A 288,358-nucleotide genomic window follows, 5' to 3' on the forward strand; every position below is an offset into this window, starting at 1 on the left:
TCTTTCTAACCTGTGATCTGTCCTTTATTTCAGGTGCAGAATGAAGGCGATGCGTCGAGGGGTTAAACTGCTGAGGTGAGTAGTGATGAGGATGATCCCTCTAAATGTCCTTATCATTCCCCAGAAATGTCTCTTGTCCTTTCCCCATAGGGGCCGGGGTACGGTACCTGCCAACGGGGCAGCGCCTACCCGAAATGTGGAAGAAAAGCCGGTAAGTATTATGGCTGTTAATCAGGCTTTCCTTCTGTGTTCCTTCTGCTCACTTTTTGTTTCTTCCTCTCTCCCCTAGGTGCAGAGATGTGGCGTCCGATGCCGACAGCCGCGATGGAGCCGGGAGATGTCTCGAGGACAGGTGAGTGAAGCGTGGCGCTGCAGCGAGCAACGCGATGCTTTTAAATGGAAGTCTTTCTTCAGGGATGCTGGCAAGAAGATTCCGGATGCAGGTAAGAAGTTTGAAATAGTCCTTGGTTTTCACCTTTCTCTTATCTTCCTTCCTTGCAGGTCTTCCAGGTTCGAGGCGGGCGTGGCTGGAGTCCAGGAGCAGGAGCAGACACGGTGAGCGTTAAGCTGCAGGAAGCAGAACAACGCGAAGCATGAGCTGCTGTCTGGGCGTGGCTTAAATAGCCTCCAAAGAAGTCCCAGGTATGTATCCTTCCCCAACTAGGTATGTATCCTTCCCTGGCCACGCCCGAGTGAAAAAATAGTCCCTATGAAAAAATAGTCCCTTTCAGGTCTCAGGGAGGCCTGAAGCGTGCAGCATGGTCTGCATCAGGTAAGTGCACAAAACACCTCCCTTTATGAGCCTGGCGCCTATGGCGCCAGGACTGATGTCCAACATGAGCCTGGCGCCAAAGGCGCCAGGACTGAGTCCAAAGAGCCCCTATAAGGGGCCGCTGGGCTTTTACCCGAGGGCATGATGCCTGCTTCCGGGGGTGCTGGGCCTGGCCTGGTGCTCCGGGGGTAGGCATCATGACAGCGCCCTCCCATCCATTCGTCCTTTGCAAATGTTACCTCATTGGTTCCTTTCCGCTTCTTTTCCTCTCTCTCTCTATCGAGAGGTGCACTCGTTTGTGCCTGGCCCTTTCTTTCTTCATCTCGCCTCTCTTTGTCCCACGGGATCGTGGAGGCCGAATCAATTTCCTGTTCCTTCTCTTTCGTCTCGTCACTGCTACACGCAGGTGACTCGTATACAGGGTTGCTATAACCTGTGGCTGCCTTAAGTTCTCGTAGTGGGTAAAGGCCTTCCGACTTACTTCCCTCAACAACTGGTTCCAGCGGGGCAGGTGGCGCGGTAGGCGTCTCACCCCCTTCCGTACATACATTTAATATCCAGTTTGCGGGAGGTTCTTCTTCCTTTACTTGTTCAAACATTTTCCATAGCTCAAGAACAGCAAGGCGTTTCTCGAGCTTCTTCCCGCTATATGTGGCATGTAGGAACGTGGTCATGTGCTGTAAGACAGCCTTAGACAATGACCCATTCTGGGGCCATGGCATAAACATTTTATTTGCGGTGCCCTTAACCCACTCCTGGCTATATTTCTTCAGCTTTGCTGCATGTTTTGGCAATTGCTTGCACAAGTGTGCAAGTGAGGTAACTTCTTCCATTCTTAATTTTGTCACCAACAATGATCACACAGTGTTTCAACTTGACACTATTATGAGCGAGCACCACATACGCAAGCTCCAATCCAATGTTTCTGCAATTTTATACCAACAATTCTACTCAAAACACATCAATTCAGTGGTGATTCCCTCTCATTTACAGAATCGCGTAAAGCAAAATGCATTGCCATTAATTTGATAACACAATTATTCCACATTCAGTATACACAGGACATATATGACAGACGCTTGACAGACTAGACAGACACCAGCTGGTCATACATATACCTGCCTTCTAATTAATACCCAGACATGGGATTTGAACTACCCCTTTATGACGTCTTTAAACGTCATCGTAGCCTAGCGTCCCCCTCTCTGTGGACTCTGGGTTCAAGTTCCTTCTGACCACTCTTTAAAGCGCAGGAACAAGGCGAATTTTACAGTTTTTCTCTCGGGTGCCCTCCCAGTATCCCTTACCGTTTTTCTCTCGGGTGCCCCCCCGGTATTCCTTACAGTTTTTAGTCTCAGGTGCCTCCCCGGTATTCCTTACCACAGTTCCTTCAGGTGACCATGTCTTTTACCCCCTATATATATATATATATATATATATATATATATATATAAAGTCTTTTCTGCTTTTAGCTGTATTATTTTTTCTCCGCCACCCACCATTACCTTTCCCTTCTTACTCTAAGGCCTATAAGACCTTTGCAAGGATAACAAGTTTCATTGTTTCACTCACTAATCGACTCTTTTCCTCTCTGGAACTTCAGGAACACCGCCTCTTCCTCTTCCTGCTTTTAAGGTTTTTCGTCCGATCCGCTGCCCGTGGGAATGAGAAGGGTTATGCTTGGAAAGGCGGGTTCCTTCAGACCCACTGCAGATCTTTTTTTTTTGGGAATGATTACACTATCATTGTCCACTGGGAGCTTCTCAGCCTACTCAGCCAGAATGGTGAAAGGACTCGTGATTTAACAGAAGGCCCAGAGTTACTTTGTGCCGTCGGTATAAAGGTTTCTTATAACTATATTAATCGATTATCACTAATCGATGGCCGAAACCATCCTCACGCTACCAAGTGTTTACGAGGAGAGGTAATTACTGATGGGCCCATTGGTCAGCACTCACCCTCGAAAACGAGTAATACAAGATAGCTGCACCATGCGAGGACAGAGTGCAGGATTAACATACTCCGGCAACGATCAATAATTAGGATTCAGTAAATTGGCAAAGGGAAGTCCGTTTAATGATACATACATCAGCTTATGGAAATCAGCAGCATCACGAACACCTGCCTCACCCCAACTTCGTCGAACTTCAATACAACAGCCTCTTTTATGGGCAAACTTTGTCATCATTGACGTCTAATTCTACAAAAAATCATCATGCAATACAATTGATTGGGAAAGGTAACTTAAGTATAGGTGCTATAACTGTATATGGAAATAATGCAAGTGGATTGGATAAATCTTATTGGGTGGGCGTCTACGCCCTTCCCTCTACACCACACATGATTGATGTCACTACAAGTACGACGTCACATTGGTTACAATGTCTATAGGACCCTAGATTACATGGTCTCTTGTGATTGGGAAAGTTACACCCCTAAACATAAATCTCCATTTTAATTAGCAGCATGCAGAATAGACACCCAGGTGCCTAGTGTCCCAAGATTCACCCTCCCTCCCTTCCATCAATCAGTGGTTTAGGGCTATGTGTCAATTAGTTGGCTGGGTATGGCCTCGGATCTGTAGTCTCTTATCAGGAAAAGTTATGGAACCCTCTGGTTCCGGATGACATCAGGCGGTGGTACATCTTCGCGCCTGTTTGGTCACGTGTTGGTCCACCGTGAATCTGCTTCAGTTTCCAACCTTTTGTGTATTTAATTCTGTATGTGCTTAGCCACCTGCATGGGCCTCTCTTATCTCGACCTTCACGGGCGGGCTGGCATGCTCTGAAGTTGGAGCCTCGTGAGCTAATGTTCACCTCCCCTTCTCTGGTTGACCTCGATTTCCCCGGCATGAGCCATCCTTTGTTAAGTTTCGATCCCGCTCCTTTCCTCAGCTTGGGCCTGGATATGAAACTTGGCCAGTCAGGCCTTGGCCGCCTGGGAGTACTTCTGTCTACACAAAATGGAGTTGCACGTATACATTGTGCAGTATTGAGGTAGATGTATACAGTCGGCGCTTGCCGCTCTAACTTCTACTAAGCATTGCGAGCAGAATCGATTACTTAGCATCTTGCATTTCAAGCTTATTTACACACGTTCAATAAGGCGGTTGCTTCCATCTTGTCTCATGGCACCATTCTCATATGTTTTTCACAGTGTCTCTCCCCTTTGTCCTTTACAATTATCCTCGCAGTTGTCAGTACTGGCATGCATGCTTTCAGTACTCCTTCAGTTCGTCTTGGAGCTGCTATGGTCCTTGTTTCATCACCACTGGCCTTCCATTATAGCTTTTGGAGTCTCTTCATGTACCGTGTGTAGGCATTCCTCCTCGTTCCGTATCAACGGCAGGTATGGTTGTCTGATTGGGTACCGTGCTGCCCAGGGTTGCCTGGTTATGGGCATTTCACCAGGTATTGATCTTCTAATGTACACAGGGCAGAGGCCCATTGCAGCCCTTTGTTGGTTCAGCTGCTCCTCGTACGTCACATACCTTGGCGAGTACTTTACTGGCCCCTCGAAGCGAGGGGCAGGGGTGCAGGCCACGTCTGGGGTCTCCTCTACAGTGGCAAAAATGGTGATAGAATGTACAACATGTCAAACATATAATTCAGGAATTACTCTAAGGACATTGAGAGGAGCACTGCCCCACCCCATTGGACCATTTCGTGAACTGCATATTGACTATGCAGACATGGGAGAAGGTGTGATGGAGCACGATATCTGATTGTGGTGGTCTGCCCCTTTTCACGGTGGGTGGAAGCGGGACCCCGCACCCACCCGGATGCGAAATGCACAGCAAAATTCTTAGTGAGGGAAGCCATACGATCCAACAATGGAACGCATTTCATAAACGACTTATTCAAAGCTGTAACTGCACTGCTGGGGATAAAACACAAACTGTGTTCGATTCATCACCTGAAACCAAAAGGGATTGTGGACAAAATAAACGGCCTCCTGAAAAGCAGAGTGTCAAAATTGTGCCACACCCTGAAGAAAAGCTGGGTTTACTGTTTGCCGTTGGCGCTGTTTGAATTAGGAAACCAGCTAAACAAAGACCACCACCTGTCACCCCACGAGATAGTGACAGGGAGGCGCATGCACACGCCAATGTCACCATTAAGAAGGATGTCAGATGCACATAGAACAGCAACAGTGCTGGGTGAGGATTTCAAGAGTACCTAAGGAAATTGACGAGAGCAGCAAGGATATTAGCAAAACAAATAGCACCACCCTTCACACGAGAAAATAAAAGGTATACAGTAACTCCGGCAGAAGATAGCCCAGATGTACAATTCATTCCTGGGACACGGTAAATGTGCGCAGCTTTGTGCGGTGATGGAATGCTCCAAGATTTCACGGCCCATATGAGGTTATTTACTGTACATCTACTGCGGTGAAAGTGAAGGGCTTGAAATACTGGATCCATCTATCAGACGTACAAAAAGCATATGATAGCATTGTAGTGGAGGAAGAAAGATATGTTTAAGAAGGAACAACGCAAACGTAACTTGATAATGATGTTGAGAAATAATACAGAACCAGAACAAAAAGGGAAATAAAATTAAAAAGTGAATTACCTTAAATGGAAGTAAAAGGTGTATATATAAAAGTTAAATATGCATAGACATTAATGGTACTCACAAAAATGCAACAATACCAATGTTTGAAATTGCAGGAATTAACTCCACACTATCTTTCACGCCCTCTCTTTTTCTCTCTTCTTCATTCACCTTTCCTTCTCATACTTACTTTCACTCTCATGGTATGCTAAAAAAATAAGAGCAATGAAATGAAAATGATTGCACAAAATATGCTGCGATGAAAATAAATGCAACAAAAAACTTAAATGTGCAGTGTGTACTTAACCCAATTGTATCTCACTCTGTAGGTTCACAAATGGCAGAAACGAGAGCCCTCAATGCCAGCGAGACTACAGTAGATAGTGATAGGAGAAATGTTAGCAGTACTAGGATGTATTCCTTTAAATGCGGGTTGTGCTTCTCTGCAATTCTTTTCTTTAACCTATTGTTTGACCTAGCGTTATACTGGGCAATATCCTTCATATATATTGATATGAAAGAGGGGGGAGAAGGGGTAAAACTAATACAAGAAGGATCCCACTTAGTATGGAACGGTTTTAAGTTATTATGCTCCCACAATTTTCCCCACAAACCTCACCACCCTGCATAAAAATAAAACTGTTAGAGCCCCACTAATGAACTATTCCAAAGCTGACTATTTTGAGCATGAATTTAACATGTACAAGATGAATGACCCCAACCCTTATGCATATACGTTGCCATATGATGAATTCTATGCAACCACACAAACTACCTCAGGCAATGACTATGTAAATGGTCAAAACCAGACACCCGACCTGGCTTATGATAAACTGGGTGGGCAGCAAAGTGACGGGAAGTGGGCAGAGGTAATGGCTGGAATATTTCCAATCCGATACCAAGAACTAGTAGAAATCCAAAATGGCCCAGGCGGGAACACAAGGCAGAAAAGGGGGGCGGGGTGGAAAAAGTATAATGAATATCACAGTTTAGGTTTCGATACAGTAGAAGACCCATGGCACCCGCACCAGTCCAACAAATGGTATGCACACATGAGCACAATGGCAAAGCAAGCTACCACTGAAAGCTGCTATGTGTGCTCCTTGATCCCCCATGCCTCGGGGACACCTAAAGTGTTGTTGCCACAGGAGGCGTCTATTGCGGATGCTCAGTGTCTAATTCATCTTGCACTGTGTAGAATTAAAAGCACCTATCAAGCGCACACTGTTAAATGCTGCAAAAGCGAGAAAACCTGCTACAACAAGCTGCAAGGATAATCTGCATCGAAGAGCCTTTCTTTGTTATCCAAGGGACAATGTTTTCTGACAAAAAATGGCGTGAAGAGCAAGTAACGTGCAAGGCAGAGGTGTTGCGAGTACTGTCAGACGAGAAGCTGCAATGGTATAAAAGCACATGCACTCCAATCTGGTCCCAGCACATCAAAAATCTCACATGGGTAACAGCTCTCGAGAAACCGATCAAGGTGCAGCGTGAAATATTTTATGAACTCTGCTTCCACGGAGAAGGAAAAGTGCCCTTAGGAACAAACAAGAACTGTAGCAAAACTCTCATCATTCCATCATGAAAAAAAGAACATTAGCGTTAATGGACACCTACTGGATATGGCAAACAGATGTACTTGCACCTTCCGCAGTCATGGAGGGGCACTTGCGCTCTGGCAACGCTGCATCCAGCCCTGTTGGTAATACCAGAAAGCCACATCTGAGGGGAGAGGCAACCAGCAAAGATGTCCCACGCTCCCCGTCAACAACCGAAGAACCACCTGCATATGGAATTTTATCCGAAGAGCAGCTACAAAGCACAGTGTCCCGAAAGCAAAGATCATCTAACTATATCTCCGCAGAATCCTCTGAACTTTTGGTGCAAATCCCTGACAAATTTAAGCTTTTCACATTGGCAGAGACATTTTTCTCATCCATTGTCCCAAGCATCCAAGCTCGAGCAAATGCGAAATGGCTCCAGATAACGCGCTGGGAACTCATACAGCTGTCCAACGACACAGAACAAGGATTCAATGTCATTAAAGTGGAGCTGAGAGCCCTGCGGTTGATGACCATGCAGAACCGCTACGTCATCGACCAGCTAACTGCTATGGACGGTGGTGTTGGCCGAAAAATCGGGAGCACATTGTGCACGTTCGTACCCTCTGCTGACGCGGATAACGGGACACTATTGCACCTAATAGCAGTAGTGCATAATTTCGGTGAAAGGATGAAGGAAGAAGGAGGAGTGGAGTCAAGTACATGGTTCAAGTATAGCTGTTCGAGTGGGTCCTATCATGGCTCGGAATGACCGTGAAGCTACTGATACCCATCATCGTCTTTTTCATGCACATTTTTTGTGTGTGTCAATTGGGACTCAGGTGTTGTGCAAAGTATATTCCTAACAGTGCAATGATGATGGTGACAATGGGCAGTGCAGCAGATTTAGTACAGATAACACCCAAGGCCAAGGTCCAAACAGGAGAAAATTCAGAACCAAAATATAGAATGACTGCTATATATAACACTGGGTACATTGTAGATCCTCTCTGGCACACCACAATTAAGGATCCCCGGGAGATGGAATGGTATGATGAAGTATGGGTAGATCTGGAGGGGTTTGGGGGGCGTGTTTACATGACTTGTACCCCTGATGAATATGCACCAGCAGGGGAGAGCCTTAGTGCGGTATGTCAGGCCTGGATGCCAAGAAAGGGAACCCTGGCTTGCGACGAAGCAGTAGCTGAAGGAGCCGAATGGTGAAGTTTGGGACAGCTACAGTATTCGTTACTTAAGTAACGAAAGGGGGGAATGTAAGGGAGGAAGGATTACCCAGGCCCCCCTTCATTCCTATACAATGCACATGATATGCTCATTCCGTGGTTGGCAGCACACCTCTGGCCAAGGTGTGGGGCCACCATTGAATGACCCATAACTGTGCATCGTTCAGTAGCCACAAGACTCCATTTTGTTAACTACCAACTCCATTTTCTAGTAGGCTGCATGTAAATGCTGAATGCAGGCCTGCACCTCTCCCCTTCATTCTCCACAAACAGCCAGCATGCCAACCCCACACCTCCTCCCCTCTTCCGTCTTTGCAGCTGTCCTGCTCTCACTGAAGCATTGGGCGCAAACTGTAACGAGCTAAACACTGTATCTCTCTTCTTCCTTTTACATCACTGCCATGTCTGTGATCGGACTGAAGCCTGGTCCTGGAAAAAAAACATCTGTCTCCACAAACCTGCCTCCCCACCAGCAGACCCCTTCTAAAGAAATATAGACCACAAGCCCCCTAACCTTACACCTCGTTTGATGTAACTATTGCATGCCCCTCGCCAATGTGCCACTCCAGTTCACACCCCTAACAATAATCCCATGTGGCCATATATTCTTCTTGTACTAACAAAAGTAAAAGACCTGCATAAAGATTCAAAGGGATGTTTTGATTAATGAACGTTTGGAAATACTGTGTCCGATTAGACACCTGGATCAATGTACCCTCACTCTTGATTGTTCAGGTCAGCTGCTTAAATTATATATACGATTAGCTTTAAATGTGTGTATAGTGCTAAAATGTGTGTGGCCACAAGGGCAAATGTCAAATAGCATGAATCACAGCAACCTGGACATCATCTGACCCTGCACCCCTCCCAGATGATTCCAGTGCGAACCCGCATGCTCCACAAAGTTGCCAGTTCAGCATCAACCAATCCGGGAGTACCAACCCTACAGCATAGATAATGTCCTATCCACTTTGTCCAATGACCACGACTTAATGTATCCCCTATAGTACACTTCATAGATTACATGTTTTTGTAATATATCATGTATTTTCTGTTGTTTGGTCAGAGCACTCTCAGAATAGCAGAGTTCTCTGCGTGCCCCATTTTAACTTTATATAAAGTCTTTTATTTTACCTCACTTGCACTTGGTCCTGGTCTCATTCCCTACTGGGGTGTGTCCATTAGAGTTTCTTATTTGGGGATTTCACTGTAAGTGTGGGAAATGGCAGCTTTCATTTGGTGACCCCGACGTGATAGCGTTCTTTTGTTTGTTTTGGCACAAGACATCCCCCGGCCACATCGGCGAGATCCAAGGCGTGCCTCCATCAAGGCTGCCCACCTACGGCAACTGGTACCCTTAGAAGTGCGCACAATTGGGACAGAAGGTTCCGCAGTTCCCAGCTTTGCAAATACCCAGCCGTACTGCTCGCCGGAGCCGGTTGTGGCCATTGAGTGTGAGGTTGCACCTTGACAGACTGGGTTTGGAGGCTCTCGGATCAAGACAGACACGTGAGTATCAAGTTCGAGAGACCCTAAAAGAAAGTGGAGGGGGGAAACGGGAAGGCAGTCAGATAGAGGTGTGTTGAGAATATATGGTGGGGGTAGAAACAAGGGGACTTTTCTTTACTTCCTTTCTTCTTTCGCATATGGCCATTAGGAGTTTATAGAGGTTAAGAGTTGAACAGATTTACGGGAACCTAGCACCACGTGGGGGTAGAAGGCGGCGCCGCATAGTACTATCTCAACTAGTACAGGGATTATTAAATGGTGACAAAGTGAACAAAGTAGGAGTCTTGTGTAAAGAGAAGACTCAGAGTCGTTTTTTTAATGCTTTTTCTTTTTTCTGCTTCCTTTCGTGTTTCTTAGAAGGGGCCAGGATAGAGGGGAGATTCTGGGTATAATAAGGATAGGGGGAAAATAGGGGACAGGAGGCAGGCAGGGTCCATGTTTTAATGTTTGTATATAACGCTTCGTTTAATGTTGCATGATGTATGTTGCATCTGTCTAATTGAATGTTATATGCCATGTGGCCAATGTCCTGTTTAATTTTGGTTCATTAAAGACAAAGGGCCTCATCACGAGTCTGGCGGTAACCCTTAAATGCGGCTGTAGCGCTATTACTGCTGCATTTAAGGGTCCACCAGATCATGGCTTTGGCTGATTTCCCCCCATCTCTTAGCTGGGGGGAAATCCGCCAAAATTTTGCGCTCATACCGCCCCCGGGAAATCCGCCGGCGGTAAGTGCGCAAAATTTCCCCATTGAGCCCAATGGGGAATGGGGCATTCCCAAATGGGCTCAATGGGGAATGGGGATTTCCAGATCCGCCAAACCCATGATCCGGCACTAATAGCGCCAGGGGGTTTGGCGGTAGGGCTATTAGCACCGGCGCTAATAGCACCGGCGTTACCGCCCAACTCGTGATGAGGCCCAAAGTGTGGTAATTGAAAATCAAAGAAAAAGTATTTCTGTAAATAGCATTGCAATCATTTTGGCAACAAAGAAAGTATATTGTTTTCAAGAGGTCAGTTGAAATTGATATTAGAGTGCCCACACTTGCACGCACACACCATAGGCCACAATTAAAGCACGATGCGGGCAGAAACGCCACTTATGCATGTATGTCAAAATTTACCAGGGTACAGCGACAAAATTTCAAAGTATCACAAACAGTGGCGCACAGAAATGAAAGGGGAAGGTATGCCCCAAGCATGGCCTGAAGGTGGGTCATTTGATAAGTGTATATTAGACATGGTAGCAACATATTTGTTCATTAAGTACAAGGGCAGACAGCTCCAAAACAGAAGAGAAGTGTTGGACTTGTGGAGGTTGTTTGAAAAAATACCCCTAAGTAAGAGTAAGGGGCAGGGTATGTCTCCCCAGGCAACAAATAACAGTGAGGCGGAGGGGCGAGTACAGAAAAGCCAATAGAAGCTGTAAGACTATACCCAATGTTAAGGAAACCTACAGAGGGATATAGTGGCCCAGTGTATGTATCAAAACCAAGCACACAGCCCGTGACACAAGCAACAGCCCCAGCCCCACCCCCATACGATCCAAAAGGTTTGTTCGGACAGACATGCACCCCTCTGCTGAATATAGAACAGATAACACAGGACTTAGAAGCACGGTTAACAATGACACATGCTGAACTAACACGGGTTAGAGGGATATGTGAAGAAAGGGGCCATTCTGTGTCCTTCCTACCCCTCATAATAGCCCCTCCCTTTGGCTAATGCAACCCTGTGCCCCCTTGCATTGTTCCCTTCCTTCTCCAATCACTTCTGTATTATCATCTATGTTAACCACCCAGTTGCTCCTGCTTTCCCCTGGCCCTAGCCCACTGGTGCTTGTGTCTCTGGATGGTCACCCCTACCCGCTTCACTGCTCAGTACCTGCTTTTATGCTGTCACCCTCATTTCTAACGCTCCCTTCCTGTAGATTTCCCTGGAACTCTGTAGAGGACTCTTTTTCTGTCTGAAGCTAGTTAGTTTCATGCTCAATAAACACCCACATAAAGAAAACAGAAACAATGTTTTGGGGAATCCCATGCCAACAGCAGCTGGAGACTTTGCCACCAAACTAGATACAGTATGAAATAGCCAAGAGCCCTCACATTCTTCACTTCACTGTATAGACTAAGGGAGGAGGCATTCTCACAGGATGCTATCCACCCCCACATTATGGTTTGAGGTGGAGCTGAGGGCCATAGGTTGGGGAAGGGTCTTCATACCAAGTGATAATGACTCTTCCCAATATCTATACAGTTGTTGGCAGACAGCGGTAATAATAGCGGTAATAACAATGTAGGTTTTAGAGGTGTGGCTGTGAAGTATAACATCTCAGTATAATAGGGAATAAAGTCAATAGACTAAACGTGTTAGTAAACTAAAGGCGGTTTTATTTTGTAGCATTTTTAGGTAAGCATTGTATTTGTAAGCTCATTTGAACTGGAATGGTTGTAATGTGAGCGTGTTTTGGGAATGATCTAGTAAATGGTTTCTCTTTTCAAAAGTGAAAGAATGTATCCATGTTTTTCCTTTCACTTTTGTGTTTTAAACTGTATTCTGCCTCTCACAAAGGTGCAGGGAAAGTGTACTTGACTTCTTCTGCTTTTTTATCATGAAAGTTTCCCACCTTCTGTTCACTACTGCCTGTACAGCCTGGTAAATTCATTATGTACATTTTAGAGCTATTACTATGCAAAACTTCTATGTACATATTCTCCTGTAATTGTAACTGTATCTTCCTGTAACTTGATATTCATGTTGTATATATTATGATACCTGTAACATGTAACTTCAAGTAACCTGTAATGCGCCTAGATACCTCCAGGTTTGGAGCGCTATATATAAATAAATAAACAATCAAACAAACACACATATCTCTTGTGCTGGCCTGTGCGCACCAGCTTCAACCACCCAATGAATTAAAATACTGTGCTTTCTACATCAAGACAACGCTATATCAAACAAAATCTGTGGTCGAAGGGTACGAAAAGAAGTAGTGGAGTTATGCTCCCTGCCGGGCTGTCCCCGCTCCCCACAAATCCCATCGCTACGCCCCTTCCCACGTATCACAAAACCCCCTACACAAACGTACTGAAGTGCAAGTTTCAACTTCTTCCTACACTTTTATTTTAAAACGAAACCGTTCCGGAATGGTTTCTTTTAAAAATAAAAGTATAGGCACCGCTCCCAAGCGTTCCCACCCCCTTCGACCAGTAAACAAAGTGCTCTGCAGTATTCTTTGGCAAAATGGCTGCAGATGTCTTCCCTCTGAAGGAGACCACTTCTTTATTGTCCAATTGGCACTAGACACTGGGGTAGAGTAGCATGGGGAGAATTCCCTGCTGACCCCCACCGGGCCACACACGGGAGGCATAAGTTCACCATATTTTCATTTTAGAAGCATCTGTCCCTTTAAAGGAATCAAAGAGGGACAGTTCTGCAGAACCACTTGCACCTGCATGCTTTGTTCCCCTCACGTAAGTGACAAAATCATATCCGAAACTACAGGAGTGAAAACACAAGCACTAATCCAACATAATTTCGGGGAAAAGTGAAATTTCACGTGGGGAAAACAGCCAAAATGTGCCCATTTCGCATGCAGAGAGCGATTGGCAATTTTAGATGGCTTCCTACCTGGAATTTCACTTTTTCACCGTCATTTTGTTTTTTTGTGCAAAAAATTACGTTTATTTCAGCATGAGATTTCTAGGTAAAAAACAAATGTGGACCTCATTACGAGTTGGGCGTTATGCTGAACAAGTGGCAGCAACAGAATTACCATGAACTAGGGGGCGTGGGTACCACGGAAAGTCAATGTGCAATGTTCAATTCAGGTCAACTAATTCTGTGCTCCTGGAGCCAATAAGGCCCCCTTGCTCTTGGTGCTAACCAAAATATTGCACTGTGTCCAGACGGTCTGATCAGGAGAAACTCGCCCGTAAATAGTCAGAACGAGAGGAGCAGTGGAAAGGATACCAATCAAGGGTACCTGGTTTGATCCAGAGATATTGGAAATACTGTTACTGAATTTTAAACGTTTGAAAATTCAAGAAATTACACAACCAGGATTCAAACAGCTCGAGTAACTGGAATTATGTAATGGTGAAGCAAGATGCTAACTAGAGATGTATAGTTCTGGATAACAAAAGGAAGATCCTAATCAGAGACATATTTGTCGATACCAAAAGGAAGACGCTTTTAGTGGATTGTGAACTACTCCATTTGTTGACGTCCGACCACTTTGGGGCACATAGGACCTGTACAAGAATGTGGATAAATCCTCGTGTCTGAACCACCCTCACCAAGTACAGAGTGGAGGTGCCGTGGCTTTCCCCTACCAAACGAGACAGGACACAGAGCGGTTGCTGTCTCTCCCATCCTGAAGAAAGTTCCTGCACTAGGGAACCGAAATAGAGGTCCAGAGACAACTGAAACGCGTGTAGACGTTTTAATTCTGTGAGATTAGAACTACACAGACTTGTTTATCGAGCAGTAGATCTAAAGAAACAAATGATTTGTAGTATTAGAATAGGATTATCTAACCTAAAGGATTAGAGAGATAATAGATATGAAGTATGAGTGTGATGTAGAATGAGAGTGAATGAACGGTAGGTGATTGGAGAGGTGAGCCGCGTTGCTTGTAACTAAGCCTGGAATATTTACAGGTAACTGGAGCTAAATAATTTTTGGGAAAACTTGTGTCAAATTTATTTCGATGTATTTTAAATGTTTGTGTTTTAATTAAATTGAATTAATTTGATATTGAAAACAACAGTTTGTCAGTATTTATAAAAAGACAAAACCTATTGGCAGAGATCATCCCTCTCTTCCACTGGCCCACTGTGAATTGTTTATTGATTCTAGTCAGGAACATGGAAGGACCCCTCATGTAATCAGTAGGATACAATTATCAAATCTTTACAAAAAGTATAATGTTTGCAGCCCCGATAGTGTGGAATGGTCTCCCACAGGACTTGAGGGGCATTAAGTCCACAGAAATATTCAGGAAGAAATTGCAAACATTCTTGTTTTTGTGATCCATTGGTCTGCTAATTCTAAACACGTGCCACTGGTCATAATGTTTCCCAGCTATTCTGTCCGCTGCTATGTTTCTCTTTTTTTGTTTTCTTTTTCGTGTGTTGCACCCTTAGCCTAAGGGTTCATAGATTGCAAATTATAAATTTAATAATAACAATTGTATTATTTATTTACTTGTTTTAATCAAATTAATGATTTTTACAAAAGAAGAAGAGGGAAAAAAAAACAATTTTTCACATTAACGGACCGACGCCAGAATTTGTTTGAGCGTCTATGCTGCGGCTATTGTCCAAGCTGTCCTTTCGCCGCCCATGAGCCTGCCCCACCATAGTTCCTCGTCTTTGCTATAACAAGCTGATAGATGTGGTAGTAGGTACTTTTCTCCGATTGGCTTTGTGCCAGGGCAGTTAAGCAATAGGTGACGAATGGTTTCAATCTCATCAACGTTGTGACAGAATCGACATGTGTTTGAGTTGCTTTGGCCTCTGACTGCCAAGATCTCCTGTGTTTCGAGTAAGTTTAAACAAGCTCTCATGAACAGGTTTCTGACTGATTTGTTGGGAAATTTACTCAGATAGTTTGGAACAGCGTTCAGTTTACTTGCGTGTGGAGGCAAATGGCTTGTAGATTTTGCTGCTGCTGCACAGTCCAAAGTCCTAATCCAGTCCCACTCAGCCATTTTCTATTTTATTTTTTTCGGGTTACGGATGAGTTCCTCTTCAGACGAATGGATTTCAGACAGCTTGAGTTTGCAAGATGTTTCCCATTTTTCAGCATGCTGCAGCGGATGCCTAAAGTTTCTGCCCTGATTATATTTAGAATATTTGGGCAGTCCGGTAATAAGGTCTTCCTATAAAACATCATGTTTTTGATTTCAATTGTCGCTCCCAGCGATAACAAGCCTAGCTCTCTCCTGATTAGCAGCATTGATGATCATTTTGGTAGGCCCAGCACTGTACACCAAAAGTAACCTTCGAGCCTTGGCCATAGTTGCACTGGTGTTTGCGGTAGAGCCTCAGCGGCGTAGGTGAGTGAGGGAACCACCTTCGCACGGTAGAATCTGATCATCGGCATCAGAGAAAATTTGCCAAATTTGTTATCCAACGCAAGCGCCTGGGCTGCTATTTTCTTAATTTTTTCCAATAGAGACACTTGCAAGGTTGCATTTATTCTTGAGCAGTCTAGGATCACTCCCAGATATTTCAAATGTTGCACTTCTTCAAGGGCAGCTCCCTCCAGGAACCATCAGAGTTTTTCCTTTGGACGCTGTGATTTTTGCAACACAAGTATCTTGGTTTTGGCCACGTTAATTTGCAGGTCATTGGCGTGTGTGTAAGAGGCTAAGTTGTCTAGTTGGCGTTGAAGGATAATCGGGGTGAGGTCCAACAGGATCATGTCGTCTGCATAAAGCAGGTGTGTGGTTTTCTGCAAGCCCATGGAGGGCGGAAAGGAGCGAATAGAAGATTCTGAATCCTTAAAGTCACCCATATATGCAAAAAAAAGGTCTGGGGCTAGTGGACAGCCCTGCTTGACCCCTCGTCTAGCTGAAATTTCTTCCGACAACGTGCCAGATTGACTCAGTCTCAGTCGGAGCTTGGTGTTTTTGTGGAGGGCGCATATGGGTTGGACTATGTTGCTAGGGCAATTCCATTGTTTCAGTTTTAGCCGGAGAGTCTCTCTGTTGACCTGGTCAAAAGCTTGGACCAGGTCAATGAAGGCCACAAAAACTCGAGGCGCACCATCTATGATTTTGCTCTTTAGCACGCTCAAGAACATGATGTTGGCCGAAGTCCCGGTGTTTTTTGTGAATCCCGTCTGGCATGGGTCTACGCAGGGGGCAGTTTTTGCCAACGCAGGAAGTAATGCAGCAGAAGGGCCCCAAAGACCTTGCCAATAGTGTTTAGTAAGGCTATGGAGCGGTAGTTTCTTGGATTCTCTTTGCAGCCCTTTTTGTATATCGGGACCACAATAGCGGTAGTCCAGGACGACAGGATTGACTTAGACTCCTTGCAGCGTATGAAGATTTCACTAATCAGTATTGACCATGCCTCTGGATTTTTTTTTAGGTCGAGATTGGTAATGCCTTCAGAGCCGGGGGCTCTCGAGGCTTTCAGATTGCGAAGGATTTTTAATATCTGCTCTTTATTGCTCAGATCTATCCAAGGTTCCAGTTGAGTGATTTCCTCTGGAATCGGGGTAGCAGAGGGTGGCTGGAAAAGTTGTTTAAAGAACAGCGTCCAGGTTTCTTCGCCAATGTTGTTTAGTGGGGCTGACTCAGGAGATGTGGCCGTAGATCTTAGAAGCGCCCAAAATTCTCGTGGATAGTGACCACTCACCAGCTTCAGCATGGATTCGTCATCTTGTTGGTGCAAAATTAGGCGGTGGTGCCTAATCCAGGACTTATAGATTGTATGTGCTGTACGCAGGCGATCTTGGTTTTCCAGCAAGGGATGTATCTTCGCTCTCCTTTTCAATTTCCTTAATTCTCATCGCTTCTCTACCAATATCTCACTGTACGCGTGGGTGTGTGGTCTTGTTTCACGACTGGACATGTTAACCGATGAGAAAGCGACCAGGAGAGGTTGGTAGTCTGGAAGCGCTTGGGTGTTCTTTAGATCGCTCGTGGTCCCCCCCTTTGATATTGCAGGGTGATCTTTGCCAGAGAATCTGCTGATAGTTTGAGGCGGTTTCTTTGGTTGTTGGTCTCCACTTTCATTGCCATGAAGGTCTTTCGAGTAGAACATGATTTCCACGTTAGGCTTAGCAGATTGTGATCGCTAGAAATGCATTTGACTACTTCAAAGGAAATTGCTAATGCCGCAAGCGGAATACTCACAAAGATATGATCAATGTCAGCGTAAGAACTCCTCCTCTCCCAAGTGGGAACACAGTTGTGTCTTGGAAACAGATCGCCCGCATTATGTAGGGCTCTTGAACCCATGAGAGCTAACCACTTGCAGCCCCTTTCTTCTCTCGGTGAAGAGGATTTCTGAGGATCAATCAAGTCGTCATTTGGAGGGCAAGTGGCATTCAAGACGCCACATATTATCATTAGAGCCTCTGGGCACTCTGCGAGTGCGTCGTCCGTGGTTTGCTGAATCAGCAAAAGAAAGGTGTGGTCATTCATGGCTCGGGGATTCCAATACATGTTTATGATATTCAACGTGCATGGTGTTGGCTTGTTGTTTGCTCCGATGTACTTTTCCCAACGGAGCGAGATAGCCAGCAAATATGTAGTTGTTTTCAGTGTTTTCAGATAGTGTAGCCCAGAGCCAGAGCTGTTATCAAGCCAGAGAACGGTCAACCCAAAACCCTTTTTTTTGCTGGGGCGAAGGTTACAACATATCCATCCATTCTTGCCTTTTCCTGGAGCCAAGACTCTTGTAAGCACACTATATCATATAGACCTAGGTTGGGGCCCCCCTCCTTGGTCAAGTGCAGAAAGCCCCTGGTGTTCCAGGACCCCAGTGCCAGAGCTTCCTTCGTAACAGTAGAACTGGAGTAGGGACCCAACGAACAGTCCCAGACGCATTGCTATTTCTTTCTATTACTTGTTAATGCCTTAGGGATCCAGGATACAGTTGAGCCAATGGGGCCTGCGATGGAAATTGCTCCTTCTCTGACTCGTTTGATGGTAAAGTTTGCATTATGGTTCTCTATATTTTTGCTTGTGGTCCTGAAATAGGTTGCTCAGGTCTAGGTGAACCTTTGTCGTTGCATTCGCCTGTTCAAACTATTTTTGTACATTTTAATTTTGCTTCCAAGGCAGCAAATGTATAACTTGGTCCAATGCATTCAGGACTAATAGTCCATCATCAGGGACTTTATTCTGCCTATCTATATTCATTCAACAATTTTCCATCATTGTTGTAATGTACACATTCTGTGGTGAGTGGATGCTCGCCCTCTAGAATGGTGCTCTAGCTTAGTGTATGGTTGTGGCTGGTACTCTGAAGCGAGCAGTGAGTCTACTAGAAAACAGCCTTCGGACCAGTCGCCACAAACATGAAGCCCTAAGCTAGACCACCATTCTAGAAGCCTAGGCCTAGCATATTGCCCCAACAAGTAATTCATGCACAAATATATGACTTCAGTAACCACAATACATAGGGCACACATACCTACACAGCCAATGCAATATTCAAAATTGACAATGCAACACTGGCAAACACTATTGGTATGTACAGTGCAAACCACGTACGTAAATAGTCAGAACGAGAGGAGCAGTGGAATTGTAGACTTCACAAACCACAAACATGCACAAGAACAACAATTCACCCAGCAGGGCACTACTTGACAGCACAGCATAGGCACAACACAGACAATGGGCCTCATTACAAGTTTGGCGGTAGCCGTTCCCTTATTAAGGGCATGGCTACTGCCAAACTCACTACCGGCCCCAGCACCCGCTAATGGCCCATTACGGGCCCATTATGAGATGAATGGGGCGGTCATTGCCCATTCGCAGGTGCCGGTATGGCCGGACTCCTGATCCCCATTCTGCCCCATAGGGCAGAATGGGGGTCGGGAGCATGGTTGCACCGGCACCGTTAATAACGGTGCTGGTGCAATCACGAGTTCTGCGCGCAGGTGCCGGTCTGCACGCCTGGTCAGACCACGCGTGATGCCCGGCACCGGTAAGCAGAACTCGTAATGTGGCAGAGAGGTAACAACAACGCCGGTAGCACTACCAGCGCCGTTGTTGCCTGTCCACCACATTCGTAATGAGGCCCAATATATGAAATCCTCCTATCACAGGCCATGACTGACACAACTTGTTTATAAGCTGTGTGCACAGTGTATCTATAGGTGACAATACACATGTACCTCCTTGGTATATCGCACTTCCTTAAATTACTGGGAATGAAAACCATGTGGTACAAATTACACAAACTGCATCAAGGGTGTCCATCAACAAGACATGTAACATGTTATGTGCATCCTCAATGCGTTGTGACTGGCATCTGTGTCTTATGCTCTTGCATGCGACTCTGGTTACCCCCAGCTCCCATGGTTGATGACACCTGTGTGCAATCCAGGTATGCCACAGCAGGTGGCCTACAATGAGGCACATATCAGGATCAGACTCAGCATTGAGTAGACCTTTGGCCTGCTGAAGGCCTGTTTCCAGTGGCTGGACCCTACCGGGGGGACCCTGATATACATGCCAGTGAAGGTTGGCCAGATATGTGTTGCTTGTGCCATGCAGCACAACATCTGCCTCATGCAAAATGACTCCTGTCCCCTGATCTGCACATACATCCTGCAGCAGAAAAGGATGCACTGTCCGCAGTTGCAGTGCTGCCGCAGATTGAGCGCAAGGAGGCCAGGCCGGATGTATGGTGCAGCAAGAACTAATAGAACATTCTTTCAATTCAACACTACAGCTAAGTCAATGCCTAGTCTGGGATACTGAATGGAAACCCTTATTGATATATCTTTATGTCCAGTTCATGAGTTCTGGATGACTACCCCTATATAACACCCCTCTCTTAGAATCCCCCTGACCCCACTGAGCCAAGAAGTAGTTTTGTTTTGCAAGTTTAAAAGGTTTATTTGAGAAATAAGACAAAATATAGATACCACGCTTTTATAATAAATTAATAATTGATATCGCCCTTATAAATATAATGTTAATCAACAATGGGTAATCTGACACTAGCACACTTCTTTATAATCAATGAGGAGTTAGTATAGGATGGATCAAGTAGCAAAAATACTTTTATGATTTCAAGGGAAAAGCAATGAGGAATAAAATGCAGTACAGAAATACTTGAGATGATTTTAGCAAAAGATAATATAATCACTTTTTCTCTGGCAATTCACCCCCCTTTATGCAATGTAAGGAGATGAAGAGGAGAGCACACAGTTCTTAGAAATGCAATCAAATATAATTCAGTTCAATTCCCCCCCCCCAGCAACTTAGAGAAATCAGGTACGAGTTTTAAAACACCGGCCCAAGTGCTTTGAATGTGGTGGCAATGGAGTGAGAAATATGCCGAAAATGGTTTTAATTCCCTTTAGGAGGTTCAGGGGGAGTGGTAGCTACTTGGGATAAGTTCAGGCTCACTTTAGCAATGATTCAGAGATGGTGATTAAGAGGCAAACGAATTTTTAGCAAGGAAAGAAATGACTGCTGATGGTTACACGTGGCTGGATTTTTAACCAAATCGCAAATCGCGGTAAAATTCGCGAGTGCATGAATCGTGATTGCGGAGGAAGTATAAGGAGTAGGAAGTCAGTTCTAGGCCCTTTGTTTAGTTTCTTGCAATCCCCTGGTAATTCAATCAGAGAGTGTGTGACCTCCTTTTGGCAGGGAGCAACAGAATGCAGCCAGGCCTCGGAATGCATTTGTTGGGCAAGCCCCCACTCCTGTCGGGGGTAGCTGTCTGGCAAAATTGGAATCTCTTTAAGCCAGTTTTTAGCTAGATGTCATTTTTGGTTCCCCAGTTTAAGTCAATATAATTTTTACATATGCAGCTAGAATGCTGATTCTAAGTTCAAAACTATGACATTTTAACAGTTACAAACTATGTGACACTCAAAAGTAGGTCACTCAGTTAATTTAAACATTTCGATTTTGGTGGTTTTAATCCCGTTTCAGTTAGGCTGCTGACATGCATAGCTCAGCCAGTTTTGTTATGAATATTGTTTTGGGCTCTTCATCTTCCCAGATTTTGTATGCACACATACTTCATTCTGCCAGATGTCCGCTGGTGTTCAGTGAGATTTTTGGATGTGTTGCAATGTTTGAAAATAGGCATTTTGAGCTGGCATTCAGAGAAACCAAAGGTAATTTTAAAGCGTTTTTGAGCTAACAGGCGCTGCTGTTTTACCTTTGGCACCCATTCCACTCATGGCACCCTGGCCCATCATGCTCGCACTGGTGGGTGGCAAGTTAGGCAGCCATTTTGGTGTACGCACAAACTGCGTGGTTCCCCTGGATTCTGGCGCACATGTGGGCTTTTTGGCCATCTTGGATTTTCTAAGCCCACAGCACCAAATGTTGCAGCATGATAGCTCAAACGTGGGTCAGGACACCCAACACTAGGCACATTTCACATGCATCACAAGTTTTTATATACAGGAATATATCACCCTCAGACAAAAAGCATTGTCCTCAATTTCTTCTAGTGAACAGTTGTTAACTGGTGTGAGCACCCTGCCACAACAGCCCTTCCCACCAACCTCCCCAATCCCCAACAGCCCTCCCCACCCACCTCCCTTGTGCCCAGTGAAATAATGTCATGGATATACAAGTCATTTATGTGACCTCTTGCCCTTGCAAGCTTGCTCAGACAGTGTACGCCACATTGCAGAGGGAAAGGCGCAGTTGACTAACAGGCAATGATGACCCCTCCCTGAGGGTGACGGAGGTGGAAGGTTCAGAATCCTGGCCCCAGATATGTTGCAGGGTGAGGAGCATGTTAGCGTGCATGAATTTATTTTTTTAATTGTGTTATGGTTAAAAATATAAACATTTCACAACAATTGATCAATATTTACAGTTTACAACGGATATAGAAACACACTTTAAAACATCAAAGTAATAACAACATTCTTAATCCTTATTCATATCATCAAGTGATGTAAAAGCAGAAGAGTGACACGTTCAAAAGAATGGGTTTGACAAAAGCCGACATGCCCTCTGTGTGCTCCCTCATCCTCTTTCCCACAGTTGTTATTGCAGCAGTCGCCATGGACAAATGCCAGCACTGGTGGTCCAGTGACCTTGCTATTGTCTGTGAGGAGCCCTGCACACTGTCCTGTATTACCTGCAGATGATGCACCTGCATCTCCGCCAGGTCTTCGATAGTGACCTGCAGGCGCTCCATGTCGTCCAGCCTCCGCCAGATGGCATCCAGTTGATGCTGTTGCACGGCTTGTGGACTTTTGAGAGTGCCAGATGAAGCAGAATGACCTGAAGCATGTTTGTTCTCAATCAGGTGTACCACTGCCGTCACTCCCCGTGCCCAGCTCAACATGGCAATGGGAAAGGCTTTCTGACTCAGGTGACGAGTGGGGAGCAAGAGGCCTGATAGGTGTGTTCAGGTGTTGTGCCATGTGTGACACTGTCCTCAAGGAGCAACACTGGGGCCAGCAGTTGTGTGGTAGTTGCACCTGCTGAGAGTGCCACACCTGCAGCTACATGCAGATTGCTGATAGAGGCGCCACTGGGCACACTTTTGGGGGATTGTGGCTGTCTCACCCCTTGGCATGGCTGACATGCTGCTGCTGTGCTCCGTGCCTGATGCCTCACTCCTGCTCTTCTCCTGCTCGTCCCATCAATGGTCTGTGCATAGGTGGAGGTTGGTGTGCTGCCACCATTGGAGGCCTTCTGGGAAGTGGGGGGCCCTCCCTCAACAGCCTGATTCACCTGTGAACCTGTTGGGTGGATAATGACATAATGTCAGTCATCACAGATACTGGTATGTGGGATAGTGAGACACTCATGCAACATGATGAATGGGCATCCTACACACATTTCTTCTGATGGGCAGGGCTGTTTGCAGGCCAATTAATACAGCTCATACAAGGTGGGAGTACTGTCTGCTGATGGTATACTTGGCACATGGAAGGGCTCTTTGCCTGTTGGCATGGCAATATGGCTTGTCGATGTGGTGGCGCAGGGGAGGTCACTTAGTAACTTGGACTTTCACAGCACACATGGGTGCTTCTCGTGGCTCCATGGTTTAACAGGCACATTTTCCCTATGGTGCATGTGACTTTCAACAGTATGCCACCTTCCCTTGTACATGCATGTATTCACAGTGCCTTTATACAGATTGCCATGCAGTTGCTCATTTTCCTGACCACTGGGCCCATCTATGCTTTCACGGGAGAGGGAACCTAAAGACTCACCAGCATCTCCTTGGCTGCTTGCTCCCACTTTGTCACTATTCCCTCTATCCCTTTCAGGTGGAGGATGCTGCTGGGCTTTTCCTCACATGGGGTCAGGATGAGTGGTTTTATGGTGCTGCCTCCTGTGTGGTGGCGGAAGTCTCAAGCCTGTGGTTGGCAATGAGGGTGCAGACCCTGGCTTTGAGGTTGTTCCATCTTTTGGGACTGTCCTCACTGTCCCCTGGGACAATGCCCAATGCCATAACCTTGTCCCTGATGCTAGCCCAGATGGGTGCCTTCCTTTGGCCAGAAGTGCTCTGCTGTCTTGAGCCATACAGCTCATCTGCATGAGCAACCACATCATCCGCTGGGACCTGCAGCTCCACCTCACTGAATTTCTGCTTTCGCAGCCTCATCTCTGCCACCTTGCCTTTCCCCTTTTCCTGTGACATGTTCCACATGACTAATTGGATTCTGATCGCACCAGCACCAGGAAATGGGAGATTCAGGTGGATTGGATTTTGAAAGATGGCCGCCGCGCTTGCTATTTCCACCCGGCAGTAGTTCCGCTGGTGTAAATAGCGCTGAGTTCGACAGCCGTAACAGTTATTCTGCCAATTCCGGACGGAATCACCACCCGAAGTTGATTTACAGCCTTAATTCAACTGGACAGAATTACCCTTATCGCCAATGGTGTGTGCACATGCCGGTCACATTGTAGTGTGGCAGTAATTCCACCTGATACTACAGCAGTTACTGTAATTCCATCCAGTGGAATTGCCACCTTCATCACCACCAACCTCGTTATGAGGCCCAGAATGTTACGGGGAAAAATGTGAGTGCAAAATTAAATTCAGGCAATAAACAAAATATTGGAGAAAATCCAAAAATAACTGGAAAATAGCAAATCAAGAAATAACCCTCTCCACAGTGGAACTGAAATTAGAGGTGAATTTCAACAAGGTAATCTCACTGGTAGTAATTTCACCCATCCCTACGGGGTAAGTAAGGTAAGCAGAGAAAAGCGCACCTATGGGGAGGGTCGAACCTGCCATAAATCCAACATCACATTTCAAGCCATTCCCAGGGTGGGCCCATCATTCAATCTCCATTCCAGCTACATAGGGAGACACATCTGAATTCCGTTAGGCGAGTGAAAGGTTTGAAGTCAGGGTGAAGGCCTTATAAACAGAAACGGCCTCTGGAAGAAGGATATGGTGGTCTGGGTAAGGAGCTCATTTGGATCTGACTAACATGGAGTGATGAAGGAGATGTCACAAGGAACAGGAGGACAGAGTAGAGACCTAGAAGGTTCTGATATGGAGGCTTGGGTAATGAGGAGAAAGGAAGCTAGAACCCAGAGGATAGTCTCATGGGCCTGTTGAGAGAATGATCCATGTTCCTAAGGAGAGAGAGAGAGACAGAGAGGGAAAGACCCACTGGGCTGGATATAGAGGGAAAGACACCCTGTGAGCTGGGGAGAGAAAGACCCTGGAGACTGAGGAGAGAAAGACCCTGGAGGCTGAGGAGGGAAAGACCTGGGATGTTGGGGCAGGAGAGACCCAAGATGGTGCAAAGAGAATGAGAGACTTAGGAAACTGTGAAAAAAAGACATTATAGGTTAGGGAGAGAGAAACCCAGGAGGTTGTGGAGAGAGAGAGAGAGAGAGCGAGGGAGAAAGAGAAAGAGAGAGAGAGAGAGAGAGAGAGAGAGAGGGGGGCTCTGGAGGTTGGAGAGAGACATACCCAGGAGTATGGGAGAGAGAGAGAGAACAAAGAGGCTAAAATGCAAGGGTGGTGAATTATGCACGGCACAGACGTGTTGCTATCAGCACTGGGAGTATGAAGCGGAGATAAGCTGCACAGGGTCAGTCCTTTTTTCATTATGTATCCGTAGTCTACCTAGTTGCAATGCAATTCTCAGTTGACACATTTCCTTGGGGATATGAACAACATGGCTGCAAGATACAAGTTAACTGATGCATTTGAAGGCCTAGGGCACATTTTAATGTTTGTTTTATTCATGCTAGGATGTACCACACATCTGTATAAACTTAGTCAATTAGTTATATTAAATAGAGTATGCCCTGTCGCAAGAGGAAAATGATGTGTTGAGCTTTAAATGGGAAAACATGTTTCATCGGAAATGTTTGTGTTCTGCATGTTAAGGATAATACATGAATTTCATATTTTAATTCTTCTCAGACGTTCCCTGTTCTTTCTTCAGTGCAATTAATGTGGGATGTGTATTTATCTGTGAAGCCATGAACCCAGATTTCGTTAAAGGGAAAAGTGATTGGAATTGTCCAGAATAAATCTTAGTGGAGATTGAAAATAACTGAACAAAGATGTGTTAACATAGTTTCCAAACCCTTCGCGTCACCTTAGCAGGGGCTTTGTCACAGCGGATCAGGCACTAAGCCTTATTTTTGGGTATCTAGCTACTATACACAGTTTGGGACTACAGCATATCTGACCTGCTTGGGTCTCCGTTCTTCTTTCGGTGCGGTAAACGCGGGACAGGTTGGATGACTGTGAAGGCGTTGTCATCACTGCAAGGTATACTGGAGTTAATCCAATTGCTCCATCGTGAAACATGCGCTACCATGAGATTTGTGCTGGAAGGGAAATGTGCACAAGTCTTTAGGTTTAGTAGGGGTGTGTGGCAGAGCTGCGTTTTGTCATCCTTGCTGTTCAACTGTTTTACCAGTATCCCGGAGAAGGCCGTATTGCAGGGTGGCTTTGATGTCTCATTGGTTAGCAGAGCCCCAGTCCCCGCATTAAGCCGAGCAGATGGTACAGACTTACTGGACTGAACTCCTAATGCCCAACAGGGACGAATAGACTATTATGCAGCCCATATGGAGAAGGAAGAGCACCCACCAGGAAGTCTAAAAACCTTGGTGTAAGTGGTAAGAGGAATTCCAATCGATATTTTACACTAAATGGTGCAAGGCTCGAACCTCTAAAATCTTTTACTTATTTATGCGTTGCCTTCAAGGAAAACCTCTGTGGTGAGAGACACATTGGGCCTCATGCTAAGCCCGCGGTAGCAATGCCGGTAAATACCGGCATGGCTGCTGCTGGGGTCATGAATTTACCGGCCCCTTGCAATGGGCAATTACTGGGGAATTCCAGCCCCACCGGACCCGGTTATTGCCCGTTGCTGGGTGCAGGTAATAATTACTCCCCGTTCTCATTTGAGCCACATAGGGCTCAATGGGAATGGGGAGCTTGGATGCATCGGCACCATTGCTGAATGGTGCCGGTGCCTCCGACATGGTCTGCTCACGGGAGCCGTTCGGACCGTTGTTACCGGACCGGCAACCTTATAATGAGGCCCATTGTGATCAAGCCACCCAATGAGGCAAGTATATGCAGCGCCTATTTAACTGATGTCCTATCAAGTAAGCAGTCGATTAAGGCGTTTCAGGAAGTATACAAAGTCAGGTCCTGCTCCATTGGTTTGTGCAATGCTGAGCTCTGGGGCTTTGAGAGTCATCGTGCCATTCAGGTTATCGAAGATTGATTATTAAAATAAGGTTCAGGGCTTCCTTACTGAGACACCTCATATTCCGGTAATTGAACGAGGAACATATAACAGACGAGGCAATGACGAGACAGATGTGTGGATGGTTAAAAAGTGGGTCTAAATCTAGAATATCATTACTGAAGGGATATTGTGGATGACATTTTAAAAATAGAGTTTAATGTCAAAATTCCTTAGCTGAGATATGTTCATGCGAAATTCAAAAGCCCAGAGTGTGTACAGTATGATCGCTCTCCTAGAGCTATTAGTAAGGGGCAGGTTAGAAAGACTGGTTACAACCAAAAGATTTGAAAAAAAAACTGAATGGAATCTAAGATGAAACCAGGGAAGTTTCTAAGGCTAGAAACCCATCTAATGGGTCACGTCTAATGATATCCACTGACAGCACTTCATCAAGCTTTCTTCAGTAGATCCCGGATGAAAATTACTCCTTATGGCTTTGGCCTCCTTCCCTTTGGGCGCGACTTAATGAAATGGAGGGACAATAGTGTGCATGCCAAAATCTGTCCCATTTGTGTGTGACGGAAACCATGTTTCGTGTGTTGCTTTTCTGCCGTAGGTATGCAGGTCTCAGAAAGCACGCTCTGTATCCTCTTCTGAAGTCCAGAGGACTCAGGAGCCGTCATCTGGCTCTGTGCCATTCGCAATTAATGGCGGATATTCCGATTGCATGGGCCTCGGGCAATTACCTAAACTTTTTAAATCAAAATTAAGGGTGAAAGAAGTGGGTTGAGCTTCGTAATTTGTCCTACCATACCACCCCATCTCTAGTGATGCATTGTAATCTATGAACGAAGTTTGGGACAATGGGAATTATTCTGTTTTCATTATCTGAGAGTTACTTTTTTAATGTTGCCTGCTGTGTATTTATTCTTTATCCCATGTTATCCCATGTTTCTATCTGTATTTTATACTTTGGTTTTATGGTTTATGCCCAAATAATCTTACTTTACTGCTACTGTGCTCGCCCTGATGGAGAATGCAATCAGTCTCAATACATGCTAAATAACTGAGAGACACATAAAATTGCTTAGCATTGCACAGAGCATGTATGGCTAAACCAGGCCATGTATGCATTGTGAGATGTCGCCTGCCAGTGGATTGATCAAGGAGGCTGGGTGCCTCCCCTAGCTAGGGGATGATGGGCTGGGGGTGGTATAGGCAGGATAGACCATCACGTGACGGCATTTAAGGATGCTCTCCCTTTAAGGAAGATAGCACCTACACTGGGGAGCTGGAAAAATGGCCGATCAGTAAGCCAATGCTCTCCTCATTCAAAAAGATACATATTTAAGGTTTCCGTGGAGCAGAGGATGTTGTAAATAATATACATTTAAGGCAGTGTTCTTAAAACTGTGTGGCTGGCCCCACTATGAGGGCGCAGATGATGTCTGGGGGGTGCGAGGCTCGTGAAAGTGGGAATACATTGACAGCTTTAAATAGTAAATATAAGCACGTGGCATCTGGGGGGTATCGAACAATATTTTTGCTGAAGGGGAGAGAGCTCTGAGACAATATTTTTAACCAAGGGGTTCTCAGTATAAAAAAGCTTGAATACATCTGCTTTAGGCAAATTAAAGCTGAGGTCGAAGAAAACCATGAAATAGAGACATTAAATTCCTTTGGTGTCAAAAGTAAAAATTTGCCTCAACATCAGAGGTACATTTTATTTCCTCACAGCGCTCCCACGGTGAATCTACTTAAATATCTGAACTACAACTGCAGCATTTGCTGCTGTTTCTAAGCTATCTTTCTTTCTATTTTATATGTTTTTTGTGTAGCCTGGTGATGCCTCCTAAGAAGGTCAATCGACCAAAATACGTAAAGCGGAAAATCCTATTTTCAAGGCTCTGTTGCATTGGGATCATTCGGCTCATTTAAATGTTCACATATTGCTGTGTTGGGAAACATGCACCATACAAATCATTATTTTTTACTGTGTTTACGCATTGGCATTGAATGATTAAATCATCTCTTTTCAAAAAAGCATTATTGTATATATGGGAGTTGAGCATGACTAGTCTTTTCCAAATATTAGCAGAGCCCGAAATTGCTTTGAAACACAAATAACTATGGTTGTTCTCTTGCCAAGAACCATGGGTAGTGACTGCGGATTACTGTCAATAGGGACGGATTCTGGCAGATTTACTGCAAGAGGTTGGGTTGAGATCCCAGGGGAAGGTTGGTGATGAACATCAGGAAGATGATCAGATAGCTAGAAGGACCAAGGCCCATGATGAACAAGTGGGCACGCTTATCCCAGGGAAATGGTGAGGTCCCTCCCTCAATCAGGGGGGTAAATAATATGGTGAAAGGAGGAAGGAGCATGTTGCATTCCTTCGCAGAGGAGCAGGGCTAGAGCAGGTGGAAAGAGATGGTGAAGAGGCAAGGGATCAGGACCCTGCTTGAGGAAGGCCAGCCCCTTGGAAGATGAAGGAAGACTCTCATCAGAGAAGTTGAAGGGCCAAATAGACACACCACCAAAAAGAGCAGAAAATAAGGTTGGGGGAACCCCATATACCTGAGACTCGAAATCAAGGAAGGAAAAGACACTGAGAACAACTGAATGCGTTTATAGAACCCTTTATGCTTGAGTTTTAGACCAGAGCGAGAGAACCAGAGACAAAAGGGGGAGACGAGTGTGGGGAATGTTATGCTTGCACTTGTGAGACGCTGCTGGTCAAGCAGTAGGGTCACTAGGGCAGGTAAAGGCTCATTGTGGTGTCCCTCGCTCACATTTGCATCCTTCATTTGTTGTTTTGGCCTTGCTGTATTATAGTCCCAAAATAAAATAAAGTAATTATCACTGCATTGCTGCCTTGACCTGGTCATTGGACCCTGTCACCTTCATAACAGAATTAATCATGTTTTAACCAAATGAGGTCCGCTGCTGCTTCGCTCACCTGTATCCCCAGCCTGTAACATTCTGTATCGCCTCTCTCCATAGACTTCTAACTTCACACTTAATGTCCTATCCTTCTACCTGTATCCATATTATGCTGTTCATTTGCGTATCACCTTGTTGTACAGCAGTCAGTAGGTTTGTGAAATATAACACCCAATATACATACACATATCTGTAACAACTATGAACAGCATGGAATATACGTGCAGTGGGTGAAAACATTATTTACGGTACCATGGATTTGAGAAGTGGATTAGGTGCAAAATCCACCCCCCCCCCCCCTGCAGCCATTCGGATCATGGTGCAGGATTCGGTTTTGGTCTCCATCTGTGTCTCTAAATGGGTTAAATTCTGACCAATGTGAAAGATACAAAATCTAGCCAAGAAGAGCATTCCTGCTATTTTGGCCGATCTGAGGGCCAGGCGGTTCCGCACACTGAGTTGACCAACATACTCAATGTTCCAGCCAATAAAGTGAATGGAATTATGTTGCCACACTGATGGGATGGAGTCTAGCCAAAAGCATCTTCAAAGGATGACGTCAGACTATAACTGAACATATTTACGCATGCTGTATAGACTTTCTTTGCAGATGGACTTCAGATTAATCCTAAATTGTCATTTTTCAGAGTGCTTAACTTCACCTAAACTCTTATAACTTCAGTCTTCGATTCTTTGGCATTTGAAGTCTTAGGATGATGCTGACTCGCAACACCGGGGGCAAATCAAACACTTGAGAAACACAGCGTATCCATAGTCTCTACAGAAAGCAAACCAAAGCCCATCCAATAAGGGGGCTTGGCAGACCCAACCCTAGAGGCAGCCCTATAGAAAGCCAGAGCATAATAGGCATGAGAGGGAAGTCAGCAGGGCGTGAGAAGCACACATCATGGAAATAATTACCAGACTTGAGCAAAGCTGAGGAACACTGCAAGAAGCTGCCACACCAGGTTATGATTAACGGACTGAGAGTACTGGAGGAGTAGACAGAACTAACTGGGCATACAAGATTTGAGACTAGATTGTCAACTGGAAATTGTCATGGGAATTTCCAGGCTGATAATCTGGCCCTTTGAGCTCAATGTGGGGATATTTGAGCATAGCATATTGCTTTTGAGCATCACCCAGTGTCACAAGTCTCTCCCCTTCTCACTTGTTTCTGTTGTGTACTTGCAACCTTCTGGGATTTCTTCTTCTTTACGGTCTGGGATTTGTATAGTCCCGAACGCCGGTCTTCGGCGTCCAGCGTGAGAGTAGCGGTTCAGTTTCCAGGAGCGTTCTACAAGTCCAGGGTAATTCCAGGAAGTAATTAAGGTATGCTCGGAGGCACGGAAGACCGTGAATCAAGTGCAGAAGGTTTTTCAGGAGATTGGGGAGGAAAGGGAACAGGAGGGAATTCAAGGGACTGGGAACAAGGAATCAAGCGAGAGCCCCGATCGAACTCCGGCTAAGCACGTCCGACTACAGGTAGCGGTAGCGTTGAGACGCGCAGAGCCGTGGGGCCGTGTCTCTTTTGTAGGATGAGCAGCGTGGAACGCATAGACTGATCCGGAGTATTCTGTTCCGGGTGGCCATGTTGGAAGGATAACTGCATGCAATCCCCTGCGAGTCAGGGACCAGGAGGTCCAGAAAGGACGTAGACGACGGTTCATGACACCCAGACTAGTTGTCACATTGTGTATCCTGCTATTAGCAGCATCCTGGAATAGTTGAGCAGGCCAAGCAACTATTGGCAGCATTCTGGATTATTTGATCTACTCTAGACTATACTTTGGATGTTACGAGAGAGGTGCTGACAGCACAATTGCAGATACGTCTGGCTGTGTTTCATTAACTAGCATGGACACTGGCCTTTTTTGTTATTTCTACTGCCTGTGCCATCGATGGCAGGGGCACAGGTCTTCTCCTACTCTGAACAGGGAATTGGCCCACTTCATCACATACCACGTTGGTCCTTGGGTTCTCATTGATGGAAAGTAGAAGATAATTCTAAGAAATTCCAATTGGAGGGATGGAATCAGGGGTAGAATCACACTTTTACACTTGGTCCAGCAACAATTTGTAGATTATCATGTAATATCTAATACTCTTAATCTTTCGAAACTTGAATCTCTTTTGGAAAAAAGTTAATTGGAAAGAATGGACAATTATTAGAATATTAGAAAACGATCAATATTTTCCATACTCCTTTTCTTGGGACAGAGAAATGCATAAAAAATGAATAGATGGGCAGAACATTTAACCATGTAACAATGAGAATGACGAACAGGTCGTGAGAAGTCCATAAATAGACCAAAATCACCTGGGCATACTAACATTTGTGTAATCTTAATTACATTCCCCTTCATTTGTTTGTTCAAGTATTAGACCTTTCAATAGCTGCTATACCGGTATCTCACTCATCCAGACATTTGAAGTTGAAGCAAATGATTTTCCAAGATCTAGAAACCACACATTGCCCAAACACAGGAGCCTTAGCAAGTGGTCCATCCTGAGACATCAGACCATATTCTGGAACCATCATTGAGGGTGATGAGGTGTGTGACAGTAGACTGAATCGGTTTTCCTCACTCGTGGTTATAATGGCTGAACGACATATGTGTAATGAGGAGTGATGTTCTAAGTCATCCCAGGTGCACCTGAGCAGTTCTGGCGCACGGCACAGTCGAGGAGTAGTGGAAGTAAGGCCAGAACCAAAACGTTGGCCAAGGGAGCTAATATTTCTCTTCTACCAAGATAAAGGGCACCCTCTATCCCTAATTCTCACTGGTTGTTGTAGGATCAGTGTCTGTAAGGGGCAGGGTCAGGGCTTTGTGTTCCAGGGAAGTGACTTGGATGAGTGGGAGCGCTGAGGAGGGAAAGGGATTTCAAAGCCCTCCCATGTCCCATATCCCACTTGATCAAGCCTGACTGGAGCCACAGGGCATGCACAGAACCATGCTCCAGCAGCTAAACATGGCAGCATCAGCGTTGAATGGGCAGTGACTATCAGTCAGACTCAGAAATAATTCCAGAACTGAACAGAGAGGGCTCCCCTCTCAGCATCTCCTGAGGTTTATGTGTGACTGGCATATGTATTAGCCACAATTGCTGCATGTTGAAATTACCTTTACAGCATTCAATAATCCCTGGGCATCCACATGATTAGGGCTTTGCCTCCCTACCCGAGGTAAACACATGCACATTTTACAAAAACCCTAATCAGTAGTTTAGAAAATCAATAGGTGGATAGGTAGGCAAGAGGTTTTTAAAGTTTTAAAAGTGCAACAATCGCCACAAGGGTTATCTTGGTTCTGGAACTACCAGCATGCTTCAGATCGGAAAATATATCTATCAAGTTAACGAGGAAAAAAGAATTTCTTGGGATGGTGAAAAAAGAGTGCATGGTCAGAGATCATCCTAAAATCTAGTAGTAATGTATGAAAAACAACTGGCTACCTGACCTGAAACGGTTCTGCCATCCCCGTAAACTAGTTGAAACCGCGGTGTAGGGGTGGTTAACACTTGGCCTTGAGAAGCCGACCTAAGTGCCCGCCATGGCACATAGCGTAATGTTTTTGTCATGATATGTCAACAGATTTCATGATTGTGGCATGATTTAAAAAGCCATTTCCATCCGTGCTTGGAGGATGGACATGGGTAGGGTGCATTAGCGGTGCATAACGCGACTGCTCCCCATAAAATAATGCACAGGACGGTCAGTAATGAACCTTCTGTGAATCATACAGGAAAGGGGGTGAAGGAGGTGGATTTTCAAGATTCTCATGTTCCTCCTCGACCCCCGGAGTAAAAAGGTGAAGTATTTCATGAGGTACAGTATTTCACTGCATACTGTAATCACATTATGGCCTGTAATCGTCCCGGTAGAACGCACAGGCCAAACTAGTAGTTGCCATTATGAGTCGAGTGTGTCCCCTCTCCCAGACAGGCTCTCCGACGTGTTCCCGTCATGCAGCCCCCACGCCCTCGAAGTACTCCCGCCACTCCCCTTCTTAGTGCTCACAGGTATACTCAAATCCAGGCGTCAAACTAGCACCTGCTCAGCCATCACCACAGGCAGTGTGTACAGTTAAACCAGAAGGCTTGGCTGGCCTTGCATTATGGGTATAAGCTGCATGAAATCAACTCGCCTCAGCAGTGAGGTTACAGTTGCCGGAGGAGGGGTGCAACCGTGGCCATGTTGTCTGTGGTCCAAATTGGGTCAATGGAAGAAACAGACGCATGAGAGAGTGATGCAGTCAGCGCCATTGACATGTGTGTGCGTGTGTGCGAGAGCAAGCATCTGTGCCCGCGCTCCTCTCCTGTCCTGTGTACCGTTGAGTATTAACAACATCTGTTTACCAACCACACGATTGGACGTTTTTGTTTTAGTACTGTATAAATAAACATCGCATGCTGTTTATAGTGCGAGGGAGAATAAACAGTTTGTTTTAATTCAAGCAATGCTGGCTCCGTTTCTTTCGTGAATGTTATCTACAGACATTGTTTTGTCAGTATTTACTCACATGCTCATTCTAATCTGGTTTGGGGCTGGAATTGACCCAAATGTTTGAAAAAAACGACGTATATTAATCAATTTCCTTTGAGAGCAAACAGAGTGAAATGGTCTGCGCCTGGTTCAAAATGTTGTCTTTGTAATAGTCTTGAGAAAGAAAAAACGTTACAGTTTGTTTTTTTGTCATTTTTATGAAGCTCCAAGATCAAAATATTTAAAACCACTTTTTAGACTCTATAGGTTTACCTCATGTCAGCTTGCACGCTTCCATCTGGTAAATGCTGAAGAGGAATGGCTGTGTTGGCGTTTGCAAGGATATCTTGTAATTACATTGAGACTGGGAAAGAAACTGTTATTTAGTGATGTACTTTATTACTAACATTGTCAAATGTATTGTTATAATGTGATGATGCCTGCTGTTGCTGCTAAATGAAATCATTTTGAATGACGCATTTTTGACTGACTGAAAGTGTAAACCTGAGCGCAATGATGTAGACCTAATCGCTGAGCGCACATCAGTTTATGGATAGCCATTGTGCAATAACAGAGGCCTTGATGTGTTTCTCTAGCATAAGGTAACAAAACGCACTGCTTCGCGTTAATAGGCCTGAGCATAGCAAAGGCATGTAACAAGGATCCCGGTGCCATTATCACCCGTTCCAGCCCATGGCATGGGTGATTATTGCTATTACCACCCTGGGTTGCCGATCCGGTAACCTGGGTTCTAAGAAAAATGTATTTTCTTTCAATGAACGGGGATGCTGAAAAATACTTTGCTAAAATGGCCGTCATGGATGCAGAAGGCGGGGCTCCATACAGAGCGCCTCCTTCATTTCCTCTGTGGCCAGGAGGAGGCCAGAGCGACAGCGCATGATCAAAGCAACCTGATTGGTAGCACGCCATACCACGGGTGCTTAATTGACAGTAAAGTCCTGAGCACACTAAAATATTCTTAGAGCGCGAGCACCGTCATTTGGTCATGCTGGTGCACTGAGCTTCTGAGAACATGCCAGGCACACGGTACAATTGACAGGTAGATGTCTCATTCGTTAAGCACTCATGCCTGACAAAGGACAGGGATAAACTTTGCAAGTTCAAATCCTGGCAGGGCTGACTCAGCCCTTAATCCTTGTGCGTTTGATATATTGAGTACCAATACTTTGGGCAATAATAACTTCTATGTAAAAAAAAAGTATATTATTATTATTAGAGTTGTACCATGAGGGGACCTCAGTAGTAGACTTTCGTCCCGAGTTCACAGCTAAATGATAGGGGTCTGGGCGCAGTGTGATATTCTGAGGTTTTAAGTCCACTGCTGCTTAGTTTGGCCCTAAGTGCATTGCTGTATAGAGATGTCCTCAGGGCACCATTGCAGATGTTGGTCCTTGGTGCACTGCGGTGCAGCTAGGTCATAACTCTGGAAGCCAGTACAGTGATTGACTTCTTGAGTACTCTTGCACTCTTGCACTATTTACGGTGGTCTGAGTCCATTGCTGTTAACTGATTTGAACTGTTTTATACTGATCTCCTGACTTGCTGTAAACAATGGCCTGTAATGCAAAATAGAATATTCAGTGTTGTCCTGGGTGCACTGCTGTATAATGATGTAACAAGTACTCTGTGGTACTGCTTATTAGAGGACTGGGTGCACTGAACTTTAACTAACTGGGCTAATACGAGGCTAGCTTGGCATTTGGGAAAGTGGCATGCCATTTTCAAAGCTGAGTAACTGTCCTATTTCTGGGCATAACAGGATGTTTCTGAGCAGCACCCAGGCAAGTTGGCACATTGAGCCTCCTATCATTAGCAGCCCCCCTGGAATATTTTAGCAGGTTATGAAGGAACTGTCAGCAATCAAGACTGTATGTTATTAACTAGCATCGAGACAATAGTTATCAAATCTCCTAGGTAAATATTTTTTATTTTAAAAATTCCAATTTTTATTGAATTTTTCAAAATCTCATTTTACACATGCATCAACCTATCCATTAATCGGATCAGCATTCATATAACATATTACTAAGACATTGAACTATGTAAGTGCATCCTTAAGTCTCACACACCCTACCACTACCCACTCCCCCCACCCCTTACCCAACAAAAGGCTCAGTCATGTACAACGTTACTCACTCACACCACTTACACCTCCACACAAACGATGGTCTCATTCCGTGCATGTGAACCATTAAGATGAGAGATTTGGGACTTCATATATCCCCACTTGAGTCCAGTTAGGCCCATAACCCATGCTCCTGTTGACAATGTTTTGCGCAGAAGTCTGCCCATTCCACTTCAATGGACCCCTGGTCTCCATGGATGGCCGCGGTTAGACAGTCCATCCGATACAGATTCTGGGCTGTATTAATCCATTCACTTTTTCTCGGGGGGAGCTCTCTCTTCCAGTATGTTGCGAGACATGCCCTGGCAGCAAGGAGCAGACTGTGAACCATCTTCGGTAACCTAGTGAATTCCCCATCCTGTTCCTACAAGCCAAACAATAACAGCATCAGTGCCTTCTCCCTCGTAACCCTGTCTAGGTATTTAGTCCAGCTTAGGACCTCATCCCAATAAGACTGGAAAACTGTGCATCCCCACTACATATGCCAGTAGTCGGCTCTCAACCCACATTCGTGCCAACACATGGGGCCCGCTCCTTGATGCATCCTAGAAAGCCTAACCGGGTCATATTGCCACCTATGTAAGAGTTTAATACCATGTAATTTGTACTGGCAAGAAATCGACATCTGTGAGGAACCCCTACACATCTTTTGCCATGTTCGCTGACAGTGTTCCTTCCCCAGGTCACCTTCCCATCTCTGTTTCAGCTTATCCGAGGACTTCTTCGTCTCCACCAAGGCCCTGTATAATGCACTTATCAATCCCCTGGTACCAGATGCAGTGTCTAAGATCTTCTCGAAGGGTGTGAGTTCTCTCCGCAATTTGTCTTTCCAGACCTCCCTAGTCAGTACCCCTTTCAACTGTAGGTACAGGAAAGATGAAAGTGAGCCCAATCCCAATGCCTCCTCCAACTACTGTATCGTAACAAAGCTACCCTCTCTCCACAACTGTCCCGCCCTCTTGAGTCCTGCTTCATACCAGGTCTGAAACCTCTCTAGGTTCGGGATAGTGTCCCGGATGCCCGGGACCCACAAATAACCCAGTGTGGACGGGCAAGTTGTAACGCCTACCAGTCCTGGCCCTTGCCATCAGATGTTAATATGGTGCCCAAAATGGGGTGTCCCCGTATCCTCTGGAGTAGTTTTGACCTGGGAAACCATAACCATTCTCCTACCATTGCAATGTTCAAATGATGATTGTCAAGGCCCACCCTTTGCAGGTCTTCCCGTTGTCTGACATGTGGAATAAGGATCCTCAGCTGAGTGGCTTTAAAGTATGCATGTATGTCTGGGAGGCCCACCCCTCCCTTATCCTTGGGGAGACTCAGTAGTACATTGGAAACCCTAGGTTTCTTCCCACGCCATAGGAATCTTGAAAGGGAGACGCTGGTTCTCCCAAAATAGTCATCAGGCATCCTTATGGGGGACATCTGGAACAGGTATAAATCTTGGGAAGAACCACCATTTTAATTGCGTTAAGTCGCCCCATCCAGGAAAAGGTAAGCTTATTCCACCTCTCCAGGTCCTTCTCAACTACAGTCATCAAGGGAGGGAAATTTGCCTCATTTAGGTCCTTCAGTTCTCTTGTGACATTAATGCCCAAATAGCACAATATTTCCAAATTAATCTTCATGCCCATGGGTGCAACCCACACCATATCTCTGTCCTTCAAAACCCAGCCAATCGACCGTATGCTTCAGTCACCTCTATCTCTGAGCGTCATTTATCAGGTACAACGTTTTTCTCATGATATCCGCCCCCTGAGATCCCCCAACGAAACCCACCAATTTCAGTAGGTGATCCTCTAGTCTTGCTGCAATTACCCTGGCATACATTTTTGCGTCAATGTTGAGGAGTGATATTGGACAGTAGGAACCACAGGATCTGGGGTCCTTGCCTTCCTTAGGTATTACCGTAATAAGGGCTTGGGCAAAGGAGTCAGGTGCTCTCCCTGTCTCCATAATGTCATTGAAGTGTAGCATCAGGAAGGGGAGGAGGACCGCCAAGAATGTCTTATAGAAGCCCGGGTGAAACCGTCTTCACCAGGTGCCTTACCCAACCTGAGGCGCCCTACGGCTCTCTGTATTTCCTCCTCTGTAATCAGGACCTCCAAAGACTCTACTTCTGTCTACAGTAGGGAAAGGAGGTAGGAACCCTTCAGATAGTCATCAATAACCCCAGTGGGAGCCTTCACTTCACTGCTATACAAAGCCTCATAAAAGGAGGCAAACACTTCTTGAATCCCCTCCACTGTACTCATTCCACTACCCTCCCCTCCCCCTATCTCAACGACCCACCTCTCGGCCCGCTGTCCCCGTAGTTGCAGTAGGGCGTCAGCTTTGTCTCCTTTCATGTACAATTTCTGTTTAAAAAACTGCAAGTTACGGACTATCTTCCCCTCTTCCAAAAGTTTTAACTCCTCTAGCTTCCATAAGGCGGTCCTGCCTCTTTGCTGGGATGACTGAGCTAGCCTCTCAGTGCTACTATTTTACACCTTAACTCCTTCTCTATGAGCGCACACTCCCTTTTTTACAGGCCCCCTCCCTAATCAGGATACCCCTCCATGTGGCTTTAGCCGCATCTCATACCACGCCCTTTCTCACGTCCCCTGTGTCATTAATGGCAAACACATGTCTAACCTCATTCTCCATTTCTTACTTAAAGGCCAGGTCTTTCAACAATGATTCATTACATCTCCACTTGGAGTTCCCGGGGCACAGTCCCTCCCAATTGATGTCAGCTGGGACCATGAAATCGGGTGAATCCCAGAGTTCCCCATTACCTCCCATAAATCCCTCGATACATACAGGTAATCTGTTCTCGAAAGAGTACCATGTGGGGCGGAATAGAAAGTGAATCCCCTATCTTGTGGGTGTAGGTGCCTCCATGTGTCCCTCAGACCATAGAGCTCCATGGGCGTATTGAGGTCCACTTCTCCTTGACCCTGAGGTTCACAATTTCCTCCACACCTAGTCTGCCTGTCAAGGGTTACATCCATCCTGACATTAATGTCCCCCACAAGTATAATTTGCCCCTGCGCTTCTCCCATTATTTTCTCTATGGTCCTTTTCAGAAATCTCTTCTGACCCTGGTTTGGGGCATATATTGTTGCAAAGGTAACCCTTATTTTCTAGATCAGACCCGATATGAGCAAGGCCCTCCCCTCTGTGTCTGACCAACTTTTCGTAACCTCCATCCTGATCCCCTCTGTACCAGAATTCCAACTCGCGCCTTCCTGAGAATTCCAGACCCCCAATATTCACCCCCTATAAGACCACACAGGATCTTCTGTTTGTCGCCCCTCTGGTATCTCATTTCCTGTAAGAATAGGATATCAATCGCAGATCTTTTGAACTCTCTGGCGACAAGTGACCTCTCTGTGAGGGATTTTAGCCCCTTAACTTTCAACGTACAACCCCAGAGATTGTCGCCCTTACAAGTTCCCGTTACTGTGGCCATATTCAAGACCTGTGATCCCAATGCTTCTCCACATGAAAAATGAGCTCCCCGAGCTCAGCGAGTTTTATTACGCTAGTGGACATCTCATGACCCATCCAATCCAACCCATCTCCCCTGACTCACCTACACACTTCCCTCCCCCTCTGCCCCCTCTGTTTCACCCCCTTCAAATCAGACCCCCCCCCACAGCGCCCAGTCCCTCCCAGTTATCATCACTAGGCAAGACCGAGCCACCAGCCAGGTCCAAAACCCTGACTCCTGCTCCTTACACCCCATTGTCAGGTGCCCCCCTCCCCCCCCCACAGCACACATAACATTTTTTTTTTTTTTTTACTTTCTGGAATTCTCGTAGACCCTGTGGCCAACACTTTGCAACCCCCAATGTACAGACCGTTCTTTCCACCCATTACTGATGCCCCCATTGCTGGCCTCATATGTGTGAAGGTCTCCTTAAGTCACCTCCCTGACAGCTCCTGAAATAGATTCATGATGTGTTGGGAGGGGAGGCATTAAGCTTCATATGTTTCCTAGAACCAGGAATTCTTCTCCTCTTCGGAGCCTTAACTCGCCATCCTCTGTCTCCTCCCACCTCATCCTGGGCTCCCGGGGCAAGATCATCTTCGCTGAGTAACTCTCTTGTGGCTTCATCAATTTCTTCCACCGTTACGAGCTTGTACATCTGCCCAGAAAGTCCATAAGATATGGAGAAAGGAAATCCCCATCTATATTGCATCCCTTTTCCATTCAGCCAATTTGTCAGGGGGCGGAACAAGCACCTTTTGCAAGGGTGAGGGAAGACAGATCCTGGAATATGGAGATCCGCACTGTACGCAGCATCGCTGGTTCTTTCGCTTTGGCCCTGTCTAGGATCTTAAATCTGTCAGGATAATTGAGAAAGTGGACCAATACTGATCTGGGGCCTCCAGACGGGCCCCCAGCTCTGTGAACTCTTTCAGTTTTTGTTTTGTCAATCGAGTCATCGTCAAAGAGGAGTTTCGTGATTTCGTGGATTGCGTTCTTGAGATCCCTTTCCGTCTCTCACTCCTTCTCTGGAATACCCATCTTTTGGACTATCTCCACTCCCTTAGCTCTATTTCGCCCAGCCTGACATCCATTTGGGTTTCCATGGTGTCCAGCGAAGACTGGTTGTGTTCCACCTCTTGCAGCCTCTCCTCCATCTTATCTATCCTGACATTGATCTTGTATACTTTTCCTCCAATGTCATGCCCCTAATTTCCTCCAAGAGCGACGCAACGTCCCTTTTCATTGCCATCGAGTCCTCACCTCCTGCTGCCATTGCCCTTTTTTTTATTGGGGTCAGGGCTGTCCCTCTTGCCCAGACACGCAAAGCTTGCTAACCTGGTCCTGTGGTCCATGCACAATTGCGCCATGCTAGAGCCTCTTTCCAACACCCGGGTTTGCCGGGTTCCATCCCCCTCCTGTGGGTAGCTAGCATGAGGCTCCAGCAATTGCTGGTGTCCCCGGTTGACATCACCGGGGGTGGGTTTCTGTTATGATACTAGGGGGCACACGGAGACCCCTCTGGGTGTGTCTGGCTGTGTCAGCGTCTGACGAAGAGACCGCCTCCTCGGGGGCCACCAAATAACTTATCCCAGGGTTTTGTATCTTCTTTGACAGGGTCGCGGTGGGCGGGCACATGCCCCAAATTGGGGGCCACACACCCGTGTCACTGTCCCTTCACACCCAAGGCTATGCCATATGCTTCCACGCGTTCCAGTGGTTTCCTCCCACCTTCTTCAGTGTCATCTCTCCTCCTTACCTTCAGGGTTGAGCGTGCCCAAAAGCACAGGGACCAGTTTGCCCGCACTCCCCAGATGCCCAGGGCCCATGCCACAGAACCCCAAGTCAGACCCTGGGACAGGGATTTCCCCTCTTCCCCCCGGGCCAAGTGTTTCTCAAGAGGTCACAGTCCAGCGATGGGTCCCTGTGTAACTTCACTGCCTCTGGTATGTCACAGGCCTGTAATGCGAGCCCTCCACCAGACATCCGGGCTCCCTCTTCCCTGGTGCAGTTGCTGACCCCTTATGCCCGCAAGGTGGGCACATGCCCTTTTGAAGGGTGCCCAAACCCTGCAGGTCGATGTCTGTTGTTCCCGTTCTTTACCAGTGTCTTCCAGGGGCTCCTTGCACCTACTGGTTCCCTGTGTTCAGGTACCACCGTGCACCACAAGTTCATATAGTACTGTGTTAGGGGGACTTCTGGGCAGTGGTCAAGTTCTCAAGGAGCCAATATAGTCCTTAATGTCTATTTGACTACTTATAGCATAAGTCACTGGCCCTTTCAGCATATGAACAAGTGCAGGCCACCAATATGTATCCACAACGTGTCATGAGAGACATGGATCGGATGCGCTTACAATTGGGCCACTACCCTGCATGGGGGAGCCCAGGAACTGCGGACCAACAGACCTGTCCCCTAGAGCAGCATTACTGCTGCACAACCTCAGGCGAGTGGTTCCTCAATGTGGGCACTGCTCCAACCTTGGGCCATTCCAACAAAAAACCTCACACTTCAACGAGGAGCAAGTCCCACAAGTGGCCTGTATTGCTGATCTATATAACCAAGGAAGGCACTCCAAAACACAGGATATCTCCTTCATTTTCATCCATTGGCTGTGTTAAGTTCTAATATGTTTATCTCCCTACGCTCTCCATACCGTGCCACTGATCGAGTGCTTTACTACTTTGATGTCCCGATATTACAAGCTGCGCACTGGCGATTCCAACTTGCGATTCCAGGCGTGTGTGATCTCCACACCGGAGATCACACACACCTCAGCGTGCCACGCACCCAAGCCGGTGCAGGGGGCTGCCTCTGCAAGCCGGTGTCCATAGCTGTCCAAATCAGGGTACTCCAAGAGGTAGGGCCGCAGGCAATGGTCATTGTCTTTAGCTACAGTCAAAAAGGGGGCGAGGCACAGACCGCCATGCAGCCCTGCTATGCAGTGCAGAGTCGGCAAGCAGTCGCTCCTCCTCCTTCTACAATCCAAGGCTCTTCCAGCGCCTATCTCCGTTCCAGCCTCGAGGTTCCCCAAGATTGTCGACCTGCAGATGACCGGTACCCCTTAGCACAAACTGGGGTCTTCCTGGTGCAAGTCATGGGGATCACGCAGACTTCCTGAGATTACAGGATCTCGTAGTGTGGGGCTCGCTGTTCAAGCTACCAACACGCAGCCACTCAGGAACGCCACCTTAGAGGGGGGAGCATAATCCGTGGCCCCTTCCCCATCCGCACTCCCTCGTCCTTCGCGGTGGCACAGATGGCTGCCGCCTCAGACCTCACTTTCACTTTTGATCTCTACCCCAATAAGGACAATGGCGTTTCTAAGGTCCTCATGAGCCGAATTCTTCCAGATTTTCTTGTCATCGAGCTCCCCTCGGGTCAGACATTCCTGACTGGTAGCATGAAGCATGTGATGCTGGAAATGCATCGGAGGGACAGGGCCTCTGTATCCTTGTCCTTTACTGTTTTTTATTGTGTGTTCTGTCGTGTTTTCCACGCAGAAGTTCATGTGGGACTCCTGGCGGTGCACCTCTCTATCTTTTGGTTTGGTGAAAGGACCCGTGGGATACCCTTATGGCACCCATGGGTGGGGGTACAACCCTGTGTATGTTTTTGGGCACCTGTGGGTGGCCCACAGAGCAGGGTATGGGCTGGTGGCAGCTCCATGCTGAAATCGTCAGGTGCGCGGAGTATCCTCCATTTTGGGATACCCCGGCCCTGCCATTGGGATCAGTTGATTCCTGATGGAGAACAAGGTGGCCCCTGTGGCCTCTTGCTTTCTATTACCCATTACCTTGTTTTCCCAAAGTCCTGGGAAGCCCTGACTCTGTCCCTTCCCCCTGACTGGCTGTTGGATGGAAGTGCCATATATGGTGTTGTTGTGAAGGCCCGGCCAGACTAGCTGGAGCCTTCCCGGTGGTGTATGTTGTGGGTACCTCCTCTGGGTGGGAACTGGGTAAATAGAGTGTGTGACGAATATGCATTCTGTGTTGTGGATGTCTAGTATCTGGTGGTTGACACAATGACTAAGACAGCCCTGCCTGAAACCGGTATGAATGCAGCTTGGAGTGTTGAATGGCTCGGTACTTGTTCCAATACACCTAACCTGTTGTGAGTGTCTGGAGAGAAGTGAATGGCCTGAATACCTTGTGTGCCTGATTGGCTGCCTGCCTGCATGAATGCCCTTAGTCGTGATTGGATGCTTGAGTATGACCCAGCGGAATGAATGGGAGATCAACAGTATATCTGGGGACCTCTCACTGCTAGGAATCGTGTTCAGAAGCTGAAGTCCACTACGACGAGTAACTGGAGTAAATGACGCTTGACCTTGAAGCCCTGCTGGATTAGAAGAATTGCTGTTGCTCTCCTTCACAATCTGAAAGCTGTTGCCCCTCCAAGGACTGACCCAGAGAGGACCTGGTGAGGTGCCCTCTTCCTGAGCTACGAGGGACCATCGTGCACAGCTGATCTTTGCCAAAGCTCCCTGGTAGACAGACCTACGATAGGCTGCCGACCCGATACGGGGACTGCTTCGGAACTCCAAGGAGAAGCACTCGGACTGTTGTCCGCCACTGTCGACGACCGCCATCGCCGACCGGAGCCGACGTGCTCCCGTTTGCCTAAGAACTTCAATTGATCATCGGACGCTCTCGTCTGCATCGTCACCCGCTTGTCTCCCGCTGGAGAAGGCCCGACTGTCGGCATGCCGAGGAGCATCCACCGGTGGGTTTCCTGCCACCTAAAGACGACAGAGATGCCAACGACTCGACCCCTTTGCTGGGCCACAGTTCTTCATCATCTCTTTGCGGTCCAGAACTATCGTCACCGAGGTGCCCCGCACGCCTCTTCCTTGCAGGATGCCAACTCACTGTCGTCGACGAGCACCGCTAGGAACAAAGCTGTCACTTCCCTGCCGTAGTTCAACCTGTTCACCGTCAGACGTTCGACGACCCGTGACTCCCGCCTTAAAGGGAGGGCACTCAAGAAGGGCCGTTGATTCCCCGACACTGAACGCTGAGGTCCTCGACACCTCCCAACAATCCGTGGCTCCTGCCTGAAAGGGAGTCACTCAAGAAGGATTGGTCGACGGATCATCAGAGAACTCTACTCCACCAGCTACATTGGGGGGGGGGAACCTTAATAGGAAGAAGTGAGACTATTGAACATATGGACTGGGCTTGTGCGATATATCTTTATTTACAGGTTGCCCAGGTGGGGGATCTCCACACAGAACTGTGTCTAGGGTACGGGGCCAGTATTTTGCCTACTGTTTCAACCATCTTGCATTCCTTCCTATCTCTATTGCTGGTTTCCTCGTTATTAATCTGTGTGACATTTTAACCGTACAGTTGATACACTTTAATGAGATTTGATAACACTGATGGTACCACTTTAGAATTGTATATATTTATCATCATTGACTTCCGAGTACAAAGTGCGTTATTGTGATTGTGTACATACCTTTGAATATTAATTATATAAAGACTGCGTTTTAAGTAATACAGTATGTGGACATTCCTTTGTGAGGGTTCGGGGACTACATTCTACTTAAGAACCAGCCCGCATCACCTCCTGAGAAGCTAGGCCTTGATTGCTCGACTACGTTACCAATAATAGAGAATCTTAGCTGGGGTCCCCTGTGCCTCTCCTCTACCATATAGAGAGGGGAAGTACAGACACCCCCTACCAGTCTTTACAGAGCCACTTTGGGTGGTGCAAGTGGGGGCACACTTGAAGATTTAGGGGTCAGGATCACGGAGGAGCACTATCCCGCGTCCTCCATCCACGCGCCCATTGGTGGCCGTCCCTGGCAACATATTTTTACATGATGTCATTACTAGCATATCATCTTTACTGCTAGTTTCCAATTGGCAATGGTAATAGTGACACATACTATATGCACCGTGCCTCAGTCCTTCCCTGCATTTACAAACTCTATTGCTGCTTTATCTTACTCTTACTTGACCTTTGCCCATGTTATTCTTTCCAGCAGACCAAGGTCTGATTAGCACAGGTGGGGGCTCAATATGACCCAGACAAGGGTTTGGCTCTTAGAAACGACAATGTTGGTGATCTGATGCAGTACAAATAATTCTAGAACTATTACATTGCTTCCATGATGTCATAAAATAGTTGACGACTGTGCATTCAGTGTTTCTGATTGACACATACATGATTTGCTGCAACAAAATGTTCCGAAATGATCCCGGTGGCCCGGCATCTCAAGGATTGGAATTCTTCATATGTTCCCTTATAGAACTGCCAGCAAATGTTATTGACCACCTGTGCATTTTTATCAATTTTCTTCCAAAAATTATACTGTATGAATGCAGCTTGGAGTGTTGAATGGCTCGGTACTTGTTCCAATACACATTGCTAGAGGAAGAAGATATAAATGCGAGAAATTACGGCATGAGTCCCTATTATAAATGCGAGGAGGAAAGGCGCACATGGCACTATTGTAGTAGTAATAGTGAAATTAGGCGGAACAATAAAGCATAGCAGACATACCAGGAACGGTTTGCAGAGTGCCGATGTCTTGCAGGCACATAGGGGCCTATTGGCCTATCCTTATTCAATGTGGCGCTCAACTTGCATGCTAAGGGTGGATTTCTGCGAAAGAAGAGGAAACAAAAAGGCACAAAGATCTTTTTTAGTACATTTTGGAAACAGTGAATGAGGGGGAAAGAGCCCGATAGTAATGAGCATGTTTATAAGTAGATTAGTGCAATGGTGAAGAATAACTATTAATGAACAGGTGGGGATTTCTGCTTGGGTGTGGAGATACTCCAGGCAGCGCCGCATATAAAGTTATAATGTAGCTCTTCCCAATCTATTCATTTCAAGATGACATTGGAATGGCAAAATGTATAGGAATGCAGAGAACAGGAAAAGGAATGGAAGGTTTTCGTTATAATATAGTTGTCATTGCTAGGGACGCCATGGTAGCGGACTGCAATGGTAAAATTAACATTTCGTTAAAATTGTGTTGTTCACCGATTGACTCGTTTATTCAATAAAAGTCCATTTCCCAATGCATTGAATACAATGCTATGGTTAAAGAAACAAAACTTGGTTTATCTCTCGCATTGAACAGAGAGGTTAAGAGTTTATAAGTCCCTCTTCAATGTCTACTATACGCAATGATCTAGTTTACACAAACATGTGATACACACACCATCACCCCATCACGTGACCATTGTATCATTACAGTGTCGTCTTTAGTAGTTGCAAAAACATTGACTTCTGCTGGCCGAGCACACAGTAGGTGTTAGAGCATTCTGCTAGACCTGTACTTGCCAGGGTGAGTTTATGTTTTTTGGCTTCCATCTGCCACCCTCCATTGTTTGGATTTCCCCACTGCCTCACAGCCTCTGCCACTCTTGTTGCTTCTCTTTTTCACTTCTCCCGCTCCCTTTTCTGCCTGCACTCAACCCTTCAGATTGGCCATTGGTCCGTGTGCTGTGTGTGGTTCATTACTGTAGTTGCTTTGTGTAGCATTCCACCTCTGCTGGCCAAACACACAGTAGGTGTTAGAGTGCTCTGCTAGTGCTGTACTTGCCGGGGTGAATTAACATTTTGTGGCTTCCATCTGCTGCACTCCATTGTTTAGATTTCCCCACTGCCTCATGGCCTCTACTGCTCTTGTTGCTTCCCTTTGTTCCTACTCCCGCTCTCTGACCCTCCCGATTGGGCACTAGGCCCTATTTGAATTTGGCACTCAGGGCAGCACACTGCCCATTGTAGGCTTTTCCGGCGAAGGCCCCTGAGGCAAAGGACAGCTTCCACAGAAGCAGCTCCAGATGGTGTCTGCCAGTGTCAGCTGGTGAAGCAAGAAGACTACAGCCTCAAACCTGCTGCGACTGCAAATGTAGGTGCGGCGGGTCAGGGGGCAGCTATCACTGCACCCCACTAAACTGCCCCACCCCTCTAATTACTATATTTCTTTTTCGCTCCACTCATTAGCATCTCTGTGCACTGTATTGCCTACCCATCTCACGCATCTCTCTATGAAAGTCGTTTTTCCTTTTGCTTTACTGTTTGTGATGAAACTAGAGATTTTTCCCTCTTTTTAGGAAAGTTGAGACTGGGTGTTTTACCATTACAGTTTGCGTTGAAACTAGGCCTTTTTCTCTCTTTTAGGAAATACGAAACTAGGTGTCTTGTAGTGTGTTGTGCTGCCCATGTCTTCCGTCCACACTGCTGCCTGCCTCTTGCCTCCTGTGTACTTCCTTCTGTGAACCCTCGCCCTCTGGTGCTTCCAGATTTGCTCGGCTATGGGATGTGCTTCATTCCTCCCTCACTCTCTTTTGTTGTCTCCTTGCACCCTCTATGGTGCTCTCAGACTCTTCCATCTTCTCAAACTGCTATTCTATCACTTATCCTATACCTCTCACTGCGTCTGAAAGGAAAATATACAAGAGGGATATCCTGGTCTCCAACCCAGGCTTCCCTATCACTGATACCCAGATCAGTGCTTCTTCCAGACAGACTCTCACTGACATTCCCTCTCCAGACCTATGGACCGATCATATGGTCTCTGTTCCATCTTCTTTTTCCTTCTATCCATTAACGGTGGCAGTTGTTGGGAGGTCCTTGCGGTCCCCCTTCCATTCCTCCAAGACCATCATCAATGTCTATCTAAATGGTGCTGTCATGGTCGAGGGCTCTTAGCCCAATCTCCTCCTTCTAGATAGGCATCTTCTGCATCTCATCAATTTCCTCCCTTCTCCTTCCACTCCTTCTAATACCTCTCTGGCACCCTACTCCTCCTCTGCTCCAGCCCCTATGCCACCTCTGTCTACTGCCTCTGCCCACTCTCAGAGCCATCTACCGCCTCCGCTGGGTGTACCCCACTCCTGCACCTCACCCCGGAAGTTTTTTTAAATATGCAACCTGCTCCATGTAGCTACTCTCAACTCTTGCTCTGCTGTCAAACATTCCTCTGACATCTGCCACCTCCTCAAAGATTTTTACCTGGATGTCCTTGCTCTCACCAAGAAATGGTTCACGGCCAGCTCTGTCACAAGTTTTGACACTCTCCCCCTTGAGGGCTACAAGATCCTCTCTGAGGCCCAGAACAAATGGGCCCGGAGGTGGAGGGCCCCTGATCTTTCCAGGATGGGTCCCTGCTTCTGTCATTCCTATGCAGGCCTATTCCTCCTTTGAATGCCTAGTTTGCAGGCTTGCTATCTCTCCTGGCCTCTCTCTGACTGTGGCCACCATCTACAGGCCACCTGGCCAGGTTTCCCTCTTCCACTCAGAACGGGCTGACCTCTTTTCTTCCCTCTTTCCCTCGACCTCTCATCTTTTCCTCCTCAACATCCACCTGGATGCTTCTAATCCCTCCTCTGGGCACTTCCATAACCTATGCAACCCTCTCTCCCTTGCCATTCTACCCTCTGGTCCGACACACTCTGCTGGACACACCTTGGATGGTCTCATCTTCTCAGACATCCCCCTCTCTAAACCTCTCAGCACACCTCTCTCTTGGACTGACCACTTTCTGCCCTCCTCTCACATGAAACTTCTTGCCCCTCAAGAAAAGCCTGTAAGAGGATTCAATTCAACACTACAGCTAAGTCAATGCCTAGTCTGGGATACTGAATGGAAACCCTTATTGATATATCTTTATGTCCAGTTCATGCGTTCTGGGTGACTACCCCTATATAACACCCCTCTCTTGGAATGCCCCTGACCCCACTGAGCCAAGAAGTAGTTCTGTCTTGCAAGTTTAAAAGGTTTATTTGATAATTTAAACAATAGATATATATATCACACTTTATAATAAATTAATAATTGAATATCACACTTAATCTGCGCAGTAATCAATAATGGATAGTCTGGCACTAGCACACTTGTGAATAGGAACAGAAGAATAAGGTGGTAGAGAATACTTTAGATAAGTTCAGATGGATGTAATGTTGAATGAAAATGCAATACAGAAAATACTCAATATGATTTCAACAAAACAATGTAATCACTTTTCTCTGGCAATCCCCTCCCCCCTTTATGCAATGCAAGGAAATGGAAGGAAAGCACACAGTTCTCAGAAATGCAATCAACTGTAATTCAGTTCACCCCAGCAAGCTTACACTACAGAAGTTGGAAACACAGGCCCAAAATGCTTTTAATATGGTGACAATGCAGTGAGAAATATGCTGAAAATGCTTTTATATGTGCTGGCAATGAAGTGAAAAATATGCTAAAATGCTTTTAATTCCCTCTTGAGGTTCAGGGTGAGTGGTATCAAGTTAATATTAGTCCAGGCGAACTCTAGCAATGATTCAGGGATGGTTCTTAAGAGGCAAACAAATTTTTAGCAAGGAAACTGCACACGTGGAGAAATTTGCAAATCGCGGCAAATTCGCGAGTGCGTTTTTCGCGATTGCGGCAAAGGTGTATGGAATAGAAATGCGGTTCTAGGTTTGTTGAAAAGCCAAGACTCTAAGCTTTCAGAGGAAAGTTAAACCAAGTTCCTAGCACAAACGGTTACAGAGTCATGAACGATTTTGTGAAGGTTGTTTTTCGGATTTTAAATTTTAAAAGTTCAAAGCGACAGGTTACAGTTTGCAGATAGAAAATGACAGGTGACAGCTTTTAGGCAGTTCTACTTAGATTAAAATAGATTGAATTATATTATTTTAACTAAGAGATTGGTTCTGCACAGTTCTGCTAGGTACTCACAATATATTTTTGAATTAGGCCTCGCCACGGATCTGGTCAGGTTTTGGACTGGACTCCGGTCTGGTCTGGGTCTCTTCACAGTGATCTGGGTCAGCTCTCTGGTTCTGCTAACAGCGGTCTGGGTCAGCTCTGCTCTGCTGGTCTAGCCTCTCTGGATTCTGGAGATTGATGGATTTGAAGTCTGGATCTCTGGATGTTGTATGGTCCGGCAGCATGCTCCGCAGCAAATGGAATTGAATGTCCCTATCTACAGGCCCAGGTGGCCTGTAGATGGTGGCCACAGTCAGAGAGAGGCCAGGAGAGATAGCAAGCCTGCAAACTAGGCATTCAAAGGAGGAATATGCCTGCATAGGAATGACAGAAGCAGGGACCCATCCTGACTGTCTGCTTTCATGTGTTGGGTGGAAAGGCTAGCTTCCTAGGCCCTACCCCTCTACACTTGTCATTGGCCACTTCCTCCTCTTCCCCTTGATTGGGGGAATGAAATGAAGTGTCATCATGATGAGGTCTGTTTATGATACAGAGAACCCATCCCTGTCAAATTACACACAATCTATATTTTGACCCAAAAGACATATTTGCACAAGTACACATTTGTTTAAAATTACATGCACCCATCACATATCACAGGAGGTATCCCCTGTTCAAAATCTGCTCTTCCTGGGAGCTTGCATTCAGAAATGGCAACATATTTTACTTTTTGGTCAGGTTACCAATATCAGATTCTTACTCAAATTTACCCAAATGTGTGCAAGGCATGCAGGCATTGATTGATGAAGTATCAGACTTTTCACATGCAGACATTTTAAGTAATACCCTCTTAACTGCTAGTTTGCCCCCAGATCATGCCACCGGTTCTAAAAACCTCTTAAAATGTGGGCAGAAAAATCACAAGAATTATGGTATCATTTAAATAATTATGACAAGTCCGTACTATGAGTTATTCATCTTTTTCTAAAACCATATTCTGGCTACAGGGGTGTGTCTTTTCAGGTCACATGGTACAGAAACCAGTCTTTCCACTTTCTTCAAGCTCAGCCTCTGTCTCCAGTTTCTCCCCCTCCCAGTTTCTGCCAATAGGAAGCCATTTTTATTACCCCTGCAATAAACCATCTGCCTGGGCCCTGGAAGGCCCATTGTTCAAGAGGAAGCCATTTATGGCCACTTCCATAAACCCTCTGCCTGGGTCCTATGTTTAGCCTCTAGCAGTCCCTTGGTAATCCAATCAGAGAAGTGTCATATCCCTTTTGGTGGGAGCAGCAAAAAGGCAGCTAGGCCTGGGAACACAGCTGTTGTGCAAGTCTCAACTCCTGTCGGGGGTAGCTGGTAGGCAGAATTCAGTTCCTTAAGCCAGGCCCCAGCTAATGTCACTTTTAGTTACCCAGTTTCCTGCATTCAAATAAAACTAACCATTTTTACATATGCAGCTAGAATGCTGATTCTAAGTTTAAAACTATGACATTTAAACAATTGCAACCTATGTGACACTCAAAAGTAGGTCACTCATTTCTTTTAAACATTTAGATTTTTAGTGTCTTTCAGTCCAAATTTACTTAAACTGCTGAAATCCACAGCTCAGCCAGTCTTGTTATAAACCTTCAAGTCACTTCAGAATATAACTTTACATTGGATCCACCTCTCAGTAAGTCTTTCTTTGGCATGTTTTGGGTTCATTTATTCAGTTTTACACAAATAAAAAAAATCTGGTGTTGTTTTAAAATGCCGGCTTTCTGATAGTGGTGAGTACTGGTACTGCACCCATTTTTGGGATTCAAGAAAATGAATTCCCCACAATTCTAGGTTGCTTTTGGCAATCAGCATTGCCATTCCCAATGGTTTCAGGCTACTGTGTGGGTAGTCCAATAGTAGTTTTAGGCAGTGCCCTTCTGTGCCCATAACACCGGCAAAATGGGTGGCAGCCTATTCTTCATGCACTTCCCTGGGCATTTTCTGGGAATCTCTGGCCATCATGATGTTTTCCATGTCAGTACCGCACAGTTTTGAGGTAGGGCTTGGATGCGTGGATAAAAACATCCCACAAGCCCCCCTCTTGCGATGGCCATTCTGTTTCACTGATGGGACTCGCAAGACCTGGGATGTTTTCTCATCTTCTTCCAATAGATGGCACAGTTCAGCATCTTTTCCTCCATCCGGTCGGATCGATCGGTTCTCCTCGCCGGTCCTGATGGGAGTATTGGGCGGTACACTGGGCCCCCTGCGTCTCTGCTCCCGGTCTCCGGATCGTCCTCCTTGGCCAGACTCGAGGTTTTCTTTCTCCTAGGACGACAAAGGAAGAGCGGCAATACCTATTCATGGACATTTCTCCCCCACCATTGCTATAGTGGGGTGGCATATAAATTTATAGTCAACACATATGAACTTGCACATTTCTTTTTGCATTCAAAAACAAAAACACCCACATTGAGAAACTCAGAATTTGATAGGCGATATGTCGGATATTTTAAGTTAGAACTGAATTAATCTGAGACAGTACCCTCTAGGATTCCAGAGGATTCCTCCAGTTGTTGCAGAGTGTGCCTGGGATGGCAACACTTCAACTGGTTTATGTGGAACCACTTGTCTTCCCCCTCTGCCAAACCGCCTTTGGGGATGCGGATCTTGTAGGCCACAGGGGAGATTTTGTCTTTAATCTCAAAGGGTCCCTTCCATGTAGGCAAAAATGTTCGCTGTTTGGCCTGGTTCCTTTGGAAATTGTATAGATAGACCCGGTCCCCCACCTGATATTCCTTCCTGGAAGTCATAGTGGGTCTTCATGCTATCAGCTGATCTTTCTAGATTCCGCTGAGCATAAGCAAAAGCATGTTGAAGGTGTTTCCTTAAATTCTCCACATACTCATGAGTTGTGGAGGCATTTATCAGTGTCTGCTCTTGGGTCCTGTAGAGCAAATGCTGAGGAAGCACCATCTTGCGCCCAGTCATCAACTCAAATGGTGACATTTTGCTTGCAGATGAAGGGGTAGATCTGATGGCCATTAGGACCAGAGGTAATCGGATATCCCAACTTGGCCCAGAATCTGCCACAAACTTCTTTAATATGCTCACAATGGTTCGGTTATATCTCTCTACTGCCCCAGAAGAAGCTGGCCTGTAAGCAATATGTAACTTCCTTTTGACCCCCAGTATCTCCCACATCTTTGTCATTACTTCACTGGTGAAGTGGCTACCCCTGTCTGACTCAATCCTTTGAGGTAGACCAAAACGGGAAAAGATGTGGTTAATCATCAGGCAGCTGCAGTTTCTGCCTTGCAATTTGGGGCTGGGAGACATTCCACCCACTTGGTAAACAAGCATGTCACAGTCAACATGTACTTATTCCCCCTAGCAGAGCGAATCACGGGGCCTACAAAGTCGATTTGTAAATCTGACCATGGCAGTGTCATTCCCCTCTTTTGGAGAGGCGCACGGTGCGTGAGGGATGATGGCTGAAATTGTGCACACACAAGACACCCCTTCAAGTATTGGTCGAGGACCTGCCCCATGTGTGGCCAGTATGCAACCTCTCTTAAGATTTCCAGTGTTGTGTGAAACCCCCTATGACCGGCGGTGGCCGCATCATGGGCGTGACTTAACATTAGGCTTCGGAATGAGGTAGGAACCACCCACTGATCGTGGCCAGCTTTGGATTTCCTTACCAGCAAACCGTCTTGGATTTGGAACATTTTTGGACATTTCATCAACACTCTTAGGTCCTCTTTCCCAGTGTAATCGGTATCCGTCAGGGGAAAGTTCTCAGGGTCCTCAAGGTGCTGGTAAAATTTTCCAATTATTGGATCCCCCTTCTGAGCGGTAATCAAATCAGCATCAGGGGTCTCCTTACTCCATTGTGCAATTGAAAGGTCGTTGTGAGCATTTGTCTGTGACCTAGTGATAGCAGTGACCTGGATTTCCCCCAACAGGGACTCAATCTCAACTAAATCCCCTTGGATGGCCCCGGTTTTGGCCAGCTGATCAGCTAAGTCATTTCCAGTTTTGTCTGGTCCCTCTACTTTGGAATGACCTTTGATCTTTTTCCAATAGATGGTCATCTCATTCGAGGTGACCAGATCATCAATGTTTTGGATCAACTTCCCATGTTTCAAGGGTTTGTTGTTAGCACATAACATGCCTCTGGTTTTCCAATTAACCAAGGTGCTCCACGAACCCGTTCCGTACATAATCCGAATCTGTGATTATGACCAGTTTGCGGAGTTGATGCTGGACAGCAGTGAGGATGGCCTGATGCACAGCCATCAATTCTGCCACCTGACTACTTCGGGGACCAATTTTGTATCCAGCGGAGGGTTCTGGGGACTCATTCACCCATGCATTCCCTACGCCGGCCACCAGTTCTTTCTCCCCGTTGTTGTCAACATGGTACGAGCATCCATCCACATAGACAGTGGGCATTCCCTCACACTTGTCTTCTTCAAAGACTTTGTGTGGGGAATTAAGGTATGCCTCCGTGTTGTCCTTGATTTTTAGACTTTCGTCCTCGAGACAGTTTTCTCTGGCACAATCATGCAAGTCAGCCAGACCTTGCGCGAGGGGACTCTTCTTGTTTTGGCCATATCTGACCTCCACAGGAAAGCCTTGCATTGATAGAATCCAGGAAGTAATTCGGGAATTACTCACATTTCCGGCCCGGATTCTGTCACTTTGGAGATATTGCAGAGGCTGGTGTGGAGTCTCCACTATGATGTGTTCCCCATGGATAAACGGGCGGTAATTCTTCAATGCCCACACCGTCGCCAGGAGTGCCTTCTCACAATCGTTGAATTTTTCCTCCACAGAGGATAAAGTTTTGCTCGCATAGGAGATTACTTTATTGACCTTGTCATGCTTTTGGTATAATACTGCCGTCAAGCACGTATTAGAGAACCCCGTCTCCAGGAAGAACTCCTTGTTTCTGACAGGGCAAGCTAGGCAAGGCGCTTGTGAGAGGCTTCTCTTGAGTTGTCTTACTGCCTCCGCTTGTTCTGGACCCCATTCCCACTTGACCACCCCCCATCAGGAGATGAATCAGGGGTCTGGTGATCTCTGGGTAGCCCTCAATGAACTTTCTGCTGTAATTAGTCAGTCCAAGGAGGCTCCTTAGTTCCTGCAGAGTTGTGGGGTCTTTCAGTTTTTGGAGTGCTTCCACTTTCTTTTCCTGGGGACAGAGACCCTGAGGAGTAATCTCATGCCCCAAGAAATTAACACGGGTTCTATACCACTGTGCTTTCTGAAAGGAAAGTTTTGCTCCGGCGGCCCTCAACTGCGTCAGAACATAACGGATCTCCGCTATGTGTTCCTCCACAGATGAACTTTTGATGAGGACATCATCTACATAAGCCAGGTTACCCCTTGCACCCATGTCGGGCATGGCCTTATGTAGGAAAATATTGAACTCATTACCGGAGTTAAGGTATCCGAAGGGAGTCCGGGGTCCATGTGTACTGCTGGCCCCCAAAGGTAAAAGCCAGCTTGTATTGGTCCTCCCTACTGACCGGCACGGTCCAGTATCCATTGGTCAGGTCTATTGCAGTAAATACCTGTGACCCCTGAATCTGGGCCAGCCCTTGGTCAATGTAGGGAAGAGGCAGTATGGACCCGTTTGTTGAGCTCCCTGAGGTCGGCACAGAGTCTCCACTGGCCGTTTGGCTTCAATATTCCCAGCACCGGATTATTGAAGGTGCTGTGGACTGGACGGATTATTCCCCGGGACTCAAGGTTCTTAATTATTTCAGTAAGGGACTCAATTGATGCGAGAGGCAAGCGATATTGCTTCACAAACACAGGAGTCATGCCAGGGTCCGTGGGGATTGTTGTTGTGTGGATGTCAGTGCGACCACAGTCATATGAGTCTACCGCAAAGAGATCTTGGAAATCCAAGAAAACTTGTTTCAACTTTTGCTTTTGTTCCAGAGTCACACAGGCATCAGCTAGGTTGACTCTCTCTTCCACCATCTTCCTGAAGCCTGGAAAGACTTCTGGTTTGGCTATCTCCGCGGCCTCCTCCAGCTGGGTGGAGAAGTCCCTGGTCAGAGTGCTGATTTGGACCGGAGGCTTCAGGTGATAAAGGCAGCCCTCATGGACCTGGAAAATCACCTCATCCCTCCTGAAGTCACAAGTCACATCTTCCTTACCATAAGGGCAAGAAGTGTACACCAGGAAGTTCCCCCCATGCCGGGTAAAAATCCTGTCTGGTGTCGTATTGTCATCACTGTCACTGTCAAAGCAGTCCTTGGGGATTGGCCCTAACAGTTCATTACCTAAATCAATGGAAAAATGTCGGTCATCAACCGCCATTCCAATAATGGTGCCTGCGGCTAGAGTAATACTCTTTAAGTCGCTGTTATCCACCTCTATTAGAATGGTGTCATGTTCTATGTTGACTAATGGAGTTGGGTTTACCCCCAACCCTTGCTGTTGGAGAGAAGCGTTTAGATGTATGTAAGCATCAGGGTTTTTCAAATGTTGTCCTCTTTTAGCTTTCACTTCCAGGGAGAATTGTCGGGTCCTTTCTGGGATGGTGACTTCCTCTTTGATCTGAATTTCAACTGCATAAGGTAGCAATTGAGCTTAGGCATGACCTAAATGCTTTTTCTGGATCATCAAAGCCCATGGGATTATCCGCTAATCGGGACCAAGCTTTGAAGTTTATTAGGTCCAAACTAATGGCAAAGCGATTGAGAATGTCACTGCCTAAGTAAAAAGCGGCAGTGACGTCTCGCACGACCCAACAATTGTGGACTATGCTCTTGTTGCCAATGGAGATTTTGAGCATACACCTGCTTGGCAGGAGATGTTTGGAATTAGGTGCTTCCAGGTCTATTTCCCATTTGTCTATCAGTTTGAAGGTGGGAATGGCTGGATCTTTTGGGAGTTGGCGGAACATGGCTTCGCTGATGAAGCTCTTACCGTTGTTCACACACACTCGAGCGAGAACAGAGTCCTTCCCATCATTTAACTGGACAGGGATGAACAACTGCTCTCCAATTTGCTGAATATCAGCCAGGCTCTGAGCTGATTTCACATCTTTCTGGACTATAGGAGTGGGAGTTTCTGATTGTGGATTAGTATAGAATTTCAGAGTGTTTCCTTCCAGCGTGGAATACCACTTTAGGCTGGAAGGAAGGTTGATTTTCAGAAATAGAGAGGACCCCCCATCACCAGTCTGTTGTCCTACTGCTATTACTGTCACGTCTGGAATTTGGTTATTCTGGAAGTGGAATTCTACTTGGTCAGATTTTTGTTCAACCATGTGGCATGTGCCGTTTAAACTAACATGGTTGACACTCTGTTTTAATTTTATGGGTCGGCTAGTCTGGGTCCAGAGGACCTTGTTTAAGCAATCTATTAGGGGTGACAACCTTCTCAGGAGGTCGTTCCCTAGTAAACAAGGGGTGCCCTCTGGAGTCACAACTATGACTGGGTGTTTCAACTTGTGTCGCCCAATTTTAATGTCCAAGTCTGCCGTCCCCTCGACGGGAATTTCCTTCCCGTCAAAGTTCTGGAGTTGTCCAGGAAGTGAGGTGAGAGGAATTTGGTAATTCCCTCCCCTTCCTGCATTCAGTTCATCAAAGGCCCTTCTGGACAGAAGGGTAGCTTGAGATCCCGTGTCCACCAGCGCTGAAATCTTACCCTGCCCCTGTACTTGTACTGGGGCATAATATTTTCCCTCCTTCTCCTCAAGGGGGCACAGATAATGCACATTTTTGGACAACTGGTGGGCTAACTTTCTGGTTTTGGACATTTCAAGAGAAGAAATTTGGGCAGACTTCTGTGGAGAGCCTTGGGAATCTGAAAGAAAAAGTTGGCAACTGGAGATCAGAGCCATTGTGGGTTCCCCTGGTTCCGGTTCCGGGCCTCCCCCCCCCTTTTTGGAGGCAGTCACCAGGATGGGTTTGAACCAGGGGATTTTCTTGCTGTTGGTTCTGGGATGAGATGGTGGGCGGCGGTAGCTCAGTCTCCACATCTCCCCAGTCTGGTTTTGCATCCCTAGGGACCCATTTTTCTTTGGGAGGAGTTCCCCCCTCTCTGAAGGAGAAGATCCTTTTCCCAGGATCCTCTGAGGATCCCTCTCCCTCAAATTGGAAGATCTGTACCTCCTCCTCAAACTGAGTCTGTTTGGGTCTTTTGTTTCTCCTACCCCCCCTCTGCTCCTAAGGAGGCAGACTTTCAGGGGCAAGAGATTTTGTTTCCGGTTCCTGGGTTTCCAGGGGCTGTTTACAAGTGAGGAAGGAAGCTTCCTCCAAGGCTTTACACCCCCTTCCCTTTGTGCCTCCTCCCTGGGAACCGGTGAGTTATCGGGGTGCTGCCCCCGTCATTGTTCTGGAGCACCAGGTCCAGAGTTGGGTGCGTTCTGCACCGGCATGCCGATCTGAGGGTTCTGCTGAGCCCTCAGTATGTGACCCAGATCCCGCGCCATGTTTTGAACCTGGAGCTCTAACTGGGAAACCCGCTCGGGCTGATACGGGGCCCTGTTTTCTCCCCTGGGCTGATCCCGGGGAGGGTAGCTATCCCTTCTTTGGTAGTACCCCTGGTTGGGAAGATTTGGATACCCCTCCACCCTTGGCCTCCCCTCTCCCGGATTCGGTTGTCTGGGCTCAGGGAATTGGGGAAAGAAGGGTGGAGGATTTTGGGGCTGGAAGTTGGGTGGATACCTGGGGAAGAAGTTCTGCCCAGGATTTGGAGAATTTCTGCCCTCCTGGGGGAAGTTAGGAGGGAAGTTCACTGGGTTAGGTGTTTGGCTGGATCCCCCCCTTGGGCTGGAGGAGTCCACACATAACCCAGGATGGGTCGATTTCCCTTCTAACGGGGACTTACATAATCAGGAGAGCGAGGGACCCCATTTGTGGGGCTGCCTCCTTGGCTCCCTGTCTGTGACTGGCCCGAGGACCTTCTGGGCCTAGCATTATTAGGTGCAGGTAGGTTTTTAGGCCCCCCCATCTCCAAATCCAAAACAGGGGCAACCTTTACCTCTGCCACCTTGGCAGCAGCAGGGGTGCTGTTGGTTTTGGGGTTTTTGGGCTGGTTTTTGTTTTCCACCGGTTTCTGCACCTCGTAGACGTGGGTGGCTTGTTCAATGACCCATTCTAAAGATCTTTTCTCATGAAAATCTCTCACGAGCTGGGTCATTATGTATTTGGGCAAGGCATGGAAAAACGTATTAATAAATTCTCTGCTATCCGTGCACACCCTTCTTGTGGTCTGTGCAAAAGCACGCTTTAACTCCTGCACAAATTCTTGTGGGGCCTGATCCTCCCCACATTGTAAATTGTAGGCTGCCTTGCGAGCCTCTTGAGGATTTCTATGAGTAGAAAAATGTTTCAAGATGGCCGCCTTATAGGTGGACCATCTTAAATGATTTTGGTCCTCCAGCCCCGCAAAGAAACTCGAGTATTCCGGGGAGAAGGTCCACTTTACATATTGAATACAGCTTTGGCTGTCCTTCAAATGGAAAGACTCCATCATTTGCTCAAACAACTCTAAGTGCTCCCAAACAGAATACTTGGCGTTCTTATGATAAGGCGTGATGACGCTCCTGATTGCCTTAATCTGCTTTAAGGGGACCTTAAGCAAGGCCCTTTTTGTCTTATTGGCCCTTTTGGTCTGGGTAACCCTGGTCCATTCATCTTCTGACTCAGAGGCACTGCTCCCCGAGGTTCCTGTCTGATCTTCCAGGTTTTCCCGGATTCTGCAAGCCTGAGAATGGCTGGCAGAATGTGGGGACCTGGTCTCCTGTGCCCTGTACCGCTCAGAGGAGTCTTCAGATCCCTCCTTGCTGCCAGGATTTGATGGGTACCCCCCCCACTGACCTAACTGGGCAGAGGTTTTCAGGATGCCCTTAATGGGCCTACTCACCTGGGGTTCCCCATCAAATTGCACTGTGCTTGGGTGCCCATACCCGGATGCCCGCCCCTCCATTCCTGGGTGGTACTGGCCTATTAGCCCCATGCTTCTGGCTGGATAGTAATCTGCCATTCCTGTGGCCCTGTGCTCATGTGCGCCAGGGGACATGGGGGTGGCGGAGTCCAGGGACTGAGAGAAATAAAGGCCTCTGGTACTAGGGCTCCTGGGGTTATGCTCAGGAGTTTCTCTTTCCCAGCGAACCTCATCTCTATCTGCCCCTGCTCCATGTTGCAATGCAAGAGCCTGCGCCTTCAGTTCCTCAGTTAAGGCCTTACTAGACTCTATCAGTCTCTCCTGCATCGCTACCTGTTGTTGGAGCCTATCATTGTGCTGGCAGAGAGCCTCATTCTCTCTCTGCGTTTCCTGATTGGTCCTGGATCACTGGGCCAGTCTTTGCTGCAGGAGGGTTACCTCCTGAGCTGTGTCCCTATTGGCCTGCTCCTTTCTTGCCAGAGCATCCTCCACCTTCCTGGTGTGCTCTAACAAGTTATGGTGTTCTTTTTGGAGGTCACCCAGCCCCTGGAGGGCCAAGTGATTTTCTTCTGTTTTTCTTTTTAAATGGCAGACTTCCTGGCCTAAGGTATCCCTTTCCTGACTAAGAGCCTGCATCTGTGCCGCCAGGTCGTCCCTTTGCCTTTGGAAGGCACCAGCTTTCTGGCGCTCCTGATCAAACTCTCCCTGGATATCCAGGTCTTTCAGAATCAGTTTATTGCTCTCTGCCTTCTCCCTATCTAGGTGGCTTTGCAGGGTGACTACCTGCTCAGCACATACCCTATTGAAGTCTAACTGTTGCTCCAGCTTTTTCTGGCTCTGCAGTAGGGAGTCCAAACCTTCTTGGTACTCCTTCTGCAAGGCCAGAAATCTGGTATCCTGGTCAGCCTTTTCCTGTTGCAGGATGTCCATATCCTTCTTTATTTTAATGATGTGCTGTCTACTCTCATTTATTTTCTGACTCCTGGCTCCCCTGCAGCCTCTGCTCAGAAGAGACCAGGTCAGATTGGACCTTCTCTAACGCCATCTGTCGCTTATTCGCCAGATCTTGGCTTTCAGTACATTTATCCTGCATGTCTCCCATATATAGGTACAGGTATGCCGCTATCCTAACCATCTTGTCTTGTTCATCCTTAGCTTTAGGAGCCATGTATAGTTCACTCAGGGCCACATGTAAGGGACCCTGATCCCTCCATATATCTGACCCTGTTTCCGTGACCTGGGGTGCGATTGCTTGCAACCAGACCGTCTGGTCCTGATGAGTCCACTCACCTCTCACAAATAGCTTATGTAAGAAGTGCTCTCTGGCTATTTTCATATCTACCAAGGTCGTCATTCTGGAATTTGAGTTCCTTCCTGACTTACAGAAGTTTATATTATATTTTTGCAAAACAGACCTTTTCCTTAGAGAGTTCCTTTGAGGAGTGCTTTACAGCGTAACACAGCGTGTGCTCCGACCGGATATGTGTATCTGGTCAGCTGGCACGCTGTATTAATCTGCACAAGTGATAGATCTAATCCAAACGTTCGGCACGAGCCCCCAATTTGTAAGAGGATTCAATTCAACACTACAGCTAAGTCAATGCCTAGTCTGGGATACTGAATGGAAACCCTTATTGATATATCTTTATGTCCAGTTCATGCGTTCTGGATGACTACCCCTATATAACACCCCTCTATTGGAATCCCCCTGACCCCACTGAGCCAAGAAGTAGTTCTGTTTTGCAAGTTTAAAAGGTTTATTTGATAATTTAAACAATAGATATATATATCACACTTTATAATAAATTAATAATTGAATATCACACTTAATCTGTGCAGTAATCAATAATGGATAGTCTGGCACTAGCACACTTGTGAATAGGAAAAGAAGAATAAGGTGGTAGAGAATACTTTAGATAAGTTCAGATGGATGTAATGTTGAATGAAAATGCAATACAGAAAATACTCAATATGATTTCAACAAAGCAATGTAATCACTTTTCTCTGGCAATCCCCTCCCCCCTTTATGCAATGCAAGGAAAGCACACAGTTCTCAGAAATGCAATCAACTGTAATTCAGTTCACCCCAGCAAGCTTACACTACAGAAGTTGGAAACACAGGCCCAAAATGCTTTTAATATGGTGACAATGCAGTGAGAAATATGCTGAAAATGCTTTTATATGTGCTGGCAATGAAGTGAAAAATATGCTAAAATGCTTTTAATTCCCTCTTGAGGTTCAGGGTGAGTGGTATCAAGTTAATATTAGTCCAGGCTCACTCTAGCAATGATTCAGGGATGGTTCTTAAGAGGCAAACGAATTTTTAGCAAGGAAACTGCACACGTGGAGAAATTTGCAAATCGCGGCAAATTCGCGAGGGCGTTTTTCGCGATTGCGGCAAAAGTGTATGGAACAGGAATGCGGTTCTAGGTTCGTTGCAAAGCCGAGATTCCAAGCTTTCAGAGGAAAGTTAAACCAAGTTCCTAGCACAAACGGGTACGGAGTTATGAACGATTTTGTGAAGGTTGTTTTTCAGATTTTAAATTTTAAAAGTTCAAAGCGACAGGTTACAGCTTGCAGATAGAAAATGACAGGTGACAGCTTTTAGGCAGTTCTACTTAGATTAAAATAGATTGAATTATATTATTTTAACTAAGAGATTGGTTCTGCACAGTTCTGCTAGGTACTCACAATATATTTTTGAATTAGGCCTCGCCACGGATCTGGTCAGGTTTTGGACTGGACTCCGGTCTGGTCTGGGTCTCTTCACAGTGATCTGGGTCAGCTCTCTGGTTCTGCTAACAGCGGTCTGGGTCAGCTCTGCTCTGCTGGTCTAGCCTCTCTGGATTCTGGAGATTGATGGATTTGAAGTCTGGATCTCTGGATGTTGTATGGTCCGGCAGCATGCTCCGCAGCAAATGGAATTGAATGTCCCTATCTGTCCTGACTGTCTGCATTCATGTGTTTTGAAAATGGGTGGAAAGGCTAGCTTCCTAGGCCCTACCCCTCTCCACTTGTCATTGGCCACTTCCTCCTCTTCCCCTTGATTGGGGGAATGAAATGAAGTGTCATCATGATGAGGTCTGTTTATGATACAGAGAACCCACCCCTGTCAAATTACACACAATCTTTATTTTGACCCAAAAGACATATTTGCACAGGTACACATTTGTTTAAAATTACATGCACCCATCACATATCACAGGAGGTATCCCCTGTTCAAAATCTGCTCTTCCTGGGAGCTTGCATTCAGAAATGGCAACATATTTCACTTTTTGGTCAGGTTACCAATATCAGATTCTTACTCAAATTTACCCAAATGTGTGCAAGGCATGCAGGCATTGATTGATGAAGTATCAGACTTTTCACATGCAGACATTTTAAGTAATACCCTCTTAACTGCTAGTTTGCCCCCAGATCATGCCACCGGTTCTAAAAACCTCTTAAAATGTGGGCAGAAAAATCACAAGAATTATGGTATCATTTAAATAATTATGACAAGTCCGTACTATGAGTTATTCATCTTTTTCTAAAACCATATTCTGGCTACAGGGGTGTGTCTTTTCAGGTCACATGGTACAGAAACCAGTCTTTCCACTTTCTTCAAGCTCAGCCTCTGTCTCCAGTTTCTCCCCCTCCCAGTTTCTGCCAAGAGGAAGCCATTTTTATTACCCCTGCAATAAACCATCTGCCTGGGCCCTGGAAGGCCCATTGTTCAAGAGGAAGCCATTTATAGCCACTTCCATAAACCCTCTGCCTGGGTCCTATGTTTAGCCTCTAGCAGTCCCTTGGTAATCCAATCAGAGAAGTGTCATATCCCTTTTGGTGGGAGCAGCAAAAAGGCAGCTAGGCCTGGGAACACAGCTGTTGTGCAAGTCTCAACTCCTGTCGGGGGTAGCTGGTAGGCAGAATTCAGTTCCTTAAGCCAGGCCCCAGCTAATGTCACTTTTAGTTACCCAGTTTCCTGCATTCAAATAAAACTAACCATTTTTACATATGCAGCTAGAATGCTGATTCTAAGTTTAAAACTATGACATTTAAACAATTTCAACCTATGTGACACTCAAAAGTAGGTCACTCATTTCTTTTAAACATTTAGATTTGTAGTGTCTTTCAGTCCAAATTTACTTAAACTGCTGAAATCCACAGCTCAGCCAGTCTTGTTATAAACCTTCAAGTCACTTCAGAATATAACTTTACATTGGATCCACCTCTCAGTAAGTCTTTCTTTGGCATGTTTTGGGTTCATTTATTCAGTTTTACACAAATAAAAAAAATCTGGTGTTGTTTTAAAACGCCGGCTTTCTGATAGTGGTGAGTACTGGTACTGCACCCCTTTTTGGGATTCAAGAAAATGAATTCCCCACAATTCTAGGTTGCTTTTGGCAATCAGCATTGCCATTCCCAATGGTTTCAGGCTACTGTGTGGGTAGTCCAATGGTAGTTTTAGGCAGTGCCCTACTGTGCCCATAACATCGGCAAAATGGGTGGCAGCCTATTCTTCATGCACTTCCCTGGGCATTTTCTGGGATGTTTTCCATGTCAGTACTGCACAGTTTTGAGGTAGAGCTTGGATGCGTGGATAAAAACATCCCACAAGCCTACCCCATCACTACCACCTGACACCTTCCTTCTTGGTCATTAGACCCATATTGCGAGTGTCAGTGAACACCTTTGCCTCTACTTTCGCTGCTCCACCTACTCCTGCAGCTGACTTGCACTCTGACACAGCACTCTCTAACCTGCATGTTTCTATCTCCAACACTCTGGACATCCTTGCCCCCTTCATGAGAATCTATCTGAAGCCTACCTCAAAGTGAAACTTTTGGTATGACTCTGACCTCGCCACCCTGAAACTCAAGTGTAGGGTAGCTGAGAGGAAGCAAATGGCTTTGGGTGCATCCTCTGAGAAACAGGCCAGCTGCTCCAAAGGCAATACAGGCTCTCTGTCCTCTCCAAGCCTGCATCTCTGCTGCCTCCAACAAAACAGCCAAACTCTTTAAAATCGGGAAGGAATTTGCCAATCCTACTGCAGTCTCCACCTCTCCTGTTCCCTCTCAGGCCTTCTGCATGGCACGTGCCTCTCATTTCAACACTAAAGCTCAGGACATCCTGTCCTCGCTTTCCTCTTTCTGTCCCTCTACCTCACCCAGGCCCCCTTTGGTCACCTCTCCCTCTCCTCCTCCTTTTTCCTCCTTTGCTTTGACTACACCAGATGATATCTCTAGACAAGTCCGATCTTTGAAGGTGTCACCCAAACAGGTGCTCCATGGCGCCTCCAGAACCACCAAGGACCACATTGACAGCCACGGTCCAGCTTTAGCCGATTTCTGCAGTCATTCTTTCACCACTGTATCCTACCCCTCTCCCCTCAAGCACTCCCTTGTGCACCCACTCCTAAAAAAGCCTTCTGCGATCCTACATTTCTGGAAAACGTTTGTTCGATCTCTATCACTCCTTTCATGGGAAAACTCATGGAACAGCTGGCCATTTCCCAGTTTACCCTCCACACTGAATTTGTTGGCTCCCTCCACGACCATCAGTCTGGCTTCAGAGCAGCCAGAGGCACGGAAACTGCTCTCCTGAACACCCGTGAAGATCTCCTCTATAACCTTGACTCCAGCTCTCCCTATGTCCTCATCCTTCTGGACCTTTCCTTTGCTTTTGACACAGTCAATCATGCCACCCTGCCACTCTGATCAACAGACTCTGTGTGAACCTGGGCATCACAGATCAGGCCCTCCCAGGTCCAACTTGGGTCCTTTATCTCCACCACCTCTCTCTCTCCACATGGGATGTGCCCCAGGGCTCGATCCTCTCACGCTGGCTCTTCAATATCTATCTGGCCCCTTTGGCCTACCTGATCTCCACCTTCTCTTCTAATTTTCAGTGTTATGTGGATGACACTCAGCTCTCATTCAGGCTTCCCTCATCCTCCTCTCCTCCCTCACTCATTCCTGACTGTCTATCCACGATTCAGGATTGGTGCACTTCCAATGATCTTTGCCTTAATGCCAGTAAGAGAGAAATCCTTTGCATTGGGACCCCTGCTCCTGTTTTCTCTCTCTCACTCTGGCCATCCTCTTTGGGCCCTCTACGCTCACCTTCCTGGGACGCAAAAAACCTTTGGGTCATCTTTGACTCCACCCTCTTATTCTCTCCTCACATCAAGGACCTTGCAAAAATGGCCCACTTGCAGCTGTACTTCCTCAGAGGTATTCTACCTTTCCTCACCTTCCCCTAGAAGCTCACTGTCTCCAAAGCCCTGGCTCTCTCCAGGCTGGACTACTGCAACAGCCCCTTTCTCAATCTTCCAACCTCTACTCTTCGCCCCCTGCAGCAAATCCAGAACAGGACTGCGAGACGTATCCTTGGCCTCAAGCACAGGGACTGTATCTCTCCAGCCCTGAAATCTCTCCACTGGCTTCCAGTGGCTGCAAGGATCGAGTTCAAGACCCTCTGAATCATCCACAATGCATTCTGGGGCCAGGGCCCACACTACATCCAACTCTCTCTTCAGAAATACTTTCCCTCTAGAGCCCTTTTCTGATGGTCAGACGGTTCTCCAGTCAGAGAGTGGGGGTAGAGCTCTCTCCTCTGCAGGTGCCTTTCTCTGGAATGGCCTGCCTGCCCCTCTCAGACTTGATCCGAACCACCTGAAGTTCTGGAAGCAGCTCAAGACCCTCCTTTTCTCCTCTGCCTTCTCTCTCTCTCTCTCCCTTGCTAACTTATCTGTCTGCTGCGTCGACTGGTTGCTTAGTTCCCTCGGTCTCACTGGGTACCAGGCTCCTCCACGACCAGTCTGCCTTGAACTGCCTCCTGGCATACCGCACACTTAGGGGCTGTAACTGTTACCCCAACAGCCCCCCTGCCTCCTGCACTACCTAGAGCTGCGCTGGCATGGCTGGACTTACTCAGAGCCTTGCTGCCCTGGTCGCACTTCCTCACTTCCCCCTTTCCTCTCACTTGAACTTCCCCCTCTCCTTCTCCTTGCACTTCTATTGTCACACTTGCACGATCCGAATGACACAAGGCCTAGTAGGATTGTTTGTCTTGTCCTACCTATGTTTCCCCCCTTGTCTTGTGGCGCCTAGGAACACAGGCACGTTATAAATGCCAGATCATATCATATCATATGTACTCCCCAGAGTTCTTCCAGAGCTTATTGTCATTTGACTATACGCCACATAGGAGTGGGTCATATCAGTGATCCGGTCATAGAAAGCTAGCAGAACTTGACTGCATTGGTTCCTGTCTAGACAGGCATAATTGAGTAAGTCAATTAATATTATCATTGCGTCCTGCGCCGCCCGATGTCCCTAGCAACAACTATATCATAACGAAAACCTTCCATTCCTTTCCTTTTTGAGTTTGGTGGTATCCCGCCGGAATTCCGGGTGGATGCCACCAAAATGGAATTAGAGTTCCCGCCACTTGATATCCCAGTATTACCAGGATATTACGGGCGGCGGGAATGCTGGCTACTCCCTATTCCATGAAGTCCCATAGGACTCCATGAGGGGGTTGCAGCATTTCTTTTGCCGATGATGGGCCTGATCTACCGACAGGTCAAGAGGCAGATCCGTGGCCCCACCAGCAAACGTGTGTTTCCCTGGTCTGGTAAAAATGCCAGTGCCGGAATTACCGGCATTTTTATCCAGACCGGGGAACATGTAATGACCCCCTATTACTTGTAAAATAGTCACTGTTTCAGACTTTGAATGAATCATAAAAACTGTGATTAGATTGAAATTCCCGAAAGAAATTGCGCAGTGTTAAGTCAACAAAATCTATAGCTCATACGTGACAGCCTTCTAAGCATTTTAATTGTGCAGCAGTGTAACTACAAACGCGACCAGTTACATCTATGATGTATCCACTGCTATGATGTGAATGGATTTTCTCAACTCATTAGTGTTACTTTGAAAGACTGTGGTGGGCCACCCCGCACTAATAAAATACTGTGGTAAACTCTGCATAGAGGAGGAGTTTGTTACGTAAGGATCGCAAGAAATTGTTTAAGAAACTAACGTTACCCCTCCTGAACGTTATATATCTTTTTTTACTTGCTAACAAGCATAATAGGATACACACATCTTATACAATCAGTGTTATAACCAACTGCCATCAGAACATTGCAATGAAGGGTGCATGGCTGCCCACGTCACAATAATGGGATACCACTATCTCTGTATTTAATATGGCTTCCTGAGTCGAATAAATGCAGCTGGCACGCACATTAGAAAAGGTCACGAATTACTGCCTGCTCCTCATTACCCAATCGCATTATTGAAGCAAAAAAACATTACATGGGTGGGGATTACCAGTCATCCCACCTACGGGGGGCTTAATTGGGATTGGCACCGTGGCATGCTTTCTGGGGTGCTGATAGTTATATTAAAGTTGAAAAACCATGCGGTTGTTTCTCAAAATAAAAAAATCTACAATGCAAACTGGCCACAATGGACATAGGGAGAAGGGAGTCCCTTCTCCCTTTCCATGGCGGCTATTGCCGTGGAGTGAAGGGTAAGAGGCAAGACTGGAAGTGTTTGTGCAGCTAGAGAAGAAGGAGGCCGCTGAAGGTAGGTGCGGCTGGGTTTGGGTGGGAGGGAAGTAGGCGGGGCAGGTGGAAACGGAGAGGAGAGGTGGGAGAAGAGTGCAGGCCAGCAATGACCTACACGCCATGGAGGGGAGGGGGGCAGCCTCCCGCTTCTGAGGAAGCTCAGAACATGGCAATACCAGCAGGTATAGCCGAGCTTCCTGATTGGCTGGGAGGCCCCATGACACCCCCCTCCCAGGTACTAATAATCTACATAACAGAATGGCAGGCTTGCTGCAGCTTGAACATGGAAAGCAATGGTTAGACAGTTGACTCCCTGCTAGGAGCAATACGAATGGCTTCTGGGCAGCAATGTTCACAGATTATAGAAAAGGGAGGAAACACATCATGCTCCTCTCTCTCCAATGTTTGGAATAATGCACCTGTTGCCACTTTGTAAGGAGTCTGCCTCCAGATGGAAACAACTCTCAAGCTGAGTGTTCAGACGTGTTGCAAATAGGTCTATCTGGAGGGGAATCCAAAGGCACACCAGATGGAGAAAGGCTTCTCTGTGAAGTGGCATCGCTCCATCAACAGGAACACTAATCTACCTCTAGCTCATGTGTCCAGTTTAGATACTCTGCTCTTACTTTGATGTGAAATGTCCGTCAAAACTCCTCTCCTAACAGCGCTCAGCTAGATCCAATAATTGTCTTCATTTCACGCCCTTCGTTTGTTCATATATGTACTACTGATTTGTTGTCCATCAGCAGGCTAAAAACACAGTGAGTCACATACTTTGTAAAGCTTGAGACAGCGAAGGTCCCAGGAAGAATCTCTAATCAATTTATATGACAAAGATTCCTGAAGAGACCAGTGAAGTCCAGTCAGAACTGAGCCCTGCATGGTGTCCCAATATCTCAGACTTCCATCTAGTTCTAAGCAAAGTTCTAATGATCTTAATGTATTTCTTGTATAGCACTACACACCCATAGGTCTCAGAGCACTCAAACAACAGAAATCATTATTATCCCACAGTTTTCTCAACCTCAGAAGGATGAAATGCTGAGTTGACTCTGCCAGGATTCGAACCTGCCACAGCAAGACTGCACACTCTGATCGCTAGGCAGAAGGATACATTAACCTTCCACTAAAGGCATCCAGGATTGAAAACCACCGTTCTAACTTTGCCTTTGCTTTGATAGAAAACTGAACCTAATCTGAGTATTCTAGCCTTTTTTCGTAAGGCATGAATCTTTACCATTTGTAGAGGCCTGTAATGATGAGCCTCAGGACAGCTGTCTGAATAGAAGCGAATAGGAGATCCATAATGTGAGTCAAATATTTGACAGATACGACTGACAAGAGAATCGCCTTCCTCATTTTATGTTAGATCTGGTGCAGTTTAAATTTCTTTAAGAAACATGTCAAGGTTGGGTTTTTGCAATTCACTATGAACCCTACAAATTGCAGACTGTAATGGTCAGATTTGTGATTTATCCCAGAATACTAGGCTGTGCATTAGGGTGACAGCCAAGTTCAGGTGGGCTGTTGCTGCTTTCTGAGACCCTGCATCAACAAAATGTTGTGACAATAGATTAGCAATCCAATCTATGGCCCACAGAAAAGCTCCTATAAGATGAAAGAGCTTTGTGAAAGATCTGGGGCAGATGCCAAACTATAAGGGACAGAATACAACCTATTCTGTCCAAAGAAAACTGAAAATCCTTACTGTAATGAGTACAAACAGGAAATGTTACATATGTGGTATGAGATCTATTTCGCCAGCCAATCTCCTGGGCTCACCATGCCTCTCAGCAGAATTATCTCCATCTTCAAATGATGGCAGATGTATACTTGCTGAAATACCTGAGGGCGACCACAGGCCAGTAACTTTTCACCTTCTTGAGGACCAGAAATATATTGCCCACTACAAGGTGGGAGTAATTCCTCACAACTACCCATTTCTTGAACAAGCTTTGCGCCTCCTGACTGACCACCAGACTATTTCCTATGATATTCTAATCTCCCTCTGCTGAAAGCGCTTCACGGTTGTCTTAACAAAGTCTGTAATGCAGCCTTGAAATGTCTGAAAAACACAAGGGTCCCTTGAAAAAAAAGAGACCCGTTTTGTACTAAATGTCTCATTCTTTCCCAACAGACAGCAAAGTGTTTGTGTTCAGTGATGCCAATACATACCCTGGATAACATTTGCTTTTTCACCATTTCCTCAGAAAATTCTCCCATAAATCAATCCACCCGGGGGAAATTAAGGTATATCTGGGCCTCTGTAATTCCTGTTGCAGATTCTGTTTCCTAGTATTGGGGCGTGCTAATCTGTGGAGATGGTTGGCCGAGCGTGCTGTAGTGTAAAAAGCCTCCCGAGGAACACAGGTCTCTGATAAGGAGAGGTAAAGTTATAATAGTGCCTCCCGGGGTCCTTTGAGAAGGAGTCCCCAAATTGATGTTGTCCTGCCAAACATGACTGGTTAGACTCAAACAAGCCACTAAACTTGGGGGCTATCTTTGACCTTTCGACGTTCATAGGCAAGTGTTGCCCAAAAACAAAGGTCTTATTTATCCCAATTGCTGATTTCTTCGGGATGTAAGGAGTGGCCTAAGTATTAACAATGTTCCACTAAATCTAGACTCTGTACCAAAGGACCTGGATTGTTCAAGTGGCTATCCTGACAGGCGAACCAAGATGTGCCCACCCCCGTTTTGTGATCATTCCCATAGTTGAAAAAAAGGTGCAAGGTTTAAGATTAGACAGATGGGAAAGGTTGGAACAGGGGCATTATAGGTCAATATTACTCTTAGTGGTTGTATCCATTTTGATTCTGGGATACATCAGTATATGAAGCCGCTTTTGGGGAGTAGCCCATTCCCTTGAATTTGGGATTTTCGTGAATTTGGGTGCATTATTGACTTTGGGCCAAACATAGCAATGCCAAAACAATCCTGACAAGTCATCACCCAGATCTGCAGACACGTCGTCATTATCATCATAGCTCACTGAAGTATCAGAGGTTCCATCTATCCCATCTGGATGAGCGTCCAGGACAATAGGTGGGGAGTGTATCCACACTTCCCCAGGCAAGTTAATAAGAGTTAATCCAGCTAGCTTAGCCATCAGCTGGTCCTCCGCATGGCGAAAGGATCTAAAGAATGCACTGGGCACTCCTTAGGTTGACTCTCCTGTCTCTACCATGTCCCTGGGCTTCTGGTGCCACGGACATGCATTGCATTCTCCCTTGTCATGTGAGGGATTCTTCCTCTTGGTGGGGTCTTTCTTCAGTGAGGAAATGTCCCTATGTCACCTATATGAGCCCCTATCCCCCTGGGTTTCTATAGTCACAGAGATGTCAGAAATATCGTGAATAGCTCTTTTCACGGAATCGTCAAATGCCTTTGTAAGGGCATGCATCTTTTCTGATAAAGCATTGTCAATTACGTGTACTACTAAGCTGGAGGAATGGAGGAATTCTCCTCTGCAGTCCTTGGCATTCTGAGGCTCGGGCCCAGTTTGCTCCTGACTGGTTGGTGGCACCCCTGTCTTTTTTGTTACCTTACCCGAATTATTCATTATATCAGTATTCACAAAATATAAATCAGTGTAGCAACCCAAAACAAACTTCCTGTTGGAATACCCTCTGATACAATTCAATGCCTAAACTTATATAGTTTAGCGGTCCTGATCTCCAAAATGGGAACATTTCTCTGAGCCTGGGGACGTGGCCCACTAGGAATCCATTAAATTGCTGCAGGCGGGGAGATACTTCTAGGAAACATATGTTCCCCTTTGCTTCGAGGCTCGCGCTCAGGGGACGACTCTGGCTCTAGGCCCCAAATACCTCGGATAATGAGAAAGATTAGGAGTGGATGTATTGCTTGGATGCAAAGAGATATCCTCAATGTTAATTAGCTGTAATAAATGTGCTCCTGCACACAAAGTAATATTGAAACCATGAGGATAGGTTAATGCTCATCTGGTGTTGTAGACTTCGAGATTAGTACAAAAAGAGGACGATAATGCAGAAGGAGGGCCATAGAGGATGGTGGTGTAAATAGAACTAGGCGATATGGATTATTGGAGTAGTAGTTTGCTTTATTAGAGTTAAAAAAGTTAGGTTTTTCTAATTGCTGTAAATATTATTGAACATAGTATTGTACAACAGGAAGGAAGCTCCTATGCCGTGCCATTGAATCCCAATGTGTCAAATGAAGTAGGAAGATAAAATACTGCCTTTTAAATGATGCAGTGTCTCAGCCTTTCATCTTTCCAAGAGTGATCAACTGAGTACCATCAAATTGGTGAGTAGTTACGCCTCTCGTTTACTGTACTATAAAATGGGAGACACTGTTGCAGCAAGTGCTATGCAAACACAAATGAATTTGTGTTAATGTTATTTTTGTAATTGTTATTTAAATTCTGGCGGGTGTGGCACACTTCCCCTGAATGATTTTGCTCCCAGATGAGCAATGTTGCAACTCAAAAAAGTACTTACAGGAGTAAATCTTCAACGGAAGTGAACCTTTTCAATACTTCCTGATGCATGGAGAACCTAGTACTTTGTGAGCAAGTAGAGTATTTTGCATCTAAACGATGTTGTTAAGTTGATTGTCAGTTTCCGGGGATGGCACCTGTGTCATTGTGCACACCGCCTTCTCGCTTGACTTCTATTCAAACTCGGGTGAATCTTATTGTACAATGTTTGGAATAGTTTGCATTGCTTTCCAGGCCATCCTTTCTTCTAGGCTACTCTAGCGTACACATCCTCCATTCCTCAAATGTCAGCTCGCCCTTGGCAACCTGAGGATAGTTGAATTACAGGTTGCGCGCATGTGTCAGGACGGTCTGAAAGAAAAGCAAACTGTACAGTACGTGGTGTCACTTTCACATCCTGGTTTCGCGCCAGAAGATCCTCGTGATGTTTGCTTTGTGGCTATCTCTGTATTTTAGTTAAACATTGAGGTGGCTGATATTACATTGGAGACGAGGAGTGGCTCTGTGATATAGCAAACATCACTGCTGGAGAAGTAAGCAGTGCCCTGGCGGGTGGTGGCCGCGTGACAGTGAAAGGCTGAGTATGTGTTGCTTTTTAAAAGCCCAGGCACATGCCATTGAGCTGAACACTTTGGGGTAGAATCACACGGCGTTTTCCGGAAGTAAGCGTGACCTGCCTCTCTACAAAAGGTAGTTGGTCATAGTTACTTCCAATTCAGAAAGGTACCTGCTCTCAAATTTAAACATGCACAGTGTGGTGTGGCCCCTTAAAATACATGTATCACGCTTTTAATAAAAGTTAATAAAAGAGGCCTCTGCACGCACCTGCGGCAGTGCAGCAGTAGACTACCAGGGGCCAGATTACAGAAAGTTTGCACTGGTGCAAGTGAAAAGTGTGCACGGTATTAGCAGCCCTATTTTTAAAAACACTGAGACACATTAATAAACCATTGCACCTCGAAAAGTGCAGTTTGGCATATTAAAAGCACCAGGGCAAAAACTGCCCTAGTACTAAAAAGAAACATTTTTAATGCATGTTTGCATCAGGGCAAAGTTTGCTCTAGTGCTAATACCATTCTGTATTAGCACTAGGGCAAACTGTGCTGTGGTGCAAAAATTTAGCGAAAATGCATCTTTTTTGCACTAGGCTGCACTTGTCGAGGTCCAATAGTTTTCTAACGTGTCGCAGTGTTTTTAAAAATAGGGCAAACTTTGAGAGTTGTTTTCCAGTCACCTGCAATTGAAAAAAAGTGGGAGAATGCAAGTACCAGAATCCTTAGAGGCATCAATGTGAATTAACCCGAAACACCTGAAAAGGAAATATAACTAACACAGCCTCCCTGATGATTGATGGAGGCAAGAAAACTTTTGGAGGAGAAGACAATTTGTTGCTACAGCAGGAAACCTTGACTGCGAACCAGAGTGCGCGCCTTGCCATCATTTTCAAACTTTGCCCTAGTACTAATACTGTGCACACTTTGCACTTGCACCAGGGCAAAGTTTCTGTAATCTGGTCCCAGAGTGTCACCTGGTGTCTGTGCTTTTATTTGAAGACTTGCGTCTGCTGTGTGATCACGGCTTCTGCAGTTGCATTGGCCTGTGTACTCATAGAGACAAGGATTGGTCGTGCTGGGTGACCCCTGGACATGTGTACGATCGAGTGATTGCGACCATAACAGGGTGTCTACCCTGTTATGGTTATGCTGCGAACCGCAGCAATAACAGTCTTGTTGGGTGCCACCAGCAACTAAGTGTCGGGCCCGGGTGCCCCTGCGCCAGATATAACATTGGCGCCTTTTTTTTCACCACGTGGTGTTGCTGCACAGGAGCTGCTGCTGGTGAGGAAGACCCCACCGCTGTCTGGTCTCCACCAGGGTCGCAACACAGCGGGGGCGCCTGGGTCAGAACTGATGTCACAAGATGGAGCCTTTGCAAGCGGCACAGACTGATGACGCACTCGTCGGTTCCTGGGTTTCAGCATGAGTGGCTCAAGGTCTGGGATCGGAGCTCATTGATGCAGGGCGCATGCTGCACGGGCTGGTCCTCCTGCGCTGCGACAGTGATCGGTCCTTGGCTCCGTCATCGGAACCTGATCATTATCAATTTGGAAAAACAGGAAGGTTGCGCAGCCATCTGCGCATGTTTCCAGAAGAGGGTGTACAGCACCAGGGCTGCCTTCACAGACACGGTGTGAGGCACCTAGAAGGAAACTATTGTCTATGGAACTTTAAAACAGTGTTTGGTGTGGTTCTCATTGGGTGCAGTGCACACAGCAATGTTAAGAGACCAAAGTGAAAGAGGAAATTGCAGTCAAACATTCTGCAACACCCGTGGTCAGTCTCCTCTACCTAAAGGGAATGGGATTTGTGTGTGCTCTGGGCACTGCATGCTAAGGTGATTGGGGGACGTCCGAGACAGTCTGGTCACATTTGACAAGCACAAGGGTCCTGAAGCTTGTTGGAGGAGCAACACAGATTGCACTATTGCACTGTCTGGTGGCAGTGAGGAAACCAGAGGGCTGTGGCTTCCAGAGAGTGCTTGTGTTCCCTCATTGCCAATACACAAGCTTATTCACAGTGGCACACTCACAGGCACTGGCCACACTAGCCTCTAATGCACACCATGGGTGATGACTGAGATGGCACACTGGTGGTTGGTGGGGCACACCGTCAACACAGACATCTAGCGCCACTGTGTGGTTTTCATGTGCTGGGAGCACCTGCCAGTTTGGGACATCGATGGACTGCATGGGTGAAAAATCTCAAAACTTTACTTTGATGCTGTGAAGATTAATGAGTGGACATAACAGACAACTTTGCTATATTCAGTGGGTCCCACTGTTCAAAGAATATTGAAACCACTGCGGCCCAGGAACCTACCATATGACTCTGCCATTGAAGCGCTGAATTAGTATTTCATGCCCATGATCAACCGTGACTATGAACGGTTCAGGATGAGATCTACAAGACAAGAGCGGGGAGAGAGTTTGGACGCATTTCATGGCAGGCTGTGGCACATTGCACTATCCTGCGCATTGGGAAACTATGAGGACAACGAGGTTATACAGCAAATCATCTATGCATGCAGCTCAGTCAAATTGTGGAAGCGGGTCCTCAGAAAACCTTGTATAACCTTGGACAGAATCCTGGATTTGGGACGGTCCCAGGAGCTGACATAGGTACAAGCGTTGCCACGGACGTGGGCGCCAGTTAAAGCTGGAGGGTCCCATGTAGTGAGTGAAACTGGAGGAATAGTGCCACCGTTGGGAAATGGCAAGGAAGCAAGCTGGCGAGAAAAGGGGAGTGGCCGTGTAAAGAGGCAGGTGCAATGCTATGCCCACAGTGTGGATGGGGCCTGCACACACACATGAGGGTCTGCATAAAGGACACACATACAGAAGGTGCGGAAAAGAAGACAATTTTGTGAGGGTCTTCCCAGCCCCATCACCGGCTGACCCAATTTCACCGGTTATGGTCACTGCCACAAAGGAAGACACCTGACAAGAAACAGGAAGGAGACCACCCAAATCATCCATGGCTCAGCTGGCATTACCAGAGGGAGAACACCCTGTTTGGGAAGTGTAAGGAAGGCATGGTATGAAACAGTGAAGGCTGACACAAGTGACCACAGTTGAAGGGTGTTTATTGAACTTCAAATGGGTTGGTTTAATGCCTACCTAAACTGAAAGCTAAGGGTGAGAGCAAGCTGCGACCATCAAATAAGAATAACGCAGTCATAGACAAGTCTCTTTCAAATAAAAGGGCCTATACTAATAAACTTATTGCCAACCCTTACTTCTAAATACAATAGGGTGGGACAAAGTTGTATGCAAAAAGGAAAGTGTTCAATATGTGAGGACGGTTGAGCAGTTGGCTTCTCTTCCCCATGTTTTCAGCATGGGGCAAGGTGGCACATTTGAGCTTTGCACAACTCTGGCTTCTCAGCCTCGAGGATACAGTTCAAAGCAAAAACATAAGTGCCTTCTGCGAAAGCCTCTTCAATACAGTCTCTTACTGCAGAGTGTCTGGCATAACAAACAAAGTCTCAAAGTTCCATTCCTACCAGGATTTTCACATGCACAAGTTCTCACTTTTCAATGTTCATTATGGGTCCCCCTCTTCAAGCTGGGACCCCCTTGTGTAACAATATTTACACTTGGTTTCCCTCATTCAGGCTTGCATCCTCTTGATATGGATCTCTCTCTTCGGTCTCAGATCTTCTTGATATGGATCTCCCTCGTTCGGGCTCGGATCCTCTTAATATCAAAATCAAAGTCTTTCAGATGTCTGAGGGGTTTTGCTTAAGCCGTCGCAGGACCACTTCAATTAACTTCACACAATTATTCTGATCAATATTCTGCATTTGTTTCTCTTGGCGGGATACCTTACAGAGACTTTTGATTGAGCACATCCAAGGTGCCGGTCCACTCTGTCAACTGTATCGTACCTTCCTTCTTAAGTTCAAACATTCAACAGCAGTTTAGGTTTGCTTGCGTCTGTCCTCAAACACCTTTAACAATGTTCATTCCTGTGCTCGTTATACAATGTTGCAGCTTGCAACCTTGAATTCAACACAAACCGTTCTTGCATTGGTCTCCCCAACTCACCGGCTGTGTTGCTGTTTCTGGTACTTCTTTGTTCTTGGAGCCAAGGATGATACCACAGCAGCTGCTGCTGCTCATCCCCACCTTGATCAGTTATGCGGGAGGGCCTTCAGTATCTCTGATACACAATTCAGTATTCTTTAGTCTGGTTTCCTGGCCTTACACTTTCTGCCTCAGAGGTTTCTTGAATGTAACAGCATCTGGCCGAAAAGGTCAAGGGTAATTCCCTTCTTACAAACCCTTCTTGGTTTTCTGTCTTTCTCCCTGCGTTCAGCTTTCAACTTGAAATTGTTGTACCTTAGTGTGCTCTGCCTCACTCAGAGTGTGCTTTCCTGCTTCACCTTTTATCTGTGTGGGGAAGTCTAATGGAAGTCAGGTGTGAGTGATTGTCAATAATTGCCTGACCACAGTAGCGGGGCATGTCAGATACACTGCTCGGATGTGAGTCTGTTTTCTCCCAAAGAGGGCTGTCCATGTGAAAGTGCTGGAGAAGGCAAAGAGGGTGTGGGGGGAGGGTGTAAGGTTCTCACGTATCCTATCTGGAAAGATGGGATAAAGGTGTTGCAGGGGTATGGATACTGCATCTTGCCATCCAGTGTCCCACTCCCCAAAGACCACTCACCCATGTGATCCTCCCGCACTGGTCCACCCCCAGGAACTGGATCAAACAGCGATGGCTGTGTCCTGGCCACCTGGATGACAGATCCCCAGGGACTAGCGGGTGAGACACCTACTGTTTTCTCATAGAAGGCAAGGAGGACGAGGATATGTTGTTACCATCGTGCTCGCAAGGTAGTGCTCAGGGGTGTCAGCAGGAAGCGTTGGAGTACCGTAACAAGGTGTCTCCCCTGTTATGCTGATGCCACAGTCCATGGCATAAATGGTCTTGCTGGGTGCACCCAGCAATTACGTGTCCGGCCCAGGTGCCCCCGCGCCAGCCTTGACATGCATGTGGAGCAAGTGTATGCTTGGTGTAAGGTTACCCACATTGATGCAACTTTATGCTTTTGTGATAGTAGCAGACCCACAAAAGAGGGCACTGGCAAAGGCAGGTCTGGGAGCTATTGGTGTGTTTGAGTGGGAAAATTACACATCCATAAAAGTATGTCTTTACATATGTTTCACAATGTATTGTGAACACATTTAAGTTAAGTTACAGCTCAACGGTTCAGGAATGCATCAAACTAAATTAAAATGCATGTAAATGAGTGAGATGAGTGGTATAAAAATGTAAATGTGGTGAAAAAGTAATTTTGAGCATGAGATAAAAAGTTGGATTTTATTTTTCTCCTGTCTAATGTGACATAATCTTACTTCTGAATGAAGTTGTGCTGTCAGACCACCAATATTGGGCATAGCTGTGAAATGTTTGTGAATCTGTGCTATTTTATTTTGCCCCTGATTAGTATGTGATTCACATTTGTGGATGAGGTTATTGGCAAGAGTTGCCAATGGCACAAATGACACCAAAATGGGATTCTTGGCGGCTTTCTCACTTAGTTTTCACTTTCCAAAACTTATAAAGGCTGGCAAACCGCCTTGCTGCTTGTGTTGCTCAGGTTCTCTCTGCATGTTTCCGTTTATCTCAGCAGAAAGTGGGGGGTGGATCTCTATCCTCCGCAGGAGTCCCCCTGCAGGAGTCTCCCTATGGAATGGTTTCCCTGCTCCTCTCAGGCATGAGCCAGATCTCCTTAAGTTCTGGAAGCTTCTAAAGACCCTCCTTTTCTCTTCTTCCTTCCCTCTCCCTTCCCCTGCTAATCAACGCTGTCTGCCACAGTGACTGGCTGCCTGGTTTCCTCTGAATTCTACAGGACACCAGACCGCCTGCCGAGTCTATCCCCCCTCCTCGCGCTTAACATGTGGACCCTCGCCCCCTGCAACCCATGCAATCCCTGGCACTTTCCCTCCTGGCCTCCCCTTAGCACTTTCCTAGCCCCTGTGGCCCTCTTCCCTCCTCCTGCATCCCCCCTTTCACTTACACTCTCTCCTCTTTACCATGCACTTCCCTACCCACCCTACCACTTTGCATTTCGTGCAGACCGGCACTCCCCCCCTGCACTTCTTATTACTGCACTTGCACAATCCAAATTTCACAAGGCCTATCAGGACCGTTGTTGTTATCTTTCTCCCTTGTGCCCCCCTTGTTTGTGTTCTGGCGCCTTGAAACACCATGTTTTGTATAGGTCCCTTACAAATATCCAATAAAAATATATCCCATGAATAAAATGTCAGAGGCAGGGCCTTCAGTTTCTTGTTGCCTGTGACTAGGACTGAGCACAATAAGGTAAAAAAAATAGGAAAATAAAATGTCAACTGCATTCTGTCAATTAACGAAATGACAGATGTTATTGTTGCACGACATCACTGTCTCAGGGATGTGAATCTGAAAAACCTAAATGTGTTTCACCCATGATAATGTATCATCATTTTGTAGACCATTGATATGACTAAACAAGCATTGGCAATGCCAACGGTTTGGGCTTTTGTGCATGCATGGCAAAGGCACTTGCCAGGTACAGCCATAGTGGTGTTAACTGGCATTTGTTGTTAGCAGGTGTAAAATGGTACGAGTACCTGGACATCTAATAGCAGTGCCTGACAAATGCCTAATACTTATACACAAGCCAAAGCTATTGGCTTGCCAATGCTTGATTTTAACAGGACGTCCGTGAAGGACTAGCATAGTGCTTATAAACTGAGTGACTGAAGTCAGACCAGGTAAAGACTTTTTATTGCACCAGTATCCGGTTTACAGCTCCAACTAAGTTATTAACTCTCAGAAGACTGATTTGACAAAGCACTGGCAGGCACTTCAAGTGCAAAGCTTGATTGCAATGCAAGCTCAAAGAGTTCTGATGAGGAGGTGTTTTGGGCAGGAGGAGCAGATACTGGGTGGCAATGGCCATAGAGATTAGCATGGCCATGGGCAGTAAATAGGTGGAGAAATAACCAAACAACACCTACAAGTGGTGTGCCTTTCCTCATTAGCCATTTCTCCCTTTCTGTGCTCTGATCCAATAGTTTCGCCGTAGAGGTGTCTCAAGTGACAGCGAATAGCCCAAACTAAAAGTATAACATCAGATAAAGACTACACAAATAATGCATTTCAATGGTTGTCTTGCTCTTTTCAGGGTAGTCGACTGCTTTAGTTGTATTTCCAAACTCGAAGGAACAAGGTAGTAAAACGCCATGGATGATGGAATAATGGGCGATGGGTAAAGAGGTAAAGAGGTCGGGGGCCACAAAGAAACTCATGAGTTCTCTCTACGTCAGACCTATGTGCTCTGTTCCATTTTAGAAATTCTTGGGGATAATTGTTGAGTGAGAACAAATAAGATATTGGCAGCACAAGCGCCTGGATGCAGGGACCTGAGCCACAGGGCACTTGCAGAGGCATGGGATAGTGCAGGAAGGCGATGTGAAAAGCAATAGGAATGAGAGGCCTATTTACTCTACCTGGAATAATACACATATGAAATGTATGTAAGACGAGAACTTGACTTGGGGTGAGAGAATAAAGGAGAACGTGGAAAGGTGGGGGGGTTTGGTGGAAAAGAGTGCAGTTCAAGGCTTAATTGCACATCGTTGTCGCTCATATTCCGTGTAGTATATTTCTACAAATGTATTTTCTGTTGCCCCAGATTACACCACTTTTTGTCTGAGACTTTTGAGGAGGTAGAGGGGGTCACCATTGACCAGCGTGGAAAGGAGAGGATAACATGGAAAGAGACACTGGTCTATGTGTATCTACTGTTACCTGCCCAGTTGCATCTGGCCCATCCTGATGGTCTCTTTTTGACATCCACAGGTTCCCTCAGAGATGCCTAACCCAAAACCAAGAAACGTTCTACAGTACCTCCTGATGGTATCCAGCCAATAAGATGTGAACAGAGGATTGTGTGAGTGTGGACAATCCAGTGATTGAGCAGGTCGTAAAACGTCTGCCCTGTATTCGCTTCAGATGTATTCCACACATGTCCAAATGAAGAGAGAGGGAATTACAGGATGGCATGTAGAGGATGTGAGAGGGTGAAACTCAGAAGATGCATACAGAATATGAGGATAGGATGATAATATGTAGGGCCGTTCATTCTGTCCTATCCCTACACATGCTAAATGCTCTCGTTCACTTTACAGCATATTGTCTCCAGGGCATTCACAATAGGAGCACAATTAACCATACTGTACCCACAGCAGATAAGCATCTGTTGTCGTAAGAGCATAAAACACAGAAAGTTATGGAATGCTTTACATGCCAGTAATACTCCAGGATCACACTAAGCCAGATTGGTTATGTCATCCTCGGCTCTAATGGAAATGGTGATGCTGGATTAAGCGTAATGTCTAGGTGTTACAATGTGCCTTTCCATGATGGTGACATGCTGCATATCTATGTGACTTCAGGAGACATGAATGGCTGGGTTATGTAGAGCAGCGCGTTGTAGCTATAGGTACTGTGTTTCCCTGCTAGATGTTCCCTTGCCCATCTGTGACCCTTTTCTGGTTCCTGTTCTCATTCCTGTTCACCTGCTCTGTACTCCTTTTCTCATCCTTTTACTCGATCTAGTCCTACCTGTGTTCCACCGATGTTCCAGACTTCCCTAGCCGCGTATCATTTCATCTTCTCTGCTGTGTCTTCAAGGCCATCATTCCCAGGACAGATCTCCATCCATGTATTTCATCTGTGCAAGTCCTGCACACCCTAGCATCTGCTATTGTCTCCTGAATTGACCTGCCACCATCTTGTACTTCTACGGAAGTTTTTTCACCTAAGAGATGTATTTCTTCACTCCAGGCTGCATCTTCCTTTCGTTCCATATTCTCAACAATTTTCTATTTAGTCACCAGTATGGCTGCGGGAAGATACAGGCTGTATGTGTCGCACTCATTCACACGCAAAAACCCTCATGTAAGGCAAGTCGATGACAGTACCTCCTTATCGTATGCATCATCATGTTGTTCTGTTGTTCTTCATCTTAATGGCCAGTGTAAAAAAAAACTATTCAGTGAAGTTCTTCAATTTCACAAACCCTTTGTAATAGTTTGGCGCCTATTGCTGTGGCTGATGTTTGTCTCTGGTGAGGTAAACACCTGTTCTTTTATATTAAAACCTTATTCTCCACCCATATTCAAACATTTTCATGGTCAGGTCGCTAAAAGGTAAAACTATTGCTAAGAAAATCTTAATAAACCTTCAATAGAAATTCAAGAACCTCGGAGGTTGTTGCACATCCTTTACCTTAATGGGTGTAGGCCAATGTAATACCTCTTCAATGTTGGTGGTGTCTTTGTTTATAACTTTAGTAGAAATGTGAAAACCGAGGAGATGTACTGCATTGGTTTAAAATAAAATGTCTCCAATCTCGTAAAGAAACAGTGTTTCGTTGGTCTTGCAAATATCCCCAGAACATGTTTCCTGTGTATCATTATAGGTGGGGACAGAATCAATATATCATCAAGATACACCACAATAAGTGTGTTCAATAAATCACGGCATTCATCAGTGATAAGGGTAGGTGGCCATGCAATCACCGTTTCCATACCAAGTAACCTTGGGTCTCACCCTAAGTTACCTAGGGAATCCAGACATGGACCCCTTGCTCACTACTCTTAGAGAGGCACAGCTTCACCTCACTGATGATGCCCAACTAGGCTGAAACACGTGCATTGGGTTGCTGTGGTACTCTTGTTCAGAGGAGAATTGCCATTGTATTTCGGTGCTGGACTGCCCTTGGGCAGGACAAAGACTGATATGTGGGGACATTTCTTCTCTGTGAAAAGACCAGTGAGCTAAAGATTTGGTTGAGACTCTTCCAGGGGCCATCCACCCAAGAACAGGTCAATGGGCTGTGTTTGTGCTGGTAGAGAGTTTCCCAGACCCCCCTCTGCTTTGCATACCAAGTAACTTTGGGTCTCACCCTAAGTTAACAGGGGAATCCAGACATGGAACCCTTGCTCACTGCTCTTAGAGAGGCACAGCGTCACCTCACAGATGATGTCCAACTAGGCTGAAACACATGTATGGGGTTGCTGTGGTATTCTTGTTCAGAGGAGAATTGCCTAGCATTTCGGTACTGGACTGCCCCTGGACAGGACAAAGACTGATATGCAGGGACATTTCTTCTCTGTGAAAAGAACAGTGAGCTAAAGACTTGATTGAGACTCTCCCAAGGGCCATCCACCCAAGAACAAGTCAGTGGGCTGTGTTCGTGCTGGTAGAGAGTTCCCCAGAGCCCCCTCTGTTTAGTATAACTACATATTCCATATGCCATATTTGGTGTTAAAAGATGTCTTCTATTCAGTACCCTCTCTTATTGATACTATGTTATAGGTCCCTGTTAGAGTAAATCACTTGAACATGTATACTGTTTGTGCTTGGTACATTTCTAATCATGATAGTGTTTGAGTCAAGAAAGGCCACTAAGGCGCTCAATTGTACTTCTGATTTTGGTACAGTAAATATTCGGATACTTTCTGGTGATGTAAAGTTACCAATAAGCCCTTTTTTAAATTTTCATTCGGCTATTTCATAGGTTCAGCATCTTCCATTACTGTTAAGCATGCATTCTTCTGTGCAGGAGTACGGTGTATGGGAGCAACATTATCCGACAGTCATATACCCCTATATTACTTCTCTGTTATTTCTATGATATGATATGATATGATATGATATGATATGATATGATATGATATGGCATTTGTAACGCGCCTATACACAAGTGTTTCAAGGCGCGACGAGGCAGGGAGGGGGGAACAAGGGGAAGACAGACAATGATCCTACTAGGCCAGGTGTCATTCAGACCGTGCAAGTGCAGGGGGAGGGGGAAGGGAAAAGTGCAAGGGGAAGGGGAGGGGGGAAGTGCAGTACAAGTAAGTAGAATAAAGTAAATAAATAGGGCCAGCTGGTGGCAAGTGCAAGGTAAGTGCAGACAAGTGCTGGGAAAGGGGGGGGCTGTAGGGATACAGAAACAGTCCTTCAGTGCAGGGGTTGCCAGGGAGGCAGTGCAAGAGGAGAGTGGCTGGGCCCAGGACCGAGGTCGGTTAGAGTGGCCCAGTTGCAGATTAGGTGCAGATTCAGTCGAGAATTTAGCAGGGGAAAGGGAGAGAGAAAGCAGAAGCAAAGAGGAAGGTTTTGAGGTGCTTCCTGAACTGGAGATGGTTCTCCTCAAGTTTCAGGGAGGCAGGAAGGCTGCTCTAGAGGGAGGCCCCTGCCATGGCGAGAGATCTACCCCCAGCTCGTTGCTTCGAGAAGCGGTTGACCCTGAGGGAGTTGGAGTTGGATGAGCGAAGGGCTCGGGAGGGAAGATATTTAGGAAGAGAGAGTTGAAGGTATTTAGGCCCCAGGCCCCAGAAGGCCTTGTGGACAATGCAGAGGGTTTTGAACTTAATCCTTGCAGCCACTGGGAGCCAGTGTAGAGATTTCAGTCCTGGAGAGATACGGTCCCTGGGCTTGAGGCCAAGGACAAGTCTCGCAGTTCTGTTCTGGATGAGTTGCATGGGGCGGAGAGTGGAGGCAGGCAGATTAAGATAGAGGCTGTTACAGTAGTCCAGCTTCGAGAGAACCAGGGCTCGGGAGACAGTGAGCTTCTGGGGGAAGGAGAGGAAGGGAAGAATACCTCTGAGGAGGTGCAGCTGGTAGTGTGACTTCTTAGCGACGTCAGATATATGAGGAGAGAAGGAGAGTGTGGAGTTGAAGATGACCCCGAGGTTTTTTGCCTTGCAGGTAGGAGCAGGAGGAGGGCCAAGCGAGGCTGGCCAGAGAGCTACAGGGAAGGAGGGAGTGGGTGTGCCGATGAGTAGAATCTCAGTCTTACTAGCATTAAGGCAGAGGTCATTGGCGGCACACAATTCCTGGATGGCAGACAGACAGTCAGAGATAAGGGAAGGAGAGGAGGAGGCCGAGGGTAGCCTGAAAATGAGTTGGGTGTCGTCCGCATAGCACTGAAAGTAGGGGCAGAGAGCGGCGATGCGGTGGGCAAGGAGTGCCAGATACTGGTTGAACAGCCAGGGAGAGAGATTAGATCCATGGGGAACACCACAGGTGGAGAAAAAGATGTCAGAGAGGAAGGACCCAAGTTGGACCTGGGAGGGTCGATTGGAAAGGAAAGAGGTCAGCCACGCCAGAGCCTGACAAGTGATACCCAGGTTATCACGGAGACGGTTGAGCAGGATGGCATGGTTGACAGCGTCAAAGGCAGAAGAGAGATCGAGCAGAATGAGAACACACGGAGTGTTGGAGTCGAGGTTCTCTGAGAATAGATGCTTTCTGTACTTTCACAATTTGTTTTTCCTTGTCTAGTAACTGATTCTACCATGTGCTGGACCTTGGAGCTTTTATTCATGTCCCAGCAGTACCTTTCACGCCATGATGAAGTAAACAGTACCATTTGTTGAGTCCAGTGTTTCATCAACAATGAAGTACCCAATATGATGGGACAGTCTGGTGAACTGATAATGTCAAATTAGTTAATTCCAATTGACCCTTTTCACTTGCCATTACTAGCATTATAGTCCCCCAACTAACAACACCTGAAGTTAATGTACCATTCACTAATCTTATGGGTGCTAGATCTTCATTGCTGTTTAAGGATATCTTGTACTTCTCTGCAAAAGTATCATCAATAAAGCACCACATAGCTCCATACTCCATACAGCCTCTTTCTAAATCTACCTGCCTCTACTCTCTGCCCTCTGCAACTAATCCAGAACAGGACTGCAAGACTTGTCCTTGGCCTCAAGCCCTGGGATCGTATCTCTCAGCTCTGAAATCTCTTCATTGGCTCCCAGTGGATGCAAGGATTACATTCAAAACCCTTTGCATTGTCTACAAGGCTTTCTGGGGCCTGGGTTCAAAATACCTTCAGCTACCCCTCCGCAAATACCTCCCCTCTCGAGCTGTTCGTTCCTACACTTCTAACTCCCTCATGGTCAGTGGTTTTTGAAAGAAACAAGCTTGGGGTATATCTCTGTCTTCGGCTGGGGCCTCCCTCTGGAACAGCCTCCCTGCCACTATGAAACTTGAGGAGAACCATCTCCAGTTCTGGAATCACCTCAAGATGTTCCTCTTTGCTTCTACATTCGTCCCCCCACTGATCTGTTCTCTCTCGGCACTGTGCACCTGGCCACCCTCTGTTCTCTGTGCCCAGGTACCTGCTCACCCTGCCACCCTCCCGCAATGTCTCTGGGCCACCCCTTGCACTGGGGTCTGCATCTGTACCCGTACAGTCCCCCCCTTTTTCTTCATGCACTTATCAGACCTACTTTGTCTGCTGCCTTATAACCAGCACTTGCTGGCTGTACTACCACTGTTTGTTGCCTTTATTGTATATATGCATATATTTATTATTACTTATCTGTTTCTCCTTTGTACCGCAATTTCCACTTCTCCCCCTTCCATGCACTTGTCCCCTCCTCCTCTCCCATGCACTTGCGTGTTCTCAATGTCACTGGGCCTAGTAAGATCGTTGTTTTGTTCTCTCCTGTTCCCCTCCCTTTCCTTGTAGCGCTCTGAAACACTTGTGTTCGAGCGCGATAGAAATAAAATATCAATTCAATTCAATTCAATACTCTAACAATGCAAATATGTTCAATGGTCCTAACATTAAAGCTATAAAGACATGTAAAAAATATAATTCTAGCAATTACTTCTATTTTTGATATATATTGCATTTCCAGTGTTTGAGTATTTTACAGAGAAATGTACCTCACCTAATACCCCCAATCACAACAACCCCACCCCACAATCCGGGAGAAGAAACAGGTTGCTTTTAATTGGAATTTGTTTTGGAAATTATAAATCAGGAATTAGGGATCAATAGCTTGTTTGCAGAGCCTGCCTATTGTTGTTTCACATATGTCTTCATAATAATACCATATCCAACTTGATTTGTATAATAACGCCAACATATATAACTATTCTAGATAGAAAATTGGATATTTTAATATCTGTGGATACTCAAAACAAAATTCTTCACTTTGTGTTTTAAAGGACACATAAACTTACGGGAACCTGTTCAAAATGATGTTGAAAATAACACTATTGTGCACTTATCAAATTATAGCAGCAACCTAAGGTGTCTAGTAAGAAAGAGATATGTTCCTGGTATATCAGTAATTTCTAAATAATGTTCATTAAAAGTGGAATGTTATATTGCAAATATATGATCTAAGCCAAGGCTCTGCAGCATTTGTCTCTGCAGATACTGTGGACTACAACTTCCATGAGCACTAGCCTACATAGACAATGGTGGAGGAACATGGGAGTCAGAGTACTAAACATCCAGAGAGCCGCAGGTTGCAGGCCCCTGATCTAAGCAAACAGTTTTTACATCAGTGATGTCATCAATCATATGTGTGATGTCATCTTTGATGTCAAGGGTGTTATTCTTAGCAGTGCACAGTGGTGGTGCAAGTTATGGTTGCTTAGCTTACCATAACTGGCAAATTACAGAGGTTTTTCAGTTTTATTTGTAACCATAACGTCCCTTTAACAAAGTTTTTTCACGGAATTTCATAGGTTTTTATTAGTGCAACTTAACCATAACGTCCCCTTAACAAAGTTTTTTCATTGAATTTCATAGGTTTTTATGAGTCCAACTTAACCGTAACGTCCCTTTAACAATGTTTTTTCAGTGAATTTCATGGTTTTTTACCAGTGCATGCTATTTCCGACTAATATCATACTTACCCAATATAGCAATATTTTTTGTCCATTTTACATAGTGTCACATTAAAACTTTTCCATTTCCCACCTTCTAGAATTATTTTTAACATTTCTGTACACTTTTTCCAACAATTGCAACTAGTTTTGCATCCATAGACGTCTACAAACATCTGAATTAATTGCGAAACTTCCGGACAGTGTCACATGACCATACGCTGGCGCGTGGCATGATGACGTGTCCGAGAACCAGTCCGCACTTAAGGATAAAAATCCATACTTCGCAGACAGTTCTGAACTACATTTGCTACTGATCTAGGAACTTTCAACTTCAAAATGTCCCTTGCACAGCTCCCACACCTATTCCTACTCATCCATTAACAACCTAGTAAACGGTACATACTTTTAGCAAAACTGCTATTTATCTTAAAATTGAATCACCTAATACCATCCCCCCTCCCCAAGACACACCACCACACCTTAATCAAGGAGTATGAGAAACACTGCCCCCTACCTTAGAAATAACACAGGCGCAACATTTTCCCCTGTCCACCTGCCCCTCCATATTAGTGTTTGGTGCCTATTCCCTCCTTTCCATCCCCATCTTTCGTTCTAAGCTCTCCTGACAAAAAAAAAATGCATCCAAAAACAATAAAAGAAATGTTCCTTTAGGAACCACCTCTCACAGTTAAAAAATAGAACTAAATTAAAAACGTATAGACTCCATCTACTTTATATTTCCCAGTAAAGTACATAGACTCAATAAGATTTTACAGCATTTCTAATGGGAATTATGTGGCATTCATCCCCCGTTCCAGGGACTGGAACACAGTGGTGTGGACACCGACGTCTGTGTCTCTGCGAACACAGACGTGGACTCCATGCATTTTGGTGCTCGACTGCCCACGTGCCATGGGACAAATACAAGTACACACCGGTTGTTTCTGAGTCTCCTCACCAATTGCCAAAAACAACAAGCTATTGAAATGTTAGCCAACCATCCATACCGATCATAAAATGAAGCCTTGACTCTTTTGTCTACAAATTCATCTATAGGAAAACTTACATAATAATCAGCATTTGCATTCTCTTGGCGTAACACAGAGTGGCCCTCATTACGACCCTGGCGGAAATCGAAAAACGATGGCGGAAATGCAATACCGCCATCGAATAGCGCTCGGTGCGACTATGACCCGTCACCGCAAAGTACGAAGCCATTAGCGACACCGTAGTGAACGCCAACGCTAACTGCACCAAGCACGCGCGCGCGCGCCATGCCAAACCGCAAACACCACCATGGTGCAACGGTACGCCAATTCCGACCCTAGCGGACATGCACCTAACGCCATCAGGCATGGCGTAATGTACCATTCCGCCATGGCGAGAAGTACGGCATCGCGAATCAACCGTAAACGGCCCCACTGAGTGCCTGTACACCGCTCCCTGCCCACAAAGTACAACTCCCCGTAGGTGCAATGAAGCCACAATGCAACCATTGAAATGTACAAGTCACCCATGCATGCCAACGAACAAAAGAAACACAACAGGGGCCAATGGGAGCTGCAGGGCACAGATGGCACGAATACAGAAGCCATCCCAATGGACATGACCACAGTCCCCCACCAAGAAACGCACGCAAACACAGGCACCTGTGACCAGCAATATTCCGAAAATCACATCATTCCACCAGTCCACCTGGCTGACCGGCATCTGTTACACAAAACCCAATCCCCCGCCCCTGAGCATGACAACATTCAAACTGTCATATTGGCAGCCCCCATCCCTGACCTCACTGGGCTTCGTAGGCAAACGCGGCCAGTACAGTACCACGCAACTAAACCCCGAAGCCGGAACCCGATGCCACATCACTTGCAAAGAAAAACGCTACACGGGCCAAATCCGAATAGAAATTTAATGCACATCAAAATCACCAAGCCCATACAGCCATCAGGCCATGAACTCCAAAACACCAATCACCATTGTGGGCTGCTTCCGCAAGAAATGACCAGCCACTACCTGTGTGTCGCCCTGTTCCCCCATGGTACACAGAGCCACAATCACGTACGAAAAGGCAACATGGAAGCGCACAGAACCGCAGGCCCGTCCCAATGGGGAGGCACTAGTCCAGCTGAAAGGCCGAAATGTTGCTCCGAGCCACCAGTACTGCGTAAGGGCATGTGGCCCATTGGCGATCGTCCCATAAGATCATAATGCTGCTCCACTGATTAACACGAAGCAGCAGGTGTCGGGAGTAAAATCCATCTGCAGGAGTGGCATACAGATGGCAGTGGCAAAAGGGGATGAGATACCTGTCAACCAAAAGAAAAGAAAAAGAACAGAATGGCCATCAGAACTACATTCCAACTACTCACTTCAATGATCACACGAAATCCACAGCCATATGCATGCTAGCCCAACCAAAAGGATCATCACCACCCCAAAACCACTTGCGACTCATAACCATCTATATCGAGGTGCAAACACCATCACAAACGAGTGTACCTGTGCATGCGTCTGTCAAAACAGATTCCATCAGATGGGAATGTTAACGTGCATGGACACAAGTGTCTGAGGGCGCCTCGAGACAGGGAGGGCTCAACAAGGCCAGAAGGACGATGGTCCCACAATGGCAGCCCTGCATCACATAGCGTAGGGGAGGCGGATAGATCCCAAGAAGCCCTGTACATGGCAAACTCTGTATCAAATCACCTGCCCATGCATCCATCCATCATTCCCTCATCCCGGGATCAAAATGCCTGAATAATTACTCACATAACATTAGAAACATCCATTGAGTCCGTGCGTTATGCAGCCTGCTAAATCCACAGTGCCCCAGCCCGTAATTCCAGTGTTGTGAAGTAACATGTTTTTGGGAACGGACGGCCTCATCGCCCACGTAGCTATTGCGCATCCCAAACTATTCATATCAATCATTGCTCCCTCGCCATGGGCCCTGTCTCAAGGACATAGAACAATAGAACGTTACATTTGCAGTCAGACCTGTGGGCATCTCCTCGCCGCTAGCTGGAAACCGAAAGCGCCGCCCCTCGAATTCCTCATTTGCAACATCACGTCGAAAAGGCATCTGTGGCCGTTTGAAATCACTAATTATTCCATCGAGTGCGGCTGTGTGTGAAAATGGCAACTGCCTTCACCCACGAATGGGACGCCCCGCCCGTCGTTGAACCTCGGTGCAGTGATGCATGAGGGTCCACCGTTACTCGAGTACTACGTTCCACTGACCCCTCACAAGTCAGTTCGCGACTGCACAGATAGTATGTGAAACAATGGGACCACAGCAGAATGAACATATCAACCAATCTTACACGGCCATCGGGTACAAATACATGATTGCAATAGCAAGATACAATTCCCCGAATTGCAGCGTTGTGCGCGGGACGTGCTCGGCCAAAGGGGAGAGCAGTTTGCACAGGTGGAATCAATCACCACAGGTGGAGGCCATACAGCCTGAAAACACATAAATTGCACAGCCAGTCTCCTCCCACAACCACACCGAAATGCTACCGGCAGGACTCGCGATGTTGGCCCTGGGGGACCTGATAGCACTGCAAGCGCTCCGACTCCAAGAAGAAGACGAACACCAACTACAACCAGCCGCACGGAGGAGACGCAGGAGGAGGAGGAGGCCAAGGCAGGGCCAGCAAGGGCTGCCAGCACAGCCACTACCACCAGGCAGGCAGCCCGCAATCCCACGCCTCCGAGCACATCCGTTCAACCTCACTGATGAGCAGATCCACACCCTCTACCGTCTGGACCGGGACACCATAACCGCCATTGTGGACATGACACAGGCTGACCTTGTCAGCATGATAGATAGCCCAACCGCCATCCCACCCCTACTGAAGGTGGTGTCTGTACTCCACTTCCTGGCCACAGGCACCTACCAGCACACAGTCGGACAGTTGCATGGCATTTCTCAGCCACTGTTCTCACGGACACTATTGCAAGTGCTCGATGCCCTCCTGAAGCACGCAGACGACTACATCTCTCTACCACGCTCGGAGCAGGAAATAACCAACACAAAAGTGGGATTCCATGCACTTGCCGGCATACCGGGTTGCATTGGTGCCATCGACTGCACCCATGTTGAATTGGTCGTCCCACATGCCATGGAGGCCCAGTACCGCAACCGAAAACAATTTCATTCCCTGAATGTACAGATGGTGTGTGACTCCAACAGGATCATTACACATTGTTGTGCCCGATTCCCTGGATCAACCCATGATTCGATGGTCTTGAGGAACTCTACAATACCACGCTACATGGAGCGACACGCAGGGAACAGATCCTGGCTACTCGGTGAGTCTCATTACATGCATGATGATGTGGGGTATGTGAATTGGCATTGACCTGCCAGGAAGGGGGGGGGGGGTGTGCGTACGTATCAATGGCATTCCACATCATACGTTTCTCGTCCACATACAGGTGATGCTGGATATCCACTGAAGAGATGGCTCCTCACACCAGTCCGGAACCCACGGGACCAGCATGAGGAGGACTACAACCATGCCCACTCACGTACCCGTGTAGTCATTGAACAGGCATTCGGCCTACTGAAGACCCGTTTCCGCTGCCTCAGCAGGTCTGGCGGGGCACTCCTGTACCGCCATGAGAAGGTTGCAAAGATGGTGATGGCATGTGTCATGCTCCACAACATGTGCGTACGTAGAAATGTGCCCATGCCCCCTGACGCAGAACTGCAAGCACCTGATGATGGTCATGATGAGGGTGGGGATGTGGCAGCACCTCATGGAGTCTGCGAGGCACCGGAGGCCCGTGACATTCGTCAGCATCTCATTGATGTATGCTTCTAGCACTCACGCCTGGTGGCTGATACATGGACACGGGACTCGTGGCACTGCGTGTGTCTGGGACATGCACAATATGGACTGTACGCCTATGATGGCCTAGTACACAAAGATCAATGTCCACACTTCTCATTGGTTGATCGTGCACTTTTTATGGCATATGTGATATCATGTTGAACACCCTATCGACCCGCCAGCCAAGTGAGCCCAACACACCCCCTCCACCCTCCTACCTCCCCCCCGAACACCAGTGTCCAAAGATGCTCATTGTAAGTGGGCTGTCGCTATTGCATGCCCCCTCTGCGGGTATCAGGGGCACCCCTGCCTGTGGAGCGCAGGTTCCTCCCAGATCTACGTTGGGGGCTGCCCTGGACGGAACTTGCAACGGATGATGTGTCTGCCTGCTCACGTCCATGCATGTCCCTAAGGGTTTGCGAGAGCTCAGTGAGCACACGGCGCACTGCGGCAAGTTCGGCACATACGTCTTTGGACGTCGCATGCAGTTCCCCCCTCAGGCTCTCGGTGCTTCTCTCAATTTGTGCCCTTAGCGTCTCTGTACCTCTCTCCATTTCTGCCCTAAGTGTCTCAGTTGATGTTTCTATGTCTGCCTTAGTGCCCCCACATTCATCGGCATGGTCCTTGAGGAGTGTGGCCAGTTGCTGCTGTTGTTCGATCAACTGGTCGAGGGACTGTTGCCTCTGCTGGGCCATGGCCATTTGCGGGGGTGTCACAGAGGGGCTGTTGTCCTCATGTTGCCTTGCCACAGGGCTTGTGGGGGATGGCCAGTCGTCGTCTGGTGGGTGCCCCTGCGTGGTATCCTCATGTTGTACGGGATGGAACAGACAGGGGGATTGGGACAGGTCATGGATGGATCTGACTTCGGCATCCCCGTTTTCTGTGTCCGAGCATGCTGCCATCAATGGGGTGTCACCTATGGTGCTGCTGCCACCAGAGGCAGTGCCTTCTGTGGCATCCATTGGGGGGACCTGTGGTGGTGGTGTTGTGGGCATGCTGGCTGCTGGGGTGCCTGTTGATGTTCCCTCCTCTGTGCTGCCACCTGATTTGTGCTGCTGCCGTGTCTTGATGCGTGCAGCTGAGGTGGAGGGTCTCTGGCCGTTGGTCTTGGCCCTCTTTGCAGGTGTGCTGGTAGGGGTGTCCTGTAGCTCGTCGTTTGGATCGGACCCTGTGGTGGAGTAAAGGAGGGCGAGGGTTATTGATGGGTCTGTGGGAATTGGAATGGCATTGTATCACATGCATTGGGGTGGTACCTGAGGGTGATTTGGGTCAGGGCCTTGGAGGTGCTTTGATTTGTGTGTGGAGTGAGGGTGCAGTTGTCTGGCAGCCTGCGGTTAGGGTGTGCCTGCTGCACGTGTAGTGCGTGTATTGGGGGTTTTTAATTATTTATGTATTTATTGTGGGTTTTAACGTGCGCTTGCAGGCCGATGTGTGTGGACGTTCTCCTGGACATGTGTTTCTGTTGCACTATGTGGACGCATGGTACTTCACATGGATGGACTTTGTGGATTTGGCATTGTTTTATTTGGCCCACCTACCTGAATCTTCGGATGTCTGCACTCCTTTCTCCATCCCTCCGACTCCCTCTATGCTCTCCATTCCGATGGTGGAGGCACAGATTTCTTCCCAGGGGGTCAACTTGATGGGTGATTCAGGACCTCCCCCGGTGGCTGTGGCAATGTTGCAGTTGGCAGAGAGTATGCTGCGGACGCGTATCCGCAGGTCGTCCCATCGCTTGCGGCATTGCTGTGGGGTGCGGGGTGCGGTCCCCACCGCACTTACCCGCTGTGCCACCAGAGCCCATATGGCCTTCTTGTTTGCAAGTGACGTTCTGGTCATTTGCGTGGAGAAGACGACGGCAGCATTCTCCTGGAGGGTCTCTGTTAGCACGGTGAGTTCCTCACGGGAGAAGTGGACCTGCCGCTTGCGGTCGCACGCTTTCTTCGCTACTTTTCCCATTTTTCTTGGTTTCGCTAGGGTGGTTGACGGGTTGGGGTGTGTTTCAGGGTAGTGATTTTAGTGGTTGTGTGGTTTTGGTGTATTTATAGGTGTACGCCGGGATGTTTCCCGTTCCGGGCCCATGTTTTAACTTCCGTTTCCGTATATTTCCGGCCACCGTACTTTCCGGTAGGCGCACACTGCGGTGACCGCTAAGAGGGGTGGTGGTATTGCACCTAGGGCGCCGTACGGCGGCGGTGTGGGCCGTTTTGGGGTCATTTCCGCCATCGCGGACTTTGCACTTCCGCCATGCCGTGGTGCTCGTGCCCGATGGGTCGGAATGGGCCGCACTTTGCTCCTTCGTGCAATGGCGGAAACGCTATTTACGCTGTGGCGCTCCGGTCAGTCGCTTTCCGCCAGGGTCGTAATGAGGGCCAGTGTCTGTTCAGATCAACTATTTTTCATCAAATGAAATGAAACGTTACTTTGTCCAGTTTTGGAATGCTGACCCATATCGTGTTTGATGTTTTTACACACCTCATTCCATTCCTTTCCTTTCCTTACGAATCCTCCATTTATTTCCAAGGACAAAAAACAATACAGGCTTATGCCTAGCTTGCTTTTGGTAAATGGAAGCGACAAATTGCCTCAGCAGGACGTGAGGGAGTAGACAGCTGAAGGAATTGACCTTGAGGCCCACAGCACTGTAGCATTAGGAATATTTATGAAAAACAAACAAAATTGTTTGCTTGCATACAACAATGCTGCGCGAAATTTCCACATGTTTACAAATTTTATGAAAACACTCGGAATTCATAATCCACCTGTCAGCTGAGCACATCTGCAGTTTTGGGCTAGTGAGCTCCACGCACAGGGAGCACCAACAGCCCCCACCTTTGCAAAGGCTGCACACAGCGAACAGTGATTGCCCCCCACCCTTTTCCTCCAGTGCCTGTGTCAGACTAGCCTATTTGTCACAGCTGGTCCACTGCGACGTGTTAAAATTCAAACAGTGTTTTGGTTTTGCTTCCACTCATAAGGTCTATAAAGAGCAGTACCGCTGTACAACCCACCCCTTCAATCATTGGGAAATGGAATGTGTTTGGTATAATGTTTTAGGTGGCAGAGTTATCGGTATGCTAAATCTCTATGAAGACTTTATTCTTCTCAATGCCACTCTCCTACTCTCATTCCCTTATGTATGTGTACAATAATAATTATAATATTTTGTATTTTGGGGACCTTGCGCCTTCAGACCCTACCCCCGCACCACCTCATAATCACCTCCCATATATCTAATATCAGAGTCTTTCGCGCTGAAAAACACCTGTTGTTTTTGCTTCTTGCATCCATATCCCATCCCATCCTTATCACCTCTCACCTCCTCAGAGATTATTTGATAAATTTGACAAGTGCAATGTTGTGTTTTTTTATGTTTTACCGCAGTGTCCGCGGACACCGGTTGATGGCCGCGAATCCCAGATGGCGGGCGTTTTCAAAAATGTGATGCACTTCACGCTTTTCACCATCCAATCAGCAGGCGTGTTCGATGTCGACGGACACCACATTGCCTTCCAAACCAATCGAAGTCCTGTCCACGGAGCAAACAGGGAAGTGTGTCCGCGGAGCGGACATAGATATCACATATTTTTTGGGACCTACTTTTTGGTTGTTTTAAAAAGAACTACTGGATGGATTTCCACCAAATTTACGAAAGCACACTTTCGGAACCAAGCCGCCACTCCTGCCACAAATTTGGTGAAAATCCGTCCAGCGGTTTGGGCTGTAGGCGTGCGCAAAGTTTTTTCTCCATTCAGTCTATGGGGAAAAAAAATGTTGGGACCCCCCTATAACTTTGCCCCCCCTTGACCAAACCTCAGTAAACTTTGCAATATAATTCACATTGGGCCATACACTTATTCTGCAAAGTTTGGTGAGGATTCGTCCAGGGGGAGCGAAGTTATAAACTGCTGAAAAACTGCTCTTCCTATGGGTTTAGCAACTTAACCATAACTACATGGCCGCTACCGCAGGCCATGTGATATATTCTGCTTCTTAGCAAACACCAAGTGATTGGCTACAGTTTCTTGTGTCAATCTTCTTCCACATGGTCCTCGGCCTTGTTGGCCTTGGGTCCTCAGAACGCAATTGGTTCATTAGTTGAAAAGGCTCTTCTCCCCGTATCTCGTGATGAGCAACTGGTAATTACATGAGCTCAGGGAATACTCTTGAGGTCAAGATAGCTCTCTGAAATGCATGGAGCTTCATTCGATTCCAGACACTCTGGTGCCCCCTCCATACATCCCCATCACTGGCCTAAATTTCATATTCTCACCCACACACTTTGCAGTACAAATCACAGGGAATCCTGCTTGTGCTCCTCCTTGGCATCTGTCCCCTGCCTAGGCTGCCCCCAGTGAACATATTAATCAATCGATTGTTGAGGGATTTAGGGGTTCTGATAGTGGACATCTGGTAGTTCAAATAGAATGGCTGTGGGTCTGGGGCACGGGTGCTCTAAATCAGGGATCAGTGTTTTGGCAGCTCCGGACCTCTGCCCTGGCTTCCATGATATCGTCCTTCAGAGACACACACAATCATACCCGTGTTTCGCTGTTCACATTCCTTTTGTGCTATGTGGGCCTTCAGTCTGAAAAAATAAAGTGTTATGTCTTAATTGATGGAATGACCTTCTCGTGTACTGCCTGAGATAAGAACAAAAATGGCAACGTGCAATACTGCTGGGACCTACATCTAATATCCCCTAGTACTGGGTCCTTGCCAATGTGGGTGTTGCTTCCAAAATGGCAGCAGTTCACTATATTTCATCACTCAAAATACCTAGCTGCTACAACCTCTGAACTTTCTAAAAGCTCCAATATCCTATCTCCCCTGGCGTGCATCTCCTCCTACTGCCTGACACACTGAGTCATCATCTACAAGTGCTCCTAGTATATGGTTCTCAATCTAAACATTTGGGGGTACAGGGGAGCTTGGCGTGCATCCCAACATATGGACATGTGGTGTTAATACAAAACATATAATCATATTTGCACAAATGTTAGGAATATAACAACATCCTTTGTTTGTTTGTGAATGAATGAATGAATAACAGACTAATTAAAATATTAAAATGTATTATATTTCATACTATTTAATATATCCTTTTTAAATGCATGTAATTTGTTCTGTTCTGCAGAATTCAAACCTATTTCAGATTTTTAAATTGGATCAAGGGTTAAAAACTAGAGCCAATAATGTATTTTCCATTACTGAATTCAATGCATTTTCAATGCACATTTTACTGGTTGGCTGTAATTACATGTGTTGCTAGGGTTCTGATATCAACAGCGACATCTGCTGCCATGAACAAAAGGTCCTTTAATAGGCTAAGTTAATGGAGTAGACAGATTCTCTTTCTTGCTTTGCCAGGTTGAAGGTCAGGGTTTATGTAGACATCTGCTTCTCTGATGTTACCATTATTGACTGATCAATCATCAGTTTCTTACCAGGGCAGTCTTCCACGAAAACTAAAAAAAACTAGAACCATGATTGTTTTTGTGAACAGGATAGTTGGACCTTTGCCGTAGATGAGTAACAATCTTCATGGCTGGACTCTGACTTTTCCTGCCATCTGAGGACACTTTCTAACATAGTGTCTTCTTTGTTCAAAGTACATAAATAAAAATAAATGTGACATCCTTCCTCTTCTGTTTTGTGAAAATTAGTACTGTTGTTGTAACATGCTCCTCTCTGCCATTCTAGTACTTGTCTTTTTTCGGTATTTCTTTCTACCTCTCTGTATCTGTTGATCTATCTGTAGAATTGAGGTGATGAGGCTGTAGTATTAGTAGGTAGATCTGCAACATATGTGTCTAATGCAAGGGAATCCTTCATTTCTTCCTTAAGTCATGCACTAAAGGCAGAAGTGAGGAAGAGAACCCATCTTTTGCCAAAGAGTGGTCCCCAGAGGACCAGGGCTGGGGGAGCTATCTTTAGTGTGCAGCCAAAGTGAGGAAGATAGAAAAGAATAGTAGGAGAGAATGAGAAAGCGTAACGCCACAGAGGAAACCAAAAGTGAGAGTACCACTAATAAGGGAAAAATAACTGTACAAATCTAATTATCCATTTTCCCACTCATCAGGCTAGTAAATAAAACAACAAAAGTGATTTGATCATAATCAAAAACATTTTGAGCAACAGTTTTAATACTGTAATTCATGAAGCTCATGGCTATCTCACTCCAAGCACATTACTTTATTTGTGTTTTTTTTATCAACACGCTACTCACAATGAGTATTGTTCATCAATATCAACCACAATATGATTTTTAAGGGCAGTTCACTGAATTTAATTTAGGTTCATATTATTGGGACCACAACATGAAAGTCAAACCAGATTGATTGTTGGTAGAAGAGATAGATCATCACAATGTGCTATATTATTTGACAGTTCCATTCAATTGAAATACTGAAAACAAGATATATATACATTACACGGCCTATAGTAGCTGACGTCTAGTTATGGTTAAGTTGCTCAACTCACAGGAAGAGCAGTTTTTGGGTGGCTCACCACTTTGGCGCTGTTTGGCAAATCCTCACCAAACTTTGCAAAAAAAGTATATGCCCAGCTATGAAAAATTTTGCAAAGTTTAGTTTGGTTTTGTCAAGGGGGGTGGGGGGTGTTATGTTCGTATTGCATGTGCGCATGTGCTAGCCTCGTTGTGGTGGCGCATGCGCGTAAGAAATAAAGACGGCCCGCGAGGCAGTTGCCGCCGGGACTTTGGAACGATCAGACGTGCGTGTCCGAGTCTCATTGCATGCGCATGCTTTGGTTCTAGTACAGGGCGGCCCGAGGCACAGGAAGCCCCATCACACTGGCAACGAAGGTGGGATACGAGGAGAAAAACGCCTGACACGTACAATCGTGTTGTTATGGGTATTTCATCTCACGTGCGCCACGATCCTCACACGAGTGATGGCGGCCATTTTGTTTATGGTGTTTAAGGTGGTTGTGGCCCGCGAGGGTGCTTGTGCGGTGTCTAAACACTACGGTAGACAATCCCTGATTTTTTGGACTTTCTGCAGTCTCCCTACATCAGACACGGATATAGCCAGGTTTGCGGCCTCTAACACGGTCTGAGGTGCCTGTGCGACCTGTAAGCATGACGGACAACGACGGAGAGGCCTCTGGATCAGTGAGGGAGGTGAGAAGGCAGCATGGTTCATTACAACCAATGCAAGAGTTTTACACCTCTGGGCCGCCCTCGAAACTAGGCCCGAGATGGCTCCTCTGGATAAAAAAACTAGACATGTTTTTCGCCTCCACCGGAGAAACAGATGATGATGCAAAAGTGGCGACGCTGTTGTACTCGGCGGCCACAGAGGTACTGCGCATATATGAGTCTCTCACCATACCGGTGGTAAACTACGATGCGGTCAAATCTGTGCTAAGGGATCATTTTATCCCCTTATCTAACGTAGACTTTGACAGGTTTGTCATGTGTGGAGAAAAGCAGCACGATGAGGAGACATTAGATCAATTCTGTGCACGTTTGCGACAGCTAGCCACCCCGTGCAGATGGACGGATGCCGATTTAATGGTCAGACACCAACTGATCCAAGAGTGCATCTCAGGGAAACTGTGGAGGCAGGTTTTGAGAGAGCCAGGCATGTCGCTGGCACAGATTTTGGACAGTGGAAGGGTTTACGAACTTGCCGAGAGTAGAGGAGCTAAAATGGGTGCTGCCACACGCCCAGGCAAGCTCGAGGAAGCTTTTGCGGTTGGGAGACAGTCCCAGACAAAGTCGAGGTGGAACCAAAAGAGGCAGGAACCGACAGCTCCCCAAGGCAATACGGTCATCTGTCAGTATTGTGGATACGATTTGCCGCATTCGGAAGACTGTCCAGCCAAATTGAGAACCTGCGGAAGATACAACACGCCAGGACACTATGCCCGGATGTGCAAAGCGGCTGCCCCAGTTGCCACACAGCGGGGACCTGCGAGGGTAAGCGGTGGATATAGGTAACAAAGAAGTGTCCCTGCAGTGGAACAGGATGTCCAAAGACTCAACATTGCAGAGGAGGAGGAAGAGGATGAAGAAGTCTTTTTCATTTCAAGTTTGGCGACCGGGGCGAGAAAACGAAGACAACCGATGTGTGTGGTCAACATTCAAGGAGTCCCCACGCAGGTACTAATAGACACTGGTGCCTCAGTATGTGTGTTGGCCACCGAACAATATGAGGCCCTCCCAGGCCCCCCTACATTGGACCATTCGAGGGTGAAGATTTTCACGTTCGGGGGTGACACTCCCCTGCCAATCAAAGGGGTGTTTGTAGCTCCTGTAGCACGGGAAGGAAAGACAATCAAGGCAAGGTTCTTCGTCACAGATGTCAGCCCGCGGTCCCTGTTGAGTTGTGCGGCCTCGGAAGCATTAGGTCTGGTCCATTTTGCGTGTGCAATTTATCAAGGTGATGTAGACTCACTTTTGGAGGAATTCGAGTGTACGTTTCAAGGGATTGGTCGACTAAAAGCGGAACCAGTGCGGCTGCACATAGATGAAACGATCCGCCCAACAGCATTGAAACACAGACGAATTCCATTCCATCTTCGGTCCCAGGTTGAAGAGGAACTTAATGCACTGATCGATATGGATATCATCAAAAGGGTGGAAGGGCCGACTCCGTGGGTCTCGCCGATCATGGTGGCACCTAAGCCCAAACAACTGGGCAAGGTTTGCATCTGCGTGGACATGCGGTTGCCCAATGCGGCCATCAAGAGAGAACGCCACCTGACCCCCACTATAGATGATATCATCAGTGAACTGCAGGGTGCCAGGATATTCTCGAAACTTGATTTAAGAGCAGGATATCACCAGCTGGAGTTACATGCGGACTCAAGGTACATTACTACTTTCACAATGCACGAGGGTCTGTACCAGTTTAAGCGCCTCAGCTTTGGGATTTCCTCCGCAGCTGAGGTGTTTCAGAATGCCATCAAGGGTGCCCTGGTGGGTCTCAGGGGAGTGATAAATATGAGTGACGATATCTTGGTCTTTGCCACCACACATGCCGAACACCTGAAGCGTCTTGAAGCAACCCTGGAGAGACTGAAAGATCTTGGACTCACCTTACACCGGGAAAAATGTGAATTTTTCAGGGATCGCATTGGGTTTTTTGGTTTTGTGTTTCATGGCAATGGTGTATCCCCGAATCCGGACAAAGTCAGAGACATCTGCGAGGCTGCACCCCCCCAATCGCCGAAATGGTGAATTACTGCGGTCGCATGGCGAACTCCTCATAGACATAATAGAAAAAAAATGTTGCTCGGGCCTACAGGCTAAACCGCTGGACGGATTTGCACCAAACATACGCAAGGAGCGGAAGCTTGGTCTCAAAAGTATGCTTTTGCAAATTTGGTGTAAATCCGTCCAGTAGTTTTTTTAAAAAAGACAAGAAAGTAGGTCCAAAAAAATTTGTAATATCTGCATCCAGTCCACAGACTTATTTCCTCGTTTGGTGTCTGCGGACACCTCTGGCCCAATCAAGGGGTGGTGTGGTGTTTGCGGACATCAAACACACATGCTGATTGGATGTTGAAAAACGTGAGTAGTGTCATATTCTTTTTAAACAGTCGCCATGTTAGATCCACAGACCTCAGCCTTTGTCTGCGGACAGCGCAGGGAGAAAATACTCTGGAAAATACAGTTGGGGTTATTTTGTCACTGAAAATGCATTTGAGAAAGGTGGCGAGTGGAACAAATGTAATATGGAGCCATTTTTATAGGTAAAAAAAGTCTGTGCTGGTGCCGCCGAGTTCGTGGTTAATTTTGCTGTCCGCAGGCATATGCCGAGCTGCAAACATGGGCAGACCTGTATCCATGGACACAGACGTGTCCATGGATGCAATTGGGATCGGGAGGGGATTCGGGTGAGTCATGTTATTTGAAAGTGTATTGTGCATATTTATGATATGGTTAAATTCTATTGTTGTGGTTCGTGGCCAGTGTCCAGATTCTTGGGGGCATGGCCACAGGCCATGCCCCCAAGAATCTGGACACTTACCACGGCCCCCCAGAATCTGGACACTGGCCATGGCCATTGTAATATATGTAGTGGGAGTGTACAGTGTTTGTAATATGGTGGAAAAATATTATTGAAGTATATATAGTAATTATAATCATACCACAATGGTGGACACTGTGTATGCTTACAATATTGTGTCCTTAGTGATTTTGGCTACAGTTGTATCTTGATAGTGGGGATGGATGCTTTGCTGAGCACTGTAAGAAGTCTGTAATGTAGAATTGTAGATTTGTAGAATTGTAGATGCTGATGAAACGTATAATACTTCAGCCTTAGTGATTATGGCTACAGTAACATGCTGTGAGTAATTTATGCTGGGTGTGGATAGTTAGTTTAATATAGTAAGAAGGCTGGAATCTGTGGTTGGTTCTCTGTGAAGAAAAAAGGTATAATTTGTTAAAGAATATCATTTAAAACCTTTAATCACGTACAGTTGTACATATACATTTACTTTTTTGACCCTCATAAATGGCACATTGTATGTACTATGTTTGGTACAACATTTGTGTGTGGTGCACATTTGTTGTATAGGTATGAAGCAATTGGGACATTGGGAAAAAAAATCAATAGTGGATTAAAGAAACACTACTGTATTTATATACCATTTGTGGCATTTACATGGTTTAAAAGTATATACATGTCACAGAATACATGGGTGTGGTAGTATGGATATATTATGTAGGTATAAGTGTGGTAGTATGTTTAAAGAGTATTGTAATGAAGGGCATAGTTAAAGTAGTTAGATACCATTTGGGGTAGTCAGAATCTATTGGGTTTTAGAAGTACTATTGTAGTAGTATGGATGTATTGAGCAAGTACAACTGGGATGGAATGTGTTAGGGAGAATTCTCTGTTTAGGCTGAATTTCCTAACCTAGTGAGTCCCCCAGCAGCTTTGCTGGATTTCTGGAGTTTGTTTTTTCCATCCTGCCAAGAGTGAGACTCTTTTTCTCCCACTCTTGGACATGAATGTGTGTAATTCCTTTAAATGTCAATGTGTTCTATGGGCTATGGGGTCTTTTACTCCATAGGGTCTCATATGTTTTTCTATGTGTGTTACAACGCACCCTCTGTGCCGTAACACTGGGGCGTCCTAGCGGACCTCCATCATAGACTCCATACCCGGGGACTGACTACTGTCTCCCCGGGCATGTAAAGTCACCATTGGCTTTGCTAGACCTAAATTTACTAACAGAACTAGTACAAACCATCCTATTGTGGACGTACTAGTAGGGGTAATTCGATTACTCCTGGGTCTGTTATTCGAGGGGGCACTGTCCCGTCCCCCCTCGTCGAGTTTTGGCTGGTGGCAGTGGAAACTACTAGTTATATTCGACCCCGAATATAACCCTATGGGATTCTTCCCATTGTTGGAGATTAATACTTTTTCTCGTTAATCTCTAACATACCACCGGTTTACTTTTCTTAAATAAGCCTATCAGATGGTATTTTCTGCCAGAACTCGGTTTTTAAAATGGCGTCTGTGTTCGTCTCTGTGACTCCTAAACCAAAGGTTGAGCCCTTTGTTCCACTTTTGGCGGGCTTCTGCACAGAGACCCTCCAAAGTGGTGCCATTCTGTCTGGGTTATCACAGGGGTGGGGGTGGGGGTTTAGGCACCCTGGACTGAGTTGCCTTGCCAACTCCGGTCGCACTCTGGTGTGATTGGCCCAAGTGGTGAGCCTCCCCGCTCACCACTTAGCGCGTTTTGATTGACAGCTAGGCTGAATGAATGGGGGTTTTCTGCATAAAAGCAGGGCTTTTGGGACTGGATCTTCAGAAGTCGCCACAGGACCTAAGAATACGACGAGGGTAAAGCTGAGCCGACCTGCAACGATGACACCTCCGGTGGAGCCCTGCTGAACCGACTCACCACTTCCCAACGACAGAGGAGATCTCCCTGCTGGAGAGTCTCTTCCCCTGACTGGTGGGAACAATCAGTCACCTTTGCTTTTTCTTCGCTCCAGGACGCAGTGGTCGAATTGCCCGTGTGGAGCACCTCGGCAACCGGATAGCCACTACCCCTGTACCGCAACCAAAAGGTGGTGCCTTGTGATGGAGCACTCCGCGGCTGGTCTCTTCCCTGGTGGTGCAACGATCTTCAACTTTCCTTCGACGACGAGATCATCTCTTCTCTTGGCAAAGACCCGACGTGCATCCACCACCAGGAACAACTGCCCCCGCCGGAGCTTTCCCTCCACAAACAAGGTACCGTGTCCACCTGGCTTCCCTTTCTGCAGGATAGAGTGAGGTGTCTTAATCCTCGCCTTTCCATTGGGTCGCCTCCAAGCATTCTTTAACTTTCTGTTCTGAACTGGTCCGAACTTTCCATAACAATTTGCGATAAAGACTCGAAGCGCATTTCCACTAAGACACTTTTTGGGACATATCGCCTTGCCTCTCTACGAGTGGGCCTGGCCTCTGAACTTTGTGATCTACAGTAGACTCTGCTTTACTTGCCTTGCATTTGTCCGTAAAGTATTGGTACCAAGTTGATTTCATAACCTGCCTTATTTTTCTCTCCCGTCCTAACGAATACTAGAGTGCCATCTAGGTTAAAGCATACACCTCTGTCTGCAAATAAGTGGTGCCGGTGAACCTAGACTTGTCGAACTATTGTTAGGGGGATTGACCTTTTTCTTCGTATAAGTAATTGTGATTGAGGTTGTTTGCCGTATTAGTGCCAGAGTGTTTTTCATAGATGTGTTGTTATAAATAAATACCTTTATATCTTTACACCAAAGGCTTGTTCCATGTTTGCTTGTTCTACTGTGTAAATTGCCCTATATTGTACACTCCACATACTGCCTAACTTTTCTTGAGAGAGGTCTGACTGCTCAGCCACAGCTACCAAGTGAATCTGTGTGGTGCAGACTGCTACCAAGTGGGTTTACTGCCAAACACCTGTAGTCCTAAATCTTTTGCAGTGGTCCCAGAGGGAACTGCACAGGTTTCCGCCTAACACTGGTGTACAGCGGTGGGATTTGTATCGAGTATACAGTTTAGAGTTCTTTTCGACACTTTAGGATAACCAACCACAAAGCTTAGCACTAAAAAGCAACTTTCAAAAACATGTCTACTATGGAAGTTTACAGTCAAGAGTCCTTGTCAGGTGAAAATACTGAGAGTTTACGAGCTCTCTGTAGGCAAGAGAATCTTTCTGTAAGAGGCAAGAAGTTAAAACTGATAGCAAGATTGCTGGCGAACCAAAGTCTGGGTACTGGTTCAGAGGAACCAACTTCTCCAGCAAATGTAGATAACAGTGATGGTTTTGATCTAAATCATAATTCTGATGATAGTGATGAAGAGGCTGAAGAGGAAGGAGAGGCTAGCGAAACTGTCTCCCCTGCTCCTCTACCTGCCTTACCAGCTGTACCTACGGGGCCCATACCAGGTCCCACATGTAACCCTGCTTATTTTGAACTTGAAAAAATGAAGCTCAAATTAGAATGCAAACGGTTCTTGGCTCAATCTGAAAGAAACCAAGAGCTCGAGTTCAGACGGATGAATGCCCAGGCTGCACAGAAGTAAGCTGAGTTAAGGCTCAGAGAAATAGAACTTAATCACGAGTTAGAGATGAAAAAGTTGTCTATGGAAAATGCTTCTCTTTCCTCTGGTTCCTCTAGGAGCTCCAGTCCCAAAAGACCCAGGATGCCGAAGGAATTAGTGGGTATGTATGAACCGAGATTGGATGTGTTGGATTGGTTAAAACTGTTTGAGTACAATCATGGGCTCCAGGACATCACCGGGAATGATTTGCTTCCCTGGTTGTTCTCTAGGCTCCCCCCTGTTGCGACTGATGTGGTAATGGAGTTGGGGGAGGCGGATAAGACGGATTACGAAAGTGTGAAACTAGCTTTGATAGCTAGATTTGGGAAGACCCCTTCCCAGTATCTTAAGAGGTTTAGAACCCTCAAAAAGCATGATGGTACCCCTTGGGCTACCTGGGTGAGTGAAGGGTTGAAAAACTCAGAGGGATGGATTAAGGGTTATAAAGTGAACACTTATGAGGGTATGAAGAATCTTTTTATGTTGGAATCTATTTATGATGCCTGTTCTCCTGAGCTCAGACAGCACTTGGCTGATTCAAAGGAATTGGATTCCAGGGAGCTAGCTAAGGCTGCTGACTTGTGGGTGGCCAACAGGGCTACTCATAAGGATTCTGGGGCAACTCAGAAAAAGGATGATAGAAGGCAGCCTAAAAAAGACTCAAAAGAGAATTCGAATACCTCCCATACCCAAGAGGGCCACAACCAACAACATAACCAGGGTAAGCCACCAGGGAAGTCCCAGCAGACTAGTGTCCCTTCTGGCCACAAACCAGAAGGAGGTCAGAACAAGCCACCATTCCAGAGAGCATTTGGAACATGCTATCTCTGTGGAGCAACTGACCATATCAAAGGAGATCCAAAATGTAAGGGTAAACCTACTGGGATCAGCACAGTCTCCTTAGCCTTCACTCCTGAGGAGGAAGTCCAAATGACTAGTGCTCACTTTGAAGTCTTTGCTGAAGAACTTTGGGTTCTTCAAGCAAGAGTATCAGTAGAGTCAATGGATCTGGTTAGTAATCAGAATAGGAGTGTGTATGACTCTATACCAGAAAACTCTAAATGTTATTTTGTGGACAGTGGTCTTGTCAATGGCCAGGATACTCCTGCCAGGCGAGACTCTGGGGCCAGCAGAACAGTAGTGGATGAAAGCTTTTTCAGGCGTGAGGATGTTGCTAAGGCACCCAAAGGTCCCACTAAGATGTCTGGAGGCCCTGTCCAAATGGTTCCAATTCTACCAGCCCTCATTCAGTGTAATGGCATGACAGTGTTAATTCCTGTCAGTGTTCAGACTGAGGTGCCTGGGAGAGTCCTGTTGGGGAATGATCTAAAAACTCTAGGAGTAGTATCCAGTACCCCCAGGCCTCCCAGTATGGAGACCCAGAACCAAACCAAATTGGCTAGAGAGGCCACCTTAAGGAACCACTCTAAGCCTGTGGGAACCTCTACCGAGAACCCCACTACAAGCCCTGGTGTTGGTAAATTGACCTCTGACCCAGGCACATTTCAGGCTAACATGTTAGGGAAGTGGGAGCCCCAACCAAGCTCCATCATTGTTCCCCCAGTTATAGAGTCTGTGACTCCCCCTGCTTCTGAGGAAGAGGTGGATAGACCTACTGGAACCCTAACTAGGCCTAAGAGAACTGGTAATTCTCAGTGCTGGTGGAAAATCAGAAAAGAAAAGTCTAAGGCCAAAAACCATCAGACTGTTGGACCTTCCACAGAAGACTCCAACCCAATTCCTAGACTTAAGGGGGAAACTCCTAAAGTAGGTAAAGGTGGATCTAAGAGGAAGGAGAAGCATGTACCTTGCTTATCTCCACCCCCTCCAACCACGAGGCCTAAAACCCAACCTTCTCCCAACCGAGAAGTGGTGAGGACCTCTGGAGGCCCCTCTAGATCTAAGGGAATCCTTTATAAGGACCCCTTGAAAAAGCCTAACAAAGGTTCAGAAGTTGTAACAACCTCTGAGGGACTGGTCAACCAGATCCCCTATAACTTTAAAAAGACTGATGTTCCTCAAAGGGTTTGTAGGTCATATAGCTTACAAAGGAAAACCTTTGCGTTGACCATAGAACATAGGTCAAAGTGTCACCACCAAAATGCTGATGGTCTCTCTAGGATGTATGTCATCGACTAGAGGTATGAGATTCATCTAGGAGTGGATTAAATCCTGCTGTCCCTTAGTCTGGGGGGGTGAGTGTTAGGGAGAATTCTCTGTTTAGGCTGAATTTCCTAACCTAGTGAGTCCCCCAGCAGCTTTGCTGGATTTCTGGAGTTTGTTTTTTCCATCCTGCCAAGAGTGAGACTCTTTTTCTCCCACTCTTGGACATGAATGTGTGTAATTCCTTTGAATGTCATTGTGTTCTATGGGGTCTTTTACTCCATAGGGTCTCATATGTTTTTGTATGTGTGTTACACCGCACCCTCCGTGCCGTAACACTGGGGCGTCCTAGCGGACCTCCATCATAGACTCCATACCCGGGGACTGACTACTGTCTCCCCGGGCATGTAAAGTCACCATTGGCTTTGCTAGACCTAAATTTACTAACAGAACTAGTACAAACCATCCTATTGTGGACGTACTAGTAGGGGTAATTCGATTACTCCTGGGTCTGTTATTCGAGGGGGCACTGTCCCGTCCCCCCTCGTCGAGTTTTGGCTGGTGGCAGTGGAAACTACTTGTTATATTCGACCCCGAATATAACCCTATGGGATTCTTCCCATTGTTGGAGATTAATACTTTTTCTCGTTAATCTCTAACATACCACCGGTTTACTTTTCTTAAATAAGCCTATCGGATGGTATTTTCTGCCAGAACTCGGTTTTTAAAATGGCGTCTGTGTTCGTCTCTGTGACTCCTAAACAAAAGGTTGAGCCCTTTGTTCCACTTTTGGCGGGTTTCTGCACAGAGACCCTCCAAAGTGGTGCCATTCTGTCTGGGTTACCACAGGGGTGGGGGAGGGGGTTTAGGCACCCTGGACTGAGTTGCCTTGCCAACTCCGGTTGCACTCTGGTTTGATTGGCCCAAGTGGTGAGCCTCCCCGCTCACCACTTAGCGTGTTTTGATTGACAGCTAGGCTGAATGAATGGGGGTTTTCTGCATAAAAGCAGGGCTTTTGGGACTGGATCTTCAGAAGTCGCCACAGGACCTAAGAATCCGACGAGGGTAAAGCTGAGCCGACCTGCAACGACGACACCTCCGGTGGAGCCCTGCTGAAGCGACTCACCACTTCCCAACGACAGAGGAGATCTCCCTGCCGGAGAGTCTCTTCCCCTGACTGGTGGGAACAACCAGTCACCTTTGCTTTTTCTTCGCTCCAGGACGCAGTGGTCGAATTGCCCGTGCAGAGCACCTCGGCAACCGGATAGCCACTACCCCTGTACCGTGACCAAAAGGTGGTACCTTGTGACGGAGCACTCCGCGGTTGTCTCTTCCCTGGTGGTGCAACGATCTTCAACTTTCCTTCGACGACGAGATCATCTCTTCTCTTGGCAAAGACCTGATGTGCATCCACCACCAGGAACAACTACCCCCGCCGGAGCTGTCCCTCCACAAACAAGGTACTGTGTCCGCCTGGCTTCCCTTTCTGCCGGATAGAGTGAGGTGTCTTAATCCTCGCCTTTCCATTGGGTCGCCTCCAAGCGTTCTTTAACTTTCTGTTCTGAACTGGTCCGAACTTTCCATAACAATTTGCGATAAAGACTCGAAGCGCATTTCCACTAAGACACTTTTTGGGACATATCGCCTTGCCTCTCTCCGAGTGTACCTGGCCTCTGAACTTTGTGATCTGCAGTAGACCCTGCCTTACTTGCCTTGCATTAGTCCGTAAAGTATTGGTACCAAGTTGATTTCATAACCTGCCTTATTTTTCTCTCCCGTCCTAACGAATACTAGAGTGCCATCTAGGTTAAAGCATACACCTCTGTCTGCAAATAAGTGGTGCCGGTGAACCTAGACTTGTCGAACTATTGTTAGGGAGATTGATCTTTTTCTTTGTATAAGTAATTGTGATTGAGGTTGTTTGCCGTATTAGTGCCAGAGTGTTTTCCATAGATGTGTTGTTATAAATAAATACCTTTATATCTTTACACCGAAGCCTTGTTCCGTGTTTGCTTGTTCTACTGTGTAAATTGCCCTATATTGTATACTCCACATACTGCCTAACTTTTCTTGAGAGAGGTCTGACTGCTCAGCCACAGCTACCAAGTGAATCTGTGTGGTGCAGACTGCTACCAAGTGGGTTTACTGCCAAACACCTGTAGTCCTAAATCTTTTGCAGTGGTCCCAGAGGGAACTGCACAGGTTTCCGCCTAACAGAATGTTTGAAGTGTATTATCACAAGAATATGTTTAAAGTAGTTATATACGCATTGGCGTATTCTAACTGTGTATTGTAGGATATGTTAGTGAGTACATTTGGTTGTATGAATGCTAGGTAGGCATGTGTTAGATTTGCTGGCAAACTATGTTTTCGAGTTACAGAAGTGTCATTACATTCAAACCAACCACTTCTTTTTTGACATATGCAGTATAGTGGCCTGAAGTGGTTGTTGCACCAATGGGTAGATTATGCCTACTGTTGTGAAGGTTTTCTTGCCAAGAGATACTTGGCCATGTGTAAAGCTAGTGAGCTTACACTTATTTTTGGTACCATCTGCATTGTACATTAGAAGCATTATTATGACATATTGGCCATGTGAGTTTATTTGAATGCTGGAGTGATTGTCTGAATTGCAAAAAGAGCATAATTACACAATCAGCCCCAAGCCTGTGGTCCATTACCACATAAGGTAACGCCCCCGGAGCCCATAGTAACAAAGGCCCCGGGGCATTAACTTATGCAGTAATGGCATGCAGGCTTGGGGCTTATTACCATTAGAACCCTGGCACGTTAGACCGCTGTACTAATGTTTTTTTTTACCGGCTGTGAAGCTCGTTGCATTTCACAGCCGAAATAATATTTTTTTAATATGGCCACCGCATACAGGAAAACGTAATACATTTTCTCTTTCCATGGCGGCCATAGTAAACTAAGAAAAGGGCCACTGTGAAAGGCCCTTCTCCCTTTCCGTGGCGGCCCTCAAACCATTGGAAATAAAAGGTTAACAAAAAAAATGATCACCATGGAAATGGAGAAGGGACTACGTGTAGGTTGAGAACCCATCGCGCGCGGCCCGCCAGACCTCTTCTCCGACGAAAGCAGCAGGTCTCAGGCTGCCTCACCCTTCTGTGCATAGAACTACTAACTACATGGAAAGGGGAGAGGACTTTGAACAATGCAGACGACGCTGCCACTGTAAACTATGAGGCACCCATTTTGATGCCCCCTTAAGCCCTGAGGAATGTGGTCTACCCACTGAATACCACAGAAACCGGTCGGCTACTGGGAGACCTGACCTACTGCTCAAGAAACAAGCACAGGCAGGGTCTTTCTCACTAGGACCCTGAAAAACAAACATTAAGGGCCCTACAAGATTCTTCAATGCTCAGATGCAAAAGAGGAACTTACTGGAGAATACAATGTACACTCTCCAGTCTTTTAAGAAACAGACTTGCACCTTCCTGACAGAGAAAGCTCATTAAAGTTTATAGAATTTCATCCGGACAGTTGCAGACACATAGATAGCCCAGAATGGCTTAATATGTGTGTTTTTAGCACGACAGAGTGCACCAACCTACAATTGTAAGTCCAGTAAAAGATATGTACCCATCCTAACCCACCCTAACAAAGAAACTGTGAGTTCCAGAGTGTGATCATAGTATTGGGCAACCCACATTAGGAATACCCACAACAGTCCCTTGTGTTTTACTTAGAACTAGGTTCACCTTTTACTGGTGGTAACTGTAGGAGTCTCTGAAAATAATGACAGGTTTTCCTCTAAACAGTTGTTCTTGCATTCTGAGATGAATTAAACCCAGCATGAGGTTGGAACCATGCTTACTTCATCAATCAGGAGGACCTTAATTTGTTCCAGAATTCTGCGTACTTCAGTAGCAGCTTTTACTGATCATTTAAGTATTCTCATTTGTTTTGGTGTTCCATTGGGAGGAGAAGTATTCAGTGTAAAGTTCCACCTCCTATGCTGTAGGTGGCTAGACCTGTGGGGGCTGTTAAAACAGCTAAAAGGTTGTTGTTTGTTAAGCCTTCTAGAAATGTGGTGATTATTTTAATTCAGAACATTTTGCCAGAACCAGCTTCACCACTTACATGCAGGAGCAGAGGTTTATCATTTTTACAGTTACAAGTTTTAGTTTCATGTTTATGTCCATGTTCAAGTTCTTCAGTGACTTCTAGATAAATTGTGAGTTGTTCATCACTTAGCTGTGATTTGAGCACTGACAAGTCTTCTTCAGCTTGTTTAGATTGATACTTGGTGTTTTCTACCTCAGTCATGGCTATTTCTGCTTCATTTAGAATTATTGGTTCTCCAAGTGGGTCTTGGCTTCCTGTAAGGGAAGGTTGCCTTCCTTCAGGAGTGTATTTATCTAGTAGAGCCTCAATGTCTTTCTTTTGGTGGTGTTCATTGTCCAACATTTGTATATATTGTTAAGCATTGATACTTGTTATACTGCTTTCATTTTCATTGAGTCGTGGTCACCTAATAATTCTTCTTCAAGTCATGGGGCCTCATAACACGGATGGCGATAAGGATTTACCGGTACCGGTAAGGGCACCATTGCTGGTAAACCCTTACCGCCTTACTACGAGGTCCCTTTGTGGGACCCTACCTTAATGGCTGGTTTCACCAGCCGTTAAGGATGGGACCCGCAAAGGGACCTTGGAGGTAATTACAGTACCGCAATTTGTGGTACCGTAATTACCGCCTTCCCCATTCCCATTGAGCCGTATGGGGCAAAAATGTGAATGGGGAAGGGCCATGGTGAATGGGCAATTACCGCCCCCACACACCTTGGAATAGGGCAGTAATTCCGCCATTCACCATGGCGGATTTGGTAAAATACCGGCGGAAACCATGGTGCTAATAGTGCCATGGTTACCGCCGTCCGTGTAATGAGGCCCATGGTCACCTAATCATTCTTCTTCTTTTATCCAGGGTTTGAAAAGTTGTAGTAGGGCCATGTAATTAATTTTGCTATGCTGTGGAGATTTAAATGATAACTTTATGTGATTAATTAGGCTGGGATTTGTAGATTTTACTAGGCTTCCTTCACAAGCTGAGACTAAAAATGTGACAACTGGCATAAAATTGTTTTTTTAGGAGTCGTTTTGGGCTATGTCATACAGGCACATGTTTTCCAAAGCAGTACTTCTGTTTGGATAGTATGTGTCAAGTACATTGTTTTTTACAATGTCCTGCCTGTTGGAATCATTTGTGGCTATTGTTTCTATCTCTTGGTAGGATTTCGGTACTCTTTTTCGTGATGAAGCTGGACCAAGGTTTAGTCAGACAATGTTTTCAGATTTTCCATTTAAGGGTGTACCTGTTAAAGTGTGTGCAGCTTTGTAGCACCCGCATTCTCAATGTGACAGCATTTTTATGCCAAAGCTGTACAATTTTTGGGACAGTGTTTTGACAGATGATATGTCATCCTAAAGGTCTTTTAGCTGTGTCTTCTCAGCTTTATTGGGATACGATGTGACATATCTTGCAACTGCAGTGGAATTGTCTGCAATGTATTGTATGTATTTATTTGCATTCCACAAGAGGGTAATTATCACATTTTTATCATTGATGTACTTGCATGCCCCATTCCTTTTAATGTTGTATGTGTTTTAGGGGATTTTCCTTTTACACTGTGTCTAACAGAAGACATCAAGCTATTTGAGTGCATTTTTGCAGAAACTGGTCTAGGGAAGCCAAAGAAACCTTTTGGTGTAGTATTTATCTTTGTTTTTATATCAACGTCTGCAGTATTTGGCACACTTATGTTTTTGGAAGCACAAGATTTGTGTACATAGTTCACTATGTGTGGTTTCTGAAGGGATGTCACAGGTAATGTATTTTTCAATAAATTGTAAAACACTGGCATCACTGTCATGGCCAAATTAGGGAGCATATTTTATCCACAAAGCATGTGGACGTGTGGTTCTCCTTTGGATTGATATTCTTTTTTCAAAAAGAAGTATTCTGCTTCTCAGAGTGGAAGGGCATTGAAGCGATGGTGAAAGTACCTTGAAACGTTGAAAGGGTCAAGAGAACAGAGTTCTCCTGGTGTTATTAAATCAATTCTCTCTATATATTGGTTTGCAGTGCATAAGAAGCCATGCAAGTTATCCCATCCATATTCTGCACAACTTAAAGTAACAAATCATGTGGCTGGGTCCAGGTTCCTTAACATACAATGTACATAAGTGTGACGTTGGAACCAGTATTCTATTGTACCACGCATGTTTACCAAGAGATTTGTGAAACTTGACTGCAAAACTTAATCTTTGTCTTTCATCTTTTGCAGCAGTTGTGTGGTCGACATGTTTAAAAAATAAGAGCCTGTTTTTAAAGTGTTTGCAACTCCATAACATGGAGTTACTAGTTTGCTTTTGAACAGGAGGTGGAAAATGTATTATACATTTTGTCTGAATCTTGGGTCTTCAGAACACATTCGTGAAGAGCGATATTCTGATGCACTAATTTGTGTGGATGTTACATCATATTTTCATCCTTTTCCTGAAGGAAAGAGTAGAGGAAAAGAATATGCTTCTACACTTTACTCCCAAATGTGAAGTGAGGATCCTTTGGCTTAATGCATTTGATATGTTTCTAATACATCTTCTAAGTTGTCTTTGTAATGTAGTGGGTGAATTGCATACTGGTCTAAAATGTTGGCTGCAGTAACAGGATCGACACGTTCAAATTGGCCAGTTTATGGTGAATCTTCAATTATTTGGCTGGTATCTCTTAGGTTTTCCTCTATATTTATATCTCTGCAGTATTCATTGTTCTTTTTAAGATATTATAGGGCTTGTCTAACTCTGTTAAAGTAGACTAGTTGTTGACAATTCTTTTTGTCTTTTGTTGGTAAACCATAAGCGAGTACAATCAAAGATTGTTCTATTGGCCGTCTTACTCCCAGAGATTCTACATGTGCTTTAAGATCTAATGGAAAAATATACTACGTTGCCATGAATGCCTTGTTGTAACTGACAGTTTTGGGTTGAAGATGTATTAGAGCTTAACATGGGTGTCTTGTGTGGATTATAATGCTGTCATACAAGTTGTTGGAGAGCTTTTGGAAATGTGAAGATTCCAAAGTTATTAGTAGTAGCACGTGATGACATTTAGTTATTGTCAAGCTTTGTATTGCAGTATGTACAAACGATTCAAGGGTCAGTTATTTGTATTTATTTTCTGCTGTTAGATATATAGCTAATTGGAAATGTTGTGATTCCTCATTGTCCTCTATTCAGTAGGCTATATCTACTATTTTAGTGCTCTTTTAATAAAAAGCTCTGCAATAACAGACACATATTTTGGGCTCTATCAGCAGTTGGGTGGTATCCCGGCAGTAAATCTGCTTGAATACCACCCAATGAAATGACTGTTACTGCAAATTGGTCGGCCGGTATCCCAAGTTGCAGTGGTGATGTAAGTCCCCATTTATTTTGAGTCCATAGGACTCAATGGGCATGTTTGGCACAATTACTGTGGCGGTAATTGCGCCATGGTAATTGCGCTGAAAATTAGCAGAACGTCGGCACATTCAACTCCAGCTCAGGGCTGGAGGTGAATGCTCTGAGTTTCCCCCAAACGCAGGATTGGGCGGAGCGGTAATGTGGCAATAATAGCATTTCCACCACATTTGTACCACACTGCAAACCCCTTATGAGGCCCTTTGTCTGGTATTTCATCAGATGTGTTTTGATACTGCTATTTCTTTTTTGTATGTGTTTGTAAGGAGGTTGGTGTTTGTGAGGTTTTCGCTAATGTTTTCTAAAGTTACTGAATTTTCTAAGTGAACAAGTGTTCTATTTCTCAAAGCAGTTCTTTGGGTGTTTTATGTAGGAGAATGTTATTTATTTGTTCAGTTCTAGAGCAGGACTTTTTGCAAAGTACAATCTATGGACAAAGTTTCATATAGCGGAATAGTGTGTTGCTGACATTTTGATGTGATGGAAGGTGCTTTTGCGAGAAGTTCCTGAAATGCAGGCTACTGAATGTTCTTGCAATCCTGTGTGGATACACGGGGAAGGAGTCCATGGCTTTTAGAGGTTCGGTTCTACTTTTAACTTTTAGTTTCACGCAGTGTTTTCGGAAATGTCGTAAAAGTTTGAAGGATTGTTGGCGCACATTACATATTTAGCTGCACATCCATTTGTACACTGGATGTTTTTTTGGACAAATGGAACATTTGGTTGAAAGTTTGTTGGGGAAGTTTATTTTATAATTGTTTCTTTTGCCATAATGGTGTCTCCTACCACTTCATAGCCTTGCTAATTATTGTCAATAGCAATAGGGTTTATTTGTTCTTCTTGATAAGCGTCTTCATTGAAATATGGTTCTGAATTTTTGTAATTTATTATTAATTCAGTTAGTGGTTTTATTCTGTTTAAATTAGTAGAAATCCGGCCAAGCCATGGGACCGAGACAGCCCTACTTAATTTAAAAATGCAGCTATAGCAAACCCTAGAAGGAAAACCTGCACTGCTCCTGTTCCTGGACCTCTCTGCTGATTTCGATCTTGTGGATCACAAGCTCTTCTGCAGACACCTCAAAGATGCAGCACAATTCTCCCAACAAGCTACCTCCTGGATCACATCCTTCCTCGAAGGTAGACTCATGAGAGTATTCTCTGATCAGGACTGCACATCCCCTACTCCCATCCCCTGTGGAGTTCCCCAGGGATCCTGGATGTCACCCACCCTCTAACACATCTTCACCCTCCCCCTCTTTAATGACTGTGATGATCGCGACATAGCATACACCAACTATGCCGATGATAATCAGGTTCTTCTCCCACTCACAGGCTCCTATGAACAGGAAGCAGCCACCATCAAAAAGGATCTACGCCATCATCCAGGCCTGGATGGTGGCACACGGTCTCTGTCTCAATGGACAAAAAGACAGAAATACTCCTAGTAGGTCCCAAACAAGTCCTCAACAAACTGGATAGCAAGTACGCATCCTTTAACATTGACAACACGACCATCACCACTGGATCTGCTGCCAAAACTCTATGGGTTTACCTAGATGTCACACTCTCCATGTCACGTCAAGTGAACGTGATAGCGTCCTCCATGGCACTAACTACCAAGATCATTAATGCTGTCTAACCTTAACTCTCTCCAAAAGAAAACTGCCTAGCCATTGCAAGGGCCACAGTGGGAGCTAAATAAGACTACTGCAACATCCTATTCCTAGGCACCTGCTCCAAAATCCTGAGTAAACTTCAAACTACACAAAATAACGCACTAAGAGCAGCCCTCAGCATTCCCAAGAGGGAGCACATATCCCAAGCAAGACGAAACACCCACTGGCTCCCAGTAAGAGAGTGTATTCTTTTCAAATCACTCTCTATCACATATGCACGCCTATTCCAAACGGCCCACCATACCTGTCAGAAGTTATCCATAGAGATAGCTCAACCATACCCAAACGGACCCAACACTGCGACCAACTCACGGTCCCCACCTACAAAAGACTCAAAGCTGGAGGATCCAGCTTTGCCATTCAGCCCCCAAGACCTCAGCATACGTTATCCACCTGCTCCCGGGAAAGAACCTTCAATCTCCTCTTTCAGCAAGGCACTCAAAACTCAACCATTACAATAACCCTCAAAGATGTATAGCCTAACATGCAACTGGCCCTATAGCATCAAATTTGTCTTATATATTCCTCCATGCAAACTGCTATTATGTACCTTACCTGTCCATGCTGTATTGTATATAATACCATAAATGTAAATGTATCCTCTGCACAGGCTAAATATCCTATGCTGTATCCCTGCTGTAATGTACATATTCATGTAAATGTAAATTGTATCCTCTGCAAAAGCCAAGTATCCTTGTAGCAGCGCCACAATGCCTTTGGGCCGCTGGCACTTTATATATCCAAATAAATAAATTAGGGCTTCGAGGATTAGTTTTCTGCAGTAGTTTTTAGGTTTTGTATGAGATTGTTGAGAACTCTACAGTGGACTTTTTTTTTTAAATTGACTTTCTGGAATGTTTTACTGTGGCTTTGCTAACATTGGTAGATATAGTGTTAGGCTCATTTTAGGTCTGCTTTTATATGTACATCTTTTTTGCTTGTAATTATTTCAAGGGTGGCTTACTTTTTTAGTGCTAGCTGTTTTACTTTTGTTGAGTGAGGTTACTGGCTGTTCTGTTTTAATGTTTACTACTTTTCTGTATGTTGGGAAAAAAGAAAGTTTGTGTTTCAATGCTGTGAAATGTTTATGCATGTCAGTGTTATTGTAGAGATGAATAGAGTGCTGTGCGATTGTGTATTGGGATGATAGGTGTGGTTGGGAAGGTTGTAAGAGTAGGACGCTCTATGGGTGTGATGGGCATGGGTAAATATGGCATTGAAATTGGGTGGTGTATAAAATAAGTATTTTCATGTAATGTGGAATGGGTTATAAAGCATTGATGGTAGAATCTGTTGCACAGTACTGCTGTTAGTGAGTAAGGGAGTGGAGGTTTGAGGAAAACAGTGGTTGCTGTAATGGTGTGATTTAGTTTATAGGTATGAGGATTGTGTTGGTATAATTGAAAAGGGCAGAGTAAGAGTGTGTGTGTGTGTGTGTGTTTTAATGTCTGTTAGTAATTTGAAATGCAATGAGTGTGAACGTTTTTGAATTGGAATAGAGGATTTGAGCTGGATGGAGTATGGAAGAATAAAGACATAGCAGTTGATGGGAGATTGTTGTGGTGTTAGGCAGTAAGGAATTGGTGGTGTATTGAATAAAGAGCAATGGTCAGATAGAATTAAAAAGTGTGTGAATTCTGCAATAGAATGAGTTACAGTAAAGTACAATAGTGTTGAGTAGATAAGAATACTTTAGGCTAATATATAGTGAAAGCACATTGTTTCAATTACAGAGATATTCATGCTATATTAATATGCTTACTTTGTAGGACATAAATAGTTTTCTTTGTTTGTTAGCTGTCTTTGTCAATTTTCTTTTTCCAGTAATTGTAAAAGACAGTTAGATGGTATGATATCGATATTGATATTTTACTTCTATTGCGCTCTTACACAAGTGTTTCAGAGCCCGAAATGGTGTGTGGTAATGGTGAAGCAGTTTCAGTAACAAAGGTTGTTATTTATTAAGGTAGGAGAAATAATTGGAAAAAAGAGTGAATAAAGTTGTGTTATATGTGGAGTAGTAAAGTATGTTAACTATATTGTTACAACAATTGCAATATGACAAGTGCAGTTTGACATATTATAAGCAACAGGGTAAACATTGGTGTGAAAAACAATGCACATGTAAATCATGTTTGCAGTGCAGGAACATTTCCTCTAGGGCTAATATGGAATGGTATTAGCTGTACAGCAAGGTTTGCCTTGATGCAAAAATGCATGAAAATGTATGTTTTTGCAGTAGAGCAATTATTGTGCTGGTGCTTTTAATATGAAAGTGCAGTCTTTGTGGTGCAATGGATTTGTAATGTGTTGCAGTGTTTTTAAAGAGTAGGGTAACTGTGGCCTAGTGGTAATACTGTGGAAGTTTGTCATTGCAGTAGTGTATTTTGTTTGTATATGGTGTGTTATAGTAGTGGTTGGAAAATGCTTGCATTTTGTATGTAAGGACAAGTGATGTATTTAGGTTAGCGTGGGTATAGTAGGAATTTCTTGAAAGGAAAAATGTATAGATACATTGACACTATACACATATGTGTGAGCAGGTGAAAATGATGGCCCTATAAGGGTGTGATGGGAAAGGTTGGAAAGTATGACATTTATACATAAGGAAAAATTGTGTTCTTTTAAAAATGTTTCTGTTTAGGAGCTTTGAAAATAAAAAAATGTGTATGTGCATTTAGAGCTGCACTATTTTTATCTTTTTCTACAAGTAAGGGAAATTCAGCTGTGAAAGATTAGTACAACAATGTTAAGTGGCAGTTGGTGTGAGGAAGTCCAATATGTTGGCAGTACATGTAAGTCAGTAGCACGTAATGTGAGCAGGTACAGAATGTTGCAATACGTAGCATTTGATAGTAGTGGTTAAAAAAGAGAATATGCTTATTGACTTTAACAAATATAAATATACCTGTACTATCTTTTGTTAGATGTAGATATTGTTGACTCTGCAAATAGAAATCTTGGAGAGGTTCACATTAGTATTTAATGCACGAGGCTGTGAATGACAAGAGACATGTATTCTGATAGTTGAAATGTAGGTCTGTAGTGTTGAAATGAGGTGACAGGGTTACATGTGGAGTTTTTGGATGAGATTGGTGGATGGATGTGTGACTGTTTGAAAGTAGCCAATGAGGGAGTTTTACAAACATAAAAGGAAAAAGGGTAGAAGGGCTTTCCTGTGTGACGGTGTCTGCGGATGTCTGTGACACGTGCCATCCGGGTCTTTTAAGGATTGCTTGCATGAAAAATAGGACTGCAGAGACCATGGACAGTCGCAAACGTCTGTGGACATTGGGGGGATTAGCCAATCAAGTTTTGTGGTTGTGGAGGAGGAGTTGAAGTGTACAGGAGCACAGGGCAGCAAGTGTTTTCTTTCTTGTGTAAAGTCGAGGACAAATGGTTATGGCTATGAAGAAGCAGAGTGTGTGGATTCCGGGGGATTCATGGGTACACAGGTTAAAGGTTCAAACAGAGCAGTGTGAAATCTATTTGAATCTTGGATTAGAAGAATTAGAAGGCTCCTGGAATGGAGTTTGAGTATTAAAGTGGGCAGAATTGTTACTGTGTGCGAGAATATGGTTCAGTTTAAACATCCAGCCATCACTATAGTACATTGTGGAGGCAACATTTTGGGCTATGTGGCTGGAATATCCTTGCAGTTTGCCATGAAGGTCATGTTTAAAAGGCTAATAGAACTGTTTTTTTCACAGCTAACTCAAAGGTGTGGAAACGTTGAAAATTGTTTTTTCCACAAATTGAAAAAGCCAGGCGGAATGTAAATCAAGCTGTATGTGCTTTTTTACAGGATGTAGGAATGGTGTTCCCCAGGGATCTAACCTCTCTCGCTGGCTGTTCAACCAATACCTGGCACTTCTTGACCACTGCATTGCCTCTCTCTGCCCCAATTTTCAGTGCTATGCGGATGACACACAAACTAATTTTCAGGCTCAATTCTGCCACCTCTTCTCCGTCTCTCATCTTGGACTGTCTGCCAGCTATCCAGGAGTGGTGTGCCGCCATTGATCTCTGCCTCAATACCAGTAAGTCTGATATTCTCCTCATCGGCACACCTGCTCCCTCCTTTCCTGTCACTCTCTGGCCGGCCTCCCTTGGCCCTCTTCCTACTCCTACCTGTGAGGCTTAAAACCTTGGTGTCATTTTCGACTCCATACTTTCCTTCTCTCCTCATATCTCTGATGTCTCTAAGAAGTCACACAACCAGATACACCTCCTCAGATGTATTCTTCTTTTCCTTTCCTTCCCCTAGAAGCTCACTGTCTCCAGAGCTCTGGTTCTCTGTAGGCTGGACTACTCCAACAGCCTCTTTCTAAATCTGCCTGCCTCTACTCTCCACTCTCTGCAACTCATCCAAAACAGGACTGCAAGACTTGTCCTTGGCCTCAAGCCCAGGGATCTTATCTCTCCAGGACTGAAATCTCTGCACTGGCTCCCAGTGGTGGTGAGGATTAAGTTCTAAGCCCTCTGCATTGACTACAGGGCCTTCTGGGGCATGGGGCCTCAGTACCTTCAACACTCTCTTCCTTAATATTTTCCTTCCCAAGCTCTTTGCTCATCTGCCTCCAACTCCATCAGAGTCAGTCGCTTCTCCAAGCAAATAGTTGGTGGCAGATCTCTTTCTTCTGCTGGGCCTCCCTCTGGAACAGCCTCCCTGCCTCTCTGAAACTTGAGGAGAACCATCTCCGGTTCCAGAAGCACCTCAAGACCATCCTCTTGGCTTCTGCCTTCTCTCCTCCTCTCCCCTGCTGATCTCCTGGCTGAAACTGAAACTTCCCTGGTTACCTGGCTACCCTCTGATCTCGGGTCCAGGTCCCCTCCCCACCAGTTGCACACCTGCACTTCCCCTCTGGCAACCCTTGCACTCATGGACTGTTCTGTATCCCTACAGCCCCTTACCAGCACTTGACACCTAATGTCTGCACTTACCCTTGCACTTGCCACCAGCTGGCTAGACTTTATTTATTGTCCTTATTTATTTTACTGTTATCCTTTGTACTGCACTGCCCCCCACCTTTCCCACACACTTTTCCCCTTCCCTCCTCCCTGCACTTGCGGGATCTCATTGTCACCTGGCCTAGTAAGATCGTTGTCTCTGTCTTCAATCTGTTCCCCCTCCCTTGCCTCATTGCGCAATGAAACACGTGTGTATAGGCAAGTTATAAATGCCATATCATATCATGTTATATCATATCATATCATCTTTCCATAATGAAAATATAAACTTTGATGGAGTGAATATTTTTTAAAGAGGTAGAGTACATTTAACATGTGTTGGATATCAGATTTTTCTTTCTAATGTTCAGAATGCCTTGAAACAGATTTTGTGAAAAAAATGAAACAGAACATGTACAATATGTAGTGAAGCATTTGTTAGTAAGTACATAAAGTAGTACATAAAAAGCAAAAACACAAAATGTTTGATGCAGTTTGCTGCAATTTTTGTAAACGTTATGATAAACAACTAAGTACAGTACAGTAAAGCATTGTTAGTATAGTGTGTAAAACCCCAAAGGAACAAAAAACTAAAAAAGATTCTTTTAAGAGCCACCATTGCAAGTAAATTGAGTTTAAATTCCCCCTTCCCGTTAATCCTCTGGGGAGTCTGCAGATTATTATACTGTCTGCGGACTAAAAAGGGCTACAAAATGTCTTTAGGAAGTTATGGCAGTTATTGTATGCTGGAGAGAACAATTTCTGTCCATTTTTGTATCTCTAGTATGCAAAGCTCCATTATTTCTATTAGCATAGAACATAATGCTCCAAACAATGTTGGAGAATCTTATTAAGTCTTACTACTTTACTCAAAAATGTAAAGTAGATGGAGTTTTTTCACTCTGAAAGGTGGTTGCCAATGTAACCTTTTTGTTTGTATTTTTTTTCCTGGAGGGAGAAGGAAGGTGGGGGAGTGAAGGGGGGAAGGGGCAGCAACCACTGCTAAGGAGGGACAGGTGGACAGAGGAAGATGTTGAGCCTGACCTTAAATCTAAGGTAGGGGGCAGTGCTTCTCATGCTCCTTGACAGAAGTCTCAAAGGCACTTCGAAGCTGCTCCCCCCTGCAGACTACTGTGGCACAGTAAATGCAGAGAACTGTTGTCCTAGAAAGGAAAAGATCAACAGCTTTGTATATTGCCTGCAAGGCAGAAGGAGGAATCCTCTGCCCCACAGCAGCAGATTTTGTGGTGGTAGGAGCAGTTGGGGAAAATGGGGAAAGGGAAAGGTAAGCCTAATTTCTGAGAAAGGAACAGCCTTTCTCAGAACACCCGGGTGGAATGTGCGGGTGTGGCTGCACTTACAGGTAGTACCAAAGGAGTACTGTCCATGTTGTCAGCAACTGAGTGTGACCGACTCAGTGCATGCGACACGGGAAGCCCGAGCATTTGGTACACCTCCTATGGTAGTAAAAAACTGCCACACTGATGATTCCTTGTGGGTACTCATGGTAGGTACCTTCTCTACCTCATATTCGTCTTCCTCTTCCTCCTCTTCTACTTCAGTGCCCCTGTTTTCCTTTCCAGGCCCTATGGGTGGTGGATGGGGTGGTGGCCCTTGGGGAGGAGGGATGGGCATGGCCATGACAGATGCCGTTTGCAGACAGATATCTCTCTCTCTTGCAGCTCTCCAAAGCAGGTGCTCTCAGGATCTCTTTCAGATTGAGAATGACTAAAAGTAATAGGTGGGTCCCTTCAGAGGAACCTTCGCAGACCTTTCTCCTGTCCACTGAACGTTCTCCTTTCCACGGACTCGGGAGTTTAAAATAGGCCTTGGAAAGTTGTGAAAAATTGAGAGATCAACTAAGAATGGCAATAGGAGTTCTGGAATGGTAGACTTTCAACTTCAAACTTCCTAGGTCGGCCACAAATGCACTTTCAAAATGTTTGTTAAGCACAGACACCAATCGTGGACACGTCATCATGCCACAGGGGCGCAGTCACATAGTGATATTCGTGAGCTTCGTCATACGTTTGCGAACATCGAACATGAAAAAATGGCATAAAAAGTTGTTGAAAGTTGACAGAAGTGTTAAGAGTGTTGCTAGGAGGTGGGGAATGGCAACGTTTTAACTTGAAACTTCCAAGGTTGGCTGAAAATACAGCTTCAAAATGTCCAAAAAGTCCGGACACTGATCGAGGACACATCATTACACTGCACGGACACAGTTGCATGATGGCGTCTGGGGATGTACCTGATGCTTCTGTAATGTCTGTGGACCACGGCATCAAAAGCCGACCGGCGCATGCACAGTGACATCTATGATTGGGTATGTACTTTCACAGACTAATTAAAATTGTACCATGTGAGACCAGACATATCCAGACTAGGTGCGATGTCTACGAACATCGCCCATTGTGGATGCAGACACGAACATATAAATAGTCCATGGACTACTAATTGGAGTTTTACAAAAACAATTTTTACAATACAATAATATACAAAATATTCATACTTTAAACAATGGGCCTCATTACAAGTTATCAATAGCCTTGACAGTAAAATTGGCAGGCTGCCGCCATCCTTGCAATTTTTTCTGGCACCCTCAAATGGGCAATTACCGGGTCATTACGCCCCTGCCGGACCCGGTAATTGCCCATTTGCGGTTGCCAGAATGGAATCCCATTTGAGCCCCATAGGGCTTAAAGGGAATGGGGAGGTTGGATGCACCGGCACCATTCAGAATGGTGCCGGTGCATCCGACATGCTGTGCTCGTGGGTGCCGTTCCGCCTGCCAGGTCAGACCTGGCGGGCATAAAGGTACCCACAAGAACAACTAGTAGTTTGCCGGTCTGGGAACTACGGTACCAGCAAGCTTACCGGTACCATAGTGCCCAGACTGGCAAACTTGTAATGAGGCCCAATGACTTAATTTAAGGAAGCGATGGGGAAGTGGAATGGGAAACATAAAGAGCAGTATTTATAGGTTCTATAAAGTCATCATCAGGAGAGGGAGAGACGCTTCATCAAACCGTCTGTCATTTATGTTTTCTGGATATGATTGAGGTGATTGCTGATTGACAGGAACAAGTAGGGCAGTGATAATCAAGATTTCAAATGAATGATATTTAACATAATTTACAAATTCTTTAAAGTCATTGCTAAGTTCATCTATTTTTAAAGACAAGTTATTGATTTCATTCTGTACAGTTGGGGTTGGGATTGTCTTTGTGGTTGTTAAGGTTCTCCATGATTACTCTGCAGTGTGGTTTGTACTATAAAAAAAGAAGGAATTCATATTTCAATAAGCTCTGTGTAAGTTGCATTATTTGTTTGCATTCAAACATATATCGTTTACCATTACAGATGTCATAATCCCTCATTTCTTCTTTAGGAAAGTACTCTTCTAGACACTCAATTGTGTTTACCGTTTCTGTCAAAATAAAGAATGGTGATGTTTGCGTATGAGAAATGTTTATATAATAAATGGTAATAATAGAGAAATAAATAAAGTGTACTTACCATTTGGTAAAAGATTATTTTCAATGTGCTGTTGCTATATCTCAGTGTGTATGAAGAGTTGTACTAAACTGATAACATGAGGAGTACAGTTACGCTTTATGTTTGGTATACTTTTATACTGTCTGCGGGCGGTAAAGCTGCTACATTGGAGGTAAGTGGGATTTGTAGGTATTATCATTAAAAATAGGTATAAGTAACTTATAGGAAATTAGGGTGCACTGCTATAAACCTATGAAATTCACAGAAAAACTTTTTTAAAGTGACGTTATGGTTAAGTTGCACTAATAAAAACCTATGAAATTCAGTGAAAAAAACCTTGTCAAAGGGACATTATGGTTACAAGTAAAATCGAAAAACCCAAGAAATGTACCATTTATGGTAAACTATGTGTTGTGTCTTGTGTTCCCTGCTTTGATCCTGCATGAGTGCTTGCCTTTAAGAATGCCTGACAGAATGTTATGCCTATGGAATTTTGAGGTGTGAGTGCCCCTGTAAGCTCCAGAGTGTTTGATGGAGGATGGGGACCAGGCCCTCAGTTCATAGGGCTGTTCTGCCACCTGGCCACAGATTTTGGGGGTTGGGACCTGGCACTAGTTTTATAGGGGTGTTCTGCCACCCATGCCACAGATTTTGGGGTTTGGAACTCGGGAATAATTTTACAGGGGTGTTCTGCCACCCGTGCCACAAATATTGGGGTGCTGGACACCGCACTTGAGGAGTTTCCTGCCCGTGCCTTGGGGAGTTGGATGCCGGTACCTTAGGGATGTTCCTCTCTGCCTCGGAGGGCATTCTTTCAGTAAAGTCATCCTGATCGCGGCATGATAACCACACCGCGATCAGGACGACTGCTGCTGCTATTCTATTTTACTTTAAATCATTGAAATTGCTTACCTGAACACAGGCATACTTTGAAATAATTTGAAACATCATTAAGAATTAAAAAACCTTTTTTCAAGCAAACAAAAGCAGCAAAGACTTTTAATGGGGTTGAAAATGAACTAACAGCTGATACAATCTTCTCTCATTACACACCAAGTGAAAATCAGAGGGCGCAATGTAATTGGTTTCCACTTTTTTGGCCTATCACTTAGTATAGTGTTCGTACTAGTCCATGGTACTTTGTATTTTTCCACCCACAATTTATATTCTTATTGCCAGATAGACAATGCTATCGATGTCATGTTGTTCTGTAAATTGACTTTTTTGTGGATTGTTATTGATGATCGTAGCACACTGTAGCCACTCTCTCGTATTGCCTTCCCAAATTACAAACAAATCATCAATATATCGACTCCATAGTATTATCTTTTGCATCAGATTGGTAACTTCTTACAAGTACAAATTCTCATTTTCCCATTTCCCCATGTATACATTTGCATAAAATGGCACAAATGTTGTCACCATTGTGGTCCCGCATGTTTGCACGTAGTATCATCCATCGAACATGAAAACATTGTGCTTCAAAAAATATCTGAGCATTTCTAGTATCATTAGTGGATGTTCTCTATAGCTGGCTGATTTATTCAATAAAAAATGTCGTGCTGCTTTTATTCATCAGTCATGTTCAATGCTTGTATATAATGATACAACATCTAATGTCGCTAACATATATTTTGGTTGCCATGGGATGCCTTGTATTTTGTGAGAAAGTCCATTGTGTCTTGAATGTATGATGGTAACGTTATTACAAATGGGAAGAGGTATTTATCTATGTACCTAGACATTTTTTCTAGTAGAGACCCCATTGTTGATACAATTGGTTTTGCTGGTTGTCTCTTGGAGCCTTTACGTATCTTCTGTACAAAGTATATTGTAGGCGTTGCTGGATATCTCACACTTAAATATTCATTTTCTTCCCATTCTAACAGTCCAAATCAACCATTTCGCTTCTTATTGTATTCCTCTTGATTCTCTGTAATCGGCTTGTGATCAAACGTTGTGTAATTTCCGATGTTATGCAATGAGTGCAAAGCTTCAGCCACATAATCTGTTGTGTTCATCACAACTACATTTCCTCCTTTATCAGAAGGTTTGATTACAATAGTATCATCATTCCTTAAGTTATTAATAGCCTTCCATTGGTTAGTATTTAGGTTACATTTTGTCTGCCTTTCCTTTTACTCATCTAATTTCCTCAACTCATCCAATACTAGATCATTAAAAGCATCTATGTTTGCATAGATGTGAATGTTGGGATTGAATTTTGATTTCGACTTCAAGCCACTTTCTTCCGTTAACATTGTATGTATCCCTATTGGTGCTAGGACTCCGCTGTTCCACATTAGGTCTTCATTCTCCTTCAGTTCTTCTTATTTCAATGACTCTTTTAGCACATTCAATGTCAACATTGCTGAAATATCTCTGATTGATAATTGTGATGGTTTCTCTTTAGTTAGTTGTCGATCTTCCTTTTTTTCATTATTTTGATTAAACTTAATCAGTTTCAATTTTCTAATATATACGTGCAGGTCAATCCGTGTTTGAGCATAATCAAACCTAGCATCCGGGCAAACACGTTCTCCTCTGCGTGACGCTCTGCCTCATTGAGCAGGTGCCTACTGGGTGGCTAAGGAGCCGATAGCAACATTAAACACAAACCAAATCAATGTAAACCTCAAACTCCTCACAGATAGTCCTTGGCATTTCAAGGTTAGCAAAGAAAAAATCCAGGGAACTCGATCTTGTGCAAAAAAACAGTTGTGATTTATTCAATGATCAAAGACATCAATTAAACATGAACTTACAAAATAATGTAGTCCTGGATTCTACACTCCAAACACACCACACGTTCCGTCCCTTCACAAGCACTTAGTCAGGTGAAATTCATTCAACAACAGTTAGTCTCCATTTTTAAATATGCGAATTGTCACGAGATCTGTTTTACTGATCATGTGATGTATGCTCAATATGAGCCCAGATACTTGTCGATGGTCAGAGTAATTATGGAACAATGTGGTTGCTCATTTAACACACTCATTACATTACTCATTTTATTACGAGGGCTCTATGCAGAACATCCTCTGGTGTAAAGTATAATCACTCTCAATGTCATTGCTGGCTGTGAATTATAAACAGTACAGTTACAATTAGCCTAAATACGTTGGTGAGTGCCACATTGGTTATCCACCATATTCAAAATGCTCGTGCAAATTATCATATCAGTGATGCCATCCAGGGCAACTAGGGACTAACCCATGAGTGGTTTTTACTCATCAGGAAATCCTTCTGTACAGAACGATTCTGCCATTTACTGACTGCCCCAGTGGGCTTACAAAGTGCATCATTAGAAACTCCTATACTTTCAATCAGTATCAACTTTGCAGTTGTATGACTCTAAACAGAAAATATGTGGGAAACATGTCTAAAATAACATATCCAGCTCTGAATATATTTGTGCCATCTTGTTGCTGCCCCGGTCGGCTAGCGTAGTCTATCATTGCCTGCTCATGTGCAGTCTTATGGTATTTTTCACTTGTTAGAAGCTTTTCGATAGAAATAAACTATCAATCACCCAATTCGTTTTCTAACAAATGTACTGCTAGTTCTTGCTCTAAATTGTTGCTCATTGGTTTAAGAGTATTACATTTAATGATTAACTTAGACTCTAGTTTTCCAGTTTTCTCTCTCTATTCCCTTTCCCTTTATGTTCAGGGATATGCGCCAATGCTCTAAATTTTAGCAGTGTGGGAATGCTAGAATATTTGTCTTGAAAATGAACAGCCAATGGATAACTAGCATCTTTGTTCTTTATCACTCTATAATCTTAAAGTATTCTTAATTTCAACTGACATATGGTTGACCTAATGTACATAAGATCACAGGGACATGATATCCCATAATTCTCACATTTTGTAATGCATCTAATATTGTGATTTGTGATTTACAAACCACACATTCTTCTTGTCTTTATCATAATGTACAACACTGCTGGCCTCTGCCAACACACATATTTTACAATTACAAAAAAAGTTTCTTGTATGTTCTCTGGTTAACCAATTGTCCTGTCTGACAATAGCTGGATTACACTATGTATTCCTTTATTGATTTTGTTTTAGAAAAAGTGATCATTGGATGTTGTCCATTACACAACTTCAAATCCAAGTCACATTGCAAAATCGACCAATGTTTATTCAAATTGGATCTCAATTCACATGCTCTAATATTGAAGGGAGTTATAAATCTCACCAGTCCATCTTTATCTTCCCATTTTGTCTTACTTGTGAGAAGCTATTTTCTCCGTTTACATTTTGTTTTGTCAAAAGCACTGTCAATATTCTTTGGAGTACAACCTGTAGCTAAGAATCTCACCCTTATTTATTTTTTATTTACTTTTAAACAAAACGTTTTAGCAAAACTGACACCTTACGGTGTTCTGTGACCTTTATCTTCAAAGAAGACATTTGTGCTTTACTTAGCATGTCCATTGCTTTCCCGTAATACTACTGGTATCCTCGTAAACAGGAGAAGTGGGAAGTATTCTGTTATTTGTCCAAATGTTATAAGCAAATGTCGCTTTTGTTAGAGATTGTAAGGCTGTCCAGCGTCAGGCTTTCTCTTAAGAACTTTACAGCGGCAATTGTAAAACTTACTCAACTCCTCAGAGTAGCATTGCCCACCACTCATTTGCCGATAAATAAGGAAACGATTCTACCGATTTTACAAAGAATTTAGTTTTCATTTCTGTTAGGCCCGGGCACAGTGTAAAGAGCTGTTGCAGGGACTCCACTGCGTTTGAAGATTTGCAAAATTGCCATAGGGAGAAGTAACCCTTCCCTTAGATCTCGTTGCTGCGAGTTCCATTGTTGGCACCAGGTTAAACCTAATTCGCATCAGATCGGATCTATAAACAGGATCTGGAAATGTTAGTATGTATGATGGTACTTGGCCATAGGCTTTGGTTTCATTAGTCAGTTGGGTTTGCGTATATCCTGTAGAAGGATAGAGCCTTCCATTTGACTGTAGCCTTAAGTGATATTAGGCTTAGTTCTCCTCGGATTATATGAATTGTGGTTGATTTTGGCAAACCAAGAACTCTCTTGCAGAATGTACCTTCTAGAAACGGCTAGAGATTACCCTTGGAAAACTGCATCGCCTCCATGCCTTAAGTTACGATAGGCACAACTTTTGCATCAGATCGGATCTATAAACAGGATCTGGAAATGTTAGTATGTCTGATGGTACTTGGCCATAGGCTTTGGTTTTGTTAGTCAGTTCTTTGAAGAGTTTATATTTGTTGGCATTCTAACAAGTAGCTATACAATCTCTCTCCCAGAGTTTTTATTTTATTTTATCCAGGTTTAAAAGAGGTTCTTCATGAGAGACTCCCAGCTCTCCAAGGAGGATTTTGCATAAGTGGTCTCATGCTGACCCTGCTGCGTTGGTTCCTGTACTTATCTCTTCTTTAATGGCCTTTAGACTTGCCGGTGCTTCTGGGTTCACGTATTTCCGGAAGAAGGATAGAGCCTTCCATTCGACTGTAGCCATAAGTGATATTAGGCCTAGTCCTCTTCGGATTATATGAATTGGGGTTGATTTTGGCAAACCAAGAACTCTCTTCCAGAATTTACCTTCTAGAAACGGCTAGAGATTACCCTTGGAAAACAGCATCAACTCTGCGCCTTAAATTATGATTGGCACAACTTTTGCTCAATAAAAGTCCATCACTGGAAGGAGCATAAAGTTGCAAGGTTTTCTTTTTAGTATTACGGCCTGGTTTGCCAGAGTTTTGATGTTCTCTTTCAAAGCCAAAGTGTGTTCCTTATCCGTCTCGCTTGATGCAATGTTGATTCCCAGATATTTTATAGATGGAATACAGCCCAATTTTGTTGAACCAATAGACCAGCAGAATGACCCTTTTTGCATTTTGTTTCTTGAATTGAATGATCTTAGTTGTATCTATGTTAATCGATAAACTGTTCTATTGAGTGTATTCTTCCAGTTTTGTTAATTGTCTCTGCAGACCAATTTGCATTTTATCGATTAAGACTAGGTCGTCTGCATAAAGGAGATGAGTGATTTCCATCTTACCAATTTTCTCTGCAGAATCCTGGAGGCCAGATCCAGCTCAAGTGAGCTCTTCACGATTCTCCATGAACTGAAAGGAAATAACAAGATGTCAGAGAATGATAAGAGTGATGCTTGAAAAATATCTGTCCATCCTTGGTGCCTATAGTTCTGCCACTCTGGGAGGATCATTTGATATTTGTGTTCCACCAATTGTCTGAGGAGGAAGTTCTTTCAATCTTAAGGGGCATGAAACCCACCTCATGTTTGGGGGATGTGTGTCCCTCAAGTATCATCAAGGACTCTGAGGTACTTATTCCATGGATTACTAGGATCATAAATGCCTCTTTTACTGAGTCCCTAGTTCCATCCTCCATCAAGGAAGCGTGAATCACACTGCTTCTAAAAAAGGACAATCTCGATCCTGCGATTGCAGGCAACTACTGCCTGATTACCAAAGTCCACTTCTTACTAAGAATCCTGGACAAAGTAGCCTGCAATCAACTGCAAGATTTTTTCAAAGCTCAATATCTGGTGGGGGGCTTGGCAATCCAGCTTTCGAGTTGGATATGTTACCGAGACAGCGCTGCTCGATTTCACATCAAACATTGTAGTCATTTTCGACCGGGGTCATATGGCATTACTAATTCTTCTTGATCTGTCAGCAGCGTTTTATTTAGTGGACCATTCTCTGCTTATTAGGAGACTGGTGGAAATTGGCTGATGTTCTAAAAATGCTGCAGAGTGCATGCAATACTTTCTGGGACCCAGCAAGGCCAGGGTGGCAATGGGGGATTTTCAGGCATCCCCTCATGCCTCTCCCCCATGCTGTTTAATACCTTTACCAGGCCACAGTTAGATATGCTTAATAGTATGGGGATCTGCTATACAAACTACACAGACAAAACCCAGGTTATCTTGGAACTGTCTGGTGTGCATGCCGATGATACCTTTGCTTTCAATAATATCTATGCTGCTATCCAATCTTGGATGGTACTCTCTAGCTCTCAATGATGGCAAAACTGAGCTATTGATTATGGGTTCTGCCCCCAGGCTAAACAAACTTAACCCATCTTATACTCACTTCTCAGTTGCCGGGTGTTGTAATAAAGTATCCCCGATGTGAAAACTCTGGGAGTACACTTTGACTCCAAGCTTTCTTTTGATAAGCATGTATCTCATCTGCACTCATCCTGCGCTTTCTTAAAACAACCTGATTAGGCCCTACCTCGCCATGGAGAATAGAGCTATTATTGATTCCGCTCTAATCAATGCTCAGCTTGATTATTGTAACAGCTTGCTGGATGGTACCTCTGACGTCAACAATAATAAAATGCAGGTCATCCAGAATGTGGTGGTCAGGGCTGTCCTCAGCCTTAAGAAATAACAACATGTTACTGCAGCCAGTCATAACTCACACTCGATTCCAGTAAAAAATTGAATTCTTTACAAAGCCTGAACCATGACCTAAAAATGCCTACATAGAATGGTGCCCAGTTATATCTCTGAGTGCCAGAAGGCTGCCCAGCAATCTTAAGAGTGTTATGGTCAAATTAACACCATTTTCTTGCTGTGCTGCTGTACAAACAGAGCAAATATGGTGGAATCAGTTTTGATTTCCTTGCCCAACATTTATGGAATACACTCCCTCTTTCTATAAGGTCAATTCCTCATTCGGGCTCCCTTTAGGAAAGCAGTTAAGAACCTCCTCTTTAATTGAGGTGTAGATTAGGTCTTCTTTTTTCCAGTTGCTGCCCTTTCTCCAGCTCTGTTCTTTTTGTTTAAAAACACTCCATAGTGTTAATCAATTAAAGGTATCTAGCTGGGGGAATGTGTTATATAGGATACAGTATTGATTAATGAGTTATTAAACGGGTAGTTCACTCAAAAATGCTATGCTTAGCCATATTAAAAAATATATATTGGCATTGTTTTAAAAAATGTTCATAAGGAAAACAATTTTTGTAATGACTTTTAAAGCCTTTATTTTTCCAGCATTTGGGGGCAGCCATTTTGTAGGCTGAATCAGTTTCATGTGTGAAAGTTATTGCTCTGCTCTTGCGGCAGCAATCAAGCACAAGCCCCTTACTGGGAGCTTTTGATTATTGCTGCTGGAGAACAGGGCATTTTTCAACATGAAAACATAAAAATGCTTGGCCTCGTGAAACCAGAGGCACTTGTCTCAACATCACACTGCAATTGGCTAACAACATTAAAAATTAATCTATTCGACTTGACCTTCTGGTTGGCAGAGTTAGTGCCTATCATCTGGCTGTTAGCTCTGGTAATTTTGTGCCCTGTATGTGGAGACAGAATGAAGTGAACTGCTTGGCAGGGACAACAGAATAACGCACAGGCACAGGGAGGCTCACCTCGGTAACTGGAATGCTAAACTGTTTGAGGAAGGGGTCACTGAGCAGAGGACACTACCCAACTACTGGCAGAAAAGATAGGCTTCAGAACGAGGTGAAAGCAGTAGAATTCATGTGGAACAAGGAAACTATTGCTTTGCCTGCAGAGACAGTTTCAATGCAGCCAGGCAACTGATTGACACCACACAGGAGCCAATCAGCCCATAGGGAGCATTATCAATGCACAGTGTCCCAGGTGACTGTGTAAGTGCCTGCTGTGACTCGCAGAAATCATCCCTGTTCTGAAGACATCTACTCCGCAGCACATGACTCAGGGATCTGCTTCCACTGCACTCTACAGAGCGGGCCGGCTGCTGAATTAGCGAGCAAAACTTGAGTCTTCATAGTGCAGCGCTACAAAATGGGCCAGTGGACAAATCGTTTTGTTTCTTTGTTCACTGGTTAACTCCTTGCAGCTGGAGTCCAGAGGGAAAAGCTGGGGGGCAAGGGGTCTAGCAACTGCAGCCTATCAAGTAAGAATAGCACCCCCATTCATTCTAACACCTCGAGCGACAATGCAAACCCTCATATTATATAACATTTTAGAGTGCTCTCCCCTCATTCCCTCTACGGAGTGTCTGCAATTCCTTCTAACACCCAGGAGCGATCGACAATTTCCTTCCATCTAAACACCCTGCAGTCAGTGACCTGCTCTGCCCTTTGCACTCTGAAAGGGCCCAGAACCGCAGAACACTAGGCTCTCTCAGCCTTGGGATGTTGGCCCTGTCAAACCACCTCTTTCCAGGTGGGATAGAGTCAGGCCCCCTCTCAGGGACAAGAACTGGCCTGCTGCATGGAACTCAAAGATACAATGTGGCTCGAGCCATCCGAAAACTTGCGGCCCAACAATGCCTCCAGCTGACCAGACCAGCTTGACTGATGCTGGCCTAGTCCTACCAGCCTCTCAGAAACAGAGACTCGCTCTCCAGCTTTCCTGACCTCTCATAGGCACAGGTTCGTCGAATCTGACAGATGACTTAACCTGTTCTTGCCCTATGCTCCAATCAAAAGGCATTGTGGTGAGTAGCATGTGCTTGACTCTGATCCAGCACTTCTGGTCTCCACAAGAAATACCCATGCACAGGATGTACTGGCCAGCCTTACCGGTTTCAATTAAGTCTGGTTGGTGTGAATGACTGGAATCTAAGCTGCACCAGCTTGTGGGACCCCACAGGTGATGGACTGACTGTGACCCAGCCGTGCTGGGCTTTCAGAAGCACTGATAATTCGTACACATCGCATTGATATCTAGGACAGGCAATCCTCCAAAAGTTGCAAGGATTCAAAGCCGGTGGACTTTCGTGGGAGTTCCACATTACTTACCCGGAATCCGCATGATTTTATGCACAGGTGCTGTAATTGTGAAATAGTCAGTGCTCAGGGTGCTGTCCTTTTCCAAAGGTCAGCTTTTCCGAGTCGATGGTGGCATGCATGGTGCACAGCTGGGAGAGTCTTGTACACGTGTACTCGTGCTGTGCACTGTCTGCTTTGCATCCTTCTACTTCACAAACGCAATAGTGTGCACGCGAATCACCTGGGGCACTATTGGGAAGAAAGGAATCGCCTGGAGCAAGAGGGCCATTATCGGCCATAGAAAACCTGTTGAGGAGAGCAGGTGAGTTCTGAGGGGAAGAAAAGTGTGACTAGGAAGAGAAAGTTGCGGGTGGGGAGTGACTGAAATGGGCAAGATAGTGCGAGGGAAAGAAGTATAGATGGCCCTTCAGGATCAACCTGGTGGGCGACACACACACACACAGGTTGCACCTTTGAGCAATACAAAGGCATAAGGCTGCCTTATGCATGTGTATTGCTCAAAGGTGCAGCCTATTAGTTACTGAAAAGGAGAATTCAACATTTTATAGGGCAATGCATCAGAAGATTCTTGTGGGAAGCCCTGGTGTCTGAGGATAGAGAAAAGGGCACGATGGCTCTCTCCCAGGTCCAGTGTCTGAATCACAACAATGTGAACTGGTGGTCGAGCTAGTCAAAGTCAGAGTTCTTCTACAGTGAGGAGCAGAGGCTGGCGCTTGAGGTCCTGGGCTCCAAGTGCTTGCAAATAAATGCTTTATAAGTCATTAAAAAAATTATTTTCCATAGGATTTGTTTTTTTAAAACAATGCCGATATATATTTTTTATTATGGACAACATTTTTAAAGCATAACATTTTTGAATGAACTAACCCTATAAGAGGTCTTTAAATATATTTCAATGGTCAGAATAATAAGCTTCTTCTTGGGTAGTTATCCTCCTCTTTCACATAAAGCTTACACCATTTTTATATTCATGTAAATGATATCAAATCATTATGCAATGTCATTTGTGACGAAGACACTGAAGAGGTTGACCTCCTTCCAGATTTGGTGTTCGCTCAGAGGAACGACCTGAATTTGACGGAGTCCTTTACAGAGGTAATTACTGAAGAAGAGGAAAGAAATCAGGCTGATCATTTCTGCTTTTTTAAAAAGGGCTTATTGTATAGAGGCGATAAGACTTCGCAAGGGATGTATTGTGTGCAGCTGGTAGTTCCTTGGAGTCATAGAAGGGTAGTACTTGATCTAGCCCCCTAGAAAACTCAATGTCAAATAACCCCAATGTTTTATTGGCCTGGGGTGTTTGCAGGCATAAAGAGCATTGTACTGACATGTGAGATCTGTCAGAAAACTGCCATTACCCAGGTTCCCTCAGTCCTCCTTCAACCATTACCTATCATTTGCATACCCTTTCCAATTATAGCTATGGGTATCATAGGACCACTGGAAACATCTAAACTGGGTAACCAGTTTATCATACTGATAGTGGACTATGCCACACACTATCCTGAGGACTTATCAATGCGACATAACACCTCACAGCAGATCCTGAAACACTTACCACCCTTCCTCTCTAGGGTAGCTTTCCCAAAAAGATCCACATGGATCAAGGGACTACCTTTATGTCTCAGGTAATGTATGAGGTCAAGGAAATGCTCAACATAAAAACATTAAGGACCTCAGTATACCATCCTCCAACCGATGGCCTAATTGAATGTGTCAATCAAACCCTGAAAAGAATGTTGAGGAAGTTGGTAAAAGCTGATTGTAAAAACTGGGATATCATAATCCCAAGGACACCTATTTGCAGTCTGTAAAACGCCCCAAGCCTGTCTTGTATATTTCCCAGTTGAGATCCTGTATGGGAGAGAACCCCCGGGATGTCTTGGATATGTTAATGGAAACATGGCACGAGGAGAAGAGGCCATCCAACAATTTTTCAAACCGCCCAGAAATTAAAATCTCACATGGCAATGGTTCGAGAGATTGTACGAAAACATCTGGTGCAAGCTCAGGAACATCAGAGGGCTAACTATAACTAGAAGACCATCCCCCGGACATTCTCGGTAGGGCAGTATGTATTTGTTCTGTTAATAACGTCTTAGAACACAGTGGTGTCAAAATGGTTTGGAACGTATACAATCCTAGGAAAAAAAGGTCCTTTGAACTATCTTGTAGCCCATTATGACAGAAAGAAAAGACCCAGGTGCACCGTATTAATCTCCTTAAAGAATGGAGGGTTGACTCGAGTGAAGAGACCACAGTTACCATGGCTGGTCTCCTCACTGATTCAGAAAACGAAAAATCCCTAGTTTTCTCAGATCTGTCCCCTCGCAACAGCCCGATATTAGGGATTTGTTGGCGCAATTCCCAGAGGTGTTTATGGAACAACCAGATAGGGTTTTGAATTTCTTTCACTATATCAGAACCCCACAGGAGGAAACTATTTATTAGAAACCTTACTGGATCCCCTGGAAAGAGAGGTTGAAGAAATGGTCAGCATCGACATCATTGAGCCATCTGAGAGCCCCTAGTCACCACCCATGGAAATGGTTGCTAAACTATGCCAATCATGGTGGTTCTGTATTGAATTTAGAAAACAAATTATATAGCAATATTTGACATTTACCCAATGCCATAAATAGATGAGCTAATTGAAGAACTGGGATCGGTTTGTTACATTTCCACAATAGTTCTAACAAAAGGATACTAGCAGGTACCACAGAACCCTGCAGATAAAGAGAACACTGCATTTTCAACACCTGAAGGCTTTTCCCATTAAAGATTTTAACCCTTTGGGCTTCATGGTTCCCCTGCCACATTTCAACTCCCTATGGATAGAATATTAAAGTCCTATGGAGCCTTCTGTGGAGAATACCTTGATGACATAGTAACAGACAGTCATAGTTGACCAAAGCATGTAAATCACCACTATAAGATCACCCAAGCCTTAAGGAGGCATGGTCTTACTGCCAATCTTCGCAAATGCCATCTTGTGCAGTCAGCCATTACATATCTGTTTGTTTTGTTTGAGGGTAACAGCCTGAAACAGCCCCAAAGTGAAAAGGTTAATGCAGTGCAGCAAACTCCCCTCCCAAGACCAAGAGGGAACTGAGGTTCATACCCAATTATTCAAACATAACAGCAAATCTCACTGACATGCAGAAAATTGCCCAACCCCAGAAACTTCAATGGAAGAGAGAATATCATGCAGGTTTCGAAGGGTTGAAGAATATATGGTGTAATTAACCAGTTTTGAAAATGCCAGAAGACTTCATCCTCCAAACTGATGCCTCCAAGACAGGAGTAGATGCCATATTATTGCAAGAGTATGATGGCATTGACCATCTGGTGTTACACACCTGCCTAAAGCTTTTTCCTACACGATACAATTGTGACACAATTGTCATTAAGGCTCTGGCAATCAAATGGTATGTTACTGATGTAAAATATGAAAAAGGAGAAACACAAGGGCACACCTGTATTGAATAGAAGTTAGGGCGATATATCAGTAAAACCTTCTAAGGTTATAGGGATATTTGAGGGATATTTGAGGTGCAGGGGAGAAAAACTCAACCTTGGCATCTAGGTTGGATACATAAAGAGAGAAAGAGTGGTTGTTCCTAAAAGAAGTTTAGGAACTCCCGTCCCCTGCACACTATCTATTATCTGTAAAACAGATCAATAACTTAATAAAGTAATCAGCAATTTGTGTAAACAGTTTGACACCATTTTTTTTCAATCAATTATTAATTTTGTAAGACAGTGCAAGTAAATAACTATCTCACAATATTTATATCAAAACAATCATAGTTATTTATTGTACATTGTTAGGCCCAACACGTTTCGAGTGTGCACTCTCCTTCAGGGGCATTATCACAATTTCACAACTTTCTAGAGAAATAGAGAAAAATAAATTTTAGCATGGTGAGATACTTCAATGTTTTTTTTAAAAGGGTCATCATTTTTACATTTGTCATTTTGCAGATATCCCTAGATCTGCTTTAATGAAATAAACACTCTTTTTTCATTTATGAAAACATACTCAGCTCGTGCTAAAGGTAAACATCACTTGCAAAAGGAGTAGTCAAACAATCAAGTCTGGAGGAGGAGTCGACCTAGTCAGTGCAAGGTAATCCTAATAATCTAGATATTGATGGTGGGCTATTCAAAGAAGCCATAGTGATAAAGATCACAGAGCCACTCACCATCTAAGGTGAATATATAAATTAAACAAAGTTGTTGATGGTTCAAAGGGATGTGATTTCCGAAACTTTCCGGTGTCGTAATGTTAGAAAACTGTACTGTAGATAAGAAACAGACAAGGAGCGAATAAGTAATTTGGTTCAACTTCAAGTGATCTCTATAAATAGATCTATCTAAACTTACATCAAATTTCATGGTGTCACACAGGTCATCTAAAAGATGACTTCCTAAGCAGAGGGGAGATTTGTTTTCTAAAATAGTGTCCAGAAGTATCACCGTCAGGCGATCAACTGCAGGTTCAAAAAAAGGAAGAAGGAAGCAAAAAGTAAATCAACATGGAGAGATGTACGGTAAGGAAAAATAGCAAGAGTCAGCCCTATAACTTACTTTTTAGGTACAGATAGTCGACAAAGGGACCATGGTGGACCACATCCTGCCAGAGGAAGATGTGGCTCATCCATGGAGCTCCTTCTTAAATAACCGAATGATAATGACACGCCAGAGTGCATGCACAGTAGCCGGAGAGTGCTCGCGCATGCGCTCAACGCATAGCCGGAGTGTCCTAACGTCATATCTCTGACGGCACACAAGTGCATGCATGGTAGCGTCAGCAAAAACATAAACAAATGATGTCTATCCACGCATGCGCGGAAGATCTATAAGCGTGTTAATACAAAATCCGACTGGCGTCATGCAGAATGATGAGCGGAAAGGGGATACTGTGAAAATAAAGATAGACAGTAAAGATATTCACGCAAAGTATCCACAATGATAAACGTGGTATTGAAGCATAATATAGAGCAAACAACCAATAAGTTGGTCAATGGCAGAATCTGTCAGCCCTAAATATAGGGGCCTGAAAATAGATTAGAGCCTGTTCACGCAAAATAATCAGAATGTTAAGCGTGGTACCCAAGGGTAATATAAAGCAAATAACCAACGAGTTTGTGACGTGGCATCTCGACAAAGTTAGATTAAATAGGTAACTGGAAGAATGTGTCAGCCCTAACTATTGGTGCATGTCAGTCCTAATTCTGTCCTGTTCCCATAGGGACGCACAGTCTTTTTACAAAAATATATTTAGCCAGTATTAAGACACTTAAACAGTTTTTTTAAAAGAGAAAACCAAGTAGGCATATAGTCTGGTTAGGCGAATCTCAGGCTAATGAATTACTTTGAACAATTCTCACACAATCAATTTTTACAAACACTGATAATAATGCACACTCTTTTTTAAAAAGAGGGATGCATTGGCCAATGCTCAGAAGCCTTAACAAGTATTTGAAGAACCAACAAGGCATATGACCTGGTGAGGTGAGGTAAAACCCAAGTTATTAGAACACTTGGCAAGCACTAGGTATTGAAAAGCTTCAAGCTAAAGTATATGAAAGACCAGATTGGTAAACGGGATATCATATTGTACCTCCTTTATTGTATATATTGGCCTAAGCCCAGTCGCTCTGCGAAGAAATCCGTGTTGCAAAGTTCCGATCTTAGATTGACTTAGCCGCCATTTTAGGTCTATCTGCCATTTTGATTTCCATTTTCAAAGTCACTCTGTGTTCTAAAATGGTGGACAGTGTTTCCCGCTTGTAACCTAGCCGTCCTGACCTTCGCACAAAAGTTATTGTCTAAACTACCCGTAGGCCAAATGTTAGGGTCGTGTAATGAGACCTTGTCCTACGTTTGACCTGTAGATCGAGGATTACCCGCGCCAACAAGTCCGATCCGCGGACATACATCAAATACAATGTTGTTTAAATACTAATTGTGAACACTTGTTGAACTACATTGTATAGGACGTGTACTAAGGCTTAATGTTAAATCCGAAGATACACTGTTGCCATTGTGACTTGTTGTTGTACAAACTGGAAATAATCCACGTGCGTATAGTTGGATAAACTAGAGGTGAACTCGGCACGAACCCTAGACCGAGCATTCTTAACCTGCAGAGGGGCTGGACATTACGATTGGAAAATGTATAAAAGATGTAAATGTTTAGACGTCCAGTACCTCTCACTTCCCACACCAAAAGGGCTGGTATTCGCTGTGATATTCTGAGGGCCAGATAGCTATCTGATACTTTGTTTCTTTGTAAAACTGTACAGTTACAGAATAATGATCTGTGAATCTGTATAAGCCCATAAACCCACGTTTGGTGTATTTCATTTTGGGGTATTCAGCCTCGATATTTTTCTTTGATTTTACAGATGGAGCCCGAATAGGGACCCTCAAGATTGATGCCAGCTCGTTGAAGGTTGATGCGGCTATTGGACCGGGATCGGACGGTGTAAAAGGGGGCCCCTTTCTTGGATGAGACGCGACACCTCAGCAGGGCTGCACGATCCGATCCCTGGACGGTGAGCACGCGGTCCGAGTTGGCATCTTGACGAGGGTCCATATATCCAGTGATAGTACCTTTGTTTCAGGATGTTCAAAAATTGCCTACCCTCCCTCTTCCAAGTGGTTCTGCACCACTTGTAGTGGATCGGGGAGCGGGATCGAGGGTTGTAACTCGTAATACTGTGCCTTCAGAGAAAAAGCATGCATTAACCGTGTGGGCTAAACATTGCATGGACAGGGGTGAACAGCCGATGTTCTTGCCACACTTTGTAATTTAGACAATTTTCCTGAGGTAAACGTTTTTATTGAAGGATTAGGAATTCATTTATGTGTAATGTGGAACAGACTAAATTATAAAGATCTCCCACAAGGGTTAAGGGATCTGAATACTTTAGCATTCTCTAGAGATACTGCAGAGAAAGTACAAGAGCATGTCGAGAGGGTTTTTGGGTATAGAAGGGAGTTGGAAAGGTTAAAGAATGAAGATGTAGATGGTGATAGTTTGGATGCTATGTTAGTGCAGAAACGGTTCTTTCCTTGTCTCAAATCAATAAATGAGGAAACACGAATTTGTACGAAAATGCGATTAGGTGGATCTCAGACACGTCGATAACTCCCGTTGAAGTATATAACACGTATTGTAAGTATATGCCAGAAATGCAGAGGAAAGTGATACAGGTAATGGTAGAGTACGTGCGTAAAAAGAAAGATTTGTTGTCCCGCAGAGTTATTGAGCATTTATTAGAAGGCTTTTTTGTTTGACACTCCTTCAGGTGCTTTAGCGCTGGATTTAGCTCTGCTGCTTAGTAAGTGTTCAGAGTTGCCTACTTCTCAGTTACCTATGAGAGAGGTTCCTCTGACATTTGTCCCAAAAGTAGAGATTCATGCTAATGCTGCAGCAGGTACACCTGCCCAGGATATCCCTGCACATTATGTGTCATAGTATGTTCACGTCCCGTTCTCGAGACAGGAAGTGAACATCATAAAACAATCTATTCCCGATATTAGGTAGAATCCGACAGGGTTCTATAAAGAAATAGAATCCGTCTTGCAATCATCAGTATTCACCTTAAGTGATATTGATTTGTTATTTCCTGTACTCCTGCCTATTGATTTATGGAAGCAGATAGGACTGTAGATGATGTACCAGGGTTAGGAGATTAATGGGATACTATGGCTAGATTCGATAGAGAAAGGCCAGCTGGTGAGAGACCTCCACAGGTAATACTAACTTTGCCTGATAGAATAGTTACATAATTGAAAACTATAATTCCTGAAAGAAGGATTATTTGGGACAAGCTTACGGCCTGTGTCCAAGGAAAATATGAGGGTGCTACCGAGTTCTTTAACCGGTTCGAACAAGTATTTTTAGATTACAGTGGGAAAGACTTAAGCATATATTCTGGGAAATGACTATTCGTGGATAAATTTGTGCGTGGATTGCTGCCTGACATCTAGTCACAAATTATGTCTTCCGATAGCGCTTGGCAAGCGAAGTCTCAGTCAGAAGTACTACACATCGCTCAGTACTATGAGAATTGTGTCAGTAACGAAAAAGAAAGAGTTGAAAAGAGAAAAGGTGACTTAAAGACAAAAGTATTATTGCAGCAGATTGTTAGAGGCCCTAGAGGGGGTACTTTGCAATTTAGGGGTCAGTACGTTCCACAGGGAAATGCGCCATTGGGTCCTGTAAACATAAAACAGTGTGCTTATTGTAGACAAGAGGTTCATTGGCGTGCACAATGCCCGATCCTCCAGCAGAGGTCGAATAATGCATTTGGGAATATGGGTAGATGATCCAGAGGCAGCTCAGGGGCAGGGAGTCCTGGTAGAAGTCAGTTTTCACAGGATTCATAGAAACGTTTTTCACAGGACAATCAGGCACCAAGTGTGGACAATAGAAACATTTTTGATCATCTTTCTTCCGCTTACCTCTCTGAAGAACTTCCTTTCGACGACATTCTGTTTCACTAGGATTGCCCAAAGCAGGGTTTGGAACCAACACCTATTCCCGTTAATCAGAAAGGTCCCTACATTGAAATGATAGTGGGAAATAGGAAACATCTATTCCTGATAGATACAGGCGCACAGAAGTGTTCCATTGATCATTCACAGGTTCCAAACATTTCACTGTCAGGGCAAACCAATGTTTCTGTCGGGTTTTCTGGCACACGAGTCGTCTGTCCGGTTTCTTCGCCGGTACCTATTTCTTTGGGTCCATTTACGGACCACTGTCCATTCCTTTTGACCACGAATTGTGGAGAGAATTTGTTGGGGTTGAATCTGTTGAAAGAATTAAATGCAGTAATTCATTGTTCTTCTGATGGAGTGCATTTGACGATTTCACCACAGCAATTTTCTGTCTCCCAATTCTTAACCAGACCTTTGCCACCAGAATTTAGTAATGTTCCAGAGTGTTCGTGGGCAATTGACGACAACGATGTTGGTGTTTTGCAAATTGAGCCCATTAAGATTATTTTGAAACATGGAGTAAAGTTGCCACGTATCCCCCAGTATAAGATCTCGGTCGATGGTGAGCAAGCTTTGAAATGCATCGTCTCTGATTCTGTACATCGAGGGGTGATTGAGGAAATTGCAGGTAGTTTGTGCAATAGTCCGATTTTGCCCGTGTACAAAAAAGGCAATAATGCAATTCCCTTCCGTTTTATTATTGATTTACGTGCCATTAATAAGATCGTTGCTCCACAATTTCCCATTGTGCCTGATGTGACAACAATATTGACCATGATTCTGGCTTCAGCTACTCACTTTAGCATTGTGGATCTAAAGAACGCCTTCTTTAGTATCCCTATACATAAGGACAGTAGATACTTGTTCGTGTTCACCCTAGGGGGACACTCGTTTACCTTTACCCGTGCACCACAAGGTTACACGGAAAGTCCTAGCATCTATAGTAGGGCTTTGAAAGAGCAGCTCGACACACTTGATTTGCCCTCTACTTGTACACTGCTTCAGTATGTAGATGATCTTCTCTTAGCTGCTGACTCAGAGAGCGCTTGTAAGGAGGGCACCGTGTTGTTGCTTATTCACCTAGCACAACATGGACACAAAGCTTTGCTTAAAAAATTTCAATATTGTCGACAGGAGGTCGCCTATTTAGGCTATCTCCTGTCAAAGGAGAGAAGAAGGTTGACGCCTGAACGGATAAAAATAATTTGTAGCATGTCTGTCCCAAATACACAGAAGGAAGTCAGAGCCTTGATAGGAATGGCTTCTTACTGTAGACAGTGGATCCCGAACTTCTCCTTAGTTATTAAACCAATGTTGGCTTTGTCGAAGAAGGGCATTTCTTCGCCATTGCGGTAGAACTTGAAACACCAGCGAACATTTGATTTGCTCAAGACGGCATTGTGCTTGGCACCAGTTTTGGGCACAGCAAACTATGAAAAGGCCTTCGTGTTGTATGTGCATGAATGTGATGGATGTGCTTTGGCTGTGTTAACGCAGGAACACGGAGGGAAGAATAGGCCATGCGGCTACTTTTCTTCCGCCCTTGATCCTGTTGCATGCGCTTTGCAAAGATGTTTGAGAGCTGTCGCTGCTGCTGCTGCATCCATAAAACAGAGCGAGGGAATGGTTGTAGGCCATGCTTTAACCCTGATGGTACCGCACTCTTTAGATGTTCTATTAAACAGAACACAAACGCAACACCTCACCTCTGCACGATTAACGAGACACGAATTGATCTTGTTTGCACCGCACATCCAAATCAAGAGGTGTTGTGTTCTTAATCCAGCTGAACTTTTACCTTTCCCGCAAGGTACTGCTTGCAGTATCGAAGAGTCACATGACTGCCTTTACACTACAGAACAAGAGACCAAAGGCAGAATCAATCTAAGAGACATTCCTTTGAATAATCCACAAGGGGAGCTGTTTTGTGATGGCTCCTGTTTCAAACTCCCTGATGGTACATCCACAGCTGCTTATGCAATCACCACATTGAGAACGGTCGTGGAGACCAAAAGAATCATGCATAACTCCGCCCAGGCCGCAGAGATTACAGCATTGACCCGAGCATGTGAACTTTACGAAGGGCTTACCGTAAACATATATACTGACAGTCGGTATCCCTTTGGGGTGGTTCACAACTTTGGCAGACTTTGGGCAGAAAGAGGTTTCTTGACCTCACATGGCACTAAAATCCAGCATGGCTCCTTGATAGTACAGTTGCTCTCTGCGCTTGCACTCCCTACTCAGCTAGCTATTATGAAATGCGCAGCACATCAGAAGATCGTAGATAATGTAGGAAAAGGGAACGCTTTTGCTGACCAGATAGCCAAACAGACTGCCACTGATATCTCTTCAGAAATGTATACTGCAAGGGAAGCCACAAATGCCTGTACTTTGGATGAGGGTATTGACTCTGTAAAAAACATTCAAGCTGATGCCACGTTAGAGGAACCTAAGAAATGGGCTGAGGGTTTTGCGAAATTGGACGATGACGGGTGTTGGGTGGAAAAAGTTGAAGGGAAATGGTTACTGCCTGACGCATATATTATGATGATGGTTGTTATGGCTCATGGTCCTACCCATATTTGTGCTCGTTAGGTCACCAAAATGTTGCAAAATGTGTGTGTAAATGACAAAATCCCTAAGGTAGCTGAACGCTTTGTTCAGGGGTGTATGATTTGTTTACAGCACAATGTGGGAAAGGGCACATCAACTCCTAAGGGTAGTTTTGGTCCTCTGTCTGTCCCCTTTGAAGTGATTCATTTTGATTTTATTGAAATGGAGCGTTGTCATAACTTCATATACGTATTAGTTGTCATCTGTGCCTTTAGCAAATGGGTTGAAGCTTTTCCCTTCAAAGTTGCCACAGCCATGACCACGGCAAAAAACATGCTGAAGGAATATTTTCCAAGATTTGGTCTGCCAAGAGTCATCTGGTCGGACAATGGTCCACATTTTTTCGCTGCTGTAATTCTGTAGATATGCGCGGGATTACAGATCGATAAACGGTTACATTCGGCCAGACATGCACAGAGTGCTGGACTAGTAGAAAGACATAATGGTATCATCAAGAACAAGCTTGCTAAGACGTGTGCCGCACCAAATTAAAATGGCCGGACGCCTTACCGATCGTGTTATTGTCCATGAGGACAACCCCTCAAACTAAGACTGGGCTCTCTCCCTTTGAGGTGGTCATGGGTAGGCCAGCTAACATTTGGAATGTCCCAAAGCCCCGTTCTTTTTTACGCGAGGTCGAAAATGTACTTCTTTCTGATTATTGTAGCCAGTTAACTAAAAATCTGTATTTGATTTATCACCAGGTGCGAGAGGCTTTATCTATCAGGTACGAGGGCCCCGGTCACAGCATATGGCCGGGAGACTGGGTCCTCACAAAATCATTCGAGCAATCCTCTTGCCTCATTGGCGGGCCCCCATCAGGTCCTCCTGGTCACTCAGGTGGCGGTGCGGGTAGCAGGCAAGAAACATTGGATCCACGCGTCCCACATCAAAAGAATTCCATACCCTGTGCTGCACGCTACAGAAGATACAGAACCCCTCACCAGTACTGCAACGAACAATCACAAAGCAGTAATCAGCATTGAGAGTGCGTCGGAGATCCTCCCTGAGCCCATGGTGCCTGGGGAAACAGCCATTTCACCTCCACACTCCCCAACAGTTCCGTCTTTAAAATTTGTTCCAGATCTTGCATCAGATCTCGCTTTGGATTCGTCGCTTCCATCGGGAAGTCACGACACATTGTTCACAGATCATTCAGTACCAGGAATCACAAGGTACGATCTGCGTCCGAGGAAGTAGACTTACTGCACGGTTCGGCTGTGCCATCAAAGGAAAATCATCAAAGGCCTTGCCTTTTTGGCCCAATCGTTTGTTTATAAGGGGATTCTGTTGGCTAGGGTTTGTGAAAGGAATAGGAAGATGCTCGGCCTGGAGGTCGCCAGCAAAAAAAAACATTGGAGCATATCGTTTGAAGACCACAATGCCTGCAACCACTCCCACTCGTACAGAACAGATAAGAGACTGTGTGACCAACCACGAAAACGAACAATCGAATGTGTGGGCCCCCGAAAATGTATTGTTTTTTTGTGATAATGTTAACTGGTTTTACAATAGTCATTGCCTTGGGATTCTGGTATCTGGAAGTACATCCGCTTGAAAATGTGTTACCCACTGAAAATGTACCCACTGTTTGTACTCCATTCGTGCATCTCCACACTCTTTCTCCTAGAGACTCTCAGCACAGACAGAGTTACCACAACAACACTCTATTACTCGTTCTGAATGCTACACATGCCTTTTTTAATAGGTCCAACTGTTGGGTTTGTTCGCATTTACCGCAGAACGGGGATAAGTGGCTGGGTTGGTATATTCATCATTTACCTTTAACAACTGCTTGCTATGCTTCTCTTAGAGCACTATCCTTTGGCCGATGGAATGATAGCATCTCAGGGAACTTCGATGGGACTAACTTAAATGATTTTGAAAAACGTGTCTTAACGCCCCTAGGATGCTCACTCTTTGTGAATAGGAGCAAGCCAAATGTTGCTTTTATTAGGCCTTCTGAGAGACTGTCCCGTCCTTTTCAATCCTTGATCTCTTTTGTGATGGCTCCTATAGGCAATAGGGATGCCACACCACCTTCTTATACTGTCAACCACAGCCCTGATTCAGTTGCTTTCTGCATACAGAGGAATGGTCAATGGGTGATTTTAAGGGTTGCACCAATGTTGCGAATTTGACTAGTGAGGACAGACCCTTGTATGTAGGCGAACCTGTCTACTTTGTTTGCGGTAATATAGCATTTCCATGGTTACCCAGGGATTGGCAGGAAACTTGTTATTTAGGAATTCTGTTACCCGGGGTATTCATTGCTAGCACTGTAGAAATTTCAAAGACTCGTCCACGGCGGGACAAGAATGGAGATACTTCAGCACAATTTTTGGCCGATGTAGCTAAATCCTTTGTGCGATTTTGGGGGCAAATACTGAACTCAGAAGATATCAAGAGACTAGCGAGAGTACTGGAGAGGACCATCAACCGGACCACTGACATACTCTATAATATGACGTTAGAACAGAAAGCAATAAGGTTAGTGGCACTTCAGAACCGGATGGCTTTAGATGTCATCCTGGCTGACCGTGGTGGGGTATGTAGATTAGTGGGGTCCGCTTGCTGTGGTTTCGTGCCAGATTCCTCCCCAACTATCTTTGGGGCGATTCGAAACCTGCATGTTCTCAGTTCAGAAGTGCATGTTCCGAAGGGAAGCTGGGATTTTAGTGCTTGGTTCTGGGACTTCCTACGATCTTGGGGATGGAAGCTACTTTCGGTCTTGCTGATTATTTTAGGTATTCCTTTGTTTCTTCGCTGTTGTGTACAATGTCTTCCTAGTATGTGTTCGATGTTAGGAGGATGCTGTGCACAAGCGATGGGTACATTAGGGCACAAGGTATATTCCCCAGAGAAAATCTCCAAGGAATTCGTGCTGAAGGAAATCTCAGTATCTGAATTTATGGCAATTGATATTTCCGGCAGTGATTCAGGATGTATGGACATTGAGAGTTGAGTTGGAGTTACTCATAAAGTGACTAGAAGTAGTTTAGCACATGGCTTAGGCCAAAAGGAGGGTTTGTTAAACGGGATATCATATTGTACCTCCTTTATTGTATATATTGGCCTAAGCCCAGTCACTCTGCGAAGAAATCCACGTTGCAAAGTTCTGATCTTAAATCGACTTAGCTGCCATTTTAGGTCCATCCGCCATTTTGATTTCCATTTTTAAAGTCACTCTGTGTTCTAAAATGGTGGACAGTATTTCCCACTTGTAAACTAGCCGTCCTGACCTTCGCACAAAAGTTAATGTCTAAACTGCCCGTAGGCCAAATGTTGGGGTCGTGTAATGAGACCTTGGCCCTCATTACAACCCCGGCGCTAAACCATGGCGCTATTAGCACCATGGTTGGTGCCGGTGTTGTAACGAGTCCGCCATGGTGAAATGGGGAAATACCACCCCATTCCAAGGTTGGCGGGCGGTATTTCCCCATTTCACCATGGCCCTTCCCCATTCCCATTTTCGCCCCATAGGGCTCAATGGGACTGGGGAAGGCGCTAAGTACGGTACCGCAAATTGCGGTACCATAATTATCACTGAGGTCCCTTTGCGGCACCCTACTTTAACGGCTGGTAAAACCAGCCGTTAAGGTCGGGTCCCACAAAGGGACCTCGTAATCAGGCGTTAAGGGTTTAACGGCGCCAACACCTTTTACGGCGCCATTAAACCCTTAATGCCAGGGTCGTAATGACCCCCCTTGTCCTAGGTTTGACTTGTAGTTCGAGGATTACCCGCGCCAACAAGTCTGATCTGTGGACATACATCAAATACAATGTTGTTTAAATACTAAACGTAAACAATTGATGAACTACATTGTATAGGACGTGTACTAAGGCTTAATGTTAAATCCAAAGACACACTGTTGCCATTGGGACTTGTTGTACAAACTGGAAATAATCCACGTGCATATACTTAGATAAACTAGAGGTGAACTCGGCACAAACCGTAGACCGAGAATTAAAGGATAGTTCCGGGACTTTATTTTTATTGTTCCTATGGTTCGGCCATGTGTTTTTAAGCATAAATCGGTAGTTCGTAGAAAACTTTCCTATGGACCTTACCCGACTTTTCGTCCATTAACGCACTCGAAAACAGCCGCCATTTTATGATAATCCTATCATTTCCCCCCATCGCCCTGGCTCACCTGCTTTTGCGGCACTAAATCAAATCCCCCGCCCCTGAAACAGACTTGATCAAAACATTCATATTCCCCGCCTCTATCCGAGACGTGACTGTGCTGCGTAGGCAAACGCGCCCAGGCGTCTTCTACGCGACTCCACACAGAACCAGGAAATCAACACAGATGAGCTCACACAACACAGCGCGCCACAATTGGGAATATGAAACTGTACTTTTAAATTAAACCGCAAGATTGTAAATTTGGTAAAGTACATTTATTTGACATCAAATGTTTTGAGAATATTCAGCGATTTGCATTTTTATTTGCTCACGTTCCAAAAAGTTCGTTTCGAGGCACACGATGTTCCTTTGCTGTACACAGGGTCTTAGATCATCTCACAATACAGCGCCACAATTCGGAATATGAAACTGTGGTTTAAAAGCAAACGGCAAGATTGTACATTTGGCAAAGTACATTTATTTGACATCAAATGTTTTGAGAATATTCAGCGATTTGCATTTTTATTTGCTCTCGATCCAAAATAGTTAGTCTTGAGGCAAGCGATGTTCGTGTGCAGTACACAGGGTGTTGGTTTACGATAAAATAAGCTCTTCGGTCGCACTGATAATCGCATGGCTGTTCCAACAACGAGGCACTAGGCCACCACAACGGTCTGTATGTTGCATTTAGCCGTTAGTACCGCGTAAGGGCATACTTGTACTTGGCAATCGTCCCATAAAATGGTCAGGGTGGTAACGTTGTTCACGCGGAGAAGCAACTGGCAGTTGAAAAACCCATCCGCCGGTGTCTGGTACTCGTGACACAGACAATAATGGATGATGTACCTGTTTGAAAAACATAAAAAATGAAATTAGTCTCACCATCAGATCTTTATTAAAATTATTCATTTTATATATTAGGTCGGGAAATTATTTCATAGCTAGGACAGTGCAACTGGGTATTATACGTCAAGGGGGGGCTGTAGGATACTGAGACAGTCCCCCAGTGCAGGGGTTGACAGGGAGGCAGTGCAGGTGGAGAGTGGAAGGGCCCAGGACCGAGGTCGCAGACAGTGGACCAGTTGTAGCAGGGGAGAGGGAGAGAGAAAGCAGAAGCAAAGAGGAAGGTTTTGAGGTGCTTCCGTAAAAGGAGATGGTTCTCCTCAAGATAGTGCGCGGTACAAAACAATATGCCACATAGAACGAACAAGTACAACTTAACCCGTCTTTAAGGCTACTGTATAGTAATTAAATTGCGGTATAAACTCATCTAAAGAGTTACTTACATTATATTTGCATTTTCCATTGTGTCTGTGCGTAGGGCAGCCCCGAAATACCACTCCTTCTATGCCGACGTTATTTCTTCTAATGAACGAACATGAAATGGCTTTCGTTTCTGAAATTATATTCATTATCGTTTCTTACGTTATTGCCCCACACCCCCAAAAAGAAGTCTTTCGGGATGGTCCCGGCCTGTCAAGGTCAAATAACAATAGAACCTTATACTGAGTCGTGGGCCATTCCGGCACCCGAGCAAAAAATCAAAGCAGCTGACCTTCACTTTGAACGAGCACACATTCCTAGTTAGCTACATTCAGTGTAAGGCCATCTCACAGGACTTGAAATTTACACTCCATCTTTGCATTTTGTCTGCGTGCTTTGCAGCCCCAGAGAACCATAAATACGGAGACATTCTATATTTTTTGAAAAATTATTTATAATACTGTTTGGTTTAATTTAATGCGCAAATGAACAAGGTTGGATAGACACATTGCATGTACACTGAGCAATCACTTTTATTTACACATTACATAGATACACATATTCAATGGGCCTGCGACATGAGGAGACTCGAGAGAACAGACAATCAAATTACAATCATTTAAACCGTGATGTGTATTTGTCAATGAGCTCTTCTTTAGGTGGACATGGAACAGAGGCAATGTTGGGTGGCAATGCATTTGTCCCCTGCAAAGGTTCGTTCACAACTCCATTTATGTGCCTATCTAGGACGTCAACAATAAGTCTCTCAATGAACTCATATTGCATATCCTCAAACACTGGTTTGATCACCCATTGTTTACTTCTTTTAGTGAAGGCCTTATTGTAGCGATGCGTCCCTAAAGTTCCGGTCGTCCTACTTTGTTGACGGCCAACATTATGGTTATGTGCCAAGACCGCTAGAAGAGTCCGATTTATCATGCCCTCCATGCCAAAATGCAATCGTTTTGGCCTGTACTTTAGGCACATATTGTGGAACACCTCCAAATCTCCTGTGTGGCAGAATTCCGTGAGTCCCCTCAAATCTCTTGTTATAGTTTTATCAAATACAATCTTTTCAATGGCTTTGTGAGTGGGTGATGAAGGAATCAACCACTTCTTCTTCCGTGCCTCCTCTGTGGACAAATGGCCATGTTCACAATTGTGGAAATATTGGTTTGTGTTCCAACGGTGAACGTTGGTACAGTGTAGCATTACTGACCGCCATTTTTCCAGTAGAATTTCCTACGACCCTCCACATGTTTTTGAGCTCCACCAAAGATGGTTGCTGATTGACTTGGACCACTGTGAAATACCTTGCATTTCTTTTTTTTTACCTGCAGCCGACATTTTTTTATTGATTGTTTTTGCAAGATGCCAAACGTCAAATTGGTGATTTATATTTTTGTACTCTTCTCTCATTGTCTTGGCAATTGAAACATGTCTGTCCGTGGCTATCAGGTCGATCACCATTCCCCGCGATTGTAGTTCTTGCAATGATGCTACAAAGCCAACTTTCTCCATGGCCACTGAGGATGTACTTTGTGACACCTGCACGACCACCAAACTCACAATTTTCTTACTTTCCATGTCCTGAAAGTGGTAGGTGCAGTACTTGGCTGAAAATCCTGGGCTGTCGCACTGTCCATCACCGGCTAGCCTGAACCGTTTGCCCGCGAATGTACTATCAATAGACATTTTTTCCATTCTCCAAGCTTCGCTAATGGCTGGAAATAGATAATCGGTTTGGTATTTGTAGAACTGAGTTTTCGCAATGAAATGGATTCCCACAAACTGAAAGAAAGACTCTAACTTTTTAAAACTTGAACCACTAAAAAGTGCAGCCGCTGCACAAAGTAGATTGCCTGCTGGCAGTTGCCCCAGCATGGGTTGTGCAGACCATGAGAAAGGATGATATTTTGTACAGGTGGCATGTATTTTAAGGTTAGTGCCTCGAATTGCACGAGTCACATTAATCAATGGCTCCCCACATACTTCCCCACCTACCGAATGCCCACATTTCAACCGAATAATAATATCAATCAAACAACTATCGAATACAATGAATTTGGCCTCTTTCCTTATACTGTCACTCTGCATCCCAGCTGGTTCAGCCTGTAACGTTGAGGACATGTCACTCACATGAAAGGTAGAATCTCTGATATCGTCTTCCGCTATGTTCAGTGATATTGATGGTGTTTCATTGTAATCCACTTCATTCTCTTCCATTGCAACATCTGTTCCTTCTCCGGCGATGGGTGAATAAGACAATTTCTTCAACTTTCTCGCGGTCTTAGCTTTTGCGAGTGTGGATTCTGTGAATTGATCTCCGACTGCATCCGAACTACCAGGAGGACATTCACTATGAATGGCTGGTGGTGGTATAGCTCCGTTGTCAATCACTTCATATTCTTCCCATTGGCAAGATGCATCTCCAGTCTCAAGTCCCTGCCAAAAGGTTTGACAAGCAACATCTCTCGTTCGCTTCACTGTCTGTGTAGATCTAGTTCGTACACCCACTCGCAACTAGAGGACAGATTGGAAAAGGGATGTTCAGTTTAAACACAACTTACAGTATTGAACTATTAACAGTGAAAAACAACATAATATAGTGACCAGGACACTAACCTTCTTTTGCTTTCTTTTCTTTGAAACTTTCTTGCCTCGAACTTCAACATCAGGACGCTGTTGCTCCGACTCGTGTGTGCATGTCTCCACTTCCTCTTGCGCTGCAACGACTATATTTTCATGATAAGCAAATCCGTCACGCACTGACGCTCCATCGACTCCCTGAAACATAGAACTTTCATTAGTATGTATAATAATATCGAAAACACAAAATGTACTTGGGGACCAATACCCACGTACATCTCAATAGCAAAACACAAATGAACGCTTTGTGTAGAACATTCAAACGACAATTATTCACGCATTGTTGATCTAGTTAGATGGAACTGTCAAGATCCATACCTCGGGCTCCTCATAGACTTCCATTGATGATATTATTGAGGATGATGCTTCAGTAACTCCCTGAAACACAGTAATTGCATGATCAGTTGACTAAAATAAATAATGGATATGTAAATATGATTCGATTTGCTTGATCGTTGTAAGTGTCACCACCCAGAGATCTGCATCAACTACTAGGGGTGATGTTCTTGTAGAAGAAGGTCCGTCATCTCCCTGAAACATAGTACTTGCGTTAATAAAGAAGGAAGTATAGCGGATGTAATCACGTCATATGATTTCTCTTGATCGAACTGTCAGTATCCATACCTCGAAATTCATAAGAACATCAAGGGACGATGTAACTGCGGTGCACACTTCTGCAAGCTGTTGCGCCGACCCGTAACTGCATGCTCCCCCTTCTTCTTGGACTAATGCTCCATCGACTCCCTGAAACATAGGACTTTCATTAGTAATGAACACAATATTGAAAAAAGAAGACACATAGGAGGGCGATGACAGACGGACATATCAATGGCTAAAAACGAAAGAAACATTGTGTGTAACAATCACGCTACAAGAATGCAAGATCTGGTGATCTCCATCGATGGAACTGTCCGGAAACGTACCTCGAGCATCTGAGTGACATCAACGGTAGTCATCAATACGTTGGACTCCTCAGCATCTCCCTGAAAGACAGTACTTGCATTATTTTGGATAACAATAATTATAACTGAAAACAAAGACTAGAGGACGAGTACAAGGGTGTACCATTAGGTAAAATAATTACACGATAAATTAAAACTATTGATTTACATGCCTAAAACAAGTCAGTGGCAGAATAGCCAAGTAAGATTACCCGATAGGCGCTTGAAGTGGCTGATGACTGCAATAACGACACGGATGGAGAATCTTCCGCCTTCATATTGAGTGGATACATAAATGGGGAAATTATTGTTAGCTAATGCTACACACTACCGCAAGGCCGAGAGATAAATACGTAAACTTGACTCACCAGTGGAGGGATGTGGACGAATAGAGTGGGAATAGCGGTTGAGAGCAATTTTCGCCTCGCTCGCGGTGTGTTCTTCTTTATTAGCAATGATGTGGAGTACATGTCAGAGGTAAAGTGCCTGCTGCAGATGCGGTATCGATCACCCCTCTTGTCCGCAAAGACTTCTATGACTCTACTTTCAAGCTCAGACGGTGGTATCCGCAATATCGGACCCATTCTCTTATCTGATCTATTGTTTTAGGGAAAACATGCATTATAGTACCTTCAGATTTATTATGGGTCTTCGAAGGGCAACCGCCAATGGAACAGGCAGGCATTGTGGAAAGTTCTGAAAAGTAAAGATCAACAATTCTCTATGAATACCAATGTAAACTCAGAACATGTGACTAGTTCCTTGCATGTACTGTCTTGAACGAAAAGAAATTGGACGCAAAATGATTATGGTACATGGCCTTACCTTGACGAACAAACAGTTAGATGCAGGGATCAGAGTAGTTTCTTGTCGTAGAACAGGGAGCAGTTCACAGGTTGCAAACTGAGGAGTTTCCTCGAAGTGGTCACGGAAGTTCACAGAGACGAAGAGCAGATAACCAGCACCTTCACGGGTTGACTAGCAAAGCGCAAAGAAGTGCTCATTAGAAATATGAAGTGGGTTATAAAGGATTCGAAACTGGGGTGTGTTTGTGAATGAATGACGTGTATATGTCGTGGCATTATGCGGTTTGCAGGGGAGCGTCCAGCGTGAGGGGGGATGCTTGGCAGGAGACAGAGGGTCTGGAGGTAGACATGGTAACAACAACCCATGCTCTATAGACCACTTTGAAGTGTACATGGCCTTTGGCACCTCTTGGCCTTTATCGCTCCCTGACAGCTCCACTTGCCAGCGCAAGTACCCCGGTGCGAACTGCCTTTGATAGGGCGGGGGGTGGATTGGGGCGGTGGTCGTGCAGACAAGACACAGGAAGACTCGTGAATGGAGACACACTTATGTGGATTTCAGGGGGGCGTCCAGCGTGAGGGGGAGTGCTTGGCAGGAGACACGGGGTCTGGAGGTAGACATGGGAACAACAACCCATGCTCTATAGACAACTTTGAAGTGTACATGGTCTTTGGCACCTCTTGGCCTTTATCGCTCCCTGACAGCTCCACTTGCCAGCGCAAGTACCCCGGTGCGAACTGCCTTTGATAGGGCGGGGGTAGATTGGGGCAGTGGTCGTGCAGACAAGACACAGGAAGACTTGTGAATGGAGACACACTTATGTGGATTGCAGGGGGGCGTCCAGCGTGAGGGGGGGTGCTTGGCAGGAGACACGGGGTCTGGAGGTAGACATGGGAACAACAACCCATGCTCTATAGACCACTTTGAAGTGTACATGGTCTTTGGCACCTCTTGACCTTTATCGCTCCCTGACAGCTCCACTTGCCAGCGCAAGTACCCCGGTGCGAACTGTCTTTGATAGGGCAGGGGGTGGATTGGGGCGGTGGTCGTGCAGACAAGACACAGGAAGACTTGTGAATGGAGACACACTTATGTGGATTGCAGGGGGGCGTCCAGCGTGAGGGGGGCTGCTTGGCAGGAGACATGGGGTCTGGAGGTAGACATGGGAACAACAACCCATGCTCTATAGACCACTTTGAAGTGTACATGGTCTTTGGCACCTCTTGGCCTTTATCGCTCCCTGACAGCTCCCCTTGCCAGCGCAAGTACCCCGGTGAGAACTGACTCGTTTGCCGCAGGGCCTCACCAAGGAGAGGCCATCTAACTGCATGTAAGAGGCAGGCTGCAGGATCTAGTACATGGAAGGCAGGGGGTGAGTTTATAAATACCTCACCCTCCCAGGAGAATATATGGGTGCAGTTCACCCTGGAGACCCTGGATGCCTAGGCAGTTAGTCAGCAGCAGGCTGGCCTGTGGTGGCAAGGTGGCACGGGCCAGAGGGGGTCATCTCTGTACCCGGTGCCCAAAAGGATGATTTATTGGGCGGCCTGCGTGAGGGAGGATGCTGGCCGGAGACATGTGGTGTGACACGACAAGGCACAGGAAGACTATTCAATGGAGACACACTAGATTCATTTAAAAAATCAAAACAACCATTGTTAAAATATATGTTGGGTTTTATTTTAGATCTTAATTTCAATTGAACATAAATAATAAACATTACACATTGTAAAGTTCCGGTTGCAGCACATCCAGGGAAAATCCGCGGTATTGTCCACTGTCGCTGGGGAAATGTTGTCTAATGGCAAGTACCGCACAGGCAGGTATTACTCTCCGAACGCGGTGTCCGAGGCTCCCGTGAAGCCACCAAGTGAAGCAACGATAGGCCACCAGCCTGTACCACCTGTGAAAATGAAAGATGCAAACTGTATTAAAATGACAAAACTTTCTTATCACTGTCGATTCAGGTAAAAAATGTCATTCTGCTTTGAAAAAAATTCTATCTAGAAAATGCACAATATGGAACCAATTTACATGCATTCGAATGATATGTAGATGTAATTTTATATGTGGGAGACGACCATGACATAGTAGCGGCATCACTGACATCACAACCAGAGTATACTTACTCGTTACTCGGATTACGCGGACGAACAGTGCCGCGAAGTTCGTGCATAAGCACCATCATCATCCTCAACACGGTCCGTGAGAGGCAGGCTTCTCTGAACTCTGGCAACTCGGTGATGCATTGCGGACTTGGCTCGCCTTCCGAAATGTAGGCCAAGCACCCGGAATTTTCACGGCAGCAGCAGTTCTCCTCCTCAGTTGGCATTAGCTCGCACCGATTGCACGTGCACCAGATGGAGACGCCGTCCATGCGACATGGTCCAGGCTCTTCATCCGTTGACTGGTCCTCCCAACTGCCGTCCGAATCCCCATCGTTTTCGCGTGCTTGCCTTTCCAGTAGTTCTTCCTCGGTGTACTCGGGCTCGTACATATACGGCATTATTGTAGCCATTGTGTGGTAAAGAAAGTAAAATAATTTACAGAGATGGTACAGGTGTTCACAAGGCCTAGAAGAGGCGAAGGTAGCTGACCAGAGCACAGAAACGAGTCACAGAATACTCAAAGTAACACAGAGAGAGGAATGGAATCGAAAATCTGCTGCTGTGTGTTGTGAAACGGTGTGTTTATACTTATAGAGGAAAGAGGCGTCCTGCCATTTCCATGGCGACACTTCATTAGCTGAGGCGCAGCGATTGTTGACACGAAACGTGCTTTGGCCTTGGGAAATGGGCGGTAGGCGTCTGCTGATGTCAGGCTCAGGGGCGGGGGATTTGATTTAGTGCCGCAAAAGCAGGTGAGCCAGGGCGATGGGGGGAAATGATAGGATTATAATAAAATGGCGGCTGTTTTCGAGTGCGTTAATGGACGAAAAGTCGGGTAAGGTCCATAGGAAAGTTTTCTACGATCTACCGATTTATGCTTAAAAACACATGGCCGAACCATAGGAACAATAAAAAAAAAGTCCCGGAACTATCCTTTAATAATCTGCAGAGGGGCTGGACATTATGATTGGAAAATGCATAAAAGATGCAAATTTTTAGATGTCCAGTACCTCTCACTTCTCACACCAAAAGGGCTGGTATTCACTGTGATGTACTGAGGGCCAGATAGCTATCTGATACTTTGTTTCTTTGTAAAACTGTACAGTTATAGAATAAAGATCTGTGAATCTTTATAAGCCCGTGTTTGGTGTATTTCATTTTGGGATACTCAGCCTCGATATTTTTCTTTGATTTTACAAGATAGCTAAATGGTCTGAATTGGTGAAGAGTTAACTAAAGGAACATTTGAAGATATATAGATTGGATTTGTAGGAATATTTTGGAGAAGAACCTCCCAAGGAGAATTTAAGTAGAGAATTTACATATCATAAATAGGGGCCCAAGTAATAGTCCTCGTTCATACCAAGGGGGGGTAAGTGAATCAAGGCAGTGGATCCAGAAAAGTTCTCTCTGAAATAATAATTTCTGTAGGTCTAGGGAGTCGGTGTATTACTTCAAGTACCACCATTCTCATTTGTGCACTGTATGTTGGTAATCTCTAAAATGCATGTAAACTGGGGATTTGGTATTTCTGGTGTGAATGTTTGAGTTATGCTCTGTCCATCTTTCCTTTACCTTTCCTTTTATCAGGAGACTAGCGAGAGTACTGGAGAGGACCATCAACCGGACCACTTACATAATCTATAATATGACGTTAGAACAGAAAGCAATAAGGTTAGTGGCACTTCAGAACCGGATGGCTTTAGATGTCATCCTGACTGAGCGTGGTGGGGTATGTAGATTAGTGGGGTCCACTTGCTGTGTTTTTGTGCCAGATTCCTCCCAAACTATCTTTAGGGCAATTCAAAACCTGCATGTTCTCGGTTCATAAGTGCATGTTCCCAAGGGAAACTGGTATCTTAGTGCTTGGTTCTGGGACTTCCTACGATCTTGGGGATCGATGATATCTACACATATACATACAACTCATATTGTTGAAATGCATACAATGCAGGATCTTCTACACTTGTATGGGAAGATGATGGGCACCATTAGAAAGAGTAGTGGTAGAGATACTAATCATCTTCCCATACAGGCGTAGAAGAGCCTGCATTGTATGCATTTCCACAATATGAGTTGTATGTATATGTGTAGATGTCATTGTTAGAATTAATTTAGATTATGCTGTTCGTTTTATATAAATGCATTTTCGTTTGTGATTGTTTTTGATAAAAATGTAAATATGTATATATTTTTAGATAATACATGGTCATTTGCCCTTTTTGATAGTCAAGGGGTAAAACATGAATAAGTCTGCAGGCATTTAGAAATCTCACCAAAACAGAAGGAAACGGAAGCTGTTTTGTGGGCTATTGTATATTTTGTGTCAAGTTGTCCTCACCCACAAAGCCCCCAAAAAGAGGACTCTAAAGCTCTAGATAGCTGATGTTACTCGTAAAGTGACTAGAAGTAGTTTAGCACTTGGCTTAGGCCGAAAGGAGGGTTTGTTGATTTCCCAACGTAATACTTTCCGCATGGACAGCGTAAAGCATAAATCACATTTTTAGAATCACTGGTTGCATATTGTCTCAGTGGTATTTATTTGCCTGTGTTAGCATTTCGAATATGATCACCCTTTATCACATTTGAACAGTGTTGGCAATTCAGGCATGGGTAAATTCCATTTTTTGGTTTGTTCAAAAAAGTTTGATTAGTTGGTTTACGTTTTTCAGCTTTGATCAATTTGTCCCGGAAGTTTTGGACCCTCTTATACGCTAGCATCGGTGGTTCTGGAAAAAGATGGTTCAATTGGGGGTGCGTTTTGATAATATCCCAGTTTTTCTCCCCCGCACCTCAAATATCCCTCAATTATTCCTATAACCTTAGAAGGTTTTACTGATATATCACCCTAACTTCTATTCAATTCAGGTGTGCCCTTGTGTTTCTCCTTTTTCTTATAGTTTATTTTTCCTCCCTTTTTGTGGAGGGGTTGGCATCTCTTTCAAAACACCTGCACCCTGCCCCATTAAGTAATGTCTTTTTCAAAAATCGACACACTTACTGACAAGTCTGTAACCACACTGGCTTTTTCAGATGAAGAAGCAGTGAGGATAGTTGGTCTCATTAAAGATACTAGTAAAGAACCATTGAGCATAGATAACCCTCAGAACTTAATTCAAAAACGTGAGGGACTTATACGTAGAGAAATGTCTCAAAAACTTCACGCCACGACCCTGGCACAATATTTTAAATCCAAGAGAATACCTAGAGGACTTTGTATATACCTTTCACTGACACTTTGTAAAGACAACCTTGAATTTGTTAGGCGCTGGGTGCAAATATTAAACAAGTGCTCCCTAGACCTTATTCTACACACTATTGAAGAATTGTCAAAATCACTAGCACAGATCAATCAAGAAATCGAGGAGGTCTCTTCACAATTATCAAAACTCAAAACACAGCAGAACTACAGACCATCTTGGAAGATACAAATAACAAATTGGACAATTACAAAAAGGAAATAGAACAGCGAAAGATAAGGACAGTTAGGCGTGATACTCTTGACTACGCCCGCGACATCGTGTACACCTGGAAGGAATTTTACAATAACAAGCAAGCCAACTTTACACCAAGACAACCAAAACCACGACCAACCAATAACAATACTGACAGTAGTGAAGTAACTAGCGGTGAGATTGAGTAAATTCCATCCACCAGCGGCACCACATTGCCAACACCTGCCTCCATCGAAGGCCAAACAACTGTTCCACCTACTGTGGCTGTACCAACACAAGTACCAGATTTTTTATTAGGAGAAGGAGAAAAGCGAGCCGAGGTAAAAAGAAAACCCCGCCAGAAGAACGAACGTTGAAGGAACCAATAATAGTGAATATTTCTTCTAAACCACTTACACAATCCCAATTGGACACTCTGAATTTGGGAGTATCCTTTATACCAACTAACAGTACGAGTTTGTTCTAAGAAGAAGTTAACCTCTTTAAATTAATTTAAAAATTGGAGCTAAAAATCTTTTTTGATAATTTGACGACAGAAACAAGTGAAAAAGAAAAATGTCTGTATCTGGAAATGAAGAACAAAAGCCACTTCCATCCTCAAATTAATCATCCTCTAGTAAACGTATTCAAAACAAAGACAACTAGAGCTCTAAAATGCCTCAAATACACTACTTCAAATAAACAAAACATCAAGAAACACCTGCTTAAGATCCTCAAAGATCTAGCTGAAGTCAGCAGCATTACCATTAAAAAAGCAGACAAAGGCGGGGCTCTGGTGATTATGGACACCTCATTTTATAATGAAGGTTGCCTGAAATTGCTATCAGATCAGGACACCTGTCTCAAATTGGATCATGATCCAATTAGTGTTATTAAAGAAACCATCAAAAAAACTATTGCCAAAGCGATAGATTTGGACTGGATATCAGAAAACCAAGCAATTTCTTGATCAACAAAAACCCGGTAACCCCGGTTTTCTATGGCCTTCCAAAAATTCATAAGAACAGAACGGATCCACCCCTTAGGCCTATTGTCGCAGGGACAGAAAGCATTTTCCATTTTCCAAATGACACGGACAACCCCGAACCGACAGGGAAGCTCCCACGGCACCTGGACGGGTGACACCGGATAGACAGGAACAGAGGCGACACGCACGGAGACTGAGTCAAATACCCCAGCCAACCCTACTTACACTTTCGCCTGGCCCTTAGTTACCGCCAGGCACCACAGGGTTGTGGAATTGTCAAGATATTGGCAATCACCACACTACCTGAGATGTTGACATTGGCAGGTGCACTGGCCACAGGAGTATGAAGGGAGGACAGGGGGGGCTATGAGAGAGCATGATAGAGGTGGGGGCCAGAGGAGTAAGGAACCTTGTATGCCAGACGGATCCAGATCAGGACAGAGGTGCATCATGGGAGACTACGCAACCCGAGCGCCTCAATTCAGGACAGAGATGCAAACTAACCAACCCCACTAACAATTTCCCCTTCTGCATACACCTCTCAAACTCCAAACCAAACACGACCAAAACCTACAGCACAACAAACCGCACAAACTTCACTACATTGCAACAACAAAACAGAAAATCACACATAGACTTACACAACAGTACACAATGACTACCGGCCGCAAACACCCCAGGCCCAGCCAACGGACCCACCGGACTGAGGCCGCCAACAGCACATCACTGCTCTCTTGCATTTTTCCTGCTCCCTCCCACTAACTCAACCTCCCCTCCTCTTTCAGACCCACCAGAGCGCCAGGGGACCACTCCGGTGGTGATAGTGTGTGGTACAAATGTCCTTTAACATTAACATTAACATCCCCTGGCGGTATACCTGGATACAGCACATCAACCCCTAATACAAAAAACAAATACTTGCCTGAAGAACACTACTCATTTCTTACAGAACATCAAAAGCCTAAATATGGATGAACCTAATTTACTACTATTTACAATGGATGTAAATAGTTTATATACATCAATCCCACACAACCAAGGAATAGATGCCCTGGAGTGGTTCTTATTGAAACATGGAGAAGTCAATATCCATAAGGTTTTTGCAATAGAACTCATAAATATCATTCTCTATAACAACTATTTCAGATTCAACTGACAATTATTTCTGCAAACTTCAGGTACCATCGTGGGGTCATCAGTGGCACCCTCCTATGCTAATATATTAATGTATTGTTTTGAGTGCACACATGTTCTAGAAAACCCGATGTGTAAAGACAAAATCAAAAGTTGGTATAGATACATTGATGATGTGCTTGGAATATGGAGAGGTACGGAATCAGAACTTCTGGCATTTTGGGAACATCTTAACAGTTGTAACGACAGAATCAAGTTTACAATGGACATTGGCAAACCATCAGTGAATTTTCTTGATGTCACAATTGAGATTAACAACTTGGGCCTTAAGACTCAGATCTATAGGAAACCAACAGATGTGAATAGCACCCTGCATTTTCAAAGCTTCCATCCAAAGCATTTAAAAGTAAATTTACCATACAGCCAACTCCTCAGAGTTAAAAGAATCACTTCAGAAGCAGACCAACTCCAGGAGGAATACACAAACATGAAATCCAGATGTAAAGACAGATGCTTCCCACCTGATCTTATTGATAAAGCCATACTTAGAACAGAAGCACAAAGTCGTGAAGATCTACTGGACCCGAAAAACAAAGATGAAAAAACAAACTTGAATCACACATAAAAATACTCTAGTCAGAGTTTTCAAATAAAGAGGATAATACACAAAAACTGATATATTATCAAAACGGACCCCCAATGAAACCATCTTTTTCCAGAACCACCGATGCTAGCGTATAAGAGGGGCAAAAACTTTCGAGACAAATTGATCAAAGCTGAAAAACATAAACCAACTAATCAAACTTTTTTGAACAAACCAAAAAAATGAATTTATCCATGCCTGAATTGCCAACACTGTTCAAATGTGATAAAGGTTGATGATATTCGACATACTAACACAGGCAAAAAAATACCACAGAGACAATATATAACCTGTGATTCTAAAAATGTGATTTATGCTTTACGCTGTCCATGCAGAAAGTATCACGTTGGGAAATCAACTAGAAAGGTAAAGGAAAGATGGACAGAGCATAAATCAAATATTCGCACTAGAAATATCTAATCCCCAGTTTACAGGCTTTTGAGAGATTACCAACATACAGTGGCACAAATGAGAATGGTAGTACTTGAAGTTATACACCCACTCCCTAGAGGAGGTGACCTACAGAAATTATTATCTCTGAGATAACTTTTCTGGATCTACTGCCTTGATTCACTTACCCCCTTTGGTATGAACAAGGACTATTACCTGGGCCCCTATTTATGATACGTACATTCTCTGCTTAAATTTCCCTTAGGAGGTTCTTCTCAAAAATATTCCTACAAAACCAATCCCTGTTTCTTCAAATGTCCCTGTGGTTAATTCTTCACCAATTCAGACCATTTAGCTATCTGGTCTTTCATATACTTTATCTTGAAGCTTTTTCAATACCTAGTGTTTGCCAAGTGTTCCAATAACCTGGGTTTTATCTCACCTCACCAGATCATGTACCTTGTTGGTTCTTCAAATACTTGTTAAGGCTTCTGAGCATTGGGTAATGTATCCCTCTTTTTTAAAAAGATTGTGCATTATTATCAGAGTTTGTAAAAATTGACTTTATTGTGTGAGAATTGTTCAAAGTAATTAATTAGCCTGAGATTTGCCTAACTGGACTATATGCCTACTTGGTTTTCTCTTTTAAAAAAAACTGATTACGTGTCTTAATACTGGCTAAATATATTTTTGTAAAAAGACTGTGCATCCCTATGGGAACAGTGCAGAATTAGGACTGACAGGCACCAATATTTAGGGCTGACACATTCTTCCAGTTACCTATTTAATCTAACTTTGTTGGGATGCCATGTCACCAACTCGTTGGTTATTTGATTGATATCACCCTTGTATACCACGCATAACATTCGGACTATTTTGCGTGAACAGGCTCTAATCTATTTTCAGGCACCTATATTTAGGGCTGACAGATTCTTCCAATGACCAACTTATTGGTTATTTGCTCTATATTATCCTTGAATAACACGTTTATCATTGTGGATACTTTGCATGAATATCTTTACTGTCTATCTTTATTTTCACAGTATCCCCTTTCCGCTCGTCATTCTGCATGACGCCAGTCGGACTTTGTATTAACATGCTTATAGATCTTCCGTGCATGTGCGGATAGACATCATTTGTTTATGTTTTTGCTGACACCACCACGCATGCATTTGTGTGCCATCAGAGATATGACGTTAGGACACTCCGTCTATGCATTGGGCGCATGCGCGAGCCCTCTCCGGCTACCGGGCATGCACTCCGGCGTGTCATTACCATGAGGGTATTTAAGAAGGAGCTCCATGGATGTGCCACATCTTCCTCTGGCAGGATGTGGTCCACCATGGTTCCTTTGTCGACTATCTGTACCTAAAGAGTAAGTTATAGGGCTGACTCTTGCTATTTTTCCTTACCGTACATCTCTCCATGTTGATTTACTTTTTGCTTCCCTCTTCCTTTTTCTGAACATGCAGTTGATCGCCTGACGGTGATACTTCTGGACACTATTTTAGAAAACAGATCTCCCCGCTGCTTAGGAAGTCATCTTTCAGATGACCTGTGTGACACCATTGAAATTTGATGTAAGTTTAGATAGATCTATTTATAGAGATCACTTGAAGTTGAACCAAATTACTTATTCGATCCTTGTATGTTTCTTGTCTACAGTACGGTTTTCTAACATTAAGACACCGGATAGTTTCGGAAATCACATCTCTTTGAACCATCAACAACTTTGTTTATTTTATATATTCGCCTTAGATGGTAAGTGGCTCTTTGATCTTTATCACTACGGCTTCTTTGAATAGCCCACCATCAATATGCAAGTGATGTTTACCTTTAGCACTAGCTGAGTACGTTTTCATACATGAAAAAAGAGTGTTTTATTTCATTAAAGTAGATCTAGGGATATCTGCAAAATGACAAATGTAAAAATGATGACCCTTTTAAAAAAACATTGAAGTATTTTACCATGCTAAAATGTATTTTTCTCTATTTCTCTAGAAACTTGTGAAATTGTGATATTGCCCCTGAAGAAGAGTGCAAACTCGAAACGCGTTGGGCCTAACAATGTAGAATAAATAACTCTGATTGTTTTGATATAAATATTGTGAGATAGTTATTTACTTACACTGTCTTACAAAACTAATTATTAATTGAAAGAAATGGTGTCAAACTGTTTACATAATTGCTGATTACTTTATTAAGTTATTGATCTGTTTTACAGATAATAGATAGTGTGCAGCGGACGGGAGTTCCTAACATTTTTTTAGGAACAACCACTCTTTGTCTCCACTGATTTAAAATATGACTTGACTGCCAGAAATTCAGATTATTCACTGGCAAATCTCCTTTAACCTGGATGAGCATCAGGAAAGATACCAATGCCAGGATAATGAGTTGGCTCTTCGATTTGCAACCCTTTTGCTTTACCATAAAACAATGGAAGGGACAAGAACAGGAATATGTGGATATATGGAAAGCCTCCTTGATAACTGACATATCAAAGAGAAGAGACTCCACCAGAGAAAGAGAAAAAGGAACAGATTCTCATGCAAGGGAAGCCCCATGGCTATGTCGATCCAAAATGGGGAGAGCCTGGGGAAATGAAAACACAGCCCGCAGACATCAAACGCAGACCCACACTGGCTACAGAGAGCTGCAGCAGAGACGAGATGCACAGCATCCTACAGCTGTGAGGAACTAAGAGGTATCAGGTGCTATAACGCCAGTAGCAAGGTTGGCGAATGAACTAAATTGGGATGCACAGTGTCCCAAAGCTAAGGAGAAGAAAGACGCTGAGACTGGTGGCGTGATCACTGGAGGTCCATGCAGGACCATTCGATATACTCCGGTACCCGACATACTGGAGTGCCATCCAAGACAATTGAAGAAATGAATAAAGGAAAATAGACGCCCAAATGAGAAGAACGGAAGCCAATCCTCACCAAACAAGAAACCTGGTGACGTTAACCCTACAAACATAAAGTAATAGGGACAGCAGGGAACCAGGGGGAGTGAGAGATAACGATATTGGAATGCTCATACTCATCACTATCAAGAGAGAGAAAACCTAATAAGAGTGAATGAAAATCATTATTGGAATGCTCATACTTGTCACAGTCAAGCAAAAGGAAAGCTAACAAGAGTGAGAGAGAATCATTATTGGAATTCTCATACTCATCACAGTCAAGAGAAAGAGAACATAATAAGAGTGAATGAGAATCATTATATGATATGATATGATATTTAATTTCTATCGCACTCGTACACAGGTGTTTCAGAGCGTGACAAGGCAAGGGAAATAGGCGAGAACAAAACAGAGATCCTACTAGGCCCAGTGACATTGAGAATGCGCAAGTGCATGGGAGAGGGGGGGGGGGAGTGCAAAGCAGAGGAGAAACAGATAAATAACAATAAATAAATAATAGAGGCAACAAACAGTAGTAGTGCAGCCAGCAATTTGCAAGTGCTAGGTTTAAGGCAATATAGGATTATTCACACTCATTACAGTCAAGAAAAATAGACTATGACAAAAGTAAATGAGAATCATTATTGGAGTCCTCATACTCGTCTTAGTAAAAGAGGACCATTGTAATGTTAATACCAAGAGAAGAAAAAGAGAGATATTTTGGGAAAGCCCTAATATGTGATAAATCCAAAGAATGCCTAAGAGGGATAAAAGAACAGGCGAGAACTGGGAAACCTGAGAACAAGTTAGACTTTGTAGAAATAGATCCAGGGAAGAAGAAAAAGAGCAAAAGGGAGTATGAAATGGTAAATAACCCAGATGATTGTGAACTAACTCTGTTAGAGAAGAAGAGAAGGATCAATCAGGACAAGAGAAGAATCAGGAGTCCAAAACTCTAAAAAAAGGAACCGCATAAATTGATAAAAGTAATCACTAAAGAATTGTTAAAGATGATGTGTTGAGAAGTGGCTGAAAGACAAGTCAAAGAACCTCAGGAGAAGGGAGCCATTTTCCAAAATCTGAATTTTTAAAATAGTGGTAGGATCCGATAGGTTACAGTTGGGTGGTGGACTGTTTCCATTGTAGACATTCACTGATGACTGGCAAGCACTGTAGCTCGTTAAGTTAGGTAGGAACGCCTTGTACAGTAGGGAAAAACAGGCTTTATTCCTATTATTTAATAAATACCTTTGTAGAATGACTAATTAATGCCTGTGTCCTTCTTCTGACCTACCACACATTGTTTTGCATGTTCATGTTTTGTGTGACTTCCAGTTCCTTATCTCTAGGTCCCTCCTGATCTTTGCCTCCACTCTCTTCGATGATCAGCCATGCTCTAAACCTCGTTAGGTCTAAACTCCTACACATCCTCCAGCATCAACCTTCTTCCTTCCTCCCCCTCTTTGATGTTTCAATGGCCTTCCTCCTACTCTGTAATTGTATCCTCTCTATCTCAATCCTACTGTTCTCCTTCTTTCTCCTTGATCTTCTCACCTCCTCCTTAGTGCTCCTTTTTGCCTGCTTGTCCTTCTACCTCATCCTCCTCAATGCTCCATTTCACCTTCTCGCTCCTTGTTCCCCTTTCCACTCCCTCCTGAATGTGCCTCTCCACCTCCTCGCTACTCTCCCTGCATGCACGTCTCAACCTGTGTTCTCCTTGGTCTGTTCTTCTTCACCTGCTGAATGCTCCTCTCGACCTCTTGCCTCTTTGATCTTCTGGTCCATTCCTCCACATGAATCCTCCTATTTAACCTCACCTCTCCAACAGCTGTCCACCTCGCCACTCTTCAATGCACTGCCCTTCACCCCATGCACCCAAGTCCTACCTCCCACCCCACTCTCTTGTCTGCATGCATAGGGAATCCCTCTTAGTGCCTGATTGTTTGAGGATTACCTGCTGAACTTACATTGATAACATGCATGGTAATTGTCTCATCTGGTTTGAAATTACAGATATGACACCTGCTGTCTATTGAGTGAGGACTCTGTCAATGCTGCAAAAGTTGACTTTTGAAGGGGTGTCTGGTGCGAGTGAGAGAGAACACTGGTAGGGTAGGTCTGAGGGGTGCATATGAAGTCATGTGTTGGTCATTTGTTGTGGCCAGTCCTCGATATTTGGGATGTTGGCTCCATGGTCACCCACAGTATCATGTACGCAGTCCTTCTCGGCCCAATTACCAACTCTCAGAAGTTTTCCGTAGTGGCATTTCCTTTTGTATTAACAACATGCCCTTTCTGATAGATACCAGTGCCTTTCCTCCAAGGTGGAACAGAAAGTCCTCTTGAGAAATGGCTTCCTTACTACTGGAAACAGGCAAAGCCCCGTGTCAAACAGCTGGGGCTTCCGTATCAGAGGGCACAGGTTGAAGAGGTCCACATTGATATTCACACAAGTGGGGCTTTCTCCCTGCCTTCTCTGACATCTTATGCGGTACCAGAGAAAATTGGTTCCAAGCACCCTCGCCCCTATTGGGCCAGTGCCTAAAGCCTTTGGCCATTTACTTTTTGGGCGGTCATTTTTCTGTTTTGTCCCCTGCCCAATGGGATTAGCTCTTCACAGACAGATTGTTTAAGGTTGCTGAAATTAACCATACACCTAAGAATGGTGATTGTTTGTGGAGTTCGGAGAGATCATTTGTGTGCCCCCTCTAGAGTCTGCATCACAGAGGATGTGGTGACTCCCAGCCACAAGACCACCCCAGTCTGATCACCCACCTTCGAAAATTGGACTTTTTCAAAAGGCATTCTTTTGAGTTGAGGAAATCTTGATGTAAATTAACACACCAGGACATATGGGAAAGCCTATATCATGTGTATATCGGTCCATAATTCACCAGACTAGGAGAAGGCTTACTGAGTGAAGATTCAATTCTATGAAGGATCAAGTAAGTATAAATACCTTTGATGTGTGTTCTAGTGCTATTAAGGTGCATTGCAGAGCTTGTAAAAGTGTAGATGATCCATGAGCCTAAAGAGTTACTTCCTGATCCTGTTGCATGGCAAAATTGATTTTTTGTAATTATCCCCACACGAATCATTAATTAAAAGTTGGGCAATCACAATGGATAATTGTATTTTTATTTCACAGGATAAACAATTCACTCTTTTTGCCCCATATCCAGAGCTGGTCAGATGGGATGTCCAATGTATGTACAGGGCATGTATAACGAGTCAAATTATATATTAATGCTGCAGTACAGTGTTCAAGGAAGGAGGGGAACATATGATTGCATGGGATAAGCGTGGTGATTTGTTGGTCATGTACCATTGAATTGGGGTAAAAGGGGAAGGGGTAGTTTGGCGTCTCTGCTAGAGTCTATGTGGAAGGCAGAAATGTGATCATGAGTGTTTCATGAAAACAGAGGATGTGGCCAAGATTTAGATGCAGTTTTCAGAGCAGTAATGGAGGAGCTCCTTTAAGAGGCCGAGTTTTAGCTCATGTATTAATCCAAATAGAGATGGGGCACATTTGGTTAGGATGGGGTTTGTGTCATGGGTTGGGTTCATTAGCTCAGAAGGGTGCCTGACACATTCTTTTTATTAAGAACAATTTTCTGGTTCAAGAGTTCGGGATTGGATTTGATGCCCTGTTGACCATCAGAAATGGCAGGTCTTGAACATGATTTGGGATTGCAGGTACAGACAGTGTGGGTCAATGAAGGCTAATGTATGTAGTTGTAATGGAATCAAATTCTCTTTGTACTTGTTGGTCTGTGCATCTTTGTTATATTGGTTATCAGGTAGATACATGAGATGCCAGTTAAATGGGCATTATCACTATTTAGCTCCTTTTTTCTACTATGCACCCTTGAATGCCTCCTACTCTTGTCCATTCCATTTTTTCATCCATTATCAATCGAGAAATCGACACATTGCTCTTATGGGTGGGTTTGCTGCCTGTCATAAGGATTCAGCAACACAAATATTGTAAAGTTCATAGCGGGTCTAGATGCAAGTAACCTGTATAGCCTTGAACAGGTTTTGGTCGTACTTAAATTATTCTTTCCTGGAAACATTTCAATAATGTATAGTGTGACATTATTGTTCCTCAGAAGTATTAAAAACATTGAGAATACATGTTGGGTTGGGCTTTAAAAATACTTGGTGTTTTTGCTCCCATTCCTCTTCACTGCATTTTAGCAGGACAATTGGACATACTATTTATTTTTTCACAGGGTGTTCATATCACACCACTCTTTTGGTTACAAAATCTCCCCAGGATGAAGCGTGCAGAGCCCGGCGGGAGGCTCTCTGTCAAACCACTACAAGGGGTGTCTTCTTTTGATTCAAGAAGGGTAACAATGCCTGGTTGTGCATACTCTGTCCACAAGACACAGGCACACCCTTCTCGAGCAGGTAAGTGATCAAGCACAAGTCTCAGCTGGAGGATTGAGGGAATAGACCATAGAAACGGGGACGGGGAATCGAGCAGCCATCCGCAGTGGGTTCTAGACTCATCAGCTATGCTCTCCTTTAACATTTTTCGATATTTTCCGTGTGTCCATTTGATGAATTTAGTGAGGGACCCCATACACAAATAATTATGTTCTATGTGTAAAATTGAATATTTCAGAAAACAAACACTGCGGTAGTTACTTAAATCCAAATATGCAAATATGGCCACGCAAATGGCAGCCTTGGGGAAATGGTTGTGAATGTGGAATGTCATTATGAACCTGCATTCATGCAGCTTGCCCATTTGGCTCATCATAGGTTTCCTTCATATTTTTGGCAACTCAGCCAATCTGTTATTAAATAAAATGCTACTGCACATTTCAGCCAATGTTAAATAGTTGGCAAGTATTAATCCATTGATTTTGTAAAGACTAGTGCTTAATTGCAAAGTCACAGTTTCAAACAGGACCATCATTGTTTAGCTTTATGCTGTAAAGGTTTACTTTAAATAGTTGTATGAGTTTAGATTGTGTTTTGAAATGTTGTTTGTAGTGCTAAGATATGCGCTACCAATGCCTTTCTGTAATACTGGCTATGTTTATTTTATGTTATGCTGTAGAAATAACTCCCTCCCCAATCTGCCTTCAATAGTCAACTGGCAGTGGCATGTCCAGGCACTGCTGTATGTGCGATCTCTCACTGTGAAATGCCCTAACTGGAGTGTAGCCATTAAGTGCAGACTCCTTACAGTAGTTTAGCCAGACACTGATCTCTTCCCCCATTGAACATCAAGGTCAGCATTCAACAGAATGGGTTGCTGTAACCATAGCCGCTTGTTGGCTCTTCTATACTTTCACCTTAAACAGCTTTAAAGGTCACTTTGCATCTAACCAACAACCCCCAAAAGGAGCAATAAATGGTGGATTCACTCATGGATTACGGATGCTTGTGGCAATGTCTCATGCGTGAGTTTGTATGGAGGTTCCTTATGATACACGGTCTGTGAGCGTTGGGAGGAGGGTGGACCCCCTAGTCAACCCCACAACACTCAAATCAGAAGGCAGTGGCTGGTCACTTTGGTGTCAGTGAATCTAGCCCTTTACGAAAAATACAGAACATCATAGGTTGAGTTAATGGATTTCTGAATGTCCTGTGTCCTTTAGAATGGGCCCCGCAGCTACAAAGCACTTTGATTCCTACTTTGGCAAACTACAGCACATAGAATGGTCACACCAGTTACTGGTGTCACATCTGGGAGAACCATTTCCAAAGTGGCTGCCACCAAAGCAACAATGCCAGATCCACTTATAGGATGATGTGCTCCAGCTCCTGTGCAAATCCCCAAGACTTGCAATAGATCAAAGGTGGCGAATTGGCCTTACATTGGCTTGGTCCAACAGACACAGGAGACCCACAGGCATGAAACAGATGTACCTGAAAACAGAATCAATTAATAAACATCCAATCCTGAACTAGAAAGAGAAAACATACAGGGCATATAAAAGAGAGCCCAAAAAGTGCATTTGTGTGTGTCTGAAAAGGGAGGAGATTGGAGGTGACAGGAAATGCAAAGGAGCTTACTGGAGAAAGTAGAGACTAGAGACAGGGAGGTGGTTGGAGGTGACAGGAAAAGCAAGGGAGGTGGTGGAGAGAGTAAGAGTTAGGATAAGGAGGTGACAGGAAGACCAAAGGAGTTGGTTGAAAGAGTGAGACCTAAGGAGGAGGTTGTAAAGAAGCGGGGGAGCAGAGGTGGATTTTGTAAGGGTTGTAAAAGAGGAGAGGAAGTCTGCGAGAGATTTAAGGATGAGAGAAGATCCAGAGAGAGGGACACATGCCCTCCCACCTACGGGTTTTGTGAATGAGGTGCGAGGAGGTACGAGTATGGGAGAGACATTGAGGACACCAATTTGGACTTTACTTGGCCAGCTAAAGGGGAAGAGTAATGATCTAGGAGAAGGTGCCCTTAGGTGTGAGCCAATATTTGGGTGAAGTGAAGGATAGTAAGAGTGGACTAAGAATAATTCGCTTCGTAGGTGAAGGTCAGTGCTCCAACAAGCATCCTCCATTGCCTATTCCCTAGTCTGCCTACAGTGCCGACATGACTAATCTCCAACTGAAAATTAAAGAACATTATCTCCACTGGCAAGAACTTTGGAATCTTGTGGCAAGCTTGTCTAAAGTAATTCCATATGTTTTACATTGACAATGACCTACTCAGAATCAGCAACCCAGAGGACAGCAGCCGTACTAAGGAAACCCAAACCCTACAGCTGTAATGTCCTGAGCCACACAGAACTGGTTGTTCTCAAAAGAGACTTTAAGGGCACGGTGAAAGACCAAGTAAGACTTATGAAAGCCATTCCTTTTGGTGAGCCTGAGATATTCTGATAATTTGATTGGTCATCCTGGTTGCGGTTTTGAAACAAGTTTTGTTTAACATATTTGTGATCCCTCCTAAGAAGAGAATTGGGACTGTGAAATTGGAGGACGCTTATTTGGGAAGGAAGGAGGGATGCAAATTGCAGGGAGAAGATATACTACTTTAGTCTACTTTTCCATAAATTGTCCTATTTCCCCTGAACTTTAAACCCCCTTTGTTAAGAAACCATGCATACATATTATTGTTAAAACCGTAAGCAGGTATGGTTTTATTGTCCCACTGCTGTATACTGGTAATCATTTTGTGAACAGTATCAGGGTGGGAATTGGTGGGCTTGAAAATTGGTCATCTGGGACACCTCACACTGCCTTGAAGGCAGTGATGACAGTGCTCAAGGGTGGAATGACAGCGGTGGAATGTGGGGTCCAGTGGTTATGTACTGATAGATGCATTTTCTACTGGATCCAGTTACTGACATGTGGTGTCCACTTATGTGTGGGACGATGTAATAAGAGAATGCACTTTAAAATATTATCTTCAGCAAGCAAGCATCTTTTGAGTCTTGGTGAAGCAATCTGTTTTTGCTTTAGTGATTTCTGATGTACTGCACAAATCACATGTTGAGATTTTAGCATTTTTCTTCTTAACCACTATAAATGATTTCCCAGGTGGGTAAGCTGTGACCTTATTAAATAGTCCACCAGGTATTTTATGGAACATTCTCTGCTCTAATATTTTTTCTTTTCCTAACCAGGCCACTCGTTTTGCACAGGAGCCTTATGTTAACTCACAGCTGATCGTATGGACTTCTGCGCCCATCCCTATACATAAAAGGCCCAGCCCAGATTTGAGCACAAACATAAATGCGGTCACTGCAAAAATATAAGAATTTGCATGATAGAAAGTTTACAAAGGAAATAATTCAACTTTTAGCATTTAAAATAAGATAGAGTTCAACTTGGGGTCTTTAGTACAAGTTTTATGATGGACACAGTGTTTTCAAAGACCCACTATGATGAGTATACTGAGAATGAAATGGTGGCAAAGAAGTTCTATGTTAAGCAGACCCTGCAACTGAAGTTCTATGCTAGACTGGTGTTAGGACATGAAGTACAAATCTTCAACAGGAAGGGCCCTTAGAAAGAGTACAACCCCCTCAAGGGCAAGAAGGGTTTTCTGCCACTGGTGAAAAACAAGACCATGTTCACTGGTGAAGCTATGTTTGTGTAGCACTGTAGGTTTCTTAAGTCGCATCCTGCTATATGTCACTTACCCTGTAAAATGTGCAAACTGCAATGCTCTAATATTAAAATACTATATGTTTATCAGCGCCAATTACATCTACAAAGACAATTAGGAGGAGGCATTAGACAGTACGTTTCTGGACAGCACTATTGAGTGGGAGAATAAGCAGGACCTTGAACATCCTGCTGACAAACTATCAGGGGTGCTGGAGTCTTCCGTAGCTGGTAAGAAAATGCCCTATGCGAGTGCTTCTAGTGGAGGAGATGTATAAAGGAGTCTGCAGATCAAGTGGCCAGGCCCTCCTACTCCGCTGCTCGGTCCACCACAATTTTCCTGCTTTCCAGGTGGCTACTTGAGGGCACCAGGCCAGCTCCAGGCAGACCGCATTGAGAGGAGGTTCCTGGTCACGTGACCAGGTCCTGACAGCTGCTCTACCCACCACCTATTTAACCAGTCTTCTTTAGTTGTCCTCGTCGCCAGTGTCCTGAGCAAAGGATGGTTGAAGACAAGGACCTTCACGGTTTGTGCCTGATAGCGGCAAGTACCAGACTCCTATCCTGCATTTCACCCACAAAGTAGTCACTATACAATTAATCACCAAAAGACATCACCATGTGTCTCCTCCCTCCACATCTGATCCCCACCCTGACTGGTGTTCGAACGTGCAAGCACCCTGGGCAGCCCTGGCAAGATAATCTAGTATACCTCATCAATATTTCTCCTGCCCACATCCAACAGTCACATACCACAGGTGTATGCCCCCTCAAGCTGATCAATGCTCGCTCAGCAGTCTTACACGATGCAGAGATCACCAACTTCATCTCACAAAACAACATTGATGCCCTCTTCATCACAAAAAGAAGTTGACATCCTCCTACCCCCAGCAACTGCATTTAACATGCTGACCAGCCAGGAAGGGAAGGAGTCAGAGTGGCAATCATCCACAGGAGCGATTGCCCATGCACCATCATCCCCTATCCCAGGACAAGCTAGTAATCATCCACAGGAGCGATTGCCCATGCACCATCATCCCCTATCCCAGGACAAGCTAGTTTGAATCACTTGCTTGCAGATTCAATGCATCTCACAAGGAATCCATCACCTTCCACCTCATCTACAGACCACCTCACAGGAGTGACCGCTTCATTGACAACATCTCCAACTTCCTCTCCTCTGCAGTGGCGTAACACAAAATGTTGGGGCCCCCCTGCGAGCCATGCTGAGGGCCCCCTCCAACTCAGCAACAAATCAAGGGTCTGGCCTACATTATCACACTTGCGCAATACGCACAAAAGTGCTGCTGAAGGGATATACTGCACGCTGCACTAGGAGAAAGATATACATTTGTGTTTTAATATAATATACAGCACCCTTTCTGAGAAAAATTCGCTAAAAAGCCAGAGTGTATGCAATTGTTTTGTAGGGTAACACCAATCCAATAGATGCAAGTCACCAACAGTGCACAGGAACATTGATGCTTTACTATTAAAAATGCCATGCCACAATGAAAACATGCCCCACTGGCTGCACAATGTAGACCAGTGTAGACACGTAATCACAATATAGTAAAGCTTGCCAGGCCACATTTAGAAATATCTAGACTGGTTGACCAAAATGCCAGTCGAAGCAATAACACTCACCAAGAAGAGAACACACATTCAAACCCGTGTCTCTGTGGCCTCTAACAACACGGCCAAACTCTTTAAAATCGGAAAGGAACTGGTCAATCCTGTTGTGGTCTTTACCTCTTCTGTTCCCTTCCAGGCCCTCTGTATGGCTCTGTCATCTCACTTATCTGCGAAAACTCAGAACATCTTATCCTCCATCTCCTCTTCCTCTCCCTCTCTCGCTCCCCCTTTGGCCTCTCTTCCTCCTTTCTCCCCTTTCTCTCTGACAACACCTGACTAGGTTTCTCGACAAGTCCGATCTATGAAAGTATCATCCAAACAGGTGCTCTCCTGCTCCATCAGAACCATCAAGAACCATATTGACACCCTCGCTCCAGCCTTGACCGATTTCTGTAATCACTTTTTCATCACTGGAACGTTCTGCTCTCCCGTTATGCACCCACTCCTCAAGAAGCCATCTGCTAATTATGCCTGCCGGGCAAACTATCGCCCAATCTCCAACACACCTTTCCTGGTCAAACTGTTGGAAAAGCTGGCCATCTCCCAACTTACTCTCCACACGGAATCTGTTGGTTGTCTCCATGACCATCAGTCTGGCTTCAGAGCTGCCAGAGGCAAGGAACCTGCTGTCCTGAACACCTGTGAAGATCTGCTTTCTGACCTTGATTCCAGCATTCCTTCTGTCCTCATCCTCCTCGATCTTTCCTCTGCTTTCAACACAATCAACCATGCCATCCTGATCAATCCTGATCAATCGACTCCATAAGAACCTGGGCATCACGGCTCAGGCCCTTGAGTGGCAGACCTCCTTCCTCTTGGACTGCCCCTCCCAGGTCCAACCTGGTCCCTTTCTCTCCGCTCCATTCTCTCACTCTGGTTTTTCAACCTTTACGTGGCCCCTTTGGCCCACCTGATCTCTACATTCTCCTCTAACTTTCAGTGTTATGCGGATGACACTCCGCTTTCTTTCAGGCTCCCCTCAGACTCCTCTCCTCTCTCGCTCATTCCCGACTGTCTATCCGCAATTCAGAATTGGTGTGCCTCCAACGATCTCTTCCTTAATGTCAGTAAGATGGAGATCCTTCTCATTTGGACTGCTGCCCCTGCTTTCCCTCTCTCACTCTGGCCACACGCCTTGGGCCCTCTTCCTTCCCCTTCCTGTGAGGTAAACAACCCCGGTGTCATCTTTCACTCCACTCTCTCTTTCTCTCCTAACATCTCGGACGTCGCCAAGAAGTCCCACTACCAGCTGCTCCTCCACAAAGGGACTCTTCCCTTTCTCACTTTCCCCCAGAAGCTCACTGTCTCCAAAACCCTGGTTCACTCTAGGCTGGACTACTGCAACAACCTCTTTCTCAATCTGCCTTCCTCTACTCTCCAGCCTCTGCAACTAATCCAGAACAGGACTACAAGATTTATCTTTGGCCTCAAGCCCAGGGATCATATCTCTCTAGCTCTGAAATCTCTCCACTGGCTCCTAGTTGCTGCAAGTATCAAGTTCAAGACTCTTTGCATTGTCCACAAGCTTTTGTGGGCCCAGGGGTCCGCACTACATCCAACGCTCTCTTCCAGAATATCTTCCTTCTCAAACCCTTTGCTCAGCTACCTTCAACTCTCTAAGGGTTAGACACTTCTCCAGGCAGAGAATGGGGGGTAGATCTCTCTCTTCTGCAGGTGCCTCCCTCTTGAATAGCCTTCCTGCCCCTCTCAAACTTGAGCCGGACCACCTGAAGTTCCGGAAGCAGCTCGAAACTTTCCTCGTCTCCTCTGCTTTCTCTCTCTCCCTCCCCTGCTGGCCTACCTGACCTACCTGTCTGCTGTACCGACTGGTTGCTTGGCTACCCTCGAATTTCACTGAGACCAGACTCTTTCTTGATCAGTCACCCTTGCACTGCCTCTGGGCCTACCATGCACTTGGAGGCTGTAACTGTAACCCTACAGTCCCTTGTTCTCCTTGCACTACCCAGAGCCATGCTGCCTTGGCTGTACTTACTCAGAGCATTGCTGCCCTGTTTTACCCTCCCCTCTCCCTTGCACTTCCCCCCTCCTTTTCCCCTTGCACTTCTCGTTCTCGCACTTGCACAATCTGAATGACACAAGACCTAGTAATATTGTTTGTCTTGTCCTCCCTCTATCTTCTCTCCCTTGTCGTACCTAGAAACACTTGTGTGCAGGCGTGTTATACATGACTTATGTCATATCATTTGATCACAGATGCCCAGAAAAATATACAATGCCACAGTAAGAAACGGCTAGACTGGCAGCACCCAAATGGCAGTCTAGCCAGGTAATTCACTTAGCAAGACTGCTTTATCAGAAATGTCCAGTTAAAAAAAAGTCATACCAAACTGAGGAATAACTAGACTGGCTGCACCAAAATGCCTCTCTAGCCAATAATACCACATAACATGCCTGCTTAGCCTGGACATGGACAGCCATTATGATTTTTCATACAATCCTGCCCGCCCACACACATTCCCTCTTGCTCCCACCCCAACCGCCAAAATCAGCTCCTTGGCCCAGAATTACCTCCATGTCCCTCTTCCTTGCCACAGAGCTTACGGTTGAGGCTCCTTGCCTCCTAGGTAAGTACTGGGATGAGGCAAAGTGGGACTAGGAGTAATGAAGATTACAAGTAGCTAAGTCAGGCATTACCTCCATGCACCCCTAATCATCCCAGTACTTGTGTATGAGGCAGAGTGCCTTATACACAAGTACTGTCTCATACACACTGGGATGAGGAAGAATAGGGATAGGAGTAATGAAGATTACCAATATGTAATCTAGGCATTAAACACAAGTATTGGTGCAACACCATTGAGTTGACTGGGATTCTGCAGTCCCCACCCCCCACCGTAATGTTGGCTATGTTGACTCCACCTGGCTGACCTTCAAAGCAGTTGCCAGACAGAACAGGACACCAATGTTAAACGGCACCTGGGTTTCGCTGTTAACAAGAACCCAACAATTACTAACATAAAGCATTTCACTTTTACTATCTGCAATCAAATGTCAATTTTTTTAGGCAATTGAAATCGTGATGTGGGTTTAATACTTGCATGCCACGGGAGTGATTGGAAGGGTAGAGAGGGAACAGGAGACCACTCATACTCACAGCAGTCCATAAGTGGGTGCTTTCAACCTTAAAGGATAGAGTTAACTGCTTTTAACATTGAAGCTGCACTAGAATAGTCTCATTAAAATGTGTAAAGAAATTAGATGCCCCAAACAAATAAGTTTGCCCCTCACCTCTCCCAACATTTGAAGGGTTAGCCCCCAAAATGTAGGTTTTGTTGCACCCCTGTATGCAAGCACACACACCATTCACCATATACACACACGCACACCAAGCCATCCATACATTTAAGTGTGCATTCTTTCACCATACTGGCACACCCAGGCAGTCTTCCATACATTTAAGTGTGCACCCTTTCACCATATAGGCACACCCAGGCTGCCACCCGTACATTTACATGTGCATCCTTTCGCCATGCAGGCACACACAGCCAGGCACCCACCCATACATTTAAATGTGCACCCTTTCACCATACACTCCCACAGGCAGCCACCTATACATTTAAGTGTGCACCCTTTCAACATACACTCACACACGCACACGTCATGGGGTTGAGGGGAGCCCTAACACTTCAAAAAGAAATTGGGTCTCATTACAACTATGCCGGACTGGAAACAATGGTGTCGGTAAGCTTACCAGCACTGTTGTTTCTGGGCTGGCATATTACAGCTTTGCGGGAGGTTGCCGTCCTGCCCGGCAGGTCAGACTTGCCAGGCAGAATGGCACCCACCCGCATAGTTTTCACTGAAGCAATGGCACCGTTATTAATGGTGCCGGTGCTTCTGTGGTCCCCATTCCCATAGAGTCCGATAGGACTTTATGGAAATGGGGACTTACCATTTGCCGGCGCCTGACTTCCCAGACCGCCAGGGTTGTAATAACCCGGTGTTAGTGGGAAGTCGGGCGCCGTAAATCATTACGGGTCCGGCAGCAACCTGCTGGTAGTACCGGCACAGTTACTGCCAAACCCGTAATGAGGCCCATCGTTTCTTTTTGTAGTCACTCTGACTTCATAAAGAAATTATTTCCTTTAAGGACCGAACCATAACGGAAATAATTTCTTTGTGAAGGCAGAGTGACTTCAAAAATAAACTATTTCTTTTTGAAGTCATAAGGCACCCCCTGCCCATGACGTGGAGGCCTCCAGCCTAGGGTCTTCGATGCCATGTGGAGGGCGAAGCCCTCGGACTTCAAAACGAAAGTTTATTTTTGTAGTCACACTGCCTTCATAAAGACATAATTTCTGTTACAGAAATAATGTCTTTATGAATGCAGAGTGAATTAAAAAAGAAAAAAAATATTGTATATTTTTTCTACAAGTGGGGCCCCCTCCCAGGACATGTGCTGGTGGGGCCCCCTGCACCGCGGGGGCTGCGGGGCCCCCTGTTACGCCAGTGCTCATCTGCCAAATTAGGACACACTAATAATGTCATTTCTCTGTGATATTACTGTCTCTGAGCCTCACCCCGACAACCACACTCAAAGCGCACTTTTCACACAGACCGGAACCATGCACCTTAAGCAAATTGTACACTCCAACTCCCACGCACAACAAAGGCAGCATTCTAGAATTATTCTTTACATCATCCTCCCTCATCACTTATTCAGACCCTATCCCACTTGACTGGTGTGACAGGCCGCCAACCCACTGTCAAAAATCCGTTCGACCATGGCCCACAAAGGTTAGATTAGTACAAAGAAAAGGGACACCTGGCTTTTCCCTAACCACTCCAGGTATTCTACAATGTATCTAACACAATTGGTAAGGGCGTATCTGGATTCGAACAAACCAAAAGTGAAATAAATGTATATCCACACTCGTTTTTATACCAATTAAATTGTGTGATTCTTTTATATGAATTATTTCACAAAACAAGTAAACAAGGACCTTCACCATCTATGTGTAATGAATCTCACACCTTAACTTGGCTAACGTTGGGCTGGGCGGTACGTGTACCACGGTTAAAATGTTTCTCTTCACTACATATAATTGAATCTGTATTAAAGAAAAGAAGCACTATATTGCACTGGCCGCCTACAAAATTGAACAGCTATTAAATTGAATCGCTATTAAATCTAAACAAAAAAGCTGGGGGGTTACTGCAATGTGCTGCGGTTGTATGTTACTGTGCTGCTCCTGCATGTCGAGTGCCCATCTTCACCGTTTGTATTCTGCCGTAAAATGAATCAGAATAGAACAACTACGTTTAAGAAAATGATTCAGAACACTTAGGCAGTGTGTTTCCCAGGGCCGTCATTTGGGGGTCGCCAGAGGTCGCAAGAGCGACCGCTGATGATTGGCCTGCAACCCCTGTCAATCTCTTGCGACCTCTGGCTGTTGACCAATCAGAGGAGGGGGCGTGGCCACAGCGTGCTGCGACGCTTGTTCTCCATTTTGATTATTGCACGACGTGTGCACTAAACACGTGCTTCTCCTCTCGTGCTGGTGCTGCTCCTCCAGTTTGTGTCCAGAGACTCCAGGCATCCACCACGATCCAACCCCCCACTGAAGAAGGCCAGTGACTACTTCGACGAGGCAGCAGGTGAGTCAGAGTCGACCAGTGGTCCGTGGTCGCCACCGTCGCCGACGGTCACGGCCGCCCGCAGCACCAAATTCATTTTACTAAAGTTACAAATATGTGCCGCTGGCGGCACATATTTGCAACATTAGTAAAATGAATTTGGTGTTGCCGTCGGCTGCGGCACCGAATTAATTTGTAACGTGCAAATATGTGCTGCCGGGGCATATCCCCAGGTGTCCTAACTTGCCTTCACTCTAAGCTTTTGGAAAGAGCTTAGAACTGGCTGGGGGTGCATCCACATACAGCACCACTCCAGCAGTGAATAGTGATGCGCCTCCTAAAACACTGTAATAGATGCAGTTGTGTACCACTCAGATTAGCAGGCTTATAGCAATGCAGGAACGCCTGCAATGCACCACCCACTCATTTGCAGATTTTTCTAATGCTTCCTTTCTCACTCCCTCTTCAGCCTCTGTTATGCTTATTATTGCTTGACCTGCCCTTGCCTATGTAGACTGCTTCTTCTACCCACAATTTCCACTGGGTCGCCCTCCACATCTTTCTGCCTGCGAGCATTGACCCCTCTACCCACACTCGGCCCTCAGCCACAATGAACAATGGCACGTGACTCCCAATTATTAAGGAGCTGATTGTCTGCTACATCCTCCTGTTACTAAATCCCTCTACTCCAGGCCCGCTGAGGATTTATTTAGTCATCTTTGTCTCATCCCTTATGTTATCCGTTATTAAAACATGCTTTGCTTGTGCTAGACGAATCAAGGCCCATTTTATTGTAAGGATTGTGGGTAACCTAATGTCTGAGCTATGGCAAATACAGATGAGAGCATCCCTTTGTTTTCTTTGTATTTTTGCGCATTTATTCTATTAAGACTTTTTATTTAGTGAAAAACGAGGACAGTAGAGTAAGGTGGTAAATACTGCCAGTACTGATTTACCACCACCAGGACATAGGAAAGCCTAACATTCCTTTATATGTTCTAACTTTTGACTTTTAATGGAATTTAGATTGTAATCATTGTATTTGTTATTAAAGGTTGAATGATAACCATATAATACATGAATGAATAAGTAAATAAATAAATAAACATTCCATTGATCAGTATATCTAGAGATACTTTCCAGTGTTTCAGAATCTCAATTATTTCCAACATAAAGCTCGGTAGCACCACATCTTGTGTAATTGGGCATTTTCACAGTCTGTGGGAATACCCCCAAAAGGAATAAGGAGGGGATCCTGAGGTACAGGAAAACCAATGACACAGTCTGTAAGTGTGAGACTTCTGACAAGAAATCAGTGATTCGGTAACATGATCAGAACATATGTTAAAGATATTTTTACCGCGCACCATCACCAACGGAGTTGGTCCCCAGGCGCTCTGGCGGATCTGTAAACGATAAGGTGGGATGGGTTAGTAAGGTGAAGAGGGAGTAGTATAGTGAGGAGTGGTGTTCTGTTGGCAGCTTCAACTTGGTATGCACTGGGTGCTGAGCTTTGGTGCGGGTATTGGATCGGTGTCAGTCGCGTGTGCTGTTGGTGCGGCTTATGTGTTGTTGCAGTGTTGTGAAGTGCGTGTGGCTTGTTGTGCCAGAAATGGTTTGTGAGTTTTTGAGTGAGATAAGTATGCAGAGAGTTTGAGCTTATATTGGTTAGTGGGTTACCTGACATCTAGCATGCTAACATTCACAGTTTTGTCTAAGTGTAGCACTTGCTGACCTTCACAATCCTATCTAGATGCTGCGCAGGCTAATGTTCACAATTCTTTCTAAATGTGGGCATGCTGACATTCAAGTTTCACCTAAGTACGGGCATGCTAACATTTAGACCCATCTAGATGCGATGCAGGCTAATGTTTACAATTCTATCTAAGTGTGGGCATGCTGACATTCAAGTTTCACCTAAGTGCGGGCATGCTAACATTTAGACCTATCTAGATGCGACGCAGGCTAATGTTTACAATTCTAACTAAGTGCGGGCATGCTGACATTCAAGTTTCACCTAAGTGCGGGCATGCTAACATTTAGACCTATCTAGATGCGACACAGTCTAATGTTTACAATTCTATCTAAGTGCGGGCACTCAGATAGAATATGGAGGAGAAACCCCTCCTCTTGAGCCCCCTGTCTCTTCTTGTAATTCCAGCACTGGTTTGAATTTCACAGTTTACACTGGTGCATGTCGTGTCCTGAGCACAACTAAGTCAATGTCTGCCTATCCGTCCCTGTCCCCCCAGAATGTGATTTCGCTCTGTAGTCCTGTTGAAATAAAAGGGCAGATCCACATAAACAGGGGATTGGGGTTCATACACTTCACGTGGCAACATGGACCTTGACACTGCGACATATGATGATCCATTCTTGTATGAAATGTCACAATACACTGATATCGTAACCATTTTTTTCTTAGTGCACTGAGGGATAATGCTTTATGAGGCCACTTGCTGTGATGTCATGGTGGGGGCATGGTCAAATGACATCACTTCATGTGGGGATGTGGCCAAATGACATCACTTCCTGCAGGGGTGTGGTCAAATGACATCACTTCCTGTGATGTCACTCTTGGGGGTGTGGCAATGTGATGTCACTTCCGCTACCCCTGGCATTTTGGTGAAATGACATCCCTGGTGTTTCCTAAAGCTGAATCCTACTGCTGCTGTTCTCAATGGAGGGGTCGAATACAGTGTATGCTCACTGCTTGTCCCACTACGCTGTTATCTGGTCTACCTGCTGTATACTGTCATTACATACAGCGCAGAGACCTAAACGTTCTTCTTTGATTTGGAGTCGAGTGTACCCATGGCAACCAGTCAAGGTCCTGAGACACTTGAAAACACGGTGTCCATCTTTGACATATTCGTATTGTAATGCAATGCGGTTTATAATTCCCACATCAGTGTAGTTAAATAGATCGCCCGATTGCCCACTTTTGCATTTGCAATTGCCAATATTTATTCTCTTACCCCCCAAGGTTTTGTCTAAAAAAATAATTAAATGCAATAACTTGCCGTGCAATGTCCTGTCATGCTGTTTAGCATGAGGATCATTTCAAAGAAGATTTTTATCAACATCCATATTGGCTTTTAAACACATGAAGTGCTGTATTCTTCTCTCCCTCTCTACAGTTCCTGCTATTGTTCATTGTTTGCGGTAGGAGAAACAAAAATAACCAGCCGTGACATCATTTGTTTGCAGCTACGTGCCATTGCTTATCATGGGATTTGATATCCCTTCCAGATTATTTGTGCCGTGTGCTCTGACCTATAAAGTGCTCTATTCAGTACAGTTACAGTAGATTATTTGTGTAGTATCCTTTCCTTCTCTGCAACCTCCATACCTGTCTCTGGCTCTCACTCTCTCTGACTCTGTGTTGCACCTACTACCCCATTAGGACCTAACAGCAGCTTCTAAAAAGAGAAAGTGGGATATCGTACATATTCACTTTAAGACCGGGTTCTGCAAACTGTGAATTTCCAGATGTCTCGCTTCACTCTGGCTCTTAACTTCGGCGGCAGGCCATTACCGCCTCAGTGTATATCACCTCAGTATGTCAGTCTATGCTGTCTGCCACCTTTTGGATGGAGTTTAGTGTCTACAGTTCAGGGCAGTAAATAACAAGACATGTTGGGGAAGACTTATGGCAGCAAAACTCATCTGGTGTCAAGCAAGAATACAAACGTCCATAACAAGTACTACACCTTGAAGATCAGAGTCAAGTTGTTCTTAAAAATGATGCCTATGTTGACTATTTGAGTTTTAATAACTTGGGCAGTATGTAATCAGGAAAACACACGTAAACATTTCATAGTGCTGTTCTTATACAACATCATAAAATCAATGTAAAAGTCAACATGATTTGAGTTTATCCATGAAGGACCACTCATCAATGTTTTTGTGTGTGCTATATGCTGTCTTACAAAAAAAGAGCATAGGATAGCAAGGTAGGGTGACCCCATCTGAGTGGAACACGGTTTTACTTTTAATTGTCCGGAAATCAATTTTGAGGACTGTAGTCTTGAGACACTTCATGTGATGTAGGCTTACGTAATCCTAAGCATTTATTTTAAAAAAAAATGCAGGAGTAGGAGGTAGTCTGTGTTCCCCCCCTGTGATCTTGGCATTGTTTCATGACCCTGATGTATCACAGACCCCTCGTAAAAAGAAAAAGATTGTGTTAACATGTTGTATAGATATTTGCAATTGTGGCCACTTTTTCATTGTTTGTTTATTTATTTAGAATGCGTGCCTCACCAATGGTATCTGGGAGCAGTACAAGATGATGCAGTTTCTTAGTTACGCAAAAAGACAGTAAAGGCAAACCAGATTATTATCATATGTACATGTGCAGTATAAAAAATTATTCACAGATACGAATTATTCACAGAGCCGTGTAAAATAGATAACATAGATGTACGTGAGCAGAGTATATAACAAATGTGCAAGGGAGTGCAGGTGCACTAGTGAGGGTCATTGTTGGTAATAAGCCAATTTTTCATGTTGTTTCTAAAACTACAGAGGGATTGATTTGATCTCAAGTTAGAGGGCAGAGAGTTCCAGAGTTGGGCAGCCAGAACAGGGAAGCTGTTTCTGCCTGTTTTTTTGAGTTTATATCTGGGAACTTGCAAAGAGCCAGACTTGGCTGATCTGGTAAGTCAGGCATATTGTTTGAAGGCGAATTGTCAGAAAGATATTGCAGGGCTGATTTATTGAGGCATTTGTATGTTAGGGATGCCATTTTAAGTAGAATTTGTTCTTTGATTGAAAGCCAATTGTGGTCCCTTCTTATGGTGGAGATGTGTTGTCTTCGAGGAATACTCAAAGCTGTCCTCAGAGCCTTATTTTGCTGATCTGCAGTTTCTTGGTGATGTATTTGTTAGCCCCAATATATAATCTGTTGCTGTAATCAATTGTAGATCAGACTAGGGCTCTAGCCAAAGTGATGCAGCTTTTGGTGGAGAGGAAGGGTTTACAAGCTCGAATGAGCGTGCAGGTATAAGCACTTGCCGAAGCTGTAGTGCTGACCTGTTTTCTCAGGTTAAGGGAGGAATCCAGATAAAAACCCAATGTTTTTACTTCGCTGGCAACTTTAATGATGTTGCCATCGATATTAAACAATCGTATTGATCACCTAGTTTGGTGATGTTATTGGGAATGTCTAGGAGGAGGAGTTCTGTTTTTCATCATTCAGGCAGAGACCATGTATGGCCATCCATGCCTGAATGATAAGGTACATTCTGTTAATCAGGGCTAGGTCTTTGGCATAGTCACCTGTCAATGGGATAAGGATCTGGGTGTCATCAGCATAGTTTGTGTAGGTGACAACCATGTGATCTAGGTCATCAAACAATGGTTTGGTAAATGCATTATACATGGTAGGTGATACACATGATCCTTGTGGGACTCTGCATGTAATAGAGACTGGGGTTGCAGCCGCTGAAGCCGAGAACACTCATTAACCTGTTGTTTAGGAATGACTTGATCCATGCTGTTGCTTCTGGTGAGAAGTGTGATGTTGTAGAGAGGTGATTGCATAGGATCTTGTGTTCAACCAAGTCTAAGGCCGCTGATAGGTCCAGCAGAAGGGCTGAGTTTTCTTTATCTTTAAGGTCGTCTATTTGCATTTTTAGGTCAATCAAGGCTGTTTCAGTGCTGTGTTGTGGCCTGAAGCCTGATTGACGGAGACCTAATAATTTGTTATCCTCCATGAAATGTTGTATTTGAATATAGGCAGCTTTGTCTATAATCTTCAACAGGAATGGGACTGTGGTAATAGGTTTAAAGTTGGTGGGTATATTGGGGTCGAGAGACAGGAGCGGCAGTACCCATGAGTTCTTCAAATTGGTTGGTACAGAGCAGGTATGGAAGAAGGCATTAATAAGGATGTGATAAAGGGAGCGAGGATGTTCGCTGCGTCCTTAATGACAGCGGCTGGGCAGGAGTCTCCATGTCAGTTTGATGGTTTGATGGAGGCTATAATTTTTAGCACTTCTTGCAGTGATACTGGTGTAAATTTGAATCGTTGAGCAGAGGTAGAGATGTTAGGGCATTGTTTTTGGGTATAGTCTTGCAGTGGCAAGGTACGTTTTTTGTCAATGATTTTCTTTTGGAGCAAAAGGTTTGGTCCTTGACACAAAGATCTGTTGGGGAGGTGGGTGATTCTAGTTCTCTAAGGATGGTAATGAGTTCTCGGGTGCTTGAACTGGCTTTATCGATCCTTTCATTGTAGGTGTTATGTTTGGCTGCGATAATTTCATCTTTATAATTGGCAGTGATTTGTAAAAGGGTTTCTTTATTGGTGGTAGATGGGTTGTTTTTCCATATGGCTTCATGTTTCCTTTTTTCTTTCCTAAGGTCTTTGAGTTTAGGGGTGAACCAGGTGTTCAAGTGAGCAGCCGGTTTGCTTTTGCACATTTTTAATGGCGTGATAGAATCTAGAGCATTATTGATGGTTTTATTGTACAATTCAACTAATTCCTCAAGGTTAGTGTGTAGTGGGAGTGCCTGTAGGGGTTCAAGGAAAGGCCTAAGATTATCTACCGTGATTTTTTTCTGATTCCTTGTTGGAATGGGGGAGCTATGACCTTTGTCATCACTGGAGGAGTGCAGTCAAGGAGAGTGAAGGTTAGTAAGCAGTGGTCTGTCCAAGATAATGGTTTGATGGCTGCTATGTTAGTTGAGCAGTTAAGATCAGCTAGCCAGTCCAGGGTTCGCCCTTTGTCATGTGTAGGCAAGAGAACTCTCTGGGTAAGGCCTAGCTCAGACAATGAGTTGGTGAGGAGCAGAGCTGAATGGTCAGCGGGATCATTAAATCCCAGATTGAAATCACATAGTAGGAGGATTTGAGATGAGGGTTTAGTATTAACTGAGATGATATTGTTAATGTCCTCTTCAAATGAGCCTATGGGACCTGGAGGGCGATAGATTAGATGCATGGTTAAAGTTTGTGATATAGAGAGTGGCAGTTTTACAGACAGCAGTTCGCAGGATGAGGTGGGGACATGGTGGATAGCTCTGAGGTTCAGCGAGGCTTTAGCAATGAATGCAGTGCCCCCCCACCCTCTCGAAGATTCTCTGTCAGAACGGAGAACAGTGTAATTGTCTGGTGTAGCAATAAGGATCGATGGGCCTGCAGCTGCATGTAGCCAGGTCTTGGTTATTGCCAGGAAGTCCAGTTCTCTATCAAGTATCAGATCAGCAATTTCAGCTGCATGGGCGACTAGGGATCTGGCATTGATTAGTGCTCCCATAATAGTGGTGCTGGTATTGATGGTGGAAATCTTAGGTGATGTGGGTTTGTATGCAGGTTTGGTGGCATATTTGCAATTTTTTGGTGGTAACTTTATAATGCCTGCTCTAATGTTGTTAGTAGGAGTGGCAGTGGTAGGTAGGTTAGAAGATCTGCCTAATCTGGAGCCAAGTCTAGTATTTCTTACTAGAGTTGGGCATGGGATATTCAAGGTCGATGATATGGGTCTCATGTCAGTGGAGCTAGGGCTATAGTCTAGGGTGGTTTCCCTTACCCTCATGAAGTCCATAGGGGCTGCTGAATGTGAGGCAAGGTTCGCTATGTCATTAGTGCATCTCTGCCTCCGTGGAGGTAAGAAGGGTGTGGGTTTAATATTAATGCAAACTTTTGATGGCAGGAGAAATGATGTTGGTTTGACAGTGTTGTCCAAATAATAGCGTTTTAGGCATGGTTATAGGGTCACTAGGTATGTGAGTCGGTAGTCCAGGCACAGAGTGGGCAAGCAAAGACATGGTGGCTATAGTACTTGAGATACAGATTGCTGAATACAGGCTTACCCAAGGTATTCCAATATAGCATATACTAGAGGCACGCATTTTACTTGGAAAAGGTTGTACAGCGAAATATGCAACACTAATTATATATCCTGAAGGCTAGTACATGATTCAGGCGGTTAAACCGTAAGCAAGGCAGGCATATAGTCATTCACAAAGAATCATGCTAACATATTAGCAGGCATCGTATCCTACTGTCAGAAATGACATGCTCGTATATCATTTGGACTTTGGGAGAGGTGCAAGCATTATATGCCATTAGGGTGTCTCTTCGGCAGGGAGTCCACAATAATATGCTGAACTTCTTGTTTCGGGAGGTGGTTAAGTCAATAGGGATATTGTAATAGTAATACAGTTAGTTCAAAGGGTAACATATGTTTGGGCCACCAGTAAGCTGGATTCACAAAGTCAACATTGCTAGTTAAATGAAGGAAGGCTCGTGGAGTTCTGTGGATAGGATTGGTGCCTGAGACGATTGCATGCCGCAGCCCGACCATGTGCACGCCAACGTGCCACATCCTATTCGGAAAGGTGCTGATCCGGCCCAGTTTTTTTGTGTATTCATGGACTTGTAGTTCTGGATTTATAATAGGAGCTCCAGGACCGGAAGTACCCGGGTGCAAAGAAATAAACAGGAATGGATAAGCACCTCCCAAATGGAATGATATGTAATCACCTGAGGGCAATGGTTTGTGGGAAGGAAAGCATGAAGGGAAATGCAGTGTCAGACTGACAAGGAGTCCTCTATCTCACCTCAGTGTTAGAATTACAGTGGTCTGATTTACAAATCTTTTTCCAGTGGGTTTTTCCTAAAGAAACGGCTTTGTAAATCAGGCGCCATGTCTCTTTGGCTGTAAAGATTGCGCAACCACATCACTCAACGTTTAAACACCCTCCCCGCTATTTAAATGGAACAAGAGTTGGCAGACTTAAACGTGCGTCTCGAAAAGATAGTAAGAGCTATCTACCAACTGAAAGGCCCGTTTCATAAAGAAAAGCACAAGAGCACAGAGAACGTGGGCTACAAGTACAGTAAGTCACGCGTGTCATTGCGTGTTTCATTGTTCCTAAAATAAATTACTGGCGAGAAATGTAAGGCAAGCAGACTTGTTTCAGCTCGCAAATCAGCCGAGGAATGTGGCGAAGCGACATGATAGGTAGCAGATGTGAAGAGCGGAAGATGCAAAGCATATAAATTATCTCCCATTAGCCGGGGCCGCGTGCTGCGCCGCCGCTCCTGCGGCTGCCGCTGTCTCAAGATGGAGGCCCTTCAGCACGGCTCGAGTGCCCTTGCTCTCTTTGTGGCGAATGCTAGCGTTCACCGAAAATGATACCTGAGAGGGGGGGCAGCTAAATGCAAGCTTCGGGAGCACGCGATAACAAGGCAGTTCAAGAAACAAATGTTATTTTTTTTTCTCTCCAGCCCCTCGAGACTTTAAAGTGCTGCCATGTGATGGATTCACAGGAGATGTCTGGAATCCGAAGCACTACCTGTGATTTAATAGTATATGGAATATTTGTAATGGCAGGCCCCGCGTTCTCCCTCCTACCCCCCGCGCAGCGCTTTTCTACAAGGCACGTTGTGAAATTAATCATTCGAGCCACTGGGCCTCCCGCCCTTTCACCTGTTCTCTGGCTGCGCTTGTCAGGAACTTGAAATCTCGCGTCAGGAAGAAAAATGCAGACAGAGGTCAGCGTCTACATGGGAAACACTCACGCTATCAACAGGCCCGACAGCCAGCTGAGAGGAAAATGAGGCTGTTTCACAGAAACTAGTAAATATTTGATGTAACTCGCAAGTCAATTAAATGACAATGCAAAAGGGCAAGTTATCACATGACTCGGCGAGGAGTGCTGATAGCACATTGCCGGTACATAGAAACAGATGTTTTTTCATTGGGCACTATGGTCATTTTCAATATTCTTTAATTCACCAACGAATATGTATGTTTCCATTTAGTTAAGTCTTGTATAGCACACATCACGAACCTTGGCTCTAAAGTGAGGAATAATGTGGGCGTGTTGAGGGACGCACCAGGTAAGCAGTCACACGTCCAATCCACCCCAAACCCAACCGAATTCATGGATTTCAATGTGCAACCTCATGTTGGGCAAAGTCACACGTAAACCCTGTGATCCAGCTGCCACATGATAGCAGGCGTCAAGATCAACATAGAAAGGATCCAATGTGTATAAAGCATGCAATGCACACCATACAAAAGTCGCACAGACCTTATGAGCGCTGCAGTAGTGCGAGCCACCGTACATGGACACAGAAGGAGGAGGAGGATGCCCAGGGCATGGATTTTCTCACCACGCTGTTTGGGATGCCTGATGACCAGATCCACACAGCTACTTTCCTGACGCTACACGGGCTGCACAGCAGTAGCAGCCGCCGGGTAGGAGCACTGATAACACGCCTACCACGTAATCTTTAGATCCACGATCTGACACCATTTTGAAGCCAGCATTATCTACTGGGCACACCGCGACGGTTGCAGTGGGGCACATCTATTACCCAACTACCAGGCATTTGTTTCCTGGCACCCGTCTAGCCCAGATCTTCAATTTGAGCCCGCACAGCAGATCAGCCAAGTGTGTCAACTACAGCCACGTCTTCTAGCAACTCGACGCCAGGCTCCCACGCCTCTCCACCATTGGAAGACGCACCCTACCTCTTTCTGTCCAGGGAGAACCGGTCCAGGCCCATGAAGAAGGCTTTTTTGCCGAAACGTCACGGGACATTCCAACGCATGGGCATGCCATCCCTGTCCCGTACCATCACCTGATCTACATCTAGACGTAGACCGAAGACTAGGTTACCTCCCAATACTGAGTACACCTCGGAAGTAACAAGAAGGATGTACTAGTGAAGACTAGTTTGAGCCCATTTCTTTCAGTTCACTCATTATTGTTATGAGATCACATGGTGGTTGTTTTATAAAAACATTTAAAGTATTTGAATGTGATGTATGATGTATATAGAGGTCAACCCCGGAAGCATTTACTGCTGAATAACTGTCCTGCATTGATGTATGTGCATTGTCATGTTAATGTTAATTTATGAGTAGTTTGAACTTATTCGTGCCTTGTTCTTTTGCTTTTCCTTGTTTTGCTAATATATCTGCCAAATAACAGGCAGGCATTGCCCAAAAAATGAAAAAATACCATGCGGAATGAAATCCACACTCACTTGATTTTGGCTGAATAAATAAGCTAAAATTCAATCTACATGTGTTTTTTGCTCCCTTCTCAATTGAGCTAAAGTATACAGCTCCACTGATACTAAGCATGTTAAATGTTAAAATCTTTGCAGAAAATGTGTTTGTAAAGTAACACACACTTTTGTGGTAGGATGCCACCCTCCTGTTCCAATGATGACCAGATGTATGTTAGGCACCTGTTCCCACCCCATGCCATCCTAGACCTTGTCAGGGAGTGGCAACAGGATCTGGCATCACCCACCATCTGCTCCCAGGCCCTTACCCCCCTTGTAAAGGTGCTGACAGCATTACATTTCATTGCCACAGGCTCCTTTCAGCACACCCCTGCCATAGTTGATGGCATATCTCAGGCCACACAATCCCGCTGTGTCCATCAGGTATTGGCCTGTATCACATCACATACTTGTGTGCCTCGCCACATATATATGCCGAGAACACAGGAGGAAAGGCAGAGAGTATGCCAGGATTTTAATGCGGTTGCACACTTTCCAAATGTACTTGCAGCCATCGACTGTACCCATGTTACGGTACGCCCCCGATTGACAGAGCACATATATATATTGCAATTGCAAGCACTGACATTCCATTAACGTGCAGGTCATTTGTAGCACAAATGGAGTGCTCATGCAAGTCAATGGCAATTTCCTTGGCAGCACGCATGACAGCTACATTTACCGCCAGTTAGTACTATACAGGGCCCCGGCATTGGGAAATATGACAACAGCTGGCTCAATTGTGAGTATGAGCTGTCACGCACATGAATGCATGCATGTGACACACTGAACAACAGATCATGTCAATAAAAGCCAATAACATCCATGTACAGATTTGAAGACAGTGCCTACCCGCTATCACCGTTCCTGCTGATGCCCTACAGGAATCATGCTACACCAGATGAGGTAAGATGTAATGCAGCACAGGTAGCCACTAGGGGCATAGTGGAGCACACATTTGGGGTGCTTCTGTCACGTTGCCACTCCCTAGGCCACCCTGGTGTGGTTTTGCTATATGCCCACCAGTAGTCTGTAAAATCATTGTGGCAGCATGGGTACTAGACAATGTAGCCACATGGCTTTACATACCAGTTTATATGCAGATGGGACATCACCCTCAGCCACAGGCACCACCCTTACCGTTGGTTACCAAAGGGCACAGGGAGAGGCTGCATGCAACCAGCTGGTGTAAATATACTATACCTGAAAGCCTGCCCCTGTGGAGCACACACAGTGAGGCCACATCCTTGGTGCCATTCAATGATGATTTGGGGCCTGTCCTCCCTGCCCATAACAACACCTGGGAATGTGTGTCTGGGAGAGGAAAACTCTGTGTGTCCATTAGACATAAAAAACATGCCCCAAACACTAACACAGTCATAGCAAATGGAAATATCAGTATCCATGTTGTCCACAACAAAACACATAACACAAGCAAAAAAGTCCCCAACCACTGTCACATGGATACCACCAACTACTGTGCATGTCGACCCCCAACAACACACAGGAGAATACAAGTAGGAAGGCACAGCACACAATGAAAAACAGCAACAAACACGTCAGGACTGCCCTGGCCACCCTATGTGTGTCACACAACAATAGCCAGGTGGAGTGGCTACCCTATTCCCTGGCAAGAAGTATGCTCACAATACACATTCAAATAAAAGTAGTCATACATACTTTGAGAAATGCAAGTGTACAGCAAAAACGATGCACATCTCACCTCACATCTTTCCCCTTGTGAGCCTGCAACAGCTGTACCCTGGAATGCATCAAGACTCCCCTCCATAGATCGGAAAACCACCCGACTCTGCTGATATGTTGCATGCATGCATCCAACAGCAATGGCCCCTTCAATTTCAGCAACCATCTTCCCCTACAGAATGCCTTAGTAGAGAAAAACAATACAAAGTCAGGGCAGGCAATACATCCATGCGCCAATTACACTGCAGGGTTTTGGGGTTTGTACTGAGTTACATGGGCCAGCATTGTCGTGGAAAGCATCCAGGCATTTCTTCAACATCATTAAGAGCGAGTTAATTGAACTGAGGGTCGATATGTTGACTGTGGGATTACAACTCTGGAGAACTCAGTTTTCTTAAAGAGCGATAAGGCCAGCTGTATGTCCCGTAGACGATCTCGGAATATGCACATTAAAAGTGTCTGCAAATTTAAGATGCTGTAACCATCCAGAATTTACAGAAAGAAGTGCCAGGTTTATGCAGCCCTGATTGAAACTTTGTGAACTATATATGTAAAACACATGAGAAGAACACATCTGAAGGATTACACTTCTGTCCATTAGTTTCCCATTTGTTGGGTATGACAGAAACATGTTGCATTAGATGTGAAGTACATAAGGTAGATGAGAATTGAAATTTAATGTTCAGGTGTACCACTGATCTTGATGGGTGTTGTGTCGGAGGGTCAGGCCATTAATGAAATTGTGTATTTTTAGATTGATCTGCTTTTACATGTGTAGATAAAGTATGGACACTTCTACGCTTTTATATTTGCACTGTTGTGTACATGATGTTTTTTATCAATTGTGATATTGTGTATATATATTTTTGTACCACAATAAAAAAAATATGTGGTGTAATTTGAATGTGAATTTTTGATTAGCTACTACTTGAAGACTTACTGCCTTTTTTGTTTACAGCTCAATTATACTAGAACATGTGCCCTCCTGAGTTTGATGCAACAACTGCAAACAAGAACTCCCCAGGCACCCATCACCATATGTCCCTGAACCCATGCAGCCAAATCCGCACACCTCAGGCAAATGCAATTAAAACACCCCACACAGTGACACCTTCCCCACCCACAACACCTACACTGCCTGCCTCTCAGAGGGCCATGCAGTAAAGAAGCAGGTACCACTTACACCTTGTTCTGGTCAGGGGACATTGTGAACACTCTGATGCAGCTTGAGTCAGAAAGACACTGAGAGGACACCCAAATACAGATCACTGAGAGGCTGACAACCCAGGATCCCTTTGGAAGCACTCCCAATGCCACAAAATGGCATCCCCTGATTATCGTGACGTCAGGACAGTATAATAAACACTGGCAGGGCAGCAAAGGATGGAAAGTCCAAGACGAAGGGATGCAAACATCTCCACAAATACAGCGAAGACAGGATCTGGCAAAAGGCAGCTGGTCAAAGAGACAGCAACCATACAGGAAGGCGGGGCACAGAGGCAAATGGCATAAAAGAGACAAGCAGACAAGAGAAATGAATGAGAAACTGAGGCCAAGGAGACTGTGACACAAAAGGGAGCAGGGAACAGGCAAGAGGAGGGGAAGGCAGAGTTCACAGGAACTGGACTGAATGGGGGCCAATGTACTGGGAACTGAAGGGAGCATTGAGATGCACTGAGCAGCTGTCAAGAGGCAGCAACGTATTTAATGGTGTACCGTGCATGGAACATGTCCCCATGGCAAACAACAACATCAGACCAATGGCATGTCACCTGGTGTCTGTGTTGAACATGGCACCCGCCCCCTGCAATGTTGTGTGTGGATTTGTCTCTGGAAAGAACCCCCAGAACGGGAAGAAATACCAAGAGTGGACTGCCAGCATGGATAGATATGACATGAACAGCTGAGTGAATGGGATGCGGATCGGCAGGCAATACACATGCAAAAACTGCAATCACTCACCAGACTCAATTCACCATGTGTCCCAACACCCATGCAGCTGGACCAGCCACCCTCATGACAACTCACCAATAAACACCCTACAGTGACAGCCTCCCTCACAACAATCACCCCGCAACCAGTGCACCCTGATTGCCATTCAAATGCAGCAAGCATAGACTCACCAGACTACTATCACCATATGTCCACGCACCCGTGAAGCCAGACCTGCTCACATCAGTACAAGGAAAAAAATGAAACAATCTGCACAGTGTCAGACTCCCTGCCACCACAAACAAGGGGGGGTTCTGGGAGTTTCTCTACTACCGGCCTATATCCTGGGTTAGTGACTCAACCAGAGTCTTTAGCTCACCAAACCTTCACAGAAGATAAATGTCCACTACATATCAGTCTTTGTCCTGCCCTAGGGCAGTCCAGCACCGAAATCCATGGCAATTCTCTTCTGAACAAGGGTACCAACAGCAATCCCACATACGTGTTTTGGCCTGGTTGGGCCTTTGCAGTGAGGTGGAGCTGTGCCTCTCTAAGAAGAGTGAGCAAGGTTTCCACAGCTGGATTACCCTAGTATCTTAGGGTGAAAACCCAAAGCTACTTAATATGCAAAAACAAGGAGGGTTCAGGGAGTTTCTCTACTACCGGCCTATATCCCGTGTTAGAAGTCTCAACCAGAGTCTTTAGCTCACCATACTTTCACATGAGAGACATTTCCACTACATATCATTCCTTGCCCTGCCCTAGGGCAGTTCAGCAACGAAATGCATGGCAATTCTCTTCTGAACAAGAGTACCAACAGCAATCCCACATATGTATTTTGGCCTGGTTGGACCTCATCAGTGAGATGGAGCTGTGCCTCTCTAAGAACAGTGAGCAAGGGTTCCACATCTAGATTAACCTCATAACCACAACATTTGCCACCCTGAGTGCCTTTGATTTACCTGCACAAGATACCCACGTATCTCGCATCTACAGCATCCCGCCTGAAACAACATATTGAACTTGCAAAGACATACATTGCATCAATGTAAAGAAACTGTAATGCCTTGACAACTCCCATATGGAACAAGGAAATAGCCATGGACCACCCAGTGGCAACATCCAAAAGCACAAATAAACTAGTGTGAGCAACTATCAACATTCCAACAGCAAAACACCCCAACAAAGAAATCACTTTGGCAGAGATGAATCAGACTACAAGCACAGCACAACATGCACTCTGGAAACAGGTGTTAGTCAGCTCCGGGATGCGGGCAAAAGTGTGGACATTGATTGCAGGCATACACGTTCTGCACACCCACTATCAGGTGGCAAGTTTTCCTTTGGGTCACCCATGGATGCATGGGAGGAAAAGGACACCAATTGAAGAGGCGAAGATCTCAAGAGTGTAAGTACATGTGTGGTAGCTGATGAGAAGGATGACAGAAGGCAAGAGGGAGACAGGACACAGAATGATGAATTTGTAGATGTGGAGTGGAGAGAGATGGAGACCATAGGGGAAACGTGATGCAAGGAGAAGACTGGTTGGTGGGGAGATGAGGAGAAAGATGGTGGCCATTGCAGTGGGTGAGGGCAGAGAGGAGGTGAGCAAGAGAGGAGGACAGAGAAAGACACAGTGGGGAAAAAGCAGCATGGTCAGAGAGCCCGGAAGGCACATAGATGGAAAAGTAGCTCATATTTGGGGCGAGGAAGGACAAAAGTAGGTAAGGGAGCAAGGCAGACTGGGAAAAAAAGACCATCTGTGAAAGGTCAATCCACAGCATCATATCACAGAAACAACATGCTCAACCCACAATGTCACATAAACCAGAAAGAGACCCATGTCCGGCTACATCCCCACAAATAAGTCCTTTCAACCCTACACCAACCACCAACCCCTCTTGTTTGACACCACTGTAAATGGATATGACAACAATACCTAGCTGTTGACTCACCCTCCAAAAGACCCAGGGTATGTGGACTTTTGGCGGGTGAGTCAACAGCTAGGTATTGTAAGACAGTACCAGTAAGTGTGAATGGACCCTATGGGCCACTGGCAACGCCTACAGGGACAACACATGAAAATAAGCTGGGTGGAGTGGACAATGTATCACATGCATGTGCCCACAATGTGCACACACACGGTGCAGTCACACATAGTGCTAGATCTAACAAAAAGTAATGGAAACAGAAGCCATGCAGTACATCCAGGTGGAGAGAACATGCTGAAAACAACAATGAACAACAAGTAACTTGATTGGAGAACACAGGTACAGTCTGTAAGGGGGACACATGCACATAGCTGTACAACCCTAGATGCACCATGTGTGACAAACCTGTCCTGTGGAGTCAATGTAGACCAATGGCTAGATCTGTGTCAACAGAGGCAAGCCCATGAAGGGGAGCAGCCAAGGTTGTGTGGACCTGAAAATGGGCGTTTGTGTAAAATGTGCAATTGTAGCAGGGCAGGTGAGCGGATATGGGTGTGGAGTGGGCAGTGGCACAGGCCAAAGAGTAGTGTTGACCGGGAGTGCACCTGCAAGGCCCTGTAGAACACATGGGGCAAGGGGAGGAGAAGGGTGGCAGTAAGAAGACATCATAACGGTCAGTGAGGCATGTGGTGAACAAACAAAACACAGGGTCCATTTGCACAGAGAATGCAGGACATGAATGAGGATATAGATCGAGAATGTGGCAAATACTGCCAATGGCTCAAGTGTGATAAATGCTGCACATTCCCATTATTTGGCTGTCAGTTGTGGAAGTGCAACCTCAGAAACAATGCACACGTATAGATGTGAAATGGTACATACACAGACGTGCATGTGGACAAAGACACATCTGCACTGACATTCACTGTGACTCAATGATTACACCCACAGACAGCAAATTTGTGAGAATAAATGCAAAGATCGTGGTGACCACTAATACAAATATAACACGTGAGACAGTGCTCATTGTTACCTGCTAACAGAGCTTCCCTGATGTGATTCCCTCATCACCTCCACTGGAAACTGTACCTCCACATTTGTGAATGGAGGGCCAGTGCCTGGCAGAGGGCATGGGGACTAGAGAAGTTAAAGGGTGCAGGGTGGACCTCCCATGGAGTGCAGTCAGTGGATGAATCAGGATCAATGCAACACCATGGGACGTTGTATGTCACCAGCCAAAGTAGCACATTATGCATACTGCACATATGTGCAAAAAGGCCATCCACCCATTGTTACCGTCACATGTCATCCTGTTGTTCTCAAGTCAACCATGGCAGTTGACACCACTGTGCATGACTGTATCTCTAGTACTGCACTCATTATTCTCTTGGGAGGGCAACAGCACTTCTCTTAAGGTCGGGAAAAAATAATAAAAACAGACCATCTGAGACAAGGGACAAAATGACACATGCCTCCATCCTGGACAGGAGTATGAAAAAATAAGAAGAATGTGTCCACCCCAATCAAGGAGTCAAAATAATCAAAAATCATACCACACCGGTCAGGTTGAAAAAATAAAATGTCCATTCTGGACTGGGGGTAAAAAACAATGCACTTTGGAGGGGGACCACAGAAAAAAAATCCAAACAAATACATACAAATTACCTTCATGGGCTCATGGACATCATGCCAGAGATGGTTCAGGAGGCGGGTGGGGGTGCAGGGTGCCCCACCTGGTGGTTGATCTTCAGGTGGTTGCGGTGGTGGCAGTGGATTCAATCCATGCAGTAACAAGGCCTGGTCTTCATAGGCCAGCGCCAGCTGTGACAGAGATGCGTGCCAGCACCCCAAAGGTGGTGATGTCACAATGCGCTTCATCCCGAATGGCCACAGAGTCTGTATGTGCACACACTCGAGGCATCCATCTCCTTGTGGAGCTGTGTCCTTATGGCTGAGAGTTCATCATGCAGTGAAGTCCTCAAGGTCTCCATCGCATGGAAATATTATCTATGCAAAGCCAACATGCCACACCACAGGGCCTCTCTATGTGCACCAGCATCTGCATGCAGGGACCACTGCAGACACTTCAGATCAGCCCGTCGGCCCTTGATGTTGGCCTCCATGCCCAGTTTGTGGGAGTGGCTTGAGGATCACATGATCTTCAGCCATTGCGCATCCCGGGCCGTTGGTGTGGACATGTTCACGGCCAGGCGATCAATACCCTCTGCAATTTGATCCAACACATTGCCATGCCGGATGGCGGCATACAACATTTGCTGCTCGCACACTGTCTCTACAGCAGACACATGTCCACCATGTGTGCGGGGCCCACAGCGACGTAATGCAAGGTAGAAGGCCTGTTGCTGTGGTGCCACTGTTGTTGGCTGCAGGTCTTCAACCCTCTGTTAGACATCAGCCCCAGAACCTGACACCAACTCATGGGAGGATGGCCTTGCAGCCATAACCACAGCGAACATGGGGCTAACCACTGACTGGCCTTGTGTAGCCAGCTACACCACCCCAAACTCAGTGACTCCACCTCATCTGCCAATTGGGGCACTCACCTTCTCTCTCAGTGAGTTCTCCTCTTCTGGTTCTGCTTATGAATCAGCAGAGTCAGAAGAGTGCGAATAGGCCGGAGCATGACTGATAATGGCCTGTAGCAACTGTGGATTTTCATGGCGAAGTACACCATTGCCTCTACTGGTGGACTGATGTACCACCACCTCTTCTTCCTCCTCCTCTGTACCCACTGCATCATCACCTGCACATGGACAGAGACTGACATTTTGGGGGTCATTATGACCCTGGCGGAAGGGGGTTAACGGGCCGGTAGAGCGGCCGGCCCCGTTAAACCCCTACCGCCTCATTACGAGGTCTCCTCGCGGGACCCGCTAAGGATGCCTGGTTTTACCAGGCTTCCTTAGCGGGTCCCGCGAGCAGACCAGGATGCAAACAACAGGCCCGTCATTAACGGGCCCGTTGTTTGCATTCTCCCCATTCCCATTGAGCCCTATGGGGGCTCGAATGGGAATGGGGATGTACAGGGTCTGGGTTCCTGGAATGGGGAAATACCGGGCCCTCCAAGGTCAGAATGGCCCAGTATTTCCCCATTCCAGGAACCCAGACCCGGTACACGGAATGGAGGTAGCCCAGCCGCAAATAGAGGCATGGCTACCTCCAAGGTCATAATGACCTTCTTTGACTCATGTGTGTCCTTACCAACATGTAGATGTGCATCAAAGTGCAGAAAGACACAAAATGGCCAGACACCCATGCATCTGACATTGTGACTTGGTATACTGTGAGATGTAAGTCAGAGATATATGGCATTTTCTGACACCACCTATGGTCCTGTCCATGCCTTTAGTGGACACATAGACGTACAACGGTGGTGTACACAATGATTAGGCTTTCCTGTTTTTGTTTTGTTTTTTTACTTCTGGGGGTGTTTTCCAGTGTTTTCATGCATTTTCAGAATCTGTGTTTATCAGTGTTTTCCCATTTGCCCCTTTCCAAAAATCGCGGATAACTATTTTTCCAGTGTAAACACAGACATGTTCTTTTATTGCTCCATTGCGTGGATATATAGGATACTCTTTCAGCACAAGATGTTATAAGCACTTTCATGTTAATCCAGTAATTTCTAGCATTTCTACAAGTCAAAATTATTGTAATAAATCATGCACTACTTTTTCAAGGAATTTGCCCATTCTTGTCCTTTCTTTTCATCCCATAAAGTCTTTAATTTGGGGAAATGACCTTTCCACATTGACACTGGACACAGGCAAAGCCAAAATATCCAACACAAACTGAGAAATCTGGCCACTGTTGACGCTTTCCCACACAATACTCTACCTGGAGATGCACATTCCCAGGCACAGGCACTGCCAAATAGGCATTAAACTGGGTGCACACGTGTCAGTGTAGTTAAAATGGTGAAAAATAAATGCATACTATTTAAAGAAGTTTGGACTAAATTCGTTTTTGCAGATGGGGTTACGTACTTGCACGGCATACCACAAAGAGACTTCACTTACTTGGAATGACAGGCTGATGGGAAGTTTCTACACAGCATTGCTTGCCATTTATTATGCATTATTGAGCAGAATATTCAAAACCTTTCCTCAACAGTCCTTTGTTTGCCAAATGGCAGACTTTTCAGTAATGCAAATGTTACAGGGCCAAGGTCACTGAAAGTGTCACCCAGCTTTCTTTCAAATAAGAATTTGACATCCACACCAATGACATAGCACACTTAGTGAATATATGTGTTTTCAGATTCCATCCTTCTCATATCAACTACAGGCGTCATGTTCTGTTGTAAAAATCTAAGAACACAGTAGACTATACTTTTGTTCACCTCACTATCAATGTGCGCCCTCAGATCCTCACATTTCTTGCCTGAGGCATCGAAACTAAGGAGATAATCGATAAAAGGTTGCCACATCAATAGTATTGCGTTCACTGCCTCTAATACAGAGAACCACCGGCTAAAGGAGACAGTTGGAATAACCTTTTCTCTCATGCCATACAAAGTGCAAACTGTTAGGTATTTGCATTTCAGCTCACGTGCATATCTAAATAGTGCACCAGAATGTACCACAAAGCCAACTGCATGCCTAATCAAATCTGAGGACTTTAATGCTGCTTTCAAAACTCCATCAAGTAAGTGCCAACGGTCTTGCATGGGGAAGGCCTTGAAATCGGCATTGTCCTTAGTCAGATCATCACATAACATTTTCATATAACTCGCAGAATCACAACAAAGGCACACTACATCACCCCAATCCTTCCCAAATGTGCTCAGGACTTTCTGGAGTAATGCCGGAACTGATACTGCATTGAAAGTTTCGACCACCTTTAAATCGGCGCACCCATCCACTTTTGGGGTCACAAAAAGTGAAGAGGACTGCCACTTCTGGATCACCATGCATACCAGGCGTTTTATTGACGGTGATTGAAATGTTAACATCGCCTTGGACTAACTATCTGCTGTGGCCAAAGCCTGTCATAAAAACCTCAGGCAGGTATTTCTCATACATTTGAGTGGATCTGGACAATGCTGTGGCTGCTGGTGCCAGTCTGCGGAAAAGATTACCAATAGGGCCACCTGCCTGCTGCAAGCTTGTTGCAGCCTGCACTAAGGCACATGCAAATTCATGTGCCACATTTCTTTCTCATCACCTTTTCTTTTAAAATGCATCAGTGCCTCCATAGGGACATTTGGCACAGGCCACTTTCAAATTTTCATGGATCTTTCAACCTTAGGTGGGTCTTTGAAGAAACATGCATAGCGATTTGGCTTGAAGTCTTTGCATTTACTAATGAAAGTGTTAATCTGCAAGCCTTGCAAATGAACAATTTATTTCCATTGTGTTCTTTGAATGTAAAATTGTTGTGTTCCCGCACATAATCCTCAGCGTCCTTGGATTTGAGGGGCATTTGCTCAATGTCAGAGAAGCCTATTGGAACAATTACAACAGAAGACTACTTAAACTTAGAAGACGCTTGACACTAACTTTGTCCTTCAAATTTAGTCCCAGTACCTTCCCCTGCAGCATCTGGTCTTCAAGTCATATTCTCTCAAACCATTGTCAAGGACCTATGTCCTCTGCTCTGTTAAAGTTTTTATTTTTTAACTTTATTATTATTTTATTTTTCCACTGAAATACATATAGCTAGACAACAAACCAACACCCAAACCAAGAAAATCCCCCCTCTCCCTCCCCCCACCACAGCATCCCCAAGTTCTCCCCTTCAGTCAGTCTTTTCTCTACCCCCGTAGCCGTAGATATCCAGTAACTCGAGACTTTAAGGGCACCACTGTTCTCTGAATTCCCCTCTCAGGTAAGCCAGCATCTCTCCCCACTCTGTGGAGAAATCCTCTAGTTTGTTATTGAGTGCGTATGTAACCCATTCCATCGACACAATATCCCGCATCTTCCTTAGCCAGTCTTGTTCAGTCGGGACAGAGGGAGACTTCCACCTCTGTGCGATGAGCGCCATTGCCGCCAATGTAGATATCACCCTCACCTTGGAATGGCTCCGCCTACCACCCACCTCCTCCCAATCACCCCTACCCGAAAGTATCTCTCAGGGATCATAACTGCCAGCCTCCCCTAGATGCTGGGTGTGGGCCCGCGTGAGATCACTCCAGAAAGGCCGGAGTTTTGGGCAATCCCACCATATGTGTGCTCCAGCACCTTCTCCTCCACATCCTCTCCAGCACTCACCCGATATAGCCGGGTAAATTCTGTGCAAGCGGGCCGGGGTATAGTGCCAATTGTATATATACTTATACCATGCCTCTTGTAATTGCACCGCTTTTGCCAGTTTCGGGATCTGTCTCCACAGCATCTCCCAGTCACGAATCCCCAGACTGACTCCCGATCACTGCTCCCAGCTACTCATATATGCCCAGGAAGGTTCCGAGCTGGTAAGCTCTAGCTGCTTATAGAGGTCGGATATTAGCCCCTTAGATCCCTCGTGCATAAGACGAAACTTTTCAAATTGAGTTAAGTCCTGGGTCGCCTCCGCTGACATTACACAATGCCGGATCTGGAAGTATCGGTGTCTCTCCTGCTCCCCTATCCACAATTCCCGCTTGCAATCCTCGAACGTTTTAACTCCCATCCCATTAAACATGTCCCTCAGGGTGTTGCAACCCCCAGCTTCCCAGTTTCGAAACGCCCCCTCCTCCAATCCTGGGGTAAAGTAACCATTTTTAAAGATCAGGGTAAACAGGGAGGGGGGGGTTGAGATTCCCCTTCTAACTACAGCCCTGTCCCAGCAATCCACCACCCCTTTGGTAATAGCGCTTAAGTAAAGGTGGGGAGGCCTCAATCTCCGTGGGAGCCACAGTATCTCTCCTAGATGGCGCCAAGCAACGGCTCTATTCATTTTTACCCAGTGCTTGAGGTATGACGCCGAAAACCATTCCCTGATCACCCTAAGCTGGGCAGCTTCGTAGTAGCGGCGGAAGTCGGGTAAAGCCAGTCCCCCCCCCCTAGAGGCAGTTAATAAGCGCTTCGATAGGCGAGACCTCCTCCCCTCCCATATAAAGTCCTTGACCACCCGGTCAAGTTTTAAAAAAAAGGTTTCTGGGACCGATAGGGGAATGGCCTGAAACAAACATAGTAAACAGGAAAGAGTAACCATTTTTAAGACCACCCCCCTCCCTAACCAGGAAATTTTCTGGGCACCCCATTTCCATAGATCCTTCTTAATTGCCAATAATATGGGCTCATAATTTGCCCCAACCCAGCCCGACAGTAAGGGCGTTATCCTGACCCCCAGGTAGGTAAGCCCCGCTGGGCTCCATTTAAATGGTGAGAGTGTCCTCAACTCTTTCGCTTCGCCCTCTCTCAGAGACAAGTTCATTAGTTCCGACTTCTGTAGGTTGACCCGGAGCCCCGAAACCTCCCCGAATTCGGCGAGTAATTCTATGCTGGCCTTAATGGACCCCTTTGGATTCGTTAGTGAGAGGAGCATGTCATCCGCAAAAGCTGCTACCTTATGCGGAGCCCCCCCAAATGGTATCCCCCTGATATCGTCCGTCTCCCTTATTGCCTGCAGAAACGGTTCTAGGTATATTGCGTAAAGCAAAGGAGAGAGGGGACACCCCTGCTTCGTCCCCCGGCACAGCCGGAATGTCTTCGACATCTCCCCATTCACCAAGAGACACGAGGTGGGATTCCTATAATTGGCAGCGACCATATCTACAAACCCCGGTCCTAAGCCCATTTTCATCATCACCTGGAATAGAAACGACCACTCCACCTGGTCGAACGCTTTCTCAGCGTCAAGCGCCAGCAAGACCACCAGAGTGTTAGTTTTACGGGACTTCTCTACCAGATGGGCCACTCTCCTGATGTTGTCGGAAGTCTGCCTTCCCAGGACAAAGCCTGCCTGGTCTTGGTGGATTAAGGAAGGCAAATGCTCTTCCAAGCGCCTCGCCAAGATCTTGGTGAAGATCTTGGCCTCAGTGTTAATAAGAGCGATTGGGCGATAAGAGGCGGAGTCCTCCGGATCCTTCCCCACTTTATGGATAAGGGAAATTCTGGACTCCTCCATCGTAGGAGTGATCCCGCCTTCGACACGAAACGTGTTGAATAATTCTGTCAAATGTGGGATCAACTGATGAGAAAACGTTTTATAAAAGAGGGTCGGAAAGCCGTCGGGTCCGGGAGCCTTATTGAGCGGAAGAGACGCGATGGCGGACCGCACCTCGTCCTCAGAAATAGGACGACTCAATTCCTCGCTCTCCTCCACCGACAAGCGTGGTAGGGGGAGGTTCTCCAGGAACTCTTTCTTCCGCAGGGGATGCAGATCTTGCGAGGAGTATAGCGCTTTATAAAACTCCACTAGCCTCTCTCGAATGTCCTCATCCCTCGTGAGCCTCCTTCCTCCCGCATCTTTGACAGCCAGTATAACCCTCTGCTCCCTGTGCCCCCTCAGGAGGCAAGCTAGCAGGGAGCTTGCCTTGTTGGCCTTAGCATAGTATCCCTGTCGCACTCTTAACAAAGCACTTTCCACTTTTTTAGTCCATAGAACCCCTAGCTGACCCTCCACCAGCTTATACTCCCTTAGATCTTTTTCGTGGGGGTCTCCTGTACCCGAGCCCTGGCTGCCTCCACTTCCCCTTCCAATTGAGACTCCAACGCCCTCAGTTGCCTGTTCCTTTCCGCCTTAATAGCGATGAGCTCCCCCCTCAAGGTTGCCTTGAAGGCGTCCCATCTCGTACTTTGACTGGTATCCGAGGCCTTATTTCTCTCAAAGAAATCCTGGATCCTATCCCCTATCTCCTCCCTCAATACCTGATCCCTCAAGAGTTCTCCCGGAAACCTCTAGCCCCAGACCCCTGGACGGCGTTTCCCAAGATGCATAGTCATTTGCACCACCTGGTGGTCCGCTATCGCCAAGGGGCCCACGTCTACAGCCTCCACTTTCCCCAACAAGCTGGCAGACACCCAGATGTAGTCAATACGGGACTGAGTCTTGTGGACATCAGACAAGAAGGTGAACCCCTCCTCCTCCCCTCTGTGAACTCGCCAGACTTCCCTTAACCTGGCCTCCTCCCACCTCTCCCTTTACGGAGGAGATGCCACTGCGCCACCCCCTCCCGTCTCCTGCCGGGATCTGTCTCGCGCTTTATCCTAAGCAAGGTTGAAGTCCCCCATCAATATCACTTGCCCTCTCGCAAAGTCCTCCAATGTGCGCAGAGTTTCCCGTAAAAACTGCTCCTGACCTACATTAGGGCCATACACCGAAGCAATGGTGCATTCCACGCCTTGTATTTCCCCCCTCACCATTACGTACCTTCCCTCCCTATCTCTCAGAATATCCTGGAGCCTAAAATGAATCCCCTCCCCGAAAGCCAGGGCCACTCCTCCTTTTTTGGTTGAGCCTGACGCAAACCAAAGCTGCGGAAAGCCTTTCAGACGTAGGCGGCCCTGATCTTGACGACGCAGGTGGCTCTCCTGCAACGCCAGAACATCCGGCTTATGGGACCTAGTAAATTGCTCCAGTTTTTTGCGTTTGAGGGGGAAATTCAACCCCCTCACATTATGCGTTAGCCACCTGAAGGTTCCCGGGGGGACCTCAGGCCCCTACTACGGCTCCCCTCTTGTTCTACTCCAGAACCGCCCGTCAGCACTTCTAGAGACTTCTCCCGCTGCGGGTTCTGGGGTCTCCGCTCGCCCTCCATCCTCCTTCGCATTGTCCCATCATCTGTCCAGGCCCTCCCCTTTCCAGAACTAGCTGTGGTTCCCACCCCTCCCCCCTCCCCACCCTGCATCCCCAATTTAGGGTGAGTCCGTTCCCCCCCCCATTTTCCCTACCCCATCTCTCACGGACAAAGCTGCCCTTATACGACCCAAGATGGTCTAAACCCCGCAACACCCCCCCCTCCAGTGAATCCTTACAAGGGCCCACCACCCCATCGCGCCTGATAGTTAGGATCCCCCCCCCCGTGTACCCAATTCCACTCCTTCAGCCAATTTAGCAGGGCGCGGCGCAACCCCCTTCTGGGGCCTTCTCCTTTTTCCCCCCACCGTTGACCATTCCCAAGGCCTCGACCTGGGTCGAGACTTGTTTACATGAGGGGAGCTTCGATCAGGGGCAGCCTCCCAGTCGATTTGCAAAAGCTCGGCTCCCTCCTGTACCGTTGTAATCCACTTAGGCTTTCCCTCCCATTCAAACACAAGACCGAACCGAAAGGTCCAATTATATCTAATGCCTTTATCATTGAGCCCTCTCAGGATGGGCCCCATCAATTTCCTTTTCACCAGCGTGCTGGCCGCCAAATCCTGATAAAGCGCTATTTGGTGGCCCTGGTACATGATCGGTTCCTTCTGCCGTGCCATCCGCAGGACTGTCTCTTTTTGTGCATATCTGGCGAAAGCCGCCAGCACATCCCTTGGTCTTGGTGTTGCTCCTTTCGGGGGCCTCCCCACCCTGTGGACCCGGTCCAACTCGACCTGCTCCGGGGAGTCCATACCCAGAATGCCCGCAAAGATACCATGGATCACTTCTTTCAGGTCCTTATCCTTAACTGATTCCGACAGCAGTTTCACCCTGATGTTAATTCTGCGAGACCTATTTTCCAAATATTCAACCTGCGCTTCAAGATTTCGAGTGGCTACAACTAGTCTTTCAATAGCTTCACTGTTGGCAGCAGCATCTTTATCAATATCCTGTAGGCCTTTCTCCAGCAAGTCGGTTCTCTCCCCCAGTTGTCTCATTTCCTGCCGGATCTCCCCTAGGGCCTCGTTCAAGTCCGCTCTCATGAGCTGAAACTGATCCTGAAACGTCTTGGCAAGGTTAGACTGCAGATTTTTAGCCTCGCCTAAAAAGTCTTGCTTTGACATCAGGGTAGGCGCCTGCTCTGCATCCCGCGGGGTAGAAACCGCTGCCTCCTCCTGATTACTGCCCATTCCTGCTCTAGCATATTGTGGAGACCACAGCGAGCGAAGGGAGCCAGGCACTTCACTTGTAGTTTGGAGGGCGCGTCCACCTTTGCCCTTAGGTTTCGCAGACATGGCCCTTCCACGCCACCCTGCGGCCTCCCTGGCACCTATCTCCAGGTGTGTTTGGCGAAGCTCCTCACAGTGGGGGCCTAGACTCCCAATTTCCCACCACTCCCTTCTCCGCTGGGGCAGCCCTCCTGGCCCACTGGTCGCTGAAGCCCGCAGCTCAAGTCCATCCACTCCAAAGGCGGTCCGTCAAATAGTCAGAGGTCGAGCTTTTGCCTGCCAATATGTCAAGGGCCACCCCGCTGGTTCCAGATATAGTTCAATTCAAGGGGACACTCCCCCTTTGGGGCCAGCCCAGAGCTCGGGCCCGCCAATCCACCCCCGGGGCCTACAACCCCCCCAGGCGGCAACGGGCTCCAAACATGTACCTTCCTCTGGAGTGGTGCCGCACTCACCGTCCCCTGCCGGAGCCTCTTACTTCTCCCTGATGCCGCTGGATCTCGAGGCGGTGTGGCTCCAAGTATCCGAGGCACAGGCCCGGGCCCCTACTCCATTGGGGCTCCACCCGGATCCCGTTCGAGGTCTCGCAGAGGGCGGCACTCCAGGCCGACAGTCACTCGTCCGCGGGCCGGTCTGCCAGAGCTGCTACACTGCTCCTCAGGGCCCCCTGCCAGGGCCAGCGCGGCGGCGTAATCGCGCCTGCTCTGCCGCTCCTCCGCAACTCCCACGCTCTCCGGCCCGGGCTGTGTCCCAGCCTATAACTTCTTCGGGGGTAACCTTCTGCGGGTCTCCCCCCCCGGACAAGAGATCCGCTGCAGTAGCTCCGGCGTCGCTGCCAGAACAGTCCCAGGAGGTTGCCGCACTCCCACGAGTTAGGACCGAGATGATCCGAGCACCGGCAGCTGCCTACCGTTACGCTCCTCCCAGGATGAATTGCCGGCACCCGTCGCCTGCAGCCTCCAGGCCTGCACGTTGGGGGGCTTTCCGATAGACTATACTCCGCTAGCAGGCTGGTGGGCACCACTTGCCTTCGGGGTACGGGGAGATCCGGCAGCGCCCTCACTCCCTGCCGGCAGCCATCTTGGATCGGTCCTGTTAAAGTTTTTAAGTATGTTTGTACCAAAGTTCCATTGCTTTCCCTGTGATTTCTGTAAATAATTAAATGAATAAAAGCATTGGAAAAAAAAAACATCACTCGACCTTAGCTAACTGCATATTGTTACCTGGTGATGACACATGAATCCACTGAAGTACAATATTTTGCTTCTGTCTTATGTCTAGAGAAGAGTTGCAATGCAGTAATGTAGATAACAACAAACGATATCCCAAGTGGGGCACATGCTGGGTCACGTGAATAAGGTTGGACATACTAATGTGTAAATTTACCTTGGGTGAATTCAGATGTGTACTGTTTGCCTTCTTCAGTGCAGGGCCTACTATTCTGATTGCTTGTGGCAACCTTCTCAAATGCAGTTGGAAATCTGATTTTTTTTGCTACAAAGTCGAAAAAGACAATGGGGCCCATTACAAGCCTGGAGGTCTGGAAATAAGGGTGCCAGTAGCAACGTATCGGCACTCTTTCCGGACTGCCAGACTATGAGAATACCTGCAGGGGACGGTACTCCCAGCCCCTGCAGGAATGGTTTTCACTGAAGCACTGGCACTGTTAGCAACGGGGCCTGTGCTTTCATGTCCATATTGCCATGGAGTCGGACTTACACTTTCTGCCACGTTGACATCCAGGCCAGATGCCACCTGGAATATTCCAGTGGCACCAGGATATCAGGCAGTGGAACGGTGTAACAAGGTCAGCGGTCGGTGGGTTACTGCCAACCTCGTAATGAGGCCCATTAACATAACATCACTTGCTGGTAGCAAACAGTCCCAGTCTACCTGGGAGACTACAAACCTTACCCTGGTGCCAGAGTATTTAACTTGAAACACTTGTGCATAGGTGCGTTATAAATGCCATATCATATCATAACCCCAGCTATCAATTTCACTTTCATCAATGGGCGAGGAAGGGCAGCCATTCAGGCAATTTAAGCCAACACTCAAAATAACGTCACCTGGTAAAAACTGTGTCTTTTTAAACTTGCCTTTGCCTAAGGACAGACATCGCTCAAGGATGGCTACATAAGCATTCCTCCCTACCCCCAACATCACCATTTCTCACTTCGACCAAGTATGGACTCCTAACGCCACATCCTTACATTATCATCTGCTTCCAGAAATGTCTATCTAACCCCCACCATCCCTAACCACCCCACCACAACCACATCACAAAGTAGGGTCATTTCAATCAACCGACCCCAGCCGACTATACAATGTTCCCTGATGATGACACATGAGCCCACTAACATAAGCAATTTTGATACTGTCTTGTGTGACTAAAGAAGAGCTGGCATGAAGTTAAGGTAGATGACAAAAGAAATCAGAGCAGGCAGGGCATAGGCTCGGTCTAGTGACCATGGCTGGACATACTAATCTATTATTATTATTATTATTATTATTATTATTATTATTATTATTATTATTATTATTATTATTATTATCATTATTATTATTATTATAAACTTTCCTTGGGTGAATTTGGATGCCTCGTGTTTGGCCTTTCAGCCCAGTTGTGTGTGCTGCAAAGGAAAAAACACAATAGCATAAAAGCACTTGCAGGTTGTAGAGTCCCAGTATAGCAACCAGTCCACATCGCTGAACATACAGATTTCACTGCTAGCAGAGCATTGAACCCCAACTATCAATGTCACTTTCATCAATGGGTGAGGAAGGGTGCGTGCACACACACTCTGACAGCAGCATCTACCCGTCCTATGGCCTTAAAATTGTGGTTTTTGCATATGCGCCACATGACCAATCTGATTATATTTGTGTCCGGTAGCCGACTTGGCAACCCCATTATATCAGTGATGATATATGTGTGTGTGTGTAACCTGGTTGGGTACAGCTCCCTCGTGTCACTTAGTAAGTGAACATATCTTAAAGGTATTAGCCAAATTGTTCATTAATAATTGATCTAATGGTACATTTGAACGATTCGAATTGTGCAATTCGATCGATTATAAAACATACCAAACATGTGGAACGGGGTTTGCATGGGTGTAGCCCGCTCCCCATGTTCAGTATTTTTGGCCTTGGGGATTTGCAGGGGTGTCCCCCTCTTCCTCAACATGAGAGGCGGGGGACCTAAAAAAAAGTTTAAAAAATACAAAAAAGACAGAAAAGAAAAGGGCACCATGTGGTGTCGCAACCGACCCGCGTTAGAGGGACAGATCTGACGGTGCAGGGGTGCACAGGACGTGGAGGCAAGCAAACAGGTAAGTATGGGAGTGTGGGTGGAGGCGGCCGCATTTCGGTTTCATATTTATTGGGGTTGTTTGTTCGTTTGATAGTTGTTCTAATGCGAGAAGATGTATTGCCGACAGTTCACCGCAAACAATTCAATTATCTGACAAACAAGCAACCCCAATCCATTTTAACGTGAAATATACACATGTGGTTCAATTGACCTGAATTAGAACACTGGTCTGCAATTGCGGCTCTCTAGATGTGTTGAACTATGACTCCCATGATCCCTCCCCACTGACTATGCTGGCTAGGACTGTTGGGATTAATAGCCCACAACATTTGGAGAGCCAAATATTGAAGAAATGTGCCTTTCCCAAAAATCAATCAGCCTGGAAAAATAATCAGAAGGAGGAGAATCTTCAATAACTATGCTTGTAAAGTATAAAGGGTGCCCCCCTTTAAATCCAACAATTTCAATATTGCAAGGAAAGCAAAATTCCAAACATGAGACGTGTATCAGGCACCTTTTTCAGCAATATTCTATCTGAATTGAGATATAAGTGAGAGTCTTTGTCTAAAGTGGTGCACATGCCCCAAAAAGACAGTGCCCGGCATTCCTCCCAGCATGCTTTTCAGATGCTAGACTCCAAAGTTTCCTAATCAATTTGATACTTTGCTTATTTTTTTCGGTATTCCCACATGTGGTCTTTGTGCTCTGACCTTGGTTTTTGTAAGAAAGGCTTTTAAGGGAAAGGGGTGCCATGAAACCTCACAATGCGCTGTTTCGGCGCTTAATGAACTGCCAAATTAATACGACTTTGAAAGAAATAACCCAAACCCAAAGGGCCGGCTTGAAGCGTTGAAGAGTTGGCTGATGGCTACTAAAGGAATACTGAAGGGAATAGTTAGCAGGCACCGATGAAAAAGTGCCCCACAGTTGCAAACAGCAAATCATTACTTTGTGACAGACTGTATGAGTAGCACCCAAGGGAGGGGGAGGGGGTGGATTGCGGTTCTTGAATTTCAAGGAGTGCAGATAGACTGGTCCTTGGATATAAAACTGCAGTCACCTGCAGCACCCCTGCACCCCTCTGCACACTCACCTGGCCCTTGGACAGGGTGTGGAAGAGGAGCTTGGTACCCGTGTCCTGCTCCCCGTGGGACATGTGCAGGTTCTCTAGCTTGACCAGGAATCAACACCTCCATTAGTGCCTCCTTGGTTACCCCGGAGCTGAGGGAGGCGTTGAGCAGCTCCTGCTGCAGGAAGGTTCAGCCAAGTACAAAAACATATGGACATGTAGGCCCTGGATTCAGGCCCTTCAGAATGTTGCCATGCTTGTTTGAGTAGTACCCAAGGGGCAGGGGGAGGCTATTGGTGAAATGTGTTGCATATTCTGCATTTTGAATGCTATGTGTGCAGTAAGAATGTGCAAATCTACTAGCCTAGCGGAGTAAGTTATCAAAACGGCCTGCTTTTGTCAAATTATTTCACCCTGTGCTGTGCAGAGTACAAGACTAAGCCCATGTGTAGCACTGCACAGCCCAGAGCCAATGTTCAGCAAAAAGCGTTAAGAGCACAGTACTGCACTGATAATGTGTACAGTATCACTATGCAGCGCATAGTGCATATGCATACTATAACTTGGTACAGGGCAGCAGTGACCAAAAACATAGAGCCATCTATTACCCCAAGGAATCTAGGTACAGCACAAGTCCTGAAGACCGTGACATTACACCAAGTAAATATACAGCATCACCATACAGCACAGCACTGAGACAATCACAGCACCACCCTTGCAGTGCATACTCCAAAACGAGCAAGCAGACTGCATCACCGTACAGCACTGGGGCACTGAGCCTGTGTCCCCCCACCTCTGCATAACACCACACATTACCACTTCTACAGTGCACAGTATACCAGAAAGTTCATATGCCGCACCACCACTACTTTTTGAGTAAAGAGGAGAGGCAGCCTTTGCCGTGGCCATTAGTCAGGGCGTGGAAGATGGACTTGGTGCCCGTCTCCTGCTCCCCTGGGGGCATGTGCAGGTTCTGCAGTAGCGCCACCTGCATTACTCCGGAGCTGAGGAGGGCGTTGAGCAGCTCCTGCTGCAGGGAGGTGAGCTTGGACACCATGTCTCTGGTGCTCACAGAAGCACTCTGGCACCATGCATGGAGAGGCACCCGGCACCATGACTCTGCTGGCACTGCTGGCAGTGACCCACACAGGCCAGGCCAGCAGACCACGCCACCAGTGCCAGCCCGGGTTGCCTTGCTCCCCAGCTGTTTCAGAAGGCGTGCTCCCCCGTGGCCACTCTTATCATTCCTCATGTTCTCCTGGTTATACACAGGAGAAAATACGGAATGGTGAGCACACAATGGTGTACACATCATGGCCATCGGTGCCCAGAGAGCAGTGATGATGCTCGGGTGTGGGCATAGCCTCCCTTTCCTCGGCACCCCAACCAAACCCCCACATCCAATCCAACATGCATAATAATGAAATTGCAGACCTGCATGCTATAAGCCGGTTGATTACCGGGCACAAAGCTCTAAACAGGAAGCGTATGCAGCAGGATTCAAATAGATTGTGCCCCATGATAGGTCTAACATTACATAACTTACAATCTCACAGGTCCAAGTGTGCACAAGTGACAGCAAAGGAAATACCATCCAGGAGGGGAAGCCACAAATGGTTCCAGAAAACTGAACCTGCGTATATGGGGGCAGGATTTTGCAGGCATGTGTTTAGTCCAATTATTTATGCAGGCTTCACAGTTCATGGTTGGAGGAAGGTACATTAGCCCTCCCATCTCCACAGAGATGCACACATCCCAACTAGAGCATGACCCCTGCATGCCTTCCAATGGTTTGCTCAGAGAACAATGAAACTGCGGGGAGCGGCACACTCAGCTCAACGCTCAACCAAAACTGCAGTTTTCTGGATTCCCCCGAGGAGAAAGACAACAGCTTCGGGGGGGAGTTTAAAAGGCTTTTTCGGATTTTACCAAAAATTGGAATCCGTAACAATGATGCAAGGGAGAAGGCATGTGTCTTGTCATACATCGACTGATGACCACATACAGGGCTTTCATATCAGACAGGTGGTACTATTTTGAACTGTATCAACACATTTGTTAATTTACCATGCGCATGCAAGACATGCACTGCAGACAGGCACACTCATTGGCATCATTACTGCCCTAACCTTTTGCATGGCCTGCCTACAAACATTTCAATTGATGAATACCAGACTGCCCACCTTGGCAACATGACCCATTATTTGCTATTGTTCACCATGTTTTGTCTAGTGTTGCCCCTTGCATTACACAAGTCAAGTTGCAGCTACGGAATGCTGGCTACACAGGGCAGTGGTCTGTGGGCACTGATTCCCCAGCAGGCATGTCACACCACAGTGTGTCATAGCAGGAAGCTCATATATGCATCCTGACAAGGCATCCTGTAAGAGCAGGTGACAATACAAACATGCAACTCAGCAGCAAATGATGTGTGTGTTTCGTGTATATCACATGATCTACAATGCAATGAGGCAGGGCCAAACAATGTGGCAATGAACGATATATGTGGATGTGGCATAATTTGGCGTAACACAGAGGTGTGCCTGTCAGGGCTGCATTTCATGGGGTCTTGCAATTTGCACATATTCCGAACATTGAAACCCTGCATGCAAGTACTGACATGGCAGTGTAGGCCAGCAGACAGTAATGTGAACAGTCACACTAACATGTGCCACACATGGGGACCACACAGGAAAATCACTGAATGCAGACCATGTGACAGAAGTATACATGGTAGCAAACATGGATTGCCCAAGGATGGCTGACAACTGCAGCCAGCTGTACTATCACACATATAAGGGTTGGTCAACCATGATTGTGTACACATATGATGCACACAAATGCCACTTACCAGATGTGTCCTCGTAGGGCTCTAACCCTCACATGCATTGCACCTGCTCAATGGTAATGAGTTGACTTGTGGCCTCTTCGATTGGAGTCAGCTGCTCCTGCTCTGCTGGCCTGCTCCAGTGGCCAGTGCACAGGCCAGGATGACACTGAGCTTATACTTCGTCCTCCACATGAGATCATTCAACCGCTTCTGGATCTATTCAGCAGTGCGCATCTCCACACCAAAGGTGTTGATGAGGTCTGTGGCATGCTACCAATGCACCATTAGTTGTGCGGATGTATAAGTACTCCCCGCAAAAGGGAACATCTCACAATGGTTTTTGGTTACATAGTCAATGAGGATCTGGAGCACCTCTTCAGTGGAGTGCCTTCTGCAGACCCTTCTCCTGTGCTGTGTTTTGGGGAAGAGACTTTTCCTGCTTTGCAGGACGTCCATTCCTGGCCCTTATGGGTGGGACAGATATGACCTCACCACGCCCACAACCATGTCCTCCTTTGGGGCCTTTCCACTCATGGTGCCGATGTAATGAATAAATGGAAGGCACACCAAATATTGTACTGGGCAATATGAATAAAGGGAACAGTCTACGTGATGTGCGACATAGGTATGTGGTCTGGCAAGACACCAATGTACCCTAAAAGCAAGAATAGGCGTACTTGATACATAGAGGCACCCCAAAAAAACAGAAATTGCATACGCAAAACCCAGAAAACGTTCTTTTGATGAAAAAAGCAGTACGCGATACACAGATGCACCCAAAAAACTAAAGATTGTATATGTGGCACCCTGTAGGCCTCAAAATGGAATAAAAGTACATGCCCATATACACAGAGGCAACAACCAACAATAAAAATGCGGTACACGTTACCTGAAGGTAACGGCTTGCGTAGTACCCCCAAATACGTGTATGCAAAACTCATCCATCTACGTCCCTTCGCACGCAGAACCACTGATGCACTTTGCACCCGTTAAATATCTTTGCTGTGAAGCGGGTAGGTGTGCTACGTGCAGCACGTGTCACGTAACTTACGCGGTAAGGGCCTTTACTCTGTTTTGGGCTGCCTCGGATGAGAGACGAGCACCAGAGATCCTCATGCCTGCCAGCCATTGCTTTTGTCGCTTCCAGCCTGGCATTGCCTCAAACACTCTGTATCTGCTGCTACCTGACTGAGAGTGAGTGCCTGCTTGGGTCCAGCACTGTCTCGGAGTTCCAGCTGTCATGAAATAGCCTGTACTCCTGTGTTGGGCCTGTGACTACCTCATCTGTAATTTGGGACTTCCACCTCTCCCTGCCAACCCCACCACACCTGCCGAGCACCTATCCAGGACCCAGAAAAGCTATAACTGCCTTAGGGGTGCCATGTCGGGACCGCATACCTCTTTCAGAGAGGTTGATATCTTCACATCAGTGAGCAGAGGATACCAACTTCACCTCCTCTGAAGTGGATCTGCTCCTGGGCACCTATGATGCCCTCTTCAACCCAGCAACACAGCTGGGTCACAATGCACATCAACAAATCTGGGACAACATCACGGCTGCCATCAACGTGGGGGGATTAGCAGACCTTCCGATGAAGACCATCTGGAAGATATGGGATTGACCTCAAGGCCCGCAGCCATTCGAAGGCAGAGGGAATCCCCGCCACATAGTCCACTGTGGAGGAGTGTCGTGCAGGCGGTCACCTGTTGTCCAACAACCAGCTACGGGTCCTTGAGAGGTTTTACCCAGTTCGTCACACCCATATCTGTACGTGGAGAAGTCGTCTTGATGCTGCTGGTGAGTAGCCATGTGGAGCACTGCTCTACTGTGTATGTGTGGCATGCATGACTGCAGATGCCACATTCTGTATGCAGCATTTGTGTAGGTGTGAGATGCAGCAGCATGCTGACTCATTTCAATGCTGGGCGTATGTGGTGGCAGACATTGTTTTCTGGCATAAGCATGGGTATTTGCAGATTTTGTCTTCAGTGACTTGTTGAACTTGGGCACATGCTGGGTCCGATTATGGACCAAGTGCAGGGACAGAACGTTTGTGGGCATGCTATGTTGTGGCCATGTGACGGAGGTGCATGATGGATGCCTCCATGTGTGGCACACCTGCAAGTGAGTCCATGCACACACACCTGCTGAGAGTGACACATGCGCATGGATGTCTGTGAATGTCAAGTTGGTGCATTGACATCTCAAGGACTTGAATGTGATGTATCATCCCACCACATTTGAAGCAGAAGTGTGCATGTGTACATGTAATATGTGTGTGCTGGGCCACACAACATGAGCAATTGATCACCAGACATGTTTGCCGGTACATGTTGGTTGCTTGCAGGTCAGACTGTGGCAGATGCAGGTTGCTGATTGGAATTGGGTGGGTAGATGCCCTGGTGCCGTTACCATGCCCCTGGCTCCAAGTCATACTTGTGTTGGTTTTGCATGGGTATGGTGGCATTGCATGTTTGCGGTAAGGTTTTGTGGCCACTTAACAATATGCTCTGTTTTGACATGTGCGTGTGTCATGACTATGATTCCTTGTTGTCACTACACTCATGTGGCAGTTGTTCTGCAGATTACATGGGTGTGCCCATGTGGTGTGCGTTATGTGTGTGTGTCAGGTTCTGGTTGCAACATGCCTAATGATTGCAGATGTTAATGTCATGTATGTCACACATGCATTGACACCGATAACTGGTGTCAATATCCTTTGTCCCATTTTCCACGGTTGGTGCAGCTCGTGAAGAGGGCGGCAGCCTTGCTGTGGAGCGGAAGGGCAGAGACCAGGCCACCAGACCCAAGCGCACATCCCTGCCAGCCACCATTGACACCACCTCTTCTGAGGGAGAGTTGACTGAGGGAATGCAAGTTCAAGCAGGCAGAGCTGCTGGCGGTAGGTTCCAGGAGGTTATTGTGGAAGGGGACTCCTCACCAGCTGTTGGCCAGGGTATGGGGACGTAGGTGCCATTGAGGGAGGAAGACTCTCTGGCATCATCCAGGGAGATAGAGGTGTTAGTGGAGGTGAAGGCCAGCATGCAGGGTCTTGTAGGGACATTCAGAAGGGTGGTCAGGCCACATCCCTCGGCCAGGGAAGCAAGGATGTGCAGTGCACCGTGTAGGAAGCTGCCCAATCTCCTGTTCCTGCTAGATCTACTGCGGAAGTGCCAACCTTCATGGATGCCTCAAGCCAGACTCACCCCCCACCCCCTTGTGCACAAGGTACCACCCAGGAATTGGTACGGGTCCTGTTGGATGGTCTGGTGAGGCAGACATGCACGATTTGTGATGCTGTGTCAGCTACTTGTGAGGAGTCGATGTGCCTTTACCTGGGCCAGCTGGCATGTGCACTGCTTTCGGGTGGTTTCCGTGCGCAGGCACATTCACTTGCCCCCTCCTCCACTCCCCCTCGGTGCCACAGTCATCCTTCCTTACTATATGCCATCATATCCACCTCTACACCAATCCCACCCACACCGCCCGGTCTGGTGGTCAGCACGTCCCTGCCTCCAGCGGAAGTCACATGTGCAACAGATGAGGTGGTCACTGTGCCTGCCCAGGCACTGACAAAGGGACATACAGCAGTCAGACAGCTGGCACTTGAGGATAGTGCTGGTTCTGTGCCCCCCAACATGTGACATCCAGATGGCAGGGGTACCTGCAGAGCTTACACAGCCATACAGCAGCAAATGAGGAGTGTAAAAAGGCAATCCATGCAGGGTCACCCAAAACCGAGGAGGCAAATGAGGCTGGACATGGTTAGCATATGGCAGGAGCAGAGGAGGCGACTCCTTCTGGTGTGTGTGTGTGTGTGTGTGTGTGTGTGTGTGTGTGTGTGTGTGTGTGTGTGTGTGAGACATACCATCGGCAGTTGATTGCAGAGAGGCAGCGGACTAGTGATGCGTGAATTGCAAGGGCCAGGGCACAGGTGTCAATGAGGTGGCCATTGGGGCGGGCTGCTATCCTGGAGGAAGCTTGCAGGGATGCGGAGGAGGAGCAGAAGAGGGTGATGGAGGGCATGCAAGACCTCCAGGAGAGAACGGAGGCCTGCCTGCAGGAGAATGATGAGGAATGTGACTCTGCCCTGGAGGACACACTGCAGAATGTTTAAGCCCTCTGTCTGTGTCCATAGTTCTTAGGGTTAAGTTTAATTTTTGATTTTGTTTCTCTTTCCGCCCAGGACATTCCACCCTTGCCCATCATGTGTTTTTGTTGTGTACATGTCATAATGAAGTTTTAGTTTCATGATCATACACTTGTTGCAGTCTCTTTTTGGCTATGTGCTGATTCACTTTTGCTATGTTTCTGTTATGCATTTTAATGAGGATTGTCATGTGGGTTGGGGTATCACTGTGTATGTGTGTGCTGCACGTATCACTTGAACACTCAATCTTCAGTAGCTGTATCCCTCCCAAGGCATGGATCCCCACCCACCAACATCTGCTATCACACACAGCATGCACACCCTTCATGCTGCGCATCAGCCACTTATATGCAGGATTCTCTGATTCGTTGTCATTGGGCCTCATTAGGACCCTGGCGGAGAGGGTATTACGCCAGCGTAGTGCATGGCGTACCTCTCCGCCATACTACGAGTTCCCGTAGCGCCATGGAGGTTTTCTCCGCCTGGTTTTACCAGCCGGAGAAAACCATGGCGCTACGGGACCTCGTTGTTAATTACGCCACCGTATTTTACGGTGGCGTAATTAACTCCTTCCCCACTCCCATTATACCCTATGGGGCAAAAATGGGAATGGGGAAGGGCAGAATGGGGATTGGGGATTTACCGCTCCGCCGAGGTCGGAATGGGGCGGTAAATCCGCCAACCCCCATGGCGCTATCGGCGGCTTTCCGCCATGCTTCGCGGTGCATTTAGCACCGCGAAGTCCGCCTGGGTCGTAATGAGGCCCATTGAGTCTGCATGTGCACATTGTCCATCTCCTTGACTCGCGCACTTTCAGACAGCATTGGCGTCACCTGGACACATGCCAGTTGGGCTTGTGTCACTTGCCTGGTTTTTGCCACCCGTGGCTGCCTACCTCACTGCCATTTATTATTCAATTGTATGGGCTACTATGCAGACACACATTACATGTGTCAAAGTTAGGGCCTCCACGGGCATTCACCTACAGCACTTTCAGTCCATTGCATTGGCACATGGGCAGGATGATACGTTCATTAATTGACATTTCATTGGTATGTCACATGTACATGGTGTGGTCAAAGGCCCTGATTCATGGAATTATGTGCGTGTAAAACTGGGATTTGCTTGCCATTCTGCCCGCAAATAACCATTAGTCAAACGGATTTGTGGGCAGAATGGCACGCAAATCCCTGTTTTACACAAAAATAATTCCATAAATCAGGGCCAGAGTGTGGCTCGTGCAATATTATGCTATCTTGTTGATGTGTAGCTCAGTGTGATGGACCAAGGAGTCCACTGATGAGCTCCGGACATGGATTCTGCAGCAATGATCCCAGTTGTTCAGGCTGGAGGTGGATATGTGGCCAGTGTACTTCATGTTTGCTACAGGCCAGTGTTGTTGAGGTGAGTTGTCCATCAACATTGGACTAGTAGGTGGGTCGCTCTGCAGGTTCTGCCTGGGGGTACTGGCAGATTTCAGGAGTTGAGGGTGGGTTACTATCAGGGGGCAACCTATGGTGTGGTGGTGGTTGGGGCGCTTGTGGGTGGTGTCTGGGCTTGAGGGGGCTGTTTGGGGGTAATGGCAGAGGTAAGGGGTGCTGGTAGGTGGTGTCTAGGCTTGAGGGGACTGCCTGTGGAAATTGGAAAAGGTGAGGGCTGCTGCTGGGTGATGTCTGGCCTTGAGGGGGCTGCCTGGAGTAGTATCGGAGGGGGGGAGTGTTGATGGGTGGTGTCTGGCCTTGTGGGGGCTGCCTGGGGTAGTGTCGGAGGTGAGGTGGGGCTGGTGAGTGGTGTCTGGAGTCGAGGGGGGTGTCTAGGGGTATTGGCAGAGGTGAGGGGTGCTGGTGGGTGGTGTCTGGGCTTCAGGGGGCTACCTGAGGGTATTGGCAGAGGTGAGGGTTGCGGGTGGGTGGTGTCTGGGCTTAAGGGGGCTGCCTGGGGGTATTGGCGGTGGTGAGTTGTGCTGGTGGGTGGGGTCTCAGCTTGAGGAGGCTTTATGGTGGTATTGGCGCAGGTAAGGGATGCTGGTGGGTGGTGTCTGAGCTTGCGGGGGCTGCCTGGAATAGAGTTGGAGGGAGGGGTCTGGTGGGTGGTGTCTGGACTTGAGGGAGCTGCCTGGGGGTATTAGCGGAGGTGAGGGGTGCTGCTGGATGGTGTCTGGGCTTGAAGGGGCTGCCTAGGGGTATTGGCTGCGGTGAGGGCTTCTGGTGGGTGGTGTCTTGGCTTGGGGGGCTGCCTAGGGGTATTGGCAGAGGTGAGGGTTGCGGGTGGGTGGTGTCTGGGCTTAAGGGGGCTGACTGGGGGTATTGGCGGTGGTGAGTTGTGCTGGTGGGTGGGGTCTCAGCTTGAGGAGGCTTTCTGGTGGTATTGGCGGAGGTGAGAGATGCTGGTGGGTGGTGTCTGCGCTTGAGGGGGCTGCCTGGAATAGAGTTCGAGGGAGGGGTCTGGTGGGTGGTGTCTGGACTTGAGGGGGCTGCCTGGGGGTATTGGCTGAGGTGAGGGCTTCTGGTGGGTGGTGTCTTGGCTTGGGGGGCTGCCTGGGGGTATTGGCAGAGGCGAGGGGTGCTGGTGGGTAGTGTCTGGGCTTGAGGGGGCTCCTGTGCAGTATAGGTGTATGGCAGCAGATTGGGGGCCTTGGGAGTAGGGGGAACAATTTGCTCAGATTTGCAGGGGTGCAGCCATTCCTTACGGGGAGATCGGACAGTTCAAAGGGGTGAATGCGTGACTTAAGGGGGAACCTGCGCAGATTTGCAGAGGTCCAGCCGTTCCTTAGGGGGGACTTCACGCAGTGTCACAGGGGTGCAGCCGTTACTTTGGGGGGACTGCACGCGATTTTGAGGGGTGCAGCTGTTACTTATGGGGAACCATGCACAGATTCGTAGGGTTGCTGCCTTGACTTACGGGAGGCCGCCTGCCGTGTCACAGGATGCTGGATGGTGGGTCAGAGGTGGACGTGAAAGTTTGCGCAAAGGTTAGTCTTTGACTATGATTGTGGTTTGCGTTGGGGCGTGTTGTGGGCATTTCTCTGGCAGCTCGGTTTTCTTTGCAGAGCGGGTTGCTTTGCACTTTGGGTTCCATGAATACGCGGAGCGCGCCTTGGAAACTTTGCGCATAGGGACATGCAGAATAATTTCCGGCACGGGGGAATTTGCAGAAATTAACGTTTTCTATGAATTGGGCCCATGATGTCCCATTGTAATATATAGCACTAGGTTCCTCCCACTTCTAAGCACTGGAATAATAGTTGCTCCTGTTACCAAATGTAATGGTTCTAAACATGGCCAACTTCACCTCCTTAAAGAGCCCATTGCCTTGCAGAGTCCCACAAGGCTCTGCCTTGTCACCCTTGCTATTTAACTTGTGTATTGTCCCTCTGACAAACATCATCCGTAGCTTTGGTATTTATATCTTGAATTATGCAGATGATACTCAGCTCCCTATTAAGCTGTCTGGAGACTGACTGAGACCTTGTCGCAAAACATACTCAAGAGCTGCCTCTCCGCAGTAAAGAACTGGATGGATGCAATCTATTTCACAATTATTCCAGCCAAGACAAAAGTGCTGGCTGTTAATTCCTCTCTTTCTCCCTGAGAGATGTATTTGAGCTACAAAGCTTCTCATGTGAAATATATCGGTATTATATTTGACTCAAATCTATTGCTGTTGTGACAGATATCATCAGTGACAAAGTTTTGCTTTTTCCTACTTAAAAGATTAGGACACTTTTACTGTATCTCCCATTTTGCCATAGAGTCATTGCTTTGAATGCTTTAATCTCTTCCTGACTGAATTTTGAAAATAGTGCTTAGTTCAAATTTAGTACCAAAAATATAACTAGTATGCAGCATGTGCGGAACTCAGCTGCCAAGGTTTTGCTTGGAATCAAAACATTTCATCAATTCCAGACGTGCACTCTCTGCCCTAGTAGACAGATTGATAAATTCCAGAAGCTCCTCAAGACTTTCCTCTTTACCTCCTCCTTCCCTTCTTCCTTCCTTGCTAATCTCACAGTTGCTGTGATTGGTGACCAGGGCCCTTATGTATCCCCGGCGCCCTGGCCTGCCACACCCAATCGCCCCAGCTTCTGTCCACCTTTCAGCACTTGCCGTCCTCTGTACTGGAGGCTCACACTTTTCCAACAAAGGCGGCTCCAGAACGTATAGCACTTACCATACCATGGACCTCATCTGCTGCTTACCCACGAGCATGGACATCCTAGGACCCACCCACATTCCCCTTTTCCCTGCTGCTCTTGCATGTTCTGAATACTCACAAGACATAGTAGGTTTGTTCCTATTTCCTCTACTGTATTTTTGTTTTCAATCCCATGTCCCTCGAACCCCCCCCCACCTCTTTGATATGATATGATATGGCATTTGTAACACGCCTATACACAAGTGTTTCAAGGCGCGACGAGGCAAGGGGGGAAACAAAGGGAGACAGACAACGATCCTACTAGGCCAGGTGTCATTCAGATCGCGCAAGTGCAAGGGTAGAGGGGAAAGGGAGAAGTGCAAGGGGGAAAGGGAGAGGGGAAAGTGCATTACAGGGTCAATAGCATACAGGAAATAACAAGGGCCAACTAGTGGCAGTGCGAGTAAGTGCAGATAAGTGCTGGGAAGGGGGGGCTGTGGGATACAGACACAGTCCCGTAGTGCAGGGGGTGCCAGGGAGGCAGTGCAGGGGAGAGTGGCTGGGCCAAGGACCAAGAACGGCGAGTGGCCCAGTTGCAGATTCAGTTCAGTTTCAGTAACTTTAGCAGGGGAGAGGGGGAGAGAAAGCGGAGGCGAAGAGGAAGGTTTTGAGGTGCTTCCGGAACCGGAGATGGTTCTCCTCAAGTTTCAGCCGCTTCTCCAAACAACGAGTTGGTGGCAGATCTCTCTCCGCTGCAGGGCCTCCCTCTGGAACAGCCTTCCTGCCTCCCTGAAACTTGTAGAGCAATCACTATACCCTGGAAGCCTGGACACTTAGCAAACTTAACTACACCTGTACAATACTGTGATTACTTCCCTGCCTCCCTCTCTCCCACTGTACAGGACTCTGAAGTCTAAGGACCTCATTACACGGACGGCGGTAAGGGTTAACGGTCACCGTTAATGGCAACGGTGACCGTTAACCCTTACCGCCGTACTACGGGGTCCCTTAGCGGGTTGGAGTTTTAACGCCTGCTTTTTGCAGGCGTTAAATACCAACCCGCTAAGGGACCTCGGAGCTAATTACGGCACCGCAAAATTGCGGTGCCGTAATTAGCGCCTTCCCCAGTCCCATAGAGCCCTATGGGGCAGAAATGGGAATGGGGAAGGGCAATGGCGGAAAGGGGATTTACCGCCCCTCCAACCTTGGAATGGGGCGGTAAATCCCCTTTCCGCCAAGGCGGTGCCGGTATTTTACCGGCATGGTCCAGGGTGCTAATAGCACCCTGGACCACCGCCTTCCGTGTAATGAGGCCCTAAATGTGTTTAGTCTTGTACTCAAACTGCATTGTTAGGTGTAGGCCTTTCTCCCACTATACAGGACTCTCAAATCTAGCTGTGTTTAGTATTGTACTCAAATTACATTTTTAGGCCTAGGCCTCTCTCCCACTATACAGGACTTTCAATACTAGCAGTGTTTAGTCTTCTGCTCAAACTGCATTGTTAAGTGTAGGCCTTTTTCCCACTATACAGGACTCTGAAATCTAGATGTGTTTAGTCTTATATTCAAATTGCATTGTTAGACCTAGGCATCTCTCCCACTATACAGGACTCTCAACACTAGCTGTGTTTAGTTTTGTACTCAAACTGAATTGTTAGGTGTAGGCCTTTCTCCCATTATACAGGACTCTCAGATCTAGCTGTGTTTGGTCTTGTACTCAAATTGCAGGTGTAGGCACTGTGATAATATTATCATTACCAGCCTGCTCCGCACTGTGATAATATTGCGATCACAGGGCTGCTCCACACTGTGATAGTATTGTGGCTGCTAGGCTGCTCCACACTGTAATGGTATTGTGAAATGCTGGGCTTTTCCACACTGTGATAATATTGTCATTACTGGCGTGCTCAGTACTGTGATAGTATTGTGACCGCTAGGCTGCTCCATACTTTGATAGTATTGTGATCGCTGGGTTGCTCCACACTGTGATGGTATTGTGGCCCCTAGGCTGCTCCACACTTTGATAGTGCTGTGATAGTATTGTGACCGCACTGTGATAATATTGTCATTACTGGCCTTCTCCGCACAGTGATAGTATTTGACTGCTAGCCCGCTCCACACTGTGATAGCACGGTAACCGTTAGCCTACATCGCACCCCAGAGACTGACCTGATTCATATCCAGAGGGGCCCGCACTGTGTCACTACCATGATTGCTAGTCTGATCCACACTTTGAACATATTTGATTGCTAGTCCACTTCATAAAGTTATAGTGTTGCAACTGCTGGCCCTGCACTGTGCCACCACCGTTATTGCTAGCCTGAACATTTTTGATTGTTAGTACACGCCTCTAAGTGATAGCCTGCTCCACACTGGGATAGTACTGTGATTGCTAGCCTGCTCCACACTGTGATAGTATTTGACTGCTAGCCTACTACACACAGTAATAGTACTTGGTTGCTGGTCTGATCCACACTGTGATAGTGCTGTGACTGCTGGCCTGCTCCACACTGGGATAGCATTGTAATCACTGGCCTGCTGCACACTGTGATAATATTGTAATTACTGGCACACTCCATATCGTGATAGTATTGTGACTAATAGCCTGCTCAACATTGTGATAGCATTGTGATTGCTAGGCTGCCCCACACCATGATAATATTGTCATCACTGGCTTGCTCCAAACTTTGATAGCTTTGACTGCTAGCCTAGCACCCCATTGATATCTACCCTACTGAGTCATATACCACCTGACAACCAAACGTCCAACACCCCCCCCAGTGACTCCTGGAAAGTGCGTAGGTTAGGGAAACACCTAACCTACCGACGAAAGGACAGAAGGCACCCAAAAGCACCCTAATATAATCATTAGAGGAAACACTAATACTCTCCTAGCACAAGACACTACTGACAACTACTTGCCCTGTTAATTCTGCAACGAGAACCAAAATGCCATGCCGCAGAAATGGACACCGACAAAGAGAGCTGGATCATGCAACAATAAACACAGACAAACAAACCCAACTGTCCCCAGTAGAAGTGGTATCAAATACAGGAAACACCCCGCCAAACAACTCTACCATCAGAACAAACACTGTAAGAGAAAAATCGGTATAACTTACACCTTACCTCGTGACAACCACAGAGTCTCGATACCTCAATGACACTAATACATCGAGACAAATAAAGAATCACCCCAAACAACCGGAAAAAAGACAGGAATACCCTAGAAGAACCTCCTCACTGCATTCATCACAAGAACAGAAGAGCACTATCGATATCCACAACAGACCACACAAGATGACAAAGCTCTAGTAAACAACAACCCAGCCACTAATCTAACAGACCAATGAAGAAGATGTTTTTGCTGATCTTCAACCACTCGGCATCACTAGAGAAGCGCCGTGATTGAACAGACAAGCTACCATTCTAGCAGAGTCCTTCGATGAAGAAGCAGCCTTCGCTGATCTTCATCTTCATCCCATCAAGTCAATACAGAAAAACCCCAGCTGAACAATTATAAACCAAAACAAGGAACAACTAATAAACAAAACAACACACAAAAGATCCACTGCAATTTAATCAATGCAAGGTCGATGTCCAAACATGCCACCGAAATCTACGACCTCCTTTGTGACGGGGTATCAGCATACTATTTATAACTGAAACATGGCTAGACGACAATTACAAGATCACTCTTCTCAACAACTGCCTGCCTGATAACTTCAAATGCGTCCAAGCAAACAGAAAAAACAAAAGAGGGGGGGCTGTCAATCATCCACAAGGAACACCTGGCTATCAAACTGGAAGATCCATCAAAAATCGAAAAATGTGAATCCTTAATCCTACGCCTATCAGTAAACCCCAAAACAAACCTGAAATTCATAATAATATACAGACCACCAACATACGATGCAACCTTCACTGAAGCAATCACAAACCTAGCCATCGAGCTCAATCATCTGATTGTCCTTGGAGATTTCAATATCTGGTTCAATGAAAAAACCACAACCACACAAAAATCCCTAACCAGCCAGCTAGCAGCAATGAATCTACAACAACTAGTCAAAATAGCAACCCACTCGGCGGGGCACACACTTGATGCAATTTTCGCCAATAAAAAACTCATTACCACAGCACCCCAATCCAAATACTCTGGAGCGACCACCTCATCATTCCCTTCGTAATCACACTAACCATCCGAACAAACAAGCGACAAGACAAACTACCGATCACCATGAAAAGGAATTGGAGAACCATAAAAAAACTCCAACCTTAGTGAACTTCTGGAACTCAGCAAACCACAAGCAACAATTATGGAAGAAGCCGACCTACATAAAAAAGTAGCTCTACTCCACAGCTGGATAACATCAACAATCGACGAAATCACCAAAGGAAAACCTTTCACCCCTTCACGTAAAAGAGCACCGGCAAAATGGTCACCCCACCACTCAAAGCCATGAAAAAAAAGAAACAATTACTACAACTAGAATAGAGGACCACAAATGACACGGGAAAAAAAGTTAAATTCTAACAACATATCCGCTGCTACAAAAAGGAAATACAAAAAGCAAAAAGGAAATATTAGAACAACCGAACCCTCACAGCACCAAACAACCAAAAAGAACTCTCAAAATCATAAATTAAATAAAAAATCCACCAGGCTGCATCAACACGCTAATACCATCATTGAAACTGTGCAGTGACCTATCAGACCACTTAAAAAACAAAATCACCACCATCCAACAAGCCATACAAAACAGACCATGTGATCAGACTGTGGAACCCGTCGAATCCCTTACGAGGAACGCCTGAACAAACTACAAAACTTCCCCGAAATATCAGTGTAAACTTTCATCAAACTGGTAAATCAAAGCAACGAAAAAGGTTCTGCTGAGGATCCCTGCCCACCAGACATATACAAGTCAATCCTCACACAAGGAACTTCCATGGAATACCACAGGTATTCAACCTTTCAATCTCAACAGGGAAAGTGCCACATTCCTTCAAATCAGCGTACATTAGACCGCTACTCAAAAACACAGATGGAAATATAGAGGATCTTTCCAACTACCGACCCATATCCAACAACCCGTATACAGCTAAATTGCTTGAAACATACATATTCAAAACAACCCAAGAATTCATAGAAGAGCACTGCCTACTAGACCAGGCACAAGTTGGTTTCAGAGCAATGAGAGGAACAGAATCATCTCTCCTCTCAATTTGGATGACCTAAAAGCAAACGCAGACTCAGAGAACAGTACGGCTTTGATACTTCTAGAACTCTCAGCGGCTTTCGAAACAGTTAACCACAACATCCTCATCACGAGACTAAAAGGATTGGGAATAATAGACACTGCCCTACTGTGGATCAAATCCTTCCTAACAAACAGAATCTATATGGATGAAACCTTTCAAATCCAACACAAGAGAAGCCACATGCAGCATACCAGAAGGATCATCCTTCTCCCCGCTATTATTCAACATCTACCTTTCTCTGCTGATCAAAATCATCAAAAGACATGGCATCACCTGCTACAACTACGCCGACAATACACAAATAGTATTCAAAATACAAGACCCTCAAGAGGAAAACACAACACTTGAGAACTGCCTTCGTGATGTATTCAACTGGATGAACTTTAACTACCTCAAACTCATCCCAGGCAAAACGGAAATAATGATCATCACAAAAAACAGAGGAGACAGCCACTACATCCCCTGGCCAAGGGAACTTGGTACAACCACAGCCCCATCATCAACTGTAAAAAACCTGGAAACTTACCCCAGAGCCACAAGTAAACACAATACTCAAGAAATGCTTCTTTCTACTGCGAGAGGCAAAAAGGATCCTACTGTTCCTATCATTTGCCAACAAAACAATAACCATCATCGCTCTCATCATGTCCAGAGTAGATTACGCCAATAGCCCATACTTGGTTATGCTTGAATGACTTCTAAAAAAACTACAAGGAATACAAAATGTGGCAGCCAGACTGCTCCTCAAACTTCCCCGAAGAGAACACATCACACCTGCGCTAAAAACACTCCATTGGCTACCAATTAAACAACAAATCAAATTCAAATCAATGTGCATCACACACAGAGCAATCCAGAACCAAGGCACAGAAATACTGAGTGACAAATTATACCTACATCACCCAACAAGAACGCTCAGATCAAGCAACGACATTCGCCTGGAACCAAAACCCTACAAAAAAGAGAAAACTCACCTCGTACCAAAAATGTGGAACGACTTACCAAAGAATATACGCAACACAAGAAAGCACGTACTATTCAGGAAACTGCTCAAATTCAGGTTCTTCACTGCATAACTAGAAGAAAGCCCACATGGACACACACATACCTGATAACAATGAGGACTAAAGACACCGATCCTGGACCCCAACAATCTATCAACTAACAAACAGAATCTAAGGAAGACATTCTACTATGTATAAAACTACAAACAGAGAGATAGCCATAACACGACGACACTAATGATCGAATACATAGTTAGACCAAGACGGAAGGTCAAGGAAGATTCATCAATAGTACCCTAGGGGGCGGCCAATCCACAGCACCAACACCAGAGTGGGGGGACTAGACATAACCGGCCCACCAACCTAAGATCCATACAACACAACCAGGAATGCGCCGTGCCACCTAGCCTAACACATAGATGGCCAAGAAATTCAACCAGCTACTAAGGGTACCCACAGGAATGCTAATTAAATAGAATAAGATCACCTAGAACCAGGACACACAACCCACTAACCCAACATAAAATATCTGCATACCTAATTTCCCCGAAAACCTACACAACCATTTCTCGCCCAGCAACCCGCACACGCTTCACCAAACCGCAACAACAACAAACAACAGATAAACTGCATCAACAGCACACAAGGTCTCGCTCTGAATCGATGCTTACACCAAAGCTCAGCGCACGGTGGAAACAGAACTGAAGCCGCCAACAGCACATCACTTCTCTCACTCTTGTTACAGATCTGCCTGAGTGCCTGGGACCAACTCCATTTGTGATGGTGTGCAATATAAATACCTTTAACATAAACATTAACATACCGCGCTTAATACCTGAGTTTGGTTTCTAACTGCGGATCTGGGATTCAAACCTCTGTTGCTCTGCGTGGTCTTGCTTCCAAGACCAGCGTGTTGCCCTTGTACACACACACTTTTTTTCAACCTGGCAGTAAAGCCAGGCCAAGGTTTTGAGTACTCATTAAGGACTTATCAGAGGGCCGGTCCAGAGTTGTGTCTGCAGTGGCCTTAGCAAGTTTTATAACAGGTGTGGCCTGTGTATCCAAAAGAGTAGAATAACAGCTGCAGATGGTTATGAAATGTATTACAAATGCTCCTGGCATGAAAAGGACAAAAATATGCGAAAAAGCTGTATTGAGTATAATTTAACAATAGTCAAAATAATTTACCAAAATAAAAACATTAGAATAAAAAAACAATACAAAATCAACACATATGAATGTGTGTTTCCAATCCATGTAAGACAGAACAGTGTGTAAAGTCATTTCTGCAGAGGACTACCACCTGCTCCGAGATGCAGGTGCTGGTGGAGGTAGATGGTTGATCCTTCAAGATCACCAGCCCATCCGTTGTCTCATATCTATGCCAAAGTCTCACAGGTGTGAAATTCGGGGTGTGGCTTGCAAATCACTCACTGCATGGGAAGAATGGGAAGCAGTGGGGAAAATACCAACGCTTCATTAAACCCACACCCATAGTAGCCACTGAGCCGCACGGTACATCCATGGAAGCATCATTTATATGGTACATCCATGGAAACATCATGTATACGATACATTCATGAAAGCATCATTTATAAAGAGAAGGGTGTATTCAGGTGCTACTGAGTAGCTAACCACAGAAGTCTCTCGCTTCAGATGGGGCCCCGAAAATAGGAAATGTATACTGGGGTATAAATTACATGGGTGGACTTTGCACTTATCAAGTATTGGAAAGGATTTTACACATATGCTATTTGGATTCCGATACAGCAGCATGGGCTATGGACTGACATATATGCCCTACATGTCAAACTGATAACAATACCTGGAAAAGTTCCGTATTGCAATGGGTGTTGTAAGTCAAACTGAGAATTGTCTTGATTAAAATGTTTTTGATTTGACCAGTGTTTTCTTCGAACACTTCAGAGTTGAACAAATGACCTACACATGTTTCACTCAACAGAGCTTACTCAGGGCATGACATTATGTTCATAAACAGAAAATGTTGAATGCAGTTTGATATTAGTTGTTAATGATGAATCTCATAAGCGTATTAGTCTAAAACATTAATGAATGTTAGCATACATAATAGAAAAACAAGGATAATTGCAACAATATGATAAAACCAATTACAGTAAAGATAAATAAAACAGAAATATAAAAAAGGGAGAAACAGAATACAAACATTGGATCTAGAACGTTGTTCATTTGTCTATTCGTTGTTTGCCACTGTTTTATGCAGTGTGCATGCAAATGCGAGCCACATGGCTGCACGTTTTTCTATTCTTTATTTTCTGAAGTTTTATGCAGTGTGCATGCAAATGCGAGCTAGATTGCTGCACGTTCTTCTATTCTTTATTTTCTGATGCTTTATGCAGTGTTTGCATGGAAATGGCAGTGGAGCTAGAAAGATGTTTATTTGTCCATTCTTTGTTTGCCAATGTTTTATGTAGTGTGCATGCAAATGCGAGCTAGATGGCTGCAAGTTTTTCTATTCTTTATTTTCTGAAGTTTTATGCAATGTGCATGCAAATGGAAGCTAGATGGCTGCAAGTTCTTCTATTCTTTATTTTCTGAAGTTTTATGCAGTGTGCATGCAAATGGAAGCTAGATGGCTGCAAGTTCTTCTATTCTTTATTTTCTGAAGTTTTATGCAGTGTGCATAATGCAAGCTAGATGGCTGAACGTTCTTCTATTCTTTATTTTCTGAAGTTTTATGCAGTGTGCATGCAAATGGAAGCTAGATGGCTGCAAGTTCTTCTATTCTTTATTTTCTGGTGATTTATGCAATGTGCATAATGGAAGCTAGATGGCTGCAAGTTCTTCTATTCTTTATTTTCTGGTGATTTATGCAATGTGCATGCAAATGGAAGCTGGATGGCTGCAAGTTCTTCTATTCTTCATTTTCTGGTGATTTATGCAGTGTGCATGCAAATGGAAGCTAGATGGCTGCAAGTTCTTCTATTCTTTATTTTCTGAAGTTTTATGCAGTGTGCATGCAAATGGAAGCTAGATGGCTGCAAGTTCTTCTATTCTTCATTTTCTGGTGCTTTATGCTCTGTTTGCATGCAAATGGCAGTGGAGCTACAAGGTTGCAAATTCCACTATTATTTGTTTTCTGATTTTTCTATGTGGTGTTTGCATGAAAAACGAAGCAGGGCTAGATTGTTGCACATTGCTCTATTCTTTGTTTTCTGATGATTTATGCAGTGTTTGCATGGAAATGGCAGTGGGGATAGATGGTTGCACATTCCTCTATTCTTTGTTTTCTGATGATGTATGCAATGTTTGCATGGAAATGGCAGTGGAGCTAGATGGTTGCACATTCCTCTATTCTTTGTTTTCTGATGATGTATGCAATGTTTGCATGAAAATGGCAGTGGAGATAGATGACTGCACATTCCTCTATTCTTTGTTTTCTGATTTTTCGATGTGGTCTTTGCATGCAAATGAAATCAAGGCTAGATGGTTGCATATTGTTCCGTTCTTTGTTTTCTGATAATGTTATGTGGTGGTTGCATGAAAATGGCGCTGGAGCTAAATGGCTGCACATTCCTCTATTCTTTGTTTTCTGATGATTTATGCAGTGTTTGCATGGAAATGGCAGTGGAGCTAGATGGCTGCACGTTCCTCCATTCTTTGTTTTCTGATGATTTATGCAGTGTTTGCATGGAAATGGCAGTGGAGCTAGATGGCTGCACGTTCCTCCATTCTTTGTTTTCTGATGATTTATGCAGTGTTTGCATGGAAATGGCAGTGGAGCTAGATGGCTGCACGTTCCTCCATTCTTTGTTTTCTGATGATTTATGCAGTGTTTGCATGGAAATGGCAGTGGAGCTAGATGGCTGCACGTTCCTCCATTCTTTGTTTTCTGATGATTTATGTGGTGTTTGCATGGAAATGGCAGTGGAGCTAGATGGCTGCACGTTCCTCCATTCTTTGTTTTCTGATGATTTATGTGGTGTTTGCACGTAAATGAGAGTGGGGATAGAGGGTTGCACGTTCATCCATGCTTTGTTTTCTGATTTTTCGATGTGGTCTTTGCATGCAAATGAAAGCCAGGCTAGATGGTTGCACATTCCTCTAGTCTTTGTTTTCTGTTTTTTAATGCTGTGTGTGCAAAAAATGGGAGTGGAGCTAGTAGTTGTCCATCCTGATGGCGATGACCATTGACCCCACACTTCTGCCCCGCCTCATTCAATCTGAGGACTGTGGAATTGTCTGGCTTGCTTGCCACAGAACTAGTACACTCCTCTGCTTGTGTCTCCTCATGGAAAAAATGAGATTTGGTCCAGAGAAGCACCATGCAAAGCTGATTGTAACTTTAAGGTGCTAGCTCTGGGAATCTAAAGCATGTTAAATGATAAATATATTGTCCTGTATTGCGGGGATTATAGAGTGCATATACATTCTCCTCAAGATCGATCTTGGCGCTATAGAAGAGAGGGAGAATCAGCAAAGAGCACTAGACAAGAGGCTTATGGCCTGATTCAGAGAAGCATTTGATAATGGTGCAGTCCCATTGAAAAACGGTCTGTGAGCCAGGCCCTTAATATACTTGATATTAGGCAGCTGTACATTGAAGCTTTTAAGCTTTTTCCTAAAAGATAGATTAGTGTGCACCCATAACAAAAGAAGGTATCTGGTTCCTCATTTATGTGGCAAGAATTAAAACAGAGCGACCCCAGCCCTTTATCTTCTGAGCTTCCTTCCCTGAAGCTGAAGAGAGCAATGGTTTCATTAGAGCTTTGTCCAATTGCTTAATAAAGAACCAGGGGGTTACTGCACAATCTTAAATGCCCATCTGGTCCTCCAACCTCACACGTTTTTAATAGTACAATATAATAGCACAGACATGTGGATAACAGTGAAAAGGGCCCGCCACCTGTGTGCACAAGTTACCTAACATCCGTGATGAACAACATACGGCCATGACATTATTTATGGCTCTCCAAATCACCTGGGTTTAATGATGAAGAGTTACTGTCTTTACACCCTAATGCCTGCAGTGTCGCTTCTATTTAGAACGTGATGCCAGTTCAATAAACAATCATTGAAAGCTGTAATGGGCATTATAAAGCAATGTATCACTCAGGTCAGAGTTATAAAATAGAGCAATACATAAACATGTAACCTCCCTTGTTTCATTTCTTTGTACTCCAATTCGACCACCAACGACCCTATCACACACTCATCCCCATAGACAGTCCGGCCCAGTGTATGAGACCTCTGTGTACATTCCGCCCTCCGGTGAAATCAGTTGTGCACCCTTGCCTTGCACCGCACATGTTCACCACCAGCTATGCACACACTTGATTAGTCGCACTTTTGCGTCCAGAACAGGTGTTGCTGCATCACTGCTGTGCTGGCTGTAGCAGATTCTGCAATATAAATGCACAGTGACCTTCCCCAACATAGCCTGGTCACATGGATATGTAGAATACTAGTCACCTTAAATCCGTCACATTCACTATTCACCAACAGCAATTTTGACCCTAAAAATGATAGGATTTGTACTTTGAAATGTTGGACATACGTGTTGAGTTGCATTCTGGAATGAACACCTATTGACCTTTAAGAATCCATCCCTTTTTGATGCTCTTAATATCGGTCAAAGCAACTCTCTGACTCGAACAAAAGCTCTGCAAGTCATGGGTCTAAAGTAGACAAGGGGTACAACAGGTCACTTTCTTTTTTTGTTCTTCTATTTATGTGTTCTGGTTTAATCTAAACCTTAAACACAGTGATACAAAATTAAAAGGAATAGAATAACTAATGAATTAGCAGAGAATACAGCGGCCAAAAATTGGTGCCCACCAATATTTTCATTTTTGCATACAAATATCTTCTAATCCGCTTCTTATATTATATTTAAATCTGGACAGGTCACTTTCACTTGTCTATCTCCCACCCAGAGGGTGACTCTAAATTAAGAACAAAACAAGGGACTGACAAGAAAACTCAATGTAAGGTGTTCACTGTTGCTCAGAAAATTCCACTTTGAAAGTCATGGGGCTTTGTTATGAGTTTTGAGGAACTACCTGTGGTAATACCTCCAAACTCAGCTATCGCTCCTGACACTCATGCTGTCGGTATATCTGCCGCATTATGAGTGGTGGGGAGGTGGTCCTATTCCCCGTTATAGACTGCCATTGGCGTTTGGAAGAGTGACACCAGAGAGTTATTCCGCTGGTGGTAAATTCTCAATGTTTTTTGTTGAAATACCTCAAAGCAAGTGCCAGAGATATTTTCTCTGGGTTGTTACCTGAACATGGAATAGAGTGGTTCAGTACAAATTGCAGTAAATCTGTTACCGCCATTTTTTACCACTGCTGCCTTACTCATAATTATACCCCATAGGCATCAGAAACAACTGTTTGAAAAATGATTCTGTTTTGTTCAGTGGTATAAGTGTACTGAAAAAGTTGTGTATCTGTGGTATCGGCAGGGAAACGGTACGCAGCAGCATCTCATAAGGTGTTGCGGCCGGGGCATTGCAATAGCCTCATCACGAGTTTAGCAGTATCCCTGGCAGTATTACAGCCGGGGCTATTAGCGTTACTGCCAGACCCACGGCGCTATTAGCTATTAGATCATGGGTTTGGCAAAATGGTAAGTCCCCATTCCCCATTGGGCCCCTTGGGGAATTCCCTATTCCCCATTGGGGCCAATGGGGAATTGTCGACGCTACTACCGACGGAGATATTAGCGCTGAAAATTGGCAAAATCGCAGCAGATTTGCCCCCAGCTCAGAGCTTGGGGTAAATCCTGCCGAATCTGTGATTTGGCGGACCCTTAAATGCGGCGGTAATAGTGTTACTGCTGCATTTAAGGGTTACCGCCAAACTCATGATGACCCCCAGTGACTAGTAAGTCTCTTATTACACCTTTACACTTGCACAGGGACATGAATGGACAAATCCTTTATAGAGAATGGTGAATATAGTCATAACAAGTAGAGAAATGGTAAACAGATAAAATAAAAGTAGGGGACCGCGCTCCCGACGGTCCCTGCTCACTTCGATCAATGATTTCATTGCAGTTTGTAGGACAGTGATCTGTGAAATCTGGTCGCTTTTCCCAGTGTGAGATGTAAAGTGTTCATGTTTCATAGAAATGATAGCAGTTCAGTGCAGATTGTTTTCAATGTACATGTTGTACGTTGTTAGTGGTAGTGAACAACACAAAAGTATTTAATGGTGTTCTGTTTTATTTGTCATTGCGCACATAATGGGGTTTTCTATAGCACTTTGAAGCGCCGCACATCACAGACTAGGTGAGAAGAGAATGTTAAAAGGAGAAGAGCTCGCCAAATTGATGAGACCGTGAAAGGTTAGGTGAGGTTACAGCATAACAGGCAATAAGGCAGCTGATAAATGGCGAGGGGCAGAGAGGGCAAGGAGTGGGAAGATGGGGGTCATGGGAGACAAGCCGGGCTGCTAAATGCTGATAATTGCTTCACACAGTAACTCTCAAGAGGTGGACGCGGATTTACAGAGCCCTTCTGGGGAGGGCACCACGATTCTTTCTCATCGAAAATACACTTAATGAACATGTTAGGCACCTAATATTTTTCCTGTGCGTTGTGTCATCTCTATGCAGCCTCTCCTGGGCCCATGGACTCTAGCTGCATGAATGGTGTGTAACTGCAAAGAAGGACATGATCCATGATCGGGATTAAACAAAGAGCTTTAAAGGAATGTCCTGTGGTCCCCGAGAACTAGAGCAGAAGCACGAATGAATGCACCCATTCCATGTTAGGTGCTGACAGGGAAAGTGCTCTTCTTACCTTCTGGGATTTTAGGGTTGTACTCTGCCCTGAGGATTTGTAAAGCCTTGTCTTAGTGACTCCTATCATGTTCCATTGGGTATAGGCACATGCGCTGTGTCTTTGTAGTGTCCGCTGTACGAGCAGGGTATTGCGGCACACACTCCTTTATATGTGGATGTGATTTGGGATTTTCCAATTAAGTGAAGAAAGACGGTGTTGCCGCCTGGGATAGGGTTATAAAAAGATGTCAAGGGAGATAATCCTCAAACGGAAGATCAGAAGGGCCAGAATCCATGTTGGGAATTACGGTGCCCTACCAGAATCCTGGCGTGTGCGGGATTCCTGGCAAAGCGTGAGGATTCCAAGCCTGGTGCTCCACCAGAGGACTAGATTCCGAGGCCGAGAAATATTCCCAAGAGAGCTGATGTGATAGGATATAATATGTCATTTATAACACGCCTATGCACAAGTGTTTGCTGGAGAGTCTCTGCTGGAAACTCTGGGGCAAGGAGAAAGAAAGTCAATTGCTGGTGTATGGTGAAATAACCCAGATTGAAAGCCAGCAGAGAGGTGCAGAGTTCTGGCATTAGAAACAACTAAAAGTCAAATTGCCTGTGATTTGATGGCATAGAATGTGAGTTATGAAACCGCTTTCATGAAATCTCAAACCCTGACCACTACTGAAAGAGAAAGTTCTGAAATTGGTGTTTTGTTTAATTAAACTCTATTTCAGTGGAACGAGTTGAATTGATACCAATCAGCCACATATGGCATGACATGCTATATAGCGTGATGCCGTGGCATCATGACAGGACATCATCGCATGACCTATCGAGCCATGACACGACATGCAAGGATACGGCATTCCATGGTCCTTTGTGTCATGATATGTCAAGTGCAAAATGGATGCACCAGGGCTGTGTAACCTGAGAGTATACCAGGGTTTAGCTTGTTTTGCTGATTACAGAGCCAGTGTAATGATCATATATATGGCGGGCTTAGTAATTGCACAATGAAAGGAGTTGCATGAATTGTGCAGCTTGAGAAATTATCATACAATATACCTGTGTTGTTTCCAGTTGTAACAGTACTACAATTGGAAAACTGGTATAATTATGCCACATTTGCATTCTTAGAACTGACAAAAACACATGAATTGTACTGGTGCTTCTGATGGCGCAAATCCTGATATTGTGCCATTGTGAAATGTAGCCATAGTAATTTCACTGGGACTAAAATCAGTGCCAATCCTGGCACTGCTCCAGCAGTTAAAGCAGTGGAAAACGTGGTCTGTGTCTCAGTGATATGCCAAGCAATATAAGTGTGTCAAAATAAAATGTTCCCTGAGGAAGTGCCGTCAGAGACTACGCCCAGACCTGTCTGTTTTCTGGCTGCGGTGGACTGGACGCTCACCCCATGCTAACCCACCTGCAAGCCACCAGCAGAGCATGCCCGGGAGAAGGAGTCTTTACTGTTGTGCCTGCCACTAGCATGTTCACACTGCCTACTCATGCCATAGATCACAGGGCGCAGCCTTGGTTTACCTTCTTTCCAACGCCAGCACATGCATGTTCATCCTGCTCGGAGAGGGGCAGTTAAGCTCAGATTAAGTGAACATCATGGAAACAGGCAACGATGGGTCAGAGCAGAAACAGGCATTGCGTGCACATTGGGCATAATGCAAACTTGCACTACGGAGGTTTACTGGAAATGTGTCATGATGTGCCATTTGAGCACAATGACAAGGACTCTTTCATTTACACTACTCTGATCATTACACACCTCCACATGGCATTAATCAAGATTTTATATTTATTTAAGACAGGGCTACAAGAGTGTAATTGGCAAATGTAAACATTGTTAAAGTTAAGCATGTTTTGAATCAAAACAGCGTATTATAATGGCGTAGCTTGTATACAAATAGGTAACACATTCATTTGTCAACGTGTCCTCATAATTAAAAATACAAAACGATCATTAAAAAGAGTTTTGAATATGTCCATATCTGAGTTCTCATTGTATATGTGAGGATAACACAGGTTCAGCCCTTTTACATTGTGGAAAAGCGTGAGTTCGTCAGAGGAAGGTTGCTTTTTCTTTTCCCTGTAAAGGGTGACACGTTTCGTGAAGGGACACGCTCCAGCACTGCCACCTGCATTGAATGCCCCCCCTAACCCCACCTTTCCAGGGAAGTCTTGGTCATTTCTCAGGACATGGCCCGTTAGCCAGCGGAAACAATCAATTACAGCAAAGACAAGACAGATGCAGAACACAACCTCCCACGCCTGTGCTCCCTCTGCACCCTGCTAACCGACCTGAACCTGTTGCAAGCAACGCCCCCCCCCGCCCCCTCGCCCCCAGTCTCACAGTGAGACACACTCTAGTATTAATGTAAGTTTCTTACAGATAAGGGGTTGTTGCCGCCATTATATGGATAGAAAAGTAGGAATAGAAATAGTAATCGAGACCAGTAAGTTCCTGCCTCTCAGGTTAGCACTGTAGTCATTTTAGTGCGAATCCGTCGCAGGCATGGATAGTTGCTGTGCAGGGAGATCGCTACAGATTGTATGGCATTACCTGTCTAGAGACTGGGAGACCCCGAGGAGCTCTGTTTTGTTGGTTTAAATGGAGAATACAGACAATTCTCTTCAGGACTCCAGTACTGTATTAAGAGCATGCATTCGCCTTTATGGGAGGAGTGTAGAGTAATTTCACAACAACCAGACATGGAGAAAACAACCTGCTAGGGAAAATGTCTAGGTGCACCCTCTTCCGAGAAGAACAAAAGCTATATTTTGTACACAAAAAGGAAAATGGTGACAGGGTATAATACTATAAGTTCACTGCCAGAGAGCTCTCTCCCCACATCATAGCGAACATCACTTCATAAACATAAAACTTGTCATGAATGACACATTCAATATACCGTATTCATACCCCACCCTCATTGGCTGCCGCCTATTTACATGGTAATTTTCACATATGTCCCCTCTCCGATTGGTTGTATCATCTCCTCTATCTTCTCCACATGTGGGTAACGGCCTCTTCACCTCGAAGTCCTGTAAAGTAATTGGTTAACCTTTAAAATGCACCTCCCTGTCTTTACTCCTAACCATGTGATATGCACCTGGTCATCCACATGAACTCAGCAGATAACCTCAAGGTCAGCCTGGTCCTTGCAAACAAAGCTCTCATCATGAGGTCCTGGTGCGCACAGGAGCCAGCGTGGCCAGGTTGCTGTTTCTTGCACAAATGCAGCTTAGTGATGTGGGGCAATGCTGTCGAGTGGGTCAATACATCCCACTGCAAGCAGCATCAAAAGGGCAGTTGTGTCCTTATTGAAGTGCTGAAGGATGGTTGATTTTAGATCCAGGAGACTGGTTTCAGTGCTATGATTGCTTCTGAAACCCAATTGTTTAAGACCAAGGATGTTATGCATGCCTAGAAAATTTTGAATTTGGTAGTGTGCCACCTTGTCCAGGATCTTCAAAAGGAACGGGGAGTTTGTTATAGGATGATAGTTACCTGGCAAATTAGGGTCGAGCAATGTTTTTTCCAAAATCAGCGAGACCCATGCCTATTTGATAATTGTTGGAACCAGATTCTCACTGAAAGAAAGGCTGACAATTGTAGTAATCAATGGCATAAGTCAGGCCGTGGAAGGAATTCACAATGGTTCTGGGCTTGATTTTTGGCAGAAGATCGAGTATATCAGATTCTGTTGTTTTTGGGAACTCAAAAGGGGCAGAGGGACAACTGATTTATCAATTTTACCTTGAAGGGGTAAACCCTCTAGGAGGCACAGATTGTTCACCAATTCCTCCTTGATCCTCTCAAATGTTTTCCTCGTGAAATTCTGGATGTTCGTACACCAGTTAATGTCCTTTATAACTGAGGAGGTGGGAGGGCAGGGCTCCTCAAGTTCCCGAAGATCTTAAAGAGTTCCTTCAAACTAGACGTCCCTCCTTTAATTCTTTTCATTTCTGAGAGTTTCATAGCCTCACAGATAGCATTTTGATTTGCCTTGATTGTTGCTGAATAGATGATTTTATCTCCCAGAGATAGCAACTTCCTCCATCTCTTTAATGCTTGATTTTGCCAGCATTTGAGGATTTGAATTTCCAGAGCATACCATATTTTAGATGGTTGGAACTTCACCAGTCTTTGTTTTAATGGTGCACTTCCTCTTAGACCAAAGCCAGCTTGGTAGATGAATAGTAGCTAGAAAGATTATTAGAGCAATAAAAGGGGACATGACATCATGAGTGAGTTTATGCAAATTGTGCCAGAGAATCTTCGTTGGTGGGTCTCTTGCTTTTTTATTTGGCATAGACTGAGGTAGTAGAAATTGAACAAAAGAATGGTCTGACCAAGGACATGGACTGACCTCCACCCTATCCAGTACTATCCCATGCATAACCACCTAATCATGGTCCTGCCTCCACTATGAGTAGTGTTTATATTGTGCTGCCAGAACCCCAGGCCCTTTAGAGATATTTGCAAAGACTTGGCTGTAGAGTCCAGGGGGTCGTCAAATCCTAGACTTAGCTCTCCCATGAGAATAGTTTTGGCTCTTGGTTTGAGGGAGGACGAGGGCAATTCACATAGTTGAGTTGAAAACTCTGGCATAGTATTAGGTGGCCGATACAATAAGTACATGTTGAGTGTATTACTATGACCAATTGCCCATTTTGCTTGCAAGAATTCACAATCTGGGATCACTGCTGTGTCGAGTTGTCAGATATTGATTGATGAGTGAACAATAAGAGCCACCACACCTCCTCTCCCCAACAAGCGGTCAGCTCTAAAGAGCTTATACCGTGGTGGTACAGCCAGTGTAAGGGCCGGACCGGCATCAGGATGAAACCAAGACTCTGTGATAGCACAGATATTGATGTCATCTTCCAAAACAATGTGGGATATCTCTGTAGAATGTTTAATAACTGCTCTGGTGTTTAGTAATAGATATCTTACATGCTTTAAAAGCCTTTCCCCAGAAGGGTTAGGACTTCCCTCACGGCTAATGTGCTCTGGGAGAGGCAATATAGCTTGTACTGCCCCACTATTCTGCACTTCACTGAGGGTGCTTTCAGATGATACAGGGAGAGCTTCCTCTTCGGAAGCAACAGTTATATAGAGTTTTGAGCCAATATGAATCATTGACCGAAGAGAAGTGTGCAAAGCCTCTACAGTGATATTTGTGGCTGGACTATTACCCTGGTGCGAGTTAGGGTTGTCACTCAACAGATTGCCCCCCAGCAGCTCAACACCACTGGACCATCCTTTGAACTTTAAGGTGCAGGCTCACGCTCCTTCATACCCATTGATAATTTAGATATAGGATCCTCAGTGCAATCATGTTTTTTAGCCATGCTCTCTCTGTTTACTTTACTTATTAGCTCATTGTTGGCTGACAAGCAATTCTGAGAGGGCCACTGAAACATTATTTCTTTAGTGGTGTCCGCTGCCGGATGCATATTGGAGTTGGCACTCCTGCATGGTATCTTGGGGAATTGTGAGGGAAAGGCGGCAGTCGGCAGAATGTTCTGTGATGGTAGTAGACTAAGGTTACAGTATTTCTCCGGAATGGAATTTCTTTTTAATACTGCTGGAACATTAGACATCCTAATTTAATTAGGTGAACAGTTGCCACAATACTAAGAATTAAAGAAACCAGAGTCTTATTGCTCAGTTTCACTCCACGAAAGCCAGGACAAGCCCGGATGAGAACCGATGAAAACCACCTGTGCTCACGCGCTGGCACTGAGGCACCACCAGCAGAGCTAAAGGCTGCACAGAGGTCTGGGTATTGTAGTTCTAAGGAACTACTGACTGCAATTTAGCCATATTTATGTCAGCACTGTATGTGGAAGTGTTTGAGGAGCTCAATAGAGCCCTGGAAGCAGAGTTCAGAAATTATTAGGCGTATTTCAGGCTATGTGGTCAAAAAATATAGGAAATAAATACATCGAACCTAGATATTCACACAGAACAATTTTTAAGCTATTTATAGAGCTTGCAAATAATTCCAAAATCAAATCACACCAGATTGGTTACACGCGGCAATTAAGTTAAGCCTGAAGAGGAGCAGTGCTAGAAATGCTCCGTACAGTTCTTAGTGATCTCACAATCTGCCCAGAATACACAATCACACACAGCCATGCAATGCGCACAGTATCAAATTTAGAAGCATTGGTTAGTGTTGGTGATTACATGCACATTCTATAGGGGTTACATTTCTAATTGGGGAACGTTTATCTGATGACTTTTCCTGAGACCACCTTTAAAATGATAAAGGTAAAAAGAAATAATTTGTGAAACATATAATTGACTAGCACCTTACATCATGGGCGGCATAACATTGGGGATTTTCATTGGTTGACTTCTTACTAACCAACTTTGCACAATTGACAGGTCGTCCAGACATGAGCCAGGCCAGAGTAGAGCACAGGGAGAGAGGTCCACGGACTGCTTTCCTTTCAATTAAAAATGATACAACCCCTAATTTTTAGGGCCATGAGCCAGGGTGATACCTCTGTATTTGGAATTGTATGGCGTCTTGTATTTAGGGATATGTGTAAGGAGTAAGGCAGGTGTCCTTTTGTTTGTTGCTAATGAATAGACAGTGTTCTTTAATTATGGGCCACGTGTGATGGGACTGTATTTGGAAGTATTTCACCCTGCATTTATTGGAAGTTTAGATAATATTGATGTGTTATGTTTCCTCTTGCCACTGGGGACACTCTTGAGTTATACGACATGGAGTCTTTTGGCTTAAAGTTGTCCTGCACCTGGCTTACAAAGGCTGATGTACTCTTATAAAACTTTAATTAATCTGGGAGAATACTTCTTGTGTCCTGGTAATTGCTATCTTGTGCTTTCACTGCAACATTCCGACCCCTTAATTCACTGTAACTTTGGCTGTGGATGCCAGCTCCTGCCTGAGCTCTGCACGCATCTGTATTTCTGTGGTTTCAGCCTTTTGTGTTATCTTGAAGCCATGAGGCCTGTGTCTATTTGAAAGCATGCTGCAGCTTCCATTTTAGAAAAGATGGTTGTCCATTGCACTTGTGTTTCCATGAGCTATTTTCATGTGTCGTTCATGTTGCATTCAGCTTATACATTGCTTATGTTAGTATTCCTCATGTCTTATGGATGCTATGTTAATACCTAATGTGCCTGTTCTTCATGTTGAGTACACATTTGCTTCATGGCTAATGCAGGCACATGTATTGTTGCAACGTTAGCTTTATTACTCTTGCCATCTTTAGCTCAGATTGTGTTCATATCCTGCTGTACCTGCCTTGGACAAGGGCAGTACAGTAGCCTTAGTGAATAACGTTTCTCAACTGTGCGGTATTGGGTCGGGCAGAAGCTATAGATGATGTATTCCTCTCCCTCCCAACAGCACGCTCAACATTCAAACAAGGTCAAAGCCTAAGGGTGTCAGACGTAGATTCCATGGGTACTGGCAGCTACCTGGAAGGCTTTAAAAGTGCTTGAGATGGCTTTCAGAAGCTTGGAGATACAGGAATACCCAAGGCAGCCTTTCCTCAATCCTGGTGTGCCGTGAAGTACTGTGCAGTGTTATAGAGGAAAACATAAGTCCTTCTTCTGACCTTCCCAGCCAGCAATGTTACAGGGTCACTTTCCGGTCTACTCAGTGTCCTGGGTGGCAGTGTCTATGCAGGAGGCAGGCCTTGGTCAACATCAGGTTATTCCAAGTGTTCCACTGAAGTGTCTCGGGGGAAGATCTTGATTCTTCATTTGAACCCCTATGGCAACAGACTTTGGGCACACTGATAACCCAATAAGGTTCCATAGAAATCCTTCCTCTTTGTAAGTCTAAAGGTGTTTCAGCTAAAAGGTGGCAGAGGGCACACTGCCTTATATGCACTTTTTGCTACTACGGTTTGGTATCATTTCAAACCTTCTGTAATGGACCCATCTCAGCTGTTGTAACAAGGGTTTTACCTTCTGATGTTCGCTCCTAGAGTGCCTTACCTTCAGAAAATGGGGATGTGTTGCAGGAAGTGTATGTGGCCTAGGAATTTCCAAAATGGTGGAGCCCCCCTCCAGGTTGCAACTACTCTCCTGGGCTATGCTAAACCTTCCCCTCTCCTGGTCTGACTTACATTAAAGAGAATGCCGTTGTTAGCTTTATGGTGTGATTTTATCATTGTGCTGGCAGGGTTTCCTTTGAAGCGCTGAACCACTTCCTGCCACCCTGCAGGTATTGCCTGTCCTCTTGGGAAGGTGTGAAGACCGCCTAGCAAAAAAACAATGATGGCTTCTAGTGCTGGACCCAAATGCTTGTTCTAGGTGGAACACATCCCTAGACAGTGATGCTCAAAAACTTTGACAGTTGTCTGAGTCACTAGAAACCAATTTGACAATAGAATTACATCAGATTTGTGGCAATTCTAACTGCATCTCCCATGGACCACAATATTAAACCGGGTATAGCTATATTATTTGGTTTAACCAAACTGCACACAGGCCCTGGGGATGTACAGTTCTACATTGAAACCTCTTTGCTTCCCTGTAAAAGATTCCCATTGTTATTCCAAAAAAGCCAATGGGAAATGTACAATGAGTTCGGATCTAGACATGAGAGCAAGACATTGGGCCTCATTATATACCTGTGGCAAGCAGGCCCATCTGGGTACAGATCCACCAGCACCAGCTTTCAAAACCTAGAGTGCTGTCTGAAAGCGGGACAGGTTACAGTATCTGACTTTCATAGCATACAATCCATTTGCTAGAGTTGCAAACATAGGAAAGAATTGTATCCAGTCATTATACCTAACAAAAAATATTGAATTCTTAGCAAATAAAAAACAATGAAGAAATACCAAATTCTTTAAAGAATATATGTGGGGGTGGGGTATGGGTTACATCTGGTGGAGTGGGGGTTCGGGTGGGGTTTTAAACGTGGGGAAACAGAGGTATTGTGTGGGAACCCCGCAAAAAAATGTTTGGGTTTGTTAAAATGTTATTCTTTATTTTTTGGTTCGTTAAAACATATAGAACTGAAAAGATCTGGGAGCTTTCACTTATCAACAGGAATCTTGTGAGACTCTCACAAACAAGAAGAACACAACATGCAGCTCTTTATTCCAGTACTTTAATACCGTGTCAAACTCTTGCAATGCCAACAAAAATGTACACGTTTATAACAGAGGAAGAGACAGGAAATATAGACACAATATAGCACAGTAACTTTATCACGGCAGTGAGGAGCACTTTCACAATACAGCACAATAACTTAATCATGGTAGTGAGGAGACTTTCACAATATAGCACAGTAACTTAATCATGGTAGTGAGAAGCACTTTCACAATATAGCACAGTAACTTCATCATGGCAGTGAGGAGCACTTTCACAATATAGCACAATAACTTAATCATGGTAGTGAGAAGCACTTTGACAATATAGCACAATGACTTAATCATGGTAGTGAGAAGCACTTTCACAATATAGCACAATAACTTAATCATGGTAGTGAGGAGCACTTTGTCCTTCAATGGAAGCACTGGACGTTTCTTGGTCTTTGGGTGGATGTTCTCATTCACCTTTTGAAGTACTTTCCTCCTGTTCCAATATTGGTCTTTTTGATGATGGTGTGCTCTTTGCATAGCGTGGTCTCTGCCATTTGTAGAAACTGTTGGATTCCATTTAGAGATCAGTGTCGGTAATGGTCCCTGATAACAATTGAGAAAAGCAAATGCGTTGCCTGAGGAAGAAGAGCAGTAACGGGGGCAGCAAGTACGGATGAGTTTGACGAGTGATGACCGAGGAGGACTTTAGAGTGGTCTTCCCCATGGACTAGGATAGAGGAGAGGACTGTGGGAAAGGGAAGTAGTGGGTAAGTCCAGAAGGTAGAGTGGCAAAATGATGGCCCAAGGGCATGTCCCCTGGCCTGTGGCAAGGCTGGCAGGAAGCAAGACACATTGGGAGGCATCATATTTCCCAATTTCCTCTGTACAGTGAGAGTTGCACAAAATGGGGCATGTGAAAAGGCCACATAGGACCACCACTAGCATATCAGGTCTTGACGAATATTGTGTTTAAAGTGCCCCACATCAGCAGCTGTTCTACTGTACTTGTGCGCAACATTTGCACACATCTCTATTTCATATCAACCAAGACAGCCTTCTCACAAAAACATTTCCCAATATTTTGGCACCAGTGTATCTTTGATACATGCAGGTCAACGCCATCTGACATACTGTTCATCATTTTGCCACTAGGTGGCTCATTGCTATTCAATTGGGCTAGACGTACCGGCACCTGCATGCTCTGCCCACATCACACACAGATGCACTGTGAGAAGAAGAGTGTGATGTTGTTGTCCTTTTAAGGACATAGGCCTCCAGGAACCCACCAAACACTTTGGTGGAAGCGAGGTTGGGCGCTTTTTGCCATACATTCAATTGATGGGAAACCAGTATTCGTTCTGCATGAATTACTCAAAGAACTGTGTCAACCCCCTCAATCAATTGGGCACCGATTTCTCTATCCGCTATAACCAAGGTATTTTGTCAAAATATGTCATGAGCACAACTAAACATGCAATATCTTGTTTTTATGTATTGTTATCTATTTGTTCATTCTTTATTGTTTTTATTTTTTCATAGCTTTGTTCAGGTCATTATACTGGTTCTAAACTTATGAAAGTCATGTTAGATAGTATTTCACACTGTGTGTTCTTAACTAAATCTAATGCTTTTGTGTGATGAACTTGACTCCTGCAACATAATAGGACATAAGCATGTGGCTCAAGTGAATGTGTTCAGTATACACTACATTTGAAATGGGAGCCATCAAAGCATGTGGCATGGAAACATTCAGGCGCCTATCAATGCAGCTGTGGGTAGACTCATGGATAGAATGTATATCTGGGAAGCCCTCTGTCAAATGAGTTCCGCCCTTTGCAGTTCAATTACCCCAGCAAGTGGTGGTATTATTATGATGTTTTTAGGTTGACCATGAAGTGATGGCAAACTGTTATTCAAAAATGTTTTAGACAAAGACACAATAAGCAGGGGCTCTATTCCCGTGAATATGTAACACAACAGAACTACTGAATCAGGCATGGCGTCGGTATTTGAGGTGAAATGGCTTAGGCCTAAGCATGTGTGGCTCCTGTTCTCAAGAATGTGCTAAGAGATACAATGTAAAGCGATATGCTATATAATAATATAGCTAGTGTCACTGTAAAAGATGCATTTCGGGCACAGCTCCTTAGAATCGAGGGATGAATAGCCATGAAAATTGGCCTACCCCACCCCCTCTCTTGGATATTGCCCATCTGGGGGGAACCCCCTCCCTACAGCTGTGAGGACACCTTAAGCTCTTTAACTACCCACCTGCACTTGTTCACACCAGACTGACTGCCAAGAGCTGCTATTCAGGCGATACATAAAGGGTGCTGTATGCTGCTTCCAAGCTTCTCCCTCCATGCCGATTTTCAATGGACACTGCAGCCAGAAGCAGCCTTAGTGGATGCTAAGAAACAGGTGCAAATACTTTGCTGTAGTGAGGCTGTCTACTTGTGTTTTTTCCACACCCACCTGCATTTATGTAACTATACACTTTTGAGATGTTATTCACTGAAAAGTCGGTTGCCTCCCATAGCCTGTAATCTTCTCGACTAGCAATACAGAGATACGAATGGCGTGTCGAGAAGATTAAAGACAGTGTCACCTGTAGCATTAGTGGCTACTCTAGGAAAGGAACTGGCCTTAAAACCTGTCACTCTCACCTATATGATAAAGAAATTAAGAACAGGAAAAGACTTCTCCAGAAAGATCTTATTAAGATGGCTAATTTACAACTAAACCTGTCAAAGCATGCCCAAATGGTGAAAAAGATTAAGGATTAAGGCAATTTATCCAAGTTGGCTCAAGGAACACAAGTTCTATGTGGAAAGAGCAAAGTGGCGTAACCTGTATCATAGCTCTACCACAATCATAAAGAGTTCTGGACAATGGTTAATGGCAATGATGTACAGCGACGAGATGTGGAGGGGAGGGCTCTGCAAAAGACTAAGAAAATCACAGCTACAAACGTTGGGTCTGTGAAGTGCCCAGAATTATGACAATGACTGGATGTCTGGCCATTGGACCCTCAACAACGAAACACCAGACTTGGTCAAATTGATCATGGGCAGTAAATCATCGAGAGCACCTGACCCTCATGGCCTCTGCGATCAGTTTATTAAATCTGACGCTAACATTTGGGCTGAAGATCTCTATTGGTTATTCCATTGGATTAGTGTGACACAGGTATTACAATCTTCCTGGAGGGACAGCGGGCCTCATTACGAGGTTGTCGGTAACCCGCTGGTGGTACTGGTGGGTTGCCGCCGATTTTGTAACACGGTTCCAGCCGGCTGATATCCCGGTGCCACAGGGATATTACAGGTGGTGACGGGCCAGGATGTCAGGCAGTGGAAACTGTATGTCCCCATTCCCAATGGGGACACCGAAGCATTGGCACCGTTGCTAACGGTACCAGTGCTTCCATGAAAACCATGCCTGCAGGGGCGGGTACTCCCAGCAGGTCAGACCTGCTGGGATATTCAGCCCCTGCAGGCATTCTTGTAGTCTGGTGGTCTGGAAAGAGTGCTTGTACTTTGCTACCATAATGCTTATTTCCGCACTGCCTGGCTTGGAATGAGTCCCAGTATCATGTCCCTGTTCACAAAAAAGGTAGCTGCTCTGACCCATGGAATTATTGATTCCTGGCTATGTTAGACATACTCGCCAAAGTATTTGCCAGGGTGCTTCTGGATGAGCTTAACTGTTGGATTGAAGACAATAACATCATCCCCTGCAATCATGCAGGATTTAGGAAAGGCCATAATGCTATGTAAATAATGGCCTCAACCTTGTCACTGCTGTGCAACAGGCCTGGATGATTCACAACCACCCAGTATACGTTGCTTTCATAGAATTCAGTGCAGCCTTCAATGCCATCAGTAGACACAAGCTGTGGGCAAAGCAACCAAGCTGGCACATACCACTGGTGTTAAAGTATATTTCTCATAATACCGCCTAATAAGGAACATTGGCCTAAGCGCATTTGCATCGCACTGAAAATCGCATTTGAATGAACCTGAATAAAGGCTGACTACGCTGCCATTTTAAAATCATCCACCATTTTGATTATCTCCCGTTTCTGTCTCATGTTAAACTTTGTGTTTTTGGCTCCAGCAGAAAAATGAACTTTGTACTGTGTCAATGTAGATAAACATGTTGAGGCTGCTGAAAGTGGATTGTTTGTCCTGCACTAAGAAACATTGGAGATAAACTAGAGTTGAACGGAACAGTAATTTAGTTGTTGTGTGTATCAATAGCATCACCCTCGTTCAAAAAGTGGAACCGAATGTTGAATAGCTGAAACCGTGTGCCTTTGCAGAAATCTGTGTGTACGTTCATTGAAACTGGATTAACTTTAAGCTTGAAAACAATGTTACCATTGTATCTTATGTGCAGAAAATCATGTCTAGTGTTTGAGGAAAACATTGAACAATGCATAGTTTTTTGAATCTGTATTAGTTATGTGAACTGGCTACGAACCCTTAATGAATATGTAACTCGAAGAGGGGCTGGACGATGTAACCGGGACTGTGGAAAATGTATATAAACCTGTGTCTTTGTAATGTCCAGCACTCTCTCCCCTCACAGTGTTTGCTGGTACACACTGTGCAGCGTTGAGAGCTGGATAGCTATCTGACCAATAAACTGTACATGTGCTTTTGAACTCGTGACTGGCCTATTTCATTTTTGGTGGTATTAAGCCTCGATATTTCTTTAGATCTTCCAGATGGCGCCCGAATAGGGACCCTCAAGATTGATGTCACATTGCTAGACGAAGACGAGGCTACCGGACCGGGATCGGAGAGTGACGGGGCCCCTGCAAAGGGAGGCGCGATTCCTACGCAGTACTGCACGACCCAATCCCTGGACGGTGAGCATTGTTTAGTAGGACATCTTGACGAGGGTCCCCATATCGAGGCCTGTTTATCGAAATCGCCAGCCACGACGGTCCTTTGAAATCTGATCGGATCCCTTTGTTTTGAAATCAGGTGAGTCGTGCCCCGATTCCTAAGAATCCTGATATTGGTTGCAGATTTGTAATTGCAAATACAAACAACGCCAGGTAACACCAGTGATCTGATATGCCTGGGAAATTGTCATCCTGTTTCAGGGTATTATTCCGCAGAGATAGACAATCTTTGGGACAAGGCCAACCAGTGCCACCCGATGGGTCGCCAGCTTATTTAATGTATTTTAAGTATGGCCTAGGAGTTATCATATTTAATGATATTTGGCACAGACAGACTAGACATGTTTCTGAACTTCAGTGGCCAGTTTATGGTAGTTCTGAAATTGCCCGCCTAGAACATTTAGAATCTGTATTGTTGAGAAAAAAGGCTAGGCCTGCAGTATTTGATACAGTTAAAGATTGGAGAAAGGAAGCTATACAGCAACTCAGAAGTAAAGAAAAGCATGCATGTAGACACATGATAAATGCTGAGAAAGCACTATTGCATGATCAGCAGAAACAGTCAGAATCTATTAGGGATATGGATAGGGCTTTCCAACTTGATGTGCAAAAGATATACCCGTCTCAGGATTTTCATACATCAGATGAGTTAATTAATAAATTGTTGAATGAACGTAGAACTGTTTCCACTGCACCGCCTCCTTATGTGCCTCCTCCCGTTGTTGTGCCACCTCCCATTGTAGTTCCTCCTCTTCCTGTTGTTGTTCCTTTTCCTGTTGTTGTTCCTCCTCCTGCACCTCCACCCTTACCGACAGTTGCCGTCCCCATAATTCCGTCTGAACTGCCAGCGGTATTGCCTCTGCCACCTATTGACTCTTTACCAAGAGGTTCTGATCCACCTGTAGTGGTTGAAGGGGCAGGAGCTAATTCAAGAATAGTGACTTGTGGTACAGTATCTAAAGACAGAAGAAGAGAATGATATATGTGGGCTAAAAAGTACATAGAAGAGAGGCGATGAATCATCTGTTCTAGTTGCGATTTCTGATCAAGGGAGTATTCCTGAACAGACTATTTTGATAGAACGGATGGGAACGCATTTAGCTGATATATGGAATGATTTGATGGACATGAATGTCCCACAGGGGTTGAGGGATTTTAATGTCCTAGCCCGTACAAGGGACACTGCGGAGAAAGTATATGAGCATGTAGAGAAGGTATTTGAGTTTAGAGGGAGCTAGATCGGGTACAGGAGGATGAAATGGATGTAAGTGAACGGCAAGCTTCATATGTGCAGAAGTGATTTCTTCCTCCATTGAAATTAATGAGTGAAGAAATGCGCATTTGCACAAGAGACTCTCTTAGATGGATTTCAGATGTTTCAATTTCTCCCATTGAAGTGCATGACACGTTTAGTCAGTATGCTCCGGCAATTCAAAGGAAAGTGTTACAGGTGATGGTAGAGTATCTACAAGATTAATTTATGAAGAGATTTGTTGTCCCGCAGATTTGATGGTCATTTATAAGAGAGCATTTTCACCCGATACTGATTTGACTACTTTTTCACTTGATTTAGCCTTGTTGCTGAATAGACGCTCAGATTTTCCTACTTTACAATTGCCGATGAGGGAGGTTCCTCCTACATTTGTTCCAAAAGTAGAAATCCCAGCTAATGCCGCAGCAGGAACACCTGCCACTACTATTGAAGCACATTATGTTTCACAGTTTGTTCATGTCCCGTTTTCTAGACAGGAAGTGAATACTATTAGACAAACAATTCCAGATATTAGGAAGAATCCAACAGGATTTTATAAAGAAATTGAATCTGTTTTCCATTCATCAGATTTCACGCTGGTTGATATAGATTTGTTGTTTTCCATGATCCTTCCTGCTGATTTGTGGAAGCAGATTGGAACTGTAGATGATCGGGCAGGGAAGGGTGATACATGGGATGCTTTAGTATGAATAGATGGGGAAAGGAATGCTGGTGAGAAACCGCCACAGGTGATACTAGTGATGACAGTCAGAATAGTGACTAAATTGAAAACTCTGGTTCTTGAGAAAAGAATCATATGGGATAACTTTACTGCTTGCATACAATTGAAGTCAGAGGGTGCAACAGAGTATTTTAGTAGGTTCAAGCAAGTGTTTTCAGATCTTAGTGGTCAAGACTTAAGTACAGAATCAGGAAAAAGGCTGTTTGTAGACACATATGTGCGCTGATTGTTGCCTGAATTCCAATCACAAATTATGACTTCTGAGAGTGCTTGGCAAGCAAAATCACAATCTGAAGTATTACATATGGCTCAGTACTATGAAAATAGGGTTAATACAGAGAAGGAGAAGGTGGAAACAAAGGAAGGAGACTTGAAAACTAAAGTATTCTTGCAGCAAATAGCTAGAGGAGCTAGAGGTGGGAACACACAGTTTAGAGGCCAGTTTACAACACAGGGTAGTGCACAACTGTGTCCTGTACACATGAACCAATGTGCATATTGTAGACAGGACGGTCATTGGCAAGCACAATGCCCGATCCTTCAGCAGAGATCAAACAGCACATATGGCGCCATGGGTAGACGATCCAAAGGCCGTCCCTGTACAGGGGGCCCTGGTAGAAGTCAGTTTGCACAAAATCAACAGACACCTTCACAAGATTGTCAGCAACAGAATGTTAATAGTGGGAACATTTTTGATAATCCTTCGACTGTCTATTTTTCTGAGGATTTTGGATCTGATGATATACTGTTCCGTTAGGACAGCCCGAAGCAGGGTCTGGATCCAGACCTATTCCCATTGATCAGAAAAGGCCCTACCTTCAAATGAAGGTGGGGAATAGGGAGCATCTCTTCTTGATAGGTACAGGAGCACAGGAGTGTTCTATTGATCATTCACGGGTTCCAGATATTCCACTGTCAGGACAGAACAACATTTCTGTAGGGTTCTCTGGTACGCCAGTGGTTAGTCCGGTCTCTCGGCCGGTACTGATTTCACTGGGACAATATACTGATTCTTGTCCATTTCTACTGACGACAACTTGTGGCAAAAATTTGTTGGGATTACATTTATTAAAGAAGTTGAATGCTGTGATTTACTGTTCTCCGGATGGAGTGTTTTTAACAATTTCGCCTCAACAAACCTCTGTTCTGCAATTTTTGTCTAGACCTTTACCAACTGAATTGAAAAAGGTTCCGACATGAGCAATTAATGGTAATGACGTTGGCATTTTACAAATAGAACCAGTTAAAATTGTGTTGAAACCAGGTGTTAAATTGCTGCATATTCTGCAATATAAGATTTCGTTTGAAGGTGAGCAGGCTTTGAAGAATATTATTTCTGATTTTGTACACATAGATGTGATTGGGGAAATTTCAGAGAGCGTGTGCAATAGTCAGATTCTACCAGTTTATAAGAAAGGGGATAATGCAATTCCTTTTCATTTCATTTTTGACTTGCACGCCATTAATAAGGTTGTTGCTCCACAGTTTCCGATTGTACCTGATGTTACTACAATATTGACTATGATTCCAGCCTCGCCTATGCATTTTAGTGTTGTGGATTTGAAAAATGCTTTTCTCAGTATTCCTGTGCATGTTGAAAGCAGATATTTGTTCGCGTTTACCTTAGAGGGGCGATTGTTTACATTCACATGTGTGCCAAAAGAGTACACTCAGAGTCCAAGCATCTATATTAGAGCGTTGAAAGAACAGCTTTATACGCTTGAGTTACCTTCTACTTGCACGTTGTTGCAATATTTTGATGATCTATTTCTAGCTGCTGATTCTGAAGTTGCTTGCAAAGAAGGCACCGTGTTGCTGCTTATTCATTTAGCGGAACATGGACATAAGGCTTCATTGAAAAAGTTTCAATATTGTCAACAGGAGGTCAACTTAGTAGGCTATCTCCGGACGAAGGAGGGAAGAAGACTGACACCTGAACGGATACAAAGCATCTCTGGTATGTCCGTCCCAAATACACACAAAGAGGTCAGAGCTTTAATAGGCATGGCTTCATATTGTAGATGGTGGATCGCACATTTTTCATTAATGATAAAACCTACGTTGGCACTAACAAAGAAGGGCATTTCTTTGCCTTTACCATGGAACATGGATTGCCAGAACACTTTTGATCTGCTCAAGGCTGTGTTGTGTTCAGCACCAGTTTTGGGCACTCCAAATTACAAAAAGATCTTTGTGTTGTATGTGCATGAACGTGATGGATATGCTTTGGCTGTTTTGACACAGAAACATCGGGGCAAGAATAGACTATGCGGTTATTTTTCCTCCACGTTAGACCCTGTTGCATGTGCTTTGCCTGAGAGCTGTAGCTGCTTCTGCTGCATCTGTGAAACAAATTGAGGGTATGGTTTTAGGTCATTTTTTTAACCGTGATGGTACCCCACTCCATAGACGTTCTCTTAAACAGAACGCAAATGCAACATCTCACATCGGCTCGGCTAACAAGGTACAAGCTTATTCTATTTGCTCCGCATTTCCAAATTAAGAGATGTTGCTCATGAAATCCGGCTGGACTATTGCCTCTTCCACAAGAAACAGACTGTAGTGACAAGATGTCACATGATTGCCTCTATAACACAGAACAAGAAACTAAGGGCAGAATTGATTTAAGTGATACACCCTTAAAGAATCCACGAGGGGAGCTGTTTTGTGATGGCTCTTGCTTTAAACTTCCAGATGGTACATCCACTGCTGCTTACGCAATCACCACATTAAGCACTATTGTGGAAACCAAACGAATACTGCATAATTCTGAGCAGGCCGCAGCGATTATTGCGTTAACCAGAGCCTGTGAAGGGTTTAGTGTGAATATATACACAGATAGCCAATATGGGTTCAGGGTAGGTCACAACTTTGGTCGACTATGGGCTGAGAGAGGTTTCTTGACCTTGCATGGAACTTTAATAGTCCGGTTACTTTCAGCACTTGCACTTCCTACACAGTTAGCGATAATGAAGTGTGCCGCACACCAGAAAGTGACAGCTGAAGTGGGAAAAGGAAACGCTTTTGCTGACAGAATAGCCAAACAGACTGCCACCGATTTGCGTTCAAAGACGTATGTGTTAGATCCAACAAAAGGGGTCACTGACACTTGTATGGCAGGCGATGGGATTAGCTGTATAAAAGAAATTCAGGCTGAAGCTACTCCAGAAGAAATCAGACAGTGGGCTGAGGATCCAGCTGGTCTAGATGACGTGGGTTGTTGGGTGGATAATGAAAAGCAAAGATGGATGCTACCCAATGCCTATGTTATTGATACGGTGACCATGGCTCATGCTCCAACACACATATGTGCCAAAAAGATTTGTCAAAGGTTAGATCCTGTCTGGTATAACACTAATATTCAGAAAACTGCTGATTGTTTTGTCCAGAGTTGCATGATATTCTTGCAACATGATATTCGGAAGGGAACTCCGACACCAAAGGCCAGTTTTGGTCCCCCCTCCATGCCTTTTTAAGTGATTCATTTTGATTTTATTAATATGGAAGGTTGTCAGAACTACAAATATGTTTTTGTCGTCATCTGTGCTTTCAGTAAATGGGTTGAGGCTTTTCCTCTAAAAGATACCACAGCAATATCAACTGCAAAGACCATGCTGAAGGAATATTTTCCTAGGTTTGGCTTGCCGAGGGTAATTTGGTCTGATAATGGTCCACATTTTATCGCTGCTGTCATCCTGTAAGTCTGTGTGGGATTACAGATTGATAAATGGTTCCACTCAGCCAGTCACACTCAGAGTGCCATCTTGTGGAATGCCATAATGGAATCTTAAAGAACAAAATCGTGAAAGTGTGCGCACATAGTAATTTCAAATGGCCTGACTCTTTGCCAATAGCCTTATTATGAATGCGGAGGACCGCACAATCAAAGACAGGGCTCTCCCCCTATGAGATTGTCATGGGGAGACCAGCCAATATATGGAATATTCCAAAACCCAAGCAGTTGAAAGAAATCCAGTATCATCTTTTGTCTGATTATTGTGAGCAGTTGATTCAAAACTTGTATTTGATTCATCAACAGGTGCGAGCAGCCATCCCTGTAAAATACGAGGGTCCAGGTCATCGACCTGGCCAGTGTGTCCTACTGAAGAATTTTGAAAGGGGCTCCTGTCTTGCACCTCGGTGGAGGGGACTGCATCAAATCCTTTTGGCCATGCAGACCGCTGTACGAGAAACTGGGAAGAAGCACTGGATCCACGCGACACATATAAAGAGGATTCCTTTTCCTCTGCCCTATGACAAATGGGAGGAGAAGGGAATTGGTGATCTTGATGCTCACAATGAGTCTGCTCGGATCGACATCGAGGGTGTCACAGAAATCCTTCCTGAGTCCGTGGGGCCTCGGGAGATTGTTGCTTCTTCTTCAAATCCTTCTTCACCGTCGATCGATCTTGCTTCATTTTCTTCAGGAAACGATGACATGTTGTTCACAGACCATTCCGTACCTGGAGTCTCAAGGTACGATCTGCGACCACGGAATCGGATTTAGATTTAGAGTTGCTGACATTACATTAATGTAAATATGATAGGGAAGTGCAGCTAGTCTGTGCCCACAAGAAACCCACAAAAAAACACTGTTGAACCAGTCCCTCGTCATTCCTCTGCTGCATCAAATAAGAGGCAAAGTTACCTTCAATCAACATAAACCACATGGTCAGGTGCCACCCATGGATGAACTAAAAAAGCCTAACAGTGAGACTCCTTAACGGATGCTGAAAAACTATGCCTATTTTAAAGGCCACTTGCACAAAAAAGGATGCTGGTCACTTTTCTGATGATAAGTCTGCTCGTCAAGGATCATGGTCCCCTAGGACCAAATGGACACTGATCACAATAACAGCTTGTTTTATAGTTGCATCAACATTTGGGTTTTGGTATTTGGAAAATGCACATCCACTTGATGTCCTGTTACCGACTGCAATTATCTCCACTGTGTCTCCGCCTTATGTGCATTTGCACACTCTCCATCCTCGAGACCTCCAACATAGAGGGGGTTATCATAATAACACTCTTTTAATGATTATGAATGCAACCCATGCCATTTTGAATAAGAGCAACTGATGAGTGTGTTTGCATTTGCCACAACAGGGGGAAAAGGGACTGGGCTGCTATATACATCTACTCCCTTTAACTACGTCGTGCTATGCTTCACTTAGGGCATTATTCTTTGGCCGATGGAACGATAGTGTCACAGGGAATTTTGATGGCACTAATCTTAACGAATTTGAAAAGCGAGTTTTGACACCTCTAGGATGTTCTTTGTTTGTGAATAGGAGCAAGCTAAATGTTGCTTCTATTAGGCCTTCCGACAGACTCTCTAGACCTTTTCAGTCGTTTATTACCTTCAAAATGGCTCCCGTAGGTAATAAGGATGCTATGCCTCCTTCCTATACCATCAACCATAGTCCAAACTCTGTTCCATTATGCATACAAAGAAAGGGTTCCCAAGGAATGGGTACATTTGAGGGATGTACAAATACTGCAGTACTAACCAGTGAGGACAGACCTTTGTATGTAGGAGATCCTGATTACTTCGTTTGCGGTGATGAGGCATATCCGTGTTTACCCAGAGATTGGGAGGGTACTTGTTATTTGGGTATATTGTTTCCAGGAGTATATGTTGCCAACACTACTGAAGTCTCAAAAACTTGTCCCATGCAGGATGAGAATGGTGACACTCCTTCACAAATTCTGGGTGATGTTGCAAAATCCTTCATGCCATTTTGGGGACAAAAAATAAACTCCCAAGATGTTAGAAAATTGGCAAGAGTTTTAGAGAAAACCATCAATGAAACCACTGATATCCTGTGTAACATGATGCTAGAGCAAAAAGCTATTGAATTAGTGGCACTCCAAAATAGAATGGTGCTAGACATCATTCGAGCTGAGCATGGTGGGGTATGCAAAATGGTGGGATCTGCGTGTTGCATTTTTGTACCTGATTCCTCCCCCACCATATTTAAGGCAATTAAGAGTGTACATGTCTTAAGTACTGAAGTACATGTTCCAGAGGGAAACTGGGATATAAGTACATAGTTCTGAGACTTGTTGCCATCTTGGGGTTGGAACATTTTTGCAGTCTTAATGGTAATCCTTGGCATTATACTTTTCTGCTGTTGTTGCATACAATGTCTGCCTGTCATGTATTCTATGATAGGAGGGAGTTGTGCACAGGCAATAGGTACACTAGAACCTAAGACACATATGTCCGTGAAAATTACTAATGCCTTAGTAGTGCAGGATATTACCATCAAGGAGTTAATGGCCATTAATGTTTTCGAAGACAGCAATTCAGGATGTTCTGACAATGATACATGGTTTTTGGATAATGCTGATGTTTGAATAAATTCTGTTGGATTAGGCCAAAAGGAGGGTTTGTTAAAATATATTTCACATAATACCGCCTAATAACAAACATTGACCTAAGCATATTCGCATCGCACTGAAAACCATATTTGAATGAACCTGAATAAAGGCTCACTATGCCGCCATTTTAAAATCATCCGCCATTTTGATTAACTTCTGTTTCCGTCTCATGTTAAACTTTGTGTTTTTGGCTCCAGCAAAGAAAAAGGAACTTTGCACTGTGTCAATGTAGATAAACATGTTGAGGCTTCTGAAAGTGGATTGTTTGTCCTGCACTAAGAAACCTTGGAGCTAAACTAGAGTTGAACTGAACAGTAATTAGATGTTGTCTGTATCAATAGCATCATTCTCGTTCAAACAGTGGAACAGAATGTTGAATGGCTGAAACCGTGTGCCTTTGCAGAAATCTGTGTGTACGTTCCTTGAAACTGAGTTAACTTTAAGCTTGAAAACAAATGTTCCCATTGTATCGGATGTGCAGAAAAACATGTCTAGTGTTTGAGGAAAGCATTGAACAATGTATAGTTATTTGAATCTGTATTAGTTATGTGAACTGGCTATGAACCCTTAATGAATATGTAACTCGAAGAGGGGCTGGACGATGTAACCAGTACTGTGTAAAATGTATATAAGCCTGTGTCTTTGTAATGTCCAGCACTCTCTCCCCTCACGGTGTCTGCTGGTACACACTGCAAGGCTTTGAGAGCCAGATAGCTATCTGACCAATAAACTGTACATGTACTTTTGAACTCGTGACTGGCGTATTTCATTTTTGGTGGTATTAAGCCTCAATAGTCTTTTAGATGTTTCACTGGGTCTATTAAAATTGATTATCCAACTGCATGAGCAAACCAGGGTAAAGGTGCACTTGGACCAGCTGGGCAAGATGACAGGGTGAATACACACACATGGGTCTCAAGCAAGGGTGCATCCTTGATCCCATGTTGTTTCATATTTATCTGTCAGATCATGGAGTGGCCTTTGTAAATTCCGACACCATACCACCTAAATTAGGAGATTCCCCATTACAGTGACTGACCTACGTGGATGATCTAGCTTTGCTAGATCTCATTCCTAGTGGCCTGCAGGTTGCTTTGGACATATTCAATGGTTATTGCACTCTCAATTCTCTTAAAATTAGCATCTCGAAGACCAAAATAATGGTCTTCATTCCAAAGCAGAATAAAATAAAGCATTTTTCATGGCAGTGTAACATGGAAGAAATTGGGATTGTCTCAACATATACATATCTGGGGATTTCTCTGGGCGCTAAACTAAATAGCAACACATCTCTGGAACAGATTCAAATTAAAACTGTGCAGGTAGTGTGTGCTATCCACTCAACGGCCTTCAAGGGTGGTGGCTACTCGGCGGGTACACTGGTGGACGTATACTTGGTCAAGATATTGCCATTTATCCTGTATGGGGTGGAGATATGGGCCCTGGGGAAGGGATCAGTGTTGATCAAATTGGAACAGACAGGATTGAGGAGACTTTTGAGGTTGGAACACTTCTCACCTGTTGAGACCATCTACTTGAAATTTTCCTTTCATCCTATCTTGGTGAAGCTGAGTATGAGCTACCTCATCACGTACTGGAAACTCATAAATGCCCTGACATGTTGATTATCCAGACTGCTGTTTGATCTGCTAAGCACTAGAAAGAGTCTTATGTTAGAGCCACCTGGTACAGATTCAATCTTGTGTAGACACGTGGAAAAGGTGCACTCTGGATAATCCTATGAGTTTACCCTTGCAGCAATTCAAATCGGTCATGTAAGCATGACTAAACCTTCTGAGTAGGAAACAACAGATGGGGGACATAGCCTCTAAATTAACCACTGTTTATACTTTTAATATCTCAACGCATGTGTGGGTGCCCGGAGTTATATTAGCAACTGTTTGGGCAACATATGTGTCTGGGATTATCTGAAAGTAAAATTCAATGCAGTGCAGACACTGGAAATGACAATTAATGGTTTAATATCTTGAGAAATGAGTGCCTGTGTCGGCTATGTGGGGATGAAAGATTGGAGTCCACAAAACATCTTCTGATAGAATGCCCCTCAGTACATGAGCTGAGACTACTAGCATAGAAGTAAGCTGATATGGTTGGAAAACATTCTGCAGATGGGCTCTGGTCTGAATTCATGAATGGGAATAATGATGCCTGCATTTTTTATTTGATACCATTTTTGGAAGAAAATTAAGCAGATCTTGAGTATCATTGAATTATCTGCATATCGTTCTTAATGGCTCTCCTCTCTCGTGGTTACGGTGGCAGCTTATTGTATCTTTGCTCCATTGTTGATTAACTATAGTGCTGTCGCTGCCACCCTTGATATGGCTAGAAAACCTGCCTCATGATGGCACTGCCCCATACAATCCTCTTGCAGATCAAATGGCCTTAAAATGCAAATGATATCCAGTATTCTGATAAAGGATCACATTGATTGATTATGTCATCAGTGTTGTAAGCCTAAACACCTTAACACATTCATAGAACATCTATTAGATACACACATAGCATATTATTTGCTTTTCCATTCCTTTTGACAACTAGTACTAGGACCATGTTAACATGGGTAATAAGACACTTCCAATATCCCTTACAGGGAAAAGGAAAGAAAATGTTAATTATCAGAACCACAAAAAAAGCCATAAGCATTGGACTTCCCATTAAGAAGCAGCATCACGATGTATGCCCATGTTTTATATCAGCATGAGGAAGATTTTGAGACAAATTGTGAGAAAGTATTTTACCAATTTTTTACCCACTGTCTCGCATGGGGATGAGTTTCATTTAAAGAGGCAGAAAGGAGGAATAAAGTGAAAATCTATGAGAAAACATAAGAACAGAGATACCAAAGAAAACTCAGTAATCACTGTAAAGAGTGGAGGGGGGTGTCTGAACTTCCACTCTCTATATGGTAGAGGAGAGGCACAGAGGACCCCAGCCAAGATTCTCTATTATTGGTAACGTAGTCGAGCAATCAAGGCCTAGCTTCTCAGGAGGTGATGCAGGCTGGTTCTTAAGTACAGTGTAGTCCCCGAATCCCCACAAAGGAATGTCCACACACTGTATTACTGAAAACACAGTCTTTATACAACTAATATTCGAAGGTATGTACACGATCACAATAACACACTTTGTACTCGGAAATCAACAATGATAAATATAATGCAATTCTAAAGTGGTACCACCAATGTTATCAAATCTCATTAACATGCATCAACAGTACGGTTAAAAAGTCACACAGATCAATAACGAGGGAACCAGCAATAGAGATAGGAAGGAACGTGAGATGGTTGAAACAATAGGCAGAATACTGGCCCCTACCGATCGACAAAGTTCTGTGTGGAGATCCCCCCACCTGGTCAACCTGTAAAATAAAGATATATAGCACAAGCCCAGTCCATATATTGTTTAATAGCCTTATTTCCTCCTATTAAGGTTTTACCCCCCCAATGTACCTAGTGGAGTAGAGTTCTTCGAAGACACGTCGAAGGATCCTTCTTGAGTGTCTCCCTTTAAAGCAGGAGCCATGGATCGTCGAGAGGCGTTGATGATGGTGAACTTGTCGACGGCGGCGAAGAGAAGTTCAAGGGTGCCGAGACCCCGATGTCGATCCAGGCGGCGCTCGTCAGTGACGTCCTGCAAGGATGAGGTGTGCGGGGCACCTCGGCGACGGATTGTTCAGGACCGCAAAGAGTTTCAGAAGAACTGTGGCCCAACAAGGGTGTCGAGTCGTCGAAGTCTTTGTGGCCTTTAGGTGGCGGGAAACCCACCGGCGAATTCTCCTCGGCGCGTGGGTCGTCCTCGACTTTCGCCAGCTGGACAAAGCGGTCGATGTTGCAGACAAGGGAGTCCTTGGATTTAAATGTTCTTAGGCAAAGGAGTGGGTCGGGTCGGTCATCGGCGGCACGGCATCAAGTGGTCCCCACGGCTGGGCAACACAACTTCGACGGGCCTCCAGCGGTTACACAAACCTGCGAACCCTGGTTGACGGCAATAGACTTCAACAGCAGCGAAGTCCGGGTGCTTTGCTTCATTCTCTTCAGCGGTCCCGTCTCGGGTCGGCAGCCTTTCGAGGGTCTGACTTCCAGGGAGCTTCGGCAAAGGTTAGTGGTGCTCGATGGTCCCTCGGAGCACGGGAAGAGGGCGCCTTACCTGGTCCTCTCTCGGATCAGTCTTTGACGTGTTCGTCAGATTTCAGATCAGGTCGAAGCAAATGCAACAGCAAGTCTTCGTCTTCCAGCTGGGCGTCGCGGATCAGCAGTTCCAGTTACTCTTCAAGTGTAGACACAGCTTCTGAACAATTTCCAGTGGTGTGAGGTCCCCAGATATACTATCTTGTCTCTCATCCACACTGCTGGTTCACTCTCAGCAGCCAAGCAGTAAAGGACAAGGATACGGAGGCACTGTCCCTCTGATGCATTTCCAACATCACAGTCACTCACCCTAAAAGGTTAGGAATAGCTTGTAAGGGCACTACGACCTCCCACTGTATACTGTACAAAATACCACTGCCTCCCTACGGGACTCAACCATCCTGATTCTTAATCATCCTCAGAATTATCCTCTACTGTGCGTGCACTTTCCCCAAGTGTTCTAGCAGATGACAGGAAGCATGAGAGAAATGCTGACCCTTTGATGGATTTCTGTGAAAGGATATGCAGCCTGAAATAGCTCCTTTAGCTTGGTGTACATCTCTGGGCTGCTGATTATAGATATTGTAATGTACATATATATAAAGAGAGAGTAGAGCCAGTAACGGGCTCATGAGTTGCAATGCATAATAAATAAATATATAGGGCCTCATTACACGGCAGGCAGTAGGGGTTTAACGGGTTCGGTAGAGCTGCTGGCCCCGTTAACCCCCCACCCCCTCATTACAAGGTCTCCTCGCGGGACCCGCTAAGGACGCCTGGTACAACCAGGCGTCCTTACCGGGTAATGCGAGCAGACCAGGATGCAAACAACGGGCCCGTCATTAATGGGCCCGTTGTTTGCATCCTCCCCATTCCCATTGAGCCCTATGGGGGCTCGAATGGGGATGTACCGGGTCCGGGTTCCCTGAATGGGGAAATACCAGGCCCTACAAGGTCAGAATGGCCCATATTTCCCCATTCAGGGAACCCAGACCCGGTACCCGGTATGGGGGTAGCCATGCCGCAAATAGCGGTATGGCTACCTCCGTGATCGTAATGAGGCCCATAGTCTTCTTCAGTACAGATCCTTTAAAAGGGTAGGGCAGGAGTTTAAGGGGTACACAAGGCGTATACAACTTTTGATTTCAATTGTTTCCTAGAACACAGTGTTAATTACAGCTAGCAATGATTAAGGATTTAATCAGGGGCGAGTGATCGTATGCATCACAGGTAGACAGAAATCACCTATGTAAAAAGGTCTATAGGCCTCAATAAGAGTGGGCCGGTCTGGTAAAAAAGTGTTGGTATTGATGTATACTGGCACTTTTCTGGATGGGCCGACTACAGGTTTGTCGGTGGGGCACTTGTGTTACCTCCAGCTAAGAGCCCTACCGGCAAAAAAAGCAGTCTGGTATTGTCGGTGCCGGTAATGATGGCAAATCCATTCATGGTGTCCTATGGGACTCCATGAATGGGGATTACTCTGGCACTCGGAATCCGGGATTACCGATTGCTAGAAACAGTAACAGCCTTTGCTGGTATCCTGGTGGATTAACTGCCTGGATACCGGCAAGGTTAGAAAGGCCCTTTTTCCCTTCAGGATGATTACATCTCCATCTTAGTGTGACACCCAAATCCAGAGGCTGCTCTCTTTGCCAGGTTCCCCCTCTCCTAACTCCACAGCAACACAAAATTCCAACAAATGAACTTAAAAAGGCACCCCAAACAATAGCACAATAGCACATTTTAATAAAGTAGCATAGTATTTTTTTTTATTTTTAGTAATTAAATAGTCCAGCTGTTTGTAGGTAACCAACTACAAACACGACGCTGCTCCTTTTTTTGGAGGCAAGTACATAACCATTAACACACATCGAGGCACATCATCATACGTCTTCATGCACTTAGCCTAAACATTTTAGAGAGAGTGGAGAGTGGAGAGGTCCCATTTGTTTCTCCAAAGAAACTTTACCAATGAGAAATAAGAATAAATTCCCCAGAGGTTGTTCGGCTAGAAAAATTGTAAAAATTGTCTTGTATTAGGACAAAGGGTATGTTGTGTGTTGTTCGATGTTACTAATGGCATTGACAAGTACTGTAAAATACAACTACTGCATCTATTTGAAGGGACCCATTTTGAGGGCATCGAGCCACACTGTCTAGGGACAACATTGCAGTGTGCTTGCAGTGTACTTTGCAGACTACCCTTTTTCCCCTGAATACTATAGCTCAGGGTAGTCAGTGGGGAATGGTGCAAGATTACCATTCATCCCTGGTTCTTTGGACCTTTGCACAAAATTCAGTTTTACACTGACACTGCAAATATACTGTATGCTAAATAACAGTCAGACAAGGACTATACAGATATTAGCCAAAATAAATAAATTACCTGGGATTGTGCAGACAGCCAATACTGTCAGGGAATATACTTCATGCCGATTGATAGAAAAACTGGGACTTCATGATATTTCCTGGCACCTGGCACAGAAAACCTGCTACACTTCATACTGCATCTCTTAGCACACGCTTTAGAACAGGTTTGACAGTAACGTCGGCCTGTTGTACTGGACTGCCAATGCCATACCTGGTTAAGGTTTTTAAATAAGGTTTTGTTAACAGTGCCGGTGCTTCCGTGAGGAGTCTACCTACCATTCCTGCTGCGCCCAGCAGGTTCAGACCTGACGGCCACTGCGGCCACGGCAGGCAGACACGTAGCTTGCTGCTCTGGAATCAAGGCCTATGACATAGATGGGTCCGTGAGTAGAAAGTTGGGTTTAATTTGGCCTGGAATAGTGAGTACTGGTTTATAGTGAATATGTCAAATGCAAAAATGTAGAAAACAAAAATGTTGGAAAAAAAAAAATCCTAATGTGTTTTTTTTTTTTTAATGGGGCTGTTCCCTCCCAACCCCCTGTTTTTTCTACTAGCTAAACCCCAAAAAAACATACAAATAATTTTGCATTCGACCAAATGTTTTCGACTTTTTAACTGGATACCGTGATTACTGTAGCGATTGATGAACTTCTGGCCTTGTGTATCTCATTTCTCCTTCTGTGTTTTTTCAGGTAGTTCATTCTGCTTTGTTGTTTCGTTAAAGACTGATTTTAGATTATTTTAGAGGTGGATCTAATATGTACATTTTTTTAGAAGTTATTTAAAAAATGTGTATTGTGAAAGGTTTGTAATAAATGAATTATGAATATATATATATAAATATATATTTATATATAAATATGCCATTTTACCAGCGTGCAAAGCAAGGTGCATCGATACTTAAGTACATGTGAGAAGTGATATACCGTTCAATTTTGAAACACGTGACAAGTTAAGTATTTGACACTGGTCCTGTATCGGGAATCTCTCTTGTTTGCTGACAGGTCCTAGAGCTCTCACCAGGCACGTGAGCGTCAGCCTTGCAGCTCATATGCTGGAGCCTAACAACAACCTTCACTCCCAGCAAATGAATTATAATCCCTGAGTTGAGTAAAAAAAACAACACATGGAAGGCCTGAAATCAGACTCAACTCAAAAAAGTCTGAATACCCAAAAATACAGTAGCCCCCAAAAAGACCATTTAACACCTTTTATTTGCCATATTGTTGGGGCTGTCTCTCTCATCAAGTGACCTAAGGGATGAATCAGCATGCCTTCTCCCCCATGTGACATTTCTGTAGGTTTCCCCTTTAACCATTCAATTATTCAACCTGTTTTCTCCCCTGATTCCAAAAGTAAAAGTGTCCTAATGTACCTAAAGGGTTCGATACAGTTTTCTATTAACTAATTTCTCTGGTGTTCCAAACAATAAAAGCTTATTTGTTCACTGAAATGCTTTTTCCCTTTTCAAATTCGACCCTGCGCTGCATAATAGTATCAGAACACAGACAGCAGGAGTTTAAAAGCCTGACTATTTCTGCCTTAGCATGTTTTGTTCGCACAAAAGTACTTTTGGATTTAACCATTTTGTAAGCTTGTCCCAAGCATATTGGCTGCATTCTTATCCCATCCACATCATCACACCTACAAACTCAAATTAAATCACAGTTCTCTCTTTAAGGTTAACGCACCTGTGGTGGAGAGCCAAAGTTAGCTCTATAACCAATAGCCATAAAATGATTTAAAACGTGATTTTCCATTTAGGGTTGATGTGCCTGCAGCGGAGAATCTTTTTATAAATAGAAGTCCCCCAGGGCATTTACGCAAACAAAAAGATCATCTGTGTCAGCTGTTCAGTTGGTAATTGTGCACTGAATTGGAGTCCAATGCTTTTATCCTGCTAGGTTGCAGAAGGTGTGTCCATCATAAAATATATCCGTCTCAACCGACTATCGTGAAATACTGTTTGAAATGACTGTATGCAGGTGTCAGGGTATTGAACCTGACAAAAATTAAGGTATACACGAAAACAAAATGCAACGAGAAGTGTCTTATTTATCCATGGAAAAGACAGACATTAGTGCGGAGGATCGAACTATGGTTGGCAGATCATTTGGATTTCACTGCAGGAGCATTCTGGCATCTGCTCCATCAATGCAATGGGAAATGATACTTTTCTTGAACGCTTGTCTGAGCTCCAATTACATTGAAAACAATGCAAACAATCTCCTCTTGTTTCTTACTGCCCCCTGAAGGAGGCTACCCAACTAATTGTCGGAAGTATATCCTTTCTCTCTCTTCAATACTCATTTTCAACTTAAACAACAACACAACAATACAATACCCCTCCCCCACAGACATTTTCGTGCACGGATATACTCACTTATCTTACGATCCCGAGGTCCGTTGGCATAGAACCTCCTCTAACTGCCTGCTTCAGCCTCTTCACCCAGCATGCCACCTGCAAAACCAGGCCAGACTTGCTGAAACTGGGTTCCTGCCAACCGCTTCTCCGGTGCAAACTCAAACCACTACCTGCAGGCGGACTCCGCCGTCCAAGGGTGTTACGGCAAGGAGTCATCGGCACTCCATCAGACAATGAGTACCTCAGCAGTGCCAACAAATGTTAAGATAGGCCCAAACATACCAATAAAGAGAAAAAATCATTAAATGGATTAACTGCAGGTGGACGAGAAACCCGGCTTTATTTCGAATACAGATGGCTGCTCAGAGAGCAGACACAAGACAGTCTCAAGCCGGCATTAGGACCAACTTTTAAAGGAAGAAATTGTCATAGTTGATGTCATAGTTCGTACAATCACAACAAACTTCTATTCTAGTAGTTGAATCGTTGGTAGCATATAGAACATATCGTTATCTATAAATAAATCCTTTCATAATTAGCCCTTTTACAACAAGTAACCCTTCTTAGGGTCAACCCTCTACAGACAATACATTTGAATCTAACATACTATTGGGTGGCATTCTACTACATTTGTCGATAAGAAAAACAGACTTCGATTGGTCGGTCGTTTACTATGATCCAGTTTAAAGAAGCTACTTCCCGCTGCTGCCAGGCATTGAGGTCTTATCGGCCAGTCCGTTCGTGGCCTTAGCATGTTGTCTCTGTGTCTGGTTGTGTTAAGGAAATGGCAGGTGCACTATCTAATTTGGTCTGGAATAAATGACCACTTTTCAGAGCTCAATTCTATTTATTTATTGGATTTTCTATCCTAACGTCTATGTGCTTTCCTTCAGTAGTTACTCGGGGCACTGTGTATTCATTCATTATGGGATCAATTGGCACGGTAGCCACTTGCACCTGGAGTTCAAGGATATGTGAATTTTTCACTGCTACCAACTATAACTAATTAACTTTAATAACTGTGTGCTGTATGCCCCAGTAAACGCTATCTGGTGTGGTTTCAGCTCGCTAAGCAGAACTCTCTGGGGCGCACTTACCTTGGCGTCTGCGGTTTGTCTGAGCATCGTGAGGCCTGGAAACTTGTTTTAAGCAATTTTATATCAGGGTTCAGTATTTCAGAATTGAGGCATAGCAGAGTTTGGTTTGAGTAATGCCAGTACTTCTGTTCATTCTCCGTCATGTTGTTTTCTTTGTGTCTTCTCCAGTGCTCTTCATGTGTACTGTGTGTTGGCTTTTAATTATTCCTTGCCTGTGTTTTTAGCAGCCTCCTACTTATGTGAATACAATTATTTGTTACCATATGTGTTTTGCACACCGTATTCTACTCCTAATCGTGGCTACTTGGCTCTTATTGTTTTACTTGTTGTAATTGTAAGTGTAATTGTCATTTACATGGCACCTTTTACCATTACTATAGTCTCAATGCACATGTGGTAGGAACTCTCTCAGGGACCACAGTCCAGAGTATGGGAAATTGTCATAGAGGTTTAGAATGCGTGTGCACATATGGCCATGGTTATGGATTGGATGGGCTGGATAGGCTCTGGTAAGCAACCCAAGAGATCAGGCATGTGGGTGGGTGCTGAGGAGGGTCAGGAGTATATGGAAGTGCAACAGACTTGTTATGTCTCAAGCTAAACCAAAATGTTGTTGTAGGTTGTCACTGTATTCCAACGGCAGGGATGTGGAAGTAAGTTTGGAGTGAGTAGGCTTAAAAACGTTAAGTGTCCAGCTAGACCATATTTTGTGTCAGGTCGTAGCTGCATTCTGATGTGTGGGATTGGATAGCCGTGCCTGCAGCAGATGTTCACCCAATTGGTGCATTTGTGCATACCAGAAACTCAGATGGAGCTTATCTGTCCCTGTACCATCAGATCTTCTGTGGAGATAGAAAGTCAGCTACCCACGTAGCTAACTGTTCTTTTAGTAACTCTTTATAGACCAGTTCTCAGCTTATATCTTCATGCATACTCAGGAATGGGTGGGTGCATGGCCAGACCTGGTGCAACCCTCATCTCCCTTTTTACAATGTTTCCATCCTGTCGTCCTCTGTCCAATTTTCACCCATCAGTCTCTCATCTGGGGATAATTAATTTGGGTCTTGACTTCTATTAATCTCAATGCAACATCCTGGCAAATGACTAGCTGAAGATCCACCCTCCATTGACCTAATGAGCAAACATCCAGTTCCCTGAGGAGGGGTCTACCTCCTGACTTGGCAGCCTACATCACAGCCGACACTTTTGGTATACCCGAACTATAGCCCTGTGTCAGCTTCTTTTGACGCACATCTATAGCCAGCAATGATATTAAGAAATACATGCATTATGTATTAACTGTGTGCATATTTAATGAACCATCTAAACTGTTCATTGCTCCTGCATTAAAAGGCTCCATGATGTTGCAGACGGTCTGGCGATGTCCTATGTGGACAGCACTTCACTTATCAGCCAGGTTTGAGCTGCTTCAGAAAGTTGGCGCTCGGTGTAAAATAAATTTTGCGAATGGCTTTTCATACAACAAGCTTTTTGGTAAGATGACGTGCAGGAAAAAGACCTTCAATAATTGATGAGCACATTTTCCATCTTCCATTAAAGAATAATAAAGGTTGGCTTGTTGCGTGCTGGGGATTTCGCGGCATTGCGGCGCTACAACTGCGTGCGCTTAACTGCTGGGTTAAAAGATTAACAATAAAGCGGCTGAGGTTATGGAAAAAGAATTTCTTCTTTTTTATCTACTCTATTGCCGAAGGGAAGATTTTTTTTTTGTTGACAGGAGTTGTTTTGTTAAACAGAAACACCGCACCTTCATGCTGTGGCGGTCACGATGCATGGGAACAATGGGTATTCTGGGGAGCTATAGATCAGGGAATGCATATACTGACTCGGTCCTTTAGTTCTCTTGCTCATAGACATGGGTAGTTCGCTGATGGAACCTGAGCGGATTCGTTGTGTCCAAAATCAATTAAAAAGGTAGACAACCAGAGTGCTCAGTTCTGGGTGTGTTCGGGGTGCTAGTTGTAATTGCTGGTGCTTTCAGGGAAGGTTATCCTTTCGAGAGACAAACACTGCTTTAATTAACCTCGGTGCAAAGCGATGTTTAGCTAAAGTAGTGACCTGGGCACCATTTCATAAAAGCCAGGCAGGGCATACAAGTCTCATGAGGTCCATGTTTACCCTCAGACCCGCCTGTTCCCAACTCCCCCGCAGTGGTCGAAGTGGGCGGATGGTCGAAGTGGGCGGGAGCGGTTGGGACCAGTGCTCCTCTACTTTTTATAGCATACAGCCTGGAACCATGTGTCCTTCAACGGACAAGTGGTTCACAATGTAACCTTCCTTTGTATATGCAACTACTGCGGTGTAGCATTTAACGCTACGCAAATACTGATATGCACAATACCGGGGATGTCATTTGAGGGTCGCCAGGGGTCACTGGTACGACCCCTGAGATCTCCTTTGCTACCCCTGTGGTCTCCCTTGCTACCCCTTAACAAAAAAAATAACACAAAATTAAAAAAATGTAAAAACATGTTTATACAAATTGAGGCTTCCGGGTTGTGACCAGTGCCATGTGGCTCTTTGTTCTAGAGTGTTCGAGAGTGGCTGTTTTCTTGTTTGGGCTTCTTAAAAAAACAGGGGGTTCCACAAGTGCAACACTTTGAGCAGTGACCCTAAACGAGAAAGAATAGGAATTACAAATAATGTGTCTTTCTGGAATTCTAGACAATAATTGCTAGACTCATTGAAAGTTTATTTCAGGCACACTTCAGGGGGCGAGTCACTGATTTAGTCTGTTCCTAAAGATCTCAAATTCACAATGCAGACAAAAACCTCCGAAAGCATTTAGAGTAGAGTAAGCATCAATTTTGGACTATGCGCCTGATTCACACAGCGTTTTCCTATGGGATTCCACCATTATAAAACACTTCTGTGAATCAGGCCCTATATGTATTTTGCTTTTCGCAAGTTGCAGGTATAGCATGTTTTTTTCTGCCGTTGTCTCTGTTACGATCATCACAAGACATTCCATCTCGGTGTCCTCGGTCACTTGACAAAATCCTTGTGCTATCATATGAAATATGATATGAAAAGTCATTTATAACGCACCTGTACACAAGTGTTTCTAGGCGCTCCTAAAAGCTTATATACAGTGTAGAAATGTTTGACCATATCAATGCTCTGTAGTAATGGGTCTATCTTTTCTAGCTACATGGCATGCTGTTCAGGATGTTTGTTTGCATGTGGGAGGTAACGAGTGACCAGAGTACGGGATGTTTGAGTGCATTGCTTTCACAGCGCTATTCTAAATTCTTTAATACACAGTTATGAACCCTCCCAATGGTATGTATTTTGCCAACCTCTGAAACCTGAAAAGTAGATCCATGCAGGCTTGACATGTGGCCAACGTGGAAACAGACCTGAAGATGAGCTGACCTGCTGTTAAATCACAGTTACCAGTTTAATGGTATTGAATGGTTTCCACTACACAGTGTAATTTACTTTCTGACTTTGAGAACATTCAGAAATGTAATTGCTCATTTTACTATAGCCAGTAAGCTAGCTATAGCCGGTAAAATAGCTCAGGGGATTGAATGCTTGCTTCTGCAATGTGTGTGTGATCTGCAGGTTGGAATCCCGGCAAGCCCAACTCAGCCTTTCATCCTTCTGAGGTTGATAAATGAGTACCAACACAGGTTGGGTGTATGTAAATTGGTTCTATATAAAGTGCTTAAGGGTAAGTACTATATAATAACACATCATTATCATTTGGCCTTGAACATCTGCTTGCATTCACAGAAATTTGGTAATATGGGACTATACAGAGGGATATTCGATACATATGGTGATCCATTCTTGTATGAAATGTATATCACATTACTGTGATATTGTAACCATATTTTTCGTAGTGTACTTAGGAACAATGCTATGTGATGCCACTTCCTGGTTTATCAAGGAGTGAAAGATTGTGTCCCATCAATTCCTGTGATGTCACTTCGGATGGGGTCAAAGGACATCACTTCCTGTGTTTGTCATCAGAGGTCAAGGGTCGTGTGATGTCACTTTCACTACCCCTGACATTTTGGTGAAATGACTTCCCTGCACAATACCCCTTGTCCCGTAGCCTCTGGAGTAATAATTCACTTAGTGGTGTGTGCAGTACACATCACAGAATCTTAAGTAGACCCCTTTTGTGAAAGCATATGCACCAATGCAAACTCTTGCAATTACCTAGATTGTATGCCCTTCTCCCTCCATTTTCACAATGGGAATTTTAACTGTGCGCTTGTGAGGCATATTTCCTATTAAAACCTATCTCATCATTTTCTGTTCAGCATATTCATTATACAAAGATGCAATAACATATTCATATTTTATTTAGTATACAATAAATATAAATCTCACAGTTGGTATTTGTGTTTAGGGGTAGTAGCAGGGTCGGACTGGGACAAGAATTAGGCCCGGTCACCCAAAAAAAGTGGCCCACCCCTCGCCTCAAAAAAGTGGCCCACCCCTCGCCTCACGACCCTTGACCTCTGATGACATCACTGGAAGTGATGTCATTTGACCCCACCCCAAAGTGACCTCCCGGGAAGCGATGAAACACAACCTTTCACCCCTTGACAAAACAGGAAGTAGCATCAAATAGCATATTTCCTAAGTATACTAAATTACTGTGAATCCAGCAGACGTCCAAGGCCAAATGATAATATGTTATTGTATAGCACTTATGCTTAAGCTCTTTTTTATAGAACAAATATGCACACAATATCACCCAACCTATGTTGGTACTCATTTATCGACCTGAGAAGGATGAAAGGCTTTTTGAAAAGGAAAACGTATTTGAAAAAATATATATATTTATTTTTCCAATTTATTTTTCCTTCCAAACCGGCCACAGATATGGGCAGAAACCAGCCCCCACTCTCCACTGACGATTTCGGCCCGGCAACGGGCCGAAAGGCCGAGGGGCCAATCTGACCCTGGGTGGTAGGGCAGATTCCTATCTGGCACTGCATCACCCTGGCTTGTTTTCCATGACCCCGCCCCATCATAGGCGGCAGGGGGTGCTACCATTGCTGCAGAGTAGCGTGCATGCACCCTGGCCTGCCTACTGTGGGGCATGTATATTTATTGACCGGTCCACCGGGACCACTACACTTATCCCTTACACCCAGCAAACTAGTCCCACCAAAGTTACGAAATGCAGCCATTCCCTCTATATTCGGGCTGTTTAGGGAGCATTACTGATAGGAAATTCATGCCGCCACACTTAGCAGAGCTTCCACACCTTGAGCTAGCAGTGCCTACTTCCTGCATGGCATTGCCAGTCATCACAGTGGGCACAGTGCTGGACAGATAAAGAATGAGTGCCTGGGAGATTGGAGCCAGCCATTCGGAATGTGCAGTACTCAGGCTTAATGTACTGATTTTAGGCGGCTTTCCAGTCAATTTGCGTGTGCCTCATCCCCCGAGCCACTCATTTTCTACATACCCCTCTCACTGCTTGTTCCCTCAATCCCATACTTCACTTCTCTCTGCCAGCACTGCATCCACTCCTCCTTCACACCAAGATCCAGGCACCTCTCCCTGCTTCCTTATATAGTCCTCCTTCCCTGTGCTACCCCCTGACCCCAGCCTCAACCCCACTCAACCCTTCCCTCACCTCACCTGCTTCTCCCCTCGAGGATACTAGCTGCCAGGCTGATGAAACACTTCCTGCAGCCCTGTGCTGCTCGGCACTGACCCCCCCCTGCATGTTCTGTTCCGGTCTTCATGTTTTTATGTGTGCCCTGAGACTCTTGGACATGTGGCGCTCTATACAAATTAAATAATAATAATAATAATAATAATAATAATAATAATAGCTAAGGGGCTGTGGCTATTGCTGTGCAGGAGGCTTCTGTAGGGCTTTGTAGGGCATGTTTGTGAAAAGAGCATGCCTGAGTACCAGATGTGGACCAGTTTCCCCACACAAAGTGGTTCTTAGCCCCTCTTTTGTAGCTTGGGTGGTAAAAGCAATGATGCTGTGAACAATGGATTGTACAGGGTGGGCACGACCCACCACCAAGGGTTAAACCAGGAAGCGTGGAGCTGCTAATAGCCAGTCTGACCCACTGAAAACAACATTATTGCTTAAGTCCAACTTCAGTAAGCACCACGGCCTTGAGGACTGAGGAGAACTCTAAACCCCTGCTCATACAGTATGTTTATCTGATCATTAACTGCGCTTTCCAAAGTCTGGATACATCAATGGTTTGCAGACCCTGAACAGGTTCTTCTCACCCAATGGACTACTAATAATTTTCCAAAAAGGATGCAAACTACAGACCATCTGTTTAAGTCTCAGGAGACGTCTATGACCATTTTGAGTATGAGATTATTTAATTACACTCGGAAGTGGCACGCAAGTGGGCTGTTGGGCTGGAGAGACTGCAAGTGTTTCTTGCCTGGATTGAGGACGTTTGGATCTTTGCCCTGACAAAGTCCGTTGTTTGTTTCTGTTTCCCTGGACCAGGCCCCCTGGCCCAACATGCATTTAGCTTCCCGTGCTAGCGCACCCGCGCGCACACCCGGAAGTGAGACGCAACTGGGCTGTTGGGCTGGGGAGACTGCGAGTGTTTCTTGCCTGGATTGAGGACGTTTGGATCTTTGCCCTGACAAGTGAGTCGGCAAGAGGAAGCACAGAAGGCTCTTTTCGCAGTGCAACGCGCAGGCTACTCAGCGAAGTACTGTGAGCCAAGCGCTGGGACTTGGGTACTTGCTCTGGGACTCTGGGTCTTGGGGACTTGGGGATCTGTGCTAAGGGGGTTGGGGACTTGGGGACTCCTGTTGGTGATGGTGTGGTGCGTTGGAGATAGGCTGCGCCACTGATCTCTGGTATCTCTATTATTTTTCAGAGTCCATTGTTTGTTTCTGTTTCCCTGGACCACGCCCCCTGGCCCAACGTGCATTTAGCTTCCCGTGCTAGCGCACCCGAGCGCGCACCCAGAAGTGGCACGCAAGTGGGCTGTTGGGCTGTTTGGGTGTTTTGGGGCTGTGGGGGCGGAGGGGCTGTAGGCTGGAAATTACTACACTGGGTTAAGCCGACTTCTCTGCCCCGTTTTTTTTTCATCCCCCCGCCCCGCTATTAATACAAACTAATACAAACAAAGGGCACCATGTCTACCGTGCCCCGTAATGGTAAAATCTGTGCACTAAAGACCCCGGTGCCCCCCACAACCTCACAAAAAAACTTGATAACACAATGCGTGTGGACAGAGATAGAACCCATGGGGGAATCACATGAAACCTATGAAACATCCCCTTTGGAAGAGGGGATCAAAGTACAAATACCTGTGCTCCCTATACTGGGTACCATTACTCAGGAAGAAAACTCTGGGGCAGCCATTGTGGAGGAGGATGAAAGAAAAAAAAGGGAAGCCATCAAGCAAGAGGTGGGACTTTCCTATATGCACTCACAATTACACACAAAATTGGGTGCACAATCTTTGGGGGAGAAAGACATATCCTTTGTGCCCGCAGGCTTGTCTTTTGACTCTCAAATTCCTATTCATTCGAGTTTCTTAAGTGTAAGAGAGTCAATAAATCAGAAACTCAATGAGGATTTTGACATCATGCCGAAGGATACAAACTTGGATGTATCTATGATGGGTCAAATAGTGAGGACAGAACTGGGTAAGCATGCTAGGCTCTCAAGGGGTCCTTCTACGACTGTAAACGATGCCTGCAATGGAATTGATCAGGTACATCTGTTCAATACACTTCCCCAGTTGAGGACCCTAACACCCCATAGAGTCTTTTCAGTAAATGCAAAATTCCCTCTACCCTCCGCTTCTTTATTTACAAATACACAAGAAGGGTGGGGCGAGGAACCAAAGACCACCAAGGGGACTCAGGGGGAACACCTTCTGCTGGAGAATTTGGCGAACTCTGCAGTGCCCTTGCATATTAATAACCCTCCAACTTTAGGGGTCTCTCTTACGAGTTCCCCAATAAATGGCAATGATGAATTTGAGGAGTCACTTCCGGTGATTTCAAGGATTCTGAACCTTTTAGATAAAGGACATGAGCTAACACATTGGGAGATAAAAGACCTGAAATGAATTGTTCTTGATACTCAAATAAAACTTAGCAAAGTGGAAGGCTTCCTCATGGCTAGAGAGGAAGCCAAGGTACTCACAATGAAGACAGACATTCCACCTTCTCTAGAAACAACTAATTCACAAGGATCCCAAACCCCAGTTAATGGAAAGGAGGGCCTGACTTTTGCCAATATGCTCTCCATGGGGAACGGGATGAATAAGGATATGGAAAAAAATGGGACTAATGCCCAAAAGTCTGTTTTTGAAGGGGAAAAAATGATCATGGAGGTGCTTAAGGACCTCTCCATGAAAATGTCCACGTTGGAAAAGGGCATGCAAGTATTGATAGGGTGCTCAGTCCCAAGATTGCCCTTGGTGCCTTCATCACCAGTGCGGGAGGGGGAGTCAAATCTCTCTGACACACCAGATAGCCCATCTGTCCTAACTAAAATTCTGGACTCTGTAGAGGGCTCAGAGTTGAAAGAAGAGGCACAAGAAAAACAAGAGGAAGATGAAAGTGTCAGTGGAAGTGGTTTTTTCTTTCACGGCGACAAAAACGACTGGCTTTGAAAGCAAAAAAAAGGCTAATGAAAAAGGGATTGCTTTCCACTAAGCCAAATATTCCTAACAAAGAATTGAAGCTCCCCCAAATGAAGTTGCCCTATCTGATCTTAAACAATTGAATGAGGAGAGTAGGAAGGCCCTACAATTAAACAATGATGATTCCCTGAAATCCATCCCGGAAGTAATCCCGGAAAATAAAAATAAAAACAAAACAAATCTGAAAAAAACAAAAAATACAGAAAAGAAACAGGAGAGTGAAAGTAAATCTTTGGCGGAGGATAAATCAGAGGGCTTGGCTAATGAAAAGGCAATGCTGCAACAAACGGGGGGGCAAAATAAGGAAGGGAAACAGTTACAACTCTCTAACTTCTACAAGGTCTTTGACAAATCGACATCCAGACAGATATTGCCTCAAGACCCCTGTAAACCCTTGGCCGATCGTGCTGTGACCTCAGCAGAATCTAATAGACGGGGCTTTTCTTCTTTACCCTCTGTCGTGACCTCAACCCCCTGAGTGGAGAACAACAGCCCTTGATAGGGAATGAGGGGGTCAACTCGAATCTACCAGAACCCATAAAAAGAATTATGATGAATTTCTTCCCTGACCTTGCACTACCTGGAAACAAGGTTATGATGGGAAGGGATTACGGGGAAAGGGGAAATTCTGGTTGGCCATCGAAGGAACTGTCTACCGACTCTGTGGCTAGGGGGGAAACACAGAAAAAGCACAGTCTCACAGGAGGGAGGAATACGTGAGGGCACCCACTCAACCGGTAAATGAACATGCTATACCCCAATCTACAGGCCCACAGGAATCGAGAAACCCTTTACAATATGAACCACCTAGGCCGCTTCATATTAAGGATAGTGACTTAAGGAACATAATGTGGCGGAAGGTTTCCCTCCTGGAATATCCAAGTATCCTCCTGTATAATCTGTGTGACATCCTCCCTGAATAGACCCCGCATCCTGTCGCTCTTCAATCAGGTGCCACGGTTGAGGCTGATCGCTTCAGCAGACATTTGTTTAGTGGACTTCATTCATCCCTCACGGTTAGATCATGTCTGCATTGTCCCTAATTCAAAAAAGATCTTTGATATGATAACAAAGAAAACAGAACAATTTAATAGAATGGGTTATGATATCTTGATCTTTAGTAATGGTTGGGAGAATGGAAATGTTCATATGCAGGAAAAAATAAACCCCAACATACCAAGGGAGGAAGCGAACACACGAAAGGAAATAAATATGGCCTATAAGGGGGAGGATGCTCAGGATTGGACCTGGCTGAAGCAAAAACTTTAGTACCCAAAATGAAAAATCTTATTGGAAACTGCTTTCATGAAATTCAAGGGGTAACTCGAATTTGGTAAATTCGGGTCTGTTATGTACAAAACTCAAAACTTTCGACCTCCTATGTATACAGGAGACATGGCTCACTAGTCCCATGCATTTAGATGGTTTTGTTTGTAAACATCTTTTAGCCAAAACAGAGATACGTGGGAGACTGACTGTTGGCTTAATCACAGCTGTTAAAATGACATCAGGCACACAAGTCCTGGAATCAAGGGAATTAGTGAACTTTGCTCTTGCTGTCGTTCTGGAATATGGGAGTTACTCATTCCCGCAGTTGATCCTTGTGCTAAACATCTATTGGAACCCCCACGTACTATTGGGTAATGTTATACCACACTTGAATAACTATATATCATCTATGTTGCTCAAATATAGAGGAATAGACATCATAATTGTAGGGGATTTAAACTCAGAAATCCGATATGGCCAAGGTATTGCGAAAAAAATGGGTGTCTCAACAATAAATTCCATGCAGCCCCTGAAAAACGTGGTGGGCGGCCCATTTGCAATTAAACAAAAGCTAATTAACGGTGAAATCTGGAGGAACTTATTTGGTTATTGGGGTTTGGATCACATTAATGGTCTTTTTACTTCCTCTATACATGAGCATACATGGTGCAACGGGGTTTTCAAATCGCAGATCGATCACATTTTCATGTCTGAATCCTTATCTGCTCTGTGCTCAGAACTACTGATAAATGACACCAACATGATTGATCACAGATTCCTGAAGATTAAGATGATTTCAAACACCATAATACCTAAACAAAGCACAATGCAAAAGCACTTCACAGTGTCATGCAGTGGAAATCGCATTACCTGGCATGAGGGAAATGTCAACAAACTTAATATCGTCTTTGTCCAAGAGTATAACAATACGTCACTGTCTACAAGAATTCAACGCTTCTCTGTATCACACTTTATGGATTACATCAAAGACATGATAGGTAGGTTGATAAAAGAGAGAAAACAAGGCACTGTGAAACTCCATGTACACGCCTACGACCCCCTGGTAAAGCAGAAAAAAAACTTCACAAATCGCTAAATTAGATTAATTTTGAAAGCTAATCTGCCCCAAACAGAAAAAAGGAAACAAATTTCTTGAATTAAACAAGCAAAAAAAATTGGATAAAAAATCATAAAATGGTCCTTCACAATAATGATAATATTAACATGCTAGAGGCACTCAGGGGTTTGTCGGGACGCGAGTTCTGGAGCCTGATAAACATACTGGAAAAACGTCACGTAACCATTCAATCTGTAAATGTACAGGAAGCAACCTGGGAAAAACACTTTTCTTCTTTAAATAAAAGTAAAATGGAGATGACAGGCGAACTTGTAATTATAAAAAAAGGCGATTGGAATTTCAATTTCACAGTTACAGATATCGAAAACCAGATTAAGAGGGCTAACAAATCTACGGCGGCCGGACCAAACGGGCTGACCAATAATACACTGAAAAGGTCCTCGGAGCATTGGGCTAAGTCCCTATCCATTTTCTTTCGCTCTATTACACAACTCAGGTTAATTCCTCAGTCCTGGAGAATATCGTATGTTGTTCCGACATATAAAAAGGGGGACAGAACATGCCCGGCTAATTATCGCCCTATTTCGGTGATGGACGCTGATTCCAAAATCTTTGCGAGGCTGGTATTACAGATAATTGAGGAGTGGGAAGATTGTAATAATTTTCTTCCGCCACAGCAGTTTGGTTTTCGAAAGGCGTTGGGAACGGAGATAGGGGGTCTGATAATCTGTCTTCTCTTAGAAAAGGCATTAAAAAAAACTGCATCCCCAACATATTTGGCGTCAGTAGACCTGTCACTTGCCTTTGATAAGGTGGACAGGGTGCGACTCTTTGACAAAATTAGCCCATCTGGGGCTCCCCTCAGTACTCCTGGCCATTCTTATTAATTTGCATGAGGATTCTGCAATTCAAGTGAGATTGAACTTGTCTGGTGACCTATCAAAAATAATCCAAACACACAATGGCCCTCATTACGACCCTGGCGGAGTGGGTTTACGCCAGCGTTAATCGCGGCGGACCCGTCCGCCCTACTACGAGTTCCCGTAGCGCCATGGAACGTTTTCCGCCTGGTTTTGATGTTAATTACGCCACCGTATTTTGCGGTGGCGCAATTAACGCCTTCCCCACTCCCATTATACCCTATGGGGCAAAAATGGGAATGGGGAAGGGTAAAATGGGGAATGGGGATTTACCGCCCCGCCAAGGTCGGCATGGGGCGGAAAATCCGCCAACCTCCATGGCGCTATCGGCAGCTTTCCGCCGTGCTCCGCGGTGCTTTTAGCACCGCGATTTCCGCCAGGGTCGTAATGAGGGCCAATGGCCTTAGACAAGGTTGCCTGTTTGCTCCTTCCCTTTTCAACCTTTATACTGCCAATGTAAATGTTCCCCTTACGACCTCTTCCCTCGTGTCTCCCAGTGTAGAGGGAATCAAAATATGCAGGAATGCATATGCTGACGACCTCCTCCTGGTCGATAATACCCCCGTGGGTCTGCAAACTCAAAGCACTGGCAACATATGTCCATGCAAACGAACTTGTTATAAATGAAAAGAAATCAGTGATTATATCCTTTACTACCAGAAAAATGATTGCAAAATATAATTGGCGACTCAATGCATGTATTCTTGTAAAAGTAGGATCTCTCTGTTATCTTGGCTTCCCGGTCTTTGGGACCGCTTCCATACAATCCTATTGGAATTTCTACCTTGAAAAGTTGGATAAACTTATCCCCCAGGTTGCCAACAAATATTGTAAATTTTCAGTTACTCCCCTGATCCGGTTCTATAACCTGAAAATCGTACCAGAATTATTATACGGTTTCAAAATTCTACCCTTCGAAACATCACGTTTGGTACAGAAAATGGAATCGAAAATTTGGCAGAAAATCATCTTTTATTTACCTCAAAGTGTGCCTATATTAGTAATCCGTTATGAATTAGGCCTTACGTCCCTAAAAATGCGTGTAAACTGGAAAGAAATTGTACTGTATCGGAATTTGATCATATCTAAGAATAATTCCCTAAACACCTTGCTGGGCTGTAAATTGAGAAGCGGTACTAGTGACTCGATATGGATGCTGAAGCTACAGAAAGACTGTACAGATTTGTTGGAGTCTATTAACGTAACCCATGAAATGTTAACCCAAAACCTGATGGGCATGAAAAAACGGTTGCAGTGGCTTGATTGGGCAACCACCATGGAAATGGTAGCTGCATCTAAGATTTACGAACAACTAATCGCAGAAGGGAAAGAACTAGGCAGGTTGGACTCCTACCTGACTAAATTCCCAGATCCAACTAGGAGAGCAGTATACTTACGCTTTCATTTTAATGTTCTCCCTACGGGGGAAAAATTAGAAATTAGATCGCGTACTGGACAAAAATTTCCCTGTCACTTCTGCAATCATAAAACCATGACCGAATCACTCAAGCATTTACTGCTCTACGGCGAAAAAATTGCACCTCACCGACTCATTTATTTTGGCCTTTTTGTCACGACACATCGAGGGTATTCTCTGAAAGTTTATGGTGGCACATGCTCCATGGGAAGTTAAATTCTCTGAAACTGGCCGTGGTAAACTTCTTAATTGAAGTGTGCGGCTTGGTAAATACAGAAAATAGAACCAGCATAGTGAACAATTCTGCTTCTGATCCCTGAACTGAAATGAATTTATTGAGTAATGTTCTCTCTTTCTCTGTTCCCTGTTTTTATATTTCTTTGTTTGTTGTATATATGCAAATTTAGCAGAAGTTGTATCAGATGTGTGAGCTAGCCTGAATTGAAATTATGTCTCTTGTTTTGTTATTTCTGTCTCGTTTACTAGGAAATGTCAAATACTAAATAACGAAATTGTAAATTGTTTTAGAAAGGTAACATACATGGAATATTGTAGTATAAACCAGATGCAAATAAAAAAAATATTAACTACACTCACAGCCAAACAAAGGCCTATGAATTAAGAGATTTTCGATTAATACTGTTCTATTATTATATTCCTCTAAAATGGTATCTTGTCTTCTTTATGTGGTGGAGATATGGGGAAAGAAGTTTAGTGATGAAATTAGCAAGTTTGAAGGAAACATTTTAAGATGGCTTTTTAGATTGCCAACAGTCGTATCTTGTGAATATATTTTATTAGAATGTGATTTTAGATGTGCCAGCAACATCTTAGAATATAAATATGCCATGCTGTTTGTGAAACTAAATGCCCTCACCAATAATACATTTGTGGTGGAATTGATGAAAATATTTA

Source organism: Ambystoma mexicanum, chromosome 9, assembly GCF_040938575.1.
Source record: "Ambystoma mexicanum isolate Mex_15411 chromosome 9, UKY_AmexF1_1, whole genome shotgun sequence".
NCBI classification, from domain to species: Eukaryota; Metazoa; Chordata; class Amphibia; order Caudata; family Ambystomatidae; genus Ambystoma; species Ambystoma mexicanum.